Source organism: Amphibalanus amphitrite, unplaced genomic scaffold, assembly GCF_019059575.1.
Source record: "Amphibalanus amphitrite isolate SeventyFive unplaced genomic scaffold, NRLGWU_Aamphi_draft 000524F_arrow, whole genome shotgun sequence".
Classification (NCBI taxonomy): Eukaryota; Metazoa; Arthropoda; class Thecostraca; order Balanomorpha; family Balanidae; genus Amphibalanus; species Amphibalanus amphitrite.
In genome coordinates this window covers 212,501-474,451 of record NW_024882018.1, presented here as the reverse complement: position 1 = coordinate 474,451, position 261,951 = coordinate 212,501, and the positions used below count along the sequence as shown (strand labels likewise).

Below are 261,951 nucleotides of genomic sequence, written 5' to 3'. Positions count from 1 at the left end.
TAATCGTCCCTTACAGGACGGGGCGCGTCAAAGTGCCCCAAGGCTTCTTCTGATCGCCAAAATAATGGTCGCAATCGATTCCTCCGGTCAATATCTAACCTCAGTCGAAGGTTCCAGACCTGTGGCTCCTATCCCTCATCCCTTAATCGTCCCTTACAGGACGGGGCGCGTCAAAGTGCCCCAAGGTTTCGTCTGATCGCCAAAATAATGGTCGCAATCGTTCCTCGGGTCAATATCTAACCTCAGTCGAAGTTCCAGACCTGTGGTTCCTATCCCTCATCCCTTAATCGGTCCTTAAAGGACGGGGCGCGTCAATAGTGCCCCAAGGCTTCTTCTGATCGCCAAAATAATGGTCGCAATCGATTCTCGGGTCAATATCTAACCTCAGTCGAAGGTTCCAGACCTGTGGCTCCTATCCCTCTCCCTTAATCGTCCCTTAAAGGACGGGCGCGTCAAAAGTGCCCCAAGGCTTCTTCTGATCGCCAAAATAATGGTCGCAATCGATTCCTCGGGTCAATATCTAACCTCAGTCGAAGGTTCCAGACCTGTGGCTCCTATCCCTCATCCCTTAATCGTCCCTTAAAGGACGGGGCGCGTCAAAAGTGCCCCAAGGCTTCGTCTGATCGCCAAAATAATGGTCGCAATCGATTCCTCGGGTCAATATCTAACCTCAGTCGAAGGTTCCAGACCTGTGGCTCCTATCCCTCATCCCTTAATCGTCCCTTAAAGGACGGGGCGCGTCAAAAGTGCCCCAAGGCTTCGTCTGATCGCCAAAATAATGGTCGCAATCGATTCCTCGGGTCAATATCTAACCTCAGTCGAATGTTCCAGACCTGTGGCTCCTATCCCTCATCCCTTAATCGTCCCTTAAAGGACGGGGCGCGTCAAAAGTGCCCCAAGGCTTCTTCTGATCGCCAAAATAATGGTCGCAATCGGTTCCTCGGGTCAATATCTAACCTCAGTCGAAGGTTGCAGACCTGTGGCTCCTATCCCTCATCCCTTAATCGTCCCTTAAAGGACGGGGCGCGTCAAAAGTGCCCCAAGGCTTCTTCTGATCGCCAAAATAATGGTCGCAATCGATTCCTCGGGTCAATATCTAACCTCAGTCGAAGGTTCCAGACCTGTGGCTCCTATCCCTCATCCCTTAATCGTCCCTTACAGGACGGGGCGCGTCAAAAGTGCCCCAAGGTTTCGTCTGATCGCCAAAATAATGGTCGCAATCGATTCCTCGGGTCAATATCTAACCTCAGTCGAAGGTCCCATACCTGTGGCTCCTATCACTCATCCCTTAATCGTCCCTTAAAGGACGGGGCGCGTCAAAAGTGCCCCAAGGCTTCTTCTGATCGCCAAAATAATGGTCGCAATCGATTCCTCGGGTCAATATCTAACCTCAGTCGAAGGTTCCAGACCTGTGGCTCCTATCCCTCATCCCTTAATCGTCCCTTAAAGGACGGGGCGCGTCAAAAGTGCCCCAAGGCTTCGTCTGATCGCCAAAATAATGGTCGCAATCGATTCCTCGGGTCAATATCTAACCTCAGTCGAAGGTTCCAGACCTGTGGCTCCTATCCCTCATCCCTTAATCGTCCCTTAAAGGACGGGGCGCGTCAAAAGTGCCCCAAGGCTTCTTCTGATCGCCAAAATAATGGTCGCAATCGGTTCCTCGAGTCAATATCTAACCTCAGTCGAAGGTTCCAGACCTGTGGCTCCTATCCCTCATCCCTTAATCGTCCCTTGAAGGACGGGGCGCGTCAAAAGTGCCCCAAGGCTTCTTCTGATCGCCAAAATAATGGTCGCAATCGATTCCTCGGGTCAATATCTAACCTCAGTCGAAGGTTCCACACCTGTGGCTCCTATCCCTCATCCCTTAATCGTCCCTTACAGGACGGGGCGCGTCAAAAGTGCCCCAAGGTTTCGTCTGATCGCCAAAATAATGGTCGCAATCGATTCCTCTGGTCAATATCTAACCTCAGTCGAAGGTTCCAGACCTGTGGCTCCTATCCCTCATCCCTTAATCGTCCCTTACAGGACGGGGCGCGTCAAAAGTGCCCCAAGGTTTCGTCTGATCGCCAAAATAATGGTCGCAATCGATTCCTCTGGTCAATATCTAACCTCAGTCGAAGGTTCCAGACCTGTGGCTCCTATCCCTCATCCCTTAATCGTCCCTTACAGGACGGGGCGCGTCAAAAGTGCCCCAAGGCTTCGTCTGATCGCCAAAATAATGGTCGCAATCGATTCCTCGGGTCAATATCTAACCTCAGTCGAAGGTTCCAGACCTGTGGCTCCTATCGCTCATCCCTTAATCGTCCCTTAAAGGACGGGGCGCGTCAAAAGTGCCCCAAGGCTTCTTCTGATCGCCAAAATAATGGTCGCAATCGATTCCTCGGGTCAATATCTAACCTCAGTCGAAGGTTCCAGACCTGTGGCTCCTATCCCTCATCCCTTAATCGTCCCTTACAGGACGGGGCGCGTCAAAAGTGCCCCAAGGTTTCGTCTGATCGCCAAAATAATGGTCGCAATCGATTCCTCGGGTCAATATCTAACCTCAGTCGAAGGTTCCAGACCTGTGGCTCCTATCCCTCATCCCTTAATCGTCCCTTAAAGGACGGGGCGCGTCAAAAGTGCCCTAAGGCTTCTTCTGATCGCCAAAATAATGGTCGCAATCGATTCCTCGGGTCAATATTTAACCTCAGTCGAAGGTTCCAGACCTGTGGCTTCTATCCCTCATCCCTTAATCGTCCCTTAAAGGACGGGGCGCGTCAAAAGTGCCCCAACGCTTCTTCTGATCGCCAAAATAATGGTCGCAATCGATTCCTCCGGTCAATATCTAACCTCAGTCGAAGGTTCCAGACCTGTGGCTCCTATCCCTCATCCCTTAATCGTCCCTTAAAGGACGGGGCGCGTCAAAAGTGCCCCAAGGTTTCGTCTGATCGCAAAATAATGGTCGCAATCGATTCCTCGGGTCAATATCTAACCTCAGTCGAAGGTTCCAGACCTGTGGCTCCTATCCCTCATCCCTTAATCGTCCCTTAAAGGACGGGGCGCGTCAAAAGTGCCCCAAGGCTTCTTCTGATCGCCAAAATAATGGTCGCAATCGATTCCTCGGGTCAATATCTAACCTCAGTCGAAGGTTCCAGACCTGTGGCTCCTATCCCTCATCCCTTAATCGTCCCTTAAAGGACGGGGCGCGTCAAAAATGCCCCAAGGCTTCTTCTGATCGCCAAAATAATGGTCGCAATCGATTCCTCGGGTCAATATCTAACCTCAGTCGAAGGTTGCAGACCTGTGGCTCCTATCCCTCATCCCTTAATCGTCCCTTAAAGGACGGGGCGCGTCAAAAGTGCCCCAAGGCTTCGTCTGATCGCCAAAATAATAGTCGCAATCGATTCCTCGGGTCAATATCTAACCTCAGTCGAAGGTTCCAGACCTGTGGCTCCTATCCCTCATCCCTTAATCGTCCCTTACAGGACGGGGCGCGTCAAAAGTGCCCCAAGGCTTCGTCTGATCGCCAAAATAATGGTCGCAATCGATTCCTCGGGTCAATATCTAACCTCAGTCGAAGGTTCCAGACCTGTGGCTCCTATCCCTCATCCCTTAATCGTCCCTTAAAGGACGGGGCGCGTCAAAAGTGCCCCAAGGCTTCTTCTGATCGCCAAAATAATGGTCGCAATCGATTCCTCGGGTCAATATTTAACCTCAGTCGAAGGTTCCAGACCTGTGGCTCCTATCCCTCATCCCTTAATCGTCCCTTAAAGGACGGGGCGCGTCAAAAGTGCCCCAAGGCTTCTTCTGATCGCCAAAATAATGGTCGCAATCGATTCCTCGGGTCAATATCTAACCTCAGTCGAAGGTTCCAGACCTGTGGCTCCTATCCCTCATCCCTTAATCGTCCCTTAAAGGACGGGGCGCGTCAAAAGTGCCCCAAGATTTCGTCTGATCGCCAAAATAATGGTCGCAATCGATTCCTCGGGTCAATATCTAACCTCAGTCGAAGGTTCCAGACCTGTGGCTCCTATCCCTCATCCCTTAATCGTCCCTTAAAGGACGGGGCGCGTCAAAAGTGCCCCAAGGCTTCTTCTGATCGCCAAAATAATGGTCGCAATCGATTCCTCGGGTCAATATCTAACCTCAGTCGAAGGTTCCAGACCTGTGGCTCCTATCCCTCATCCCTTAATCGTCCCTTAAAGGACGGGGCGCGTCAAAAGTGCCCCAAGGCTTCTTCTGATCGCCAAAATAATGGTCGCAATCGATTCCTCGGTCAATATCTAACCTCAGTCGAAGGTTCCAGACCTGTGGCTTCTATCCCTCATCCCTTAATCGTCCCTTAAAGGACGGGGCGCGTCAAAAGTGCCCCAAGGCTTCGTCAGATCGCCAAAATAATGGTCGCAATCGATTCCTCGGGTCAATATCTAACCTCAGTCGAAGGTTCCAGACCTGTGGCTCCTATCCCTCATCCCTTAATCGTCCCTTAAAGGACGGGGCGCGTCAAAAGTGCCCCAAGGCTTCTTCTGATCGCCAAAATAATGGTTGCAATCGATTCCTCCGGTCAATATCTAACCTCAGTCGAAGGTTCCAGACCTGTGGCTCCTATCCCTCATCCCTTAATCGTCCCTTAAAGGACGGGGCGCGTCAAAAGTGCCCCAAGGCTTCTTCTGATCGCCAAAATAATGGTCGCAATCGATTCCTCGGGTCAATATCTAACCTCAGTCGAAGGTTCCAGACCTGTGGCTCCTATCCCTCATCCCTTAATCGTCCCTTAAAGGACGGGGCGCGTCAAAAGTGCCCCAAGGCTTCGTCTGATCGCCAAAATAATGGTCGCAATCGATTCCTCGGGTCAATATCTAACCTCAGTCGAAGGTTCCAGACCTGTGGCTCCTATCCCTCATCCCTTAATCGTCCCTTAAAGGACGGGGCGCGTCAAAAGTGCCCCAAGGCTTCGTCTGATCGCCAAAATAATGGTCGCAATCGATTCCTCGGGTCAATATCTAACCTCAGTCGAAGGTTCCAGACCTGTGGCTCCTATCCCTCATCCCTTAATCGTCCCTTAAAGGACGGGGCGCGTCAAAAGTGCCCCAAGGCTTCTTCTGATCGCCAAAATAATGGTCGCAATCGGTTCCTCGAGTCAATATCTAACCTCAGTCGAAGGTTCCAGACCTGTGGCTCCTATCCCTCATCCCTTAATCGTCCCTTAAAGGACGGGGCGCGTCAAAAGTGCCCCAAGGCTTCTTCTGATCGCCAAAATAATGGTCGCAATCGATTCCTCGGGTCAATATCTAACCTCAGTCGAAGGTTCCACACCTGTGGCTCCTATCCCTCATCCCTTAATCGTCCCTTACAGGACGGGGCGCGTCAAAAGTGCCCCAAGGTTTCGTCTGATCGCCAAAATAATGGTCGCAATCGATTCCTCTGGTCAATATCTAACCTCAGTCGAAGGTTCCAGACCTGTGGCTCCTATCCCTCATCCCTTAATCGTCCCTTACAGGACGGGGCGCGTCAAAAGTGCCCCAAGGTTTCGTCTGATCGCCAAAATAATGGTCGCAATCGATTCCTCTGGTCAATATCTAACCTCAGTCGAAGGTTCCAGACCTGTGGCTCCTATCCCTCATCCCTTAATCGTCCCTTACAGGACGGGGCGCGTCAAAAGTGCCCCAAGGCTTCGTCTGATCGCCAAAATAATGGTCGCAATCGATTCCTCGGGTCAATATCTAACCTCAGTCGAAGGTTCCAGACCTGTGGCTCCTATCGCTCATCCCTTAATCGTCCCTTAAAGGACGGGGCGCGTCAAAAGTGCCCCAAGGCTTCTTCTGATCGCCAAAATAATGGTCGCAATCGATTCCTCGGGTCAATATCTAACCTCAGTCGAAGGTTCCAGACCTGTGGCTCCTATCCCTCATCCCTTAATCGTCCCTTACAGGACGGGGCGCGTCAAAAGTGCCCCAAGGTTTCGTCTGATCGCCAAAATAATGGTCGCAATCGATTCCTCGGGTCAATATCTAACCTCAGTCGAAGGTTCCAGACCTGTGGCTCCTATCCCTCATCCCTTAATCGTCCCTTAAAGGACGGGGCGCGTCAAAAGTGCCCTAAGGCTTCTTCTGATCGCCAAAATAATGGTCGCAATCGATTCCTCGGGTCAATATTTAACCTCAGTCGAAGGTTCCAGACCTGTGGCTTCTATCCCTCATCCCTTAATCGTCCCTTAAAGGACGGGGCGCGTCAAAAGTGCCCCAACGCTTCTTCTGATCGCCAAAATAATGGTCGCAATCGATTCCTCCGGTCAATATCTAACCTCAGTCGAAGGTTCCAGACCTGTGGCTCCTATCCCTCATCCCTTAATCGTCCCTTAAAGGACGGGGCGCGTCAAAAGTGCCCCAAGGTTTCGTCTGATCGCAAAATAATGGTCGCAATCGATTCCTCGGGTCAATATCTAACCTCAGTCGAAGGTTCCAGACCTGTGGCTCCTATCCCTCATCCCTTAATCGTCCCTTAAAGGACGGGGCGCGTCAAAAGTGCCCCAAGGCTTCTTCTGATCGCCAAAATAATGGTCGCAATCGATTCCTCGGGTCAATATCTAACCTCAGTCGAAGGTTCCAGACCTGTGGCTCCTATCCCTCATCCCTTAATCGTCCCTTAAAGGACGGGGCGCGTCAAAAATGCCCCAAGGCTTCTTCTGATCGCCAAAATAATGGTCGCAATCGATTCCTCGGGTCAATATCTAACCTCAGTCGAAGGTTGCAGACCTGTGGCTCCTATCCCTCATCCCTTAATCGTCCCTTAAAGGACGGGGCGCGTCAAAAGTGCCCCAAGGCTTCGTCTGATCGCCAAAATAATAGTCGCAATCGATTCCTCGGGTCAATATCTAACCTCAGTCGAAGGTTCCAGACCTGTGGCTCCTATCCCTCATCCCTTAATCGTCCCTTACAGGACGGGGCGCGTCAAAAGTGCCCCAAGGCTTCGTCTGATCGCCAAAATAATGGTCGCAATCGATTCCTCGGGTCAATATCTAACCTCAGTCGAAGGTTCCAGACCTGTGGCTCCTATCCCTCATCCCTTAATCGTCCCTTAAAGGACGGGGCGCGTCAAAAGTGCCCCAAGGCTTCTTCTGATCGCCAAAATAATGGTCGCAATCGATTCCTCGGGTCAATATTTAACCTCAGTCGAAGGTTCCAGACCTGTGGCTCCTATCCCTCATCCCTTAATCGTCCCTTAACCCTATTAGTGGCAGGCTCCTGGCTACCCCATATTAGTGGCAGGGGGGGGCTGTTTACGACCCCCCCTTGATATCTCGAGATCTAACGGGCCGATTTTCAAAATTCAAACGGCATTCGATTTCGCTCAACGTGATCTACATTTCTAAAAAATAAAAATTAAAAAATGTCAATAGGGGGGGTAGAGGGGGGTAAAAACGGGCAAATTACAGATACATTTTTGACTGTTTATCACGGCCAGGTTTCTGAACCAATCTTAACGCAACTTTTGCCGATCGATAGAGAATGAACCAGGAATTCACATGGATCCTAAAAATATGCATTTTCAAAAATCATAGGCGGATACAGATCATTGAGATTGGGGGTACACAAAAAGTATAGTAAATAAGGTTTTTGTTGGTACTGTTTCTAAAAAGGGTGGTAATGGTCTTGTTATGTTACAATTTTCTTATGAGAGAACGACTACAATTGTATTGGTCATGCATAGGCGGTGTCAGGGCACCTATGTTGGGAGGTAAAACATAACCCCCCTTTTTGGACGCCTGGATCCGCCTATTATAGCAAAAACGTGTCAAAAGAGGATGCACAATAACTGTATATGTTATCACATGATACCTTTCATTCACTGTTCGTAAAACTAGTGCAGCATCGTAATCTTCGCCCAAATGACTCGCTTCACGAATAGCACCCCCCAATTCCCAGTGCTCTGGAGCCGCCTCTGGGAAAGTTATGAACTTGAAATTTTCAGGGAATGTGCCCAATTTAGTTTTAGGAAAAGTCAGAAAATTTCAGCATCGTAGCTTCAGCGGTTTCGGAGATATTCCCGAAAAACCTGAGGGGTGGATAAAAACAACCCCCCCCTGCCACTAATAGGGTTAAAGGACGGGGCGCGTCAAAAGTGCCCCAAGGCTTCTTCTGATCGCCAAAATAATGGTCGCAATCGATTCCTCGGGTCAATATCTAACCTCAATCGAAGGTTCCAGACCTGTGGCTCCTATCCCTCATCCCTTAATCGTCCCTTAAAGGACGGGGCGCGTCAAAAGTGCCCCAAGATTTCGTCTGATCGCCAAAATAATGGTCGCAATCGATTCCTCGGGTCAATATCTAACCTCAGTCGAAGGTTCCAGACCTGTGGCTCCTATCCCTCATCCCTTAATCGTCCCTTAAAGGACGGGGCGCGTCAAAAGTGCCCCAAGGCTTCTTCTGATCGCCAAAATAATGGTCGCAATCGATTCCTCGGGTCAATATCTAACCTCAGTCGAAGGTTCCAGACCTGTGGCTCCTATCCCTCATCCCTTAATCGTCCCTTAAAGGACGGGGCGCGTCAAAAGTGCCCCAAGGCTTCTTCTGATCGCCAAAATAATGGTCGCAATCGATTCCTCGGTCAATATCTAACCTCAGTCGAAGGTTCCAGACCTGTGGCTTCTATCCCTCATCCCTTAATCGTCCCTTAAAGGACGGGGCGCGTCAAAAGTGCCCCAAGGCTTCGTCAGATCGCCAAAATAATGGTCGCAATCGATTCCTCGGGTCAATATCTAACCTCAGTCGAAGGTTCCAGACCTGTGGCTCCTATCCCTCATCCCTTAATCGTCCCTTAAAGGACGGGGCGCGTCAAAAGTGCCCCAAGGCTTCTTCTGATCGCCAAAATAATGGTTGCAATCGATTCCTCCGGTCAATATCTAACCTCAGTCGAAGGTTCCAGACCTGTGGCTCCTATCCCTCATCCCTTAATCGTCCCTTAAAGGACGGGGCGCGTCAAAAGTGCCCCAAGGCTTCTTCTGATCGCCAAAATAATGGTCGCAATCGATTTCTCGGGTCAATATCTAACCTCAGTCGAAGGTTCCAGACCTGTGGCTCCTATCCCTCATCCCTTAATCGTCCCTTAAAAGACGGGGCGCGTGAAAAGTGCCCCAAGGCTTCGTCTGATCGCCAAAATAATGGTCGCAATCGATTCCTCGGGTCAATATCTAACCTCAGTCGAAGGTTTCAGACCTGTGGCTCCTATCCCTCATCCCTTAATCGTCCCTTAAAGGACGGGGCGCGTCAAAAGTGCCCCAAGGCTTCTTCTGATCGCCAAAATAATGGTCGCAATCGATTCCTCGGGTCAATATCTAACCTCAGTCGAAGGTTCCAGACCTGTGGCTCCTATCCCTCATCCCTTAATCGTCCCTTAAAGGACGGGGCGCGTCAAAAGTGCCCCAAGGCTTCGTCTGATCGCCGAAATAATGGTCGCAATCGATTCCTCGGGTCAATATCTAACCTCAGTCGAAGGTTCCAGACCTGTGGCTCCTATCCCTCATCCCTTAATCGTCCCTTAAAGGACGGGGCGCGTCAAAAGTGCCCCAAGGCTTCGTCTGATCGCCAAAATAATAGTCGCAATCGATTCCTCGGGTCAATATCTAACCTCAGTCGAAGGTTTCAAACCTGTGGCTCCTATCCCTCATCCCTTAATCGTCCCTTAAAGGACGGGGCGCGTCAAAAGTGCCCCAAGGCTTCTTCTGATCGCCAAAATAATGGTCGCAATCGATTGCGACCATTCGATTGCGATCAGAAGAAGCCTTGGGGCACTTTTGACGCGCCCCGTCCTTTAAGGGACGATTAAGGGATGAGGGATAGGAGCCAAAGGTCTGGAACCTTTGACTGAGGTTAGATATTGACCCGAGGAATCGATTGCGACCATTATTTTGGCGATCAGACGAAACCTTGGGGCACTTTTGACGCGCCCCGTCCTTTAAGGGACGATTAAGGGATGAGGGATAGGAGCCACAGGTTTGGAATCTTCGACTGAGGTTAGATATTGACCCGAGGAATCGATTGCGCTTATTATTTTGGCGATCAGACGAAGCCTTGGGGCAATTTTGACGCGCCCCGTCCTTTAAGGGACGATTAAGGGATGAGGGATAGGAGCCACAGGTCTGGAACCTTCGACTGAGGTTAGATATTGACCCGAGGAATCGATTGCGACCATTATTTTGGCGATCAGAAGAAGCCTTGGGGCACTTTTGACGCGCCCCGTCCTTTAAGGGACGATTAAGGGATGAGGGATAGGAGCCACAGGTCTGGCACCTTCGACTGAGGTTAGATATTGACCCGAGGAATCGATTGCGACCATTATTTTGGCGATCAGACGAAACCTTGGGGCACTTTTGACGCGCCCCGTCCTTTAAGGGACGATTAAGGGATGAGGGATAGGAGCCACAGGTCTGGAACCTTCGACTGCGGTTAGATATTGACCCGAGGAATCGATTGCGACCATTATTTTGGCGATCAGAAGAAGCCTTGGGGCACTTTTGACGCGCCCCTTCCTTTAAGGGACGATTAAGGGATGAGGGATAGGAGCCACATGTCTGGAACCTTCGACTGAGGTTAGATATTGACCCGAAGAATCGATTGCGACCATTATTTTGGCGATCAGACGAAACCTTGGGGCACTTTTGACGCGCCCCGTCCTTTAAGGGACGATTAAGGGATATGGGATAGGAGCCACAGGTCTGGAACCTTCGACTGAGGTTAGATATTGACCCGAGAAAATCGATTGCGGCCATTATTTTGGCGATCAGAAGATGCCTTGGGGCACTTTTGACGCGCCCCGTCCTTTAAGGGACCGATTAAGGGATGAGGGATAGGAGCCACAGGTCTGGAACCTTCGACTGAGGTTAGATATTGACCCGAAGAATCGATTGCGACCATTATTTTGGCGATCAGACGAAGCCTTGGGGCACTTTTGACGCGCCCCGTCCTTTAAGAGACGATTAAGGGATGAGGGATAGGAGCCACAGGTCTGGAACCTTCGACTGAGGTTAGATATTGACCCGAGGAATCGATTGCGACCATTATTTTGGCGATCAGACGAAGCCTTGGGGCACTTTTGACGCGCCCCGTCCTTTAAGGGACGATTAAGGGATGAGGGATAGGAGCCACAGGTCTGGAACCTTCGACTGAGGTTAGATATTGACCCGAGGAATCGATTGCGACCATTATTTTGGCGATCAGAAGAAGCCTTGGGGCACTTTTGACGCGCCCCGTCCTTTAAGGGACGATTAAGGGATGAGGGATAGGAGCCACAGGTCTGGAACCTTCGACTGAGGTTAGATATTGACCCGAGGAATCGATTGCGACCATTATTTTGGCGATCAGAAGAAGCCTTGGGGCACTTTTGACGCGCCCCGTCCTTTAAGGGACGATTAAGGAGTGAGGGATAGGAGCCACAGGTCTTGAACCTTCGACTGAGGTTAGATATTGACCCGAGGAATCGATTGCGACCATTATTTTGGCGATCAGACGAAGCCTTGGGGCACTTTTGACGCGCCCCGTCCTTTAAGGGACGATTAAGGGATGAGGAATAGGAGCCACAGGTCTGGAACTTTCGACTGAGGTTAGATATTGACCCGAGGAATCGATTGCGACCATTATTTTGGCGATCAGACGAAACCTTGGGGCACTTTTGACGCGCCCCGTCCTTTAAGGGACGATTAAGGGATGAGGGATAGGAGCCACAGGTCTGGAACCTTCGACTGAGGTTAGATATTGACCCGAGGAATCGATTGCGACCATTATTTTGGCGATCAGACGAAACCTTGGGGCACTTTTGTTGCGCCCCGTCCTTTAAGGGACGATTAAGGGATGAGGGATAGGAGCCACAGGTCTGGAACCTTCGACTGAGGTTAGATATTGACCCGAGGAATCGATTGCGACCATTATTTTGGCGATCAGAAGAAGCCTTGGGGCACTTTTGACGCGCCCCGTCCTTTAAGGGACGATTAAGGGATGAGGGATAGGAGCCACAGGTCTGGAACCTTCGACTGAGGTTAGATATTGACCCGAGGAATCGATTGCGACCATTATTTTGGCGATCAGACGAAACCTTGGGGCACTTTTGTTGCGCCCCGTCCTTTAAGGGACGATTAAGGGATGAGGGATAGGAGCCACAGGTCTGGAACCTTCGACTGAGGTTAGATATTGACCCGAGAAATCGATTGCGACCATTATTTTGGCGATCAGACGAAACCTTGGGGCACTTTTGACGCGCCCCGTCCTTTAAGGGACGATTAAGGGATGAGGGATAGGAGCCACAGGTCTGGAACCTTCGACTGAGGTTAGATATTGACCCGAGGAATCGATTGCGACCATTATTTTGGCGATCAGACGAAACCTTGGGGCACTTTTGACGCGCCCCGTCCTTTAAGGGACGATTAAGGGATGAAGGAAGGGAGCTAGGGCAAAATAAATGTCATATTCGTGTTCCCCGTCCCCCAATTGACCTGATGGCGATTTTTGAAGCGATTCTGAATCCGACGCTGTATTCGTTGCTGTTGCTGACGCTAACTTCACGGACATCAATGTGACACGGCCCACACAAATAACTGCAAGAAATAGCAGCCGATACTCACGCATGTTTCTCATCGCGAGGAGAGCGCGACCTTCGCCTCTCACGGTCCCTGTCCCGGGTCCGGTCCCGGTCCCGGTCTCGGTCTCTGTCTCGGTCCTTTTCACGGCGGTCTCTTCCGCCTGGGGAGCGACTTCTGCTTCTCGGGCGCTTCCGTGACTCACGCTCACGCTCACGATCACGCTCGCGGTCACGATCACGATCTCTTTCACGATCGCGATCTCGTTCACGATCTCGGTCGCGCTCGCGACCTCTCTCGCGCTCCCTGCCTTCCCGCACATCAGAAGGCATGATTCTTGGTGATTATTGCACAACAATCTGAAATATTGAGAAGAGTAGCTAGTTTGGGCAGTTTTGTTCAGCTGTATTTAGGTTTGCGATTTTTATAAACTCAACATCTGAGAAAAAAGCTGCTGGATTTTTCATCAAGCCTCGAAAAGGGCAGTTAGCGTTCTCAATCTCTATTCTAAGGCACACACGTATAGTTAGGTCAGGTTTGGTCTGGTTTTATTTGAAAGCATCTCTGGGAATGGCACCTCTTCTAGGTTTGCAACAATAAGTGCAACACCTGCTTTACGACTAACACTCCAACCTCAAGCTGTTGGCTCCTATTGATTCCAGAGGGGTGTTCACGGGCACCACAAACTGCTGAGTGCGGTCATTGCGGTGTGTGTGGTGTGTGCAGCAGGCGTAGGGTAGGGGTCAGGGGATGGGTAGGTGGTTCTAACATCACTGCTGAGTGTGGTAGACGGTCCCGTGGCCAGTCCTGACCCGCCACAGCGCTCGCTGTGTGCAGTAACAGAATACTGACGTATGGACACAGTGGGCAGATCTTATAGCCCGTGTACGGTCTGACTGCACACAGGGCCCGTGAACAACCCTCAGAACTCACAAACATCCTCATAAAACTAACCCCATTTTCAACAACCCAAAAATCTTGTCATGCATACATAGTAGCCCGTGCATGGGTGCAATTGGCAACGGCTGTGCATATTGGTGAGCCTATTCATATTGCACCCCTTGCACGAGCAAAACAACCATTACAAACGGGTGATAATTATGAAAAGGGTAAAAGCAGCCATACCATGCGAAATGCAAATTCTTCCACAAAGCCTTGCTCCGCTTGCTCCAAGCTAACTAAAAAAAATAGGATGTTCATTACTCTACATCGTTGCGAAAGTGATCCTGTTTTGCCTAGCAACCTTCGCTTTTACCACGGTCGTCAAGTTAGATGTAAGTTAATCCTAATCTATAATCTAAGATTCGGAATCAGGTGAGCCCCTACGATTTGGACCAAACTTGGTCAGTGGATAGAACGTAACGTCCTGATTACGATGCACCCAAAATCTAAGCTCGGCCCGCCATATTTACGAAGTTACGGATGTTTGAATTTCAAGGTCATTCGGGAGAGCCCCTGCGATTTCCGTCAAAATTTGTGTACGGACACTCTAGATGCTCCTCATTACGAATATCACAAAATTTAAGCTCGGCCCGCCATATTTACGAAGTTACGGAGGTTTGAATTTCAAGGTCATTTGGGTGAGCCCCTGCGATTTCCGTCAAAATTGGTATACGGACATATTACATCCTCCTCATTACATATATCATAAAAGTTAAGCTCGGCCCGCCATATTTTTCAAGTTACGGAGTCACAAAATTATGGAATTTCAAGGTCATTCGGAGAGCCCCTCCGATTTTCGTCAAAATTTGTATGCGGACACATTACATGCTCCTCATTACGAATATCGTAAAAGCTAAGCTCGGCCCGCACTATTTCAAAAGTTAGAGATGTTTGAAACTCACTGAAATTCAAACATCTCTAACTTTTGAAATAGTGCGGGCCGAGCTTAGCTTTTACGATATTCGTAATGAGGAGCATGTAATGTGTCCGCATACAAATTTTGACGAAAATCGGAGGGGCTCTCCGAATGACCTTGAAATTCCGTAACTTTGTGACTCCGTAACTTGAAAAATATGGCGGGCCGAGCTTAACTTTTATGATATTTGTAATGAGGAGGATGTAATATGTCCGTATACAAATTTTGACGGAAATCGCAGGGGCTCACCTAAATGACCTTGAAATTTAAACCTCCGTAACTTCGTAAATGTGGCGGGCCGAGCTTAAATTTTGGGTGCATCGTAATCAGGACGTTACGTACTATCCACTGACCAAGTTTGGTCCAAATCGTAGGGGCTCACCTGATTCCGAATCTTAGATTATAGATTAGGATTCACTTACATCTAACTTGACGACCGTGCTTTTACCAGCTGGTTGCCGCGCAAACTGCTTTTCTGTGCTTGCTGAAACTGTTTAAGAACACAATTGTTATCGCTAAATGTAGCAGCAGCGTAGAAATTGTAAACAAAGAAAACGTTTCAGCTTGTGTAATTTACATTTGGCAGCATCATCAGATTTATTTGGACGTCATACTCTGCTTCCATATCTGTTTATTTCTAATGGAGTTCTTTGAACATCAGGCAATAATGATGACGTAGCTATTCAAAATTGGTGCGCATAAATATACCCACAACATACCGGTTATTGCGTGTACAATGAGGTCTCGGTCGGGAGAGATGCGTGAAATATCGGTGGAATTGTGTATGAATTGCGGAGCCTAGTTATTGGCTGGGGGGATCCAGAGCGTCGTAAGCCTCGTCGTAGCTGCGACGTGTCGCAAGTTGTGTAGTAAGTCGTTTTTGAAGGGATCAATCGATGAGTAGCGTTACTTAAGTAGTAAAGTCTATCGCAAATAGCCTGATTTGCGACACAACTTACGAATTTGAAATAGCAGTCGTAAGTTGTGTCGCAAGTTGACCTTGCCTTGAGGAAGAGGTCACAGGTCACAGGTCATTCGGGTCATGGTCACGAAATTTACATGGTAGGTGTAAAATTGTTTAAAATTTAGATCCTGAAAATTTGGTTGCAATCCGTTGACACTAACGCGAGTTATAGAGCTTGAACTGACGGGTCGTCTATGAGGCCTCAATCCGTGCCAGCGAGAGTGTTGAAAATGGTGCATAATATGTTATATTCACACATAGACCTCTACATACCTCTACATACTGGTATGTAGAGGTATGTATGGACCTCTACATACTGGACCTCTACATACTGGTATGTAGAGGTCTATGATTCACATTTATTGGGGTATTCGGGGATATCAAGTAGCCTAACACCATTCCAGCAACTACTGGCGAATCCAGAAAGGCGGTCTTGGACATTGCAAGGGGCATCCCCCAAAATATTCTCCCAATTCCAAAAACGACGTGTCCCAGCTGACCCCGATGACCTCCAATGAGCTCTGTGATGACCCCAAGTTGACCTTTTTGACCTGACCTGTCCCAGATGACCTCCGTGACATCCTATTGAGCTCTCTGATGACTCCAAGCTGACTTCTGTGACCTGACGTGTCCCAGATGACCCCCATGACCTCCAATAGAGCTATGTGATGACCCCAACATGACCTTTGTGACCTGACGTGTCCCAGATGACCTCCATGACCTCCAATTGAGCTCTCTGATGACTCCAAGCTGACCTCTGTGACCTGACGTGTCCCAGATGACCTCCATTTGAGCTCTGTGATGACCCCAACTTGACCTCTGTGACCTGGCGTGTCCCATATGACCTCTGTAACCTCTAAGTGACCTCTATGATGACCCCAAGCTAACTTCTGTGACCTGACGTGTCCCAGATGACCCTCATGACCTCCAATAGAGCTCTGTGATGACCCCAAGTTGACCTCTGTTACCTGACGTGTCCCAGATGACCTCCGTGACCTCCAGTTGAGCTCTCTAATGACTCCAAGCTGACCTCTGTGACCTGAAGTGTCCCAGGTGACCTCCAATTGAGCTATCTGGTGACCTTTAGTTGACCTCTGTGACCTGACGTGTCCCATATGACCTGTGACCTCTAAGTGACCTCTCTGATGGCAACAGGCTGACCTCTGTGACCTGACGTGTCCCAGATGGCCCCAATGACCTTCAATTGAGCTCTGTGATGACCCCAAGTTGACCTCTGTGACTTGATGTGTCCCAGATGACCTCCGTGACCTCCAATTGAGCTCTGTGATGACCTTAGGTTGACCTCTGTGACCTGACGTGCCCCCAAGTTGCCCTCTGTGACCTGACGCGTCTCAGATTACCTCCGTGGTCTCCAATTGAGCTCTGTGATGACCCCAAGTTGACCTCTGTGACCTGACGTGTCCCAGATGACCTCCGTAACCTCCAATTGTGACCTATATCTACAAATTTCTTACCTCTCTGTGACCTCAAACTCTCAGAACTCATTTCTTCTAAAGCATCGATTCTAGATGCCCTATAGCCACGAATCTCCTGTGATCGATCCCAAATTTGATGGCAAATCACGTGAGCGTTAGCAACCACAAGTCACCCAATTAATACAAAGCTTCAGAATCAGAGAACATGCTTGACCTTGCTGTCTCATAAGCTCGCAAACCAGAAAAGGCGAATGTTCCTTTATGCGTGATAGAGTTTTCGACCTTACTGACGTTTACTACGGGATCAGCTGATCGTGTAGCCTTTTAAATTCTCGAGTAAAGCGGGTATTTAAGCCTCGTCGCAGCTACGTTCTGTCGTATCCTCCGACAAACCCCTCTTTCCTCAACATCCCTCCTTTTCCGCTACGACACAACTTGCGACGGCATATGTGTCGTAACTTGCGACGTGTCGTAGATGGACTTGCGACGCCCTGGATCCCCCCGGCCATTATCTTGTATTTTTGTCAACTATTTTCAGGATGTATTCAGTCAATATGTTTGTGTTTGTAAGAGCTTTTTATTTTAAATGGTGATATAGTATTGTTTTTACTGTGGTTTCAGTTCAGTCGGTGACACACCAGGGAAATAAGCTAAAATTAGAGCGCTCTATTTATTGCTTCCGCTACTTCACCGTCTCCCATAGGGTCCTGTGTTGAGCTGGTGTCGAGGCTCTAAAAATGACGCCGATTTTTGCACCCTTCTCACGAAAACCGCTCGGACCGCCTGGAAAGTAATTGTTCCGCTCTAAAAATTTCATGATCGACGGGAAAATGAACGAGGAAAAGATTGGTCCTGAAATAATTCTGAACTCCCTGTAGAACTTATCGAAATATGGCTGCAAACTAGGAGCATGTCAAAATCGACAAAACAATACAAATAAACTTACCGGGATTTTTTATTTTCCATGCATCTGTGTATAAAATCAGTCGCTTTTTCGGAAAGATCATCTTCTGTTTAATAAATAATTTCACAATTGCAATCGAGAAAAAAAACATTTCTGCTGTGACAGCAGTTTTGGCATTGTGCCAGTTGTGTGGCGTGCGCGGCGCTGCGTGGTCGTTGGGTCGGAGTTGTGAGTATTTTCGGTGTATTAAATGGTTGATGGCCATTTGAACCAGCTTTATATTATTTCCTACCAAATTTTGCATCAAATTATTGCTTTGAAAGACCATTGAAACCCCTTATCTCTTCATGAAACACGATCATATTCATCGTCGACGAAAATGGCGCGGGACTCGATGTGCGTTTCGTTCGAAATAAATCGTAAATTAAATAATATTCGATGATAAGTATCATATTCTAGTGACACATTTTCATAAAATAAGGCATAAACTTTGCAAGGAAGTCAACATTGGATAATTGGATGCTTGTTTTGCTCACATATCCTTGTATTAGTCAAATGGCTTAATTGTTAGATAAATGTAAATATATGTTTTGGCTTGATGTTTGCTGTGAAACCACCCAGCCACTTGCTGGTTGAGTGGTTTTCTGATAATTACCTGATAATCATTTCTCCTTTTCCTTAAAAGAAACTAAAATTCTTTTCAAAGTAACCCATTTTTAGGAAAGGCGGCCTGCTCATTGACATTTCATGTTCTTGTTTTGTTATTGCTGGCAGTATTTTGATACAATAATGCAATATGATTTTTTTGCAATAATAAAACCTAAGACAAACTTAGTTAATGCGTCAATCAAACACCCAACAGAAAGATTGTGAGTCCTTGTGACGTGAAGTAGAATATTCTATGAATGTGTTCTATAGAATATGCCAAATTTTAAATTAATTTATTATTTGATACTGATAGCTGAGCATGTGAATTATGCCACAATATAATTTCATTTTCTGGTTTGAAATAGCCGGCAGTGTTTTACTTCAACAAATGTAATATAGGTACATGGAATACATGTTATGTTATGTTAAAAGTTTAATAACAGCCAACAGAAGGGGCTGTTTTATCAGATAATGTTTGTACCTTATGCATTACCTTTCTTTTCTGCAGGACCATGCTTCCGCTGGGTGGTCGACATTTGCCTCCTGAAGAAGTTGAGCAACATGAAGACCACCAGATCCAGATGAGGTGTCTGCAGTTCATGTGGAACTCTGCAGACTACAAGTGGTATGCCAACCACAACCAAAGTGCTGTGATCATGGAGGCATGAACCTCATGACAACACTTCAGATTTGCAGTTTTACCAAAGTGTGATTCAAACCACCTGTGGCATCTCACTCAGTGCGTGAACAGTGTGATCATTGTGCAGTGTTCAGCTGCAACTAAGACATTTATTAGTGACTTGTTTTGCAATTAGCCACCAAAAGCATTTTTGGGCTGGCTGCTGTAATTTGTTGTGCACTGCGCAATAGTGGTAGTGTTTTGTCACTTGTCAAGTTGTCAGTTGTGCATATTGCATGTTTCTCTCCCCTCGGCCCTCATTATCAGTTAAGTGGTGAATTGGCATCACTCAGTCTCCCCAGATCTCCATTGACTGTCTGTCAACCACCTAACTTGAGATGGTATTTGCTAATAGTGTCAGAAAAGAAGTGTTTGTAGACATTTTTAGGAATATGAGCTCCGTTTCATGCGTGTTCCAGTGGTCATTTTGTCACATGTCCCATAGTGTAATAAATGGAAACTGTTGTTCCCTTTTGAAGGTACTCGCGGATGCAGAAAGCGTTGGGCCTAATTAATAAACGCACCCTCCTGTCAGCGACGCACGAAATCGACAAATATCATCCTTTTTAGAACAGGAGGAAACGAAAACTTGTGAACATAGCTGTACCTACAACAGTGCACAAGGAATTGAAAATCTGGGCGTTTTTGAAATTCGGAGGAACTCAAGTTGTCGACAGGTATGCCCCCTTGTACGTCAAAGACCGCCTAAAAAACAAACGTCTACAAAAGAAGGCAGTATTCGTATTTTCGTTGTAATTGCAGCAGCCTAGCAACATGCATTGCGGTCCGATGGCGAATTACACTCGTGCTCAAAAACTATGCCGGCAACTGCCAATGCGCTTAGGTCATAGGTGAGGAGAGGAAGGGTTATGTCAGATGTCAACATCATAGAAATGGCTTCATCTATTGAGCTGTGCCTATTGATTGTACATAATTCAACCAATCTATGCATTTCGTTTCTTGCAATCTACTCATGCTTTCACTCCAGCTTCAGAGTAATCATCCCATATTGTACGTCTTAAAGGGACCCTCCCACCTTAACATTAGATTTGAGTTGAGATAGCCAAAATGGGGTCCCTGGCTCACAATTACCGGTTTCGGCACTCACAACATCGAGAAATGCCTTAAATCGGAAATATTGAATTTCAAAATTGCAGCATTTTGATTCAGAGGGGCTAATGCTTAGGAATACCCCTCTGAATGTGTGACGTCAGCGCAGATATCTAACGATTTTTAAATGTTTGACTAAAACGTTTTGTAGCACGCGGTGGTATATGCTATTTGCGCGCAACATCTGCCGCAAACGCCGCACTTCTAAAATAAAGTCGCTAGAAACAGCGGAGATCCCAAAAAGTAAACAAAAGTAAAAGTCTAATATCTTGAAAACCGGTGAATATTTTTCGGTGAAATTTGGTAGATATTCGTTTTCGCTCTTTCTGAACCGAGCGACATCACTTTCATGCCAATTCATAAACTTTTTTGAAGGTGGGAGGGTCCCTTTAAGATATTGATTTCTATGACGGTTTGCAATTGCTAGCCACGACTTATCTCAGTTTGGTGGCCCCGCATCGGTCCACTCGGCCGCTCTAAAATTGACTTACGGAGGAGGATGGTGGCTTTTATTTTAGCTTCTCCGCTGACTGCGGGGAGCGCCGTCGCCGAGGTAGGAGCAATAATTAGCTTATGTTTGGGACTAATTTCCACGCTTAATTAACATTTTAATGTTATTTTAATTAATTCATGTTAATCTTTGACGCATTCTCTTTCTATTGATACCATCCACCGGTCTGAGAAGTACTGCCTTGCTGCGTAAGGGCCGATAAAAGATCACGCTTTTAGGGGTATCTCTTCAACATGGGGCAGGAGCAATAAATAGAGTGCTCTAATTTTAGCTTATTTCCCTGGTATGTCACCAACTGAGTTTAAAGTGTTCTTGAAGCTCACAACCTGTTATTTTCAGCTTTGTGCTAGAAAATGGCATCTAGCATTGAATCATACGTCGGCCATACAGTGTCAGTCATCACAGCCGATGGACGAAACATTGTTGGCACCCTGAAGGGCTACGACCAAACTATAAACATCATCCTGGATGAGAGTCATGAGAGGGTCTACAGCCAGAATGCTGGAGTTGAACAAGTCAGTAGCAGATCTGCAGTGTGATTTTATGTGTTTTTTTGCCAATTCACAAATGTAATGCCAGATGTGCATGATTCACTGAAGCATGTGTGTTGTGTAATGGTTCCATATACCTACTACTGCTCATTTCAGTCTCATTATTCATAGGTATACCCACCCATTTGTTTCAGGTGGTGCTTGGCTTGTACCTGATCCGTGGCGACAATGTGGTGGTCATTGGAGAAATTGATGAGGACCTTGACTCAAGGGTGGACTTCCAAAATGTCCATGCTGAACCTCTTATGTCCATTGTGAGAGGGTAGCTTGGATCAGTGAGACATTGAGACAGTGAGGATAAGTCATAAGCCTGCCATGATGAGTGATGGGGGGGACACAGCAGTGAGAGAGGACAAAAGTCACCAATCAACCACCAACAACCCTGAACCTAAAGTTGGTGAGAATGGTGACAACACTCCATGCACGTCAGCCCCGTCCGCTGTTGACTCGTTCAACTTCGACCCGGCGTCGCTGACCGCTCACGGCGACTCGCGTCCTACCAATGGCAACCATTTCATGGATATAGCGTTCGCCGCCGCGCGTGATGCCCTGACCCACCAAGAAGTACCCGTCGGATGCGTTTTCGTCCGCGGCGGATGCCTCCTCGCTACCGGTCGCAACACTGTGAACGAGACCAAGAACGCCACTCGTCACGCGGAGCTGAACTGCGCGGACCTCGTCTACGCCCGATGCGAGGAAGCCGGTCTCTCCCCGGACCCCCTCTGGGCGCAGATTGACGTGTTCGTAACAGTCGAACCATGCGTGATGTGCGCTGCTGCGCTAATCGAGCTTGGCGTGCGCTCGGTGACTTACGGAGCGGCCAACCAGCGTTTTGGTGGATGTGGTTCAGTGGTGAACGTGCCACAGATGATGCCGTCGTCTGTGACGTTCGTGCAGGACTCGGGGCGAGTGGACGAGGCGGTTGGTCTGTTGAAGGAGTTCTACAAGGGCGAGAACCCGAATGCGCCGCGACCGCAGGGCTGAACGGACTTTTCAGGAGGGAATAAGGGAAGGAAGAGTGGGTGGGAGGCGTGGGGATGGGATGAGGATGAAAGGGAGGGCAAGGATGGTGGGAAGTGTGAAGCGTGTTGGGTGAAATGTGGAAGAATTCACGTATCGAAGTTTGTGTCTGATGGGCACCGATACGCGTCATTCGTCGCTCGCGGCGTTTGGTTTTAGATGGTGTCAAACGGCGTGGTTCATGTCATCAGCGATTCGTCTCAATACATTCATCCAAGTCTTGTTTTGACGGCGTTTTGATCTCGCATATTACAACGCATACACCGGTGTGACAGTCGACAGATCACAAACTGGCTCTAGATCAATGCCGGTGTAAAGTGGTTGTATCTTATGTCCGTCATTCTAGCATCAGATTGGTATTCGACGAATGCCCCGTCAAAGCAGCAAATTTGGGGTCGGCGAATATCTGAATCTGCTGCCGATAGACAGTCCGCGAATCTGCTGCTAGAGCAGCATATTTGACCCGGGCGAATGTCTGACTGCCTGCAGTAGATTCGCGAATATCAATCTGCTGCTCGATTGACGACCTTTATATCTTTGCCGATCATCGTCTTCTGTGTAACGGCGCGGTCATTTTACGTGAGCAAGTAGTCGGTATTCGTTGTTTTTAAGAACAGGCCCATTCGTATTCCTATCACATGGAAGAATCGGACTGAACGCTCACCAAAGAGCCTCAAAGATGAAAGACAACTGACAAGTACTAAAATATATTACGATACACAGCAGCATGATGTTACACGACACAATACCGGGAAGGCCCTTTTTTATATGTCACGATAACCATGTCGATACAAGTACAAAAACATTCACAAAGTACACCATCGACACGCGATACCATTACACGCATACGATTACTATCGAAACTGAAGCACATTCCTTTTGCTCTATACCATTCAGAAGCGTGTAGACTTCGAGCTCATTTGCGTTCTTTAGCTCTCATTCACATACATGCCCAGGGAACACATCAATATTACCACCCGTTACAAACGATAAGAATACGTTATCTCAATGACGTCACAAGAGTATCATAATGACGTCATGAAAGGACTTTTCCTTTTGGCGCATGCAGCACACTTCAGCCGGACCATCCATTAGCCATCAGTTACAACGTGGGTGTGGGACGAGGGGAGATCAGGTGATATTAAACGCAACGCCAAAGTGAGCAGCCTTCGAAGAAGTTATTCGCTACCAAGTTTTCACAGGTTGTATAGCCAACTATTTAGTTTGAGACGAGGTGCATGCTTTAGCAGCACATATGTCATTCGCATCAATCCACTGGAGCCAACAGTACCGCTTTAACGCGACCAATCGTGAAATGCCACGTCCCGTCCAGCCACTGCCTACTCGACCAACTAAGTCACGTGACCTCACTAGCCGCTGTCCACCTGGTCACTCAGAAGTCACGTGACCGTTGGCGGGAGGTCACCACAGGAAGATGACCACGATGGCTATCATAAGAGCGATTATGACCACCCAGTACCCTGCGGGTGGAGAAAAAATATCAGAAAACTGAGCAGATTCAGACAGCAGCGATAAAAAAGCGTTATCTCATTGAGTAAAGAACGCTGGAACCTACGAAGATTGAGATGGCGGAATTTATTACCGTTGAGCTGTGAGCAACCGGTCTTAACTCACATTCCGGGGCCCCGTTTCACGGCATGCTGCTACAGCGAGCTACGCGTATCGGTGTATTGGGTTTCGATGGAAACATCAACAATCTCGGACGCTAACAATGCTCCAGCATCCGAGTTTATTGATATTTCCATGCAAAACCTAATACACCGATACGCGTAGCGCGCTGTAGCGTCTTGCCGTGAAACAGGGCCTGGTCATCTCATGAAAAATTGTACATGTCAGCTACCAGCATCATGATTGATAGAATGACTCATAACAGGTTTCCGAGATTCGTCCCAAAGTAATCTCCCTTGCCCCCCCCCCCCCCACTCTGCCGTGCAAAGGCAAAAACCATTATGTCGGGTCAGAGGCCATTTTCTCAGGTCAGAGGTCATCCAAACATAATGGGTTTTGCCTTTATATGGCAGCTGCAGCTGCACTCACAGCATGTGCCGGACTCTTTCCGGTCGACGCGGCGCACCTGGCGAGTCTGGTGTTCGATCCGTGCGGCTCCCCGCTCCGCCAGATCGGAGATGTCGTCAATCAGTGCTGAGGGGAGGGGTGGGCAGGCGAGTTAAAGACAGGGGGGTTACGCATGTGGGATAGGTGGGGAGTACGCGTGTGATTTTGAAACTCGACTGCTGGACGGCTGACACCTCATATTCTGAGACCTGACACGCTGGTACACGAAAGCTGACCTGACTTCCTGCCAATCGGCCACTAATCTCTGCTCAGTTCACTATCACCTGATTTTCGATCATTCACTGCTCCATCTTGCCACTACAAAATCGTAGACGCAATCGCAGACGCAATTGTTCGATTATAATATGGAGCTCGGTTGTAATGTCAATCGATCTACTATCGATCCATCATTACCTTACGGCAGAGGTCTGTGCTTACGGATTCCAGCTCACGATCCTGACGACCACCCATCTCTCCTCGATTACTCGACGATAGGCAGACATGTTCGGTCATTAAGCTAAAAACGCATTGATTGTACCACCCAACACTTAACCTCTGGCTGGATCCTTCACAGATCCACACTCGATCACTGATCAATGGACACACACTCATTCATGGTGTTACTAATAACCTCACCAAAAACAATCATTGATCACTCACCGCTCTGTTCCTCGATCTCCGCTCCGATGGCGCCGGCCATCTGCCTTTGTCGGGATATTACCGAGGCCAGCACGTCCAAACCCTCGTCCTGCTCTGTGGACAGACAGCGACACGTCACACAACCTTACACACTTACCTAATGGATAGGTACAGATAGGGGGTAATCAAGCCCTCCTGCACGGTCCAAAATGAATAGTTTGGTTATGCTATGCTGTGTAATTAGGTTGTTGGAATGTTTAGGCGATTTCCACCATTGCTTCCTTGCTCAGAAAGAATGTTAAACAACTTGAATAAATGACTTTGGTTACATGTAGATTGTAGCTATACAACAATGCATGACAAAGCCTAATTCATGCAAACATCAAAATGGTACTTTTATAGGATGCAAATCTGATAGCAGCATCCTTACCCTTACTGGATTTGCCAAGGATTTAGGATGCTTGCATACATGCTGGAGGCTCAAAGGGGAACATATGACAGAAAGAGTGACACAGAATATTGCATTCACTACACAGTAAGGCTGAAAACATACATATTTTTTCACACATCCTCACCTCTGATGAGTTGCCGTTGCTGCTGCCTCAGACCCTCTGTTGATGTAGGCTGCTCCGGGATGTCGTTTCCTCCCCAGTCAATGGTACCTAGGTCCTGGAGACCCCCAGGTACCCCAACACGGCCACCTGGCACCGCCATTCTGGGTTGTAGCTCCCAATATTATGTTGGTATGGACGTTAGGTCAGTGATTGCAGCAGGACAATGGCAGCTTCATCACATCCTGTAAAAAGAACAGATATATGAATTATTATTACCATCATGTTTGCATAAGTTATGCCAAATATAATTTTCTACCATTTATGTGGGAATTGTTATCTCATATTAGTGATGAACATTAATATGTTAATGTACTGAACAAAATCAATAGGTGGAAAGCAAAAGTCTTGATCAAATAATAGCAAATTGCTAAATGCTAAACAAATATACAATGCAGCTGTGGTTAAGGCAGGAACAGTTGGTGGGGCCATTTTTAGTTTTATGGTTCAAGAGCACCCGGATTAGATCCCTGGTGTCAGCTAGCCCCTGCGCTGAAGCCCTGGCCTGACATATGTACGGCATATGGATTTGACACCAAGAGCACTGGCCCACTGAGCGAAGCAGACTCAAGCAGGGACGTATGCCTTCACAACGCGGACAGCCGCAGCCTGTGAATTGGGAAGGAACCCACACAGTTACGCAGCAGTGGCTTATAGCCTTATTGGGGGAGGGTAAAAATGGATTTATTATATATACAATGCAATTAATTCTTGCATTGAAATTGAAAAAGAGCAAACCAAACTCCAAAATAAAATTCATGAAACAAAATCAAATAAAATGTGATCATGGATAATTTCCAGGACAAGTGACTTCAACTTCAAATAGAATATGTTAATAGCTGAGTCAGTGTAAAAAAGTTGACAATTGTAAAATGCAAAACAGTATAACCTAAAAATTAAATTGCAAAGAATTAAATGTTTTTAAAAGCAGCACTGAACTCTGTAATGAAAAGCAGTAAAAGACCCCAACTATGGCGCGTCCGTCACAAAACATATCTGGCTCGGTTAAAAAGCTGCTTAATCGAAAAGTCGCTCAAGTCGCCACTGCCATTTGACAAGCTGTATTCGACCCTATCAGCCTTTCGAAATATAACTAATGATCAATGATCATGCTGATGCGACCTCCAAAGACTTGACAGGTTAACGGAATTTTAGAATTCTGCTTAAATTACGCTAGTGTTTGTTGAAGTAGGGGCAGTAGGGGATAGCGAAGGGCTTGCAGTGGAATAGTCCTGTCCCCGAATCAACGGAACAATGCACTATGGTTGGAAACGGCCTCACGGATGGCCGTGGGCAATTTCGGAATATATGTATATTTGGGGTGTCATTCTGTTGGAAATTGATGAAATGTTTTGAATTGGGCAGCAAAGATTATTTAGTTGCGCATTTAGTCTCCATTATTGTACGTGGAATCGGGAGTTTCTGATAGTGACTTTTTTGGTGCGCCGTCAAAGGTTTAAACAACCGCGCTGTTGATAGCATGTGGAGTACCTCCTTGACGTTGTAAAACTGGATTATTATATATCAAAATAATCCTTGTTATGTTGGCTATTGAGTGGAGTGACTCTTTTTCCCATGCGTGTTCAAAATCAGGAACGGCATTGCATTCTGTTTGCAGTGTCACCACAGCAATATTTGCAAAGTTACGTTTATGTTTCATTGGACATACAAAAAGTTCTCCATCGACCTCCATTGAGCTTTTTGGCAGAATAAATCTCTGTTCAATTCTGCGTAAGGGGAACGTAAAAGCAGACTGCGCACTTGTGCGCAAAATCGTCCATGAAGCTTCATCTCCCGAGGCGTACCTACCCGTCGCTTCGTTAGCAGCAGGTCGGCTCGTCAGTCTTGCAATCGCTTATCCTTATAAATGATGGTAAGAAGCAGGGTTGCGGAGTCGTGGTGGCGCCAAATCCGACTCCGACTACGACTCCGACTCCTGACTCGTTGCCATGACTCCGGCCGACTCTGTCTCCGACTCCGGACCCCTGCCAGTGTTTCGGAGTCGTGATGGAGCTGTTCCGATTCGGACCGACTCCGACTTCCACTGCGGGCTCCTGACCGACCCCGACTCCGACTCCGACTCCTGGCTCGTTGCCACGACTCTGGGCGACTCTGACTCCGACTCCGACTCTGACTCCGACTCTGACTTCGACTCCGCACCCCTCGTAAGAAGTAACTGCTCACCCCTGCACCTGGAGTATGGATATCGTGCAAACGTGTATGGATATCCTGGAGTATGGATATGGATATCCACCGACAGAGCAGACATACAATGCTGTAAACGCCATTACACTGCCAATACCATGGCAAATCAAATGGCTATCTATGGTTTTTGATCATCGTTCTACATTTTCCAAAATCTTGAACTGAATGTTGGCAATTTCTCGTGACTACTTCACGACCATGATGCATGCATTTCTGAAATTGATCTTTTTTCAACCAGCCAGGTACTCGTATGATAAAATGAATGTCACCATCGTGTTCTACGCCCAAAAGTACCCATAAAACATGTGTCATGCATGGGCTGCGAATAGGTACCAGTTTTAATTCTCGGGGTTATGTGCTTACCTGATTGACCTGACTTTGACCCTGGCCAGTGGCCTATGTTTGACTGACCCCTACATTGATCTGACACTCTTTTAGCACTTATATGAAGGGTTGTGACAGTTGTGACAGTGTGACAGATTGTTTAGGACCAACTGATGACTTAATTTATTTAGGACCAACTGATGACGATATAATCGAAACGCGAAACGCGAGGCACCGATTGCGAGGTTCTAAAGTCCATGCTACTGAAAGCCCGATTTCAAGTGTTTGACCTGACTTTGACCCGACCTGTGACCTCGAAATTCAGCTTTAAAGTATTCATGTGAATCGTCTCGTCGCGTTCTTCTTTCGTTTGCCGCGCCTCGTGCGTTTCGCTGCGCCTATTTGTTCGCGAGTTATCGGCTGGGGGCGTTGAACGCCCCCCCCCCCCTGGCAAACGGCGGATGGGGAAATAACCCAGCAACTGCCGGGTTAATCTGACGCATGTTTTGTCATTTGATCGTCATTTTATTTCTTACTTTTTTGCCTAATCTAAAAAAATCATAACTACTCTTTCTCCAAATTTTTGACCCTTTATGACCAATAGTAAGACACTGTGCGTCACTACGTTGATATTTCTCGCCCTAAAGCATAACAACAATATCCATTCAGTAATAGCAGTATTCAAAACATGTTCAAAATGCCTCGCGATATCGATAACATAACGAAAGACATAGGCGACTTATAACATACTTGCAATGATGACGTCACACATGCGTGACGTGACGTGACCTCGTCATTTCTGAGTTACTGTATGATGCACGAAAGACACTGGTATACCTATGCAAAGTTTCATCGCAGTCGGTCTACGCATTAACAAGTTATGGGCAAAACATTTTTTCGCGTTGACCCCCGGCCATCCGTGAGGCCGTTTCCAACCATAGTGCAATGCTACGAAATTAGGATAACTGTTTTTAACATTTGTTTGAGCACATAAGGGGCCTCTTATACAAAAGGTATACGGTATATTTGCCACTTATTTCATGTTTCATAAATGATTCAACAGGCATCAACTACTTAACAGTTAAACTAACAGCAAACAATTAACATGTCACCATATTCTCAGGTCGGAAGGTGAGCATGGAGAACGATTTAGAGGCAGTGGTAGATTGGCACAAGCCGCAAGGCATGGACACATCAGGAATTGAGGAGGAGGCCCTACGGCTCCGGTTCGCCAAGCAAGTGAACGTCCTGACTCCACATACTCGCCAGCTGCCACCCCTGATCCCCGGCGCCACGGTGCGTCTCCAGAACCAGTCCGTCCGGCCCACACGGCAAACGATGGGGCCGCACCGGCGTGGTTGTGCAGACGATGCCGCATGACCAATATCTGGTCAAGGTGCACGTGTCCGGCCGCATCACCTTGCGCAACCGGCAGTAGCGGCACATACAAGCCCTGGCCCCTGCATCGCCCCCCACCTGCAGTGCCACGCCTCTCCCTGCTTCTAAGCTGAGCCCCCATCTCTGACCGCCGCACCTCATGAGGCACCGCCCACCGGCAACCCCTCCATGCACGCCCCAGGCACATCTCCGGAACTGCAGGCACTGCAAGAGGATCAAGGGGTGAGACGCTGTGCGATGCACTGGGCCGCGCCGACCGGTCCGCCAGGGCCCCTCGTCCCTGAGACCTGTGAGTCATCGACATCCACAGACGAGCATTCACCAAACGTCCCGCCCAGTCTTCCGTACGTGGGCGGGCCTGTAGAGTGTAGATTAGAACCCCCGAAGACCAACCGCCTCAGGCAGAGCGTGCGTCTCCTACCGTTCCTAAGCGTCCGAAGCGTGTGTGCGGGCCGCCGAGCAACCTCGTTAAATACGGGTGTTACCTGCCGCCTTGATACTTAGGTGAATTGCCGACCTGTTAGTGCACGACGGATCGACATTGTTCCAATTCCGCGCCCACCTTCGCACGCTGTGTGAGTGCTGGTTCACGTATGCCACGTGCATATATGTATTTGCACAATTGTTCCACTGCCGTCAGCGTTGAGTTTTAATGTTGAAAGCTGGGAGGGGGCATGGGGGGGGGTGTAGGGGGATACACATGTGTAACTCTTGTGTTCTGGCATCCTTGTGCTCTGATACTGTCCTGACACCCTTTCTCTTCTACACTGAGGCCCCATCATTCGTTACCAATAATAATACATAAGTGAAAAAACGAAGGTCTTTGGTCACACATTACAACAATCATCAGTCGCATCTCAAGTTGTGTAACGCTTTTGAAATGCTATCCAGTCTCCTGCACCAGAGAAGCTCTCGATAAATCACTGTATAGTGTATTGAAAGGCACAGCTCAACGATCATGGGACATCCTTTGGGGGCCTCACCCTTGAACTGCCCGTCCAATGAAGTTTAGTAGGTACAGCCCACCGCTAAAGTAATGTAGGGTTTTACCAATCTCAACGGTTGGCTTTGACTGGCGATTGTTTAATGCGGAGTGATCGAAAAGAAGATGTCAATAGCTAAAGTTGCAGCTGCAAGGGTGACGATACATATAAGCTACATTCAAAGTTTCATTGTAGTCTGGCTAATCGTTCCTAAGCTTCAGAAGCAGAACATACCCATGACTGAAACCCCACATTACTTCTGCTGTGGACTGTACCTAAGCGCCGAATAAAAGACGATATGAACGTCTCGGAAAGCATCCCTCTGTGGCGACCATTTCCAAGTGACATTCCGGTGCTTCTATGCGCGAGAGGGTTACCTTGCATAGACTAGGCCGTACCTCGGGTCCGCCCACCTGGCCCTGGCGACCTCTATCTTTGGGTTGCCTAGGGCTGTATGTCCTGAGCCCGTCACCTGGCGCCATCTATCCTAGGTTGCCTAGCAACGGCCGGCTGGCGGAAAGCCGGCCGAGGATATATAGGTAGCCCAATATACATAATACTGACATAGCGACTGACTTGGCGACTGACGAGCTAACGTCACGGTACCGGCTCTTCCCCCTCTTCCCACCCACCAACCACACCCGCTTCAGCGGCTTCAGCTTCAGCAATCTCTTGCCATGTACCTATAGGCCAGAGGCCTTCGTACGTGCTCAATCTTCCCGCTTCTGCCTGCCGAGTGCCGTGCTCCGGTTGGTATGCTGACGATAATGTCTAGCCATAGTTTATCCTTAGGAGAGGACATTTCCTCTTCAGCTTGTCCACGACACTTGGGGGCACTTTGAGCGTGCGTGTGAGGTCGAGAGCACGCAGCTCTTTCAGTCGCGGCAGGTAGCTCACCACAGCATCTTCGCTCACAGAGGTGCAGCCTGACATGTCGAGCGCGCTCAGGCGGGGGAACAGCTGCGGAAGGCGGCGCAGAGAGTTGTTTGTCAGCCCGGTGCCATGTGCGTTCAGGTAGGTGAGTTTCGGCAGACCGGTCGGAGCCACGAGCTGCTCTATGGGATGTGGTATGTTGACTAAGGCCAGACGATCCAGCAGAGGGCAGCCACTGAGCCCGGTGGCCAGATCGGCGGGATTCAATTGGTGAGCATTGAAGCCATTTGCAACGATCAATTCCGCCAGACCAAGTTCACGCAGATCAGCGCACTTTCCCAAGTACTGCAAGCAGGTCGAATCTCCTACAATTTTGCAGTTGTCCAGCGACAGCCGTTTCAGTTTTGGGCAGCCAGAAAGAAGAGTCACCAACGCAGAAGACTTGACTAGGATTTGAGTGCGCTTCCTCCCGAATGGTGTCAGGGGCGGTAGAAACTCTAGCTCGCGAAGCTCTGTGCAATGTCCTAGCTGCGTCAGCCACTCTGATACGTTCCCAGCGGCAGACACCAGCAGACGTTCCAGGCGAGGGCAACGCTTGAGGACAACGGCGAGGTTCCCGGTTCCTACAGCCAAGCAGCTTAGATCCAACTCCCGGAGATTATTCCACAGCACATTGGAAGCAGTAGGGTGGACAGCTGTCACAACATCTTGTATCGTCAAACGCAGGCAGGCGGCCATCGATAACTTCTCCAGTGGTTGCTCGAATGTTTCTAAGAATCTGCTGGTGACTTGGGTATGGGCCAAGTCGAGTGACCGCAAACGCGGAAGCTTACTCAGCACTTTCACATGCTCGTCACCGCATTTCCTCGGCAGTTTGACCACTTCCAGGTCAGGGCAGGCAGCACAAAGCTGCTCGAGAGACCAGACATCGAGACGGAACTTGCTCAAGTCAATCTCCTTCAAGTTTCGGCAGTGCTGACTGACTATGTCGATGTTCAGCTTCCTCTTGTCATGGCGCCAATCTATGCTCAGTCTGCTTAAAGACGGCATGGACTGCAGCATTTCCTCCAGCTTCTCATCGTCCAGATCATCCGGAGGATCGTGGCTGCGAATGCACAATTCTGTGCGCTGCGCCAAGGGAACACTTGCCTCTCCAGCACTCACAGTTTCATCTGGCTTGGCGCCGGCTTCGGTCGACGTTTCGGTGCCATCGCCACTTTTGGATGAATCGGAAGTTTTCTTGCCTTCCTGTCCTTCGCCTGCTGACTTTTGAGCTCCCGCTGGCTTCTTGGTGCGACCCCGTGCCTTCCCAGCGCTCATGGGTTTTTCGTTCTCCCGACCGTCTGAATCGGGTGTTTTCTTGCCTTCCTGTCTTTCACCTGTTGACTTTTTAGCTCCCGCACCCGCTGGCTTTTTTATGTTACGGCCCTTTGTCTTCCTATTGCTGGGGTTTCCGTTCTCCCGACCGTCTAGTGGGGAGCACTCTCCTGTTTTTTCGTCTCTGGTCTGGCCGGTGGCTGCACCAGCTCCTTTCTTGGATTTTCGTTTCCTCCTTATTTTCTGCTTCGTCTTCTGTTCAGGATTTTTAACAGTGACCTCTACCTGTCCCTTGTCGCACTGCACATGCACGACTACCGTGTCAGGAGTGGCGTCGGTCTTTGTGTCCACGTGGATCGCCAGCTCACGAACTTTGGCTGTCTTACTTGGTTTCGTGGGCGCACTTCCGCCGCCTGCCGCAATCTTGCTGAACCCTGCCCGGGCGCTCATCGTCCCCAAATGTCGGCTGGCGAGCGCAAATCTCTCGGAGACGTCCCGTGACGTCGAACAAAGAGCCCGAGAGAAGTGCTACGTCAACACGACGATCACAGGACCCATGGTCGGCAGCGCACCAACACCTACGGTGGACAAAGTATAACGGCTACACTGTCACTGCTGCTGTGGTGCTGACTGTGCGTCACCACCCTCACAAGTCACAACTGGCGGCATATCGGCTCGTGCCCATGGTCACCCGTGATATGAACAGCGTTCGTACTGATAAACGATCCGTCAGCGCCCCTAACAGATAAGGCTCGTCTGTTACAAACGCCATACCATGATTGTTCGAATATCATAATGTAGGAAACACCTGCCATAGTGGCACTCGGGTATACATGCACCCATTTATTCATTCGAAATGGTATAAAGGTCAATAGTCACAATCGCCTAACACCAGCTGCTGAAAATGAATGCTTAGGTATAACCATATATAGCATAAACTGCCTGTAGTTTATGTTATCTATTGTATAGCAATTAACTCATCTTTGATCGCTGAACCCACCCCACAAGATACTCGTGCAACCACCACATGACCACACATGACTTTGCAAATTGTGTTTGTAATGGATCTGCTCTATCCGTAAGAGGCGCTATCGCTTATCTGTATATTTGCAGTTTGCACTGCCCACAGCACCGATAGCCCGAGCCGATACGCCGACGGATAAGGACGACCGAGCTTGGGTGGGGCCATTCTGTGTCCAACGTGGGTGTTGGTGCCCTGTTCGCCAGGTGTCGTGCGTCTATCGGGAGGTGTTGAGGTCCCTGTTCACCAGTGGTCCTGTCTCTACAGAAGGTGTTGAACGTTGGTGCCCCTCTCGTCAGGGGACCTTTGTCTACAGAAGGTGTGGGACGTTGACGCTCCGCTCACCAGGAGTCCTATGTCCGCCTACCGTCAGCGCGTGGCGGCGATGGACAGCCGGGCAGCGACCAGCGAGGATGCAGAACGCGGGCCTTGCGTGCTCCTGGAAAAGTGTGTGACGCTCGGTGGCCGTAAACTGGCGATCCGTGTAACGGCGAAGAACGAGACAAGTCCTGACACCGTGGTGGTTCACGTGGAATACGGCACGGGACATGCGAAGGTCACAGTGAAAGACAATGGACAAAAGGCGACGCAAAACAAGAAAGGGGAAACGGACACTCAGAAAAGGATCAGGTTTGGCCTCTGATCGAACTGGAGTCGGAGAGCGAAGAGCAGAAGAAGACTCCTCTCTATCCGGGGAGGGGACCAGAGCACCTCGGCCGAGCCCTGGCATCGCTCAGGCCTGTGTCAGCAGTGGGAAAGCTGCGGGAGCTTGTCCTTTAAAGGGACTCTCCCACCTTAACATTAGTTTTGAGTTGAGATAGCCAAATTGGTGGCCATGGCCTGAAAATACCGGTTTGGGCATTCACAACATCGGAAAATGCTTTAATTCGGAGATATGGAATTTCAAACTTGCAGTCTTCGGATTCTAAGGGGCTAATGCATTGGTATGCCCCCTTAGAATTTGTGACGTCAGCGGAGATCTAACGATTTTTAAATCTTTTACTAAAACGTTTGGCAGCACGCGGTGGTATATGCTGCTTTGCGCGCAACAAATGCCGCACTTTCAAATAAAGTCGCTAGGAACAGCGGAGATCCCAAAAAGTAAACAAAAGTAAAAGTCTAATATCTTGAAAACCGGTGAATATTTTTCGATGAAATTTGGTAGATATTCATTTTTGCTCTTTCTGAACCGAGCGACATCACTTTCATGCCAATTCATTAACTTTTTTGAAGGTGGGAGGGTCCCTTTAACAGATGAAGAGCACCAAGACACAACTACCAGTTCATCTAAAAATGGCGATGGAACCGAAACGTCCACCAAAGCCGGCGCCAAGTCGGAAAAATCTGTGAGTGCTGGAGAGGCAAGTGTTCCCTTGGCGCAGCGCACAGAGTTGCACATCCGCAGCCACGATCCTCCAGGGGATCTGGATGATGAGAAGCTGGAAGAAATGCTGCAGTCCATGCCGGCTTTGAGGTCTCTGAAGGCAGACTGGCGGGATGATGGCAAGAAGCTGAACATCGACATAGTCAGTCAGCACTGTCGAAACTTGAGGGAAATCGACTTGAGCATGTTCTGCCTCGATGTTTGGTCACTCAAGCACCTTTGCGCTGCTTGTCCTGACCTGGAAGTGGTCAAACTGCCGACGGATTGTGGCGATGGGCATGTAGAAGTGCTAAGCAAGCTGCCACGCTTGACCTCACTTGATTTAGAACAGACCCAGATCACCGGCAGTTTCTTGGAAAGTTTTGAACGACCCATCAAGAAGCTATCAATGGCAAAATGCCAAAGCCTGGATTTTGAAGAAGTTGAAACAGCTCTGCACTGCAGTGTTTCAACTTTGCCTTGGAGTAGCCTACGAGAATTAGACCTCACCTCTGTACATGTAGGAGCCAAAAACATCATCGAGATTCTGAAGTGTTCCCTTCGACTGGAACGTCTGCTGATGCCTGCCGACTACGCTTATATGTCACAGATTCTGGCCCAACTAGGACAGTGCAAAGATCTTATTTAGTTAGACGCTTCAGCAACTAATAGCTTCAGCCCAAGTATTGATCCCTACGCGCTAAGGACTTTCCTTTCAGGCTGCCCAAAACTGCAACGACTGGCGCTGGATCGGTATTACTTCGAGGCGCCTTCATCGTTTTTCCTGCGCCAACTGGGAAAATGCTCTGAGCTGCGTGATCTGAGCCTTTCTGGAGCAATGCTGAAGCTCCCTGTCGATATAGATGAGAGATATTTCTGCCTCAAGGAAGGTGTGCCCTATCTCCAATTTAAGTGCGTGGACCCCGCAGACGTGGCCACCGGTCTCAGTGGCTGTCCGCTACTGGAGAGGTTGTCCGTGGCCGGAATACGCCATCCCATAGAGCAGCTCGTGCCACCGACCGGTCTGCCGAAACTCACTTACCTGAATGCAAGCGCTACCGGACTGACGGACAACACTCTGCGCCGCCTCCCGCAGCTGTTCCCCAGGCTGCGCACGCTCGACATGTCAGGCTACCAATCCGCTCTGAGCGGTGCTCTGGTGAGCTGCCTGCCGCGCCTGAAGGACCTGCGTGATCTCGATCTCAGATACACTTTCGGAGCAACCCGCGATGTCGTGGAAAAACTTAAGACGAAATGCCAGGGAACTACAGTGACAAGCATGTGGAAGTACTAATCAAGCTGACACGTTTGAGATCACTCGAGTCTCGACCTATATAGTGGCGATCCAGACCACTGACTGAAAGATTATTAGAGACCTTTGAACCAACCATTGAAAAGTTATCATTGGCATACTGCAGACGCTTGTATATTCAAACTTTGCCTTTGAATAGCCTCCGAGAGTTAGACTTCAGCCGTATAGATGGAGCAGTTAAGAACCTCATCGAGATTCATAAGTGTTCCACTCGACTGCACAACGTCTGCTGGTGCCTGCCGACGCGACGCCCAAAACATGTCAAGCTGTCTGGTCCAACTAGGACAACATACACAGTTCCTCGTGAGTTAGACATTGTCTAAAAAAAAGCTTGAATTCTGTTCCACAGCTCGTCCTTGCTATCGGCTTTCCTTTCGGACTGCCCAAAACTACAGCGACAAGCGCTGCGGGCCACTGAATGTTCGTTCGAGTCATCCACCTGCCTGCGCCAACTGGAAAAATGCCCTGAGTTGCGTGAACTGACCCTGGACATCATCGAGGTGGACCTCTCAGACGTGGCCGCAGGTCTCAGTGGCTGTCCGCTACTGGGCTCCTGGAGAGGTTGTCTGTAATCAGAATAGTCTCACCCATAGAGCAGTATGTGCCTTCGACCGGTTTGCCGAGGCTCACTTACCTGAACGCAAGCCACACCGGCCTGACAAGTGACAAACAGCTCTCTGCGACACCTCCCGCAGATGTTCCCCAGGCTGCGCACGCTCATCATATCGAACTGCCTATCAGTCAGCGGGGATGCTCTGGGGAGCTGCCTGCCGCGACTGAAAGAGCTGCGTGCTCTCAACCTCACAAACACTTCCGGAGCATCCCCCGATGTCGTGAACAAGCTGAAGAGGAAATGTCCTCTCCTAGAGATAACCTGTGGTTAGGATCAGTCGCCACCCTACCAACCGGAGTCTGACGGCCAAAGAGGAGAGACGTGATGACCGGCATCTGCAGGCTACGTGGAGCTGCTGGTGGAGCTCAAGGTGAAGGCGCCGGAATCAGGCTGCTGTTAGTGGATAGAATAGTGGATAGTGGATGGACAGTGGATAGTTACGACTATCACGCATAGGTACAACACGTGGATGTTACGGGGAAATGAAAATGGATTACAACGGACTGTTTTCTGGGTCGTTCCAACTATCGGATGTTATGCTTAGCATGTGAACACTTACATTGTTGGAGTCTACCCAACCAAGCTTGTCTGCTCCATGGGCTACGATGATTTGTGATTTTTATACGAGTTACTCTTCTTCATGGTCGTTTTTCATTCATGTGAAAGAGCATTGCAACCAAACATGCAAGTTGTACTGTTTGTGTTATACCCAGTAGGATACATGTACACTGTACAGCCCACCGCTAAAGTAATGTAGGGCTTTACCAATCTCAACGGTTGGCTTTGACTGGCGATTGTTTAATGCGGACTGCGGAGTGATCGAAAAGAAGATGTCAATAGCTAAAGTTGCAGCTGCAAGGGTGACGATACATCTATTCTACTATTATAAATCTTAAAAAGTCCGCCGCCGCCCACGCCGCCGTCGGGGTTACTCCCTAAAAGGCTTATTAAGGCGCCGTCGATTGACGCACGAGGGTGAAATTTTCACGACTCGTGGGTCACGTAAATGAACAGGTCGTATTAAATTTTGGGCACGATGCGGCCGGGGGTGCGCCCGTGGCGCGTGCTCATGTGCGCCATAGGGTTAGCATTATAATCGGCAAAAACAGGCTATTGCTCGGGAACGGTAAGGGCTACGGGGGTGAAATTTTCACGCCAAGTCGATCGCGTGCACTCATTTGTCGTATTAAATTTTCGACGGTGTGGGTTCAGCGGTGTGCACGTGATGGGGCCGCGACCGGCGCCGAGCAGAGGGCACGTGCTTTAGGCTCAGTTGTTCGCTTAAAGGAAAAGGGCCACCTTCGTGAAATATGAAGATATCGTTGTTTTTCATTTTGACATTATTATTTTTCATTTTCTTTTTAAAACTGGTGCCAGAAGTGCACAATTCGCTAAAAAGTATTTAAAACTATTTAACATATTGGTACTATGTTGATACTCTCTACGGCACCTACTGTATGATGGCATAGCGATGACGTCACACTCAAGCCAATCAGCGTTCAGAAGACAGACTCGTCGGATTGCGTCAGATAAGCTGATTGGTTAAAGCTGAGCTGGTTGGAGCTGATTGGTAAAAAACCAAAGCCTCGCCGCGGGTGGCTGTATTGTCGGATAAGAACGCATTCCAGGGATAAGAACGCATTCCTGGCGTATTTTCTTTTAAAATTGCCGATAACTACGTATGGAGGCCGAAATCGGCCGTAAGGAGGTAGACAGTTTGGTTTTCGAACACGGGCTACAAGATGGCTATCTCAGTTTCAATCCCCATGTTAAAGGTGGCCCTTTTCCTTTAAAAACTGACTGGAAATAATCAGAGCCGGAAGGTCATTGACCTTTGACAACGAATACCGGCGCCGGGCACCCCTCGCCAAGGGGATTCGCTACGATAAATTTGTGTTTGCAATATCTCAGCCGTTTCTGGGCCGATTTAGCTGAAACTTGGACTGTCGGTGGTAGTGTAGGGTAGTGTAGTGTAGGGTAGTGTAGGGGTAGGGGTAGGGTAGGGTAGGGTAGGGTAGGGGTAGGGTAGGGTATGGTAGGTTAGGGTAGGGTAGGGTAGGGTAGGGTAGGGTAGGGTAGGGTAGGGTAGGGTAGGGTAGGGTAGGGGTAGGGTAGGGTATGGTAGGTTAGGGTAGTGTAGGGTAGGGTAGGGTAGGGTAGGGCAGGGTAGGGTAGGGTAGGAGATTGTAAGGTTAGGGTAAGGTAGGTTAGGGCAGTGTAGGGTAGGGTAGGGTAGGGGATTGTAGGGTAGGGTAGGGTAGGATAAGGTAGGGTAGGGGATTGTAGGGTAGCTTAGGGTAGGGTAGAGTAGGGTATGGGTAGGGTAGGGTAGAGTAGGGGTAGGGTAGGGTAGGGTAGGGGTAGGGTAGGGTAGGGTAGGGTAGGGGATTGTAGGGTAGGATAGGGTAGGGGATTGTAGGTTAGGGTAGGGTAGGGTAGTGTAGGGTAGGTTAGGGTAGGGTAGGGTAGGGAAGTGTAGGGGTAGGGTAGGGTAGGGTAGGGTAGGGTAGTGTAGGGTAGTGTAGGGTAGGTTAGGGTAGGGTAGGGTAGGGTGGTGTAGGGGTAGGGTATGGTATGGTAGGGTAGTGTAGGGGTAGGGTAGGGTAGGGTAGTGTAGGGTAGGTTAGGGTAGGGTAGGATAGTGTAGGTGTAGGGTAGGGTAGGGTAGGGGTAGGGTAGGGGTAGGGTAGGGTAGGGTAGGGTAGGTAGGGTAGGGAAGGGTAGGGTAGGGTAGTGTAGGGGTAGGGGTAGGGGTAGGGTAGGGTAGTGTAGGGTAGGGTAGGGTAGGGTATGGTAGGGTAGTGTAGGGTAGGGTAGGGTAGGGTAGGGTAGGGTGGTGTAGGGTAGGGTAGGGTAGGGTAGTATAGGGGTAGGGTAGGGTAGGGTAGGGTAGGGTAGGGTACTACCATACAAAACACTTGAACACCCCGCAACCTATCACCAACCCTTACAGTTTAATTAAAAACAACTACCCAAATCTATCCAAATAATACATCTTAAAATACAAGTCAATCACCCAAACTAATGCACCCGTAACATAACATAAATCAAAACATACAGTTATCGCGTAAACCTGTACCTCTAGTCTACTATTTATAAATCTTAAAAAGTCCGCCGCCGGTTACTCCCAAAAAGGCTTATTGCGGCGCCGTCGATTGACGCACGAGGGTGAAATTTTCACGACTCGTGGGTCACGTCATTCAACAGGTCGTATTAAATTTTGGGCACGATGCGGCCGGGGGTGCGCCCGTGGCGCGTGCTCATGTGGTGTGCCATAGGGTTTACACTAGAATCGGCAACAGGCTATTGCTCGGGAACGGTAAGGGCTACGGGGGTGAAATTTTCGCTGTAAGTCGGACGCGTGCACTCAATTGTCGTATAAAATTTTCGAGGGTGTGGGTTCAGCGGTGTGCACGTGGTGCGGCCGCGACCGGCGCCGAGCAGAAGGCACGTGCTTTAGGCTCAGTTGTTCGCTTAGAAAACTGAGTGAAAAGCATCAGAGCCGGGAGGTCGTTGACCTTTGACAACGAAGGCCGACACAAGGCACCCCTCGCCAAGGGGATTCGCCAGTAAATACGATAAATTTGTTTTTGCAATATCTCAGCCGTTTCTGGGCCGATTGAGCTGAAACTTGGACTGTCGGTGGTAGTGTAGGGTAGTGTAGTGTAGGGTAGGGTAGGGTAGGGTAGGTAGGGTAGGGTAGGGTAGGGTAGGGTAGGGTAGGATAGGGGAAGGGGTAGGGTAGGGTAGGGTAGGGTAGGGTAGGGTAGTGTAGTGTAGGAGTAGGGTAGGGTAGGGTAGTGTAGGGGTAGGGTAGGGTAGTGCTAGGGGTAGGGTAGGGTAGGGTAGGGTAGTGTAAGGGTAGAGTAGGGTAGGGTAGGGTAGGGTAGGGTAGGGATTAGGGTAGGGTAGGGTAGTGGGGTAGGGTAGGGTAAGGTAGGGTAGTAGGGTAGGGTAGGATAGTAGGGTAGGGTAGGGTAGGGTAGGGGTAGGGTAGGGGTAGGGTTGTGTTCAAAAAGGGCCCAACATACAAAACACTTGAACACTCCGCAACTATCACCATCCCTTACAGTTCAATTAAAAACAGCTACCCAAATCTACCCAAATAATACAGCTAAAAATACAAGTCAATCACCCAAACGAATGCACCCGTAACATAACATAACTCAAAACATACAGTTATCGCGTAAACCTGTACCTCTAGTATAAGCTACATTCAAAGTTTCACTGTAGTCTGGCTAATCGTTCCTAAGCTTCAGAAGCAGAACATACCCATAACTGAAACCACACATTACTTCTGCTGTGGACTGTACCTAAGGGATAGGTACTCCTCATGGGATTTCCTCTTAGGTAGGTACCTAAATAGGTTAAGTTTCTGATGATCGTCGTTTGTAATTGAGCGTAGGCAGATACCAACTGCCTATTGCAATTAAATGCATTGAGCCCAGAGTCATCTTGTATAGCGTTGAAATGAGGAGAAAATATAGGCCCACGTGTAGCGTGACAAGTAGGAACTATCAATTAGCAAAGCTGTGTTGCCATTAAATAATGCAAGGTAGGTATCAGGGTCCAGGGACAAGTGGCTGCTGTGGAAACGGGCGAAAGGACAAAAAAACGTTAGGAACTAGGATTAAAACTACCATATGTAGTTACCCCATTGCGCGGTAGTAAAAAGTGGAGCTAATCTGCCGAAAAATGGACCGCAGACGTGGAGACGTGATGTGTATGTAGGTAGGCATGCATATACAAACTCGCAAATATAGACGATTCAAAACCATCATGCCTATAGATACTCGTAGTATTGTATGGTTCAACTATTCGTCACATTTTTTTGGTACCCTCGAGTTGTAGATGCAGGTCACGGGACACGGATCCTTAAAAGAGCGACCCGTTCCTACGTCTTCAAAGTAAATAACTTCCAAACTCTCATTGCTCGCCGTCCTTCGTTGGCCTGTGAATACGTACCATACATATGTGCAGTGGCGGATCCAGGGGAGGGCAAATAGCCTGGCAATTGCCCCTCCCTAACGGCATAATTCTAACATTGCGCCTTGCGCCTATGTACGGTGCATAGAAAGAACCACTAAATTGTTATGGTTTACCCCTCCCAAAACTCTGAGCTGGATCCGCCAGTGACAAGGGCGGATCCAAGGGGGGGCCAACGGGGCCATGCCCCCCCAAGACGGTCAAAGGGGGGGGGGGCATACTATCTTTTGGCCCCCCCAGACATAAGTCAAGAAAACTAAAAAATAAACATTCTCAAAGTTCCTATGCTGAAAAACTGAAATATTGCTTCACTGGCGGATCCAGGGGGGGGGGGCCACGGGGGCCATGGCCCCCCCCCCAAAGGCCTAAAGTGGCCTGTTTGGCCCCCCCCAAAAACGCCAGAAAAATTGCTAAGAAAATATACCTTGATGGAGGTTTTTAGCCACTTGGTGAAGTAAAGCTTTCCACAGCATAATATGGAAGCAATATAGTAGCAGTGAGGGTCAGTCAAAAGTTGCGCGAGCGGAGTCGACCTTAAAAAAAAAGACTGTTGTTGGCACGTGTTCATGGGTGTCGATTTGTATACCTTTGGGGGTGCTGCAGCACCCCCAATGCTCAAATGAGCACCCCCAATGGTTTTCCGGGCACCCCCAATGATTTTGTCCCTCAATAGCTCCCACTAACTCTGCTTGAGGAAAATAATTGTTCTGCAGTTTTTCACTAATAAAAATAAAACAATTACGCAATTTACAAGGCATGAAATAAAGATGTAAAGCCAGAAAAGTTAGTTTTAAGAAGAAGAGCGAAAAAGACGTTAAGTTGTAAAGACACTGGTGTGGGTCCGTCGTACACGGGTGTCGGACCCTTAGAGCTGCTGGCGCGTACCCTTTACAAGCCAGCAGGGGGCTCCAGAGACCGGCGACGGGCCCTCAGAGGCCGGCTAAGGGCCATCAGAGGCCGGTGGTACCTTCAGAAACCATGTGGGGTCGTCTTTAGAGACCGGAACGGACTTAGACGCCGATGGAGCCCTCAGTCGCCGGTGTGGGGCCTTCAAATGTCACCGGTGGCAGGGTGGCCGTCACATGCGCACTTGTGGGGCCTTCAGAAGCTACGATGTTGGGCCCTCAGAGCCACCGATATAGGGCCTTAAGAGGCACTAGTGTGCTGTGTGGGACCCTCAGATATGGCAATGTGGGGCCCTCGGACTGGAGGCGCCGGTGTGGGGGCTTCACAGTCGCCGGTGACGGCCCTCACAGGCGCCGTTGTGGGGGCTCTCAGAGACACTGGTTTAGGGCCATCACAGGCGCGCGTGGGGCCCTCAGAACTGCTGTTACGGAACGGACCCTTCATAGGCCGACAAGAATATATCAAGAGGTCACCGGTGCCTTCAGGAGCCTTGTGTGGTTCTCAGAGACTGGCATGGTGCGCTCAGACGCCGCTGGGATCCTCCGAGTCACCTGTGTGGGGCCGTCAGGGTCGCTGGTAACTGACAAGGGCCCTCAGAACCGCCCATGTAGGGTTTTTAAAGGAATTGGTGTAGGGCCTCAGAGTTAAGGGTGTGGGGCCCTCAGAGACGCCGGTGTGGCGCTCAGGGGTGCCGGTGAGGGCCCTCACAGTCGCCGTTATAGGGGCCCTCAGAGAAATGGGTGTGGGGCCATTACAGGCGGGTGTGCAGCTCCTAGAGCTGGCCCCCTATAGGCCGGTTAAGACCCACAGAGGCCGGCAAGTGGCCCTCAGAGGCTGGCTTGGGCCCTTATGAAGATCTTAATGTTGGTACTTGTGAGCCCATGAGGTGTTCTTACGAGCCTTGTGGGGCCCTTCTGAGTCCAAATATAGCCAACCTGGACCCTCAGCGGCCAATTGGCGCCGCAGTGCCCCTCAGGCCCGAATAACCCGATGGGCCCCTGAACCTAATGGGGGGGGGGGCATGTGCCTCACGGGCCCACCTGGCTACGCCACTGAGGAAAATCGTAAACCCATAAATATCGAAATGCGATCACCTGTCATTTTTTAGCGATTATTGTGATCGTCTGATTAACGCCAGAGCCTCGTAGCTATACCGTTGCCTCCCGCGCAATGTCCGCCCCTGTGGACCGCAGGGGCTGCTGCACCGGTGCTAACCGCGGTCATCGGTTTCTGTCACCTTATTACAGAGGTGCTGGGGCTTCTGCCGAGCTGCCGGCAAATGTACGACTTTTTCGGAAAGGTGTTTATGTAATGAGGTAGCCAAGTACTAGGACGAGCAGAATGATTTTGAAGAACGTTCAACCTTTGGGAAATATTAGTGGAAATCCCGGGATTATCAGTACCTTATGGGGATACCCAACCATGCCTTGTACGGTTGTGCCCATGGCAAAGCTGCAATCTTTCACCCGGTGCAGGGGTTGAGCACCCCCAACCATTTTGAGAAATCGACACCCCTGCACGTGTTTATGGCGCGGCAGCTGGTAGTTGGCGGTGTTTCGCGTGGTGTGGCATCACTGGCGGATCTGGGGGGGAGGGGGGGGGCACGGGAGCCTGAGGTGCCCCTGACAGGCCCGTGGTGCCCTTGCTAGGCCTGTGGTGCCCCTGGACCCTGGCAGGCCTGTGGTACAGTCCACAGCAGAAGTAATGTGGGGTTTCAGTCATGGGTATGTTCTGCTTCTGAAGCTTAGGAACGATTAGCCAGACTACAATGAAACTTTGAATGTAGCTTATATGTATCGTCACCCTTGCAGCTGCAACTTTAGCTATTGACATCTTCTTTTCAATCACTTCGCATTAAACAATCGCCAGTCAAAGCCAACCGTTGAGTTTGGTAAAACCCTACATTAGGGGAGAGTGGGGCAAAGCGGCCACACTAACGTTTCTAACGATGCCGACGCTTGATTTTTAAACTTGGAAAGATTCTTTCTATACCAATGTGATCCCTATTGAATTGTCTTTTATTCCAACTGCGTTTCATTTCCAAAGGCGTTCACATATGGGAGATATTGACAAAACTTTAAACCTATAGCATATTGGCCACTTTGCCCCATCCCTGAGGCAAAGCGGCCACTGGCGACTTCTCAAGTCCCGATATGAGAAACAGAATAGTTGCCTCATGCACGACTAGGGTATTTGATGGTGACAAGGTTTAAGGGAAGATGGATGTTTACTTTGTTATCTTCCCACCTATTGCTAAACAAAGAAAGAATTTTCTTGGAAAGACATTTAATTGCATAATTTGGTAACTCATGTAACCGAAAAGTGGCCAAGATGAATGCATGACGACACATTTGAATATAAATAATGTTTTTATCCAGATGGAAACAACTTATGGCCATTTGGGGGCTGGCCACTTTGCCCCGGCCGCTTTGCCCCGCGCATACCGTCCGAGACAAAAATATTCCAGCTCAGCTATTAGTGGGGTAAAAAGCATTAAAATTGGTAGAAGGCATGTACGATAACCACGCAATGCATGGACAAAAACGCTTATAAAAATTCCAAACGGTTATGGAATAAAATAACATTTAAAAATTGTAGACATAATTGGTAACCTGGCAAGAAATGCTTTTCCGTGTTTCACAGAACAATGGCGATGGGCCTGAAACCCCGGTCTGGCTCATTCGAACGACCGCAAAGAGAAGTATAATTGGAAATCATAAATTGGAACTGACGCCAGCTGTGGAGGGCTAAAACGATGGATGGCCGCTTTGCCCCGGGTGGCCGCTTTGCCCCACTCTCCCCTACTTTAGCGGTGGGCTGTACCTCTGGCGGGCCTAGGGTGCCCCTGCTAGGCTGCTGATACCCCTGGGACCTGACAGGACTGTGGTGCCCCTGACAAGCCTAAAGTGCCCCCAACAGGCCCGTGATGCCCCCGACAGGCCCAAGGTGCCCCTGCGTGATGCCGTGATGCCTGCGAGGCCGGTGGTGCCCCCTGCGAGGCCGGTGGGGCCCCTGACAGGCCCATGGTGCCCCTGCTAGACCGGTGGTGCCCCTGGCAGGCCTGTGGTGCCCCTGCTAGGCCGCTGGTGCCCCTGGGCCCTGACAGGACTGTGGTGCCCCTGACAGGCCCAAGGTGCCCCTGCAAGGCCGGTGGTGCCCCTGTAAGGCCTGTGGTACCCCTGCTAGGCCTCTGGTGTCCCTGACAGGCCCATGGTGCCCCTGCGAGGCCGGCGGCGCCCCTGGCAGGTCTCTGGTGTCCCTGACAGACCTGGGGTGCCCCTGACAAGCCTGTGGGGCCCCTCACAGGCCCGTGGTGCCCTTGCTAGGCCTGTGGTGCCCCTGGCGGGCTGGTGGTGCCCCTACTAGGCCGGTGGTGCCCCTGACAGGCCTGTGGTGCCCCCGGGCACCAAGGGGGTCATGACCCATGTGGCCCCCCTTGGATCTGCCACTGATGCATAATATATTGATTTGTAAAGGCGTTATGGCTTATGCAATATGCAATTGCAGGCACTTGGTATCCCTCACTTATCCCTCATTGGGGCTCTGGCGGGCTCCTGAGGGCCCACGTCTATCTCCGGGAGCCCATATAGACAGGCTCCTTTGGGTCCTTTCAATACACTATAGCATAAGAGGTCTCCATGCGAGTCCTATACATACATCTGAGGGCGTACCCTGATGTCTGAGGTACCCAACTGCAGCTCCAATGGTCTCTTCTTACACTGGCGGATCCAGGGAGGGGGCATTTAGGGCCATGCCCCCTTCCCAGAGGCCTAAAGTGGCCCGTTTTCCCCCTCCCCCAAACGATGAAACATAGTTCAATCAGGGCGTGGCCCAGGAGCCGAGTTAGACAGGGCTGTTTTACCACCTCCCGGCCCGCAAAGGGACCCAAGCACTGACTCGAAGCGGGTTAAAGAGACCCTCCCACCTTCAAAAAAGTTAATGAATTGGCATGAAAGTGATGTCGCTAGGTTCAGAAAGGGCGAAAACGAATATCTACCAAATTTTGATCGAAAAATATTCACCGGTTTTCAAGAGATTAGACTTTTATTTTTGTTTACTTTTTGGGATATCCGCTGCTGTTCCTAGCGACTTTATTTGAAAGTGCGGCATTTGTTGCGCGCAAAGCAGCCTATACCACCGCATGCTACCAAACGTTTTAGTAAAATATTAACCTTCGCCCTGGTGGGGGGGGGGGCATTTTGGCCCCCCCCTGTGGTTTTTCAGCGATAACTCAGAAACCACTTGAGTTAGCGCCCTGAAACTTTGTATAGCTGTTTATTCAACATTTTTACATCATGTCCTTTTTTGGGGGGTTCGGGTCAGGTCAGGTCAGGTCACAAGGTCACCAAAACTGACACCACCTCTAAAAAAGTTCAAAGCTCTCTCAAAGGCACAGCTTTTATCCGATCGATGTAAAATTTACAGTACTTGAAGATGTCACCCAGCTCTACAAAATGGCTATCTCGGATTTTTTATAAATGTGACCTAAGGTCAGGTCAGGTCATCGCTGCTCCCCATTATAAGTCAATGGGAGAATCGAAAAGTAGTTGTTTTTCAGCTAAATCGGGCGTGATTGTTCCTATATTTCGTTATTGAAGTGTCTTGGGTCAGCAAATCACAGCCCATGTGAAACCATTTGCTTGTGACCTCGCTGAGGTCACGCTAGGTCATCTCCCTGGTCACCAGAGGTCACCAGCGGTTTTTCTGCACTTACTTGTTATTGAATAGAGATAGAGACTCCGTTCGACGTTTATCGTGTTTGTCTCGTCAATGCGGATCGAATGATATGCAGCATGACCTATTTCGGTAAGGTCATGACCTTGACCTGAGGTCAAATTTTCAAAATGACCTTTCGAGGTCAAACTATATATCATTCGACGCGTCTCGACGAGCCAAGCACGATGGTGCATGAATCGTTTCTCTATTTTCTCGTGAATGCATGCTATAGTTAAAAACATTTTCAACGAAATTTGCCAAGTTGACCTTGCATGACCTCTGTAGGCCAAACCGTTGAGCTGAGGTCAAATCTGACGAACCTTGGCGAAAGAGCTTGAAAAGAGCTATCGATTGCTTTTTTCCGCGGCTCTCTAGCTCTTCTAGTTTCCGAGCTACAGCGGAATATGTCCGGCAACACCGAAAACACTGAAATTTGACCTATGATGACCTCTAGCGACCTCAATATTGACCTTAGCGAAAAAATGACCGAAATACTTTCGAACGTACTTGTTATGGGCTTTCGTTTGCTTTTTTCCGCGTCTTCCTAGCCCTCTTCGTTTTCGAGTTAGACGGGGGGGGTCATTTTGGCCCCCCCCCCCACCAGGGCGAAGGTGGCTCAGACCCACACCAGGGCGCGGGTTAAAAAATCATTGGATCTCCGCTGACGTCACACATTCAGAGGGGTATCCAAAAGCATTAGCCCCTCTGAATCAAAATGCTGCAATTTTGAAATTCAATATTTCCGATTTAAGGCATTTCTCGATGTTGTGAGTGCGTGCCGAAACCGGTAATTGTGAGCCAGGGACCCCATTTTGGCTATCTCAGCTCAAATCTAATGTTAAGGTGGGAGGGTCCCTTTAACTGGTCGATAAAAACAATGGTAAGTGTTTACAAAGTAATATAAAGGCATGGGTCGGATGGGCTACCATTTATATATTTTTCTTTTTAGTTAAAAAAATTCATAGTGTCAGGGCTGTGACGAAAAATAAGTGGCCTAAATCCGATGAGAAAACAGGATTTGGGGGTACCCTAGGTTTGGCTCCTGCATGAGTTGGCCCCCCCCAAAACGCAAGCCGCTGCCTGGATCCGCCAGTGTATTGCTTTGATGATTGAGTGACCTTGGGGCAAACGTGAAAAACTCTGCCAACCAGAGTCAAAATGGCCTGTGCCGGCGAAGGTTGACATGTAGGAGAAATTGACATGATATCACATTGTTTTTCGCATTCATAGGCACGTGTTCTGTATTGTGTACTGGTTGGTTTTAATTGCAAATTTGTTGGAAAATAAGATTGTCATTAGCCGTTTTCACGACGGAACTTTCGCAGAGGAACCTATTTGATACCTGAAAAGTACCTACTCTTTGAGGCCTTAACATCCCTCAAACTGAAATATTTTATGTTCAAAATAATTTTAGAAGTTTAAATCCGGGCATTCTTCGCCCTCAAATCACTTATTTATTTACAAACACAGCAATTTTCGGTTCTAGTAGCCCACCTTTCGACTATGAGGGATCAAATCAGCGTGGCAACTTGCTCCCTCTTTGCTCCCTCGGGTATCTAATTCCGGAATTCTTAAAAACAAGGAAAGTATATATCGAGTTCTCTTTTATATCTATTCAGTTATGTTTTAATGGTGATTAAAATATGGCAAATTTTTTAATTACATTTCATATAAGAAAAACACGCAAAACAATGAAACAAAAATAACTACGGCAGATAATTACCTTCAGGTATCTAATTCCGACCAATCAGCACCTCAGTAGGATATGACGTCATACAAGAATGGTGGTGAAGGCCGTTTGCAGTCCCGGCCGGTAGGTCACGTGACCGCCGGGCGCCTCGGGTCACGCGGCGGTCGGGAGTCGGACGTGGGACGTGGTCGCGGGCGGACGCGCGGGGCATCATGCTTTGCTTTGCTTGCTTTGTCAACTTAATATAACTTACTATCGCATTCGTGTGAAAGCCAAACACTGCTCAGTGCCCTTAGAAATTGAGTTTTGGAAAGCTCAAGTCCCTAAAGCTCCTCAGGTCGGCAACAGTTGAAGCCTCATCTGAACCCATGTGAAAAAACGAGGGTAAGGAACCTTGTGTTGCTTTTTCTTTTACCGTCATAATTATCTCAAACCATCACAATTTTGAGTTGCCACATTGTCTGCTTCACTACATTCGTGTAAAACTTGGGTGAAGGCTGGTGGCTCAAAGAAAGGTGAAGATATTTCTTTAAGTGCCTAATCCGTGAAATATCCCGGCTTTACAAATCTACACTTATCATTTTCTCCACGATACATTTTTTTAAAATTGTTTAAATTTAATCTACATTTGTTAAAATCGGGGCTTTGGTTTTGTGTAAACTAGATCATAAAGTTTACTATTATAGTTTTGTGTAACCTGATGGCTGAAGAAAATAGTAATTTTGCTAAAATGACAATGATGTGCGGAAATTTGTTACTTTCCAAATCAAATTACTTATACCTATATTTCATTCAAAATTAGGAGGCATTATTACTGTTTTTTTCTTGTAACATGAGCTGAGTTTGGGTACGGTGCTCCGGAAACGTTGTGGAACTTGAAGCTAGCTAGAGCAGTTTCCATAAAAATTGTTTAGATAGTTGACATGGCTTGTTGACAACTCTTTTGCTGTTTCTAAAAAAGTGAAAAAAATATTTTCCTGCATTAAGCACACAAGGCATGCTATTCTCATAAGCTATCGAATGTGTGTGTGTTTTTTAAGCTGTTTTTTTTTAAGCTTTTAAGCTGTAACTTCAGTTACTTCACTTTAGAACATATTGCCCAGAATGCGTCACTGATCATGAGCTGGTATATCATATCATATGTAGCAAATACATAAATGAGAATAGTGTGTCATGAATTTTTGTGCATGCTTCTGGATCATCTGTAATTACATCAAAGGCTCGGCTCAAGAGTGTCCTGCCGACCAGCTTATGCCCAACCCTTTCTGTCCGCAGAACGTCGCCTGCGACTCCCGCACGCCGTTTGCCCCGGCCGTCCGTACCGGTCTTCGCGCTGCGAGCCGCGCTGTAGTTCGCGGCGGCGTCGTGGAGCTCCCATCGGGACGGCGTGTGATGCCCGCGTCGAGCTTATAAGCCGTGAGCTTCGATTGGCGGCTCACGCGGTCACCAGCTGTATGTACAGCCTCGGCCCCGACGACCCCGCTAATGGCCGAGACCGGCATACCCCCGGCATGGGTCCGCTGTCCGGCGCAGCGCTGGCCGCCCGCATGCTACTTTTGGCTGTATCGCTGTCCAGCGGGAGCGCGCTCCACGCTGCGGAAGAGGTACAGTACACGTTGCGACCCGACTGAGGACCGCAACCGGATGGTGACACGTCGGCCTCTGCGCCCTGGCCGGGGCAGGCGTGACCGACGTCACAGTGGAGGAACGCCCAAACAAGACCAGCCCACCGTCGGAGCAGCATGGAAATATCATGTTCTGCCTGGACGTCGGACCCGGCGGCCGCAGTGCACCTGCACACGTGGGGAGAGGGGCGCTGGAGGCTACTCTGGAGCTTCTGCCATTCCCCGGCGCGACTGCTGGCAAAACGGCGGCGATTGAGGCGGTTGGGAACAGCTGCAGCAATGGTGATGGCGGTGATGGCGACATGGCGATTTGGGACTTCATCTCAGCGCGGCCGCCGCCCAGGCGCCGCTGCGCCCGGCTGCTCAGCCACCTACCGGATGGCGGGGTGGCCCTTACGGCCCTCACGCCCGTTCGGTCTGCGGCCACGTTGTGGGGTGGCGGTCGCGGGGTTAGCGGCGTTGGACTTCGTCCTTTATCCAGACTGCACCGTACCATCTGAACGGATGGATCTGCCAAGAAAGATGACATCCAAGGCGGCTATGAGGCGATCACAAAGCTTCACCAAGAGCTTCTCCTTCATGGGGCCGGCCGGCCGTTAACCCTCGCCCGCACATGGGGGGGGGGGTGGTTGCCACCCCCCCAGGTAGTCTTTCTGCTCTGCACTCAACATTTTTAGAGCTAGAAGGCTGATTTTTCGTATAGCTGCTCCTCTATCCTTTCTTGATGTCCACTGAAAATTTCAAGTTTCTGTGATTTTTTGTTTCGGAGATATGACCTCGTTTTTCAGGTCATGTCATGACCCAAATGGCCAATTCTCAACATCTTGCGTTTGCCATGGGCCTTATGAGCTTTTGACACCCTGATTTCGGCCTTTTTTGCCAGTCTTACCTCCTACCTATCATGGAACATGTTGTTCGACGATGTACAGGGGTCAAGGTCAGGGTCAAGGTCAACCTAGGTCACCTAAGATAATTGCGTTTTAGGCAAGCTGAATTTACTTTTTTTGAAGTTTTTTGACTGCATTTTTGGTAAAAGCTTCTCAGATCATGATTTCATGTAATATGGACCCAAAAACAATCGGTGCACACATCAGTATACACACAGACACACACAGACATACAAACACATATAATTGACCTTGACCTAACTTGACCTGAAATGACCTCAGCAGCAAAATTCTGGTCGGGTAGTGTGACAAAGAGGTTCTAGCTGGCTTGGCACCAGAAAATAGCATCGTCATCGGTATTTGATAAGCAGCACACTTGATATCCAACGGTGACCCAAAACAGCAACATTTTTTAGTTTGACCTGACCTGGAAGGTCAATGACTGACCTGAGAAGGTAAAACTGGGTATCATTGGATTCGTCTCTTCCCAAAGAATCTTTTTGGTCTTTACTGCTAAGCTCTATCTCCAACAGGAACGAAATGGCGCGGGGGGGGTGGCAACCACCCCCCCCCCCCCATGTGCGTTCTAGGATGGGAAAATGGCATGTGCGGGCGAGGGTTAAGTCGCAACACCGGCTGCCGAGTGCCAACAGCTGCGTGCGCTGGCGACGACGCGTTGTGGGCCGCGCTGCTGACGCCCAAGCTGCGATATCAACCATCTATGAATAAGTGGCAGCGGTGGCGGCTTGTCAGTTGTTAACGTGCCTTAACCCGCGCCCCGTAGGGCTATCGGCGGACCCTACCACCCGTAGGGGAGGGGCCGTTTCGGCCCCCCCCTAAGATCTCGGAAAGTTACCGGCCGATTTTCAAAATTCAAACGGCGTTCGATAGCCCCACCCGGGAACTACCTTGTGACCAAATTTCATTGACCTAGGTCAAACCGATGACATCACAGGTCAGGTCAAAGGTCAGATTTTCACCGTTCACAGGCAATTCAAGAAATGTGCTGTGAAAGCGAGTAAATTGGTAATTTATTGAAAACCATCGATGGTACATTGTTCGTCAAACACATAATTTGCTATCTGAGGTCACTGATACCAGGTCAGGTCACAGCGAGGTCAGGTCACCGGGGGTCACAATATGAATGTGTCGTGTGATACATGTTTTATGGTCCATTTTACATGACAAATGCGATTATGTGGGTTAGGCAGCCTTTGGGGCCAGCATAGGTCACGTTTTGGTGAAGGTCAGGTCAAGGTCAGGTCAAATTAGGTCAAATTTCAAAGTTGATATTTTTGCATAAAATGGGTATCGATTCGATGCAGCTCGTCACGGGGAGTCTAATGGTGGTCTTCGTTTTGCTCTACGAGTTCTAGAATTGCCAAAAATTGAGTTTGAAAATTTGACGTCATCATTTTTGAACAGTTTTTTCGCTATAACTTGGCTAAAAAACGAGGTATCGATCTGAAATTTGGTATGTAGATAGAAGACGGTAGGCACTATCACATATATTCCGGTTTTTTTCGAAACTCAAAAAACTTTTTGGATTTTTTGGCGAATATATCCAAAAAAATGTTTTTTTGATTTTTGGGGGTCTAAACTCAAAAATTTTAAAAATTCGAGATAGCAGTTTTGTAGCCCTGTCAATTCTACACCTTTTATGTCTTCATCATTTTTCTGTATCTTCAAAGCTGTAGTCCTGACAGGTCTTCTCGCGAAGGTCTTTTTTCGGTCGAAAATGACAGAACATGACGTCACTCTGACGTCATTTGTGGCCAACCTATCATAGCCTCTGGAAAAATTTTTGGTCACAATGTGTAAAATTGATGCCCGGAGGGGTCCTGAAAGTTTGGTGGCGATATCTCCAGCCGTTTAGGAGATATCGACCGAAAAGGACAGAGGGGGGCCGTTTCGGCCCCCCCCCTACGGGGCGCGGGTTAACAGACGTTGCGAATAGCCCGCGTTGGAATAGCCCGCATGGTTGGCAACACAACGCAAGTAAAAATGGGCTTCATTGATGAACCTACTTTTTAAGCATTGTAGCCTTTGTAATTTTGGATGTTTTGCTGTAGATATTATTTTCTACATATATACTATATAGGCACTCACGTGCTTTAAATCGCGCAATGCAATTGAACCATGGTAAAGACAATGATAAATGAACTGAGAGCTGACATGCTCCATGCTTTGTGTGTGTGTGTGTGTGTGTGTTTTTTTTTTGGCGAGTCGATAAAAGTGGTTTTGGACACTGGATCAGTTTTTAGAGGTGTGGTGAGGGGGGATGTAATTCCACAGACCTTCTGTCAGATTCACTAATGCAGTAGGTCTGTGCGGTGTTTAGTTATCGGAGCATTCTTTGAAAGTCGTGAATAGGGCCACCGAGTACCTAAAGCCGTGATATTCCCCCACAAAAACCTCTTTTAAATAACTGGGGATAGGTGCATGAGCAGAGTAAATGCTATTACGAACGCCTATCACAGTGCTGAGCGAATAGGAAAATCCATAGATGGAGAATTGTGCCGCGTTACGGGTGCTCGGGCGCAGCCAATCCACCGTTACCCCAGCGGTGACCTTGACCCGCATCGTCTGTCTCGGCTCCAAAGCCAAACCGGCGTGGAATTGGGAGCGTTCGAGCACTCATGGTCCAGCGCAATTCTCCACCTAAATCCATTCCTGATACACATTTGCTTGCTCATAGTCATGTAACCCCGGTAAATTCACCTAACTGCCATATTGGTCGCTCCATAGACAGATGGCCACAGAGATCAACTTAAAAGGCCATTGTTGCATTCATTTAGTGGAGATCATTAAAGAGCCGTGACAGGCCACAAGTCGCGTGACATCATACGTGTAACGACCAATGACGTCGGCCTGCAAAACCCAATGGAAGCGGCTAGCAGCGTGCAATGAAACAGGGCGCTGCTTTCTAAATGTCTGTCGTGCGCCATAAATGAATATATTCTTTGTAGCCTGGCAACTCAGTATCTTTTTTTAACTATTGTACTAGCATTTAATAATTTCATAATGTTATAATTGTGCTTACGCTTTATGTTGATATTAGTGATACATCCTTAGATAAAGTAAATCGATGTGATATTTAATAGAAAAATAGCAAACTAACGCACCATTCATTCGAAAGCTGGGGAACCTACTAAAAAGAACTACTAAAATTCCTGAGGAACCAAAGGATCAAATGGGTATCAAATAGATGCCTGTTATTCCGTCGTGAAAACGGCCATTAGGCACTTTTAAAGAAAAAGGTATTTTCAACGTTTGCCATTGCCAAATGTGTGATCCTGGTCAGAAAACTGAGGAATGATCATAACCAGGGCTGCGGAGTCGGAGTCGGAGTCGGAGTCGGAGTCGGTCGGAGTCGACAGTTGTGACCGGAGTTGGAGTCGGAGTCGGAGTCGATATTGGAAATCCCAGCCGGAGTCGGAGTCGGAGTCACCGAAAATCTGTCGACTCCACAGTCCTGCCAGGTGTGCGGAGTCGGAGTCGGGAGTTGGAGTCGATCGGAGTCGACATTTCTGCCCGGAGTCGGAGTCGGAGTCGGAGTTGGTTTTTGAAAGCCGGAGTCGGAGTCGGAGTCGGAGTCGCCGTAAATGCATCGACTCCGCAGCCCTGATCATAACAACACTGAGTATAATCAACTTCAGCTTGAGAGATTTCAGAAGCTTCTTAATAGCTGAAGCTTCTTCATAGTTCATTAACACTATTAAACAGGAGCTTTCTTGTCTCATGCCTGAATGTAGGTAGGGATTTAAACCTCGCCCGTATTGGCGTTTTGTCAGCCGCGAACGTATAGGGGGGGGGGGGGGGCGTTGCCCCTATTGCCGTTTGGCCGCTGATCGAGCTAGAGCTTCGCGAAAGAAAAACGAGCGTGCTGCCCGTGACGAGAGGAAGACGATGATACCCAATTTAAGGTCCTAGGTCATTGGTTCATGGTTGACCTTCCAGGTCAGGTCAATGACCCAAAAGTCGGGAAAATTGGGACCTGTTAGAGCGTCGTAAGTGTGGCTGAGCTTTTCCGGGGTGCTGATTAGAGGTGGCAAAATGTGGACCCGAGGACCCGGTCCAAAGAACCAGTCTGGACCCGTATGGGTCCAGACCGGTTCCTGGGTATTTTCTGACGGGTCCAATCGGGTCCTACCATAAACTATACATCTTGCACACCAGTGGCGGATCCAGGATTTTCACTGGGGAGGGGCTGCAGGTCATAATTGGGCGCCACGCCCCGGATGGGCGCCATAGTCGCATCGTATTGGCGCTGAAATATTGGCGCCCAGTGGCCCTGACAAGAGGCGCCCAGGATCAGTATGTACAGTGACACCACACGATTGGAAATATCGGTGCGGAGCGTACTGAAACGACGTTATTCGACTGATTTTTGCATCCTAGTCCTAGTATGCGGCACTCCGATGAGTTGCGAATTGAAAATTGGCGCCACTGCGCCTTCGGCGCAGTGGCGCCAGTTTTCCTTGGGTGGGGGCTGCCAGCCCCCGCAGCCCCCCCCCCTGGATCCGCCACTGTTGCACACTACACATTATTGCAAAATATGAAGTGAATGAAGTGAATGTTTCTTTGCACACAGTAGCTCATGAGTATTCCCAGTGGGAAATAGGCTGTTTTACATGATGCAACTAATGATTCCTTAAGTAGTTTGTATTAATTGACTTTTGGGGAACGGTTCCAACTGGTTCCGGTTCCAACTAAGACCGGGTCCGACTGGTTCCAGAAATGTCCAGCCGGGTCTGGTTCGAGTCTGGTTCCCAAAATTTTCATCTTTTGCCACCTCTAGTGCTGATCACGAATATCGTGTTAGTGTTGCTCCCAGAAGATGTCGTCATGCATTTAGGCCAGGTCGGGTCAGGTCAACCAGTAGTGGTCCTGCCGGGTATTCGTAGTACGTGTCAACCGCCTCTGACAACTTCGTAACATGTTACGAAGGCACCAAAAGTACTTCGTAAATGTTCAAATGGTTGCTGAATTCGAATTCAGCTCCAAAAACTAGCCTAGAAACATGTAAAACTCGAAAAAGTGAACCGAGGTCAACCGAGGTCAACAAAGGTCAATGACCTGACCTGACCTTCAGGTGACCTTGACACCCACCCTAATGTATGGGAGCAACATCAAATCACATGTTTGAACGTTTGAAACCACGAAAAGCTTGCAAACGCGCGGCTAATGCGAGCCGACATACGCCGAATCGCGATTTCGGCCAAACATGATCACGGAAAAGAGGTCACAGGTCAAAGGTCATTGGGGTCAGGGTCATGAAATTTTTAGGGAACGTGTAAAATTGATCAATGCGAGGGTACTGAAAGTTACGTCGTGATCGGCCGCTTTATACGCGAGTTATTCGCGAAAAACCTTAGGGGAGGGGAGTTGCATCAACCCCCCCCCCTCCTGTGCCGGCGAGGGTTAAGACGTGTTGAAGCCCCGGTAATAAGGGAGCGAAGAGAGGAAGGAGCATGCGACCACGCCCCTGCGCGTAAATCTCTGCCGGTAAGGACGCATCATTGGGGAAAAGGGGCCTGAAAAACATCCAAGCCTAGTTACATGGGAGTAGACGGAAACGGGACACTAAGACATCTAAGAGCACGCATTAAAGCGCGAACATACGCTTGTGACCGGAGGGTGGCACTGTAAGACGCGATATACGCTGGCGATCGGGGAGACGCCGTAAGACGCGATACGCTGGTGGTCGGGGAGACGCCGTAAGACGCGATACGCTGGTAGTCGGGGAGACACCGTAAGACGCGATATACGCTGGCGATCGGGGAGACGCCGTAAGACGCGATACGCTGGTGGTCGGGGAGACACCGTAAGACGCGATATACGCTGGCGATCGGGGAGAGGCCGTAAGACGCGAACATAGGTCCCTCACTGGTACTTACACCTCGATAGGTTCGGGAATAACTCCAGTAGAGTTCGGGTAAAATTTAATTATACATAGGAAGGGCCTGCGTCAAGCTCGGACGTATCCATCACTGGCAGGGTGGATGCCATCGGCAGGGCGGCAGAGAATGTTATATGCGATACAATGGTAACCCAGCGACCGCAGTTAGTCGATGAACGGATCCACATCGCGGTGAGTCGGGTAATTTGGGGGACGTTGTGCATTTGTTTATTTAGGTAGGCTGCGACGGCAGTTTAATACGAGGTGCCTCGGAAAGTTACGCCGTAAGACGCTAGTCCCGGTTCCAGGACGGTACGCGCCGTAAGTCACGAATACGCAATAAAGCGGTGCCAGCCGTAATAAGGCGCGAAATATACGCTGTAAGTCGTCACGTCGTCATCATAGGACAAGGACGCGGTAAGGCGCGAATTATACGCCGGTGATCGGATAGAGACACCGTAAGTCGCGATAATACGCCGGTTATCGGGGGACGATACCGTAAGACGCGAATTATACGCTGTAAGTCGTCACTTAGTCGTTATAGGGCAAGGACGCTGTAAGGCGCGAGTTATACGCCGTAAGTCGTCGGGAGATGCAGTAAGACGCGAGATAATACGTAGTACGTCGTCCACTCCAGAAGTTTTGAGACTGGCCTCATAAAATCCATATGAACAGTGCTAGATACTTGTTGTTCTCACAAGTCCTTACCACAGTTGTTATAAGGGTACTTGCGTAATTTTGTTTTTCTACGTTGCAAAAGACGGCAACGGTGTCACCCTGAACATGACAAGTCGCACGCGGCTTGTCACAGTGACCAAAGTAGAGCACAGTCAGGTCGTTCATGTGAAGACAACTTGGAGGGTCGTTGTGCAATAAAATTTTGGGATTAGCTTGGCAAAAATGCCCGAGAAACATAGCAAATTGACTCTCAAAAGACTTGAGACGAAAGCTGGATGCATTTTTACCATCATGAGACCAAGAGACAGAAGGTCCAATGAAAACACACTGACTCCTTTAGACCCAATAAAGACAGACAGCACAGGTCCACTGGGAAGCTCAAATTAATCCCTTACTTAGAACAAAAAGGCAAAAACTTCATAACCTGGGTCACCTACACGGCCAGATGGACGATGGTCAACAAGGAATGATACGTGAAGGTTCTGAGGGAGTTAAAAAAGAGATTTTGCCGCAAGAGGTCGGAAATCTTCAACTGTGGCCAGGGGCTCCTGCACCAGGACAGCGCACACACCCACAAGTCCAGCATGGAGACGAACTATCTGACACAGATGTGCGTCAAAACCTTCCGTAACCCTTCCCACAGTCCTGATCTGGCCCCCTGGCTTCTGGATGTTCCCCAGACTGACAGGGAAGCTCAGGGGCCGTCTTTCGGAGGATGTGGAGGAGATGAGTGAGGCTGTGACAGAGGCCCTGGGCACCTTCACGTTGAAGGCCTATCAGCAGGCCTTCAGGAAGTGACAGGAGCGCTAAAGCAGGTACATTGGACTCGGGAGGTTCCATTTCGAGAGTCACAGAAGTTTCATGCTTCTCTGAAACAGACAACTGTCTCTACTGGAAAAGTCCAAAACTTCTGGAGTGCACCACGTAAGACGTGCTTTGTAATCCAAGTGTAGACCATCGATGAGTAGAAAGGGCCCATTAGGTGGAACGGGTAGAATTAATTGATGTGTTTCGATTAACTCCGATAGGCAGAGTGGAAGTTCAAGGGTTCCAAGGGTACTCCAGAGCCGAGGTAATTTAGGACGTGGGATCGACTGCAGGGATAGGAAAAGGGGGAGGGAAGCGGGACGTCGCAGTTTGGTAATACGGACATGGACAAGTTTGAGTCAGATGAGTGAAAGTGTGTGACTGGATGAGTGTCTGCGGGAGCAGTTGCGCTTAGGTTAATCAGTTCGACCACCTAGCACCCTTCTATTATCCTCAGGGATGGACCATACCCGAGGGACCCAGAACAAACGCTTAACTGCCCCCTGTTTTTTTTTTTTTGTGGCGGTGAAACCCAATGATGCAGTGCCTGTGTGTTCGCCAAAGACTGACTTGCCTCTAAATGGCCTCGCTAAATGCACTCCTCGCCGAGGGCGACTGACCGAGATCGGAGTTCGCTCAGAGCCGACCCGCTCCAGGGCACACCACCCGACCCAGGGAGACTGAGGAGAGAGGCCCCCCTACAACTGCCGTTGAATGTTTGACGGGCCAGCTCAAAATACATCTCATTGGAGGTCAATCAGTGTAACAATTGTTTGAAGAGTCAAATCGCGTCATTACTGCCGCGTCTCGTAAGGGGGGCCGAAACCGCCCCGCTATCTCCCTATATGCAATGCAGATATCTTCACCAAACTTCAAGGACCCCTTTGTGAATCGGAAATCATTTTCACAGATTGTGGCCAATCTGTTCATGCATATTTCCAAAATGTTTACCGCAGTAGGTATACTGTAAGGTCTAAATGCATCCCAAAATCAATTTTGAAGTCCAGGCTCCGGTTGAAAATTGCTCGAATTCCTATAAATGTATCGTTATTAAATCCTGATTCAGTCGAACTTCTCAGTGCATGGTCAACACAACGGCATGCTAATTTATATCGAACTACATATATCTACCATAGTGCTAGGTACTCCTGATTTCGCTGCCCTGCAGCGCGCCAGTCGCTGCCACTGGACGACCACGGCCACAGAGCGTTCCGTCTTATCTGTGTTCCTGTCAGGGTCGGTATATATCTACAGCGGCGTCGGCCGACCTCAGTCAGTCCGGGAGAGCCGGAGCAGCCGGCAGCCATGTCACGACCACAGACATATTGTGTGCGAAGAGCCGAGCGGATTAAGAATTTGTACAGAGGCATAAACTGGCGAGTGAGAACGCTAGTGAGGAAGTACGAATCGTGCGCACATTTGATCCCCGACACTCTGCTGTTCACAGACGACATTTGCAACAGCAACTGTGCGTGGCATCAGGCCCACTGTGCCAAGTTTGAGGTAAGTCACTCTGTCGACAGACTGATAGGAGAACCGCTCATGGCAGCCCTGTTGGATGTCAATGACGCCGCCGCCGCCCGGTGTCGACACTGCCAGCCCGACCAGCCCCTCAGGTTAACCTCCATCAATGGATCGGGCAGCAATGTCGAGGGTCTGTCGGACGGGGTAGTCGGCCAAGGGGGGACGTCAGACTTCGATCTGATGTTCGAGTTCGACGGTCCCTTCCGCTGGGCGGCGCTCGGAAAGAGAGAGGAGCCGGGTGTTATTAGTCGACAGTCTGCACCACAGCTGTGGGCCCGACCGACCAAAAACCCAGGCTTTGTGACGCTGCACTGGGCCAAGACGACAAAGTGCAGCCACGAAAAGGCACTGGAGGCACTGCCGTCACATACCATGCGCAATATCATGCTGAATTTTTCTCGGGTTCTTTGCGAAGGAGAAATCAGCACCGCCGGACCGGCGGTCAATGTCAAGTCACCATATGATATTACAGACGGCGGTACTGACCACGTGCCCTGTATCCTGGTGCGCGGGTGGTGGCCGGCAGAAGGCCAGCTCGACGGCTGTCAGCTGGAGGCCGATTTTCCACCAGCGGCGGCATGGGATAACATCCGTAGGTTCGGTGTGCATCTTGTGCCGACCGGCCGGCCTGGGAGTGACACCGAGTTCATCGAGTTTCTGATTTCCTTCTCACGGGCAGAGTTGGTCGCCATCCGCCACCTCGCTCCAGTTATACGAGCGGCTATCAAGGCTGTAAAAGGCATGAAAGGAATTCTGAAAAAGAGCGAGGTGATGACCGATGAGGTAAAATTTAAGTCTTATTTTATAAAGACGGCGGGTCTCTGGGTGGCCCAAACTACGCCTGTTGGGATGTTGAAAGGCATCACTGACGGTGTCCACAAAATACTTGATTGGCTGGAGGAGAATTTTGCCATCGGAAGACTACCCTGCTTTTTCGATCACAACATCGATGTGACGGCTGAACTCAGCACAAAAGAGCGACGGGATATCATCGACACCATACGTCTGATGAGGGAGCATGCCACGCTCCTTCTGATGGCAGTTTGTGAGGATCAGTGGAGGAACGTGGATCTGCTGCTGGAGGGCGGGACGGAGCCGCTCTCAGAACGTGAGCTGCGGCTCCGTCTGTTACGGACGCTCGTCCAACAGGCTGTAGTGGACGGTGTCGGTTACCGCCCCACGGCTCCGTGGTGGGAGTACTGGTGGAAGGCGAGCATCCCTCCGCTGGTCCGCACGGCACCACTTCTACTACAGTGGTGGCACTACAGCAACTCAGGAACATACAACCAGCAGTGTTATCTGTTCATGGCGTGGGTCGTGGTCGACCCGGCGGACCTGGTAGGCGAGACGCTGATGACGTCATCAGTCAGCGACATCGTCACGCTGGACGTAACCCCCCTGATACAACTCCTCACCAGGTCCGACCTGGAGTTCCTGCTGGGTGACCCGGACAGGGTGGCCACCTGGTGTAGTCTGCAGCTGCGGCGGCCGCTGGAGGAGCGGCCGGCCGGACTGACCGCCGAGCTGGACACGCCGCGGGGCCGTGCCGAGCTGCTGCTACGGCCCGAGCTGCTACTGCAGGCTGTCCGCGTGAACGCGCCGGGTAAGATGGACATGTGGCGAGATGAGGACCGGAGAATGAAGAACTGGTGGATGGGGAATGCGCACCTACCAATGCGCACCTACCAGGAGACCCGGGAGCTGTTGGAGCAGTTCTTCAATACCAACCTTCATTGGCAGCTCCGTGACCTACTGCCAGAGATGGACGCCGTGTCGGTGGCCACCACGGCCGGCCTCAAGCGCCGCCGGCTGCAGCAGCTGCTGTCCGGTGACCGGCTTCGTACGGCTTATGACGCCGCCACCGGCTGGTGGCCGGACCGATGGGAGATGACGCCGTACTGCCTGGCAGTGGACGAGACCGACTCACAAGGTAAGACAAAGTAGCACCGACCACTGTTAGTTACTCAAAGAGCTCCATTTATATGTATTTCAAATTACCAGTAAATTTTGAGACGTGGCGGTAAAACACTAGAATGACCAAATAAAGCTCAATGATTTGCAGGAAATTGAGATATTAGTTATGAGGCGGAATATGACCACTAAAAACGTTTTCATATATGCTACATGTTAACTGATTCGCATTAGCATTGCATGACATTAGACGTTATGTTTTAACACTCATGCTTTCTATTAACTTAATTATAAAGCCTACGCAGACTATATATTGCCTTCTAGTTCAAGAAGGGCTTGACCCTGTGAGAGAGCATTATGACAAAACATCTTGTTTGTTTGTTGGGGGTTAGGGGCGCGCCGACGGCGAGGTCATTTTGCGCCCAGTGACAAAACATCTATTCACAAAATCAAATGTTTGCGTTCTGCTTCTGTTTCACCGCGATCCTCCTGATCGAATGGCCTTCCACCTGACCCCACTGGGCTGACCTCCCACCTGGCCCCACTGACTGACCTCCCACCTGGCCCCACTGACTGACCTCCCACCTGACCCCACTGACTGACCTCCCACTGACTGGCCTCCCACCTGACCCCACTGACTGACCTCCCACCTGACCCCAATGACTGACCTCCCACCTGACCCCACTGACTGACCTCCCACCTGACCCCATTGACTGACCTCCCACCTGACCCTACGTCCCACTGACTGATCTCCCACCTGACCTCCCATCTGACTCCACTGACTGACCTCCCATCTGACCCCACTGACCGACCTCCCACCTGACCTCACTGACTGACCTCCCACCTGACCCCACTGACTGACCTCCCACCTGACCCCACTGACTGACCTCCCACCTGACCCCATTGACTGACCTCCCACCTGACCTCCCACCTGACCCCACTGACTGACCTCCCACCTGGCCCCACTGACTGACCTCCCACCTGGCCCCACTGACTGACCTCCCACCTGACCCCAATGACTGACCTCCCACCTGACCCCACTGACTGACCTCCCACCTGACCCCATTGACTGACCTCCCACCTGACCCTACGTCCCACTGACTGATCTCCCACCTGACCTCCCATCTGACTCCACTGACTGACCTCCCATCTGACCCCACTGACCGACCTCCCACCTGACCTCACTGACTGACCTCCCACCTGACCCCACTGACTGATCTCCCACCTGACCCCATTGACTGACCTCCCACCTGACCTCCCACCTGACCCCACTGACTGACCTCTCACCTGACCCCACCGACTGACCTCCCACCTGATCCCACTGACTGACCTCCCACCTAACCCCACTGACTGACCTCCCACCTGACCCCACAGACTGACCCCGTCCCCACCCACACCTGACCCCGCTGACCGTGACCATTTACACGATAATTATCCTCCTGACCTTCCTATATGCTGCTGTTTACTGATAAATCACATTGGACCAACCAGCTCTTTAATTCCATCTGACTTACTGTGTTCCAGACTCGGAACGGGATGACGACAACGGAGAGGTCGGTGGTGAGGAGCGGCGCGGCGCAGACGAGAAGCAGACAATGGAGGGTCTGCCTCGCCCTCAGCGAGAGAAATGGCAGCAGCTGGAGCGACAGCACCAGCAGCTGTGGCAGGAGCTGGACCGGCGGGGCTACGAGAAGAAGAAGAGTCTGAACCAGCAGCATGATGAAGAGTGCCGGAGTATGGAGCGACGTCATGACAAAAAGTGGCGGAGCATGGAAATGCGGCACCATGACGAGCGGAAGAGCCTCCAACAGCGACACGAGAGTGTTACCATGTGCGTGGAGCTACAGAATCAGGAGCACTCGAATCAAGAGAGACGTAGGAGACATTTGGAGCTTCTGGATCGGAAAAACCGAAGGGATAGGGCAGTGCTTGAGCGACAGCACCAGATAGAGTGGGGAGACCTGGAGCAGAAGGTCCAAAGGCAGTGGAACAAGCTGAAGCAGAGACACCAAAGCGAGTCACAAGAGCTGAAGGAGAGGTACCCGAACATCCGGACAGGGGAGGAGTTGGCTCGGCTGATGGAGGAGTGCAGCAGGAGGCGTCAGCACCTGGGGGAGGAGTTGGGGAAGGAACTGGAGAAGGAACTGGAGTTGGAGCTGGAGAAGGAGCTCGGGAAGGTGCAGGAGGAGGAGCTGGAGAATGGACTGAAGCTGGAGGAGGATGAAGAGCCATTGGTGCGAGGTAAGATTCAATATCAAGGGGATATGTAAATTGTGTTGTATTTTGATTTTTGATCATGACACACACGAGCAGACCAACCACAAAACTATTGATAAAAAACTATCGCAACGATAGTCAGTCATTAAGAAAAGTTTGGGAAGTTCACTCGTCCAAGAACCGTTTCACCATAGCGTTTCACAGCATAAGTCTTGACATTTGAAATGTACAAAACCTTTTTCTCGATTGTTGCGATGTCAATCTTCCCATCGCGTTTGCATCATGTAATTATCATTTAATATAACGATAATCACATAGGTTCCAGGGATCACCTCTTTTCTAAATAACATGATGCTTTTTGCACAACTCATCAAACTCTTTTGATGATTTTGATATGTAGATGCATAGCCGAAGCGGTAAGGATCCTAACATAGATGAAAAATTAACAGCAGCTTTAAATATTAATGCTTCTAAAGTACAATACGCATTTACACACCAATCTTATACATTCAGGGTCGATGTAAACAGTAAATCATGCCCTTCTGTTTCCAGCCCCCAAGAACCATGAGCGGCAACAGAAACAGCAACAACATGGCCAACAACAAAGGCAGCAGCAACAACAACATCAAGAAGAAGAACAACGTCAGGGGCGGCAGCCGAGCCGGAACGTTGAACATCTCAGGAACCTAATAGAGGTCACCCGAAGACACCGCCAGCAGCGTATCCAGCTCCAGGAGCGGCACAACCAGGAGCTGGAGGAGCAGAGGAGACGTCACCGACATGAGAGGAAGGATCTGGAGCGGCGCCTCGGCTGTCGGCGGAACAGCCAGGAGCGGCGCCACGGAAAGTGACCGACGTGAGTTGATTTGGGTGAAAATTATTTCATATTTACCTCATAATAAGAATAAAATTCACGTTGAACGGGGTCTTGGAAGAGATGAAAAACACTAGGGATACATTAAGCATGTTCCTCAGGCCTCCTGAGGCAAATATTTGCCATATCCAAGCCTAATCTGTTTGTGTTTCAGGATATCAGCAGAGTCGCGGACCACCCCGAGGAGGCGCCACTGTGGAGAACAAGTCGAGGGTCAGTGATTTGTGGTGCCAGAGAAGTTCAAAATGTGTCGACTGTGTAGATATTGGAAATAGAAAATACATTGACCAATATTGTATATCATCACCGTTGCATTGAAGACAGGAAATTACAAATATATACATAGGTGAGTGTTGGTATCATTGTGTACAAAATGGCGATTTTTACGATGCTCATGACGTGTAAATAATTGCACAGTGGATGTGTTACAGGGTGACGTATGTTGTGATACACGTACAAATTGTTGTTCGATGATGTCATTTATTGGAATGGGCTCAGTTTGGGCTCAGTGAACACTCACTGTTGTTGATGATACTCACTGATGTCAGTGAACACTCACTTTTTATGATACATGTCTTGTGTAATGTGCATTCTTGTAAAAACTATGTAGACATTAGGAGTTGTACCGATCGGTAGGTACATACATACGAATCTGTACCGAATCATTACATAGCATCCGTTGGATGTGGTGGCCACTGGATGTAGTGTTAATATAATGTTAGCAAGCCACGACTCAGCTAACTGCGAAGGAAGACCGGGCCGGCCGGGCTCCACTGATAGCGCTGGTCTGCACCGCCACGTCCGGCACAGGAAGGGTGACGGCCACTGCAGCTGGCAGGCCAGAAAGGCCGTCAGATAAGTGGGCTGGCACCGCCGTCTCCACTAGCCGCAGGCAGGATGGTGCGGTTGGCGTGGCGTCGGTCAGGGAAGGGGGTCTGGGGAAGGGGCAGCAATCTGGAAAGTACTGTGCAAGATGGAGCTGACGCAACTTGCCCGGGTCGGGTCACATGAAAATAATCATCTATGGGTCCAGGTCAGGTCATGCGGATTCGGGAACTTAACCCTATTCCTGGCGGGGGGGGGCCTCAGGAGCCCCCCCCCTGAGGTTTTTTGGTTATTTCTCCCAAACGCGTTGAGCTAGGAAGCTCAAATTTTCTGACTTTTCCTAAAAGGCTTCTACGCAACATGTCTGAAAATTTTGAGTTGATCTGACCTCAGGTCAGGTCACCAGAGGCGGTTTGGTGACCCTACCTCAGAAACGTTTGCAATCACGCCAGAGCTAGAGTTTTCGACCGATCAATTTCTTCTCTTCAGGCTTTAGTTAGGGTACCAGTATGTGCAATTTGTATATCTCGGAATTTTGATATCGGTGACCTAAGGTCAGGTCAGTTTCGCGACCTCCCCATTATAAGTCAACGGGGGAAAAATCAACTCCCTGTTTTTACCACTAAAACGGGTCGGAATGGCCCCATATACCATACATGACTTCATATACGATCAACCTTCACTACCTTGAGGTCTGTTTTGCTGTTGGGCAGCTGTGAGGTCATGTGACGTCATCAAAGGTCACCAAAGGTTTTTGGCCAATAACTCCGTACAGGAACAAGATACAGACGCGTGCGTGGTCTCATTGTGTTCAGCTCGTCAAGACGAATCGAATGATATACATGATGACCTCGAGGTCACGTGACCTGAGGTCAACCTTTGACCTTGACCTTTCGAGGTCAACATATATATCATTCGATGCGGATTGACGAGAGGATCACGATGATGCCCTTAGTTTGTTCCTATCTTGACTAATTCGAAAGTTATTCGAGAAAAACTCTCTCCATATCTAGCGCCGCCATTTTGACTTTTTCGACCCCTGTGACGTCATCTTTGACCTGACCTGAAAATGACCTTAGTAAAAATTGTAGATCTTGGCCATGCGTATCCGATGCCGTTTACCGCTTGTCGCTATCTTGCTTCGTTCTCGAGATCTCAGGGGGGGGGGGCCGAATCGGCCCCCCCCCCGCCAGTTTCTTGTCCCGGCGGAGCCCGCCAGGAATAGGGTTAAAACAGGTCCGGTTCAAGCAAATACGTAACACTTTTCCTGCTGGTTACAGAGGATTTCTTGGCAACATTCTTTGCGTGTTTACATAATTGGGAAACGACGCGACCAGTGACGAAAAACTCTACAGAGCGTACGAAATAATGGACATAACATCTCAAAATTGGACCTCTGATGACCTTCAGTGACCTGAGGACCACCAGTGACGTCATCCCCCGTGGGCCAGCTGATCGTGGCTGCAGCGGTCCTCTCCTCTCTGACCATCACCTCAGACCACCAGAGGATTGATAGAGAACAGAACAGAGTGTACCAACAGATACTGACTCTAGTTCAGTTTAGTGAGATCGGTCAGCCCCGTCACCAAACAGCAAATGTCGATATACATATTACCGCCCATTGTAGATAATTGGGTCTCTATGCACATCACGAGACATTTGTAAATGACTCCCCATACCACTTACTGGTAGCACAGTAATGTCATGCATGTACGTACATTTCCGTTTGAGTCAGACGTTGTTTGCTGAGTCCCCGTCCCGTGCCATCAACCGCTCCCCACCTCTATCACAAGCAGTCAACAGGACTGCACGGTCTCACCGTCCTATACACTAGTCTGAAGAGCGGCGAGGAATGCGGCTCCATACTATATCAGATGTCCAGCTATTGTCCGCCGGGTCACAGCTCTATCGCTCAAAAATTGACACTCTATAGGGGAAGCGGGGGGAGCACCGCCACCTTAAGCATTTCTGCTCACCGAGCTGATATGCGTAGTAAAAACGAAGCTCTTTTGCATTCATGTGAAAGTAGGAATGCTTTCCTACATGTTGGCATAGTTTCCAGCGCTCCATTATAAAATTTCGCTACTTTACAGACGTCGAAAACAAGTCCTGCATTTTTCGTCCTCCAAAAAATGTGCGGGTAGCACCGCCACTGATGGCGATGTTATCCACAGATCGGCCTTACGGTGACAGCCACCCTTGGAAGCGTTACTGCTGTCTGAAATAGTAACTCAAACTCATATAAGACACACAAGAGTTGGTTGTTAGTTTGTCACAGATCAGACTGTTTGTTGCGGACAATAGGGGAAGTTGGGGCAATGCCGGAGTTGGGGCAAAGCCAAAATTCGAGATATTTCGAAAACCGTAAGACATGGATGCCACCTGTCAGTGATGCTCTGAAGCTTAACCCTATTCCTGGCGGGCTCCGCCGGGACAAGAAACTGGCGGGGGGGGCCGATTCGGCCCCCCCCTGAGATCTCGAGAACGAAGCAAGATAGCGACAAGCGGTAAACGGCATCGGATACGCACGGCCAAGATCTACAATTTTTACTAAGGTCATTTTCAGGTCAGGTCAAAGATGACGTCACAGGGGTCGAAAAAGTCAAAATGGCGGCACTAGATATGGAGAGAGTTTTTCTCGAATAACTTTCGAATTAGTCAAGATAGGAACCAACTAAGGGCATCATCGTGATCCTCTCGTCAATCCGCATCGAATGATATATATGTTGACCTCGAAAGGTCAAGGTCAAAGGTTGACCTCAGGTCACGTGACCTCGAGGTCATCATGTATATCATTCGATGCGTCTTGACGAGCTGAACACAATGAGACCATCCACGCGTCTGTATCTTGTTCCTGTACGGAGTTATTGGCCAAAAACCTTTGGTGACCTTTGATGACGTCACATGACCTCACAGGTGCCCAACAGCAAAACAGACCACAAGGTAGTGAAGGTTGATCGTATATGAAGTCATGTATGGTATATGGGGCCATTCCGACCCGTTTTAGTGGTAAAAACAGGGAGTTGATTTTTTCCCCATTGACTTATAATGGGGAGGTCGCGAAATTGACCTGACCTTAGGTCACCGATATCAAAATTCCGAGATATACAAATTGCACATACTGGTACCCTAACTAAACCCTGAAGAGAAGAAATTGGTCGGTCAAAAACTCTAGCTCTGGCGTGATTGCAAACTTTTCTGAGGTAGCGTCACCAAACCGCCTCTGGTGACCTGACCTGAGGTCAGATCAACTCAAAATTTTCAGACATGTTGCGTAGAAGCCTTTTAGGAAAAGTCAGAAAATTTGAGCTTCCTAGCTCAACGCGTTTGGGAGATATAACCAAAAAACCTCAGGGGGGGGGCTCCTGAGGCCCCCCCCCCCCGCCAGGAATAGGGTTAAGTGACTACAATTATCGCATGTTTGTTACGAGTCGTCATTCGGAATACTTCGACTGTGAGGGCGCCAAGAGCGTTTTCATGGTACGTTTCCCTTGTACTACATGCGCCTTTGAAGCTGCATTTCTTACTCATTATGCTACCGTTTGTCTGGCCAATTCGGTCAAGTAATCTTTAGCATGTCTTTGCATAAGTGTGCTGCCTATTTGAAATTTATACAGCACGTTGAAAAGTTATGGGCCTGCAAATGAAAGTATGGCAGGCTGGGGTAATGCCGAAAACGTGCGATTACGCACGTGTTAAAAGCACGCTACGTGGACTTTACTGCTGTAGAATAGCAACGCGTATTTTTAGTCACACAAATTACACTTTCAACCGACACAACGGCCTGTTACCTATAAGGAATGATTTACCTGGCATGTTCTTATTATATCACACAATTATAACTTCCAGTGTGCACCGCGTCCTCAAGCTCTTAAAACGCGTGTCAGCTTTGATCAATTCTGGATAAAGTTTGAGATAAAATGGCAAAACATCAATGTCGGCATTCCCCGTAGATCATTTCTCCCATTTTCGGCTTTCCCCGCAGTCCGGGGCAACGCCGAAAAAGTCACTTCTTTGATATTTTTAGTTTGTGCGCTTAACGGTATGCGAATTCATCAAATGCGCCTGGTATGTTTGAAAGGCAAAAGACTGGCCTCTCGAATGACGCCAACAAGAATAGCTTATGTTGTCTACCTTGCGTGCTACGGGCGTCAGAAAAAAAGTCTTCGGCGTTCCCCCAACTTCCCCTATGCATACAAAGCATGACAAATTCACGTTTATTTCGAAACATCCAGTGAAGTCAAACGTGAGGTTAAAAAACAGACGACGTTTGCGGCCTAACTAAAGCTCTTCTCCGAGCTGAGTGAATCATCATTGCGGCTTTATCCATTTTGCCACCCCTTGGGGTAGCACCGCCGAGCATGGCGGTGTTACCCCACTCACAGTCATGGACCGACAACGCCCCGACAGCAAAACAAGCCGGGACGCGATTCTTCTGTAATTCCTTTCTCAACGGCCGTTTTCACGACGGAACTTTCGCAGAGGAACTTATTTGATACCTAAAAAGTACCTACCCTTAGAGGCCTCAACATCCCTCAAACTGAAATATTTTATGTTCAAAATAATTTTAGAAGTTTAAATCTGGGCATTTTTTGCCCTCAAATCACTAATTTATTTACAAACACAGCAATTTTTGGTTCTAGTAGCCCACCTTTCGACTATGAGGTATTAAATCAGCGTGGCAACTTGCTCCCTCTTTGCTCCCTCGGGTATCTAATTCCGGAATTCTTAAAAACAAGGAAAGTATATATCGAGTTCTCTTTTATACCTATTCAGTTATGTTTTAATGGTGATTAAAATATGACAAATTTTTTAATTACATTTCATATAAGAAAACACGCAAAACATTGAAACAAAAATAACTACGGCAGATAATTACCTTCAGGTATCTAATTCCGACCAATCAGCAACTCAGTAGGATATGACGTCATACAAGAATGGTGGTGAAGGCCGTTTGCAGTCCCGGCCGGTAGGTCACGTGACCGCCGGGCGCCTCGGGTCACGCGGCGGTCGGGAGTCGGACGCGGGGCGTGGTCGCGGGCGGACGCGCGGGGCATCATGCTTTGCTTTGCTTGCTTTGTCAACTTCATATAACTTACTATCGCATTCGTGTGAAAGCCAAACACTGCTCAGTGCCCTTAGAAATTGATTTTTGGAAAGCTCAAGTCCCTATAGCTCCTCAGGTCGGCAACAGTTGAAGCCTCATCTGAACCCATGTGAAAAAACGAGGGTAAGGAACCTTGTGTTGCTTTTTCTTTTACCGTCATAATTATCTCAAACCATCACAATATTGAGTTGCCACATTGTCTGCTTCACTACATTCGTGTAAAACTTGGGTGAAGGCTGGTGGCTCAAAGAAAGGTGAAGATATTTCTTTAAGTGCCTAATCCGTGAAATTGAAATATCCCGGCTTTACAAATCTACACTTTTCATTTTCTCCACGATACATTTTTTAAAATTGTTTAAATTTTATCTACATTTGTTAAAATCGGGGCTTTGGTTTTTTGTAAACTATATCATAAAGTTTACTATAGTTTTGTGTAACCTGATGGCTGAAGAAAATAGTAATTTTGCTAAAATGATGTGCGGAAATTTGTTGCTTTCCAAATCAAATTACTCATACCTATATTTCATTCAAAATTAGGAGGCATTATTACTGTTTTTTTTTGTAACATGAACTGAGTTTGGGTACGGTGCTCCGGAAACGTTGTGAAACTTTAAGCTAGCTAGAGCAGTTTCCATAAAAATTGTTTAGATAGTTGACATGGCTTGTTGACAACTCTTTTGCTGTTTCTAAAAAAGTGAAAAAAATATTTTCCTGCATTAAGCACACAAGGCATGTTATTCTCATAAGCTATCGAATGTGTGTGTGTTTTTTTTAAGCTGTTTTTTTTTAGCTTTTAAGCTGTAACTTCAGTTACTTCACTTTAGAACATATTGCCCAGAATGCGTCACTGATCATGAGCTGGTATGTCATATCATATGTAGCAAATACATAAATGAGAATAGTGTGTCATGAATTTTTGTGCATGCTTCTGGATCATCTGTAATTACATCAAAGGCTCGGCTCAAGAGTGTCCTGCCGACCAGCTTATGCCCAACCCTTTCTGTCCGCAGAACGTCGCCTGCGACTCCCGCACGCCGTTTGCCCCGGCCGTCCGTACTGGTCTTCGCGCTGCGAGCCGCGCTGGAGTTCGCGGCGGCGTCGTGGAGCTCCCATCGGGACGGCGTGTGATGCCCGCGTCGAGCTTATAAGCCGTGAGCTTCGATTGGCGGCTCACGCGGTCACCAGCTGTATGTACAGCCTCGGCCCCGACGACCCCGCTAATGGCCGAGACCGGCATACCCCCGGCATGGGTCCGCTGTCCGGCGCAGCGCTGGCCGCCCGCATGCTATGCTACTTTTGGCTGTATCGCTGCCCAGCGGGAGCGCGCTCCACGCTGCGGAAGAGGTACACGTTGCGACCCGACTGAGGACTGCAACCGGATGGTGACACGTCGGCCTCTGCGCCCTGGCCGGGGCAGGCGTGACCGACGTCACAGTGGAGGAACGCCCAAACAAGACCGGCCCACCGTCGGAGCAGCATGGAAATATCATGTTCTGCCTGGATGTCGGACCCGGCGGCCGCAGTGCACCTGCACACGTGCGGAGAGGGGCGCTGGAGGCTACTCTGGAGCTTCTGCCATTCCGCGGCGCGACTGCTGGCAAAACGGCGGCGATTGAGGCGGTTGGGAACAGCTGCAGCAATGGTGATGGCGGTGATGGCGACATGGCGGTTTGGGACTTCATCTCAGCGCGGCCGCCGCCCAGGCGCCGCTGCGCCCGGCTGCTCAGCCACCTACCGGATGGCGGGGTGGCCCTTACGGCCCTCACGCCCGTTCGGTCTGCGGCCACGTTGTGGGGTGGCGGTCGCGGGGTTAGCGGCGTTGGACTTCGTCCTTTATCCAGACTGCACCGTACCATCTGAACGGATGGATCTGCCAAGAAAGATGACATCCAAGGCGGCTATGAGGCGATCACAAAGCTTCACCAAGAGCTTCTCCTTCATGGGGCCGGCCGGCCGTTAAGTCGCAACACCGGCTGCCGAGTGCCAACAGCTGCGTGCGCTGGCGCCGACGCGTTGTGGGCCGCGCTGCTGACGCTCAAGCTGCGATATCAACCATCTATGAATAAGTGGCAGCGGTGGCGGCTTGTCAGTTGTTAACGTGCCTTAACAGACGTTGCGAATAGCCCGCGTTGGAATCGCATGGTTGGGAACACAACGCAAGTAAAAATGGGCTTCCTTGATGAACCTACTTTTTAAGCATTGTAGCCTTTGTAATTTTGGATGTTTGCTGTAGATATTATTTTCTACATATATACTATATAGGCACTCACGTGCTTTAAATCGCGCAATGCAATTGAACCATGGTAAAGACAATAATAAATGAACTGAGAGCTGACATGCCCCATGCTTTGTGTGTGTATGTGTGTGTGTGTGTGTGTGTTTTTTTTATTTTTGGCGAGTCGATAAAAGTGGTTTTGGACACTGGATGAGTTTTTAGGGGTGTGGTGAGGGGGGATGTAATTCCACAGACATTCTGTCAGATTCACTAATGCAGTAGGTCTGTGCGGTGTTTAGTTATCGGAGCATTCTTTGAAAGTCGTGAATAGGGCCACCGAGTACCTAAAGCCGTGATATTCCCCCACAAAACTTCTTTTAAATAACCGGGGATAGGTACATGAGCAGAGTAAATGCTATTACGAACGCCTATCACAATGCTGAGCGAATAGGAAAATCCATAGATGGAGAATTGTGCCGCGTTACGGGTGCTCGGGCGCACCCAATCCACTGTTACCCCAGCGGTGACCTTGACCCGCATCGTCTGTCTCGGCTCCAAAGCCAAACCGGCGTGGAATTGGGAGCGTTCGAGCACTCATGGTCCAGCGCAATTCTCCACCTAAATCCATTCCTGATACACATTTGCTTGCTCATAGTCATGTAACCCCGGTAAATTCACCCAACTTTCATATTGGTCGCTCCATAGACAGATGGCGACAGAGATCAACTTAAAAGGCCATTGTTGCATTCATTTAGTGGAGATCATTAAAGAGTCGTGACAGGCCACAAGTCGCGTGACATCATACGTGTAACGACCAATGACGACGGCCTGCAAAACCCAATGGAAGCGGCTAGCAGCGTGCAATAAAACAGGGCGCTGCTTTCTAAATGTCTGTCGTGCGCCATAAATGAATATATTCTTTGTAGCCTGGCAACTCAGTATCTTTTTTTAACTATTGTACTAGTATTTAATAATTTCATAATTTTATAATTGTGCTTACGCTTTATGTTGATATTAGTGATAAATCCTTAGATAAAGTAAATCGATGTGATATTTAATAGAAAAATAGCAAACTAACGCACCATTCATTCGAAAGCTGGGGAACCTACTAAAAAGAACTACTAAAATTCCTGAGGAACCAAAGGATCAAATGGGGATTAAATAGATGCCTGCTATTCCGTCGTGAAAACGGCCAACAAAGAGCACTTCATGCCCTCAAATTTAACGTAAAAATCAAGGCATTTTGACTTGAAATGACCACTTACTTGCTGCTCAAACATGCCAAATGATTACAACGATGGTTTGAAACTCACAAAATGGGCAATTGCGATCTCAAAATCAAATAAATCTTAGCGAAACCTACCTCACGCGGCGTCCCGTTTCCGTTCGGACACCGAAATGGCGGGTGTTTACATTTACAATTCAGAGTTTTGCCGATAGAGAGGATGGCGGTGTTTCCCACATGGCGGTGCTACCCCCGCTTCCCCTACACGTAGACACAACCGGCCGCAAGTTTAGTCTTCAATGCAGAACAACGGCCACCTCTGTGACCTACGGAGGAGGGTGGGACATAACAAAAAGCAGACGTTCTTAGGAAGATAAAACCAGTAAAACGCCTTTTGGGCGAAGAACCAGCGAGCGCGATAGTGACCCCTGCACGTGCGGAAGGGCGAGAGGGTACTTCCAACGGGCTTGCGCAAAGCACCCCTCTAACCGGTCGCTAGCGGTGTACCAAATTTGAACGCAATCGGCCCAGCCGTTCCTGAGATCTGGAAGCGGCACTCTGCACGTGCGGTGCAAACGGGGTCCAAACTGACTTTTGCACGGCACCCTACTAACTGGTCCCCAACCGTGTACCAAATTTGAGCGTAATCGGCCAAGCCGTTCTCGAGATCTGGAAGCGCCGCCTGCACGTGCGCACGTGCAGTAGCACCTTAACCGCAACACATGGGAATGCATTGCCTGGTGGGTGCCTACCTGTTTGCCAAGTTTCAGCGAAATCGCCCCAGTAATTACCGAGTTATTAAAATGGGAACAAAGTTGACACCTCTTATTGTTGTTATCATTTAATATAACGATAATCACATAGGTTCCAGGGATCACCTCTTTTCCAAATAACATGATGCTTTTTGCACAACTCATCAAACTCTTTTGATGATTTTGATATGTAGAATTTGTAGATGTATAGCCGAAGCGGTAAGGATCCTAACATACATAACATAGAAGGGATGGGGCTACCCAGCAAAAAAGACCGCAGGCCAATCGGTCCAGCGGTTGCTGAGATACAAGCCTCTCAAAAGCGTTACAGGCCGGGCCGGGCCGGGCCGGGCCGGGCCGAACGTCTCCAGTCTGAAGGACCTATGTAACCAGTAAAACGCCTTTTGAGCGAAGAACGAGCGAGCGAGATAGTGAGCCCTGCACGTGCGGAAGGGCGAGAGGGTACTTCCAACGGGCTTGCGCAAAGCACCCTTCTAAACGGTCGCTAGCGGTGTACCAAATTTGAACGCAATCGGCCCAGCCGTTCCTGAGATCTGGAAGCGGCATTCTGCACGTGCGCACGTGCAAACGGGGTCAGACTGACTTTTGCACGGCACCCTATAACTAACTGGTCCCCAACCGTGTACCAACTTTGAGCGCAATCGGCCCAGCCGTTCTCGAGATCTGGAAGCGCCCCCTGCACGTGCGCACGTGCAGTAGCAGCAGTAACCGCAACACATGGGGGCATGCATTGTCTGGTGGGTGCCTACCTGTTTGCCAAGTTTCAGCGAAATCGCCCCAGTAATTACCGAGTTATTAAAATGGGAACAAATTTGACACCTCTTATTGTTGTATTTTGCACGTGCACTGGGGGTGACCCACATGCATCGGGAATATCCTATTTTTGGTAGAAGGGATGCTGCTACCCTACAAAAATTACCGCAAGCCAATCGCCCAAGCGGCTGCTGAGATATGAGCCTCTCAAAATCACTACTCTTGCAAAACAGCTTGAACACCCTTGACTTTTCACGTGGCACGTGCCACGACGGTCACTGAGATGTATCAAAAGTAGTCAATTACGGGGTAGAAGGGATGGGGCTACCCAACAAAAAAGACCGCAGGCCAATCGGTCCAGCGGTTGCTGAGATATAAGCCTCTCAAAAGCGTTACAGGCCGGGCCGGGCCGGGCCGGGCCGCTCATTCTGAGATTTTTCCGTTATATTGAAAAGACTCACTTCGCTCGCTGCGCTCGCTCGCTCGTAATTCGTTGACCTAGGTCAAACCGATGACGTCACAGGTCAGGTCAAATGTCGATTTTTCACCGTTTACAGGCATTTCAAGAAATGCGTTGTAAAATCGAGTAAAATGCATTTCATTGAAAATCATCGATGGGAAAATGTTCGTCAAACACATATTTTGCTAGTTGAGGTCACCAGGTCAGGTCACAGAGGTCAGGTCACTGAGGGTCACATTATGAAAATACATGTGATGCATGTTTTATGGTCCATTTTATATGCCAAATACGATTATGTGGGTCAGACAGTCTTTAGGGTCAGTTTAGATTATGTTTCGGTGAATGTCAATTGTCAGGTCAAGGTCAGGTCAAGGTCAGGTCAAATTAGGTCAAATTTCAAAGTTGATATTTGTGCATAAAATGGGTATTGATTCGATGCAGCTTGTCACGGGGAGTTCAATGGTGGTTTTTGTTTTGCGCTACGTGGTCTAGAATTGCTATAAATTGAGTTTAAAAATATGACGTCATCAATTTTGAAGTTTTTTCGCTATAACTTGGCCAAAAAAGAAGATATCGATCTTAACTTTGGTATGTTTACAGAAGAGCGCAGAGACTATCACATATATTCCGTTTTTTTCGAAAATCGGAATTTTTTGGATTTTTTTAGTTATGAAAAAAAATCAAATTTTTGGATTTTTGGGGTCATAATCCAAAAATTTTGAAAATCCGAGATATCAGTTTTGTAGCGCTATCTTTTGTCTACATGACCATATAAAGAACTTTGAAATTGCGTGGTAACTGTAGCTTTTGTGAGCGCTTCACGATTTCATGTTTTTTGCTCATTTTTGCTCGAACATGACCTCAGTTTGACCTCAATAACTCCTGACCTAAAATGACCTAAAACTTGAAATTTGGTGTGAAGGTGCCAAATTGATTCCCGGAAAAGAACTTAGAATTTGGCGGCGCTGCGCGCCGCCGTTTTCTTGCTATTTAGGAAAAACCACAGGGGGCCAAATTGGCCCCCCAGCGGGCCGAGGGTTTTAAAAAGAAGTCGGTCGCAGACACGCATTTTTGGCCCCCACGTTCGCACGCCAATATCGTACGCCCAATTAATATGTATATGACAAGTATTCATCTGATTAAGGAATAAGTTGCAAAAGCACTGGCTGCAGTTTGATTGCAGTCTGTACCCGAACTACCAATTTGGTTACGGCACTGTCGATATTCGTCAAAGTCGGAAGAGCTATTATGAAACACACTCGAACGACAACGGATTCCTGTATTATTTCATCGATCAGATAAGACATTATAGAGATAAATCGATGACAGACAGCCCGCCGTGAGCATGCAACTTAACAATCAGTCCCGAGTTATCTTCATATACGTCTAATACCAGTATAGCGCCTTTTGGGGCGACTAACGGAGCGAGCGAGAGGGTGAGCCTTGCACGTGCGAAATTTCGAGGGGGTACCTCCAACTGACTTGTGCACGGCACCCTACTAACCGGTCTCTAGCGATGTGCCAAATTTGAGCACAATCGGCCCAGCCGTTCTCGAGATCTGGAAGCGGCACCCTGCACGTGCGCACGTGCAGAATGGGTCCCAACTGACTTGTGCACGGCACCCTACTAACTGGTCCCTAACCGTGTACCAAATTTGAGCGCCATCGGTCCAGCCGTTCTCGAGATCTGGAAACGCCCCCTGCACGTGCGCACGTGCAGCAGCACCCCAACTCTGGCACATGGATATGCAGTGCCTAGTGGGTGCCTACCTTACCTACATGCCAACTTTCAGCGCAATCGGCCAAGTAGTTACCGAGATATTGCAACAATTACAAAACTGACACCTCTTCGTTTTGCGCGTGGCACGTGCATAAGGGGTCACCCACATGCATCGGGAATAGTCCAATACTTGGTAGAAGGAATGAAGCTACCCTACAAAAATTATCCCGTGTAAATCGGTCAAGTGGTTGCTGAGATATAAGCCTCGCAAAAGCGTCCGCACGGCCGGCCGGCCGGCCGGCCGCTCATACTCAGAAATTTCCGTTAATCTAAGGAAAGACTACGCTCGCTTCGCTCCAGTGGCGTATCCAGGATCTTGGAAAGGGGGAGGCCAAACCTGCTCGAGGGGCCCCATCCTTACCTTAGGGGCCCCAGTAGTATAGCGTACTTAACTCACGCCCAGGTGCGGTTCTTTGCCACTTTTGCCATGTTAGGGAGCCTTTTTAGGCACACTCGGCAATCTAAAAAAAATGTTGAAACGTGAAAAAGGCATCGATATCGATAGCTCTGTAGCGTACAATTTATTTCAGCAGTAGGCATATAGTTTTTTTTTTTTGCTTTGGTCGTCGCTAGGGTCACTAATGATCATCAAAAGCAAAATGTCTTTGCCATTTTTTTAAAAAGATTGTAACATTTTTTAAAGGGCAGATGTCAGTCTCTTAGTGTCTTGCGCTGGTTGAGGGCTGGTACCCTTAACTTTAGAAGGGCCCGACTCAGTTTGAGCTCTGGTCTAGACTCTGATGGCTCTATGTCGCCCACATTGGCCTCACTCCGACCTCTGAAGGCTCATTCTGGCCTCTGAAAGCCCCACACCGGCAACAGAGTGAACCACGCTGGCCTCCGGGCCCCATAATGGTCTCAGGAGACCCATGCTATGGCTGACCTCACAGGGCCCCGCTGGCTCTGTCTGGAGTCAGATGACAGATGGCCCCACGCTGGCTTCAGAGGGTTCACGCTGGTCACAGAGGGCCCCACACTTGCCTAAAAGGGCTCCACATTGTCTTCAGAGGGCCCCAAGCTGGTCTCCGTGGCCAATGGACCTCAATCTGACCTAAGAAGGTCCCATGTCTCTGGGCTTAAAAGACCCAATGCTGGACATCGACGGCTCCACGCTGGACATAGAGGGTCCAACACTGGCCTTAGAAGGCCCCACAATGGCCTTACAGGGTCCCACGCTGGCCTTAGAGGGCTGAGCGCTGGCTCCTTAGGGCTCTACGCCAGCGTCAAAGGGTCCCACGCTCAAGTCTAAGCTTTTTATGGCCGCCAAAGCGACCTCTGAGGGCTCCACGCTAGCCTCTGGGGGCTCAGCCTTGGCCTCTAAGGGCCCTGCGCTGGCCTATGAGGGCCATCAAATGGCATTTTAAGATAGTTTGACGCAGTTTGACCCTGAAAGTTACTGGTGGCCCTTCATAGGCCGGCAAGGGACCCTCAGAGGCCGGGAGGCCCTCAGAGTCGCTGGTAAGTGGTCGTCAGATGCGCTGGCCTAGGGCCCTCGGAGGCGCCAGAGGCGCCTCAGAGCCACCGAAGTAGGCCCTTAAGAGGCACTGGTGTGGGACCCTTAGAGGTGGCAGTGAAGGCCATCAGAAACTGGTGTGGACCGTGGGGCCATAACAAACGGGTATGGGGCCCTTACAGCTGATCCCTGATTGGCCGGCAACGGCCCTCAGAGGCCGGCAAGATCCCTCAGAACCCGGCGTGGGGCCCTTCTGGAGATAAGTGTGACTACACAAGAGACCATGGGGTGTTCTCACAAGCCCTGTGGTGTCCTTTCCAGTTGAAGCGTGGCCAGCGCGAACCCTCTGCTGCCAATTGGCACCGCAGGGTCCCTCGGGCCCGAGGGGACCCTAAACCTTATAACGGACATGTGCCCCATGCCCCTGGCTATGCCGTTGAATCCAAGTGATCAGGGGCTGTTCAGGTGATCAGGGGCCTCTTAGGTGACCAGGGGCCTTTCAATTGACCAGGGGCCCACCAGGTGACCAGGGGACCTTCTGATAACCGGGGGCCGGTTCTACCAGGAGCTCCACGGGTACCTAAATGCCTTCATGTGACTGCAGGGGCCCTTCACATCTTGCTTCACATAACCAGGTAATCCCCGGGTAAACATGGCCCCTTGAGCGACCAGGGTTTCTTCAGGACACTGGCCAGGGGCCACCCAAGGGATCAGAGACCCCTCAGGTAGCTGGGGGTCCCTTAGATAACCAGGGGCCCCTCAGGTAACCAGGGGCCCTCAGATAACCAGGGGGTCTCAGGTAATTACGGCCCCTTAGGTAATCAGGGGGCCCTCAGATAACCAGGGGCCCCTTAGGTAATGCAGGGGCCCCTCAGATAGCCAGGGCCCCTCAGGTAATCAGGACTCCTTCAGATAACCACGGGCCCCTCAGGTAACCAGGGCCCCCTCAGATAACCAGAGGCCCCTCAGACAACCAGGGGCCTGTCAGATAACCAGGGACCCCTTAGGTAGCCAAGGGCCCCTCAGATAACCAGGGGCCCCTCAAGTGACCAGGGGCCCCTCGGCGCCCCCGTGGCCCCCCTTGGGTACGTCACTGCACTCAAGTGACCCAAAGGGCCCACTTGCATGTTTGATGCCAAAGGGGGAGGCCATGGCCTCTTGGCCTCCCCCCTGGATACGCCACTGCTTCGCTCGCTCCGTAATAAATACTTTTGACTTTAACTAGATTCCAACTACTGGGATTTATCCCCCTGGCGGCTATAACAGCTATAGTTAGGGCATTGCCCCTATTGATGACGCCCCGTGACGGCTGGAAATTGAGAATTTCGTCCCGTGATACGCTAACAGCTATGCCGAAATGTTTGTTTTTTGTGCATGCTGATTTTTACACGAAAAAAATATCTACTAGCCTGCTAACCAGCGTGCGATTTTTTACTTTTCATCTTAGTTTTCGCTACTTTTAGGTACCTTACTTACCTTGTCAAGTGCCCACCTACTTTCAAAAGGTCAGCGCCGCCCCTGTCATATCCAGCAGGAGCTGCGTGCTATCACCCATTGGCAGTGAGAAATATTGATCAATGGCCATCGCCCAGCACTATTTGTCTTTCCGTGGTATGACAGTTTGACGTTTGTGAAAAGTGATAATATGACATGCATATATATATATATATATGTGTTCACATTATCACTTTTCACACATATTTGTCTTTCCATTGGCTACGTTCGCATAGTATGCACTATGCATTAGTGATGTCAATCACAGAAAGTCAGAGCACCGATACCAAACCAAATACAAATCAAAACCATTGGAAAATACCGAAACCGAACCGATCGGTTGGACTGCGAATATTTATCTTATGCAACATGTTCATTAGAAGAATGCTTTTATACTTACCTCTGATTTCTCAGGTGCACGTCGTTGCAAATGTATCCAAAAAATGCATAATGACACGAAAGTTGAAGTCGCCGAGTGGATTCGAACCACCATCTTCCTTGTCACTAGTTGGATACTCTAATCACTTCGCCACGGCAACAACAGATGTACAGCAGCTTAAATATCCTTAAGTAAAACCTAGCTTGACGCCATCAAGGGCGAGGACCGAACTTATGACGCCACATTGACGTCACTCAAGAGGCACGCTATTGGTCGGCCGATTCGTGTAAAACACTTGGCGAATACGCTGCCGGGCCGCCGCCGGTGCTCCGCGACTTCCGCGCCGGGCCGGGGGGAGGGGTGTCTGAACACCCCCGCCCGTCTAACTCGGCTCCTGGGCCACGTAGCGACACGCAGTAAGCGGCATTCGAAAGAGCATAAAAAATAATGATGGAAACACTTCAGTTATTTTTTGGGTCAGGCCAAAGGTCAGGTCGTCACTCCAGAGGCCATCAAAGGTGTCAAAAACTCAAAAGTAGTCCATTTCAACAATTTTGGAAACTGCCAACGGCTATAGTTCGTTTTTTTTCAAAAGGACGCTGGCTCCAAGTATGTTTTTCGAACAAGCACGTGTTTTAGCGAGCAAAACGGGCAAAAACTGAACCTGAGAAACTCGAACGTCGCCTTATTTTAACATGTAAATTATTAAAAAAAAAAACACGGAACAAATAGTGCATATATAGACGGCTGAGTTTCGCCGCCCGCATCCGTCCGCGGGAGGAGGCCGTCGGCCGTCTCCTAGCAACTGTTGCTAGGGCAACGCCGCCCCGCTTCCCGCTTGGGCCGCGACAGCTGACCAGACGCTCAGAGGAGAGAGACGGCAGAGCAGGGGCCGGCCGGACTTGTGCCTGTTTTGGTTTGTTTTGCCTAATATAGCAAACATGTGATTTGGATATCGGCTTTCGGACCTAAGGCTCAACCACAGTTTACATTGGTGGCAGCGGTGGCAGCGGTGCGTGTCTATCGCAAGACCATGCCTTTTGAGCGCCGCTACAAAGTGAGAAAAAGTAAAGCCGCTTATTTTCTGTGCCTTTTGCACTGATATTTATCGCCCGCTTGATGCGTGGCGAGACAGTGAAGATCGAGCTAGCTTGCTTGCTGGCTATGATGAAACCAGATGGGACTACCACAGCTGCGGTGGCCAGCTACCACACCGTCTGCACTCTGCACTGCAACATCTGCGGGACTGCGCCATGAGACAGGTCAACTTCGAGCTTTCGTCCATTGAGGTTGGTGACATGCTGCTCCATGACCTGTGTGCGCATATTGAACATGTCGCTCGTAAAAACTGTCTCGGCTCCGGACAATGACTGCACAGTGGCAGTGAGTCGCGCAGTTTCTGTGAAATTCGTCGAGTGACTGAGGCCTCGTTCACTGCCTCACTGAACTGAACTTTCACTGATTTCTTCACCGCTGTGGCTCAACGTTGATCGTCGTTTTTTTTATGGAAGAAAAGTTATAACGCCATTTTTTCTCTCAAGAAAAATCAAAAAGTTACATCCTTTCCGTCGTAAAATCCTTTCATGTGTAGGTGCCTTCATTTTTCCTGGTCCTTTCATATGTGACAAACGATCATTTGCCTGTATCCTATCCTTTCCCAGTCGTACCCATTTTCCGGATTTTTTTTTGTGTGTTTGTTGCATTTCATTACGATGCCGGATGATGTAAAGCCACCTGATCTGGATTCTGGTTCTGAGATGGCTGTTAAACCCACAGTGCGTGACCCCACTGACATTGTGATGTCGTCTTTTGTTTCTTTGCCGCGTTTTAATGGGGATGGATCTCTGCGCCGGTATTTGGAGGATTATGACCGCTATGCTCGTATTCAGGGGTGGGATGAGCGACGCAAACTTGACGTTTTGCCACTGACTTTGACTGGCATTGCTCGCGATGCGTATGATGGGCTGCCTGCGTCCCAGCTTGGCTCATTTTCTGGTGTGGTTGAGGGGCTACAGTCGGGCTTTACCAAGGCGTCGGTGACTGACCACCATTTGGCGCTTCGGAACTTGCGCTACAGTGCAGAGAAGTCCCTGGATGCATTTGTCATTCGTTTCAAAAAACTGATGAAGCTGGCCTTCCCAACTGTAGATGACCTCACTCCTCTCCTATTCAGTCACTTCCTCGCTACGCTTCCGCAGGAGTATTACACTGCCGTAATTGCCGATGGCATTTCTTCCTTTGACTCTGCCGTCACAAAGGTGCGCAACATTCAATGTTCACGAGTAACAATCGGTGCTGCAGCATCCCCGCTTGCTTCCGCTGTGTCTCCCGACCAGCGTGCTCCTGGCTCTCAGTCATCTGTGAAACCAGTCCGTGTTCTTGAGTCTGAACAGTCTGTTGTCGATGCTCTGAACAAACGTATCTCTGAGCTTGAGGCCCGCCTGGCTGCAGTGACGCACCAGGCCCAGATGAACCCAAACGTGTCCAACCGTCCCAACCGTGTCCAGTGTCCGAGAGGTGACGCCGCTGCTTCAGTGACGTGTCACTGTTGTGGCCGTGCCGGTCATGTCCGTAACCGGTGCCGTCTGAATCGCTGTCGATGTTTTGTGTGTGGCGGTGAAGGTCACATCGCCAAAGTGTGCCCAGAACGACAGCAGGGAAACGACCAAGGGTCCGGTCGTTCACACGGGGTCGCCGGTCGGACCCAATAAGTAATGATGAAAAGTCAATCCCAATCACTGATACGATGCACATTACGGGAAGCGTCTCTGGTGTCAAATGTGAGTGTTTGTTGGACACCGGCAGTTCAATCAGTATTTTGCATAGCTCGGTGTTTGACGCCCTTCCAAATGTGACCCTGAAACGTACCAGTGTAACTGCCAAGACTGCGTCTAAAGAAGACTTGCCTTTGTTGGGTCGGGTCGTAGTGCCATTCCAGATCGGTGATGCCACTTACCCCCTTCCCCTGTTTGTGTCTGACGCAATTGACGTGCCATGTTTGTTGGGAGTGGATTTCCTGCAACACTGTCCGTGTGTGATAGATTTGAGTCGGAGACGTCTTGTCATGGTTCCCAACGTGTCCGTTCGCTCAGTTTCTGCACAGGCTGTGAGTTTGGGCAATGTGTCTCTGAGCTGTGACCGTGTGATTGCTCCTGGTAGTGAAATGGTCCTACAAGGTCTTGTGCCAAATTGCGATTACGTCGGCCCAGCTCTGATTGAGCCAGATGATGTCCCCTCTGGTGTTGAGGTGGTGCGTGCCATTGTCAATGTTGATCGTGCTTGTGTTCCCGTGGTCGTTCGGAATGTGACAGCAGAGCCGATCACGCTCTTCAAAAAGCGAAGTTTGGCTTCGGTCGAGGTTGGATTTGTAGAGCAGGCACCGGAGCTCTCGGCGTCGACAGATGTTGATGTGAAGAAACTGGCCAAACTCGATCAGTCTCTCCTTACTGACGAACAGCGTCAGAGAGTCCACGAGCTGTTGTCCCGCTATGCAGATATGTTTGACGGCCATATCGGCTTCACTGATGTGATCACCCACGACATAGACACCGGCGACCACCCGCCCATTCGACAGGCACCCAGACGTGTTCCCCCTCACCTTGCAGCCGAGGTCAAGGCACAGATCAGTGAGCTGGTGGACCAAGGGATTCTCGAGGAGTCGAATGGCACATGGTCGTCCCCAATCGTTATGGTTCGAAAGAAGAATGGAAAGTTTCGTTTGGTTGCTGATCTGAGACGTTTGAATGCTTGCAGTAAGATTCCTGTGTATCAGATCCCGCGTATTGATGATACGCTGGATGCGCTGTCTGGTTCTGATACGTTTTGCCAACTTGACATGAACAGCGCGTATTTTCAGATCGGTGTGTCCGAGAAAGATAGAGATAAGACCACCATCACTACACCCTTCGGTTCGTACCGCTTTCGAAGGATGATTTTTGGTTTGGCAGGAGGACCTGCTACCTGTGCTCGTCTGCTTGATCGTGTGTTGGGAGATATCACGCCGAAAGACTGTGTTCATTATTTTGATGACATTGTTGTTCATGGAAATGGAGTGGAGGATGTGTTGGCTAAACTTGATAAGGTGCTGCAGAGGTTGCAGGCCGCAGGGCTTACACTGAATCTGGAGAAATGTTCTTTGTTTTGTAAAGAGGTCAACTTTTTGGGTCATGTAGTGTCAGGTGGTGGCGTGAGAGCTGATCCCGAAAAAGTAGCCAAGGTAGTAGACTGGCCTGTTCCTCGTTTAGTCAAGGAACTGTCGAGCTTTTTGGGACTCGCGTCATATTTCAGAAAGTTTGTGCGCAATTTCGCCGAAATAGCTGCTCCTCTGTTTCAGCTGACGCACAAAGATGCAAAGTTTCAATGGGGTGACATGCAGCAGAGCGCGTTTGAGCAGCTGAAGTGTGCGCTTACGAGCGCGCCAGTGGTCTCATTTCCCAGCTTTTCAGCTGGTGCTGGCCGATTCCGGCTGGATACCGATGCTTCTGACACAGGCATTGGTGCTACTCTCTTCCAGGAGCAGGATGGAGAGGACAAGGTGATCGCGTTCGCGTCTCACAGGCTGTCGAAGGCGCAACGCAACTACAGCACCACACGAAAGGAGTTGCTGGCTTGTGTTATTTTCGTCCAGCATTTCAGGCACTACCTGCTTGGTAGGCGTTTTGAACTGAGGACTGACCATGCGAGCCTTCGCTGGCTTCTCAATTTCAAAAATCCCTCAGGAGTGCTGGCGAGATGGCTGGAGATACTGTCCGAATATGACTTCGAGATTATCTTTCGTCCAGGGTCTGAGAACGTACCAGCTGATGTCATGAGCCGACGTCCGCCGGTGACCCAGGATGCCGCGACTCAAACTGCACCAGAGAGTGTCCCGGTCATGAGAGTGTCTCCTGGCTCGTGGTCAAATGGCTTTCTTCGCCACGAGCAGGACCAGGACCCTGCAATAGCTGACATTGCGAGACACATGTCCACAGGAAAGAGGCCGAGATCGACGAACGTGACCCCCAGCGCTGTGACGCTGCTGAGACAGTGGCACCGCCTGAAGCTGCTGGACGGTGTGCTGTTCCGTGTGTATCGTGCCCGTGCAGGTGGAGAGGAGCAGTTGCAGCTGGTCGTACCGCAACAACTTGTTCCCGGTGTGCTGACCTCTCTGCACGCAGGTCCAGCTGGAGGCCATTACAGTGCTGAGGCCCTTGTCGCGACTGCCAGACGCGAGTTCTGGTGGCCCAATATGGACGAATCCGTGAAGGATTTCTGCAGCCGATGCGAGCGCTGCAACACGAGAGCTGCCCCAGTGCCCCGACCGAGAGCGTCGATGGGCGAGCTATACGCTGAGGAGCCTCTGGAGACCATTTCAATCGATTTCCTTTCAGGTTTGCCGACTACTTCACAGGGCAATCGACATTTGCTTGTGGTTGTTGACCATTTCACCAGGTGGTGTGAGGCTTACCCAGTGCCAGACATGAAGGCAGTAACAGTAGCAGACGTCCTGGTGAATCAGTTTATTTCTCGTTTTGGCTGCCCGAGACGAATTCATTCTGATAACGCTGCCAATTTCACAGGAGCTCTCATTGAAGAGGTTTGTCGCCTGCTAGGCGTTGAGAAAACTAAGATTTCCCCTTATCATCCGGAGGGTAACGCCAAGTGTGAGCGCATGATGAGAACCATTCTGGGAATGCTTTCGAAGCATCTGGACGGTAACCATGATGACTGGGATGTCCATCTGCCGCTATTGATGTTGGGCTACCGTGCAAAGGTGCATTCGTCAATTGGTTACTCACCGTATTTCATGCTGTTCGGCAGGAACCCAACGATGCCTGCCACTCTTCAGTTTCAGGTGCCGTCAACGAAGGCCAAAACAGCCACTGTGTCAGAGTACCTGGAGAAGCTCACGCAACGGTTGAAACTGACCCAAGACATCGCTATCCAGTCTTCCAACAGCAGACATCAGCGCAACAAGAGGCTTTACGAGAAGAAGCTGACACAGCATCAGTTCGAGGTTGGTGACCCTGTTTATTTGTTCAAAGCTGTAGTACCACGTGGTGAATACTACAAGTTCGTCAGGCCGTGGAAGGCAGCTATTGTGACCGCGAAGCTGTCGGATTTGAATTACAGAGCTCGTTTGCTGGGTGGCAGAAAATCGGTTATTGTGCATCATAACAGGTTGAAGCCCAGACCCGACGGCTCAGTGATTCCGGTCCCAGATAGTGACCTTACCTTTTCAGAGACTGCTAGCCCGAACGTGGCGGCCGGAGAGGCGATTGATTCCACAGACGCCCTCCAGCCAGATGGGAGGACTGCAGGTTCTCCGCTGGCCGCCGGGCCAGCTGGTCTGTCTCACCCACAGACTGTGTGGCCCACAGGAGATGATTATGTCCCACCGGCTCCTCTCGGCATTTCAGACGCTGATGAGCCTGCTGGCGTGACGGACGTCACTGATGACTTGTCGACAGGCATTGCAGTTGCAGGTGATGACTCCACTGTGGCGGCTCCTTCCGATGTCGCTGCTGGGTTGGCGATTGATGTCGCAGACGTCACCGAGGCCGTAGAGCCGGTGGCCGCCAGCAACGCTGGTTCAGCGCCGGTGCCGGCGCCACGCCACAGTTCCCGGATTCCCAAGCCTGTCGATCGTTTTGTTCCCGGGTGATGTGCTAGATTAAGAGATTGTTTATTGTGAGATATGTCATTGTGCTGTGTTGTGACTGAGTTGTAAGTTGGTCTGTGAAATCGTAGTTGGTGTGCTGTAAGGCTTATTGGGACTGTGCAGAAACAGAAGGAAGTTGTCGAGTTTGGTATTGGTGTAGCACCCATGTGTTGTCCGAGTGGCCACGACGACATCGCTTGGTTCCCTGTGAACGGGGATAATGCAAAGCACCATTGACTTGCCGATTTGCGACTTCTGAGAACGCACTTATCCTTCTTCCGTTAGCCACCACTGCCCTGTCCTCTCAGGCCGGTTAGAGGAAATAATTTGATAAAGAGCACCTGCACCAGGCAAACCTCTGTTTCTGTTGTAGTAGGGTATCGACACGCCTTGTGGTGGGTGTTGTGTTCACCGTTGTGTTCTATTGTACCCGAATAAGTGTGCGCCGTTGAGAGTTACTACTGTAGTGATGTTCCGGATATCACGTCGCTCCGGCTACTGTTCAGTTGTGGCTCCGCGAGCCATGGCCTGGCCTGCGGATTGTGTGGCCGCCAGCAAGGACCGACGCGGCTCGCCATGCCGTCACCGCTCTTCGCCGGGGACTGGCGTTCCGGGCGCGCCTGCCGCCGTCTGATCTGCACGCCCAGGACAGGCGCCGCAGTGAGACTGACATATCGGATGGTTGCCCCGGTGCACTGGACAGTGAAGTGCGGGAGTACCAGTGAACGTGGTGTCTTATGCGTGGGACCAGGGACGTGCGCTTCCGTGATGTGCTGTGTTTAATTAGGTGAGCGCTCGCTTTCGTGTCTTGTTTTGCGTACCAGTGTGTCATTTTTTTATGGTGCGTCGGATATAGACGGCTGAGTTTCGCCGCCCGCATCCGTCCGCGGGAGGAGGCCGTCGGCCGTCTCCTAGCAACTGTTGCTAGGGCAACGCCGCCCCGCTTCCCGCTTGGGCCGCGACAGCTGACCAGACGCTCAGAGGAGAGAGACGGCAGAGCAGGGGCCGGCCGGACTTGTGCCTGTTTTGGTTTGTTTTGCCTAATATAGCAAACATGTGATTTGGATATCGGCTTTCGGACCTAAGGCTCAACCACAGTCTACACATAGACGCGTTTCGATTATTAAACCTTCATCAGCATGACATAATCACGGAGAAAACAAGATATAGCACACAAACGACTGTGTTTTCTCTGTGATTATGTCATGCTGATGAAGGTTTAATAATCGAAACGCGTCTATGCACTATTTGTTCCGTGTTTTTCTACTTGTCTCTATCAATATACATGTAAATTATTCCCGATAAATTCCATGCCTGCGTTTTGGAACTAGGCATGAGAACAGTGGTGACGTCATTTCCTCTAGTTTTGCATTGCTTTGCAATGCAATGCAAAACTATCATGGAAAGAATCGCTTACTCGATTCGGGACTCGGTAAGAGCAACAAACGAAGTTTTCCCAAAATTCGTTGGCAATGAATGTTTTCGTACGGACATTGGGTGCCAGCTGCCACCAGTGACGTAATCATAGTATGCTCATTTTTGAAGTCACAATTTCCATGTATTTACTGAACACAATTTGAAATTGATCATTTTTTTTCGGCAAGAAATTCTTAGCCAGACGCTGAAGTTGCCAAAACTCACGTGAGAGCTTCGATAATGAACTTTGAGCCAGCGTCCTTTTGAAAAAAAAAAACGAACTATAACTCGGAAACCAATAGAGTTGCAGCGCCGCAGAAAAGCGCATTCGATAGCCCTTTTACAGACCTTTCCGGGTACTGTTCTTAGATTTGACCTCAGGTCAACGGTTTAGCCTCCAGAGGGCAAAAACCGTAAAAATAGCAGTTTTCACGAAAACTGTTTTCGGCAATAACTTTTGACACAAGAGTACCACGACATTACATTTGGCAGCATCGTGTTCCTCTCGTCGAGACGCGTCGAAAGAGCTATTTGTTGACCTTGAGAGGTCATTTTGAAAATTTGACCTCAGGTCAAGGTCATGACCTGACCGAAAAGGGTCATGTTGCATATCAGTGGATCTGTATCGTCGAGCTGAATACATCTGACGTGTTTTCGTCGCTCTAGCACGTCCTTATCAAAAGTTATAGCCCAAAAACTGCTGGTAACCGTTCGTGACCTGAGATGACCTCAGGGGCACACTGAGGAATCACAGGTGCATTTTTCCGATTCAGTGTGTCATTTACCTATGAACCGATGTTTGAGAGGGTTTTGAACAGAATTCGTCCAAAATAAGCTAAACTGAGAGAAAAAGTCACTAGGGGTTTACCAGCCTCCCCTAGTAAATGCATGTGACTAGCCTATTTACCAGCCTTTGGGGCTGGTTTTTGGGGTAGTTATCACCACTTCGTCCGTGTTGTAGTTTCCCCCCTAGTTTTCGACGTAGTAAGGGTAGGTAGTAATGGTTACCAGACTGGCCACCAGGGGTGACCATGGGGCTCGCATTTTTACCAAGCCTTGAACTAGTATCCGAATCTGACGCAGCGTTATTTTTTTTTTAACATAACTTTATTCATCAGCATATTATAACATGGCATAATCATGGTGACACTTGACGCTACATTTTATCTCACCGGACACGAAACGATCGTGGACGGTAGGTGACACATTGGTAGCGAAAATTGCACATCGCGTACTTCCATCAATGCCTATACCATCCTCCCACAATCCCAAGGTATCGGCTAGTTAGCAATCCGGTAGTTCCACCGACACATCCCGGCCCGGGCCTAAGCAGCCGCGGGCGGGACAGAGCGGCGGAGACGTGAGGGCAGCGGCGCGCAGGGCGCACCGCAGCGGGAGAGGTCGAGCCGACGGAAACACCAGCGGCGGCGCGGCGGCGCGGCGCCGGGCCGCCGCCGGGGCCCAACCAGAAATCCCCACCGACAGCGAACACCCGGCAAGCGTGGGATAATAGGACAGGTAGCAGATGGTGAAGGAATGAGATGTGATGACCCGGGCATCGTTACTCTGTGTCACGAAAAGGCCAAATTAGTGCTGCTCATTAATATTTTTGAAATGTTTTTCCATTTTTGTGAAAAGATGTTACTAACATTTTTTCTCGCTGCGCTTCTCTCTTCTTTTTCGGCTTCTATTTTCAGTAGGGAGTGAAAATATCGTAAGCAAGGTCTTCTACCCTTATATTTGGACTTGAAAATTACTAGTTTCATTAAGGTTATCACTAATATGTTGATATCACTTAAATCTGCTGTACGGGGGAAAACCCAACTCCTAATGTTATAATGAATTGTTGTATTATATGAATCCTTGAAATATGTCATTACTTGCCTTATAAAGGTTTGTACTATATTGCATTCCCACAAAATATGAAGTAAGGTTTCATTGGGTAACTTGCAGAAAGTACATAAAGGAGTTTCTGATCTTCCTATTCGAAACAAAAATGTATTGGTTGCTATTGTACGAGTAACTATGCGATAATGGAAGGCTTGTATGTATGTGTTTGAGGTCGAACTACGAATATCCCATAAGGTACCCTTATCCATGCAACCTACATCCCTTCGCCATTTACGTTCTATTGGAGTCTCACCTGAATTATCGGATGATCTTTTGTTCAAAGCATTGATAAATTCGGTGTAAGCAAGACGTGAAATGATAGTTTCTGTACCTAAAATAGCGATTTGGTAAGGCATGATCGGATAAGATACTTCTTTAATTGTGTTTTCCTCAGTTTCCAGCGCAATGCTTCTTATTAATGACTGGTAACAAAGGAAGGTCATTTTAATGTTAAACATATGATTTACTTCGTCACAGTTCAGCAATAAGCCTGTGCATTTGGAATATAAGTCCGCAATGAACCGCAAACCCTTTGCGTCCCATTCCCGAACTATACTCTTTTTAAATTTTGTGTGACTCGAAAACAAAATCTTATCGGTCAATATCTGCGCGGGTGTTAAACGAAGGATTGCATTGAAGTCTGCCCATGCATTCAGTACGTCTTTCCAAAATGTATTCTTAACTTTATTTTTTGATAAATCTTGTACTTTTTCGCTACCGTAGCAGACCAATTCGCATATTGGGGGCAAACATTCTTTTACTTGGTTAGCCCATATTACATTAGGTTTTGCCCAATACAGCCTTTTAATCCAGCTTATTTTTAGGCTTTTAATAAATGCTTGTAGGTCTACTATTTTTAGTCCATCCCTATCATAATTTTGAACTAATTGTAATCTTTTAATTTTGTCGGGTCCGTCTTTCCATATATACTTGAACATTCTTTTGTTTAAGCGTTTGATAGTATCAGCATCAGGATTTGGTAGAGTAGTCAGTATGTGCACAACTTTCGAGAGAACCAATGATTTTATTATAGTTATTCTACCAATAAGTGTCAGGTGTCTGCGTTTCCACTGTGCTATTTCTTTGTCCATCTTAGGTAATATTTGTGAGACGTTTCTCTGTACAATATCCGTTTTTAAACTGTTGTAAATTTTTCCTAATATTTTCAGTTCATTTACTACATTCAAGCCTAAGTCATTAATGAATGCTGTACTAAATGATTTTCCTATCGCCAGACAGTTCGTTTTTTCAACATTAACACGTAAACCGGATACCGTGCTGAAATTGTCAAGTGTTTCTAGTACGGCTCTAACAGAATTTAACTTCGCTTGTGAAAAAATTATTAGGTCGTCAGCATACTGCGATAGGCGTACTTCAATTTCATTAGAAAGTGAAATACCTTCAATGCCATTTGATTGCAGTATTTGATTTGTCAATGGTTCCATTACTAAGTTAAATAAATATCCGGAAGCTGGGTCTCCCTGTCTGATACCTCTTTCCATGCGGATTTTATCACCGAGGCATCCATCCAAGAGGATACGTGAAAAATTGTTTGAGTTAAGATACAATGATTTGATCATGTGTAAACAATATGGCCCAAAGTTGTAACATTTGAGGGCGTTCTCTAAAAATTCCCATGAGACAGTGTCGAAAGCGGCTTCGAAATCCACTGCCATGATTATCCCCGTCGAGGATGTACTCCTTACGTGTTCTATTACGTCATATGTAAGTCGACTATTTTCTCCAATAAATCTTCCTGGGATGTACGCAGTTTGCGTGGGAGAGATTAGCTCGTCCATAACTGTTTTTAATCTGTTTGAAATGGCTGATGATATTATCTTAAAATCGACATTGAGCAACGATATCGGCCTCCATCCCTTCAACGAATCCCTAGGCTTACCCTGCTTTGGGATTATAGTCTGTTCCATTCCAAGTTTGCAGCCGAAGCGCTGCCCGCCATTCGCACGTGGGGAGCAATGAAAAATCAAGGAGGACTTTTGCGGAGTTCCTGCGGCGAAAATACCCGGCGATATTTACAGGGCCTTACCCCAGAATATTTTGAAGACACGTGTGCCCAACGTTTTCCGTATTTTGTGTTAACCCTGAAACGCAAAACAAAATTGAAACTGTATATTTGAACAAAAAAGTGATCTCGCAAGGCATCATCCTGTCGAGCAGCATTAAAATCTGCCAATCCAGTCGTATTACGTGCTAGCCTCTGCTTGTCGTAAACATTTTTATTTCGTTTACGGCTATGATAGATCAGGTCGTTTGAACACTTTGCCATAAACAGCACACCACTGACAATATTTAGTGCTTATATTTTTATTTCATCCGCTTTTGTTTTCTTGCAATCCGTCCGCAGACCGACCTCGGGTTATCAGCTCTCTTGGAGATGTCATCACCATCTCAATATTTTTTTTTCTGATTGCTCCGCTGCTCCGGTCCGGTGGCGCATAGGCGACGGCAATACCTAGGCGGACTTTGCACCTAGGCCAATTTTCAGACGCCCGTCGCCTCCACTCAAGGCCATACTCCACTTCTTGCGGAAAAATACGAGCACATCGTGTGCCTGTGTGCCTGTCCGACTTGTTTGCTATCTGGTGACCGCACCGCCCTGAAGTGCGTACTGATTTTAGAACATTTTGAAAAGAATAAATATTAAATACAAAATTTACATATTAACAATTAAGTACATATTAATTGATAATATAATAGCCGACAAAATTGACGACATTGTGACTGTTGAAGAGCGTCAAATCAAGTCTCAAATGCGCAGCTTTCCAATCCGTTGGCGCATTTGCATAAAAAGTTGCACTAGCGTTGTTCACGTGCTGTTATGAGTGCGGCGCTTCGGCTGCAAACTTGGAATGGAACAGACTATAGTGTGACGATACCCTCACGGTGTGTCATTAATGTTGTGCCATTTTGAAGTCCCTCGTTGACTGCACGAAATAAAAAAATACCCACTACATCCCAGAAGTGTCTAAAGAAGCTGGAGGTAAAACCGTTTGATCCAGGGGATTTGCCTTTTTTCATGCTAAGTAAAGCCGAGTGAAGTTCTTGAATTGATAAGGGCTTATCCAACACATTCTTTTGTCGGTCAGTTAGCTTTTTTGTAATGCTGTTCAAAAGGTACTCTCTTGGTTTTGAAATATCAGCATTTTCAGATATTTCGATTGTAAATTATCTGAAAAATGCTGCATTATTTTTTTGTTTGTTATTAACCGATCTTGATATTTTAAACAACGTATTGAATTTCGCTCAGCGTTCCGTTTCTCAAGGGACAAAAAATATTTCGAGCACTTTTCTCCGTCTTCGTACCAGTTAACTCTTGATCTTGTTATTAATCCTTGAATTATTGGCTTTCTGATTTCCTCTAATTGTCGCTGGGCATCTTCCAGGCGTTCTAAATCCTCCTCTCTTTTCCTGGTATTGAATATATCATTAAGCTTGTTTATTTCCACTACTATCCTGCTTTCATCATCTCTTCTCTGTCTTGCTTTGCATTTAGAAAAACGTACCGTCTCTCCTCGTATCATCAACAGAAGCGTTTCGTAAAATAGGCAATCGCTGATTGTTAGTTGAATGGAGTCAAAATTTTTAGGATCTGACATAAACTCATTAGTATATAACGGTATTGCATATTGCAGGACAACGTCATTTATCAATCTCCTAACAAGCTCGTCGTAATTTTTATCCTCAAGTAGCGAGTCGTTGAACTTCCAGAGCCCTGGCCCTCTTTTCTTTTGTGGTTCCGCTATATTTACTGATACTATATTGTGGTCCGATCTGTACCCTGGTAGGACGTTAGAGGAAGTGATGTTACATATAAGGTGCTCTTGAATATATAATCTGTCTAGCCTACCGTGCTTCAGGGGCGGATCCAGGAAAACTCCAAGGGGAGGGTCATGAATCGAAGTGGTGCCCCTACCTATACCCAAAATTAAAAACTCAACGGATTTCGTCCACTTCATTTTGGTGGTGCCCCCATTTTCAGTTTTTTTCTTTTTATTTTTTATTTTTAGTCAGTATCTTAACTCTTAGCCAGTAGCCACAACCACATTTACCAATTGTAAGCAAGTATATATGAATGTGCTATGTGTAGGTATATATGTTGTGGACGCTGAGTAGTGAGTACTTACCAGGAACGTTATCAGGTAAGCAAATCGTTGTCAGTCCGACGAACTTGACCCTGGCGTCTAAAGGGTCTGTCCTTGACACTTCAGGCTTATCAGGGGCACCAAAGTCCTTCCAGGGACACCACAAACCTGTCAGGGGCACCTACGGCCTTGTAGGGGCGCCACAGGCCCGCCAGGGGCACCACAGGCCTGCCAGGAAGCAGGGGCACCACAGGTCTAGCAAGTATACACGACAGGCCTGTCAGGGGCACAACGGGCCTGTTGGGCCCATGAGCACCCCTAGGGGCAGGGGCACCACAGTCCTTCCAGGGGCACCGCAGGCCTGTGAGGGGCACCAGCGGCCTAGCAGGGGCACCAGTCAACACAGGCCTGCCAGGGGCACCAGAGGCCTGCCAGGAGCACCACCGACCTCGCAGGGGTAACTTGGGCCTGTCAGGGCCCAGGGGCACCACGGGCCTGTCGAGAGGCACTTCAGGCTTTTCAGGGGCACCATAGTCCTCTCCGGGCGCAGGGGTAGCAGGGGCACCAGAGGCCTGCCAGGGGCACTACAGGCCTAGCAAGGGCACCACTGGTCTATCAGGGGCACCACGAGCCTGTCATAGCCAGGCATCTCAGGCTTGTCAAGGCCCAGGGGCACCACAGGTCTGTGAGGGGCACCAGCGACCTAGCAGGGGAACCAGTCAACACAGGTCTGCCAGGGGCGCCACAGACCTGCCAGGGGCACCACAGACCTGCCAGGGGCACCAGAGGTCTGCCAGGGGCACCACCGGCCTCGCAGGGGCACCTTGGGCCTGTCAGGGGCACCACGAGCCTGCCGAGGGGCACTTCAGACTTTTCAGGGGCACCAGTCCTCTCCGGGCGCAGGGGTACCAGCGGCCTAGTAAGGGCACCAGGGGCCTGCCAGGGGCACCAGCGGCCTAGCAAGGGCACCAGAGGCCTGCGAGGGGCACCACAGGCCTAACAAGGGCACCACGGGCCTGTCAGGGGCACCTCAGGCTTGTCAGGGCCCAGAGACACCACAGTCCTTCCAAGGGCACCGCAAGCCTGTCAGGGGCACCAGAGGCCTGCCAGGGGCACCACAGGCCTAGCAAGGGCACCACTGGCCTGTCAGGGGCACCTCAGGCTTGTCAGGGCCCAGGGGCACCACAGTCCTTCCAGGGGCATTACAAGCCTGTCAGGGGCACCAGAGGCCTAGCAAGGGCACCACAGGCCTGCCAGGGGCACCACCGGCCTTGCAGGGGCGCCTCAGGCCTGTCAAGAGCACCACGTGCCTGCCGGGGACACTTCAGGCTTGTCAGGGGTGTTACAGTCCTGTCAGGGCCCAGGGGCACCAGGCCCGTGGTGTCCCTGCTAGGCCTGTGGTGCCCCTGGCGGTCCTGTGGTGCCCCTGTCAGGACTGTGATACCCCTGATAGGCCGGTGGTGCCCCTGGCAAGTCTTTGGGCCCCCGGGCCGCAAGGGGGGGGGCCATGACCCATGTGACCCCCCCCTTGGATCAGTGTCCCAAAATCATATTTTTGCTTGGGTGTCAGAGGGGAAAATTGCTGACCAAAAAAGGATGAGAGTGAAAAATTGTCGGTCAGGTAAGGCCCAAAAAGAGTGGGAAAATGATCAAAAATATTAATCTTTCTACAATTGTGACAGATGCAAAACAACCATTCACGCAATTGCTCCTTCTCGGTGGAATTGGGAGTGGAAAATTGGGCTTGAAAACTGGAGGTGAGAGTGGAAAATGATTTTCATTTGGATGTCGTTTCCCACCCACATCTACAAATTTTGGGACACTGCCTTGGATCCGCCCCTGCCGTGCTTAAAAGGATTTCTCCTCATCCAGGTGAAACCACCTACATGATTAGGATTCATTTGCCTCCATGTGTCTACCAGCTCATGTTGCTCAATTAGCTTTGAGAACGCTCTGTTTGCCCTTGGGTTGTTTTGTCTACTATAGTTGGAGTCAATGGTGTAATCTGAAACGAAATTAAAATCGCCGCCAACTATAAGATTCTCCGTAGGCAAATCCTCCAACCTCTTGGATAGCTGATCGAAAAAGGACGGGCGGTCATCATTCGGACCATATATGTTAACTATAGTATAAGTGTTTAGGAATATTTTACATATAAGAATTACATAATTGCCCTCATCACAGTATTCTTCATGAATGATGCTGTGCTGTATTCTATGCTTAAATATAATTGATGTCCCACGACTGTGACGGGTGCCGCACGAGTGATAACATTTACCGGGCCAAATGGTGTCAAAGTAAGGTATATTTGTTTGAATAGGATGCGTGTCTGTATTTACTGAACACAATTTGAAATTGATCATTTTTTTTCGGCAAGAAATTCTTAGCCAGACGCTGAAGTTGCCAAAACTCACGTGAGAGCTTCGATAATGAACTTTGAGCCAGCGTCCTTTTGAAAAAAAACGAACTATAACTCGGAAACCAATAGAGTTGCAGCGCCGCAGAAAAGCGCATTCGATAGCCCTTTTACAGACCTTTCCGGGTACTGTTCTTAGATTTGACCTCAGGTCAACGGTTTAGCCTCCAGAGGGCAAAAACCGTAAAAATAGCAGTTTTCACGAAAACTGTTTTCGGCAATAACTTTTGACACAAGAGTACCACGACATTACATTTGGCAGCATCGTGTTCCTCTCGTCGAGACGCGTCGAAAGAGCTATTTGTTGACCTTGAGAGGTCATTTTGAAAATTTGACCTCAGGTCAAGGTCATGACCTGACCGAAAAGGGTCATGTTGCATATCAGTGGATCTGTATCGTCGAGCTGAATACATCTGACGTGTTTTCGTCGCTCTAGCACGTCCTTATCAAAAGTTATAGCCCAAAAACTGCTGGTAACCGTTCGTGACCTGAGATGACCTCAGGGGCACACTGAGGAATCACAGGTGCATTTTTCCGATTCAGTGTGTCATTTACCTATGAACCGATGTTTGAGAGGGTTTTGAACAGAATTCGTCCAAAATAAGCTTATGCGCATTTCAATTTTCTTCCATTGACTTACCTATTTAAAGGTCGCAAAATTGACCTGACCCTAGGTCACCGATATCAAAATTCCGAGATATACTTTTGCACATACTGCTACTCCTATCAATGGCTGAAAGTTTCAAGGCGATCGTTCTGTCGGTGTAGCTATGACGAGGATTGCAACTTTTTCTGAGGTGAGGTCACTTGACGTGACCTGGTGACCTGACCTTTAGAGCCCTGTGTCTGAAATTTTCACATGTGTAGAAAAGATGCATGAACAGGTGGGCCAAAAACATCGGCGCGGAGCGCCACCGTTTTTGAGAAATCTGCGAAAAACCGCCGGGGGGGGGGGGGGGTCAGGGGTGTTCAAACACCCCCGTCCCGGCGCGGGTTAAGCGGATTTCCTTGGATTAAAGAACACCCCTTTAATTTAAAATGATATTAGTTTTGTTTTCCTGTGTATAATTATAAATCAAATATCAAAATACCGGAAATATACAGAAATTGAGCCCACATAAGTGCAGAGAGAAAATACATTATATGACTAGTTAAGTAATTAGTTTGTGTGTTCTTTGTCAATTTGTTTGTCTCTCTGACGCTTTTGATTCGTTTATGGCGCAGAGTTTCAGGCGCGCTCTCTCTGGCCCTCTGCTGTGTGGCCTTGCACGGTTTACATTGATATTGATGTTTATTATTTGCGTTCTGAATTGATTGGGCAGTGCTTTATTTTGATTGCTTTTTTCGTGTGATATCGTTGCATTTTGGGAAGTCGATTTGGAACTTTGGGAGCAATGGCGACTGCATCGCGTTCTACCGTGTCGGCCTGGAAACGTGACGTCGATGACAATACTGTGGAATATTTCATTTTTCCTGAACTTTCCTCCTGTTCGACCAGGGCTGAGGCTCATGAGCGACTGAAAGACTTCAAAGATAAATGCATGAGTACTGTGCAGAGTGATCTTGAGGCATACATCTGGCAGAATGAGCCATTTGCCCTTCATGTTCCTCCTGAATCTGGCTTCCAGCTGGTGCCTAGTGGCAAAGCTTGCTCAAGTGCAGAAAGTGGAAAAGGTATGAATGATGGCGAACAACCTTCTTTAGCTTAATCCAACTGTTTTTTATGCTATGAATTATAAACCATGCTTGAAACTACGCACTGTCCAACCTAAAATAGCCCATAATGCGTCAATACTATTAGAGTTGCTGCTGTCACTTACGGATTCAAAAGAGTTGTCATTAATTTTTGTATGCCATTAATAATCTGTACTTAAGCACCACCACTATCATCATCATCCCTCTCAGAAAAATTGTTCTATCCAGCTTTGAAGGGTAGGTACCTACTATGGATGTCAAACCCCTTGAGACCCCACTTTTTTGCGATAATTTTTAAATGCGTCAACTCTCGTTGACAGTATTCTGGCAATGTGTATTTCAGAACCTGCCGAAACTTTTATTACTAAGGTATTTTGACGCCAAACGATTATTAAAGGTACTTCTCATTCACTCGTAATGTTAAATTTCACGGAACGAATCTGCTGTTTGGGTAGAGGCTACGCGCTCAAGGGGCGGAGCCACGTAATGACGTCAGCGCTAAGCTCCGCCCTACCCCTCCGGCGCTCCTTGCCCGGCGACCGGTCACTCACGTCTCTCGCTCCATTCAGGCTTGATGGTGGGCGGTAGCTGGTAGCGGTAGCGGGCGCTGGTAGATGGCATTTAGAGCAGATGGCGCTGGTGGCGGGGCTCGAGTGTGGCCGAGCGCAAGCCTCTGCCCGGGCCTGAATTGACCTTAACATTACGAGTGAATGAGAAGTACCTTCCATAATCGTTTGGCGTCAAAGTACCTTAGTAATAAAAGTTTCGGCAGGTTCTGAAACATACATTGCCAGAATATTGTCAACGAAAGTTGACGCATTTAAAAATTATCGCAAAAAAGTGGGGTCTCAAGGGGTTTGACGTTCATAGTAGGTAGGTACCTTCAATGGAAAGAATTCATTCATTGTCTGATGCAGGTACTGTTTTCTTATCCCAGCAGCAAATAATTGATCACATCCATCTTTTCCACTCCACAGATGTGCTTCCTCCATTCCTGTGGGGTCGGACCTGCTACGCAGACTGTGTGGACGACGAGTGGTTCATAGTGTACCTGGTGACCCGGCTGACGAGGGAGTTTCCCGGCGCTGTGGGCAGGTGAGTCCCAATGCCAGATCATTGGGTTTTAGATAAGAGACTGTGTTTGATTCATATGCATGCTCAGCAATGATGTATGGTGATGGTGTAGGCCCAGGGCTGCGGAGTCGGAGTCGGAGTCGGAGTTGGTCGGAGTCGACAGTTGTGACCGGAGTCGGAGTCGGAGTCGGAGTCGAGTTTAGAAACCCGAGCCGGAGTCGGAGTCGGAGTCACCGAAAATCTGTCAACTCCGCAGCCCTGCTAGGTCTGCGGAGTCGGAGTCGGGAGTTGGAGTCGGTCGGAGTCGACAATTCTGCCCGGAGTCGGAGTCGGAGCTGGTTTTTGAAAGCCGGAGTCAGAGTCGGAGTCGGAGTCGCCGAAAATCCATCGACTCCGCAGCCCTGGGTGTAGCAGAAGTTGCAGTACTTACAGCTACAATTACAACAATTTATATTTATCCAATGCCCATGGCCATCTGCTATCCACTGACCCAACAATTCTGCCAATGAATAACTTCAGCAAATAAATGGGATGAGAAAATGTTGGTATGACTTGTAGCAGTGCTTGTCTCCAATGTTTGCCCCTTTCAATAGATGATTAATTGGTACCTATCTACCCAACGCAAAGCATTTGCAGGTATTTTGTGACGTTCAACCCTCTAAACTTCTTCTCTCAGCACTTGTTTTTCTGTTCAATTTTCTGGTCTTGCAGTTTGCTTTGTTATCTGACTGATCATACCATATAGGTAGTGGATATAGGCAATTATGGAGCAGGGAGAATCATTCCCTTTAAACAGGCCAGATTTAATTTTATTTTCTTGTCAGTAAGAACAGTTGCAGCTGTTTAAAGCATTCACCTATTTAGTTATACATAGTTCAAATCTTGAGGAGTCAATAGAAACAGTGTCTCCCGACTAGACACAGCATATTTCCACTGGTACAATATCAAAACATCAAGGATCCTACAGTTCAACAGTTTTGGGGCTAAAACATTAGTCTGAGTGACAAGCCATGCTATTTTTTTTGGAATAGAATTAGCTTTAGCACACATATGCAGTGCACATCTCCAATTATGCAATGTTGTAAAATGTTTAGAGTGATATGTTTTTGCCAAGCATTGCTGCAACAGTTTGCGTGCTTCAGAGTCTAGGTGTACTGGCGCTCGTACCTACTGTCTGTAGCCCACTGTTAAGTGCACTGTTACTCGTGCTGTCTGTAAGTGTACTTTCGTCTGTACCGTATGTGGGCTTACTGTTCGTAGGTTCACTATCAGTTGTACTGTCAGTAGGCATAGGCGGCGGAACGATTTGAGACAAGGGGGGGGGGGGCACCAGCTCAAGGAGCCAAACCTAGGGTACCCCCAAATCCTGTTTTTTTTCATCGGATTTAGGCCACTTATTTTTCGTCACAGCCCTGACACGATGATTTTTTTTCTATTTTTTTTTTTTACTAAACGAAAATGGCAGAACACTCCCGTATGTGTGGTTAACTTGAAGCTGATCCTCAAGTACCTATGTGTTTGTCTCTTTCTTATTCTCGTTTGATAAATTCCATTAACCCTCGCCCGACGAGGGGGGTTGATGCAACCCCCCCAAAGTTTTTCGCAAATAACGTAAAAACGGCGGCGCTACGCCAAATTTGGCATACCTTCTGGGGCAACATTTTCGCACCTTTCCTTAAAATTTGAAGTCCCAGTCATTTCAGGTCAGGTCACCAGGTCACAAAAACCGGTACAAGGTCAGGGTAAAATTGGACTAGCTTAGCGGCAACTGAATTCCAAAGTTCACTAAAATTGGTAACAAAGTATACCATTCGATGCGCACTGACGTCCTGAGTTCACTGGTGCTTTTATTTTTGCTCTATCTTTGCTAGGTAAAAAGTTATAAGCGAAAAATTTTTAACATGTTTAAGCAAAATTTTTGCATTCATACCCCCAAAACCCCCTAAATATTGACTTAGAGTCACCAAACTTTCCTAGGGGCGAGATCTCCCATGGACCCACCTACCCTGTAAATTTGTCGTTTCTAAGTGCCATAGGAGCCAATCGCAAGGGGGGTCGTACCAACCCTCCCCCCTCGCCGTCCGTGTTATGGAAAAGGCCCTCGCCTGGCGAGGGTTAATCCTACATGTATCAAATTACCAAGAAGCCATTGCAGTACTAATCAGTGGCGAATCCCAGGGGGGAGGTCACATGGGTCATGACTTTGGGCCTGGGGTCACCACATGCCTGCCAGGACCACCACAGGCCTGACAGCCGACAGGGGCACCACAGGCCCGCCAGGGGTACCACAGGCCTAGCAGGGGCACCACGGGCCTGTCAGTGGCACCACAGGCCTGTCAGGAGCACCATCGGCCTAGCAAAAGCACTACAGGTCTTCCAGGGGCACCACAGACCTGCCAGGGGCACCAGAGGCCTGCCAGGGGTACTATCGGTTTCGCAGGGGAACCACCAGTCTCGCAAGGGCACCATGGGCCTGTCAAGGGCACCACAAGCCTGTCGTTGGCACTTTAGGATTGTCAGGGGCACCACAAACCTGTTAAGGGCACCTGCGTTCTAACAGGGGCACCACAGGCTCGCCAGGGGCACCACAGACCTGCCAAGGCCCAGGGACACCACAGGCCTAGCAAGGACACCACAGGCCTGTCAGGGGCACCACGGGCCTGTTAGGACCCATGGCACCCAGGGCCCACCGTGGGCTTGTCAGGGGGCAGGGTAGGTAGGTACCACAATCTTTCCAGGGGCACCAGCGGCCTAGCAGAGGCACCAGTCATCACACGACTAACCAAAAATAAAGAAAATAGAAAACTGAAAATAGGGCACCACCAAAATTAAGTGGCCGAAATCCGTTGAGGTTTTCATTTTGGGTATAGGTAGGGGCACCACTTCGATTCATGACCCTTCCCTTGGAGTTTTCCCGAATCTGCTCCTGGTACTAATACATCAAATTTAAGGGGGGGGGCACCTTGCTATTGGTGCCCCCCTTGCAGAATTCAAGGGGGGGCACGGTGCCCCGGTGCCCCCCCCCCCGTTCCGCCGCCTATGTCAGTAGGTGCACCACTGTTGCTTGTACTGTTGGTAGATGCAATGTCGGCTTGTGCTGTTGGTAGGTGCAATGTCGTTTTTAGCGTGTCGGTAGAGGTGTACTGTTGTTGGTACTGTTGGTAGGTGCAATGTCGCTTGTATCGTTTCGAGTAGAGGTGTACTGCTGCTTGTACCATTTCGGGTAGAGGTGTACTGCTGTTTGCACCGTTTCGGCTAAAGGTGTGCTGTCGATCGTACCCGCGATAGGTGGCGACATCTGGAAAAACGATCCTACCGCCATCTGTCAAGAGAAGTTGATTCCTTCTTTATTATAGTCGACACTCGGCCGTCGCCATTTGACACCTTTGGCCTTTTATATATTTTTTCGCTCTTTGGAGGATGAAATTTGGATGAAGACCTTTTCAAATCACGGTAAACAGCGATGCCATTCCTTGGGATTTGTCCCAAGATCTTGGGATTTGAACATTAACATTGGGATCTTGTGATTTGCACTGCATATCTTGGGATCTGGCAGAAGCTGATTTCACTTTGTCTTCTCATGCTGTCAAATGCTTTTTCCTTGGTCGATAATAAATTTAGGATGGATTTGCCTCACGGACGGTTAATAGCATTCAAACATATTGAAGTAACGGACGAAGCTTGCGATGTTTCTTGCAGGCATTCTTTTCCCGAGATCACAGGATTATTTTTGTACCATTACTTGTGGGTATAGTAGCAGCTTTCAGTCGCTGTTCGCAACTGGCGCTCATTTGTTTAATTTCCAACTCTACCGATCAACAGGGATGGGTGGTTTGGCGGCATGATGTTGGGTGGCTATGAAAAGCTTTTACAAACATTATGCCTAAACAATATTTCAGAAAGCTGCCCCCGCACAAAGCGCTTCATTTTACGGTTTTGCTCTATGGAGGCTTATCCGTTGACCGCGAACCACAATAAGGGCAATTTGTCTTTGACCTCGGAAGAGTGTCTGGTCACCTGACCCCTGGGCTCTGCTGGACCAAAAATAATCAAAGCGTAGCCTTGCGACCTTCACAACACTGCTGACGTCTTGTAGCTATATAGTCCAGGGGACGAGTTAGGTCCTCGTTTAGACCCCCTCGCCATCGTCAGCTTGAAAATCTATGGGCCCCAGCGGGCACTGGCTTACACGCAGATTCACAGCATAGGCTTTTCGATTTCGGGATTCACGTAAGCTTTTAAGAGCTTACTTTGGAGCCCATATTTCAAAACTGTCAGTGGTGAAAAACACTTTAAAACAGCCTGACCTCACCTGACCCTAGCTTCTCCAAATGTGTCACGAGACAAATTTCGAAATAAATCCAAAATGCCACAGACTTCGTTTCCAAGAAGTTCTAACAGATTCGGACCTTGTGTTTTGGGTCCCTGACCCACCATTGACGGTCGACGAATGACCTAACCATAGAATCAGATACCACCGGCTTCATGTTGTCTAGGCCAGCATCTTCATTTTTCGTGAAGCTCTTATACTCGGTCAGGAACATCAGCTGTAGGAGTCCGATCGACCCCCTCCCCCTCCCCCGGCCTCTAGGTACATTAGCTGCTGTAAAGACGCCAATAAGGACAAGGGTGGACCCGAGGAAGAGAAAGCTGTATACTAAACACACTAATATGTCCAAAATAAGCTATGGATTTACTTATGGTACTCCTAAGGATATGCGATGGGTAGTCTTGGGATTCGAGACGAGAATCTTGGGAAATTCTGGTCTAGATCTTGGGATGGAGCAAAAATGTGGATGGCATCACTGACGGTAAATCTTTATTTTTGCAAAGGCAGCCGCCAAATACCCACGAGAAAGCTTTCTCCGAGATGGTGCGATGTGCTGCGCTCGAAGGCTAGTTGACAATTCTCACCGCTAGGTGGCAGGAGATGTAAACGCCTGAAGCTATACTGACCCGCCGTGCCCGTGACCATGTAAAACAGATCAGCACCCGTGCAGTCGATATGTTTATGATCTTCACTCGTGGAGTTCCTCGAGATACTGGAAAATGAAATTGGATAATGGTACATCTGAACTGAGAAATACGACGGGTCGATTGTCGCTTTTCTGCGACAGTGGTCCAATTGAGCACGTTTTTAGCGGCTGATTGCTAAATTCCCAAACACCTGAAATGTCCGACATCCTGTGTTAATTTGTCATGCGATCTTTTTGTGACTGTCTAACCATGGCCTGATCTTGATCACTCTATCTCATGATCATCCAAAACATGGGAACATCGGCTGCTCTTAGGCGGTAAAATGAACGATTTGTTTGTGAAGATCGTGTAGATCTTTTTTATTTTTCTCGTCTGATCACGTCGTAACGCTATAATAGCCACGGTACCTAGATAATGATAAAAAGTGATTGATCCATGTTACGACGGGAAAGATAATAGTGATAAAAAGATAATCGCAAGGTGAAGTAGAGTTTGATGAAAACAGACTAATACATATTCTTATGTCTCGTGTCATTATATTTATCAGGCATTCGTTTGTGCGCCTTGTCTTCAGATTTGCTGTATGTAATGGATGCTGCAAACCGTATTAACATATACCTACTCCCTAAATAAGACACCGAACGTGCCAGCGAGCGTTATGTTGTAACCATTATGTTAATGTGTACCCTCACTCAGTGTCTGCCTACCTATTCCAATATTGATATCCTTTCCCTTCCTCTCATGTCTCGACAAATGATCTATTTTAAAGTTGTAAGTGTCTAGAAGCAACACCATGCAGTACCAATGCGATGCATAGCATCACAATGTTGTTGAATAATCTGGGCCATGACTCGGCATAAAATTACGTGCAGTGCTGTGGCATCCGCAGGACCTCACAGTACACGAATGTTTAGTACGGCTGACACGATAATGATATTTCATCGTCAAGCAGTCTAAGCAAGGCAATAGGTCTAAGATGACCCCAGGCGAGTGGTTTAACTTTGCTGGCACTTATCTTGTTGGCTACCGAATGACTGGAAGTCGCTCCATAGCCAATGTCAGAAGTGGCCTGGCTGTCTAAACTCTGAGTCTGAGATTTTCGACTTATCAACATATAAATCCGAATAAATCTGAAACACAACACCGAATTGTTGATGATCCGATATTCCTACAAACAATCACCGAACAATTTTCCAAGAGCGATAGTTATCCATTATCCATAATTTACAGCCGCAAACTTACCCGCTTACGCGCATTTCCAGACTACATACTTACATTTCCACCTTAGAGTGCAGTGTTACAGTACATTGTTAGGTACAGTGCTTATAGTGCAGTGTGGGGTAGTCACGTGTTATTTGTGTCGCGTGGCGTTTGTTTCACGTGCTCGTGCCGTACCATCTGTGCGTGTCACATAATGAGTGGAGCGGTGCTCACACGCATTTAGCGGCGTTCTGGAACCTCAAAGTGCCGCCGAAAGGTTTGTCACCACCCCAAAACGACATCGACCGCTGCTGTCGATTTTTTCCTCTTTTGTCGGTACCGTATTTGTCTCCGAGATCCTCAAAATAATGGTGTTTTTATCGTTTTACTAATTATCACTGTTGGATCTCTCGTTACCTGAAAATAACTTTGGTACTTATTGGCTGTTTGGTTTAAGGGACAAGCTGCGTGCAATTTTTTTGTGGTGCAGGATAGCTAATTCTGTCGGAATGTTGCAACTCGGCGCAGAAGATAGGACGATAACGCTGCATTTGCGACTTTTTGCAGACGAATACGGCTTTTGGCGCTGGAGCTAGTCTTCTTAGGCGACCTTTCTGCGACGATCCTGATAACTCCATATTTTCCAAGGCAACTGCGTTCGGCGTGCCTGATACCTTTAACCCATATGCGATCACTGAATAGTTTGAGGAATAGCTTTAGGGGCGAGGAAGAGACAAATGGTGTATTTTACCTTTCTGGACTCTCAAAAGTTTGCTATTATTTTCGTCGTTTTCTCGAAAAAAGGTGTCATATAACATATTCCTCGTTGAATCGCTTTACACAATTTCTTCACTTCTAAATATGTCCGTTCATCAATAAGTATGAGTTTTTTTTAAGGTTGCAAATTCTGTAAATGCCCTCAAGTCTCAACCAAAGTCAGTTTCTTTCAGTTTGAAGTAATACCTATCCCGAAATGGAAACACCCTCAGTTTGTTTTTCAATAGAAAAACACAATTCTAAAGAATAGTGTTTGTCTAATGAAGAAACAACCTTCGGGTACAATCCTAAGGAGATGAGTTTGTCTGCAGCGATAACTAGGCTGATTTTTTTTTGTCAATAACGGCGATGCCAGTGTTAAATACGTCTCTGTTGTTTCTCTGATGTTTAAGTTAACCTCCGGCATTGATTAATGTTGTACCGGGACTCAAATTGTTTGCAATGTCAGATGCGTTCTCGTTTGCCGGAAGAAATACGTGCTAAAGCAATATGAGCTAAATAATTGCTAAGAGGTGGCATAATTCTTCTTCAAAGTCAATGAGATCCCTCGACCATTTTCAAGGGCCGTGACGAGATCGGATTCCAAAGCATCACCGCTTGCGAGCGCCAAGTCATTGTCGCGTGCGCCTCAAATTCAGAGCCTTCATTGGTGCATAGAACGCTTCGTGATCTGCGTGTTTCCAAAAATCGCTCGGTTACGGCACGTGAAGACGATCTTAGCAAATGCTCGGCATGGCTGGTTTTGAACAAGTATTAGCATTACTGAGCGGTCAAAACCGGTGTAGCTTTGTGCGCATCTAGTGCGTGCTATACTGAATTAGATCCAATTATGATGGCATTTATGCTAGTGTGCAAGCAAGTCTGCATTGCCAGCCTCCGTTGCATGCATCGTTTTGCATTGATGACATGCCTTTGGTGTGGTTTCAGACGGTCTGAGATGTAACTCAGTTGTTCGCATTGATTGATTGAAACTGTGGTTTTGATTCTCACGCCGATCGGTTCCTTCCGATTTTTGTTGTTGTTGTTGTTGTTTAGTGTTCATAAGTGCTGATTTATCCAGTTAGTTAGAGGTCTGCACTCTGAATATAGCTCTTACCTTCGGAAGTCAAGACTGTAGTAAGTAGAGTAAGTAAAAGGTCCCAAGTTAAGCTAGTCAGCTGATCTTTTGTTTTCGTGCGAGTTGGCCCTTCCCGCTGTCTCAAGGAGCCAAATCTATCGTGATCTACATGCAATCTTTCGGCCTCGTCTTCATATAATCCATGTCTCTCCCGGCTAAATGACATAGGATCGCCAAATACCACAATAATCCGCCCTTGAAGCTTAAGCAGGAGTCGCGGATCCCTGAGGACGGGTGTAAGATTTTAAAGATTTTTTTTTTTTTGCTACCGAATGCCGATTTTAAGAAGAGCGCAGCAAAGTTCTTTCAGGGCTGGTCGCAGATCTGCTTGGGTCATGATTTACGCAGGGAAGGGGAAATATTTTACTTGATTTTGCATGTCTTGTCTAGGGGGTCCTGCTGCAATTTATGTTGCAGCCGTTGCGGAAATGCAGTACCTTCCAGCTGGGCTTACTACAAAGAAGCGACACCGTCCGATGTCTTACTGACTCGCTTTCCAACTAAGCGGGATGCCAACGTTCGGTGGTTGGTCCTGCCAGTGCGCGACCAAAAGTTTTTCAGCGACCTGCACGCGCGCGCGCACGTGAACTGTACGTGCGAGTCGCAAGATGGGTGCGCTCCCATAAGAAATAGCGGCTTGTTTGCATAGTTTCCAGCGGACTGGTACCGATTTCGAGGGATTTCGTCGGTGCTCGGAGCACCTGGTTCGTGTGTAGTGCTCCCTATCGTGATCCATGGCAGGTATGCTGGTGTTTTTTTCTTTCACTTTTTTTGGTCTCGTTTGAGGCTTGAGTGCTATGTTTATGGACATTCGCGTTCCCTCAAAACGCTTTCGTGAATGCTTCTATCTTTTTGTATATAATTTGTAAACATATTTATTACTGTTGCCTTCCTCCTTTTCTCTCCTATCCTTTTCTCTCGCCACCCGCTGTGGTGCCATGACGCTTTCAATCGCCCTTTCCTTTCGCCGGACGGGCGCCTGGCGACAGTTTTGGACGACGCGAGACGATTGTGGCGCCAAGGTGTCGCCGAAATGCGTGTTCCTCTCGATTTAGTGCCCTCTGAACATGATTCGGTGTCTGTTGTCACGGCGAAAGTGCAGTCACGGTCCTGTCTCTGGGGGGATGTTTGGCCATAGATTGGTTGGGTAGAGCGATGGTAGCGAGTGAGAGTGATTGAAGGTAATTGCTGGTTTTGTGTGAGATGTGTGAAATTGTATGAATGACTGACACGGATGAATTTTAGTGGACTAATAGGTATGTACACTTAGTGACTTTAGGAAAAGTTAGTATTGATATGTTTAGTTTTCAATCACAATGCTTTATTTTAGTTTACAATATATCTCATCTACGATATGGATTTGCGTTTTTTGTTCTTGGTCTCACTGTTTTATCAAAATATTTAACTTTTGATTGTAAACGTGTATTATCCATACAGTAATTCATAAACATGCGCTATCTTCGATGCCTGCGAAATGATAGGTAATGCTTTGTGATATGGAAATCCGGTCCTGTTTGGCTGACAAAATCTGCCAGCTTCTGATTGACAAAAACCGCACCGCACCTGCTAATTAACCCGGCTCACTGAATAACCATTAACCAATAAATGCAAATACCATCCAGCACTGCAGGCACGCCGCTAAGCCGCTTACTGTTTCAATGTCATGATCGAATGCCGCCCTAATCACTTCCCTGCTTGCACCCCAGCCATTGACTCCGCAGCCCAACTTTCTCTCCAATAATCCAGCGTTGACCGCCGGTGACTGCCGTTCCGCCTTCTCAATCTTGCCCGGTCAGGCTGGGGATTTGCCCCGGTCGACCACAGCTTCCGTCCCTGTAGCGACCGTTGGCCGGTGTTGGCGTCTTGTTCCGCGTTCAGAGACATTGTAGCTGTGCTACCGGGGTGACGGACCGGGTGTTAGACCGCATTCGATAATCGGCGGTCCGCCACAGAACCCAACGGCTCCTCTCCAACGGGCCAAGTAACCACAGAGGCTGACACGGGGCCTCGGGAGCTCGGAGAGTCGCGGTCGGCACCGCTGCCACAGACAATCACGCGAGCCGAGAGAGCCATGTGGTCCCCTGTCATCCGACGGTATCCCCGTGATCCCTCGTGATCTGTCGTGATTCTTCGTGATCCCTCGTGATTTGCTGTGATCTCCATCGAACCCACTATAGGTGGCTTGGCGATCGTCGATATTGTTCGCGTTGGAAATGAAAATGGAACGTATTAGGCGAGCCACTGCTGTGGAAGCTGGCTAGTAAATATTGGTTTGGTAGGCTGATCATTGATTGCTGGATGATTTGGACAGCTTTTGGTCATTGTATTTATAAACAGCGTTGAATGAATTTGCTTCGAGATATTTTTTTGTCTTTCAGAAATACGGCGCAAAAATAACTGCACTTGCTTTCGTCTTCTTGTTTAGTAGGCCTTTCCCACGCTTTGAGGCTGCCATTTTGTTTTTTACATTTTGTTTTGCCATTTTGTTTTCTACTTGGCTTATATTGCATGACACGTATGTTATGTTCAGTGTTATTTCGTGTTTGTTACCTGTCAGAGTAGGTCTTAATCCGGTTAGCCACTGATGGGGATGTTTTGGGTATCTACCCTCACACTTCTATAAACAATTCGGTAGGTATCAAGATGAAGCGTGCTGAAAATAGTGTCCGTGTAATTTTTTTTTTCAAACCTTTTCCATTAGTTAGAAAGCACGCTCTAGTGACTTAGTTTACCATCCGATCGGTCAGCAAACCACGCAGTGGTTTTTGGCGTGGCTTAAAGGTAGTGTGCCAGCTTTCCTGGACCGTATGGAGTTAATGGCCCAGATAAGGAGAACCGGATTTTTAGAACTTATCCATACCTTCAAAACTCATGGAAACGTCTTAAATTCTTCAAATTTTGAGTACCCCAGTGCGAAATTCGCCCCGACGGGTTGTCGGTCGTACCCCAACCACATTTCACACCACTATGAACAATAAATGCACACACTGAAATCGCTATTACCGATATGCTCATCCAATCAAGTTTCGATAAACCCGTTCATCATCAGCTCCTGCGGTTTCGAACACGCCTGTTAGGTGGTGCGGTAGACCGCGCCCAAAGCCAGGGCCCCGGTAACGTGAGGTAGCCGAGTCAGGGCAGCGTGCGCTGACCCAAGCCGGAGCCGCGCGTCCTCCCGGTGTCATGTGATAGCCCGGGGCTGCCCGCGGGGATGCGGTAGACCGCGCCCAAAGCTGCGGCCCCGGCTTGGGTCAGCGCACGCTGCCCCGACTCGGCTACCTCACGTTACCGGGGCCCTGGCTTTGGGCGCGGCTTCTGCTCATACTTTGTGGTGCGGTGGTGGTGCGTCGGGCTGCGCGCTCTGACTTCGGCCAAGAAAAATGCGTCAGCTGATCATTGTCATTTCTGCCACTTGCGTGTGGTGAAATGGGGTCATAACTTATGAGACGGCTTTTTCATATCAATTATTTTACATAAAATCATATTTCTAACCATAAATAATGTTCGAGAGCCAAATAAAAGAAACAATACCAATACAGGCTTACAGTTTAAAGGTAGTGTGCCAGCTTTCTTGGACCATATGGAGTTAATGACCCGGATAAGGAGAACCGGATTTTTAGAACTTATCCATACCTTCAAAACTCATGGAAACGTCTTAAATTCTTCAAATTTTGAGTACCCCAGTGCGAAATTCGCCCCGACGGGTTGTCGGTCGTACCCCAACCACATTTCACACCACTATGAACAATAAATGCACACACTGAAATCGCTATTACCGATATGCTCATCCATTCAAGTTTCGATAAACCCGTTCATCATCATCTCCTGCGGTTTCGAACACGCCTGTTAGGTGGCTTCTGATGCTCGTCGAGGTCGGAATTTCCAAATACGCGTGGTGCGTCGGGCCGCGCGCTCTGACTTCGGCCAAGAAAAATGCGTCAGCTGATCATTGTCATTTCTGCCACTTGCGTGTGGTGAAATGGGGTCATAACTTATAAGAAGGCTTTTTCATATCAATTATTTTACATAAAATCATATTTCAAACCATAAATAATGTTCGACAGCCAAATAAAAGAAACAATACCAATACGGGCATTGGTATTGGTAAACAATACCAATACTCGACATTGTGTTGTCTACGATTAGACAGCTGATAACTCATTCCCGTACGTCGTATGGTCGTAACACTATAATGACCTTTGCTTATTGTCACAAGTGCGCCGCATTCGCGATTGTTGCCCGACGCCTGTTTGCAGGTGAGCCCACTACAGTTGTTATACATATCTAAAAACCGAAAACCTTTTAGGCGAAAAAGGCACTATTCCAGGCCCATTTTTGATTTTTTTTTGCGATATTAGGTAAAAACAGAAGCTTCTTATCCTAGGAAAAATAAAATGGGAAATCTTTCAAAGGTGGCACACTACCTTTAAGGCTCGACATTGTGTAGTCTACGATTAGACAGCTGATAACTCATTCCCGTACGTCGTAACACTATAATGACCTTTGCTTATTGTCACATGTGCGCCGCATTCGCGATTGTTGCCGACGCCTGTTTGCAGGTGAGCCCACTACAGTTATACATATCGAAAAACCGATAAACTTTTAGGCGAAAAAGGCACTATTCCAGGCCCATTTTTGATTTTTTTGCGATATTAGGTAAAAACAGAAGCTTCTTATCCTAGGAAAAATAAAATGGGAAATCTTTCAAAGGTGGCACACTACCTTTTTAAAATCGAACAACATTTAAAATCGAACAAGGAGCATTGTCAAACAGGACTGACGTAACTCAGGAGGAGGAGATATCTAAGATATGATGAGCTATGATGGCTTCACTGCCGTGATTGATAGATAACTGTAGTGCGATTTCAATACTCAAATATCCAAAAGGCTATGTCATTCGCATGTACATAGTGCGATCCTGTTTTTACCAACATTTTTTTACCTCCACATCACATTCGGTAGTGGCCCAGAAATTACTCGTAGAGTTTGTGATTCACCGCGTGCTCTCCTTCCTTTCTGAATGGATGGATCCCCCACCTCCATCCCCTTCACCCTCCCTCCGTCCGTCTGTGGTGGCGGGGGACCTTGACTGTGGCCTCAGGGCAGGGGAGCGGACATCACTTACCGGGGGGGGGGGACGGAGGGGGGGGGGCGGGATGGGACCCATTGTGCGAACCTCGTGTCTGCGCTCTGTTGCTGTGCGCGGGCTCGACCAAGGGCTATTGCATCAGCGGCCAGCACCCCCCCCCCCCGGGCTATCGCGTACCCCATCCCCTCGCACACTCCCCTCCTGTCCTTTGCGTTGATAGTCTTTGATGGAGGTCAGCACCGAGCAGCCTGAACCAAACCGCCTGGAGGGTACCCTCCCCCTCCCTCAGCTCACGCAGGTCCCCTCCCCTCCCCCTCCGCCGGCGCGGCGCTCGCACGCACGTTTGGTCCAGGATGAGGACAGTATGTAGGTCAATGTCAGTCCAGCGCTATGTCGCTGGACGGCGACCCTGGCTCAATGACTAGGCGGACGCGCCAGTGGACGGCACCCCTCCGGTCCATAGATGGAGATGGCAGCTCTCGTTCAGGGTCGCCGAGGGGAGGAAGTGCGCGGGGGGAGGGGTGCTGTTGTTAGGGGTCGGTGGAGGGGGGGGGGGGGAGAGTGGCGACTGGCGAGTCAGCTGGTTCCTTTTGGAGGCGATTGGAGGACATAGCGAACAGGAAGGATGTGATTAATGATGGGCCTCATGATCCCAGACAGTCCTTGTGTGGTGGGGCTGTTTGTTCACGTGTGACCTTAACCAAACATATATTTGATCGTGACGATTTAGACATTATCTCCATATGATGCGCGATTGAATACTACCACGCAGGTGTCGGTGGTTATTGGATCATTCTCGATAACGTTATTGACTCCTTCACGTCGTCTCATTGATACTTTCTTCAGAAATTAAATCTAATTTGCCTTGAAAGCTATATCGTCATATGCCATAAGTATGGTCACACGAAATGCGGAGAAATGCTTTTAAACCCCACATTGAAACCGTTTAATATGGTTTAACTCATTACTTATATCGAAGTCCCTTCGCACATCACCCCTGGCCCCCACATCCTTTTCACGATCCACCCAGTAACATCCCAGCCTGTCACCAACGCCCTCTGGCCGCACCTTATCACCCAAGGTCACCGCGCATGCGTACTGTCTGCCTAACGTGACCTCTCGCTGACCTCGTGGTGTGGTTCCGGGGGGGGGGGGGGTTCTTCCGGCCGGCCGTCAGGGGGGGGTGAGTTCCGGTCTGAGGTGAGCTGGGTGCCTGTGTGACCCCGAGTGTCCGGCACTTCAGCTTTGGAGATGATGTATGATGTGATTCTCAGGGTCATAGTTGTGGTCGTTTATTATTATGCGAGCTGTCTTTATAGCGTTTGTTCCGGTTTTGGCTTTTATGGTAGGGTTAAAGGCAATGAGGTTTTAACTATCAAAACAAGTTGATATTGACATTAAGAACACTAAAGCACATGATATACCGTTTACTAAAGTAGTTTAAAGGCTGTTTTGTCTGTCAAGGCAGTCTAGCGTCATTTATACGCCCTTTACTCAGCTGTGTGTAGCATTATTTCGGTCAAAACGCTACATTTCACCCGCGAGATTTCGAACATATGTGTCAAGTGATTGTGTAATCACTACCAAAGACGATTTGTTGTATCCGCCAGTGAATACATTACACATCATACCAACACTTCAACTCGTAAAGCGCGCTTCACCTCTACCTCAAATACCGCTGCCCTGGAGTAACCTGCCCCCTCACAGATTTGACCACACGGCCGCTCAATCGCCTGTTTTTTCGTCGTCCTGCGGTTAGCGTCAACTTTCCACTCGACCGGAAAATATCTCACAGGTGAGCGTCCAATGGTACAGCGCCCTCTTAATCCTCTCTGAGATGTAATGACGCCAACGACTGGTGACGGATGACGCCAGTGACGGATGACGGATGACGCCCGGGTCGCTGCGGTCGCCGTCATCAGTTCCCTGTTCCTGATTTATTTGACCGCGGCCGGGGGAAGGGATTAAGAGGGGTGCGGATGTCGGAAGCTGGAGGGGAGATAATCCCTACGGATGGGACAGTTATGTTTGTTTACCGGTATTTGTTTTACGTAGGACACTGAAGGGCGAACGGTTCTGCTTCCGTGCCGTTAGATATTTGGTTTGAGTCGAAGTTAAGCTGCTTGTAGTTAGCACGATCGCAATTACTGGATAAAAACAAGAGGTTCAACTCTTGATAGATTCTTTACTTGAATTTTGTAATTACCCTTATTAGTTAGTGCGCCAGGACTCGCTAAATTCCCGCCATGAATCGATGACTGCAATGGCATGCCTGTTCGTGATGAAGAAGCATACTGTTCTACGTTTTACCGCAAATGCCTTACAGTTTTCGGCTGAAAAAAGTGCATCAATTTAATACAGATTACATTTACTTTATTTCTTGTTAGTGCGATAGCTGAACAACATATTGAATAACTAGCCAGTCACAATACCCACCGCACGCTTAACTCAAAGACCTTCAAATGACTAACGGAAACCTATAAATAATTCAGCGTTCTTGTGAACTTTGGTCATTTCTTCTGAATAGCTGGACCGCTGCATCCCTTCTGAAACCGCGCGGCGCTTTGTCTTTGATGATATTAGCTCGGTTGTTATTTGCCATGTAACCGCCACCGTTGATATCTCATGCCCATCTTGATTAACTGTTTACAGCCTAATCTGATGTTTTGTGCAGTTGTGCAGTTTACATAAGCTCAGGGTGCGTGCTTGGGGAAAAGATCGTGCTGGTAAAATAGCTGGTATTTATTTATTCGTGTGAGCGGGTATGCTTAAGTTACATCACGTGCTAAGCTCGCTTTATGGTCATGAATTGCGTGCCTGCTCTTGCCTTGACATGCGCCTCCATAGTCCTCTCATCCGATTCCCCCTCTGGTAAGATTTTGTTGTCGGAAATCAAAACTAACTATATAAGCCCAGCCTCATAGGAATGGTTTTCTCTGCCGTACCAAGGTTCGAAACTTTTCACAAATTATTTGAATCGGGATCTAAAATTAACAAAAGTTGGTTCTGAATTAACTTTCTCAATGCTAGCTGATTGCTCCTTGCGAAACATTATTGGCCTCAACTTGAACTGAGGTCTCAAATTACAAGTGATTTTTCACATCCAACGGTTCGTTTGTTTTAAAATATATTGAAGGCTGGCTCTCATTCAGTATCGCATCATGCACGTGCATTTTGTATTTCTCAATAAAAAGAAGACGATTCCCAGACCGCTAAGAATGTACGATAATAACTGCAAAACATCGCACGCAAGCGCGCGGTCCAACGGTAGTTCTGGCGGCATTCAGCATTGACTGGAAACCTTGTGTCTATTTTTATTGGTCACGTCCACTTTTCCTCTCTACCTCTTGCACCTGGTTTTACATACATAGGTTCAACTCCCCTATATAAGCCATTTCTCCACCGCAATTACAAAATTTCCCCAAATTCGTGCGGAGCTGCGGTCGGCTCGGTATTTCTTTTGCGGGTCTGCAATTGCACGTGCTCAATGAATGCACACTAGCGTGGCGGGCGCTCGGCGGCGCCCACTGGCCCTCCTGTCGCCAGTGATCCCTCTCATCCGCTCTAATACGGTCTGACTGCCACAAGGGCCACTCCCAGCACCGCTGCTACGACCTCGGCACGCGCGGCTCCCGGGGCGCGGGGGTCTGATGGCCAGCGGCGCACCTTTTTCGGTGGAGATTATCTCGCCCACGTGTGTGGATGAGCTGACCACTGGAGCTGGATTATGCGTTACATGACTGGTGTCGACAGCTTTAGACGGCGGAGTACTTTGAGGCACGCCCGTGGTTTGGCTGAGTGCGTGCTGTTTTTTTTTGTGCTCGCGCGCACGTGCATTTTTGGGATTTGGGAGAGTACGCAGCTCATCCTTCCTGGATTGAGTTGCGCTGGAACCTGTGGAGTCTGGAATTCTTCTAAATCTGTGCTGGTTTTAGTGTATTTTTAATTTGGCGAAACATTGAAGGCAGCCTCTCTGGAAATTCATGCTTATTTAACCCTATTCCTGGCGGGGGGGGGGGGGGGCCTCAGGAGCCCCCCCTGAGGTTTTTTGGTTATTTCTCCCAAACGCGTTGAGCTAGGAAGCTCAAATTTTCTGACTTTTCCTATAAGGCTTTTACGCAACATGTCTGAAAATTTTGAGTTGATCTGACCTCAGGTCAGGTCACCAGAGGCGGTTTGGTGACCCTACTTCAGAAAAGTTTGCAATCACGCCAGAGCTAGAGTTTTTGACCGATCAATTTCTTCTCTTCAGGCTTTAGTTAGGGTACCAGTATGTGCAATTTGTATATCTCGGAATTTTGATATCGGTGACCTAAGGTCAGGTCAGTTTCGCGACCTCCCCATTATAAGTCAATGGGGGAAAAATCAACTCCCTGTTTTTACCACTAAAACGAGTCGGAATGGCCCCATATACCATACATGACTTCATATACGATCAACCTTCACTACCTTGAGGTCTGTTTTGCTGTTGGGCAGCTGTGAGGTCATGTGACGTCATCAAAGGTCACCAAAGGTTTTTGGCCAATAACTCCGTACAGGAACAAGATACAGACGCTTGGATGGTCTCATTGTGTTCAGCTCGTCAAGACGCATCGAATGATATACATGATGACCTCGAGGTCACGTGACCTGAGGTCAACCTTTGACCTTGACCTTTCGAGGTCAACATATATATCATTCGATGCGGATTGACGAGAGGATCACGATGATGCCCTTAGTTTGTTCCTATCTTGACTAATTCGAAAGTTATTTGAGAAAAACTCTCTCCATATCTAGCGCCGCCATTTTGACTTTTTCGACCCCTGTGACGTCATCTTTGACCTGACCTGAAAATGACCTTTGTAAAAATTGTAGACCTTGTCCATGCGTATCCGATGCCGTTTACCGCTTGTCGCTATCTTGCTTCGTTCTCGAGATCTCAGGGGGGGGGGGGCCGAATCGGCCCCCCCCCCGCCAGTTTCTTGTCCCGGCGGAGCCCGCCAGGAATAGGGTTAAGATGAACAGCGTGGGGTAAACCAAATAAAATTGTCCTTCTCTTGCGCTTAGGGACTTTGCCCCCGTCGAAAGATAAGCTGATGTTATCAGAAATCATTCGACCGGTTCAGTTCGCGTGCCTACTGCCTAGATCCCAAGCATAATAATTGCATTGGGGAAGGTCAATACTGAGTACGTGCCGTTTTAATGTAAGGATTCACTTTAATGTCATGCTCCTAGATGGAGGGAGATAGCTGCGTTATAGTACCTATATCAAACATGATTGCGAAAAAAAGTCCCAGCAGAAGACCCTACTTTTCCGTCCCCAGGCCACGTCAAGTGTTCACTGAACAAATGTCAAATATTTTATCTTCGTGTCCTCTGATCCTGAATTTCACGACCGCAACCAAGGCCGTATAAGTTAGGTAAGATCGTCCGGGCTCGCTAATGTTACAAATCTGCAACACTACGGTGACGTCACCGGCGCATACGCTCCCCGGCTCGATCCGGACCCTGATGCGGCGGCTGCAATCGCTGCCAATCGAAAAATTACTTCTGCAATAGCGCTTTTAAATGACTTTAAAAAGGGGAAAATATGATAACAAAATAATTATGAGAATTCCTTGTCCTAACTTGGATCGTATGAACCCGCCACCTAGTGGACAACGCCGCAATTAGGGTTGAGTTGGCGATCGCCAGGTGGCTCGTCAGAAAGCTGTCAGCCGCAGGCAGGAGGGGGCCTGCAGGCGCTTAATATTATGTTAACGCCAGGTTATGCTCAGGAAAATGCGACACGCTTCGGAACGGTCATCTATCTCGAAAAAGATGCGGTGCCCTGTGGTGTTATTCCCACATGAATCGGGACCCGTAGGCCGTGTAGTCACCGGCAGCTCCCAAGGCCGCTAGGCGCTACGGAGCGATACGTAGGTAGGTAGGTACTTCGAAAATCGCTAGACAAAGGACTCAGGGGCGCAGCCAGGGAGGGGGCACACTGGGCTTTAGCCCCTCCCAAATCTAGCAGGCGCTTTCCACGATCATTCTGTGCGCCGATGTTTACAATTTTCATAGACTACTACGATATGTAGTAGTCTATGCAATTTTATATCTCTTTGTGGGTGAAGATGCACCCACAATCCTCCTCCTGGCCTGTATCCTCCTGGCCTGTCAGCGCCCTCTTCACTCGTATAATGCCCTTCTCATCGTATGGCATCCTCCTCACCACACGGCGCCCTCCTGACCTGTCGGCGCTGGCTCCCCACCATACAGCGCCCTGCTGACTTGTCGGCACCCGCTTCACGGACAGCGTCCTCCAGATCTGTCGCAGCCCTCATCACCGTGCACTGTGCAGTGCTCTCCTGACCTGTTAGCGCCCTCCTCGCCTGTCGGCGACATCTTCGCGTTCAGCGCCCTCCTGACCAGCCGGCGCCCTTTGCAACGCATAGCGCCCTCATCACCATGCATCGCCCTCCTGACCAGTCGTTCATCGTACAGCGCCCTCCTGACCTGTCGGCGCCCTCCTCACAACACATCGCGCCCTTCTGACCGGTTAGCGTTCTCCTCACCATGCAGACAATGCAACAGTGTACAATTAGGAAATCGTTAAGGAACCTATGTTTAACCATCGCCGGCACAGGCCATTTTGTCATTCGACGGCACAAGGGGGGGGGGGGTTGGTACGACCCCTCCCCCTCGCATTTGGCCCCTGATGGAGCTAGAGCTTCGCGGAAAAAACGAGCGTGTTGCCCGTCACGAGAGGAAGCCAATGATATTTAAGTTTAAGGTCCTAGGTCATCGGTTGACCTTCCAGGTCAGGTCAATGACCCAAAAATCGGGAATACCGGGACCTGTTAGAAAGTCGTAAAGTGTGGCTGCTAAGGGTTTTCCGGGGTGCTGATCACGAATATCGTGTTAGTTTTGATCACAGATGATGTCGTTAAGCGTTCAGACCAGGTCGGGTCAGATCAGAGGTCAACCGGTAGGGGTCGTGACGGGTATTCGTAGTACCTGTCATCCGTCTCTGACAGCTTCGTAGCATGTTACGAAGGCACCGAAACTACTTCGTTAATGTTCAAATGATTGCTAAATTCGAATTCAGCTCCAAAAACTAGCCTAGAAACATGTAAAACTCGAAAAAGTGAACCGAGGTCACCAAAGGTCAATGACCTGACCTGACCTTCAGGTGACCTTGACACCCACCCTAATGCATGGGAGCAACATCAAATCACATGTTTGGACGATTGAAACCACGAAAAGCTTGCAAACGCGCGGCTAATGCGAGCCAACATACGCCGAATCGTGATTCCGGCCAAACATGGTCTCGGAAAAGAGGTCACAGGTCAAAGGTCATTTGGGTCAGGGTCATGAAATTTTCAGGGTAGGTGTCAAATTGATCAATGCGAGGATACTGAAAGTTTCGTCGTGTTCGGCCGCATTTTACGCGAGTCATTCGCGAAAAACCTTAGGGGGGTTCCCCCTGTGCCGGCGAGGGTTAAAGTGATTTTAGGCGCGAATTAGTAATGAAGCATTTTCCGGAAAATAAAAGCATGACAACGTTTCTAGCGTTTCCGGAACGTTTCCGGAAAGGAACTTGTTTACAACCGTGACCCTCAAAATCATATGCAAGGCCAAACTTGCGGCGAAGGCCAGCTGAGAAGTGTACGCTCCCGTGACGTCACGGCTAATGTTAAAGAGTCGGGCGCCCGGCACATAGGAAAGCTCGGGATGACAGCCCCCTGACCGCAACCTGCAGAGCGTAGCAGTGTTCGTCGCCTGGCCAACTGTGCGTGGTTACCATGGCAACAATAGCCGGGCGCCGCTGGCCTGGGGGTGGTCGCGTGAATGAAAGTACGTAACACTGAACAGCCCGGGGCAGGCGACTGGCCGCGTGGGGGACCAGGGAGAGAATTTAGCCCGAGGCGAGTTGGTAGCGCTCGACTTTCGCTGGGGTGTCCTTTCTGCCCGCAGGTGGTTAGGTAACGCAGATATATTGCCCGCCCGAAGAGCAGAATAGAGAATGACTGTGTGTGACAGGGTAGGTCAAGTGAACAGTCGAGGTGTCCTGGTCAAGTGGGCTATCTTGGACAATTTGGCTGTTCTGAAGTTGATGGGTTTTTATTGTCGGCTGGTAGTTGTTTGGTATTTTTTGTTTGCATCATCGTAGAATGCCACGCGTTTTGTTGCTTGCTATTGGAAATCGGGTTTTGTGGGTATCATTGGAAGCCGCTCTTATGTTTTCCTTTCTTTGTATTGAGGCGGGGAAGTATTGAATAAGATTCAATTGATAAGGAATCCGAATACCTTCCAAAATCGGTGTCGTTGGAACAATTAATCACCAGCAAAGCAAACCAAAATTATCAGGAATGTCGGTTATGTTCTCGATTCGTAGCACTGACTGACTGGAAATCAGCTTTGCATGGTAGAATGTACCAAAAAGAAATAAGAACATCGTTACATTTTTGCGTGGAATGTTTGCGGGAATGGAGTCTGCGAACTCCACAATTGGTGAAATGCCGTGTGCTCAATAACCCCAAAAATAGCAGAATATGTAGCTTCACGTACCTACTTGTGCGGGCTTTGTGAGGCATGCAAAGAGAAAAAACTTATGAGCCCTAGGTGCATGCTATCTCACTACACGCCGTATGGAATTCATTCAGCGATGAACTCTTCTGACAGTAATGCTGTATCTTGGAAGGATTTGTAAGATTCTGAGGAACTTTGGCTAGTATCCATCCCCAAAAGCTGAGTTCGTAGAAGAAACCAGCTCGGATGTTTTGAGCAACCCAATTGAAATATTACTGCTGCTGAGTATCTCTGAATGTATTCAACCTTCAGTTATTAGACAATGCCGCTCACGAAACATCTGCCATTATTTCGGTCTGAGGACGGCAAATGTCTGAATGACTTCTGGTATTCTGGGCCATGATCTAAAGTAATCTCAATGAAATGTCTGTGAATGGTGAAATATTTCTTTTAAACACAAAACTCATCCATTTCCCAGCGCTAATCCCAGTTCGAGTCTGCGTTGCCTAGCAACCAGCCAATGCCGTGCGGTACTCCTCACGAAAACCCGATACGTCTTTCGATCCCTAGCCCCGCCTGCCGCTGGTCGAGGCACCGAGCGTGCCGACCTCAGGGTCGCGTCGGGAGATCCTCTCGTGCCCAAACGCTTCGCGCGGCCACGGCACGCTCATCAAATACGGATCGAGACGAGCGGTCTCTCAAAGGCTGACTGGTGCGGTTGGGATCTTTTGTGGCTTCCGCCACCATCTAAGGAAAATAGCGTGTTCGATTGGGAGGCATGTCTGTCGTTTTCAAAAGTAGAGGAATTGATTTTTTTTCAGCTGTGGTTTGGCTCACTAAGGTTTGTATGGGATAGGTGGGAGTAGTGTATATAGTTTCCTGTGAAAATATAGTTTGTTTTATTGACGTCACAAATTTGTTATCGTGCTCATCAAGGATGACATTTATTGGTGGACGTAATTATCTATTCCGAATGATGATCATTAGCTATTTTATAAGCCCGAATTAATCCCCCTAATGACCCGCAAGCTTTCAAGTTTACTAGATATTTATATAGGTATTTCATATCTGTTTGATAACGATTATGACAGTTGTCCCATCACCGTTTTTCCTTTTTAAACAAGAGCAGGAAAAGTTTTACATGTCCTTCGCGTCTTTGCCTTATCATTGGATGCAACAAATACTTGATTAACTTGTCTGCTTTTTATGTTGCACTTGTATTTCCGTTTTCCTCTTGGTTCTGGCTAAGATTTCGTGATCATTCCTCATTGCCATAACGCACTTTCAGGGACTCACACCAACGCACGGTTCTCTAAGTGACAGTGTTGATCCTTGACCTACGTTCCTCCACCTGTTTATGTATCTCTCATCGCCCTTCCACGACCTTTTGGACAGGTGTCTCTCTCACAAGCTTATTGAGAAATTGGGCATTGCCTGCTACATAACGCGAAAATGATCCGCCCTGCCTTATAAGCCTCACTTTACGATGACATACGTCTCGTATCTCTTGTCTCTCATATCAATCTTACGTATTCATCCATTTAATACACTTTAACATAATGTCTTGAACTGTTAGGTATTACTTTCGTGATTGGGCATATGATACCGACGGTCTAATTTAGATGTATTCTCACCTAACTCCGATGCCATCCCACTCCAATTTACACCAACTAGCAACCCTAATTGCAAATGTTCCTTACCAAATTCAGAAGCTACCTCGCCTGCGCATGTAGAGGCGAACAAGCTTTGAATTCCGGCCTTCGGAGCCAATTAAAGTGCCCACGGGGAGGAACCTTGAGGAAATGACATTAATCGTGCAGGTAACATCTCTGTCATTTGCATGTAATTTGCCGAATGGGCTGGGCCCAGTCTTCCTCTTCCTATGCTGGTTGTCAACAAAACAATTGAGATGTCGCCTCATGATCAGTGATTCGCCTTGATTCTGAGAATGATCGTTTGTTTGGTGTTCTTTCCTAATAATGCTAGTCAAATGATTGCAGCCTTGAGTGATGCAATATTCGAATGTAATAAGTAATTGCGCATGACTTTTAGTGTCATTCAAGCTAGAAATTCGGAGTCCTCGTGAAAATGCTTTTCAGTCATTTGTTTGGGAACATTGATTCAAGGCGATCACTTATGTTGCGGGCTATACTGTCCTCGTTAACGATTTACAACATTTTTATGACCACGTCGACTTGTACTCAACCACGTTATACTCATCTGTGTAGTATTGTTACACTGACACAATGACGATAATACACAACTTGAACACTCAAATTGTATCCGATGGCTTCGAGAACATTCATAAGACTCAAGTTATTGCATCTGAGACAATGTGTGCGGGAGGATGGGCATATCGCTAGACAACGATGTTGTTTGGTCTAATTTGGTCCCAGAGGTACCAGTGGTCTGATTGATAGAGTCCTTTGGGGAAAATTCTTATCAGGCCTGCTCCAATTGTTTGCTTTACCTCGTCTGCGTTATACGTGGTGGCGTTTTCGCGTGTGCTGCCTTCTGCAGGTTTTAGATGCTCAGTCGCTGCACTGTGCCTGACTGCCATTCTTTCAGCGGTCTTTTGGGAAAAATCGCGACACTCTTGCACGGCTCACTTTTAACGGCGACCGAATTGCCATATATGTTGTTTGGCGGCTGACTGTTGTTGACCGTTTCGTGAGACGCTTGGCATGCTTATGTGCACCTGCCTCCACAAACCTAACAGCTTCCCACGGTTACACGGTAACCGGTAACCACCATGGTTACTGGACGGTTAGGAGAATATGTCTGGCAGCGGCACTCTGTCGCAGATTGAGTGCCTTGGGAGTGAGTGGATCCTGATTGAGTTCCTCCTGAGTGCCCTGGGATGGAGAAGAGTGGGGCGATGAATGCAAATTGAATGTAGACGCTCAGTTGGCTGTTATGGCAGGCGATTAAGATGGATGAGAGTTTTGACCTCTGTCCAGTACCTTTAACGGATATGTTGAAAATGAGATGATTTTTTCGACGGAGTTGAAATATTTTAAATGAAGTCCTGTTCGTGCCTCAAATTTCCACGATGATTGTGGAAAACCTGCATCGATGAGAAAGAAGTAGAACTTTTTGTAACAGGGTGGTTGGGTTTTCACCCGAGCCATGCAAACATTACAACATTTGCTTTCTTCCATTCTTTATAGATTGTAACGTTTAATCAACTTAAAATGACCGCTAATTGTTTTCCGTTGGCTTCCCAAACCAACACCTGATTTACATTTCCAGCATCGAGCGTTGCTGTCTTCGTAGACAACCATTAACTAAACTTCACAACGCTCACTAGGATTAAATGAACTTGTCTTCAAGCCATTGACCAAAAACGAAGGAAACTATCAATCATTCCTGCCAAGTTTAGGGAGTGGAAATGGGAGTGGTCTGTTCAATCTGTCTTCCACTATCTGTGGACTAACCCTGGTTCCGGGGATTATTCTCAGGCACTGGAGCTTGGTAGATCACGACCTATCATTACATATTGCACGAGGAAGGGATAGATACACGCTTGTTGCAAAACTTGGTGTGATTATGAAACAGTGTCATAAGGTTTATCATTTCGAGTGAAGGCAACACTCAAATCGTCAATTTAATATCTCTTGCATTTATGCTGCTCTAGTGCTGTAGTTACTGTTATTGGCTCATCACTATATTCTTAGGAAAAGCGACGCATGCCTTCACACAAAAACACATTTGAAGCACTGTCGCTGAGCGCTTCTGGCTTCAATCCATTCGTAAGGTTTGTCTCCGATTGATTGTGATATACCACCCTCGTGCCGCGTGTGTGACTGCACCCAGCGACTGTCCTCTGTCGGGTCATCAGTCGATGGGAGCGGTTCCTGTCATGGCTCACCCTACCCTCCTCAGCCAATCCTAGACTGATGCACCTGACAAGACACTCCCCGACCGCACAGAAGCATAGTATCACTGACGCTAGCTCCGGCGATCTCCCCCAGTTTGTTGTTTTGACATGGCTGATTTCAATCGAACATCAAAAGTGCTGTAATGGCTGAGAATCATTGCCGTTTGTAGACAAATGATGCCGCATTTGTTGAGAGCGATCTGATCGGATGTCGCGGTCTGATACTTAGGTACCGTGTTAATGGTAATCGGCATAGCAAGGTGCGGCCGACGCGACGGCGGGCTTGGCTTCGGAGCTATCGGTCTGTCTGGCGTAAGTCTGGCTGTCTGGCTGTCTATCTGTCTATCTGTCTGGTGTAAGTCTTGCTGTCTATCTGTCTGTCTGGTCTAGCTGTCTCTCTGTGCGGGTGTGTCTGGGTCGAGCGGATCCTAACGGATCGTCTCGAGGCCCGGAGTAGACTAGCGTAGTCGGGGATTTTTTTTACACGAGATTGATATCAATATCGATTATCATAACGGCCTACACACCCAGGCTATTCGTGTTAACCCGCGCCCGGCTGGGGGTCCTGGATTTCCACGCCCTGCTGGGGGGGGGGTGTTTGAACACCCCCCCTTCTAACTCGGCTCCTGGGCCACGTAGCGATACGCGGAAGGCGGCGTTCGAAAGAGCGTCAAAAATAATGAGGAAATCACTTCGGTCAATTTTTTGGTCAGGTCAAAGGTCAGGTCACCAGAGGTCATTGAAGGCAAATTTTCGCCGATTTCCAGGTCGAATGTCGAAAATTTCCAAGAAGCCAACGCATAACTCGGGAACCAATAGAGCTACAGCGCCGCGGAAAAGCGCATTCGATAGCCCTATTAACGCCCTTTCTGAGTAATTCTCTCAGATTTGACCTAACGTCAACGGTTTTGCCTGCAGGGGGCAAAAACTGCAAAAATAACCGATTTTTTCGAAAACAGTTTTTCTGCAATAACTTTTGACCCAAGCATTGTACGAGCTTACTTTTACCGGCATCGTGTTCCTCTCGTCAAGACGCATCGAACGAACTATAATTTGACCTTGAAAGGTCAACTTGAAAATTTGACCTCAGGTCAAGGTCATGACCTGACCGGAAAGGGTCATGTTGCATATCAGTCGATCCGTATCGTTGAGCTGAACACATCTAAGGCGTTTTCATCGCTCTAGCATGCCTCTATCAAAAGTTATTTGCGAAAAACTGTTAGATACCATTCGTGACCTAAGATGACCTCAGGGCATAAACAGGGGTCACAGACACCATTTTCATGTTCAGTGTGTCTAAACCACTTGTAATTCAGTGTTTGGGAGTGTTTATAATGTCTTTCGTCCAAAATAGGCGCATTTCAATTTTCTCCCATTGACTTACAATGGTGAGGTCGCAAAATTGACCTGACCTTAGGTCATCGATATCAAAATTCTGAGATATACATTTTGTACATGCTAATGCTCTTAGCAATCGCTAAAAGTTTCAAAGCGATCGGTCACTTGGTGTAGCTATGACAGACATTGAAACTTTTTATGAGGTGAGGTCACTTCGAGTGACCTGGTGACCTGACCTTGAATGACCTTGGTCTGAAATTTTCACAACATGTGTAGAATTGATGTATGATAAGGTGTACCAAAAACGGCGGCGCTCCGCGCCGCCGTTTTTGAGATATTCGCGAAAAACCACAGGGGGGGGTGTTCAAACACCCCCCCCCCAGCAGGGCGCGGGTTAAATAGCAACTCGTCGAAATTTTTCAACTAACAAATGGGTGCAAATCGGTATATCAAAAAGTGTATTTAACAAGCTCATGGTTGGCTCCGATGGAAGGGAAGTTCTGTTGGCCAAGCCTCACACATGTTCAGGAAGGAAGGAGGGATGCAGAGGTGGTCTCCTAAGGTGCGGCTCGTGCTGATGACGTATGCAGTCGTGTTCAAAGCGCTCCGCTTTGATGTTATCGGTAGCAGGATTCCAGGAGGCGATCAAGTGGTTGGGAGTAGAAAAATTGTAAGGTGTTAACTGCTGGCGCAAATGGCTTATTTCCACGATATGCATCCACAAAGTTCGCGTGACTGTTTTCCCTTTTGTTAACCAATGCCTAGTCATCGGCCCCTTGGCATTAATTGATTATGTTTAGGAAGCGTATAATCTAATTGTTTGGTAGTGATTATATGACAACAAATTATATGGTATAAAATTTAGTGATCTGAGAGGCTTGGTTTGGATCAGACAGCTAACTAACCTTGGCGGGTCCGTCCGCTGTGGCTCTGATGGCCCTCTTGTTTCTGAGTGATAAGTCGCGTGATGGCGATATTTGCTCGTCTGAGACGATCTAATCTACTCTTAACGTGATCTTTGGACTGTTGTTGACTGCAGTCACTAAACCAGCTCTGATTTGAACTAATCCCACGCTTATGTTACGTCATGCCAGACGTATTCGCTCGCTCGTGCAGGTCCTAATTCTCTTCTTAGCTCCAGATGACCGTGCTTTTTTGAGTCATCGTGCGCCGACATTGTACGACGTTTTGCAATTATTTCTGAGAAATTGACATGGCTTCTGGAGGTCGCCTGTGTGTTGCTATCCGCAGTTTACCTCGCATGGTGTAAAATGTTTCGGACGTTCTAAATTTTAGGGAGACCTTTTTCGGTGGGTAAATCCCGTCTTTATAAAATGACGCATATGGTCTACTTTCACATATCGATAGCCGTGTTCGGTGTGTTTTCTTTTAGAATAAATATTCAGGCCCTTTTCTATTAACGTGACAGTGTGAACGGATTTAGAGTATTTTTGTGGGAACGCCCCACTTAGGCTATCATTTCTAAAATGTCTGAATTGATAACTAGCCTTTCATGAGCGATTGTTTATGTCGTGCCTATTCTTCGCACACCTTTTCACTTGCCACTCATGCACATCGGGCCAGGAGGCGCATCGCTGGTGATTTGTATCTTTAGAATGTTTGTGTCGGCATGCTTTTGTGTATGATTGTGATGTTTTCAATAGAATCCTAGTTAGGAGTTCTATTCCCAAATTTCCCAACGGCGTGTGTCCTCGCTTTGAAGTTTGTGTGTGAAATGCAACCTCCCGCATGCTTGTTCCATGAAATTTCTTTTTCTGACTTGTCACATGGATATCCCCTCTTGCCTATTGTGGCAATTTTTGTGATATGTTGTCGCGATGCTGAGGCACGCATCAGACGCATGGCGTTTTCTCACAGAGCTTACACTAGACGCTCGATTCTCACAAACATCAAAGCGGGAATAGTTGGTCCGTGAACTCTGATAATGGTATTACTGGGTACTATTTGCCGACGCGGAGAATTGACTTATCGCGCTGCCATCAAGCGGGCATTTAGACTAATGGACTTTATAGTTACTTACCTCTGAAATGCCTTTGCGCGATGCTATTTGTGCGAGCAAGGACAGTACATTCGTGCTGCTATGTTGGACTTTTGGAGTATTCTGAAGGCCTGGAAATACTGACTGTGGGTATTTACTCCTAGGCAGGTGCTAAAACAACGTCTCAATGGACAGCGATACCAAAAATTAACACAACGCGCGCATTTTTAAACCGACTGAATTCCCTTTGATGCGTCGCTATGCCGCTTCTATACATTTCCCGTCAATGACTGGTATTCCCCTTTAATTAATCCGGCGATGGTATCGCTTCATTCTGAAACGACCGTGCCCACTTCCCCATTACTATGTAACCATTTTTGTCGCCGCTCTCCGAGACCAGCCTGTCTTCCGTCCGTCCTTTCCTTCCCGTTCTTCCTGTTTGTGTTCGTGAACATTCTTCTTGTACCAGTGGGTGTGCATGGTGCTTTGACGTGCGCTGACCTTGGCCCCTCCTCAGTTCCTCGACCCCTTCCTCTCATTTCTGTCACTATCGCAGTCCAGACACTCCTTACTTGTCCTCACTGGTTTTCCTTTATGCATACTGTCTTTCATTCAACCTGGGAGGAGATTCTGTGCTTATAGATTTGTTGTCGGGTCCAGGCAGGCGAGGGTAGCCGTCTTGCAGTAAATCGGGTGAAAATTGAGCACCGATACCCACTACACTTAAGCACCCGTAAGTGTTACATCGGCAAGCGTGGTGCGACTTCATTGCTGGCCACTTTGTGGGGTATTTGACGCTCTATTCACGCATTTTTGTTAAAACCCTGAAATTAAAACATCTTAAGAAATAAGAATATGGTGTTTTAGGCATAATCCATAAGAGCTATAAATATAAATATGTTTGTAGCTGAATGAGACTGCGATAGCTGTTATCCCCCGGGTGGTTCGAATTACCATTAAAGCCCACTGAAACTGTGAGAACTATGAACGGCTAGTGACCTCATGGCGGACACACCCGTTTTAAGCGGATTGCTTTCAGCGTACCCAGGTGGTTAAGCTATTTAATATACTTCGGTTTAATTTGGAATCACTTGGTTTTAGTGCGGACCTCCATCCGACTAAGCTCTACATTATCATTGCAAATTTCATTGAATAATTCTTAAATCGTTTCCGAGCGGTAGCGTTCCCATCCGCCGAAGCCCATTCTGTGACCGCACCGGGCCTGAATTGCATGCCAAGTGGGATATCATTGCGCGGCGTTTATTGCGCCTCTTTATCGCTCTTGGTGAGCAGTGTCGACCATTTTCCGGCCCGTGAGAACACTGCCGCGTCTGCGCCGGAAGAGACGATAGACGCGAAATGACACCGTTGGCGCCTACGGGCCTACCGAGCACACCCTGGCGCCCCGGCAGGGGAGAATAAAAATCAAACCCCGGTGAGCTATCGTCCCGCCAACGAGCGGCGGCCAGGTACGCCGGAAGCTGGCGTGGCGTTTGCTGATTACGGTGGGAGCTGAGGAGACGAAGGGTCCGTCGAGGCGCGGGATGGTCGTGAGAGTCTGGCTGGGCCGTGAACGGTCCCACAGGAGTTAGAGGTTATCGTGGGGTGTCTAGAAGCGTCACGTGCGTCAAACAAGGATCGAAAGGGCGTTAACAGCGTCACACAAGGGTCAGGAGGGCGTTAAAGGCATCACAGAGACGTCACGAAGACGTCACGAGTGTCACAATAACGTCACAAGACATGGTAATGTCTCGAAGGGTCATGTGATCACATGGGTCACGGTCACCCAGGTCACGGTCACATGCGCTGCATCACGGGCGCAACTTCAAGGTGGCGTCATTGGCATGTCACGGAGGGCGTCACAGACGTCACGGGCGTCACGAATCTCCTCGTCACGGTGTGATCCTCCTCGCTCGAACGAACCCTCTCTCGTGGCAAGGTGCCATTCGTGGTGTCTCTTTCAGCCCGACTGACGGCCATTTTCGGTTCGAAAATTAAATGCCCGGACGGTGACACCCGCAGCTCTGGGTGGTCTCTGTGTCTGTCCTTGCTCTTCAACCGCCTTGCCCTTCGTTTGACGCCACCGCCGTCGTCACAGTCGCCATCACCGGACCACAGTCTCCCCCAACCCCGCCACCTTCTTCGTGATGGCGGCAGCCAATAGTCATCACTCGGCGCACTGAGGCGCTTCACCGGCGGTCGTAATGTCAATTGCGCTGACGGTTACTCGTCGTGGTGGCGGCGTGGTGGCGGTAACTCTCGGTGATGGCGACTCGTGGCGACGGTGACGGCGGTTGTTAACGTCGCGGCATTCCGGTGTCTGGGACCGCATGCCGGCGGTTTCCGGTTATCGTCCGCGATGATTGCGAGACCACTTTGTGTCTGGCCGCCGTGCAGTCCTGCGGTGATGGGCGGACGGACCTGTGGAGGGAGGGTGGGGCAGGGAAAAGAAGGGGTGCGCTGAGGGTGCTGGAAGGGGGAGCCTGGGGGACTGAGGAGGGGCAAGCCCGGGGTGGAGCGGCGATGGGACGTTGTCCGTACAGTGAGCGCGGATGGTGCTGGATGTGACGAAACCGGGGAATGATGTTCAGAACTTCAGAAGCCGAAGGCGATGGGACGGCTGATCCAGCGGAGGCTGAAATAGGGGAAGGATGGACGAGTGGGGAAGGGAAGGGCGATGAGACTTCAACCTACAACAACAGCAACAACAACCAGGGGAAGGTGTAGAAGGGATGACGGAGGGGCGAACCAGGACCACCAAGAGGCCCTTAATCTGACAAATCGCGCTTCGTGCGTTGTGCAAAGGCTGCGTTTTCTGATCTTTACCTTGATGGACAATCTTGTGCAAGGTTGCTATCTTTAAATAACATCAGCGATGTTTACATTGTAGTCACTTCCTGTTTTTCATGCTACAGTGTTACTTTGAATGCTGTTTTTCCGCTGTTAACATGCTTTGATACTAGTGGTCAACACACATCGGGACCAAACCATTTCTGCGGACTGGGGGATCGACCGCTTCCTTTTCTGGAAGGAGTGTTGGTATCAGGAGTACATGATCGGAATCCTCATGGTTCCATTCATGCCGCGATTTTTCAACCTACTCCTCAGACTATTGGATTTCTCTTTCAAAGCGCATTAGCTTCTTGCTGAAATTATGAAATTCCTGGGAATCAATGACACGTTTCTCATGCTTTTCGAACGTGTGTAAGCTCCTGCTCAGACTCACCACTCCTATGAAAAGCCTGTAGTTGTGCGGGACCTCAGACCATGCATTCGTTTTTGTTGGTCAAATAGTAACAGTGTTCTGGTGAGATTTGTCAGTTTCAGTTGCAGAATACTGGACTGTTACGATCGTCGCAACATGCCATTTTGCCGTCTCAACAAAGTCCAAAGGCACATATCACGTACTCATGCGCAACATTTGTGGCGACACCTGCGATAGACGCTACTGGATTTGAGTTTATTTGTTGCTTTGTTACCGAAATATGCACGAATAAGGATGAGAATTGGGTCATCGTGGTGGAGAGAACAGCACCATTTCGTCGAATATTAGTGGATGTTCACCGCGAACCGTCAAAGGATCATAATTTTCCAGACAATTTGCTGTTTCTTGATTTATAACAAACTGTCCTTGGAAGTGAACTTTAAATATGCGTCCCATACAGCCATGAACTGGGATAAAAAAAACCGCTGAATCACATTTTCTTTTATGTTTATTTCCAATGCCTTTGGAATCTCGAACATCCATTTAATCCTCGATATCCGTGCATACTGTGAATCCCACACATTCCACGTTGGGAGTGCCCTGACCGCCCGCGTTGTCAGACCACAGTTCTGCGCGGCTGCGGCAAATGACTGGCGCACCGGACACGCTCCTGGCGCACCCACCTGAGGAGGGGGGGGGCTGCTGGGGGGGGGGGGAGGATCACGTTTGATCCAGAGATGCGACCGATCCCGCCGCCGACAGTCGCTCGTAGACTGAAGATGGCGACCGGATGATCTGTGATTACATGGCGGCGTCTGTAGATAAACAACTGACCTGGAACGCGGCACGTCTGCCTGCTTGTCTGCCTGTCTGTCTGTCTGTCTGTCACTATTATCTGTTGGGGTGCACGTCAGAATAGCTAGTGACATTTGAGCTAGTGACTTTTGAACTAGTACAAAACAGCTAGTGCCTCAAAACAGCTAGTGACAAAACAGCTAGCGTCAAAATAGCTAGTGAAGCAAAATAGCTAGTGCTTAGAAACAGCTAATGACAAAACAGCTAGCGTCAAAGTAGCTAGTGAAGCATAAAGAGCTAGTGCCTCAAGACAGCTAGTGACGAAATAGCTATCGTCAAAATAGCAATTTCGTTGGACCTCTGTTCCCTTCCCATTCACTTCGCTTCAAAAATGCAAGATATCTATGACTGTAACTATGTATTTCCCGCGATATGCCATCTCTTTAATTTCCCGGTGCCCCGCTTCTAATTTGTTGTTTGTCCTAGGGATCCCGTCCTCTGCCCTCCTAGCATTCCAAATAATTTTGTCAAACTACGGTGCTCTTCTGCTCCTTCTACCCGTGGGGACTCTTCGTCGGGAAAGAATCTATAATAGCTGCTCTACGAATAAGCTATTTTGCTTATTAGCTATTAGTCGACGCTAGCGATTTCTATAGCTACATGGGCGTAGGAACGGCTGGAACATTGTGGGTGCATGGGTGCAGAAATCCAGCCATGGCCGGTGAAGCCGGGGGGGGGGGGGGGAGGGGGTAGGGAGCGGCACCCGAGCGGAGGCTCCTTGTGAGCTTTGAGGGGTGTACCATGTCGAAAAGGTACCTACCGATGATAAGTGTATTTAGAAGCGTTGATAATGTCAATATTGACTACCGCAAAAAGTACCTAAATGCGGCTAACTTAGCCATTTTCGAAGATAGGTATCGGGCTAAAACTTTTGACAGTGGGTCATCGGTATGTGTTCAATCACATGTGTTCCGTTGCTTCCTTTTTTACTTAAGCGCAAATGTAAGTTTTGAAGACCATCACTGATCACAGTAGCAAACGCTTCTATGGGTGGAAAGTGGGCAAAATATCCTGAATTTGTTGTGCTGCATGGGAAGTAGTGTTGATGAGAAAAGGGGTTTTTGTTCCAGATTATTGTGGGTGCAGAATACATTGTCTGCACCCACTGGAGAATTATTGTGGGTGCAACTGCACCCACTGCACCCATGGTTCCTACGCTTATGACTAGCTATAATGAAGCACTAGCTATTTTGCTCTACTAGCTATATTGACGCTAGCTGTTTAGTCACTAGCTGATTTAATGCACTAGCTATTTTGCATTACTAGCTATTTTGGCGCTAGCTGTGTTGTCACTAGCTGTTTTGAAGCACTAGCTCTTTTGTACTAGCTCAAAAGTCACTAGCTCAATAGTCACTAGCTGTTTTGACGTGGACCCTATCTGTTGTCGGTTTGTGAGACAGTCTGCCTGTCTGTTGTACTTGTGTCTCTGCCTGTGTGTCTGTACCTATCTGTTGTTCTGTCTGTAGGCCTGTCTGTGCTGCTTTTATAGGCATGCCCCCGATTTATTTATGGTAACAACAAGATTAGTTACATTCCTCGTTTGATTTATTTATTAGACTATTTCGTTTCCTTCCCTTTTCTTCGCTGATTATTTGCATTTCAAGTAACTCTAGCGGTGTCCAACGCCACTCACTGTAACTCCCGCCCTTCCGCTTACCTTGCTACTTCCTAACCACTCCCCTTATCACTCCCCTAGCCACCCCCTGGCCACTCCCTCACCACTCCTTCCATCCCCTCCCCGAACCCTCGCAGCCGGATCGGGCGTGGTCTGAAGCATTAGCGTTGCCGACGTCGGTGGTCTGGTGTTTCTGGTGGAAGTGCTGCGTTTTCTGGTCGATTTGCCACCCGGCATCTGTGCTGGAGCGACGAAGCGCGCCGGCCTCGGCGCGGCGGCCACTGACCGCGCCGGCATTGCCGCATCGCTGCGCAGTGACCGCCACGCTGCGCCAGGTGCGCCGCAGAAGCCGTGGATCGCCCTGTGCGCCATGGATGTCTCAAGGGTGGGCTTTGAGTCCTAGGGTCGCGAGTGGTTTCGTTTTTAGGCGTTCCGTGTGCGAGTGTGAAACTGGGAGAACGGGAGTTTCGTGCTGGGTGAATCGTCCGCTTGTTCCGAGAAAGGTGGTGTAAAAATGGTGCGGTTTAGATCCTCTTAGCCTGGAAGACTAGCCTTGTTTGTGGATGTTTTCATTTGGCGTGGATGCTTGCACTGTGCGGTATTTATTCTAGAGCATTGCACTTAGCGCATGCTTAATCTTTTTTAAGTTGCAGAACTTCACAGGAACGGCAATCTGCTTTCTTCTGTCAAGATTATACATCTGAAAGGAGTTTCGGCACATCTTAAGTTCGCTCTAGATGTAAACGGGACTGTAAAAGTGCCTTTTTGAGCTGTATTATTCGCAGCGAAATCTTCTTCCAGGAGCGCGTTGTGCCTTGACCGTCGTTCATCGTTACCTCACTTTGCGTTTCCATGAATGACAACCAGCTTGGATTTCACCAACGTCGGCGGTATTCGAGGACCTCTATATACCATGCCGGTGCCTGGTTCGGCCTGTCGTGAATGAAAACCTGTTTGAATGGACTGACCGAGGGGTTTTAATAGATCGCTTGTCCTGTCTATTGTGACTGCAAACATTTCGCTGGCAGTTGACGCCAACTGCCAAATTCCGCATTAATTAGCTCCGGTAATAAACCATTATCAACAATCAAAGCGGAAACGTTTTTATGGTGCCGACAAAGTGCTTCCGCCTTCTTCCTCGGTCGTTCCGCATACTCGCAGCTTTTGATGGTAGAAGTGCCGCGCAGTTTTGTTGGGGTATTCTCAAAACGTTGGTTTCTTCAACTTTCTGTAGTTCCCTAGTTAGAGAGCCGGATGGGCTTTTGGGTTCATGGGTATCCTGTTGAGCGCGTCAGCGATATCTTTGAGTGATTATCAATGATTTAATTTAGCGTTTTTCTGTTCCATTTCCCCTTAGTTCTTTTGACTGCGAAAAGGATTCATTAGAAGCTCTTCAGGATTTGGTTTTTTAAGTTTGTCATAAGTGTCATGGGAGCTGGTTTTCATTCCTGATTTGCTTACATCCTCGTGTGACCTCGTGACAGTCAATTACGGAACTGTTTGCGTGTCATATCGCCCAGAACCGACCGAATTGTATGATGCAAAATCAATTGTTCGCAGCTCTCCTAATTTGCTTTGACAACCGGCTGGTTACCCTAAAAATGAATGTTTTTTATCACTTAAAGCGGACATTCATTCTGCTGTGTCCGCCTCCCAGCTTCCATTCGCTTGTAGACTTCCTGCCTTCCTCCACCCTTCAGCTTACACTTCAGCTGTCTGCCTCTTCTCCGCCATCTGCCGATCTTCCAACCCCGGGTTGATCGCCCTGTTCTGTCGGCGCCTCTTTCACCTTTTCTGACCCGAGCAGCCAGCTGCTGGGGTGAGCTGCCGAGCCTTTGACCGCTCTAAGCTTCCAGACGGTGCCCCTGACCTCTAGCAGGCGCATGTAGCCCATGTGGCGCAGTAGCGACATTGGTGGCGGGGCAGTGACAATCAGGTACTCATCTTGGTAGAATGTGGCTTGACCGGGGATGAATCGGCCTCTCGGGAAGGGGAGGGGGAGAGGTCGCGGCTGTACACCGACCCTGGGACACGGACTGCCCCAACGTCCAAAACTGCGGGAACTGCGGAAAGTCGCTGACGTCATCTGTGACTGAGCTAAGAAATGATGATGCTGCTGAGACGAAGCTCAAACTGGTAAATGGTGTGACGATATCACGATTTTTTTTTATTGGCGTCGCTTCGATTCCTGTTCCGTGATTTTTCGTCCGAGTCTTGTGCACCGCGAAAGTGGTTCCTTTGACTGCAACGAAACTGGTTTGATCGTGTGGCCAGTGAGGCGCCGAAAACGAAATTGTTTTCACCCTACTCTACCGAAAAGTTGGTTTTGGCACCGGTTTGCCGATTCCGTTTCAGGCCCCGGGATTTCGGTATCCACCATCCCTGTCAACATGGCGCGAAAGACTTGTTGAGCATGTCAAGACTCATCGGATTGTTAGATGTTCGATTAACTTCTGTTGTCCTCTCTTGTTTTGCAGCAGCAGTACCGTAACATACGTTGCTTTTGAAAGCATTAGCATGAATTGAAAGTGCGAGCACCCAAGCTGCGACGTTGTCACGTGCTGGAAACCATCAACGGGTTGCTCTAAACCTACTCCCTGAAGGCAGCTACAGTAGCTTGAAGGGTTGACGCATCAACTCTCCAAGCTGATAAAGCTCTTTCGTGTCTAGCCAATCATTTTCTTGGAACTCTTGAGTTGGACACTTTGTATCTTTTCCTGAAGTTGCATGAGTAGAAGTCGATTTCCGTGACATTTGTGAGTCAGCGACTTGTCGATCGCACTTATTGGCTCGATTTCATCTCCAGGGAGTTACCGACGTCTTTCTGGGATTGTTACTCCTATGTTCCGCAATCAGTTTCTTACATGTTCCGCAATCAGTTTCTTAGGTACATGTTCCGCAATCAGTTAAGGCGTCATGACCGCCTTCCCATTGCTGTCCATCAGACTTGCGCGATTTCATGAGCGCTAACGACCTTGCAGTGGTGAGCTACGCGTCCTGAAACCTCAACAACCAACCCCCTTTTTTGAGTTATTCCACCTCCGCCAACCTGTACCGTACCAACCACCCATCCTTGCCAGACACCTACTAATTACTATCCTAAAACTACGCCCTCAACTAGCGCTTATCCGGGTTATTCCGCAGACACTCTTCCCAGTCCCTATTAAAGAGATGCTTCCCAGGCACTTCCCCTCAGCACCGTACGCTCATAAACGTCCCTTTCTCTGGCGGGAAGCTTTGTCAGCTATCAGCTCAATCATACATCCACTCCGGCTGCGGTTCGGATACTGGTGAGCTTCGAACGGATCACAGCTCACGGAAGTGGCTTCCAGCGCTGTGGGGAGCTGCCGCAGCTCACTGATGGCTGGAAGCTGCGGGAAGAGGTAAAAGGGATGGAGGGAGGATGTGTGGTAGAATGGGGTGGAGGGTTTAGTGGGGATGTTCTGAAATATGGTGTGGCAAGGCTGGAAAAATCTTTGGTGAGATATTCGGGGTCGGCGATCTAAGATTGCTGGTTCTAATTTTAGTGACACAGCAATTGTTGCCGTGATAAAATGTTGACTGATCCTCTCAGTCATCAGAGTGCGTATGCAAAGATCTGGCACTTAGGTTTAGTAGTGGACTCGAAAGTCAGAGCTTGCTTTGCGGGTACCATGTATGAGTTCATGTGAAACGGTCTTTTGGGGGCGAAGCAAACACTTAGGAATATTTTATAGGGACAGCATTAATACAGACTGAATGCATCAACCCTGATCTCAATAAAAAGCTAAATACGTTTCGTCGTTTCGGATATGTCCGCTGTGTACCACGAAAGTGGCAGTACAACTTACAAAGTCTGCTCTTCAGAAGTTGCATCTCTACTTCACCGGCTGGTGATTTGGGGAGGTGGGCGCTGTAGCACTGAGGGTCGGAGGGGAGGGGGGAGGGTGCACACCGTCTGCACGCATCACGCGCAGCCGCACGCAGCAGCCATGAACTGCGCGATGTCAACGAACGACACGGTTGGTTACTTGACCGCGAGGAGACGGTTTGGCCGGCGCCCGGCAGTCTTGAGTTAGTTCGGCAGTCGGCCGCTAGGTGCGCGCAGGTCGCCACTCGGTCCGTCCTACTAGGCTGAGACGGGATCGGGAGGGAGCTGGGCTCGGAAACTTGGGGATCCGGAGCCAGGGAGTTTTACGATCTGCAGCTATGAATTGCATGATCGGGAGCTCATCAGCGTGGTCTGTGAGCTCGGTAGCTCTTGGATCGAGAGCTTGGGTGCTCAGTTTGGGAGTTGAGCAGCCTGGCAGCTGAATTCAGGAGCTCGAAGCTCTAATCGGCAGCTGGGGAGCCTCAGCGGCAGAGAGTAAAATCGCTTATTTGTATTGATAGCTTTAGCATGTAAAGTACGCATTAAGTGGCCCTTGGGTGTGGTAAACTGACACGAATAGGACGGTCTATTGAGTCGCGTGTGGATCTAAATCCAGTTTGATTCACATCGAATAAACCGTCTCATGTGTTCTGTATTTTATTTAACCTAATCGATTGCAAAGCAGATTCAGATCTAGCTCGACTGTCTCTAAAACTTTCAAATTGGGCCGATTTGGGTTTGATTTAAAACCTTCTCTACTTAACCGTTTTTCGTTGCGAGTCATGCACATGAAGCGTGCCTTCAAACGACCTCGTACCCGTGGTGGCGTGAGTACTAAGACGAACCCGGGGTCGACGCGACCCAGGGGGTTGGCCCGGCTTCTGAGGCCGACGTGGGAACTAAAAAACCTCCGAATATCTCCCAAAAATGGCCGTTTGTGCAACTGAACTTCGTGCCATCACCGACGCGAAAGTTCGGACAGTCTGAAGGCCTCTTGTCTGTTCAGTGCGATCAGCGAGGGGTGATAATTATTTTTAGATATTTGAAATGCATGCTAAGCGCGGTGGATTAACATACGTTATCCTTGATTAATGGCCAGGAACGCTGGCAGCGGGCGTTTCGTTCCGTGCGCACTGTAACACTGACTGCATGCCCACAAACAACTGAGGGAGGCGTCTTCGCCTGGCTGACTTCGTGTCTTCGTAGCATGAAAGCCGGACCGATAAATGATGATAGCCAGTACGCTCGGTGATTTTAACAGAAAATATATCACAATTTTATGCCTGTTTGTGGGTTGAAAACATCATTTTGGTGAGATACAGTCGATGGGCCTCCCGACGTCTTCGTCTTTTTTCACACATCCGCTATCTGCTGTCACTCGCCACATTAAATCGACCATTTGTTGGCACGATATTTATGGTCCCCTCGTTATTAACACAGCCTAACAAGTGGTATATTTCGTGGCTTTTCTCTTTATGTTTCTTCATAGGCATATTGAGCAAACTGGGAGCTTGGATTGTCTTCAACTATGTAGTGCCATATGCCTCACAATATGAAGTCTCTGCCAGGTCTCAGGTTATTTCTTTCCAGTGGTTTCTGGCGCAAGCTCCTCGCATTTAGTGTAAATTTGCGATAGCTTATCGCTAATCGTCTTCTCTTAAGCGTTCATCGCTTTTTTGCACATCGCTCACCCAGCTCCAGATCCTGCATAAATAATCCAATTCCCATTGAAACTCCCGACTTACGCCAATTTCAACGTCTGACCATTACACACCATGCAGTCTTGAGCTTACTGTCCCGTGACGATCCGGACTTTTCTGGCCGGTCGCGCTTGACTGTGTTGCTGGGTAAGGGAGGGGGGGGGGGGGGGGGGGAGGCAGGGGGATTGAAGGTTGGCGAGAGGGGATGGTCAAGACCGCATGAGTATCTTTCCTGAGAAGGTATGAAAATTAGCACACTCTACGTTGGCAATGGGCACAGTCGTGCAGAACATTTCATAATGGAATGTTTTACCGTGAAGTGGCGTTATTCGTTGTTTTTATTATACGCGGCAGTCATGCATGCTCTCGTGTTCATTTTGGCTGGTGTTCGTTCTTATTGCTATTTTGAGGCATGCGAGAAAAACCGAGAAAACAGAAAATTGTGTTTTTGACTGCTACTGATTATCATGGGAGACTGCACGTGCACGTACTGGCTCAGGTATGGACAGAGTGCAAGTTAGCAACGTATTCTCAAGACGCGATGTGCGACAAGAATACTAATAATCTTTTGCAGTCATGTGTGGTAAACGGTAAACCTCTGCGTACTAAATAACTTCCTTGTAAAGTTTGGAAAGCACCTTCCTGACTACTGTTGTTTTGGTTGGAATAGTTATGCACCTTAGACGGGCCGCGCGGCCAATTTTAATCGAGACAATACTATCCAGATAATCTCAAATTAGCACTTGTCCGTGTTGCGGACGCAGTCTAAATTTCATGATTTTCAGCTTGCCGACTCCTTCTGAGCCCCGTAACCCACGTTTCACCCGTCAACCGAAGGGAGTTGCGTGAGCCGACATTTCGCCACCAGGCGTTCATTTTGCTCGTTCATGTGGTTTGGAGGACAGACGGGACTGCTTTCACGGCAGCTTTCATCTGCCACTGCCGCTGCTTTTGTTGTAGGTCTTCCTGGTAGATCCGGAGTCCTAGTGCAGGTTTCTGGTCCGTTTCAGTATCCACTTCTACTGTAGATCCCGGGTCCTGCTGCATGCTCCTTGCCCTGCTACTGGTCCCAGATCCCAGGGTGGATGGTGTATTTCTCATAGTGAGATAAACAACATGTGTCGCGCTACCAATTGATGTGTAGATCGTGACCGCCATGGTATGGAATCACGTCGAGCGATGAGCCTGGCTAAGTGGCTAGTCATTCCTGAAGCGAGGGTAGGCACTAGAGGGATAAGGGTAGGCGTCACTAGGCACTAGCAAGGGTGTGAGAGGATTAGGCGGTAAATGACTTGTGCAGGTGCCAGGGAAGGGTGGTGAAGGGGTGGTCCTGTCACTTCAGACCTCCTCTTTTGGTGTTGACGAGTAGTTGCTTGTGAATGTGTATCTCATTGTATTACAAGCGTCTTAGAAGGGGCGGGAAGGGATAGAGCTGTCGCCGGATGAGTTATGCTATACGAGAGCACTTAACAGTAGTCTATGACTCTATACGCCAGTAGTCTGATAGCTACATGTGTTATGTTTGTTTTGCGAGCTACCGTATCAGCATTTGGATCAGAACATTATTGATTGCTGATGGCTGTTTAGGGAACATAGCCAAGCGAACAACTAAATGCACTAGGTAGGTACTGGAAAGATAAGTTTTCTGGTAAGACAACGTTAAAGCATTCTTATCATAGCGATGGTACTTGAGCTAATGTCTGTTGCTGATCTTCTTTTTTATAGAAAAAAACATTCATAATATAGATTGTCGAATTGAAGGTCCGAGGATTATTGGAAGGGCACTTGGTAACACCGCCTTGAAAAGAAAAAAATATGCCACTTTGTGAAACTGCTATCGTTGCTGTGTTGGGTTATGCTCCCAACCCGTGTCCACTTTCCCGTCAAGGTATCCGGACGTCAAACAGGTAATGTGAAACGGGCTCCTGGCTGATCTTATGACATTCCCCATAGTACCGCGCCAGCGCCTTCAAGTTCATATTGCTCAACGAAACCAGACCGGCCAGACCATCCAGCCCCCTGATCTCGTGAACTTCTCTCCCGAAGAACATGCTGGGGCGACAACATGCCTTCACGATCGCCGTAAGGAGGAGGCTGACCGATCTAAAGTGACGGTAGCCTAAATGATCACTGATCTTTGGTTAGTCTTGCGAAGCTTTTTTCGCAAATCAATTTACAGGACTGAAGGAAACGTGCCAGCCTGCCGTAAGGTGCACGCTCTTCATTCTTCAACTCTTCTCAAACAAGGGGACAGATCATTAATTACGGGGCTTACCCACCTTCCTCCCCCCCCACACACACACAATATGTTAGACGAGTGTTTCAGTGTTTCTAGACAGATTTTCAGACCCAGAGACATCAACATTTAGCCGTTCCCGCAGCCGAACCGGCCTCACCGGCGCCGACGCTCCCGCACCGCTGTACGTTTCTTCGTTGCTCAACTGTGTTGGCGTGCAGAATTTTGCTGATTTTGCTCGGCCGAGGCCGGCTTTCTCTATCGGCAGGGTAGGGGTGAAATCTCGGCAGGACTAGGCCCGGCGTCTCGCCCGTGGAGGAGAGCACGGGTTGTGAAATACTGCGGTCGTCCCAGCTGCGGATGCGGACGTGTGTTGTGCATCTCTGGGGTGCACTTGGAGACGTGAACTCGTATTTGAGATGCAGGTTTAGGTGTAAACTGCGTCGCAAGTACAGGGAGACACAGTACAGGCAGCTACTTTGAAGATTGAGTAACGATAGCCGCTTTGCACAGTCACGTTGTTAAGTTGTCGGACATAAATACCTACTTCGAATTTCGATTTGTATAATTTGGTGGCCGAAGTTTTGCCATAAATAACAAAGATGGTAAAGCTCCAGTCTTCCTTTATGTCGTGATGGGGCAAATGACAACAATTAATGATGGTATTTTGAAGATGGTATTTGACCGCAAAGACGATAAAATTCGAATCGGCGTCTGCCCCGCCCGTCTGTACCCGGTTGATTAGCCAGCTGATCGTGATGCGTGCATTACAGACGACGCCATGTTGGTCGTGCCGGCCGCCATGTTGCGTAACCCAATCACCGTGTCCTCACGGTGTCCCAGCGGCAGACATGGCCCCGAAATGCGACGAGCATGGCCCGAGGATCACAATTTGCGAAATGGTGTTTATCTGCGGCATGGGCGCGGCGTTTTTGGTCGAACGACCGCCTGAGAAAGCTGACCAAATCCTCTGACATCATCGCGGCACGGTGTAAAAGCCGCTAAATCGTCGTAAAGAACTAGCTTTTGGTGTAAAAATGCGGCGAGTTACAATGAATTTGCGCGGATTGTGTGGTGAATAATTCATATGACTAACAGTTTGTTGGATATGTTGAGATAACCAGTTATTTTCAGTTGTGCTGGCGATCTCTTCCTTAAATTTACGATTTCCAAATAATATGAGTTTCAACTTTAAGCAGATGTATGACAATATTATCTGTGTTATCTTTTAGGTAAGGTATCATGACTTCATGCATTTCGGCTGATCTTTACTAACAGACATTGAGAAATGCCATCAGCGTCACACTAACGTGCCTTAAAGCACGCGAACTTCACTCTCGCTGCTATCTCACTCTCTCTTCACTCCTCTCTCTCTCCGTCCGTCTCTCTCTCTCTCTCTCTCTCTCTCTCTCTCTCTCTCTCTCTCTCTCTCTCTCTCTCTCTCTCTCTCTCTCTCTCTCTCTCTCTCTCTCTCTCTCTCTCTCTCTCTCTCTCACATCTTCCTTTCTATTTTCCCTCAGCAACTTAACCTCTCGTCGCCTCCTTCCTATTTAATCATTGACATCGAATACGTTAATTAAGATACTCTTGTGTTGTTACACCCATTCCAATCCTAGCACATCTTCCCGAACACGCCTGAACTCTGACTTTTTTACTCATAGGTGAATTCTAGTACGGTCGTTTTAGTTCGTTCTAGATCGGCCTTTTGCAGTATCACGCCAGTCGCTATGTCTCTCAGTCCCCACGCAACCATTACCCACTCTTTGTAGACACCCGGGCACTACCACCTGGACTGCACGCGGTTGGCCACAACAGGTGTTCCCTGTCGAACATCCCATGCCGTCTGGTGGTCTGCATATTTACCCGACGTCTGTATCACGTGGGTCGCCAGATGTCCAATGGACAGGCCCAGAGGCAGCTGTGCTCGAACAGGTGTGTCCAAGAAAACAGCTCTTTGAAACAGAAGGACGAGTTCAAGAAGACAGGCGTGTCCCTTGGTGTCGTTTCATGGCAGGGCTTAAACCCTACTAATAGCTTCGATATTTTAGCATAGTCCCATGGCGATGCATGGGAAAGAATTAGAATGACAGAGCATTCTAAAACTAATCAGTAGAACCCTGCCAAAAAATTTAATAAAGTGACATAAGTGGGTTTATCAAAGCAGAGAGCTTTGTCCAAGTTGGTGAACGTCTACATAAGCAGACAGCGCCTCCAAACAGCACGTTTAAACAGTCACGTGTATTTGCACGGGATGCCGCGCAGGCGATGTGCGACGCTTTGCTTCTAGTTCTAGGTGCGTGCTGCGCGTTGGATGGATGCGCTGCGCCAAATTCGGGCCGGTATTGTAACCGGGACTTACGCAACCTAGTCGTAGTCTGGTGCGCGGGACAGCCTCATAAATCGCGACTACGAACTACGCCGACTGGTGGAGGAATTTGGAGGAGTAAATGAATGGGTTAATGTGTTATTGTGCTTTGCTGTGGTGGTTAGCGTGATTCTGCGAACTGCAATAAGTTGGGTGAAGTCCCAAATCACTATGTCGTGAAGGGGCTACGATGGCTTGTTTGCAGAAAGGACATGCTGTAGTTAATATTTATGAAATAGGATGATGTGGAATTTCAGTTACGAAATAGGATGTTTGTCGTTTGTGTCCAAGAATAGAGGTCACTTAAGGAGGGCGAGGGGAGAACTACTTTGCAGATGATGAATGACTTTCGACTCATTCGTTTTCTGCAGTCATTTGTCGTTTTGTTGTCGTTTAGCTCGGTGCTTTACGAATTATTGTTCCTGAAGGTCACGAGCGCATTTTTTTCGTCTTGATCGCTCGAGTTTCGTGATCGAAACAACATGTATTACCATTACTTCTTTAGCACGTGCGGTTTGCTGAAAAAAAAAGTTGCAGCACGGCAAGGACATATTCATTGTCGAATCTCTGCACCGTCATTGCAAAGTAGTTTTGACATTTCTTAAAACACCTTGGCAAACCCACTACACTCAAGACCTTGTAACTGGTTCTAATTCAGTGATTGCTTTGAAAGTTCATGCCCTTTTCGCTCACTTGTGATAACTCACATGCGCCATCATATGACAGGAAGCAAGCTTACGTAGTTTATTACTATTACCTCAGCACAATTCCGGGAAAAACGGTCACCAATCCAGAATAAGATTAAAAACAGACATCTTTTATGCCATTTTTAGATCGACAGAACTTGCCGGTGCTGGTCAAATCTGGCCCGTGTTGTCTGTCATCAGCCAGCGCTCCCCTCTATCCCTTTTAACCACTCAGCTAACTTTACCTGCAGTAGCGCCGTTCTTCTTTTACGTGACCTCCGTCTCTCCTGGCTCTTCTCTCCTGTCTTTAGCTTTCGTTGATTTCTTCACTCTTCTATCTGCACCAGACTTCGCTCTTCTTTCTAGGTATTCTCTAGGCACCTGGTACACGGTCACCTCTCTTCGACTTATTCTTGTGCCTGTAACTCTTTCCTCACTTTTCTTCTGTCCTGTCCTTACCTTTCTGTCTCCGCCTTCGTCTCCAGCCTTTCTTCACCCTCCCCTCCTCCTGATTGCCATCTCTCTGCCGCTCTGATCTGATGACATCGCCCTCGCACAGTCCGAGCGACCGTGCCACGCTGCCCAAAGACATCGTCCTTATTCGGTCTCAGAGCAGACTCCTGAGCCGCAGTTCTCTGAACTTAGCTCGGCAGGGACGAGGCGGTGGCCTTAGCCTAGTGACCGGTGACCTTAGCCCAGTGGCTTTCAGAATCGGGATGGCAACTGCAATAGTGCAGCGATGAGCTAAGGACGGGTAGATGGACAGATGGGGAGGGGAGGGGTGGGGACCGGGCTGGCGGGTGCAGTGGGAGGGTGGGGAGGAGGGAGGGAGTTGTAAGGAAACGAGGACCGGAGCGATGGACAGACGAGGCTGGTGCAAAAGCTGAGACGGTTGTATAAACTGTTTGAACTTTTTTGCATAAACGACTTGGATTGGAATAGTTTGGTTTGGTAAGCTCTCAGAAATCGGCGCAATGTTTTACCGTGTCGGGTTATAGAATCGCAGGAACAAATTTTTGTAACAGATGAGGTCATTAGGTACATTCTTTGACCGTTTGATATGAGTGGGACGAGAAGGGCTCATAACAGAGCGAACTTTTCCCAGTGGAATAGTTTTGACTCCTTTTGACATAAGTTAACTATGACTGATCTTCCCACGGGCTAAATAGGAGGTTATTCTAGGTACCCCACTAGAGTCTAGGGAGTCTAGTCTAGGGAGCTGTCTAGTCTAGGGGAGAGTCTAGAAACCCCACTGGATGGAAGGTTGGTGCTGACTGCTGAGTCGCTGACACTCCCCTCTCCGTCTCTCGGCGACGCTCTGCGGGGTTAGGCTGTACCGCCACACACTGAACCGCCCGGGGCGATGGCGGCAATAGCGACGGAGCGGCGGTGGAGGTGGCGGTGGTGGTTCTCTCACCGGAGGCATGGAGAAGCGAATGGCTCGCTTGCTACAAACTCGGATCACATAATACTGTGATGCGAATGCATCCGGGAGCTGGACACCCCACGATTGAAAGCAGGCTTTGTGGGGCCCTGTTTTTTTTCTCTCTCAAAAGGAGCACTGAGCATATGTTTCTTTTGATCCCAAAATGGTTGAGAATGCTTTGTTGTTGTAAAAAACAGCTAAATAAATGTCATCAAGTAGACGTCGTACAAGTACCCGACCAGTATAACGCCTTTTGTGGCGACTAACGGAGCGAGCGAGAGGGTGGGCCTTGCACGTGCGAAATTGCGAGGGGGTACCTTCAACTGACTTGTGCACGGCACCTTACTAACCGGTCTCTAGCGATGTGCCAAATTTGAGCACAATCGGCCCAGCCGTTCTCGAGATCTGGAAGCGGCACCCTGCACGTGCGCACGTGCAAAATGGGTCCCAACTGACTTGTGCACGGCACCCTACTAACTGCTCCGTAGCCGTGTACCAAATTTGAGCGCAATCGGTCCAGCCGTTCTCGAGATCTGGAATCGACCCCTGCACGTGCGCACGTGCAGCAGCACCCCAACTCTGGCACATGTATATGCATTGCCTAGTAGGTGCCTACCTACATGCCAACTCTCAGCGCAATCGGCCCAGTAGTTACCGAGATATTGCAACAATTACAAAAGTGACACCTCTTCGTTTTGCACGTGGCACGTGCATAAGGGGTCACCCACATGCATCGGGAATAGTGTAATACTTGGTAGAAGGAATGAGGCTACCCTACAAAATTTACCGCATGTAAATCGGTCAAGTGGTCGCTGAGATATAAGCCTCGCAAAAGCGTGACCACGGCCGGCCGGCCGGCCGGCCGGCCGCTCATACTCAGAAATTTCCGTTAATCTAAGGAAAGACTACGCTCGCTTCGCTCGCTCCGTAATAAGCGTTTCCGTTAGTGTAATGACAGACCCCTTGAGGTATATATCCCTTGTTTGACGTTAAAGCATCTCTCCAGCCTGTCCTGTGTGCATCCTGGATGCTAATTTGTCTGCCATTAGGTTCGTCTGTAAGTATATGGGAAGAGGAAGGGCAGCCTTTGCAAGGACATCAGATTTTTACAGGGTTTAGGGTATGTCGAGTGCTTTCGCGATACATGCGATTGGGAGAATTTACACAGGTTTCTGAGGAATAAAGAAGAATGCAAATCCTGTGTATCTCTCCCGCATTTTCTTCAGCTTTCGTCACTTGATGACAGTATGTGAAAATATTTTTAGGAGAGCTGATTGCTGAACATTGTCTCCCGTTTGTTTTGACAAATTTAACAGCGTTTATTTTGATATGTTTTATCTCCCCGTTTGATCTTATTTGAACAATGAAAGCAACCTTTTGACGATAAAACAACCTACAGCTGTTTCACTGTAATTAAAGATACTTTCGCAAAAAAAAACATATTTCCCTTTTGAAAATGTGTTTACGCTTAGATCCTCAACTGTTTCAAAACATATTTTTTTCGCTACCTTTCTCCCATCTCGCTTACTTCGTACACTGCACTCTGTGTGAAACCCATTTCCGAGCCGACCAATCACATCCTTTTTCATAACGCATCACAATCTTGACAAATTGCGCCGGCCCTATGGCGCTTCCTTGCGGTACACTGTATTAAACCTGCTGTCTCTGATGCCACGTATAGCTAAGAACTCGGTGAGCTTTTACCTCCGCGCCAAGGCGATCGTGACGCTGAATATTTCGGGCCCATCGCTATCACCCTGATCGGCCCCGCTCCAAAACCGTTCGAAAAATAGTGACGTTTGACCATTTTAGATTCAACCTTGGCCACATATCGAAGCGCAATCGCGGCGGCCCATTTGTTCTCACACGCACCAGCTATCGTATCAAAGGTAAACCCCCAGTATTGCGCACCCTGCTTATACTTTCAGCCGACAATATTTTGAATATTTTGTTTTCTCCTTTCCTGCTCGCCGGCTCGCTCGTGCCGCTGCGTCACCCTGTCGCGGTCAAAGGCGTGGGCGATCCGGTCTTCGGGGACGCTCTAGCCTCCACCTCTGTGACTGGTCGACGAATGGTATCTGCGACTACCGGTTCCTGCCGGTCGGGTCCGGATGCCCGGCCGCGTACGAGGCTCACCGAACACCGTGTGACCGCTGGATCCCCCACTGGCTGACCGCTAAAGCAGCCCGCTGAGTCAGCACCAGTGCCACGCTAATCGGTCAACAGCCGCGGAGCTTCGAGAACTTTCTGCGCCGCCGAGTGGAGGTGGTCAGAAAAACTGCGCGAGGCTGGACTTGTGTCAGTGACCGAGCGCATGATTGGACTCTGGAATGCTGGAAGAGGTCATTTTGCACACGGTATTCGTGTTTTTTTTCGTGCGTTACCAAAACATTATTTATTGAGAGAGATCATGACTCTTTTCCCGTTTTGACCTGACGGGCTTTGACCTGTGCGTAACATTAATTCTCGGAACGTTTGCGACCCCGCGACTCCTTGCTTGTGACGTGAGAACCTGTGCCATTTTCGGTCTGTATGTTCTCAGATCGCCCCTCCAGCTACGTCGTAAGGTGCGCTGCGTACCTCCAAAATAGTCTAAAACCGATGACCTTCCCCCAACTGCCTTTCGTGGTTAGCATTTCAGATCATCTGCTAAATATGCATGGCATGCCTGACATGCAGTCTGGCTATGCGATCTTTGGCACGTGCAATATATCGCAGTGCACCGCGTCAACTACTTACTGATCGCCTCGGCAACGGGCATGCTGTCTGCCCAGCACGCCATTGGGTATGTGAGGAAGCATGCAATTACTGCGGGGGCACACTCAGAGCGCGAGTTGTAGAGTCATGCCGTCTGGCAGAGAGCGAAGGTCGCTGGCACCCAGCTGGGATCGGAGATAGCTCATTTTTATTCTTGTTAGCGATTTCTGCAGGTGCACACTATTTGTTTTGTAATGTCAGCGACCGGTGTTCGCTACAGGTGCGGTTAGTGCCCGGCGTTGATCATTTTCGACTTTTGTAAGAAACGTTAGCTTCCGATTTGTCTTTGGGAATAGCGTCAATAGTATCGTGTAAATCAAATAAATGATTGCCATTTTTTTACCACTGCCATTGATGAATTGGATTTATACATTTCTCTCTTCTGTTATCTTTCTTGCCCTTGCTCTCCTTCCTTCTGTCTCTCCTTTCTCTCGTAGTTTTCCGTTCTGGTTGGTAACAGCATAAAACAATAAATAGGCAATTAGGGTTTGGCGCTGTGTTAAACATGCGTAGGTTGTATAACACTCAGTGATTGAGATGTTATAATGCTTCTGCCATTTGTATCCTGCGCTTCCCCGAAAACTCAGTGTTTACATTGGTATCGAACATCGTTTACCTTCGGAAGTCAGTGGATGATACCAATAAGTGGGTATTATTTTGGCTCGTTATCCTCTACGTTTGAATGGACCACCTCACTTGTCAGCGATGCAAGCCTGCTCCCCCGATTGTGTTGTTTATTTTTTGTATGTTTTACTTGTTCCAATATGATCGGTTGAGGTTAAGAGGCAAGTATTGACTCACCGAATGAAGGCTGGGTCATCTTCAGCTGACCCTACCCTGTATTTTATGTTTGCATATATGTTTACATAAAATGTTTTCCTTGCTAATGTTCGCTGCTCGATTGTCCCGGAAACTTTTCCCAGGATCGAGCTAAATTTCTGAGCATTGTGCTCTTACCAGTGTAATCTCTGTTCGATGCCAAGTGTCGGTTGTCGTACAACGTTGCTTGTCGGGTAAAATTGGAGGCAGTGCCTCCGCTAGAACCTGGAGAAAAGAAGTCTGAATTATCCGCTCACCCTGAGACACTACAGCATGAGACAGAGATGATTCTTCTGGTTTCTGATTTATCTGGTTTAAATGGTCCAGTTTGCTCTTCGTTGTTTGAAAGATGGTCACTTCGAAAATATTTCATTTTTGTTCTCTAAAAATGTTAACGATGGTGCGACTGTAGTACAAAACCAGATAGGTAAATACGGTAGCAGCCATGCCCTTCTGAAGACACTCTTCTCAGTAACCGATCCATGCGGTCACTGACTTCACGATTAAACCATGCTAAACATGTGGAACGCCTAGACATGACCAAGACTTTGCATACATCTTTCTCATAAGTCGGCTTCCTTTCTTTGAGCGTTGACGACTTAACACCGGCATTAATAGTTATTAACACTGCCTAATAATACGGTTAAGAATTAATGTTTACAAAAAAGTGAGTGTGACCTTAAGCACAACGAACTTGGTAACGCTTGAACAGATCGGACGATGCAAGCTTACGCTGATGCTAATTTGAATTTTGAGGGAAGGGGAAACGATTCAGACCAGGTGCTTGATATTGATTTACATACATTTTGCAAATAAATACAATTCCGTATTCCAGATACATGCTAGTGCTGTCACCTTGGAGTCCCATGGGAGCACGTGCTATGATGTTGGGCAGAATTTTTCACTGTTCTTCAGGCTAAACTGTACATGAATTTTACAGAAATCGCATTGCCAACAGCCTGGAGCAACCGCTGGATCTTGACATGAATTTATTCACATCACCCTATGCAAAACTGTTTTTGTGCCTATCTCCTGTCATCTGTCTCCTTTATGCATTTTATTAGGGTGATGACTCGCTGAATTGAGGCCATATTTGCTGTGTCATGGCGTGGTTGGCATTTTTTTGCTACGAATTGTACCACTGTGTGTACATGCTCAGTGGTCGAATTTCAGAAATTCTCTATATTGCTATTTAGCGAAATTCGTGAAGTCACGGGAAATAATGTTACGTAATTAAGGCAGAACGTCTTTACAGCACCGTTTTGGTGTTTGAATCTGTGTAGAAAAGCGTCATCCCTTCCCAAAAATGATGACCTCTGGTCTGCTGGTCCAGCTTCTGACTCTCCATGGTCTTTTTAATCATTGGTCCTCGTTGTCCTCTTGCTGATGCTGCTAGCTGGGGCGCTGGGTCTGGGTCATCTAGCTGGAAGCTCGTTGTCAGTTGTTATAGGTCGTCGTACTCTCTGAGACATGATAGTTTACGTATATCCCTATGTTCCATTTTGTTCGAAAGCATTTTGCCGTTGCATGTTTCTGCCTCATGATGCTGAATTCTTGGGTGATGTCTAATAACTAACACCACGATGAGTTCTCATGTGGCACACACAAATTATCGCTCGATTCCAAGCTGGTGACCGTCTTCCGCTTCTAGCTACTCACATCGTAACCAACGCTTTCTGGGCACTGGCAGTTTATTCTGGACTTTCTGAGCTGCTGCGTTATAGACCACCTCCTGGTATGCAAAGTTGGCCTATTCCTAGACGTGAACACGTCATTACACCGCCGAAACTGGCCGGGCCACCCTGGGGCAATGCCGAATTCGTCAGCCTACCGGTCGCCGACCCACATCCCAGCTTGTGACGTCATTGAGCGGTACGGTCAGTGCTGGGTGCGGCTGCAGCTGGCCGGGGTGACGTCACTATGATGTCATCACCGGTGTGCCGCGTAAGTGGAGCTCACCGGTAGTGTGTTTTGTGTGACAAGCTGATTGGTCCAGAGGATATACGTGGATGATGCTACTCCTGATCAATCCGTGACGTCGTTTGAGTCATTTTGCGTCATCGGCATTATTTTGGGCGTGTTCTTTGGGGAACCACCATCTGAGTGTTTCTAGTGATTCTTTGGTTCCGGTTTCGATTTATGAAAATTCGCTGTCTACCGATCACACCAGCTACATGTTGCAAAGCTCACAGACTCCGAATGTTCAACCTCAAAAATGCCTTTTTTTAATCTGACCTAACGTCATCTCGAGTGACGTAAAGATGACGTCAGTCGTCCAAACCTTGGGACCCTTGATAACCTGTTACTCCATGGTACCAAATAATATAATCCCTAACACGATAATTCTGCTGGATTGGAATTAGCCTAGCCTGTGCTCCCTGGACAGCTAACATACCGCAATCTCGTTTAATAGATATGGCGTGGACCTACCCATTCGTGATTCGTGATCACAAAACCGTCTTGGAAGCCGAAACAGGGGCTAGACTAAATGTTAAGCCTGTTCAAATGGCTGATGATCTAATTCTGCGGGAATTGATATCAACAATCTGGCGATATCAAGGATCAACTTCAGGTAGTCTTAATCTGTTCTCGTGCCGCGTTCGGGGGTTTTACAAGCTATAATAGCGTATATAAGGCGCCTTAAATGTGTTCTCACTCAAGGTGTGGCACAATTTTTGTTTGCGTTTTTCTTTAAGCGGCCTGCCGGCGAAGCTTGTGCCAGAGGGCTCAGCTTGACAGAGCTCCTGTTGGCCGTGGATCAGTGCCAGGAGTAGGGCAAGCTGAACAAGTGGTTGAAACTACGTCAAACGAGGCGTTTCACCGGCCCTGGGGAGGGTGAAGCGATATAGGACGTTATGCACGAGCTGAGGGGCAAGACTGGCCAGGTGGGACTTTGTGCGGCGATTTTGGAGATTAAAAATGTCTGTTCAACACGCGTTCTAGGCGGCTTTTCTGTTTAGTGGCTCGCGTGGTACTCATATTATGTCGGCATCTCTTTATGGTGACACAGCACAGAAAAATGGGCGTGTGAACTGAAAAACGATAACGATCTCCCAGCGTTGCGGTAACGTGTTTGGTTGTTTTACAGGATTCCTTTTATAGAAGGTCATAATTCCTCTGGTTGGACTGAACAGTTAGATCATTCGTAGCGTTATGTGGCGATAACGAAGCAGCGAGACTGGCTTGCCCCAGAGGACCTCTCTTGTACTGAGAAAACCTCGAACTGGCCACACCTAAAGCTTGCCGAACAGAGATGGAGCGTGGCAAGATTCCTTTTTGTTGTTACGATTATGGCGAGATATGGGGCCTTAACGTTGCCAAAGTAACTCAAAACCAAGTCACCGTCGTTCTTGGCATTCCGATACGAACGGGATGTCGCCCTGTCGTCGAAGCGTAATCTCTGACGGCCATTGTTGAACGCATCCGAAAGAAGCGTTGCATTTTATTGGGTCCTTTTCTCCTTTCTACCCTTCCTGAATAGATTGATCTCATGAGATGACGTCCGTGCTATCCGTGTTCTCGAAGATCCCAATTTTTGCTTGTTGCTCGATGCGGAACCAAGCTTTTTCCAGGGATGTGCGGTTTACTTTTTATTAGCTATCAGGGACAACTTTGACGTCAATACGACTAGTTATCTGCTCTACATTGTATAGTTTATCTTCGCTCGTTTTGTTTTCCCAGAGGCCCATTGGGTGGGACATCACTGTGGGCGATCATTTTGGGACATCACTTTGCAACGTGTCTACTGATCGGTGAGCATGATCGCCAAACTAATGACTTAAGCGGTTTCTTTTCAAAACGGTTAAGTTTTCCCGAGGCTTCTTTCCTAGCTACTTCAAATGCTTACTATGTAAGCTTTCTTAATACCAAGCATCCAGCGGTCTTGTTTCACATTGCGCTGAGAATCCTCCACAAAATAGGAACAGTGAGTTATCACGTTAGTAACACAGGTAAGCATGGATATGTTATGATATACTTCTCCCCTAGTACAGCTACTGTCTTATGGCCGAAGGTTGCACAGCTGGCGTCGGTAAGCACTAGCAACCGTTTTCGTCGAGCTGACCGTACTGTTACGCGCCCATGGCTCCTTAGCAACGAGTCGTGCCTGAGTGCTTAGGATGTTTATCTCTCCCAGATAAGAACTCCGTACGGTTTCCAGCTTGGTCGCTCTCCCGAAGACCCCCAGTGGCTACTTTGTGGCTGGCGCTCGTGACTGAAGTTCTTTCGGAGCTTGACGTTTTTACGCGGAAAAGGGTTTCTTTGACCGCCTTCGTTGTTGTCGTGAACAGTAGATGAGCGTGGTGGGGTGTGTCGCCATCAGGCGGGGGTGGTCCGTTACTCTAGATGCTACTGCGAGCTGTCTCAAACGGGACGCTGGGAGACTTGGGAGACTTTGTCGCTGGTCCCGTAGGTTTCTGGAGAAGACGAAGCTGGCCTCTGGGCGCACCCACGCCTGGAACATAGACGGGGGAGACAGAGACGTAATGACGCAGATCGGGAGATGGGCGGCCGAGTCACGATTCTTTTCTGGGGACCTGCTGCAGGTGGAAAGGCCTACCGTTGGCTCTCAAATCGTCGCTTTGTTCACGCGCAGTCATCCGATACACTCTGGGAGCATGCTCGATTTAGAGATGTCTATGGCTAGAGTCATCCTTTTAGGAATTAATATGCGTGATTCATCTTAGATTACTTGCTGTGATTCGAATGTGTTCTGTCCAACGCTAGGCGTGGTCTGAAGCGGTGGTATGCTTAGAACGAACGACGCGTCTCTTTTAACAGCTATTTTTACGGGATTATGGCGTTTCAGAAAAGGCAAGCGATCGTGTCCTACGTTTTTTCTCTATGTATCTTATCTTTGTTTCAAGGGTACAATATCTGCTAACGGCACTATATGGGGCTTGTAAGATGTTGCGACTTGCGATGCCCTCAGTTGTTGTGCTGTCGTGATTAACAAAGAAATGAACGATTGCTAAAAAGTCTACCAGTCATTGATTGATAGCAAAGCGCCATACTTTCGTCTTTTTGTCGTGTATCAAACCTCCGCATGACCCATGAAGTACATGTACCCTTGCAGAGGCGAGTTTATCGACAGCCTGCTCTTTTGATGTGACATCATCTGATGTGCGTCAGCAGGACATGCCTAAAATTGCTGAAATTCCTAGACAGCCTTTGAACGCTGCTCCGGGTCAGCATTCAGGTGTGCACTGTTCGACAGTGGCTCATGAACTATCACACATGCGAGTATACCGTGGAATTTAACGGGCCAACTTGCGTCCGGCGCTGTTGTTGAAGCATACTGTGATCAAAAGAACACGGCTATTCTATTTCAAGCTGCCGTTTTTCACGTGGCGATCAAGCAGCGGCAAAATACCTTGACTAAAAATAAAAAATGCGCGTGGCGTGCTCGTGCGTTTCGGTGTCATTGTTTGGCTGAATATGGATAGTGAAAACGTCCTTGGCGCGGGAATAGGTCCGGCCAAATGACTGCATTTTTGCATGCATGCTGGCTTGCCGCCAAAGAAGGGGAAAATGTCGGTGGAGCATGGCATTGGCTACCACACAATTGATGTTTTTCCATCACCACACCTCATGGACGGCGGCCGTGACACATACTGCATTCGTGAGTCGGAGGATATTATTCAGCTTTTAGTAACAAGAGCAAAAAGGACGATGTTATTCAGCGTTCAGTAAGAAGAGCAAAATCGCTGACTGTAAGAAGGTCGGCTTTGGGGATCTTACCAGTCGCCCTATGTGATTTCCAGCATCAGGGTAGTGTAGCTCATATCTTGTAGCCTGTTTTTTTTTTTTTTTGGGGGGGGGGGGGGTGCTTAACTTAGACTGCTGAACAGCATTATGAATTATATGTTATTTAGTAGATATTGTGACGTTTGGTGACGTGACTTCGATGTCTTGACACCATGACTTGACAGTCAACATTTACTGATTGGAGCCTATATCCAATGATCTTTTTCAGTGTGATGGCGATTAAAATGAAGGAAACGATAAAACGATGCTTTTCTTGGAGTACCTTTGCAAGTGCGTAATCCCCAAACAGAAACCGATTGAAGGTTTATTTCTCAATCACCTACATTCCGATGGTGTGGAGATTCCGAATTTCTTTTTCGCAGCCAGCTCCTGTGTGGAAAGCACGTGGGAAAAATGCTTCGAAATAGTCTATTGGTGGTTCGAATCGGTAACGACGTTGATCACGAACATCGCCCACCTGTTGGAGAGCGGTTTTCCTGCGACCAGCTGGAAATGTTTGACACGTGGAGCCTGAACTTGGACACCTCCGTTTGGTGATTATCGATCACGAAGGCCTATAGGCCTTTCTGCGGTGACGATGACTCATTGGTACCAGGCCGTGACAACTCTGACCAAACTCCGGGTTCGACATGTTTCATATTTTACATCATCTTACATCTGTTCTGACTGTATCATCGCGGTTATCCATGAGCGATGCTTCACTTTTTTTTGTGATTTCCCGCGAGGTGAAAAACTCGCGGTCTAATCGCGTTCGGCAAGACTTCCAGGGAATGGTTTGACTCGGTAAAAATCATACGCCAAGATGGTTGAGCTTGACCGTGATCTTCCAGAGCTGATCCCCTCGATTCCTTCAGAAGAATGTGAGCTTTGATGTTAGAGCGACAGCTGCATATGGACATGTTTTATCAAGATGTTAAACCTTCTTAGGGATTACATGTAACAGTTTAAGAGCCTATCTCGTGTTTTTTCCACGAAGGTCATGTATAGGTGTCCTTTTGACACGCTGCAATGGTTTTGATATAGCCGTGGCAGCGGCTGTTTAAATTCATCGCATTCCTGTGAGCAGCCTTTATTTCCAAAGGTGCTTATAAAATGCTGTATGCTTCGATGTCTTATCATTGCAAACCATCTTGTCGTATTATTAGGTTCACCGATTGTTTGAAGACCGGTCTTGATCTTGATCTTGAAATGATCTTGATTATGACATCTGGATATTTGAGTCTTTTATTTGTGACTTTTATTCAGATTGTTAACTATTTTAATGCTTGAAATAACAACAATAAAATGGTTGATGGCATATATCAGGCTCAGCGTCAGTGAGGCTCTTATGTGTATCTTAGCTTATTGTGTAGCTTTTTTTTTGCTGAATTGTTAGCTGTTTTACCGTGATTTCATTCTTTTTAGGCAGTGCATTTTTTGTGCCCTTTATAACTATTTGGTTTCGTTTGTCTGGTTTACAAATCTGTCGAAGTTCTTCTATTATTATTTTATCTGCATTTTCAGTTCGTCCTTCAGAGTTCGTTCTTGTGTATGATTTTCTTCGTTTTTTTTTTATAGTTTTTTGTTCTTTCTCTCCATGGGTTTGTGTAGTACCGCGGTTCACGTCACCCCTGTCATGGGCTGAGCTCTATGGGTGGCCTCATATCCACGCTAATACCGCGATATTTCAACATAAGCTCCTCAAGATCGAGATTATGACTTCACACGGTATTCTTGACAGTCAACCTGGGTTTATTCTTGTAGTTGGCAAGATTGTTTTCGGTGATGTGGTCTTGTGTGCACCAAGTGTGTAAACGGTACAGACAGAACGACATTTGACTCACAATTAAACCGCAGTGGTACAGACAGGTTGACGTTTTACTCCAAATAAAACCGCTTAAGTGGTTACTGGTCATGTTTACTAAACATTTAGCGCTTGTTTATCTAAATATTTACTTGGGTGGAGCGACATTTATGTGTGTCGTACACATCAGATTGCCGTACTATGCTGGCGCCGCTTCTGTTGGTATACATTTACGCTGATTCAGCCATTTCTGTTTTATGCGTAAATGTTTAGTTACTTGACATGTCAACCCATTTTTGTGTGGACTCGAATTTAAATTTATTCGAAAGGTTCATCCCGCTTCCTAGGGGTTTGTTACGTCCAAAACCTCGCCGTTCATTTTGGTAGTCCAATCGGCAATCGGAATGAAATGATGGAAACCTCTTCTCAGCAGGTGCGTTTGGTCAAATAACGCAGCGGTATTGTGACTAATATACGAACAATTTCGGTAAAAAGTCTTTCGAATTAAAGATATTTTCTTCTTTGTGCGCAACATTTCCATATTTTCAAACATGAGAGCTTGATTGACCACTGCGTGTAAGGACATCCCCACCGTTTGTGTCCCGTGTTTGGCGCCGGCTTGTATTGAACGCCAGAGAATAGGCAGGAAAAGTGTCAGTTATCAACGCACCTGGGGTACTGTCGGAGCTAAGGAAGGTTATGTCGTTAGTAAAATATGCTGCCGACATGTGTACACTACCAGTAACCGCCGGAAACCGACCTGTCATTGTTTTTCTAAAACAGTGTGTTGTCTACTCATTGAAAGCAGAAGCCGTGTGATTTGTGTATCTGGGCTCTTTTTGCTGCTGGCGTATGCTTGATTGCGTTGATGCAACTTCGGGGTAGTAACTCTTAGACCTAGACCATACCGGACACGCACACACATCACACATGTTGAGAAAATGGTATCCCTCGGTATCCCTCATTACCTCCTGCGCTTTTGTCTTTTTCCCATTCCCCTTCTTTTTGACCTTGCTACCGTACACTTAACTGGTTCAATTTGCTGTCTACCGGCTATTATTTGGGATACGTTCTGTTCTTAGGTAAGTGAGTACGATTTAGGTACTTCGTAGGGGCTATTGAGACATGCCGTATCATGAGATATGCCGAACTATCATACAAGAGGCAAAGTAGGGCACTGAATTGGCTGCTAACCTAGAACTAAAAATGTTTGAAGCCTGTTAGTGTTGGTGCGTCATTGGATGTAACCGCGTGTGTCATGTGCTTGCGGTGCTTAGTATTTTTGTTTCACTTGACCTGGGTTATTGTTCTATTTCTTGACCGAGGATGCTGACCAGTATATGTGGGTAATAGTCAGGGCTGCGGAGTCGATGGATTTTCGGCGACTCCGACTCCGACTCCGGCTTTCAAAAACCAGCTCCGACTCCGACTCCGACTCCGGGCAGAATTGTCGACTCCGACTGACTCCAACTCCTGACTCCGACTCCGCAGACCTAGCAGGGCTGCGGAGTCGACAGATTTTCGGTGACTCCGACTCCGACTCCGGCTCGGGTTTCTAAAATCGACTCCGACTCCGACTCCGACTCCGGTCACAACTGTCGACTCCGACCGACTCCGACTCCGACTCCGACTCCGACTCCGCAGCCCTGGTAATAGTTATGCGTCAGCAGACATTTTAAAGGAAAACCTGACTCTTTTTTTAAATAGAAGCTTATGAAAATTCCCACCAAAGCCTCCAACATTTATTACTTTGTTAATAGTCGCGTATTTTCGCCTTTCACTTCTGTATGTAAACTTTTCGATAAATTGAGACTTTCCAACATCCTGGTGGTAGGGTGACGCATTGTAATAGTCCAGCTTCGAAATGCCCAGTCTAAAATTACGTTTAGGTCATTCATTTTTCCACTACGAGTATATGGCTGGCTGAGTTTTGAGTTTTGAGTTTGGCGTGATGAGTTTTCTTTAATCAATTTTTATTTAATCAATTTAATCAATCTTTTAACCCGTTAATGAGTTACAAGGATTGCGTTGGTCTGATGCCTCTCAGCTTGCTGTCAGGCTTCCCCAAGTTAAAAGCGAACGAGTCGCATGTGACAATAATGGAATGTTTTTGAGAGAATGACACTTTTTATGATACACTGTAGTGTTATCAGTTGCCGCTAATTGCTCTAGCAGTCTAGCGCCGATCACTCATTGCGAATCACTTACTTAAAGTACATCGTAAGCGTTATAAGATCCTACACTAGACCCAATGACTCATACCCCGCTCCGTAAGCGCGCGACCCACCCATTACCCAATACCCATCCCTCCCGCACGGGGAACACCAGCCCATCCTATCAACTGCACTGCACTCCCCCCGCCCCCCCTCTCATCCTTACATCAGAGCGCACCATCCATTCAATCGTACCCGCTGCACGCACTATTCAATGTGTCATTATTCTGCAGTTACATCAGACTCTGAATGGGTCCGTACCTTGGCTGTTCCTGTAACCTGTTACGGGTTTGACACTGACGTACCGAAGTCACCGAGTCTAGAGCGGGGGATTGTGAGGATATGCGTGAGCTTGACCGCGCCTGCCGACATTGATAACTTCTTATCTTCGAGATGAGCACCACTACGTACCGCCACAGCAATCCATGCCTCTGTTACTGAGTGCTTTAGTGTTGGTGACTGTGTTGCTGTGTTGGTAGCGATCTTTGGTGTTACCGTGCTAATTGCTATTGCTATGACGATAGCTATGATGCTATGTTGATGGTGGTGGCTGTAGTCTCGAGATCCAACACCTCATTCCAGTATCAGAGCTACTGAATCGAGCCAAGCTCCTGATCTCCCTCGAGATCCAAACCTCTCCCCCGGGTCACCGGGCGGCGCTGGAGGGTGTGACTCCCATAGCTCCCCTCCCGGCGGCGCCGCCACTGACCCTGACTCGTCCTCCGCGGCAAGGTCATCGAGGCATCGGCGAGGTCACCTCGGTCCACCGCCGCCGGCCAGTCGGGGGCACTGCGCGCAAAAAGCTGCCGGTGGCGTCCTGCAGTCGTGGGTGCGCTGTTTGGATTGTTGGCAGAGACGGCGTGGATAGGGAGGGCCGCGAAGGCTTGCGGGGCATGTTTGGGTGATTGGGAGTTGTAGAAAGTCAGTAATGACGGCAGGATTTGGAGCCGCATGCGTGGTATCCTTGGATCTTCTGGCCTTTGCCAGTCTCATTCCAGCCCTTCTAGACCCCTACCAGCTCTGATTAGCTCTTTATTAGTGCTTGCCAGCCCTTCTAGTCCCCACTAATCCCTTCCAGCCCCCTGCTAGCCCCTACCGTCCCTGTCAGCCTCTAGCAGCCCTCACACTCTCCAGCCATCCCTACTATCCCGCTCCTCTGGGCCATCCTTCCTTACCAGCCCGCACCCGTCGCCCCCCCCCCCCACCCCCGTCCCCCTGGCCGCCAGCTATGCTAGCGCTCCCTCCCTGGTTCTTGGAATGTGCGTACAGATTGTGTAAATGCCCGCGGCGGCTGGTAGCGACGGCGATATGCGTTAGAGAGATCCCTGCGCTAGCTGTCATCGGGGGGAGATGGAACGAAGTTGTGCAAGAGACGAGTCGGAGGAGGACACGGTCTTTAGGTGAAGGTCGTGTGCGTGTAAAGTGGGTGTGAAGCAGGGGTGTGTGCTAAAGATGGTAAATGGTTGGTTATGCTGCAGGGCCTGTAGGGTATTGTAAGTGGCTAATAGTTCCTTCTTGCATTCGCGTTGACATAATATCGGGTGGGTAATAATCAAATGGCGGTGCGCTACTGGCTCGTATGGAAACTGGTATTCCCTCGTGGTAGGTATTACATAGTTATTGCATTATATTCGTGGCAAGATGTGACAGACTGCAGGTTTACTATTATCCTTTGAATTGGAGAAGGGATGGAATTTTGAATGAATCACGTGGCTATGACTTGAACGTAAAGTTTCTGCCTCTCCGTTGTAGACGGAATTTTACGGGAACTACCCGATAGCCTTTCATGCGGTTGAAACAAGCTCAGCACACAACTGCAATGGCTACCAATGCCGACACCACCGGCACAGACAAGCTGCCATGACACTTACACCTGAAAAGTTAATCACTGCAACTAACAACTCAACCGTCAGTGATCCCCTAATAATGAAAATCCCTTTCATTCCCGTCGAATGGCGTTAATGTACATTCCGTGTCGCTATGCAGGAGGCGCCGTTTTGCCCGACGCTGTGGTTTCTGCAATAATTCTGCAATCTCCGACAACAAGGCAATCGTGCGCTGCGCTCGCGTTTTGGTCGGCATCTCCGAGGGCCAGTGCATTTTTCAGTCGGTATCGATTCTGCCGTGGTAGTCTGTGTGCACTATGGTGTGAGATGTTGCCGTGGCAGCGCAATAAAATCAGGCTGAGAATTCGCGCAAAATGTAGAGTGAGGGACACTCAAAGGCGGCAGAAAACCAGGTGCTCCCAGGGTGAAGTATTCTTGTGTTTGCATGTGCTATCGATCGGGCGATGTCTCGGCGAAAAAGTGCTCTGTTCAGGGACATCTTGAAACAGTAAGAATGAATAAGCAATACAGTTTTGTAGAGACACGGGTCAGGTAGAACTTTCTGAGAACTTGGACTTTTGACCCGATGCACAGTGGGGATTTTTCCGATCTAGCACGTATTTATTCGTAGAGGGCAAACCATAGGTAGAATTGTAGCCAGATTGTGCACAGATGTTGGCTGGTGTGTCCTGGTGAGAGTTTTACCTGTAAATGTGCATAATCAACATAGTATAGGGGGTTCAATTGGACCCCCCGCTCAGCCGTTTGGCCCCTGATCAAGCTAGAACTTCGCGGAAAAGTCAAGCGTGCTGCCTATGACGAAATTAGGCCGAACATATCCAATTTCAAAGTCCAAGGTCATAAGCTGACTTTCCAAGTCAGTTTAATGACCCAACTAAAGTTGGGAAATCGAGACCTCTTGAAACTTCGCAAAGTTAGGGTGTTACGGGGTATTTTGGGGTGCTGATCACGAATTTCATGTGAGTTTTGATCACAGACGATGTCTTTATGCATTTAGTCCAGGTCGGGTCAGGTCAGGTTAGATCAATTAGTAGGCGTCCTGCCGGCCATCCATAAAAGTGTCACCTACTACTGATAGCTTCGTAACATGGAACGAAGGCACTAGAACTACAGGGTGTCTCAAAAGTTCGTTCACAGGTACCAGCCATGCTTTTTTGTCAATAATTCTGAATCAACAAGAAATTAACAGTCGAAATTTTGCATGGGCATTGGTGACAACCTTCCTCAAGCAGTCTCATTGTTTTCAAGTGCATTCGACCCTTCATGAGCTCACAAAAAGGGTTCACCTCTGACCATGGGTCAGGCACGAAAATGTAGGTTGCAAAGTCGGGTATGTTGTGAAACTCTCTGTTTCAGGAGTAATGGGAATGGTTAAGTCGGAAATGACACATGGCTAAGTGTCGGCGAGGATGAGCGCAACATGATGATCATCTCATAAAAACGGTGGCTAAAATTTTTGAAGGACGAAACCATGCGAGACTAACGGCGTTTTGAACGACCCTCGCACGACAGCAGACTCGTGTTCCGGAAAGCAGCTGAAAATGCGGTCATAACTATTGAAAACTGGCAAGAAGGTCACAGACAGAGGTTACCCATTTTCAAAAAGTGCAGGTCATCGTAAAATAAAGACAAATTATAATTTAAAATTGTTTATAATATCTATAACGCTAATTTTTGGGGACAATAACACAAAAATCGTCAATGCCAAGAACACCTGACCCTCTAAAAGTGTCAGTTATTGTAAAATTTTATCTAACGAAGTTTCAAGAGGCAGATCTGCAGCGAATAATTTTCTTTTAAACACAAAATCCCGATAAAACCACACGATGGACAGGTTTGGGCCGTTTACAAAGCAGAACATCTCCCGAGGAAAACACTCCGCAACCGAGCGAAGGTCTTGGCATGGGGAATGACGAGCGCTTGGAATTTGCAAAATTTGCACAATGTGTCTGAGAAACAGACGTCCGACACATTCTACTACCATATGATGCGAAAAATTTACTCCTGGCACTTCCCGTTTGTTCAGGACTGGGGTCGTTTTGAAAAGGAAAATGGCGCTTGGGATGTCGGCGCCAGTCATTCATGAAGGAGTTAGCGCCGGAGAATGCCTACAAAATACTCAAGAATGGTGTCGATGCAAGCTGTCGGCTTTCAGGGAAAATCAGATGTTGCCGGAGAGCTAGTCAAAACTAAATCCGACGCAGAAACTGCAGGGGATTCCTCTGCAAGAGCTTGAAAGCTGGTAACCTTTTGTCAGCCTCTGGCAGCTGACGGAGCAACAAAAATCGGTATGGGCAAATATTTTTGGAGATACAGCAAAGGGGTTGGTTTCCAACCTTCTTAATCAGTTGTCAAAGCATGCATATTTGTCTAGTGTACACACAGACACCAAAACCTTATACTTTTGGCCGGTTCTTATATGCTTTATTGGCATGGGAAATGTGTGAACGAACTTTTGAGACACCCTGTACTTCGTAAATATTCAAATGGCTGCTAAAATCGAAATCAGCACCAAAAACTACCCTAGAAACAAGTAAAACTCGAAAAAGTGAACCAAGGTCATCAAAAGGTCAATGACCTTGACATGACCTTCACGTGACCTTGACTCCCACCATTATGCATGGCACCAACATCATTTCACATATTTGAACGTTTAAAACCACAAAAAGACTGGAAACCGCGGATAATGTGAGCTGGCATACGCCGAATCGCGATTCCGGCCAAACATGGTCTCGAGAAATATGCCACAGGTCAAAGGTCAGTTGGGTCAGAGTCATGAAATTTTTAGGTTAGATGTAAAATTGATGATCTCGAGGGTACCGAAAGTTTCGGCGCGATCGGCCGCTTTTTGCGCGAGTAATTTGCGGAAAACCATGGGGTTTTATCCGACCCCTTCCCCCTCCCCCTCCCCACAAGTGCGATGGTTAATAAGGTTACGGTATGTATAATTTACGCTTGTCATCCTATTCCTAATGAATGTGTCTCAGAAAATATGCATCATATAAATCACGAAGTAAAATTATTCGCCTATGTCCGGAACATACCTATATCGTGCTGTTTGCCCTAGCGCTCCTCGAGTGGGGTGTTAAGATACTCTAATGTGAATATTCCGTGTTCAGGCAAGTTTCGGCAGCCAAACTAGGCGTTGTCTTGTGCAGAAGAAAGTGGCGAATTCGATAGGATATATTTCGGAGTGGAAAAGTGTGGAGAACATTGTTGATTTTCCTACATTTATTTAGAATACCATTCCTTCAATATGGTGTCTGTAAGGGTTTTTTTTTTGTAAAGGGCATTTTTGTGACCTTAGTAAGGTTGTGGCATACTTTCTGTTTGCCATTCCATCCCTAATAAAGGTGCCTTTCAGACGATATGCAACTTTAAGACCTCGCAAGATTAAAACCAACAGGACAGGACAATGAAATTGAGCTATACTTTCGGGCCTTGCTGAGCCCATTGAGTAATCACGCATGAGTGTGAACTTTGGGCGCATTTTTCCTAGTTTTGCTGTGGACATACAGATAACACAATGCCATATATGAAAAATTCAGACATTTCTTAGCCCTACTGACACAAAAAATTAACAAAAATCCAAAAAATATTTTTTGAATTAATAGGCGCTAGATCGGAAAAATCCCCACTGTGCGATGTAGGCATTGCAGCACAGTACCTACGCGAATTCTGCGACTTTTTCTTTTCGGCTCAATTGCGCTATGATTTTATCACTGGTGCTGGCGCTTCAATATTCACCAGTATTGTCATTAGCTATTAAACTCGTTCTTCCTTGTTTTCGGCAGTCATCTCACGACGGCGTGTCTGTGGTTTGTATCCGGACCAAGCTGACCGTACTCTTCCGATCCATGCATTATACTCCATGCAATGCCTTTATTAAGACACATTGGAAGCATTGAGCTGCACAGTGTATACAATATGCGTGATGTGGGTATTTATCCTTTACTTGCCTCTTTCTTATCTCCAACTAATCACGATTTGAGGTGATGCCATGGAAAACGATCGCATCAATTTGTCGGCAGGGAAATCACCCGATCAAAGTCTCCGACTCCGGAGTATGAGCGAACATCCTTGGCAAAGGTTGTTTCCTCTGCTCAGTACTCTTGCTAATCTTCTGATGACCTTCCTGTTGAGCCTTTTTTTCCCGTCTGGGCCCCACGAGGTCTGGGTATGGCGGCCGCCGGCGCTCGGAGCGTGGTTGTCCTCAAGGGTCGGTACTAGGCCCCCTGCAATTAGTCGTCTGTGGCTTTGATGGAACGTGGATTGTTTGGTACCGACTGGTACAGACTGTCTCTGGAATACTACTGACAGTCGAACAGGCGGTTTCCCACCCACAAACGTGAGACACTGCCGCTTCTGAGTGGAGTTTCCAGCTAGCAACCGGTCTCCGAGGGATATTACTTAATTGGATGATATGGATTATGGAATATTTTAAGAGGCATTGATAAATTGCGACTACGATCAACACTTACCTCATAATGAGAACTAAAAAATTACGAGCGTTAGTCTCAAAAAGGTGAAAAGGTGAACATATAGAGGCTCTAGCCAACTTACAGTTGGTATTTTATGAAAATCTTAGATAGATGAACTAAGTTGTGGTTGGAGTGAAATGCGACGTGGCACAACGATCAGCAACTTGCAGGCAGGCAGATTGTTTGCATGCTGATGATTCAGGACTTTGGCCATTTACTTTCAAATAACGCCACAAAACATCGCTGCGCAGCCTTGAATCGTCACAGAATCACCCTGTTGTCCTCTGTGTTCCTGCTTACACGAGCTACCATTTTCATTTTATCTCACCCCGAGATGTTAAACCGCCCTACCACTTAAACTGTCACTTGTAAGTGTCAATGTTCTCTTTCAAGTGCCACATCGCTAACTGAACAGCGTCGGTCGTTCCACCCAGGGGCTTGTCTGTGCTGTCTGTCTGTGCTGAGAGTGACTGCCACTGACCGATTCCTGATCGAACGTTGGACCTATGACGTCACAAGGAGCTGCGCTGGCATCACCTAAAGGGATGAATCTCTGCCGATATTGTTGAGCGTGTTTTGCCTCTGGTGGGAGAAGGCATTGTTGAAGGTAGCAATAAAGAGCTATATCGGTTTCCCAAACCTTCGGCAAATGGAATAATACTCGTAGGCAACGAAATGTAGGTATGCCGGTAGGTACCAGTGTTTGGGCATTGTCGGTAAGGTAGAGCCAATCATTTTTCCAGGTAAGATATCTGCAAAAGGTGCTATTTATTGCTCCGGAAAAGGGGTCGGTTTTTGGCAAGGGATTTGGCCCATGTAAGTTATGACTCATCTAGTCTATGCTATATTTTTATTGAATGCGTTTCTATGAATCGCGGGCTTAACCAAAGGCCCGGAAGGGTTTGTTGTAAAAGGTGTGCTTAATCTTATTTTGTGCTTTAATTTCCTTATTGGTGACGACAATTGGGCGTGGTAGTTCCCCATGGTTAGTCTACTTGTGGTTGATTAGTCAATGGCGATTCATTAATCATTGACTTCAAAGGTAAGGATCACTTCCGCACAGAGTTCGTATTAATTGATAAGAAGAAAAAAAAAACTTAGGGCAGTGATTACTCTGAATCAATAAGTTTTTAGTCTCATTAAAACGGTGTGAATTTGGCTGACATTGTTCATGAGACTGGTGATGATTTATTTATTTGTCTGTCTTCTCACCGCAGTTCCTACTTATCAGTTGATGCTGTCGTCAGGCGACCACCCCTTGTTATGTGTCACCCTTTTGCTGCTTATTGCTTATAACATGCGTTTCTATTTCATCCTGCTAGCTGTCAAGTCCCTCGACTGTCCATCTCGTCAACTGCTGGTCTTGATTCGCCTCTCCCCATGGACCACTCGGAAAATGGGTCACTTGTATGGGACACAGGTGGTCCAAGCACGCTCCGACCAGATCCGTTTCGGTAAAATGGAATGTGCGCCATGCATGTCGAGAAATGCCTCGCAATGTCCCATACCAAGCAGTGAATGGCGTGCCCGAATCGTGTAGGGATGTCACCAGCTCGGAGTTGTTTTGGCCGCAGACGATTGTACTGGAGGAAACACCGTAGTGTTTTTATGAAACGTAATCGACCTTGCCTTAGTGGAAAAATGTCGGCGAGTTTTACTGGTAAATGTCAAGTCATCGGCGAATTAATTGTTCTGCCGGACGAGGAGGAGAGGAAAGGATTGCTGAAGGGAAATGAGAGCCGAGTGTTGAGAGGATGGCATGGGAAGTCTGCCTCAGGAAGGCACGGATAAAACGACCGGTTATTTAGTGTCATTCCCCTGAGCGTTAAAATTGTGGTGGCTGCGGATTTATTTCTCCGAATGCATTTCCTTCATAAGGCGTCGTAGCGGCGGGACTTTGAGGCTGATTGGCAAAGTTGGAAAAGTTGTGTAGGGTAGATTTTCCCAAGCTTCAGATGCACTTAGCTACATTCTCAATTAAGAACTTATTCCTAGAATGGTATAGTGTGTTTTGTACACATTGTCTCACTTCAATCAAATTGGTGTCGAGACATATTCGATGTTTAAAGTTGATGTACTTGCAAGCCTACACTCGGACACTCCGTAATTTTCCTTACATTAGCGTAGAGGGCATTACTCCATCTAGCTAGGACACAGAGTCCTTCATATGATCTGTATGCTACAATTTCTCAGCCTTTTTCCCTGCATTTGACAGGTCCGTCATGAGAGACACGAAAATTTACCCGACTAGAAAAAAATCGCTGCTATCTACCATTGCGAGCATGGCTCTGCGGAGGCTCCGTTTCAGGCGCGTCAGTTTGCCTTGCTGGGCCAACGTGGCCGATTTTATCATAGCATGTCGACTTTGGCAGTCATGCGCGGTGTCTTAACACGAGCGTATTGAATAAATAGGCAGAGGCACCACTGCGCTGGTGCCTTTAATTTGTTCGGAGATTTACTGAATGGGTAAAGAGAATCTCCGGAAAGCTAACGGCGGAAGACTTCCGCCGGAAGTTCTTCTTTGCGTAAAACAAGTTTTGATGTCGGAAGAATTGTCACTTACGGCATTCTTTCATGTTTTCATTGGACAACTTAGCCACTAGATTTCCATCGACTTGTTCCAATAAGGAGGCGCACTGGCTGGGTGCCTTGATTCGTATCGGAAGTGTATGGTGTACAGTAGCAAGTTACTGGTAATATTCCAGGTAATCGGACCACAGAACAAATGCGAACAGCGCTGATCGTGGTGGGATTTTCCTGATAAGATCTCAAGGTGCCGACTTAATTCGCCGATTCGGGTACCAAACCCGGCCGGCAGACCAAGCCTACTTAAATGCAATGGGAAACATGGGTGCCGCGCGTATTAATGCATTCACATGTTTTACTTTTGCCTACACTTAATGCCGGAAACTTGTCATTGATCTGTGCGTATTCGATCAAGGCGTGCGCGAACAACGAAATGTTTTCCTGTGTCCAAGCTTTTACTTGTTTGTTGCTGCAGTGATACAGTATTGCTTGTGCTCTAACTTTGCAGCGAAATCATACCAATAATTACTCAATATTCACCCAGCTGACATCACAGCACCGCTATTTGTGCATTGCAATACGCGACGAGATGAATGTTGTCTAACTCCACAGGCGACTCGGATCGACTGTACATTTAGTACAACCACGGAGCTTACATCAACCACCTGTTACTCTGATGGGCTCCCGGATACTCTTAGACGACTCCCTAGACTTGGAGTAAAAACTCATAGACTCAGTCTGCTCAGTCGGGGACTCGATGATGACTCGGTCATTGCGCGGATCAGTCACGCGCGTGCCGATGTGCCTTTTTGTAACGGTTTGATTCCCTTGGCAGTGTCGTGTGTGATAGCGTGCATTTTTGCTCGCCTTGTCCTTCGACGGCTGACTATTGGCTGCGAGCGTGCATGACTAGAGCGTCGGCAGCCGCCGCGTGCCTGCGGTGCCATTGCCATTTTCTCGCGGGCCGCCGAGCGTCGGTCCCCGGACTAGTCCAGGATCACCTGCACGCGATTCGCCCCACGCCGCGTCGAGGCTGGCCACCGGCGCGCCGCATCTGGAGCGCTAAATGTTTGCCCGAATAATTAGGCAGTGGTCATGGAAAAACGCCGTGCAGGTTTGCGGTTATTTAATTTGTCGTAATTGTGTTCTTTTCGGCATGAATTCTGGATATCGCGCCCGCCGGGTAACTTCGAAAGTGAAAATGGCCCACTGTTAACTGTTTCGGGACTTTCCCGAGTATGTGGTTCAATTGTATCCTGCTGAGCGCAATGTGTAAAAGTCTGCGCGGTCGCCTTGAGCGGCGGTGCTAATTAAGGAATCATGATGTGTTTGATCGGTCCGCGGATTGCCGTGTGACCTGCGCTTTAGTGCCTGGCGGTGACCGGCGAATATTGCGACTTCTGAGACTGATTGTCGCTGCACCGCTCCATGGTAACAGCGACGGCGACGGAACGCACTCCGCAAAAATCCCCATTTTCCTGACCGGGCCGCACGGCGCCGTCACTGATGCCGGGTCTCTCAGATCGACCGGAAGTTGCCAGATTGGCTGCCAGATTACCGTGGGAACCGGTGCTTCCGGAGGAGGTTGGATTGCGATGTGATCCGCGCGCTGCGGTCATGTTCACTACCGAGGCATCCATAAGACGTGACCGGCGCGGAGACGGCGTGCCTTTGCCGTCTTGTTGGACGCAGTTCGGAGGCTTCATCTCTTTGTCGGCTGCTGCGCCGCGGCTTGATCCACTTGTCGGATACAGAGGCCACAGGCGACGCCGCCGCAGAGAAATTCGGTATGACGCCGAAACACTGCTTGTCGGATTAAAACGAATGTTGCTTTTGTTGTAGGAGATTAATTTTAGGGATTATTGCTACTCATCGCTACCTGTTAACCCCTGAGGAATCTGAATTATGTCACGAATCATTGACTGATTTCTGAAGAATCACTTCTATTTTTCTCGTTTAAGCATACTTCTAACGAAGATGACTGTGATGATAGATGTTACTGTCAGTAAAGTTCTATTTTGTTACCCGACAAACATTCTTTCCAAATACCAGTAATGCCTGTTTTTAGCCTGCGTAGTGGGGACAGGAATGCTTTACTTCTATAAGCCGGTCTCCAGAGTGCGCGCTTGCGGGTACTTAATTCTTCCATTTCGCAGAACTAGCAGAATTTGAACTTAAAAATGCGTTTCGGCTGCCTTAGATGCGCAGATAACGTTTGTCTTTCATGGAGTCTCTAACAGCGATTGTTTACTTTGAAATCGCGCAGTGCAGAAGTTTTATACAAAATGTCCTGTCAATATGCTACACAGCACACACACATAAGAATCGTCAGCCGTCAGCTTTTGCAAGTGTTGCTTAGCTGGTTACATTGAGGGGACATTTCAAAGCACCCGTTTCCCCCAATCTTTCAGCCGTCTATTAATGGCAGTAACGGCAATGAGGTCGTAACACCAGCAAATATGGCAATCTGAAACAGTTCGTGACTGGATCGGGCAAATTCGGGCCGCTCGTGACTTTACCCAGACTGGCGGCCTGGTAGGTGGGGGCGATATCATCGTGTTCCACTAATTAATGTGATGGTTCCATGCCACCTGATTCAGCGCTATGGCTGCTATTGTTTGTTGTTTGTCCAACTGTATGGGACGGCCTCTCATGCTGTTGGTATGCTCTTTCTGATTTGAACATTTCTCGAATAACTAAGAGTCCACCTCAAAGCCCCTTCACATTCAGGTGGGGAGCTCGTTTTGAGACTCCGGACTTATATCAAATCAAAAGGCAAGTATGACTCCAGCAAATCTTTTCATTATAACAGCAGAAACCATTATAAGATTCTTATCCAAAGACCATATTTAACTGTTCTTCTTACAAAACCATCCCCCAGTACAACTATACAAATACAGACGTATGATGCTCCTAGAACCCTTCTAAGGTGTGCAATATCACCTTGTCACTTGGATCCCCCCCCCCCCGTTCTATGTCGCAACTCGCAAGTGATAATGATTCAATTCGACAGCGGGACGCGGTTGAGTTTTTACCTTCGGTGCCCATCCATTGGTAGCCCGTGCACAGAAATAACGCTCGCGTGCGGACTCTGGTATTGCTCTTGGAAAGTCGTTCCATGTCTTTTTGACCCTGTGTGGATGCGTGACTTAGGCTGTCATTCTTCTATGATGTCTCATCGTTCTGCCTCGCAAATGTATGCTGTGAACTGAAATCAAAATGTCCTGTCGTCATTGCTGTGTCATTGAAAGTTTCGTGCACGTTTCGTGCCTCGTGTGCTGTCTGTGAGTCGTGTGTGTGCTGTATTGTCCGTTGACGCGATGTTGTAGCATCTTTGCGGTTGCTTGAGGCTGCTGACCGACGTACCGTTTTCCATTCCCTATCGTTCGCCAACCCCGGGGTACTTCACCCCTGACCCCGACCGCTCCTTGAAGTCGGGAAGTGTGACTCGCCCCACGCCAGGAGCACAGCGCAACTGTTGACCCAGTGAACGACCTCTACTGTCGCCTTTTCCGGCCAATACTGACCTCAGTATGACTACCCGCAATGTTGGACTGATTCTTACCGCCGCTTTCCACCCCAATAAAGACCCCAACATGTCCACGCGCCCGCTGCCAGGCTGCCAACAACTGATTCAGGTCGGGAACAAGGTGGAATAGACTGCATGATCGCCATGACTGAAGAATGAAGATGAACCCAACGACGCATCTAGCTGCTTCACTGCGCAAGCAACGGCTGGAAAGTAAAAAAAAAAAAAAACAGCGGCCTGGGGATGTGGACAGTTGTATGAACCTTGATTGTCACTGCATTGTGTACCTACTTAACTCACGATGTCACGTAGGAATACGAGACTGCAAGCGGGGAACTGCGGTGGTTCTGTGACTCGTGACAAGTGTGTTTTCGACTGGTAGATTCGGAGCTTTGATGTCAGCAGATCTGCGGTGTGAGGTCAGGAATATATGGAGAAGAAAACATGGGAGCTCGGAAATTGTCAGGCTAAGATTCGTAAGTAAGAAGAGAAATGAAATGTCACGATGAGGAAAGTCCCAGACTTCGGTGGATGTGATGTTTGATCTCACGGGAGAAGAACATGGGAGAGACAGCAACTATGTGACTCGCGGGAGGATTTTATGAACGGCGACACATTAAAACGTTTATCAGATGCTGCTTCTCATTAAGAAAGAAGTGTAAGAAAAAGAAGTGAAAGAAAGGAGTGCAATGGAACTACGCATCCTAAGGAGTGGATTGCTGTTAGATTTTTGTTGTTGGAACAGTTGTGGTTGAGTGGGTGCTGTTTTAGACAACGGAATCTGTTTCAACTTTTGGTGCTTGGTGTTGATGTTTTTCTTTAAGAACTTGGTTGAAAAGTGGCTAAGTTGTGAGTTCGATGTCGTCGTCTCCTCTTATTACCGTTATGACTCAGTTTCAAAACACTACTCGACAAACTCTTTCTCATTCCATCGCAAACTATCAGATCCAGCAGTGCATCGTTCTTATCGGCTCGGCATGTCGAGTTCCGTTCCGCTGCGGTCTCACCCATCTCTGAACCACGCGGAGTTGATCCCACTATCGAACTTCCCCGGTTGACGTCGTCGACGGCTTAGACTTTCGATCCCCACTCCCGTTCGCGTGTCCCATCCGCTGTCTTCCGGGGGGCCCCGGAGATTCAATCCGCTATGTCCTTCCGCGGCCCTCTTCTGCGGTCTCCCGGTGAGACCGCGAAGATCCTCACGGGGCTCCTGTCTCCGCGAGGCTCCTCACCGCTCGACCACCGGAGGAGCAGTGACCGCCCGCGCCGCCGCCGAGCCGCCGAGCCGCGGTGGCGGTGGCGGCGGTCAGGGCCGGGCGGCGTCCGGCGGTGCCGCCCCGGGCGGTCGGGACCACTACTCCTCCTCGGCTCGCCGGCCGCTGGAGTCAGTTTCGGCTCGGTCTCCGAACACAGCGCACGGTTCGCTCCGCTCCGCTCACAGTCGCTCGTGGCCACACGCCCCAAGGTCTCTTGTTGACGAACGTTGACTCTCGTAGTTGTACTCCGACGCCATGGGTCACCACAGGCTCTGCACTTGCTGGATCTGCCGCAGCAAAGGTGAGCGACCAACCCGCGTCGACGTCGACGAACCCGCGTCGGCGTCGTTGGCTGCCGACGTTCGTCGGTGTGGTCGAGATCGTCGGTATCGTTAGGTATTCGGAGTCGGTTGGGACTTAGTGGCTAGTAGGCCGAGAGATGTCAGGTTGTTATGAGAGTGCCAAGCATACAATGAACATTTATCGGCGTTTTTTTTTTTGCCGTAATGAGATGTTAGATGTGAATGGTTTTTGGGAAGGGGATTAATTAAGTTAGTTTCAACTATTGTGATTTCATGTTCGTACCAATTCATTTCATCATATTGTATCAGTTCACTGAAAGCATTGTCGTATGCAAAATTGATTGTCGTTAGGAGTTAAGCATAGTAATTAGTGGGCATTAGGATCATTCCATCAATACATCTCATCAGTTTTGCATTTAAATGACACGGAAGCTCTGAGTACATTTCGAGCCGCTAATTGGGTAGGGGTGTCACTAGCTCCCTCGATTATCTGCGGTAAATGAGGGAGACGATCACAGTTACGCTGGCGATGGGGAGACTTCCGCTGTTTTTGTGCCGACTTCGGCCGAGGGACCCTGCCTTGGGGGCGTCATCCAGCCCGTCATCGGGCGGCGCTTAGCATAGCTGGGCGGAAGGGTTTGTGGCATGATCACGTAGTGTGTTTTGCAATAGGCAGAATAGTTTCGTCAGCCTACGGCAATAAAAGCACGGCCTTGCAAGGATTTCTCTCCTGCATTGCCGCTAGGGTTGGTGGGACGCCCTTTGCCAGGGAGAGGGGTTTCTAGTGGGAGAACGTGCTTAGGCCATTTAGATAGCGAAGCGGGGATGTTCGCGGTGATTTCTGCTAGTCACGTGGCCCGGAGGGATGGAGGGGCGGGAGTGAGGGCGCACGAGGGAGGGGAAAGGGGGCGGGGCAGTGGAGCACCAATCCGGCGCGCAACAGAAATAAACTAAGCGCGAGAGCAGCTGCCCTGCGCGCGCCGTCTGAATGAGGTTAAGGTCGCTCGCGCGCACTGTGGTCAGCTCTCCGAACAGCTGATCTGACCCCGGACAGCCGCCGGCACACTGCACTGGCGTCATCCCTGCGCCGCGGGCGTCATCGGTCGTCATCGTGGCCGGGCGTCATCGCGGGACACTCGGCGGCGCGGCGGGAGCAGAGAGGCGTCCGTTAGGAATGTCTGGCTTTCGATCGTGTTTTGGCGGCGCATCTCGGCCGCCTGACCTCCCGCCACGCGGAAGTTCGAGGCTCTTCTATGCCCCGGCCGATGACCCTCCATGACCTGTGCGTTCCGCTGCGTGCGTCGGCGACACGCTGAGACTCTAGCGGGCGCCGCGCCGGCCTCGCGCCGACGGCATCGGCGGTGCCGCCTCGGGGGCAGCTAGATGACCCTGAGTCTCCGGATGGCCTTGTTGCACAGCCAGCGCCGAACGAATCGCGCGCGGGGACCTTCGCACACATCCATTCTGAGAAGGCACTGCTGCAGGGGCCGCCGTCCCTGCTGGCGCTGCCGTCATCTGATGGCTCTCCGTGCCGGCGCCCTTGGTGACCACCAAGCTGGCGCGAGCTGCTTAGTTCGTCCACAGCGAGCAAAGGCCAGTCCTCGAGGCCCTCTTTGTATGCTGCGCGCCGCCGCTGTCCGGCTGCCCAGTGTAGGTGAAGGCTGGTCCCTGTGCAAAAACCGGCGTCCGCGAGCGTGATCGCTGTCACAGCGCCACGTCACTGGCAAGCTCAGTGACCTCGTGGGCTGCGCGGAAGCCTCGTCTCGCTCCACGGAGAGCTTCCGCTCCATCGGGTCAAGTTCAGCCGTCCCGTGGCCGGTTCGGCGTCCGGCGCTCCTCCCTCGTTGGCGAGCTGGCCGGCCGGCCGCGGCGCGGGGCGGCGGCGGCGGCACGGCGGACAGGCGCCGGGGTCTACGTTTGACATTGACACAGTTTGCCGCAGTCCTGGCCAGGCGCTGGGCTGAAGATGGCCACTGACGAGGTCATATGACTTCCGTGTTTGTGTCGGCTCACGGCGGACAGAGGGGTGGCAGAGATAGGGGATTAGATATGAGTAACGGGGAGGGGAGAGGAGTGGAGGAGAGGGTGTGGGCAAGGGAGGGAACATAGATGGGCGGGATGTGATAGTGTAGAGTAGAATAGTGACTGTAGGCTGCAGGGTTGGGACTATCACGGTTCAGGGTTAATTGTGGGCCTGGTGTGTACTATTTATGGATAGTGGGCAGATAGCTTCGCGAGTGATCGTGACCAGATGAGTGGTTAAAGCCGGGAAGAAAGAGCAGCGCAAGGTTGTTGCTGTGCAGTTTATAAGCGCAACCATTCAGGAAGATTACGACAGTTTTGACGACGCCATATGATGTAGGCGATCGTGTCATGAACCATAAACTCTCCTTCAGCTAGATCGAACGTTCAGCAACACACACGATAATCCAACATAATGCCAGCATGTAGTGCCAGTGAGAGCAGCCATCACTTGCTGCAATGTCAACTTTCCTAACGAGGACCACTGTGTCGCACGGGGCACTCAGAGTCGGGACAGGCCTCCGCCTCTTGCAAAACCCGTGTGTGGCGGTGGGCCAGACAGCGTCTAGCTGCTCTCACCAACAGGGTGATCTGCCGATACCGAGGACGCGCTGCAGTTTCGCAATCGCGTGCATGTTTTCTCGGTGGCCTGCCGTCTGGTGGACGCTCCGAGTTGCTCAGAGTTGTTCAGAAAGTTGGGTGGGCCAGGTCAGTTAGCTTGGTGAGGGTCAGTTTTGGGGAAAGGCCGAATCTTGTTTTGTTCATCATCTTCATCATATTCGAGTTAATATGATATCTTTCAAGTTTCATAGAAAGTATTTGATGTATTCACCATTCACTTGCGATAGTCTCTGTCCTAAAAGACAGCTGTGATACATTGGAATCTACAGATACATGCTGGAGTTTGAATCACAACCGAGGTTGGAGTTCGGAGTCTGAGAGTCTGAGTTCGGAGTCTGAGAGTCTGAGTTCAGAGTCTGAGAGCGCCCTCCCTTGCAGGTCTCTCCTCGCGGCCCTGCCTGGGCTCAAGTCCGCGGGTATGAGGGCTCGACATCCCCCCATCCTTCGACGCCCCGCTCGGGACGTCGAGGAAACTCCTCAGCAGGTGACGGTAAGCACGTGAGAAAGAACGGGGTGAGAATGTGTGAGAGGGTGTGCGTTTGTGGGTGAGAGAAGTGTGGGGTGTTGACGTTTAGCTGATGTGAGTGGGTGTGACGGTACATATCTTTCCAAAGTTGACGTCGAGATGCTGTGAGTAGCTGTTACTGTAGAAGTATGTCCAAATGTACAACTTCTGTATATTTTTCTTCGCTATTGTCCTCGCACGGTCTTGGTGACAGTTGTTTCCAATGACGGTTTTTCCACCTCTGCGGCCTTATCGGTAAACGCCAGTCATCTTTCTGTATGGCTAAAAGTCGACTTTTCACAAGCATACAGACCGCACCGATCCTCCTAAACCACCCACCCTGAAGAGAGGACAAGTAGTCCTCCGTCCTGTCCGGCTCACAAGGATGGTGTGTGCTGCACGGAGGCTCCCCTGAGCGCCTGGTCACGAACTTTGCCACCTGCATGGCTCCCGGTGCACGATGCCAAGCTAAATCAGAGATCCAGACTCCTACAGACATGGCTCGGTGAAAAAGTATTGCGATTTGCGATCCCGCGATGTTCTCATCGATTGGCTAAAGCCTGTAGCGACCGTAGCGTCCATTAATACAATGCCATTTGGTTTAGCATTTTTGTTAGAATATGCATACCAACGCTTTTCTTGCATTAGGAAAACGTGTTTTGAACATGCAGTTTCCAACGCGAAAAATTACGCGAGGCTTAACGGTTGCGCTTACTGATGTTCATTTGGTTTGTTTGCGCTGTCAGGTGATTCGATGTGCTGTTAACATTAAACATTAAATCATTCCCATAGTGCACGACGGCTCGGTAACCGTCAGCCATTGTTCTTGCAACCTCCAATGGGTCACCAATGGTCGGCGGTAGGGAACGAGTCACCTCGTAACCATATCGTGCTAGTACGACTCCCGAGTCTGTCCACTAGATCCTCCATCCTGTACACAACGTTATCAGCCGCGTTCTTTCATTGACGAAGCCTTCATAATGACCGTTTGATCGTTCCCGGCCGGCTGCCCATACCTGGCACCGCAAAGGCGCCCGCTCAAGGCACGCAGCGGGGAAAATTGCCTCCATGAGACATACAGGATGTCACCGAATGGCTGTCACTCTATTCACATGATTTTGCGGCATAATGTGACAGAATCGGGCCATTGCCGGGCTTTGTCCTGGCTTCTGCCAGTTTTTCACAAGGATTTGCATGGTCCGCATGGAATTTTTGTTGAAGTTTGAGCGGTAGGGTAGATTTTTGTTTGTGTTTGATCCATGGTTCACATACGATCAGTGCCTCCAGAACTGTCGTTTCACGTCGACGGGGTAACGTTCAGAGCTAGTTAGCATCGTCTTAAAGACGATATCTCACCTGCGAATCTACCTTACATCTGCCACATCCTGCGAAGCCTCTCGATATGAAATCATGTTTAACCTTTGACCCCCTGCCATTCCATTCATTCGTGCATAGGAGGTCGGTGCAGCTACGTGCTAGTGTACCTGCAACTTGATAGGCGCTACGAAGCTTTTGCAGTTTTCCATTCATCTGGTGGTTGTGTAACAGGTTAACACGTTCACGTGACCATGGTTTCTTGTTTTTTTTTTTTCGTTGGCGTTTGTTGTGCGTGATGTTCGGCTTTTCTGTCATTGTGTTACGTTTTTGTGTGTTATAATTTTGCTTGTGCTCTAATTGCGGTGTATGTAGTTATTATGTTGTGCTGATTATTGTGTTTAAACAATTTTTGTTGCAAAATTTGAGTAACTACCTACCAGAAAGGCATTTGGGTGTTACGTAACACGATTACTTGTCCAACCAACGTCCGTCTCCTGCCTCTTATTTAGCAATCCGATCATTCATTCTTAATCATGCCATCCAAAATGAATACGCAATTCCCAAATCTAGAGGCCTCTAACTCCCTGTCATTATTCCGCCTTCCACTTGCCATTGCTGCCCGGCCGCCCGCTCCAAGCCCTCCATGGTTCCACGCTGCCGCCGCCGCCGCCGCTGCCGCTGCCGCCGCCGCCGCCGCCGCCATCATTGGCTGCGGCAGCTCGGCTTTCTGGGGCGGCGGGCGGCTCCGTAAGCTCGTCATTATAACTGTGGCATCCGGTCGGGCGGTCGGCATTTTTTACCGGTCGTCTCGCGTCTAACCTATTTACTCGGCTGGGCTACCGGCGCCACCGGCGGAGGCCGTCTGCATATGGTATGCGAGCTCCACGGTCGCCTTTGCATACGCTTGCATGGTAGTGAGTTGCTCATGGATGAGATGCCTCTTTCTGCATTTGTTGAGAAGGTCAATGTGACTGATCATGTGTGTTGGTGTATGTTTCTGTGTGCGTTTATGTGTGCGAGTTTTCGTCTATGCGCGCATGACACGGCGCGGCCGGCGCGATGGCCAAAGGTCGATGACCCCACCTGGGTCGACCCAGGTGCTGGAAATGGGTCAGGCCATGGCGGGTCGTTCAGTGCGAGCCGGATCGAGCTAGCTAGCCCAAAGCTGTGAGCTCTCGACGCCGCCAGCTCGACAGCCTTACGTCCCGAAACGGTGTCTACAGTTGGCCGGGCAAGGCTTGGCATGGGCTGGGCTTCCATACAGCCACGTCGACCGGGCGAGCTTGGGCCGGCATCTCGGCGGCTGGCACAGCTCGACCGCGCCGCTTGGCTGACTGCGGTGTCGACGGGTGCACTTGCACCGGGGTTGACGGTCTGGTGCGCCGACGCGGTCACGGAGCTCGCGGATAGCTCGCGGATAGCTCATGGATAGCTCACAGCTCATAGCTCACCTGTGAGGCACTCAAGTACTCAGCCAGGTGTATTGGCATGACCGCGAACTTCACTAGCGCCCGTTTTGGAAAGTCGATGAATCAACAGACTTAACTGTCGTCGCCAGAATTTAGCAGTCTGCGAATCTAGATCGCGGCGATCTTCGAAACCCTTTCGGTGAGCTGAACGGATGCTCTGATTTCTCGTACGGCATCTGACCCAGCCATTGATGAGAATGAGGTGAACGTCGCAAAAAAAAACGCCAATGGATCACTCAGCCTGACCTTAGGCACTCAGCGTTGACCACGTGACCTCTGTCGGCCAATCAGCGATCGAGTTACGTCCGGTCGGTGACCTCTGTGACTCGAGTGTGACTTTTGTGACCGTGACAGCCTACAGTGACCGCTACTGGGCTTGGACTCGACCAAGTGGTCGCGGCCAGCTCCAAAAGTGTGTCGCACAGTGGCTAGGTTAGTAGTCTAATGCTTTGCCCAGATTTCTTTTCAACAAGTTTAATTGAGTACAATTGCTTGTTGTCGCGCTCACGGAAGTGGAGAATTAGTCGGAGTAGTCAGAGGAGCTCATTCACTGCAAGAGCTAGCGGGATAGAATGACGGTCATGAGTTATATATTTAACCAAATTTAATATGCTGCCCCATACAGCGAAGCGGCCTTCTTATTCACTCTCGTTTTCTTTTTATATCGCTTTTCCCTTTCGTCACACTGGATTCCTCTCTCTGTCTCTCTGTCTCTGTCTCTGTCTCTCTCTCTCTCTCTCTCTCTCTCTCTCTCTCTCTCTCTCTCTCTCTCTCTCTCTCTCTCTCTCTTTCTCTCTTTCTTTTCCCCTCCCTTCTGCTCTATCATCATGATTTCTGACCGCTAACTTTACCATCTTGGAACCTCGTAGCCCATAGTGAGTTATTTCCGAGGTCCAAATTCATTCGTGAGAACCGCTAGAATGTGGTTTATGTACCGTAGAATGTTGCACATTCGTTGAAATTGACGCCGTTAGTTGGGCTAATTAACCGACATTAAGTTGTCGCTGCCGTTCCCATTCCTGTGCCTTGGTGCCGGTTAAGCTGCGATGCATGAAATACCTATCTCATGCGGCAAAATTTTTGTGAAAACGAATCTCCGTAGAATGTGGTTGGACCCTACCGCACATCGATAATCGCTTTTCTATTGAATCCACCCGTTGATTTGGAAATTTTTCTCTTTTCGCTTCCTTGGGACTTGATTCAGTGGTGCCCTGTCTAACGAACACTATGTTAAACGATTAACGCATTTACAAGTCATATGCTATCGGTTTTGATTTCGACACAGTCATATCATTATTTGGTAGCATTCCCTTTTCAGATACGTTCCCTTTCCAGGAGTCCTATTTTCAAACTCAAACGGCCGGCTTCTCCTATAATTTATTTTCCCGCTGATATCAAACGTAGCGTTCGGTATTCAACTGACTAACGAACGTCAGTCAAATCTCGAGACATCTTCCCACAGCCGTGTCCTTGATTTATTTCAAGATACGATGGGACGTTTCTCAGTGGGGCTGACAGGCAAAAATGTCCTTCCCGCTAAGAGGGACGGGTAGGACGGGATGCCATTAGCCATTTTGCCTGACGATGGGGATCCTCTATTCATTAGCTTCATGTGGGTCCTGTGAATGTCCCCTCCCCTCCCCCTCCTCCCCCTTTCTCCATCGGCCAACCACCATTCATTGGAGCCGGATGGTCAGCTTTTGTGATGTCCAGAAGACTTGAAATAGCCTTCAGAGGCGGTCACCCAGCCCAGAATTTCATTTCCTTTTTGCTTTTTAGGTCACACTGTCCTCTTCTGTGCGTATTTTTAGATCGATTGGTATTTGCTGGATGAATTTGTGACCTCGTTTGAAATGGGGTAGGGTTGTTGCTTTGGTCTGGATGGGAGTCTTTAGGGGGGAGCCCCCTTTCATGACCTCCATTGTGACCAGCTTAGTGGTCACACCGCCCAAATGTCCGGGTTGGGGCTAAAATCAGCCCATGCGTCGTGACGGGCGTCTTGTTTTTCTTCCTTTTCATCGTCTCACACTATGACCAAGACGTGCGAGATTTCGTCCCAAGATCTCATTGTCCTGCACACACCGCATTTCTTCCCTGCCATTATCGTCCTCGATACATTGTCGCGTTTCCTGTTCGTTATCGCCTGCGCTGTTGTGTTGTCGCCGTGGTCGGCTACCGAGCTCTGTTTGGGTGAGTCAGAGGCCCAAGATGACGGCCTCCGCGCCCGCTAGTGGCCGTGAGAGCCCGGACACGACGCCCGACTCGGAGTTTTCGGGTCAAGATCAGGAGGAAGGACAGTGTAGGAGACGGACGCCCAGGACCTTATAGGATCTTGGCAGATATCGGTGGACCTTGGCGGACCCGGTGGAGCTCATTGGATCTCATCGGGTCTCCATGGATCTCATTTGGATCTGTTGATGGATCTCATGGATCTAATGTAGATCTCATGGATCTAATGTGGATCTCATGGATCTGAAAATAGACCTTGGGGTAAATATTGGCTTGAATGGTCTTCAGCGATGCCTTGTCTGTCTTCCGCTTGATCATCCTTGACCATCTGCTTGTCTGTGGCTAACACAGCCATAGTACTGCTTAGCGACCTGACGGTTGGACGCGTTTCTCTTGTGCCACCCAGGGTGCGCGCGTGATGGCGCGGACTTCTCATCACACCAGCTCAGAAACCCGGCGTGAAGCAATGTCGACCGGTTTTTAGCACATGCTACCACCCTTCTCTGTCTATAACTTCCGGGAACTGCGCTGGCCCGACGCTCTTTTGGCCAGGTCAGGTCATGTCAGGTCAGGAGCCACAACTATCATCAGCGTCTTCCGGGGCATGGGGACGGCCTTGACGGTCCTATTCACTTTCGCTGTCGATTTCTCCCTGTGTCCGTCTCTGGTAGCCAGGGCGCACCACCTTTCCTTCTGCCCGGGCGCCCGGTTGAGTAACATGGCGCCCCCGGGGGGCTATGAGAGTGGTGCCCCGGCGCCCCCGGCAGGGAGCCCCCGGCGAGTGGTTGGAGGAATAGGACTTCCTCCTGAGGCGCTAGGACGCCGGGGCCTGGACCTGATGAAGGTGATGTTGTGAGAGGGACTTTGTAAACAAAGATAAGTGAGAAGAATATGTAGTGTTTTTCCTCAGATCAGGGAAGTTTTTGGAAATGGCGAGCCACCGGATGATAAGCTGCCATCATCCATCCTTAATCTCAAATGCCTTTTTACAGCAAAAAGTTATTCATTTTTGTCTTTAACCTTTCCCTGTTTTATCTTCTTCGTCTTTCTTTCTTTAGTTTTATCTGTTATTCATGCATATTTCCGCTACTCTTCCGTCTCTCCTCCCTCCCTGCCCTCCCCTCCCTTCCCCTCCCCTCCCTTCCCTCCCCCTCCCTCCATCCATCCATGTCTTCTATCATTTTCTATCTTTTCCCTGTCCTCTCCATCGCTTCCGCACTCGGCCGACCTTGGTGTTTCTGGGCGAGCGGCGCCCGGGGCGGCGGCTGCCTCCTGGCGCTCAGCTGAGAGCCGCTCTCGTAGCTAACCAGGATTGCAAAGTGTGTCGGGTTACATCACCGGTCGGTTTCTCTTGGAGCGGCGCCGTCCAGCCGCGGTTCGACGGGGAACCGGCACGCGCACGCCGGTATCTGCCGGAGAGAAACGTCGTGTGGTTGTCGCCGGGCGCCGGTGAGGAAGGGAAGGTCACTGTTACGGCGGCTGGCTGGTCAGCCGACTCTCACTCTTGTTGGGGGCTGTTTGTCGGTGGCCAGGGTCAGAGCGAAACGTGCCTGTTTACGGAAGTGAGTTGGGTGGTCACGGCTGGTGCGGTGTAATAGGCAACACATTTTGCCCTAGCTCCCAATCCTCACTTCTTGTACCTTTGTTGGTAGAAAGTGGATCAATAAAAAACCTTCATCAACACAAATCGGTTAGAAGCTCAATAACCTCTAAAGGCTCTCGCTTTATCTGAATTAGCCTACATAACAAATATCCTCAAAAAGGTAAAGTACGGCGTAAAGAATCACAAAATTACTTAATCAAAATATGCAAGGGAAGGCGGAATGGCCCTCCTTCCCTTCCCACGTTCCCCTGTAGCACTAAAACCGTGCCCCCTATTGACTCGACCTGCCAAGACCACAGCCAACTTTCCCTGATGTTGCGAAAATACCATCTCTTCTCTGCCATGTACATGATCTTGCAGTTTAACATTTCTGCATCTGTGAGGTGCTGACGTGCCTTACGATCCCCTCCTAGCTACATCACCCAGCCCTGGCGCCAGTTGCTCGTACTCGAACACGCATTGAAAACGTCGCTGGTCTTGCATCAAAACAGCGCTGACGTAAGCTGGTGTCGAAATGGCTGGAGCGGTAGTGAGAGTGGCATTCACCTCATGTGAACGCTCCGAGCGCGCGCGTGTGTTTCCTCTTCCGACTTCATGGCCCGCTCGTCGTCAAGCGGGACGCAGCGACGGTCTGGTATCTCACGGACCACCCGACGTCCTATACCAGCCCATCAGGACGGCGTAAACCCTGAGCTGTCGGCGAGCGGAGAGACTTGATGGCATTTCACCGGCCCAGGGACCGAGCCAGTGTCGCCCGGGCTCTGTGTGTGCAAGCAGCGTCCACTTTCGCTTTCGGCCAGCAGGGCATGGTCAGATTGGAAAGCGAACTTGAGGCGAACTTGAAGAGCGGAGGGTCGCGTCCCGCTTGTGCCCTCAGGCAGTGAGTGCCACTCTCTGAAGGGTGAGAACCACTCTCTGTCGAGTGAGCGTCGCCCGGTTGGACGCCGCTTTGTGAGAAAGTGGATCGGAGTGAGATGGACTCACGTGGAGAGCGCTACTGAGAGAGGGTGACACGTGAGGTTTGGAGTGGAGGGGACTCATTGGTCAGGAGGATGTCGACCGACTGGCTCATGCTGGGATGAGAAATTATCTCCTGTCATGAAATTACCTCTCAGGATATCGTGACACCGCAATAGATAATCTCTTTCTAAGAATAGCGGCTCCCACGCACACGCACGTCACTTGCACGCTCATTACCTGGCTCTTCACCGTGCAGAACCTCATGCCAATCTCTTCAACACGGCACACTGTCAGCATGACTTCTGCGGCTCCTGCGGCGCTGGCGGTCGGCCCGGCGCTGGGAACAGACCGCCGCGCGGTGACTGTCGCCGCTGGGCCGTGACGCGTCGGATTCGTCTCGGTGCGTGCCAGCTATGCGCCATGTTCGTGCAAAAAGTCCATTGGCGCTGACCGGAGGGGAACGGGCGGGCGCCGTCGCCCGTCTTGGTGCGATAATTTCGGCCACGTGACGCTGCAAAATGGCCACTTCCGTGGCGAGCATGCCGGGCTTCCTAAAACTTGGAATATTTTGTGCATATTTGGCTCACTTAATCAAAAGTTTTGTTGCACTCAATGCCGTTAACGTGTTCAAACTGAATTTCAGAACCGTTTCTTTCTCTAGATCTTTCTTGAGTACTTATCGATTTTTCTCCATGACGATTATGCTCGACTGTCCGCTGTAACCTTGCAACTGCTGTAGCAATGATTTTGCGTGATGTGCTATTGCGCATGCGCAACCCACCAAATTTGCTGCGCGTGAGTGAGTCGGTGGCCGTGAAATTGATAGGGGTGGCTTAGGGGAGGGAGGGGTAAGTCTGTCAGGAGACCTTGTCCCTGAGAAACTGGCTTTAACCGGAAACAAGGTACCGCGATTCCAGTCCTGATGTGAAATTTCTGCTTGACGTTTATTATTGCCTTGAAAAGCAAGTATTTTACCGATCGCATGCTTCAGCTCGTGTCGGAGGCATTATATTAGCTAATCCCACCGAAAGAGCAGCATTTCTGGTGGGAGACAAGTGGCACCGTCTAAAAATAGATGCCCTCTACTGGTCCTTAGGAAACTGGTAGCCCCTCCGTCTGTCGTATTTTTTTATCCTCATCAGCTATCGCGATAGCGGAGTGGGTGGTTTGGTAGGACATTGAAAACTTGAACGGCAAGGCGTAAAACACTGAAATGTCCAAAAGTGCATAAAACGGATGCATCTAAATCAATCCAGTGAAGTTGTCTATTCTGCCTCCTATCCTGAGAACGGTACTACGTTGAATTTCTCAGCCACCACTGTCATCATATGTCTTCTGTCTGTCATCCTTTATGCCAGCTGACGTTTGCCCGCACTGATTATAATACCGATCGACTACCTACCTCGCATGGGTATTTCATTTACGTCATGAGTTCCAGAAATTCTCGTAGCATCACCTGGCGGTGAATCCTACTCCACGTGGACTTGTCACGCGGTCACTTACCGCCTTTTGAGTCGGCTGATACACATGCATGTGTGGTTAGCGGCGGACTCTGCCTTTGTGATCTTCGGACACAGGTGTTGGCTTCTGGTCGCCTTTGTTGTCGCCGAGAACGTCTTTGTGACGCATTGTGTGCCTCGTTTGATTAGCTGTGTGACAAGCTGTGCGAAGAATGTGATGAATTATAGCATACGGCCAATGTGACTCATCTCATTTCCCTTGACCCTGTGTGACCTCAGTTGACCTCTATGACCTCTTCTGACCTCGTATGACCCCTGTCTGTTCCAGGCTACTGGACACGGACGGCGAATTTCTTTTGATTGAGGCGGCAGATCATGTTCCTGACAGCTACGACCCAGAGACGGCAGAACGAAGGGTGAGTACCGATTACAAAGTACTTGGTAAAAGCACCAAGCACCTACGAGTACCTACCTTTCTTTGCTAGTAAACTCACCTACACACAAGGGAAGCGCGATGTAGTTAGCAATTAGCATCGTAAAGACCCCGATAGAGACGCCGGTCAATATTGAGTCGTCACAGTCTCGTGCGTTATCGCGGGCGCGTGCCAGTGACTGCATTGCAGCATAGAACGATAACACCGACGCTGTCGCCTCCACCGACGCTACCGCCGCTGATATAGCTTGGGAGTGGCGAGACCTTGTGGGGCTGGGTTTTGGGAGGGAGGGGAACTGCGATAGGGGAGAGAACTGATGCATATCACCGGCTACCGCAGCCGCCGCCGCAGTAAGGGCAGTAGTCCGTGTCTTATCGACTCCGAGCTAAGTGCCTATCACGGTGCATTTCGTGCCGACGGTGGCGGGCGGGCGGTCGCTAGGGTTTGTTGGACCGAACTGAACCGAATCGGCCCTACAGGGCGTGGCAGGACCCCGGCCGGATGTCTCACCCCTTCGTGGAGGGGGGGGGGGTAGTCACGTGGTCTGAGGCCGCCGGAGGGAGGCAGAAAGACCAGACGTGGTTCACTGGTCTGTTTCGTCGTATGCGTCGCTGCTTTCGTTGCGCTTAGCTGCGGAGGTTAGGGCGGTGGGGAGGGGCGGGGGGTCACGGTCGAACAAACCAGAGGTGACTGGTCTCTGTTCACGTGGTTGGTGCCACGTGGGCACTCAAACCAAGGTCTCGGCCACGTAGCAAGGTCTGCGCTCCGATGATGCAACTCGAGCCGTCCAAATGCAACTGTTGCAACGGCATCAACGCACATCTGTCAAATTGCAACTCGGGCTGGCTCGTGACTTCAGTCCGTGTGTGCCCGGCTGCTGGATGAAGCATTTGAACACCGACTGGTGTCGCTTGCCTGATGGATGCTCCGCTCCCGACGACCTCAGATGATCGAACTCGATACCCGGCGCCGACCGCTCCGAGCGCCTCGGGACATCTCGTGACATCTCTCAAACGTCTCACTTCGTCTCAGTTTGTCCCGAGACACCTCTGGCGTCTCAGTCTGGGGCGTCGGGAGCAAACGTCTCGGCTGTCGTTCGAGGACACCCGACTGGACTCAGTAACCGGTGATCGACGCTCAGACCCGCCACGTGCCGGTGGCGGCACCGCGTGCGGGTGGCGCCGACGGTCGGATTTCGACGCCCGGAGGGAGGGGTGGTTGCTACCCGACCAGTAGCGGAGAAAGCTTCACCCGGCGACGGCGTTGCCGCCGCCGGCGCCGGCGCTGCCTTGGTGAAGGCCGAAGGGTGGTTGGGCCCGTGGACAACAGATGTCACTAGCGACAGGCGCTCCCCCGTCTATTACTGTCGTTTAAAGGGACAGTATCACCATTTTGATGAAATTTGACATTGCATAGGCCCCACCTTTCTGGTCCGGGAACTGAAGACCGATCCTCGAAGTTCCACACCGTTATCCCGCTATCGCCGCTCAAAGTACGAAAGGTGTACCACACTTTGAATCGTGCAGAATCGTGCTTCACTATCTTCACTGTTTAAATGTTTGCGCCGTTTTGAATTGACCGCCAGTAATAAAACTTTTACCCTGGTCATTTCATCAAATTTTATAAAGCCAAAACGTTTTTCGCACTTATTCATCACCGTTAAATTCATTAAATAGTAGTAGGCAATTTCCGCTGTTTCCTTCGGATTCTAGCGGCTCAACAAAGGAATTCCTCCAGCTTGAATCACAATCTCCCTCCAATGTATGACGTTTATCACGTGATTGTCACGTGATATTTTCTCCCATTGTCAATTGTCACGTCCAATTGTCACTCCCTCCAATTGTCACGTGATATTTTTATAGGCAATACCTAAGGCTACCTCTCCCTAAGGACAACTCAATCAGAAGAACGACCGCGTAAGCGTAGCGTCAATAATGTATTATCTGCGCCAGTTCTGTAGTAATTTTGCATGCTTCCAAACTGGCGGCCATGCTTGTATAGTGGTGGTTCGCTCATGAAAATGAATCATGAAAATGAAATGTGGTTGCAATATTTTTCACCGAGTTCGGTCCTCAAACTATGTTTTTCTGATTCAGAAAAATAAGAAATGCTAGTAAAAAAAAAATCAGCTCCATACATTGATTTTTTTTTCGATGATACTGTCCCTTTAATGGTCGAGGTGGCTGAAGTTCTGTCCCGGACGTTGTGGTGGTGTAGGTGCCTGTCTCCCCTTTCCCTGGTCGCCACCCCACGCCTGTTCGTCGAAGACCTTCACTGCAGAGGGTAGAAGGGGTGCGTTGTGCCCCTGGAGGCCATCTGGTCAGCTCCACTCAACCGGAGGTCATTTCCGCGCTCTGTGAGTCACGTACTCTGCCGTCATTGCTGCTGCTGCTGCCACGACTCCTGTACTGCTGGTGCGGTGATGGCGGCGATGGCGGCGGCGGCGGCGGAGGCGCGATGGTGCGCGACGGACATACCTGGTGTGCGACGAGGTACGACGGTGCTGCCCTTGGAAATCGACTGAGTCACGGTGGTGGTAGACACGTCTGCCCGTCCGTCTGCCCGCCTGGACTGCCCGTCTTCCCGCCTAGACCGCCTACTCGCCTGCCTGGCCCGCTCGCCCGCCTGACTTGTCCGCCCACCCACCTACATAGGCTGCCCGCCTTGCCAGTCCGCTTGCCTGTCCAGCTTTGACATATCCTCTCATACTTTATGATGCTGTCAAATATTACCTAATCTACAGGGTGTCCGGATAGTTCTGGCGCTTTTCAACATTTTCTAAAACAAATGCCATTGGTTCATAGATACTAATCAATGGATCAAAACAATGACTAGGGACACCAAGCCACATGCTTCCGCTACGTGCTCATTCAATGTAACCACCGTCGGCGCCGACGACGGCCTCGACGTAGGGGAGGAAGCGTCTGCGGGTTTTGACGATGCGGGGCATTTCCAGGTCCTCCCATGCTGTCATGATGCGAGTCTTCAGCGACTCCAGGTTGGGGTGAGAAATGGCCTAGATCCTGTTCTACAAAACGCGTAGCACGCCGTAGTCGAGCGGGTCAGGTTAGGAGAATAAGGCGGCCTAATCTCATTTCGCCACGGTGATCTGGCCCGGCAAGCTCCTCTGTCAGTTTAGCTTGAATGGCGGCGGCGTTGTTGGAGGGTGCTCTGTGCTGTTGAAATGCGAAGTGACCCTTAGGGCATGTCGTCTTGACCCTCGGGTTGATGTGGCTGTCCAGGAACCCCTCGTGGGCCAGCCTGTTATTCATTTATTCGACATTGACGAAGATGATGGGACATTTTTGTCCATCAGACCCCCGCACTTTCTTCGATTGCCGCGTTGAAATGCTGCTCCGTTCCCATATCGCGTTCGAAACGGTCTGAGGATATTTTTTAAGGAATTCCCGAGTCGAAATAAACCTTTACCTGCTAAACCATTCATCGAAAAACGCCGCATCGCGCTGCAACTCGCGCCTCGTTCAAGTCGCACCCGGCCGCCGCGCGCAGGCATTCAGCGACAAGGCGCATCTTCGCCCATCTACCCATCACTGAAAACGATTTCAAGGTCATATTTACACGACCCCTGGCTGAGCAATCAACGAGGGGTCATGTCTGTGATGATTGGCTGAATGTCCAATAATCACAGCGCGCGTTACACGGCGTCCAAAAGAAGCGCCAGGACTTTCCGGACACCCTGTATATATTTTGTACATAACCTCACCACCGTCGTAATTTATACAACCGTCGAAAGCGATACGAATGACACCGGCGACGCAGCAACCCTCCATTAGTAAGCATCCTCAACGCTTGACTCTCTATCTCCCCAAGTCTAGCCCAGGAGTTAGATCTGCGTGCTGTCGGCAGTCCCCGCCGTCACGTGGCCACTTTGGCCGGACATCGTTAGACCTTGAGAGGAGGCGAGCCATCCACCGAGGCGGCTCTGAGCCGAGTCCAGACGAGGAGTTCAATGTCAGACATCGACCGGGGAAGGAGCCGGTTTGGAAAAAAATGGCATCGGCGTCGTGTTAGTGGCTGATGGGGGAGGGAAGGATGGGGAGGCGGCGGTGCCGGGTGCGAAGGGTTTGCGGTGTTTTGTGGTGTGCCGCTGCTCAGGCGGAGTCAGGGCATTGCTCTTCGGGTGCCGGAAGTTTCAGAAGAGAGCGGTTGTGGTTGTGGTCGGTTAAAGAATGTATCCTACCAAAGTTGAATGATTCTTGGCGATCAAAAAGTGGATTTAAGACTGAGAAACGATCGAAGCGAGCACATGCGAGACTTGATCACTTTCAGTGAGTCTCGTTTAGGCGTTTTTATGCTTCTCAAACGGAACTTACGTACAGATTCGTCGGGTCGGTCGACTTTTTCTTGACACGAGCGAGAGTGGGTATCCCGATCTGTCGACTTTCGGTCTCTGGTCGTCCAGCACTGAACGAAAGGGAGAGAGAGCGAGAGCGAACTGGACTGGTACTTAACTCCGAGAACTGGGGGTGTGGCAGCCCGCTCGTGCACCGTCAACGCTCTGCACAGGGAGAGAGTGAGAGATGGTACAGGAGAGAGTAGAGTGACGAGCGAGAGCGAGGTGGTGGTATTTGAGGAACTGCGGCAAATAAAGAATGAAGAGTTGCCGGACTCGCCAGGCAAGACGTTGAGGAAGGCGTGTATACCAGCGAGGCAGAGGTAGAGCGAGAGAGCGAACGACAGAGTGAGAGCGAGAGAGAGAGAGAGAGAGAGAGAGAGAGCGCCGGGCGCGGCCGAGTAGCGGTCCGCCCGCCGCTCTGTCCCATGACGTCATGAGAGAGAAGCTTCCGCTGTCCGGCCGGCCGGCTTCGACTCCGGGTCAAGTGCGTTCAAGGGCACAGCTCGGCCACCGTTACTCGACGGACTCGTTCTCACAGAGCTGCCCCAGCTCGGTCAGAGAGAGCTGCGACGTGATGGTGGCGCCGGCTGGCGACGGTGGGTGGAACTACTCGCTGGCACCGGTTTGAAGCGTCTGCTTGTTTCTGTCTTTTCCGGGGTATATGTTTGGAAACAAAATTAAAAAGAAGAAACGTTGAAGCATAGAAGCATGTAAATGATTGTCAGCGGCTGTGAATGGCCCTTCCTTGGCTCAGTTTCATTCCTTAACTCCTAGAATGAGCATATAGGCTCCTTTCAGTTCTTGTCCCTTGGCGCTATCATCCACGTTAATCTATTTCTCCTGTTCAGCTCCTGCGTAGTGTGGACAATCCAGTTCGACCGACGTGAAAAAAAAACATCCTGGTGCGCATACTAACTACCACAGTGCGTCACCTTCTCCGAACTCGTCCCAAGCGGTGCAGTGCGCACCTCGCGCGCCAAGCTCGTCGCTCTTCGTCGCCGGCGGCACTCGAGGCCGCGTGCCGACGCGTTCTGGCGCGTTCCGAGACGAGCTTCTGATGTACCGTCTCCTGGAAGTCGGGCCGCCGGCCGGGGAGCACCGTTAGATTCTCAGGCGCGGTGTTTGACCCATGGTAGGAGCGTCTGCCCGCCGCTGCCGCCCGCCGCCGCCGCCGCCGCCGCCGCCGCTGCGTAGAGTGGTAATGAGAGAGACCCACGAGCGCAGTGCGTGGTAGGTTTTACTACGCGCTCCGGGAGACGGCCGCGCACGCGGAAGGGACTAACGGTGCTTGGGCAGACGGTCTGGAAAACAACGTCTAGCCAGCGAGGGGAGGGGAACACGATCGATTTGCGTGAACTGCGTCTTGGGGTGGTTTTCTGGAGAGGAATGGTAGGTAGAACGCTACGGTCTGCGATCTTTTTTTGTCGTGGTTTGAACTGACGTGGTTGGGTCGTAGCGGTTTCCGTTGGCATAATTCTCACATAACTTTCCATGGACGGTTTCCGTGTTCTCTGCCCGCGGCATGAACACGGCTCGACCAATCAGCGAACTCCTTCCCGTTCTTCGTCATCTTCGGCCCTTCAACCCACTCGAGTGCCGCGGGGATGTAGCGGTACATCAACGGGCGCCTTCAAGGTCACTGTCTGACCTGTCGGCGACTTTGGTCGACCCTGACGAGCCACGTCCGCTTCCGGTCACGCCCAGGTGAGACGTGATGTTAGGCGTGATGGTCACATTGGGGAGTCGTGACCGAGGCACCAAAGGGTGATTGAGTGGGGAACAAGATGGGATACGGTGGTATACCGGTTATTGATTGAACCCGTTGTCCAACGGAAGAGCACCTAGCATAACGGGGAAGCTAAAATGATGTGCGCTCTTTGTTAGCGAGGTGGTGTCTAATCCTGCACGATACGAGCTTTGCGGCGGGATGAGGCTATGTTGTCTGATGATGCACGCTTTGTTTTCTGATGACGTAGCTGCGAGCCGATCCGCAAGCGTCCTGTGTTGTTTAGCGGTTTCCTGGGCTATGACACCAAACACAGAGCTTCTGCGTGGTCTGACCTACGTTCCATCCGCTGTCAATATCCGTCAATACGAGGCGTGTCTGTGACCTTGTCCAGTGACCCAGAAAGACGTCGCCCGAGGCACTGCTGGGTCGTTAAAGGGTAATCGGCGACTGGTCCGTGCCCGTCACGGGCTAGATCGATGGCCTAGTTATTCGTTCGGAATGTGATGTTATTAACACCCCCTGTCGACCCCCCCCTCCCCAACCCCGCCCGCCCAGACTTCCAGAAGCTTCCATCGCCACTTCCGGGTCCCACGGGTGATACAGTTTTACTTCATGGCCGGCGATACAGAAGTTGTATCGTAAATAACCGTCCCCCAGGACGAGGGCCCTTAGTTTCCCCGAACTGCTTCACATTGGTTGAGGGTGGTTTGGTTAGCATAGCCGTCAATATCTCATCAGCGCTATTTGTAGGGTTATGAGTCATGCAAGTACAGTGCGAGTGCAAGATGTCTGTTTCAATTCGTCAGCAATCAGCATGATGCGTCGTATATTGTAACGCACGCGGCGTCTCGTGACGCTGCGTCACATTGTGCGAGTTCACTGTCCGTGACGGTCAGTGCCACTGTGTGTCGCTTGTTGGTGACGTCACTCTTCAGGTGTTACGTAATAGGTATCTTTGGCTTGAGACGGTCAACCGTCTGATCTAGTCCGTGACGGTTCGTACCTCCCGTGACGGTCATTCATGATATCCGTGACGGTCATCCGTGATGCCCACACCTCCTCGTGACGCCCCGTGACGCCCGTGACGGTGACCGGGCCGCGTCAGTGTGTGCCACTTCTGACCGACGTTGGCTGCCACGGCCACGGCCGGCGGCAAAAGAAGCAGGTCAGCTCGCTCGTCAGACAGTAGCTGTTCCTCGGTGGGCACTGCCGTAGACGACCGACAATCCAGGTCTATCGCTGCGTCGGTGACGACGCGTCGGCGTCGTTTACCGTCGTCGGCGGCGGCGCGGCGGTGGTTGGTGAAGTTCACTTGACGGTGAACCTTCAGCGAGGTAGGGCGTGGCTTTTGCTGTGTCGGGTTTTCTCGAGGGGTTGCATTGTCTTGATGTGACGCAGTGTTGCATTGTCACATGAAGAGGTCTAAGTTTGGATAGCTCAGAGCGGTTTGATAAGCTGTTTTGACTGTTCGTTTTGTTCTGAATGTTACCCCGGAGTCACTCGAGCGGATATGACCGGTTGTTTTCGTTAGAGCGCCCGTTGCGGTTGTGGCTTTTGGTCTGTGGGTTTATCGGCCTGCTCTTTGAGTTCATTCATCCCTGGGTCTGTCGCCAGTCTCGTCTGGGTCGGCCCGGGTGGCGGGGAGGCTGGATCGATACTTTGGCGCTCGCCCGGCTCCGAACCGGCGCCAGGCAGTCTGGGCGGTCCTCTCGCTCGCTCCCTCCCTCTGTCCCTCTCCTCCGGTCCTCTGCCCTGCTGCTCTCGTCCTCTGACCCGTGACCACGCCCCCGTCACGGCGGTGGTTGCGCCTTGGATTTGTTGCTCACGCACTCAGTTTTTGTAGCGCTTGCATGCGGCTTTTTCGGTGATCATGGCGCTTTGTTTGGCTTGACCTTAGCGTGGGGTACGTGTCAAGGTCACCTTGAAGGCACCCTCCCCCTCGCCTCCCCCGACAACCGGCCCTGTCTGGGCTGAAACGGCTGCAGGAGCTTGCCGGCAAAAACTAACACCGGTTTAGGCCCTTGTTTTACCTTGCTGACCAACGCCAGACGCTGTCCTGAGCGGTGCAGATGCGGCGTCGAAACGAACAGAGTTTTTCCACCGCAGTTTCAGCTCAGGCACTGACGCACCGGCAAGCCTTATCTGATATCACTGGGGCATTCCACGTCAAATCGAACAAAAATCGGCTGTTTTGCACCTTACCATCAGCGATTTCATTATAAATTTGTGAGCGAGTTCCTGTGTGGCCCTGGACATTACATTGATGTTTTTTTGCACATTCTGACCACAGGTCTTCTAAATATAGGGCATCAAATTTTTACAAAATGTTGCATCTTTATATTTTTGAACGACCATAACTTTGGTTGTACTTGTTTGATTTGAATGAAATAAACCTTACTGTTTAGGTAATTTCTTAAGCATTTGTTTAGAATTGCACCTACTTAAATATATGACCTTGAAATTTGCTTAACTCTGTTCTTAAGCACAAATATTGAAATAGCAAAAAACACGTCACCTTCGATTTGGCTCATTTTCATATATTTTATTGCCTACCATATTCTTAACAACCTGTGAAAAAATTAGAGTGGGCCATTCATAAGTTTTGAAGAAAATTGCACATATGCAAACGTATGTTAGCACGCGCAGTGGAGGGGGAAGAGCGAATTTCGCCCACCCCTCCTGTTTTTCGCCAATATCTCATAAGATTAATGCGAAATTAATTATGGCTACCTGTCAAGAATTGAATTGGACATTTCATCGTGCAAGCAATAAGAAAATCGGTTCACAACTGTTCTAGTAATAGCGGTGTAAAGTGAACATCCTGTCGCCGCAGCGACGCGGCGACTCGGCAGCCGGCGCCGACCGCTACGTGCCGCCTGAATTGTAGACTGTGCCGGGACGGAACGGAACGGTTCCGTCTTTACATCGCGCTCCCTACCGCTGATTACGTTCGATTCGCGTCAAATTTTGTGAGAAGACTAAGAAATGTACAGGCAATCTTATGGTGAAAAAGTTTTGAAAATCGGTTGGTAAACAATTGAAATATGAACGTGTAAACACAAAATTGTGATTGCTGCGTTTCCCGCATCGGCCGAGCCCGCCTCAGCCGGCGACATGTTACTCTTAGCAGGCCTCAAACTGCCATATTTATTATTGGATTAGCTAGAAATTCCCCATACATACTAAAAAATGTATGTTCTTTCGTATAGTGAAGATCAAAAGACGTGAAGATATCGTTGCGTGATAATGTTTTCGTTGAATTTACTTCATGATGCATTTCCACACGGCTCAAAATTCACCGCAAAATACCGTTTGCCTGAGCCACTTTTACTATGGAACGTGAATGCTTGACTACGATGACTATGCATTTCCATTCTCGCAGAGTTTGGGATATCACTAATCAGCAATCATTCATTTCAGAAAGTGTACACAAGCAAGCATGTCTTGACTCTGTCTTTCAAGGTCACGCGCGGTTGCGTGATGTTGATGCATGAAAACGGCGTTTGCCGCGAAAGTTATGAATGGCCCACTCCAATTTTTTCACAGATGGTTAGGAACATTGTGACGGACATAATATGTAAAAATTACCCAAATCGAAGGTGACGTGTTTTTTGCTATTTAAATTTTTCTGTTTTAATTTAAGGTCAAATGCATTTCAAGGTCACTTCAATTTAATTTTATAATTAAAAATCAAAGCCTTATCAATTGCCTATAAGACCCTGTTAATATCATTTTGATACCAGAAAAGGAACCAGAGTTATAGCCATTTAAAAAATTGATATGTGGCATTTTTCGCTATATTCGATGACCTATATCTCAGCGATACGTTATCAAATTTCGAAAATATTATACGTAACTCAGTTTTGAACCATGCCCAGTCTGCCTACAAATTTTCAGAAAAATCGAAGGGGATGACGGATTTCGGTGTTTGATTTGACGTGGAATGCCCCCACTATATCCTTGGCCAATGCGCGAATTATGCCCCTCTATGGAAGTAGTTTCTGCCTGCTATTAGTCGACGGCAAGGTTGCAAATGTCCGCGCGAAGGCCAGCGTTGTGTAAAACAACGCGGAAGCAACGCGTCCCGCTGCGTGTCCAGCACAGTCAGAGGTCACTCTCGCTGTTGTTCATCCTGTTGTTTTCTCATTGTCGTGATGACTGCATGTTCACGCTCTCGCGTTGCCCACTTCCAATGATTACCTCCATGCACGCGAGGACACTCATGTGTAGCTCGGGCGTGCATGGCATGTGCCTAGTGACCCTGCCCCCCTCGGACGCCCGAGGCTACACCCCCCCCCCTCGCCCGCCAGCTCGGTAGCCAATCAGAAGCAGTCTCACGCCACTGAGCCCGGCGAATATTGGGTAATTGTCGGTGGAAAGTAGGCCAATGCTGTCGGGTGGGCCGGCGCGGCGGGCGGCAGTCGACGAGAAGTCAGTTCGTCGGTGGCGACGCTGGGGGAAGGAGGTTCGGAGACGACGGAGGAGGCTTGAAGACGACGGAGAAGGCGACAGAAGACGAAGACGTTAGTGACAAGGTGGAGCATCTGTGAGGAGTTTGTGAAGAGAATTGATCCAAGGAAACTTTGGCACGCTTAGGTGAGAGGAAAGCACTGCTGGAGAGATTTGACGTTTAGTTTAAATAATTTTCACGATATCAACTTCATCTCTACTTCCTGATAGTGTCAATGCTTACCTAGCAGCTCAACTGATCAAGCTGAGGCAGCTCTGGCAGCCCCATCTCGAGCTTCTGGAGCTGTGAAACTACCTCGAACCCTTCCGAGCCCCACCGACACATTGTCGCCGGGCCTGGAGTCCTGCCGAGACGTTGTTTTGTCCCGGGCACGGCTCGAGTTCAGTGGCGATCGTCTGGCTCCCTGTGACGTCATTTCGTACCCGTTGCCTGATCAGCGGCGTCGTTACTGAATACTTCCTGATGGTCCCAGATACTGGATCTCCTGACAGCCCAATGTCGTGCCTCCTGAGGCACAGCGTCATAGCTTGAGATACAGGCGCGGCCTACTGCGCACCTTCCGAGAACTTTGGATGAGTCTCGGCTCGGTTTTGGCTGCTGACGTGGCAGCTGGTTCTGCGTATTGGTCGAACTTCTCCAAGTAGTCCAGGTAGGATCTGCTGGGTTATCCAGATGAAGTGAGTTTGCCGGCGGCTGACGAGCGAACGTGTAATGCGTCACGCATTTTGTGCACGACGGTTTGCACAGTGCACTGGCGTTGTTTGCACACGCTGCACGCGCTCAGTGCATGCATGCACGGTGTATGTTCACTGCGGTGCAGAGAGACCTGACAAGGTAGATTGAGGTGACCGGATGGATTTGGGACGGCCAGACTTCCCTGACGCAGTTTCTATCGTTTCACCGTTTAGGTCTACCGCAGTGGTGGCCACTGTGAGAATACAAGACACCGCTCAGTCTACTTGTGCAGCCAGCCGAAACGCCGCAGAAGAAAAAAAAAAACGTCACATTTACTCTAGGTCTAGACATCATTGAAGCCACGTTGGCCGAATCATTATCTATCGAAGGTGGAATATTGCGCATTAGGTAACCGTCTTATCACCAGCATGCCTCGACGGGGATGCAGTTTCAGTATAAGCCATATGTTATGTGGGATTAGATGGGTGATTTATTCTCCGTTGCAGGTGGCTGAGTCCGTTATTGATGATTTTGCAGCCAATCGGACAGGCGGGACGAAGTGCGGTTGGCTGCCGGTTGACTGGCGGGAAGGACAGTGACATTTAGCGGTGGTGGTTGACGGCATCCGCCTGGGAACAGCCCTCCTAAGGTGCGACTTCCGATCGGATACTGGGTTGTGTTGCTTCGTCATTAGTTCCTGCGTATTGTTCGTAAATTCTTCGTAAGCAAAGCTCCGGAGAAGTACAGTCACTAATGCAAACTGTTGGGTTGGTTAAACTGTCTTGGAATTTCCCAATCGAAGAGGGAAAGGTAGGGGAAGTTTGTAACAGGCGGCATTGAGAACCCGTGCTTGATTCTCTGAACCTCCCCGCTGAAAGTGGCCGCACTGGCCGGGCCAGACGGACAAAATCGAACTCGCTCCCCGCCGAAAATAACCGGTCCTGTTTCGCCGGCGTCTTACCGACGCTCGCGCGTCCGATTTTTTCCCTCCACCGGCCTCCGACCCTGGAGAGATAACATCTCTGACCGCCGCACTGAAGAGGCGTCTTCAAGGCTATCGGCGAGCAGTGACCGCCCCCGGGTGCTGACCTCTGGTGACCCACCACCGGCATCCCGTACCACCGGTAGCACCGGTTTACCCCCTCTCCCGCCCCTCTCCCTCCCTCCTGCACCCCTCCCAGCTCCTCCCCAACACCTTACTTCAGCCGGTAGTGGAGTGGAAGAGATTTCCAATGACGCGGGGGATTTTTTTTTCTTCTGATTATCATTAGTTTAAGAACAGCACCGTAGGGTGAGATGACGTGTCCACACCGAGCGCCACAGAACGTCCCAAGTGCGCTGGCACTGTCTCATCGGTTCATCCCTCGCGACCATGGCCTCCAGCGGTGACGGCGACGGTGAAGGGACCCTCCTTCATCCATAGGTGGTTGACCCGGCCCTGAACTGAGCGCTACGCGCCCCTGTCCGGGAGAGATGACCTCAGGAGATGACATTTACCTACCGACCACAACCACGGAAATTCCGTCAGCAGTGGGCACAGACACTGAGGTCGGGAGGTAGCTGATGACCTCTCAACCTCGCTGGCACCCCAGCGCTGCCTTCCTCTGCTTCAGAGAGGGGAATGAGTTGGGTATGCGTGTCCCCAAGGACTTGATTGCATGGCTGAAGCGAGTCTTCTAGCGAGGATTTGTTTTGACAATTGTGCTGAGACACTCTCATTGACGTTTTGAGACATGCTGTCGCTGAGACATGCCCTGCGAGTATGACTCCCTGAGACCTTCTGAGACATCTGAGACACACCCTCGCTGAGACAGTGAGACAAGCCCGCCCCTCGCGAGTTCACACGGTGATAGTGCCGGCCGGCGGCCCAACGACCCATTGTAATCGGATGCCCATCGGCACTTTATGGGTGAGCCCGTCTAGACCGACCGGTCCTGGCGGCAGTTGAACTGCGACGCCAGCCAACAGCAGCGAAGGGTGTCTGTAGTCTACACCGTCACCGTCTGACACTTAGTTGGTAAACTTTGAATAGCATTGGATGTTAGGAAGTGTCTAGATGGACACGGTGGTTTCCGTCTATCTGTAGATTGATTGGAATAACGCGAGATTTCTTGAAGCTCATGGAGACTTGAAATAACTTACGATAATACCTACTTGGCCGGGATGGTGGGATAACACAACGCACACACTCACCACGTACACAAATGCCAGACAGCTTGCATAACCCATTATACAGCACACACAGACATACATACAGCCAGCCACGGCTGAGTGGTCCCCACGGCTGCCGTTCAGGGTCAGCTGTGCCGTCCGTCCGGGCCTCCGGTGACCTCCAGTGGAGCCGCGCCCCTCGATCAGCGCAGCCACCTGGTGTGGTGCCTTACCATCAGCTGCGCCAGGTGGTGCAGGAATGGGTGGTGACTACTGGTGATTGGTGACAGTTGGAGAGGTGGATGGGGAGGTTTGAACAGCAGCGAAGCGTGTAGACATCCACCTTCTGTTGTCCGCTGTCTGGTGTTCCGTGGTTTGCCGGTGCCAGTAGCACCCCACCGAGTTTTTTGCCGGTCACGTGGTGCCGCCGCAGCGCTCCGGACGTGCCGTGTGACCGGTCACGTGACGGGCGGGAGCATTGACCCCCTCCTCTAGCCGCGCTGTAACGGGGACGCTGCGCTTGCGGCAGTGGTGGCCGTCTCATGACCCTCACACCCTCGCCGCCCCACCGCCGCGCCGTTGTAGACCACTATCATACCTAACGCATCGTACCGCACGCCCCTCGTTATCGTAACGCAGCGTTGCGTGCCGCCACCAAAGGTCATGGCCCCGGGGTGGCTGGGAACAGACCGGAAAGCCGGCGAACTATGCGTCTGGGGCAGTGGAGAGGTCAGCGCCCTGCCGTCGGACCGGTGACTCGTCGGTACTGGGAAAGTTCACGGTCTAAACTGGCACGTTGCGGTAGTGGGTAGGTTGGAATGGCTGGATGAGTGAACTATGGTTAGTGCAGGCTTCTAGGATGCGTCAGATAATGCACGTAGGTAACTGTGGTGAATTGGATTATATACTCGTCATTCTTTGATGCGTCATTGGGTACTCCGATACGTCTATGAGTTGGCTCGTTTTATCGTCGATCAGGCAATGACTGAATGCGTTCTTCCCCAGGTGTTTCTTCACGAAGGTGCCGTGCACCTCCTGCCTCTCAACTTTCCCGACGAGACTTCTGACGGCTTACCAGTTACCATGGCAGCAGTGGACGCCGTACGCGACGCTAGCGCCGCCACACGGGCGGACGACAAACTACAGAGTTGCATCCAACAAAAGATCGACGGGTGAGTGAGATTGTCAGGGATTTTCACGCAAGGAGATCACGCAAACAAGATAGCGAGAAACTAGCGTTGGATTTCTGAACCTTAGCCAAGCAGTTATAACAGAGATGGCTTCACACACGAATTATGGCACGAACACATCGTCGCCTCGTTTCCAATCCCTTTCCCAAGACGGCGCCCGCCGCTTGCTTAGCTCATCTGTTGCCATCTCAAACACTCTAAAGCCCTCGCCTTGACTGGGTGGGGCTTCACTCGAGCGTTTATCATAATCTCCTCAAGCTCACTGGGGCTGAAACCGAAACCAGGTGGGCTAGAGTGGCGACTAGCCTGTAAGAAGGCGACCAGCACCGATTTAACGTGGATTTTCAGTCTGATCCTCGCTAAGAGTAGTGTTTGTGCCGACTTTGCCCAGGGCCAGTTGCTGCGACTCGACACACCCAGTTTCGAGTGAAGTGAGGATTGTTTTCTGGCGTAGTGGAGGTTGCTGAGAAATGGGTCTCGTTTTGGTACGATAAGCGGGTTACTTAGCGCTGAGAACTTGGCAAAGTCGGTCTGGAATGAATCATGTATTAGAGGGTGGTTTAATCAATCGCATTTAGCGCGATGTGGTGTGGGAACCGAAGCTGAACTGAATCATCCTTGTGGTCGACGTGCACTCAGTCATTCTCAGGCTATGATTCAGCTTCTTTTATCACCAAATTCAACTGCCATAGACTAATGATTCAACTTTCTTATCAAATTTACCGCAAAATGAATCATTTATAGTATAAGAACCAATCGACCAACATATATATCAAAGCTGTCGAATACATGAAACGTCAAGTACCACTTAGGGCGATATTTACTGAGTATTACCTATTTAGGTTGTATCAACTCTCGCCTGTTGCACTTGACAATCTTCACGTCTCTATATCTAACCGTCTAACATCTATCTGTCTCTCCGCAGATACCCAGGCAAGATCACGGAGTCCCATCACCGTGCCACGGTTCGTACTCCAGCAGCCGCCGCGGCTCTCCTGGCAGCCTGTCCCCAGCTGCTCCCGGCCGCCGTGCAGGCGTTCTACCTTCGCGACCCCATCGACCTCCGCGCCTGCCGCGCCATGCGCTTCTTCCCTCCGGAGACGTGTGTCAACGCGAGTGTCGTCTTCACGAAGACGCTGTACGCGCAGTTGGTGCACCAGCAGTTCCGGCCCGATGTGAGGACGGGGTGGCAGCTGCCGGCGCCAGCTGCGGCCGAGTTTCGCGCGGCCGATGTCGGCATGAAGCTGGTGAGTGACCTGCCTGACATCTGGTGGGAGGGAGGGGAAGCTTTGGTTCAAGTTTCTCCACTAGAGCTTCTGCTAGGAATAGTGATATTGTGCATACGTCTATTATTGCTGTTTTCTTTTGGTATTCCTGAAAAAGCATTCAATGAAAGTCTCGTACTTTTCCAATTTCAGTCACTAGTTCAGTGACCAGAAGCTTAAACTAAAGAAACGTACTTCTATTTAAACCAAACCAAAACCAGGCGTTCCACGGTAATATCTCGACGCTCGCATTTACTCCCCTTTCAACGATCATAACCAAACCGTTCTCTGTTCCCTCAGGCGTGTGGACTAGAGATCCTGGCGTCTCGCGCCGGCTCTCAGTCTCATGCCGCCGAGGCCGATCCCACACTGGATGAGCTGCGGGACGACGTACGCTGGCAGAGATACCTCAGCTCTCTGCACCAGAAACGCTACTTTGGGGTGAGTTTTCAGATGGTGTTATTTCGCCGTTTTCTAGTCCGATTTAGTATGGGGATAGGGGATGCGGAGTCATAAAGCATCTCCTTAGGCGAATAAGATAATTGAGTCCGTTGAATACCTGTCAAAATTATCAAAACATTTGATTATTCGTACGGTAATATTTTTTGCGATAAGCTGGCATTAAGCCTTTACCCACGTCTCGTTGGATGAGGCCTCTCCGTATAAGGGCACAGGGGCCCCTTGACTTTCTGAAAAACAAACATTTCCTCGTATTAGCCGGTGGGAAAGTCCGAGTCTTTCTGCAACGAGTGATTAATTGTCTGATGTTGATGGGGCCGCGAGGTTGAAACCGTCTGAAACTCCACTGTGTAAATGTTTGCGGTTAATTTCGCTGCTGAAATGACGCGGCTCTGGGTAGATTTTTTGACGGCCCGACCGCGGACCGGTTTGGATGCCCGTGAACTCCGTCAAAGTCACCGATACCTGGGGGCGAGTGTTACGTAAATACGCCTTCTGCACCGGCCACCACTCAGGCTTAGTGGCTGAGATGGTTTGTTAGCTGTCAACTCTGCTATGGCGGCAGCTGCTCAAACCTGTCTCGGAATACCAATTGAAAACTCAGCCACCTGTGTCATATGCAGCCTCTGTCTCTTGATTATATCACAATGAACTAACAACCCTCTCTTCCTTCCTCAGGATCTTCTGGAGGGTTCGAAGGATCACTCAGCCCTCATGGAGAAAGCACGTCAGTATTATATTGGGCATATGCTAAAGGAAGACAGACATTCGGCGCCTGGAGATGTGGTCAAAAAACTACTCGGGACAGTCAAGGTGGATCACGCCCAGTGGAAGAAACGCGAAGCTCAGCTTCCTCCGCCCGACGGTAGGTAGCAGCACAAAAGACCTCATAGCGCCGAAGGACAATCACTTAGTTCATTGTAATTATTGCAGATGCGTTTCTGTCAATGTAACACGTAAAACTCGTTCGTTAGTTGCATCTTGTCGACTATTTCACATTTCATATGGTCATTCTGTCTTAATCTTCGTAAAATTATTCATCCTTTTAGTTCATCTTCGGTAAATATGTTCCACTTTAACGACATTCGTACAGAAATCTCCCTCTTTCCGAAGAATCTTGGACTAATTCGCCGTCTCTTCTCCCTCAGATGACTCCTGGCTGGAGGTGTCAGCCGACCAGCTGGAGCAGCTGCTGCAGCAGCAGTTTGATCTCCAGCATCAGCCGCCGCAGCAGGTGGCCGCCGAACTCCAGGAGTTTCTCAGCCAGCTCTCCGGGCTGGAGGGAGTCGAGAGCGACTCCGCTCCGGCCAGCAGGAAGAGCTCGCGCGCCCGCAAGGTGAGGAGAAAGACAGAGTAGAAGGGGCTGACGATTGAGGTTGTGTTGTAAAATCTCCTAATGGTAGTTGTGCTCTTATGGGGAAGCGATAATTTCCCATTTTTCTCACCATTGTTCATCGTATGATGAACACCTATTGATGCAAGCATCTATGCGAAGTGAGCAATGCCATTTGCCCCACACCCTCAGTGCTTACGAATTCTCTCCCTTTCACAGCCGAGTCGCAAGCTCTCCGCCGCCGTGATGCGCAAGATCTCCACTCTGAGTCAGGCCTCCACGGCCTCCGGCATGTCCACACTCAGCCAGAAGATCGACTTTAACGCCGACAGCTTCACCGACGTCGTGCGCGGAATGCTGGACCTTGGCCTGGACGACGACGACTGGAGTGACGACGACTCCTCCGGCATGTCCTCGTATGGCGACGAGGATGAGTCAGCCGAGCTGCAGGACATGCTGAAGGGCTCGGCAGCCGGAGGAGATATGAAGGAGATCATGGCGCAGATGGATGACGAGCTGCGTGATTCGACGCTGGCTGAGAGCTTCGTGCGGGCGACCAAGGCTGTGCGGAAAGAGGTACGTTGGAGACGGGGTTGTTGGAGAAAAGCGGGACGTGTCAGTCGTATGGGGGAGAGGGATGAGTGGCCAGGGGCTTGTATGTTGGGGTTGAAACGTTGTTTAGGTGGCAATGGGGAGTGGTGAATCAGATAGAGAAAACACGATGTAAGGGACGTAAACTCAGGGATGCTTTGCGGTACGGATGCAATATTCGTTCTAGTTCACGATGACTCAGCGTAAGAGTACGACCCATTTGAATGTTTTCACCGATTCATTTCCAACCCCATGTCTGTTCATTCTCTTAGCCATTCTCGAAACAAGTGTTTGACGTTATCGTCTCTTTCCATTGCAGTCGGGAGCTTCGGATGCCAGCCTGGACGACGTCGAGTCCTTCCAACCGGTGGACATTGACGTCAACACCGTACAGAACCTGCTGCAGTCCCTGCAGGGCCAGACCGCTTCGGCCGGCCCCGCCCAGACACTGCTGGACAACATCACCAAGGACAAGCAGAAGCAGTAGTCGCCTGGCGGAGCAGGAGCCTCCTCGACTTCACCCAGTAGCTGAAGATGAGGGCGAGGAGTGTATGGTTAGACCACCGCGGCTTTAGCTAGCTTGGCTTTGTCCTGTGGTGGTTAGACCACCCAACCAACCTACGACAACAGAGTATGTCCATATCATTGGAGTGATACGCACAAACTAAGCGCACTCCAAGTCGTCCTGTGACTGATCTTCGTTAGGGCATCGCCCTGACCTGAGACGTCCTTACACGACCTGACCTGACCTGCTACGATCTGCCATTGACCTGACATCCTCTGACTTGCCCCTGACCTTCCTATGTCCTTACCTTACCCCGACCTTACCTTGACCTGACCTGACTCGCTGTCAGGAACGGTCTGCTGCCCCAATCCGAAGAATCGCCGTCCTTGTCCGGGAGTCGTTGTTTCTCTGCTGCCTCGTGTCGATTTGGCCGCGCGTGTGAGAGGTTTTCACGGTTGTTCGTTCACCCAGTCATCATTCACCCGGCCCGCGGAACGCTCGTCGCCTCCGCAGCGCCATCTTTGTCTTGCCTTGCTGATGGGAGTATGCGAGTGAGAGAGGGTGAGAGCGAGCGAGAGCGCGAGGGAGAGTGAGAGATTTGGCGTCACTCAGTCGCCCGCACGCTGTACATAGATTTCGTCGCGAGCCAGTATTGTGAGGTATGCGGAGGGTTCGGAGGAGATTGTATACATGTATACATATATTTGTGATAATTGATACGATGACAGGCACCGCACACACTCGCAGGCTCGCACTCGCACCTAGCTGAGGCGGACGCTGCTTGTGTCCGGCCTGTTCCGTTTGTACATATACGCTTAGGTGGCTCACTGTAAGCTGGGACAATTGCGGACTGGTGCCGCGGTTGAACCAGAGAGGTTTCGGAATCGTGCTGATGTTATTTTTTCTTCCTGGATTGGAATTCTCACTTCTCAGCAGCACTGAAAGGTATCCGCTGGACCGGTCTTGAGTTTTTACTTTTTTACGCGATGTTTGTGCGCGCTGATGTTGCGTATCGTTGTAAATGCGTTGGCGATGGGGCGACCACAGCAAGAGGACGGTGGTCGCCCTCGGGGTTTGGCGCATGCGCAGATTGTTGATGCGGGATCTTGCGTGGTGGGAACGGGCATTTGCTTGTTGATTTATGACTTTGTGTGTGCCGCCGGCGAGTTGTCGCAAATGGCATGTGGTGAGAAGGGACGCTACCGGATGGACGAGTCCTTTCCTTGCCGAGGGTCCTCCCTCGGCGAGGTTCTGGACGAGTCCATTCCCTGACAAAGGGGAGGCAGTTGGGAGTGTTTCCCTGATCGAGAAGGCTCCGCTCACTCTGCCTGTGTAGTTTGTATTATTTATTTGTGATAATGAAATATATGTAACTGCACATAAGTAAATGTTTCTGTTGTACCGAAGTTAGAGCACGGATGGGACTGGAACAGATGTGTGACGAGTGACGACACAAATGGCGTGTGGTGAGAAGGAACGAATGGGCGAGTCCATTTCGTGCCGGGGAGGAACGGTGGTTTGGACGAGTCCAATCCGTGACCGGGGAAGGTAGTTGGAATAGACTCGTCCAAAAACCGAGATCTGACGCAATTTTGGGTTTGGACGAGTCCATTTCGTGACAAAGGGAAGGTAGTTGGAATGGACTCGTCCAAAAACGGGATCTGACGCGAATTTGGGCTTGGGCGAGTCCATTCTGTGAAAAAGGGAAGGTAGTTGGAATGGACTCGTCCGAAAACCGAGATCTGACGCAATTTTGGGTTTGGACGAGTCCACTTCGTCACAAAGGGAAGGTAGTTTGAATGGACTCGTCCAAAACCGACATCTGACGTGAAATTGGGTTTGGACGAGTCCATTCTGTGAAAAAGGGAAGGTAGTTGGAATGGACTCGTCCAAAAACCGGAAACTGACGCGAATTAGGGTTTGGACGAGTCCATTCCATGACAAAGGGAAGGTAGTTGGAATGGACTCGTCCAAAACCGATATCTGACGTGAAATTGGGTTTGGACGAGTCCATTCTGTGAAAAAGGGAGGGTAGTTGAAATGGACTCGTCCGAAAACCGTGATCTGACGCAATTTTGGGTTTGGACGAGTCCACTTCGTCACAAAGGGAATGTAGTTTGAATGGACTCGTCCAAAACCGACATCTGACGTGAAATTGGGTTTGGACGAGTTCATTCTGTGAAAAAGGGAAGGTAGTTGGAATGGACTCGTCCAAAAACCGAAAACTGACGCGAATTGGGGTTTGGACGAGTCCATTCCGTGACAAAGGGAAGGAAGGTAGTTGGAATGGACTCGTCCAAAAACCGAGATATGACGCAATTTTGGCCTTGGACGACATCATTTGGTGAAAAAGGGATGGTAGTTGGAATGGACTCATCCAAAAACGACATCTGACGTAAATCTGGCTTTGAACGAGTCCGTTTTTCTGATCCAGAAGACTCCAGTCTGTTCCGTTGTAGATTGCTTTATTTGTGAAAACTAAATATGTATTATTTCTGCACACATATTGAATAACAAGTGTGTAATTGTAGTTGCGCTTATCCATTTACAAAATACCTCAGGAAGTCTTCCCTGGACGGTCTTTCGAGCATTGTACAGCGCGGCGTGGCACGGTGATATTTGACAAACTACGAGACAACTTCGACTCGGCAAAAGCGAGGAAGAACCGATAACTTAAGCCATAAGAAATCGAAGAAAACGAAAAAGATTCTTCATGCAACACAAATCCACATCAGTAGCCGATAACAAAAGACGTGTGTACAAAACGGGTACCACTGCGCAGCAGGTCTATGCGCAATGTACGAACACGATACCTACGTCCTACAACCTGCTCCGTAAGCACAAAGAGGGATTCTTTAAGAGCTGATCCACATGAATGCATTACTAGACACAAACGTATGCTGGGTGTGAAGAAGACATTGCGGAGAAGCTGTATGCTATCACTTATCAGCCGTGCTTTCTAACGGGCCGAATTAACCACTTTCCATCCCATGGCTAAATCGAGCCTCATGTTAAACGATGCCATTCGCTTTTATACAGGACTGGCCAAAACCATTCACAGATGCCAACGTTCGACAAATTACACGTTCGATTACAGCTGTTCAAGTTGGTTTAAGCCTCATGTGGACATAGAAATCATCCCATCCCGTGAGTTCGTAGCGTCGAATAATTCCACTGCAAACGGTTACGGCGCTCACCTGACACAGTGCATTAATCAATAGCACAGTTTTAAACACACGAAATCCCGAACGAACATCCTGAAGAGAGAACACTGAGCAAACGCGAAAGCACCACAACTTCGTCGCATACCTATTCCGTCGCTCTATCTTCAGAGCTGTTCCCATATCACCTTTACATCATCATTTCATTAGCACCTTGTTTGTAGAATTTCAACCACCACTTTCCAATGTCGTCAGTAGGTACACATAGGTATAGACACCGAACCGAACATCCAACCTTGACCGCATCTCGAACCGTAGTTTACGAGTTACGAGTGAGTTTACGAGTTCTTCTGCGGGATGGCGGTGACGACCGTCTTGGTCTCGGTGTAGTTCTGAATGCCGTACGATCCCTTCTCTCTGCCGTGGCCAGACATCTTGTAGCCGCCGAAAGGCAGCTGAGACGAGAACACGTTGTACGAGTTGATCCTGTTGGAAGAAGAGAAAGACGTCAGGGTCACGCTGAGGTCATGGCGAAGTCAGAGATGGGGTTGAGGGGTAAGATACAGCACTAGTTTCTTCGTCAGTGACGAGATCATTTCTAAGATGACGTCAAACTAGGTGATTGTGGGGTCTTATAGTGGTCTGGTCGGGATCTAATCAGGAATGCAGGGGTAAGATCAAGAGCATGCTGATCCATCAGTCGCAAGGAGATACAGAATACGACGTCAATGTCACGGATACGCTTAACGTTAGCGCATCCCTAGACAGACTGCCGATTGATCCCTCTTCTCTCTAGAGTTAGAGCACTGGCTGCTACTGCAGCCTGGTGGCCCTACAGAATGAACTAGAAGTTATGAAGGGGACCCGCTAGGTGGCTCGGCTTCACAATGCGACGGTTGTGCGTCATTTGAACTCAAACTAAGATCCATAACACGACGGTACAGTTTTGGCAGGGCCTGGGCACCAGGTAACACCGTAAAGTTCGCCACGGCCAGGTCAAAAAGCCAGGTCAAAGCTAGGTCAGACCATGGTCCCCTCTTGGCTCAGACCAGGACAGGGCATCAAGTTACGATATCACTATCAGGTCGAACCGGGTCATGTCTGAAAATGGCTGGTCTCAGCTCCTACTCAGTACTAGTCATTCGTCACTCACCAGCTCCAGTCCCTATCCGGTCCCAGTCCATATCCCAGTACCTGTACCTGTATCAGTCCCAGTCCCTACTGCTGTCCCTTACTCATCACACGGTTGGGGCATTCCACGATAGATCGACCAAAAAAACTTAAAATTTACACCCGCATATTTTATTTTTGCTTAAAATTGGTCTAAAGGGTTGTGATGGGCGGGGAACCCAGCTGTGGCAAGGATTTTTTTCTTCGAACAACGGTTTCCAAGATATAGCCTCGGGCAGTTCCTGGAGGTCACGCTGCAACCCTATGTTTGGCGGCTTATAACTCAGAAACTATTGGTTTTCTATGGTAAAAACTTGATATGGTTCAACTCCTAATCAACCAACAAATGTTTTGGCTATCTCGGATTTTCGAATTTTGAAATTTTTGATCACGTGACATCTTGACCTTTTTTTCGAAGAATGACCTTGATATTTTCCCAACTGAAAGTCGCAATTTTGTCTGATGACGATTACAGCCTTATCAATTGTCATTCATATGAGATAATAAAAAAGTGGCTTTCGGCCTGCGTTGACCTCAGGTCAGGTCATTTTTATGACCTTCCCATTATTACGAGCGGGAGTGACAGCGAGATCTCGAGAACAAAGCAAGATAGCGACAAGCTGTAAACAGCACAGGGTACACATGGATAAGGTCTACAATTTTTACTCAGGTCATTTTCAGGTCAGGTCAAAGATGACGTCACAGGGGTAAAAAGAAAGTCTAAATGGCGGCACTACATATATATGAAGTTTTCTCGAATAACTTTCGAAGTATCCCAGCTAGGAACAAACTAATAGCACCATCGTGATCCTCTCGTCGATCCGCATCGAAACATGTGTATGTTGACCTCGAAAGGTCAAGGTCAAAAGTTGACCTTAGGTCACGTGACCTTAAGGTCATCATATATATATATATATATATATATATATATATATATATATATATATATATATATATATATATATATATATATATATATATATATATATATCATTCGATGGGCCTTGACGAGCTGAACACAATGAGCCTATCCGCGCGGCTGTATCTCAAACCTGTAAGGAGTTATTAGCAAAAAAAACATTTGGTGACCTTTAATGACGTCACATGACCCAAGAGCAACGTCACAGTTGACCAAGAGCAAAAAAGGTCTCAAGGTAGTCAAAGTTAGTCGCATATGGAGTCACTCATGGTATATTAGGCAATTCCGACGCGTTTTAGTGTAAAAATAAGGGAGCTGATTTTTCCCCAATTGACTTATAATGGGGTGGTCAAGAAATTGACCTAACCTCAGGTCATCGGTATCGAAATTCAAAACGAACTGGCGCTAGGCGAAAGCAAACGGATTGGTGCCTATTCTACGTCTCTTTCTTTATTAGATCAAAAGGTACAGCCAAAACTATTTTGATTTCCTTTTTACCCCTGTGACGTCATCTTTGACGTGACCTGAAAATGACCTCAGTGAAAATTGTAGACCTTATCCGTGTGAATCCTGTATCGTTTACCACTTGTCGCTATCTTGCTTTAGTCTTGAGATCTCGCTGTCGCTCCCGCTCGTAATAATGGACAGGTCATAAAAATGACCTGATCTCAGGTCAATGCAGGCCGAAAGCCACTTTTTTTATTGTCGCATATGAATGACAATTGATAAGGCTTTAATCGTCATCAGACAAAATTGCGACTTTCAGTTGGGAAAATATCAAGGTCACTCTTCGAAAAAAAGATCAAGATGTCACGTGATCAAAATTTTCAAAAATCGAAAATCCGAGATAGCCAAAACGTTCGCAGATTGATTGCAAGTTGAACCATATAAAGTTTTTACCATTGAAAACCAATAGTTTCTGAGTTATAAGCCGCCAAACATAGGGTTGCAGCGTGACCTCCAGGAATTGCCTGAGGCTATATCTCGGAAACCGGTGTTCGAAGAAAAAAATCCTTGGCACAGCTGGCTTCCCCGCCCATAACAACCCATTAGACCAATTTTAAGCAAAAAATAAAATATGAGGGTGTACGGCTTTGGTCGATCTATCGTGGAATGCCCCGGTTACTGCCTGCCGTCCCTGGGGCATACGGTCCCTGCCCCACCCCTGTTTAGCTCCTGTCTCACCCCACTCACTGACGGACGACCCCCTACCCACCAGACAGTGCCCGCTCGTAGTCCATGAGCAGCACGATATCTGTCCAGTCCCTGTCCTTGGTCCCTGCCCGGTACCCCTGATCCCTGCCTTTCTGCCCAGTATTAGCCTGCAGCCCCACTCAGACTCATGCCCGCAACAAGTCACTCACCACACGGTTCCCGCGCGCAGTCCCTGGGCATTGACCTCAGTCCCTGACCCTAGTCACTGTCTGATCACTGTCCAAGTGTCCCAGTCTCTCAACAGTCCCTCGCGCTGCCCTTCACTCACCACACGGTCCCCGCTCGGAGTCCCTGGGCAGTGCGGTTGGCCAGGTCCAGGTCTCGCGTGTACACGCCGGCCGCCAGCCCATACATGGAGTTGTTGGCTCGCTCGATCACCTCCTCAACAGAGGAGAACTTCATAATCTGCTGCACCGGACCGAATATCTGTGGAGGAAACACGAGTGGCAGGGGTTAGATATGGGGGTATAACAAGATCAAGAAACTCCTAGGGTGTCTTTACCTTGCTAAATTATCTTTTATCTACCTAAACTATCTTGCTGCATGGTGATAATACTGCACGGGTTGATACGACGGACTTATGTATGTTTGCTTAGAAAGGTTCGCAGAGTTCCCAGAAACTCTCATGTGTGTCTGATCATGTAATTATTCCGCTCTTCTTCGCTATGCGTAAACAAGACTACATAAAATGGCAGGTTGGTGGGCTTAAGTCGCTCTCTGGGCGAACTGAATGCTTTCGAAGTGTGTCTTTTTTGGTGTTTTTGATGAATATAAAATGCTCCTTACACTGTTTCTATACACTAACTGAAGATGAAGCACGCTATAACGATAAAATATAAAAAGCTGATTCCTTGGCCTACCGCCGTCTTGCCCTTGACAGCAAGTAGGTATGCAGCTGGCATCTGTTTATGCTAAACTGGTTATGGTGAAGCTACGATAAACAGATCTCAGTCATTGCTCGCGGCAAACAGTCAGCGTGCTTCAAACAGCAGCAAGATGAGACACAAATGTGGCTGGGTAGTGACGAGTGCCATACTGCCCCGAGAGCCACGTTTTTAGAAGCCCTTCCGATACATCCCACCCGCTAAAGATAATATCGTGCGCTTAGTCACATGATAGGAAAACACGATAGGAGAATCATTTAGACATTATTTACGCTAAATAATGAATTAACATATATCGTAAACACATTTACATGACTGCCCTCTTATGTGGGCTTAAGTGAGAAGCATCGTAAAATTCCTATTTCCCTTACACTTTGCTCAAGAACTTCAAACCTACGTAAATGCTCGTTACGTGTCATACACCTACCCTGCGCCCCTCTCCCACCCACCCCCCATAGCTAGTGGGAGCTGTAAGGAACTGTGGGTAATACGCACGCGAATCCGCCGCCTCAGCGCGTCGGCTTAGCTTTGGGTTCGCAACAGACGGCGGGGGTCAAGGTTACCTGCGCCGAGGTGGCGAATTTGCGATGCCCGAACACCCACAGTTCCTTATAATTATCCACTCCCTTCCCTGCCTAACCCTCTTACCTCTTCCGTGGCAATCCTCATGTTGTCCTGCACGTCAGTGAAGACAGTCGGCTCGATGAAGTAGCCCTTGTCGCCGATCCTGGCTCCACCGTGCGCCAGTTTCGCTCCCTCCTTCTTACCCGACTCGACCAGGCCGAGAATCTTGTTCATCTGGATCTCGCTGATCTGGGGGGGGGGGGAAGAGGGAGAAGAGTCAGAGGGCTCGAAAAAGTATCTGGTGACCTAGTGTAACAGCTTGACTAATTAGAACTTGCGTTACATAGTTACATGCCAAATCATGAAAAGCGCGATGACTTTAGTGAGCTGACAAGTGTTGAAAGCCTCAATCACGAAAAGCTCCCGATAAGCCCAAATCATTAAAATATTCTGTAGTTTTGTCGGTAATTCTTTACGCCCTCTTACAACAACAGAATCAATATGGCAACACAACTAGGTACTATTCAAATATCCATACGAAGTCCATCTACTTTGGAAACTCCCGATTCACACCTCCTCCCATTCGGTGAAGCATTGAGAGTAATACCCCGCAAATAGACACGCAAAGAATATCCCCCAAGCACTCTCACTCCCGCTCCAAGACCACCTGCCCCCCCGTTGGCACGCACCTGCGGTCCCTGTAGCGTGTTGGGGTCGAACGGGTCGCCCACGGTCCTCTGCCTGGCCTTCTCAATGCTCCTCTGCACGTACTCATCGTAGATGTCCTCGTGGACGAAAATACGAGAGCCGGCGCAGCAGCACTGGCCCTGTGGAGTGGAAGGGCTCAAAGGTTAGACACAGAGGTCAAGACAGAGGTCAGGGTCAAAGGTCCGAGGTCACGGGGCAGAGACCAGACTCATCAGTCGGATATGTATCCTCATTAATTCATGCATACTCTCATTTTAGAATTCTTATTAGTTACTTCGCAGTGTTATTATATCGGCAAAAATGCCGGTTAAATCGCAGAAAAGGTTTTTCTCCCTTTTTTATGAATATTTCTGAGAGAAAAAAAGTCGAATCAGAATGAAGTCAGTCGAATCAGAATCTGAATCAAGAAAACATGAAGCTATTAAATAATTTTCTTCTCTCACAACACAACCTCCTTCCCCAACCCATAAAGCATGAGCTTCCGCTCTTAGTGGTCCCTCATCCAGACCTTACCATGTTGAAGAAGAGGCCGAAGTGTCCTCCCTCCACCGCCTGCTCGAGGTCAGCGTCCTTGAAGATGATGTTGGGCGACTTTCCGCCCAGCTCCATCGTCACCCGCTTCAGGTTGGACTTGGCGGCCAGCTCGCTGACAATCTGACCGACCTGGGGTCAGAAGAACAGGACAGGTGAGAAGGGGTAAGGTAACACTGTAAGGCATTCTTGGGTAAGGTGTCTCAAGGCAGCGGTTAGAGCGAGGTATGGGGTGTTGGAGTGATGCGACCTCGTAACTACCACCAAATGGGCGTACTTCTATTCGGGCACATGTAAAATGTATTCTTCCAGCGAGGGAAGCAAGACGGAGAGCAGAAGATACGATTGGCAGATCGTTGTTGGTGATTATAACTTCATCTACGAATCTTAGAAGTTGGGTGTAAACGGCAGACTAACCCTCGCGGGCCCGGAGGGGGGGCGTTTTTCGCCCCCCCCCCTGGCGAATATTTGCGATAACTCCCGAACGCTTAGGGATAGGAAGGCGAAACTTTCAGTACCTTTTCTCCCATCAATTTGACATCTTCTGAAGTAAAAAATTTGGACCTAGCCCCCTTGATGACGTCACAAGGTCCATTTTTCTAGACCCCTGCACGGCAGACTTCGGCGTCACAGATGCAAACTTCAAATAGCTGCTAAAAATAGAGTTTTAGAGATAAAGACAAATTACGAGCACGGCTGTGTAGCGTTTGACCTAGAGAAAAATAGAAAAATAGTTTTGGTGACCTGAGGTCAGAGGTCAGGTCAACGACCCCGAAATGTGGTTTTAGTTTTTCGCAAATAACTTCGACTAAAATGGTCCTAGAGTTACGGCAGTGGTACCATCGCATTCGCCTTGTCAAGCCGCGTCGAATGATATATATTTTGTTCGGAAAAGGTCAAGTTTCATGTTGACCTCATGTGACCTCGAATGACCTCTGGTTGACCTTGACACATGAAAGGTCGATTATGATGGATTTTTACCCGCTGATCACGAATCTGGCATCTATTTTCCTCTAAGCCCTCATTTAGAGCTTCCGGATGGCAAAATTGTCTTATTTATTATTACTAACTTGAATCAGTGAAATAGCCTCTAGCAGGGATACTCTTCTGTGACCTTGACCTTTGAGCAGCCTTGTATCGTAAGATGAACCACAAATAGGGAACTGATAAGCCTCAAAACATTTCAAAACATCTTGGAAGTTAGCACGCAAGATGTGCGAAAAAGTGCCAAGTTTGAGGTCAATTTTGAGCGTGACCTTGACCTTGACCTTTGATTTGGAGCACATTTTCAGAATCCTCAGATTCTCTTCTTTCGTTTGATACCCAATTTTGCCGGTTTGATGCAGCCTGCCGTCCTCTAGAAGGCTTACTTTGAGATCACTACACATGTCCCGTTTTTGGCCTTTGACCTTGACCTCTGACCTTGAAAATTGACCTGAGGTCAAAAATTTTAGGTGCATTAGAATCGTCTCGTAAGGACCTTTCGTTTGGTATCGCTTTTGTTTCCGTAGCTCCCTTATTTACGGAGTTAGACAGGGGGGCGAAAAACGCCCCCCCCCCGGGCTGCGGTGGTTGGGATTACCCCCCGGGCCCGGCCGGGCTAAAGTATTTACTATGAAGCTATTTCCACACTTTCCCTTCCTCAGCCAACTAACCTCTGTCGAGCCGGTGAACGCCACCTTATCGACCCCCATATGGGAGGCCAGGGCCGCTCCAGCGGTGGGGCCGAACCCGGGCACGATGTTGACTACACCCGGTGGGAAGCCGGCCTCCTTTATCAGCTCGGCTACGTACAGACCCGTGAGGGGAGTCTCCTCGGCGAGCTTCATCACAACAGTGTTACCTGAGGGAGAACAGGTAGGGTACAAAAAGGACTTATCATTCAATTACGTGTAAAACAAGTCTTCTCAACTAATTCAGTTTTTTTCGGAAAGAAAAAGAAGAGAAAATAGTAAAAACGATGTGTATCGACTATCAACGCACGATGGCGGTCACTGCTTACCAGGGGAATGTTGTTAGCGGAGCGCCGCCAGAGTCAACATAAAGTTCTTGAAATAGGCACACTGTATTTTCACCGCTTGTGAGCACTCGGACACGAAAAACCGCACGACCGTCACGCTCCGGCTCCGTCCCCGAATGCCCGCCCTCCCGCCGGCCGCCGCAGTCAGCGGTCAGCCGGTGCCCCGCGGCGGTAACCTCCGCAGGGGCGAGGTCAGGCTCCGGCGGAGGGCAGGGCGCCCGCAGGGGCGAGGTCAGGTCAGCCCCGACTCGACTCGGACACCGCAGCGACGCGGTGTAACATAAACGCACATACGGGTACACTGCCCCCCTCTACACCAAGTCGTGCGGACAAACAAAACAACCAACAAAACTGGCGCGAGTGTCATATCATCTTGCGGAACTCGCCCAACCACACAAATCGCCACGAGAAGCGCAACAAAAGAAACACTTTTCATCCGCCATCGCAGTCAATGTACGGCATCATTAACAGAGCAACTTCACCCGTAGTAAAGAGAAACATTCAGACAAAGCTTCCATGTATGTATAACAACAGCAGCCGGGGCGGTCATCGGAACTAAGGGTTTTACGAACTTTACGAAGTTGGAGATGCCGAAGGACATGTTTCATCGGAACCCCCATCGCCAAGTGCCGCCGCCCGCCGTCCACGGTCACGCACGCGCCTCGACCGTCGGAAGAATGGGCTACTGTGCAATGGCCCCCTGCTCGCTCCATCTTCGTTCATCTCAAAACGCACCCGCTGACTTCTTCGCGATGAGGCGGGATCTCGAAGGCAGCTGCGTCGCAGAGTGGCAGGCTGCGTCCGATCGTGATGCTGAAGCATCGGCCGAGTAGCTGCACGAACAAGACGTTGTCCAGTCGGAGCCTCACCAACTCCAGTTGGAGTCAGAACTCCAGCACGAATTATCTGTGACGGATCCGGCTGGGAGCCCGACGCCACCGCTGGTCCTGCGGCAGTGATGACATCCTTCGAGGTACGGCGATGTAGCAGTTGCTTGAGGTAAGCCGGTGCATCATAGTAAGTACGGAGCTGTGAGTGATGAGCCCTCCGTTCAACACCATCATCCGTCTTCACGAGGTAAGTGACACCACTTTCAGCCACTTCAGATACAGTCAGTGGACCAATATAACGTGCTTCGAACTTGTTTTCGAGGCGATGTCCAGGTAGCTGGACCGTCTTTTTCACACGGTCTCCGATTCGGAATGGCTTAAACTTCGGATGGCCTGCCTTCCACACATCCTGCTCTTCATCAGAGGCGACACGCGACTCTGTGTCCGCATTTCTCGCATCAAGTAGGAGGGCCGCAGGTGACGTACCGATTTCTGCATGCTTGGTGTTGTTGTACGTTGTCATAGCCTTGGCGAGGTGCAGGTCCCAGTCACCAGCGGAATCCGTCAGTAAGCGAAGTGACTGACCAATCGTCCGGTTGCAACGCTCCACTGCACCGTTACCCTCGGGATGGTAAGGCGTGCTGTACACGTGCTGAATCTTCCAGTCACTCAGGACGGATTCAAATTCCATGCCACGAAACTCCGGACCATTATCAGACAGCACCCGCTGAGGAACCTTCAGAAGAGCTGGCAGAACACGATGATGAAACGCACGTGCCACCGCTGCTGCTGATTTGGATCGCAAAGGCACTGCCACTGCCCACTTGGAACAGTGGTCCACCGCCACCAGACATCCCAGGTGACCTCTTCCTGAGCGAGGGAACATGACGACATCGACTGCCACCAACTCAAATGGCGACTGACACTCTATCTTCTTCACGGGAGGAGGGTGTAATTGAGGCGATGGTTTGTAAAGCTGACAGCGCTGGCAGGTCCGTACAATGTCTGAGATCACCAACTGAAGTCCAGGCGCGAAGAGCCGTTGACCGAAAAGATCGAGCAGCTTGTCTCTTCCGATGTGTGCCATATCTTCATGCGCGTGAAACACCAACTCGACCAGCCATGATCGCGTGATAACCGGCAATGGACCATTGTCCGGGTGGTCGAAGACAAGTAAATCATCCCTCAGCTGCAAATGATCCATGTGCTTCTTGAAACATTTCAGGCTCTCAGGCAGACGACCAGGCGGGGTTGTCTGTTCGACATGCGTCTTCAACTCCTTCAGCTGGTCACTGGAGGCCTGATGCTCCCGAATCGACGATGTAGTAGGGACTCCCATGTCAACAGTGTAGCTGACAGCGGCAGCCCTCTGAGCGTCAGGATCGGCGAACATGCTTACTTCACTCCCACCCAGTCGAATTTGAAGACTCGCGAAATCTAGGCAGATGCCGACAGTCCGAATGAAGTCAGCACCGAGGAGTAGACAATGGCCGAAGGAATCGGCCTCGTCAACGAGGAGAACCATGGCCACTGGAGCATGTGACGACATACCGACTTGTGCGTGGATGAGCCTCTCGCACCGTGCTTGCCCACACAGGCCTATGATGGGTATGCTAACTCTCTGGATGGCGATGCCAGGATCATGAGATGAAATGAGCCGCAATGCACTGGCACTTATCATGCCGATGGCCGCACCGGTATCCAGTAATCCACACAGCGGCACCCCATTGCAGAACGCTGTGATGGTACACTGAGTGTGCTGGTCATGGTCGCAGCTTGGCTTCAACTTCTTGCAGGACGAGTTGGAGGACGTCGTGTCATCAACCTGAGATGCCGTGACTGGTGTCTCCTCCACACTCCTTGCAGAGACTCGACAACTCGCAACGCTCGCAGCGGTCAGTTGCGTTTTGTCGGTCTCCAGGTACGACTGAAGGAGATTGAAGTGAATGCCCCCAAGGCATTGTAGGTGCAGGATGTCATTCGCTGAACGACAGTCATCAGTGAAGGTCATCGGGTTAGTTGGGCCAAAATGAACGACAATTTTTTACTTTGTACATGGCTGCTGCCACGGTGAGCATATCCATCGCCAGAGGTTGTCCTGAAAACCGCATCAGCCTCAGAGACTGTCGAGATAACCGATCGAGCCGGAAGCCATACTTAGCGGGGCTCCGAAGGGCCTCATCTACCAGCCTCCGGCGAATGTCCCCACCGTCTGCAGGGAACCCATCTCTCTCAGTCATCCAGTGTCGAAGACAATCCACCAGAGAGTTTCCACCGCCTTCAGGACGGTACCGAAGACGAAGACCGTCTGGCAGTTCTTCGTTCTGGTAGGTCCCAGCGGCTGTTGCTGAGGGCACTTGCATCCGTGACAGGAGATCTGCGGCGAAGTTTGATTGTCCAGGGACGTAGATAATTTCGTAGTTGTAATCAGCAAGTTCTTCCACGGTGCGGGCAAGACGATGGTTGACGAGCCGCATGTTGTGGAGGTACATCAGTGCCTGGTGGTCAGTGTAGATTTTAAAATGAACAGCACACAAGAATGAGTGGAATGTCTTGACTCCCCAGCGAAGAGCAGCAAGCTCACGACCAGTTACTGAGTAGTTCTTTTGCGCGCTGGTGAAGGTCATCGAGGCAAAAGCAATGAATCTGGGCTGTCCGTCCTGCTCTTGAGTTAAGCACGCTCCAGCACCGATAGCAGAGGCATCCACCCACAGACAGAGAGGACTTGCATCAGGTCTGTAATCGGGGAACGCGAGTGTTATATCAGCTTGCATGTCGGACTTCAGCTGTTCGAATGACTCAATCATCTCATCAGTCCAGGTCAGAACAGTCTTTGCAGGTAAGCCTGTCAGTGCAGACAGAGGTTTGGCGATTGTAGAGCAGTCCTTTACGAACTTCCGCTGGTAATTCACTATTCCCAAGAACTGTCGCAGCTGGTGAACCGTTCGCGGTTTATCCAGTCGCTGGATCTGGTCCACGTACTCCGGTGACTTCCGAAGACCCGATGAACTAATGATGTGTCCCAAGAACTTCACTTCTGGTTGAAACCAAGTACACTTGCGTCCGTTCAGCTTGATTCCCTGGGATTCGAGCGCCGTAAGAACATCGTCGACCAGCTGCACATGCTTTTCAAACGTAGTCTCCTTCAGAAGAATATCATCTAGATATACGACAAGCTTCTCACGTGCAAATCCGTGAAGAATCGTCTGCATTTCCTTTTGAAATTGTGCTGGGGCATTCTTTAATCCGAAAGGAAGGCGTCGAAACCTCCAATGGGCCCTGGGTGTGCTGAATGCAGTGTAGTCACGTGACTCTTCCTCCAGAGGGAGGTGATAATATGCCTTGGAGATGTCCAGTGCACTGAACCACTGCACTCCGTGATGAGTCCCAAAAACAGTATCGTTGACCTCTGGCATGGGAAATCTGGTTGTTACAGTCTTCTGGTTTAGCCGGCGATAGTCAATGCACAGTCGCAATGTGCCATCCTTTTTTCGGATTGGGACGATGGGAGCATTCCAAGAAGATTCACATCGCTCAATGATGCCGAGACGCTCCAAGTCTAGACACTGACGCTCGACTTCGTCCGCAACTGGGGCAGACATCTTCCGTGGTCTGATGTAAATGGGCGTATCATCAGTCAACTCAATACGATGTGGTGTCATCAACGACTGGAGCGCATCCGCATCCGAGCGCATGAACACTGTTGAGTGACGTTCGAAGATCTCCTGTACCGCCGCTCGCTGATCTTCAGAGAGACCCGGTATGTCGGAGGCCGAGGGACAGGAACCATCGGGCTCGATCCCGTCTGTGGATGCTGTAGAAGAGTACACTTGCACGCTTCCCTCCACGTCCAGGGCGCTGTCCGCGGCGGAGGCCAGGTAACCGAGAATAGAACCCTTACGCACTGATTCTGAAGCCATTCCCCGGTTGGATACGAGGACACGCGGGTTGGTTGGATCAAAGATACCAGAGACGAACTCAAGGTCACTTGACGCGTCCACACGACCAGCAAAGACAAGAGGACGGGAATTGACCTCGCATGAGTTACACGCAGCAGGGAGGACGGCTGAACAGCCTAGTACGGCCGTGTCTCGCTTCGTCACTCGGGTTTCTCGTACCGCCACACACGGTACATCAGTCATGAACAATACACAAGACTCCTTCTTTCCGAGTGGTAAGTATAGTGTCCATCGAGATCGATCCACACTTTTCGAACACACTCACACAAACATAGGGCTGATCACGCCTAATTCCGTCGTAATTTGGTTCATACCACTGTCACAGACCGCAAAATATGGTGAAATATTTCAACCATACAAATGAATCAGTTTGCACGCGGTCTAGATGCAGTAATGCACAAAAGTTCGCGCCCTGCAATCGGTACCAGGTACTCACCGGTGCGGCAGATTTGAGCACTCACGCCAAGTAGAGTCGCCAGATTCGGTCGGCACAAGTACGGCTGGTGCAGGTACGGTCAGCGGGCGAGTCAGGTGCAGTCCGTGTAGACACGGATACCGGCGGCAGGCACGGTCCGCGTCGAGACGGGCACCGGCGGCAGGCACGGTCCGTGTCGACACAGGCACCGGCGGTAGGCACGGTCGTGTAGAGACGGACTCCGGCGGCAGGCACGGTCCGTGTCGACACAGGCACCGGCGACAGGCACGGCTCACGTCGAGACAGGAACGCTCGAGAAAAGACGGGCACCGGCGGCAGGCACGGTCCGCGTCGAGACCGGCACCGGCGGCAGGCACGGTCCGCGTCGAGACAGGCACGGTCGTGTAGAGACGGGCACTGGCGGTAGGCACGGTCCGCGTCGAGACCGGCACCGGCGGCAGGCACGGTCCGCGTTGAGACAGGCACGGTCGTGTAGAGACGGGCACTGGCGGCAGGCACGGTCCGCGTCGAGACAGGCACCGGCACGGTCGTGTAGAGACGGACTCCGGCGGCAGGTACGGTCCGTGTCGACACAGGCACCGGCGACAGGCACGGCTCACGTCGAGACAGGAACGCTCGAGAAAAGACGGGCACCGGCGGCAGGCACGGTCCGTGTCGAGACTCCGGCGGCAGGCACGGTCCGTTTCGAGACAGGCACCAGCGGCACGGCAGGCACCGACTACAGGCACGGCTGGTGCAGCGCAGAGACAGCCATCACCGGCACCGTGCGGTGCTGATAGTCACTTTGAATTAGTCACTGATAATTGTTACTGAATCACTGGCGCTATCAAAATCGCATAGGACGAGCCCCCAATGTTAGCGGAGCGCCGCCAGAGTCAACATAAAGTTCTTGAAATAGGCACACTGTATTTTCACCGCTTGTGAGCACTCGGACACGAAAAACCGCACGACCGTCACGCTCCGGCTCCGTCCCCGAATGCCCGCCCTCCCGCCGGCCGCCGCAGTCAGCGGTCAGCCGGTGCCTCCGCAGGGGCGAGGTCAGGCTCCGGCGGAGGGCAGGGCGCCCGCAGGGGCGAGGTCAGGTCAGCCCCGACTCGACTCGGACACCGCAGCGACGCGGTGTAACATAAACGCACATACGGGTACAAAGAAAAATCGATTACAATTACAAAGAAAATCGGTTACAAAATAAGAGGGAGAATGAAGCACAGCTCACGGAACGAAGAGTCGCAAATCTACGGTGAGCGAGAACGAGATATTTAGACAGCGAGAGTGAAAGGCATATAAAGAAAGAGGGCTTGTGAGAGAGAGCGAGAGAGCGAGAGAGCGAAAGAGTGAAAGAGAGAGAGAGAGAGAGAGAGAGAGAGACAGAGACAGAGACAGAGACAGAGACAGAGACAGAGACAGAGACAGAGACAGAGACAGAGACAGAGACAGAGACAGAGACAGAGACAGAGACAGAGCGAGACAGCGGGAGAAAGAGGGGGTACGTACCGGCGGCGAGAGCGGGCCCCAGTTTCCAGGCCTGCATCAGCAGGGGGAAGTTCCAGGGGATGATCTGAGCGCAGACACCCACCGGCTCGTGACGCGTGTAGCTAGGGGGTAGAAAGAACGGGTCATGAGTCAATTCAGGTCAGGTCAGGTAAGGTAAGGTCAGAGCCTCAGAGGCCAAGGTCAGGTAAGGTCAAAGGCAATGGGACAAACTGGTCACTCACTCACTCTGCTTCTTGAAATGTATGCATGTATGATGTTCTTGTTCACGTTTCGACAGCTCTTGCAAATTTACTTCAACAACTTCCCTCTTCAGCCCCCCGCCTTTACCGTCCCCGAATCTCCTCCCCTCTAACCGCCCCTGCCCTCCAACTTTCCTCCCCTGAATCCGCACCTGCCTTCTATATCTCCACCCCTGACACCGCCTTTGCCTCCCCAATCCCCTTCACTGACACCTCCCCTGTCTCCCCAATTCCCTTCCCTGAAACCGCCTCTGCCTCCCCAATCCCCGCCCCTGACGCCGCCCCTGCGGTGACCCCGCCGCTGACCTGAAGTTATTGCCGTCGGCGGGGATGACCTCTCCGGTGATTTTGTCCGCCCAGCCGGCGTAGTAGCGGTAGTGTCCGGCGCTCAGTGCTGTGTCGGCCAGGTAGGACATGTTGTACGGCTTGCCGTTGTCCAGCGTCTCCAGACTCTGAGGAGGGGTCAGAGAGGTCAAAACTCAGGAGGTCATGTGGGGTCGGGGCAGTCAGGTCAAACAAGTTTAAATATACCATCGGCGATTATGAACGTTGTGTCGGTCATACGAAACTTGTATATCGATTTTACTCGTAGTAGCGAGTAAGCGAAATCAAGATCGGGATACATTTACTCGGATAATAAAACGTTTGAAGCGATCGTAACCAAGCTGACTTTTTTGCGAAGATATGGCGACCTTGTTTAACTATTTGTTTTTGTTTACCTATTTGCCTTGATCACAAATAAATTATCCACAAAAGAAGCTGCTATTTTTTTTTTAATATTGTCTCTGGCCGTCTTCTACGGACCAGTGGCATTGCGCTCCATAATATGCCAGCCAGGTCTTCCTCCCTTCTTCCCCCTCTACCCACCGCCAGGTAGGTCTGATCGCGTTCAATCAGATCCGCCAGCTTGAGGAGCAGTCGGCCACGTTCTGAGGCGTCCATGGTCCGCCATGGGGAGCCCAGACGGAACGCCTCCTGGGCAGCTTTCACCGCCTTCTCGACATCAGCCTGTGGAGAAGGTAAGACAAGAGGGGTCAGAACGTCTCCTGGGTGCCCTTCACCGCCTTCTCGACACACCCTGTGGAGAAGAGTAGGACAAGAGGGGTTAGAACGCCTCCTAAGCAGCCTGTCTCGACATCAGCCTGTCAAAAGATGGAGCGGGTATTTAAATAGTTCCTGGGCAGCCTCGATATCAGCCTGCGAGAAGGGGTGCATCATATCGCATTCGTTTTAGCAATACAACTAGACTCACTCGTCTTACTGTCTCGCCTTTGTCTCATATGTCTCCTTTTGTCTTTCATTTCTCAACGTCTCTTTCTTATCCCCTTTGTGTCTCATGTCTCAACGTCTCCCTTTGTCTCGAGTTTTCATGTCTCCCTTTATGTATATCTCGTATCTCCATGTTATGTTACTCTCCTTCATCTCTCGTGTCTCCATGTCTCTCCCCTTAATCACTCGTGTCTCAACTTGTCTCCTCGTTTGTCTCTCGCGTGTCTCACCTTGTCTCCCTCCTGGACGTCGGCGATTGGCTCGCCAGTCCGCGGGTCCAGGGTCTGGAACGTCTTTCCCGAAACAGACTTGTGCCACTCATTGTTGATGAAGATCTGAAACGAATAGAATGCTTGGTTTAGACCTCGGAATAGAATGCTGGTTGGTTTCTTTCGGATTTCTTTTCAGAAGTTGGTAATTTTTCTCTGGACACTATGCATAAAGCCGGCCGTAAAGAAAAATGATCGGTTTGAAACGATGATTGACGATAAAATTTCGTATGACTTTCGGGACGAGTAAGGAATGAACAGGACGTCACAACCCGTGATAGCTTTAGCAATGTACCTTCTGACTTCTTACCGCCACGAATCTTACCGTCTGAGCGCCTATCCTACCGTCGATAGGAATGGATGGCAATGAGCAAATACCGAATAATCTGCATGCCAGCTTTGCACACTTGGCTTTCGCAACAGTCATCCTGACTCATGGTGTAGCTCATAAGCCGCTAAAGAATGTCGAGTCAGGGTGTCTGCCAGACTTGTGTAGTATGTGTCATTGTGTACGCAATTCAAGGGAGCCGGAAGACGCGATAGCGGGGGCAAGGCAAGGTGACATTGCTTATCAGGTCGGGGAGCAGTAGGTACTTATACAAGTGAGCCTCGGTGAGAGGTAAAAGAAGATGAAGTGCAGAGAGTAACTATATACCTGTAAAAGAAACGGAGGCTAGACAGGGAAGATGGATGATGATAGAAGCTGTGGCAAGAGGAGAGAGAACAGATGAGAGAGGGAGGGAGAGGGAGAGGGAGAGAGGGAGTGAGAGGGAGAGAGAGAGGGAGAGAGAGAAAGAGAGAGAGAGAGAGAGAGAGAGAGGAAGAGGAAGAAGAAGAGGAAGAGAAAGAGACAGAGACAGAGAGAAATGTGAAATGGAAAACGGGAGAGGCACGATTCTCTTTCACTAGGGAGTAGGTATTTTCACAAGCAGTAGTGTCATGTGGCCATGGAAAGTTGGAGCCAGCCGCCCGTATAATAATATTTGTGCAGGAAATTCCAGCACGTCCGCTAGAGTGGCAGATATACAATGAATTGAATCGCCGGACTCCTCAGAGATGGTGTTGCAAGCTTGCTGCTAAGGCATGAATCAGCAGTAGGTAGGCTGGCACTGCCGGATATTGTTCTAAGCTCAGAGATGACATTAAAAATAATGCAGTACCTAATACAAATCTGATTTCTTGTCAATTTTATTTATTCTTTATTATTTACTATAAAGCCATATTTTCTAAATACCTTGATGTTTTATATTTCTAAGCCCCCTGATTGCAAATCCCTCGATTTGCCCTTGCGCTGGTACACGTGACACTTGCTCTTCAAATGACACGTGCCGGACATTCAGCAGGTCCGTCAAACACATCGTCTGTCCACATACGTGACGCCAAGCTCCCGCGAGGGATCTAACAGAGCAATATCACGTGATGCATTGGAAACCCCGAGCCGTCGCCCTACCACAGCCCCCGGGAAAATCCGTATCAGTTTTACATCAACACATGAGTCAGTCCATTTATCCATCCGGCTTACCATTGGATCTGCAGCTGATGAAATGGGGCGGGGAAGGGGGAGGGGGGGGGGGCACAGCGAGGTGATTGCTGCTGAGTGTCAGTGTTTGCTTCATTGCTGTTTATCATTCAGAGATGCACCATTAGCAGCTGGGGCATTCCACGATAGATCGTAGGTACCACTTTTTTCCAATTTGACACCCTCATCTCTCGGATTTTAACGATAATTGGTCTAAGGGGTAATCAGGGGCTCTGAATCCTCCTGTAACAATTTCAGGCTTATCAGATGAGTGGTTTTTGAGTTATAGTATATAACATGTTTTGGATCTTGCGTTGCAGCCCCAAGTTTGGCGGGCTGTAACTCTAAGATGGATAATCCAAATGCCAAATGCTATACGGCATTGAGCTCGCATTGAAACAAAGAATAATATGCATTTTTAAAATTTTGAAATATATACTATTTTTGATATAAAACACCTCGAGTTTCCTTTCATTTGCATTTTTATGCCTTTGGGACCAAATTTTTTTGAATTTTTATTTACTTAAAAACATTTTTGGATCATTTTTAAGTAGTATGCAAAAATTAGGAAGGTGTTCTTTCTATAAATGTACATATTTTGCGTCACCGTAATGGTCTCGAATTGTGATTTCGGAAGAGAGCCTACAAATGGTGTGGTAAAGCAACCTAGTGACATTACTGGTTACTGAAAGTTCAATTGAAGTCATTTTTGCCTCACTTTTGCATTGTTGACCTTGCGTGACGTCATTCGTACGTCACTAGGGTCATAAGAGTTTTTCGTCAATAACTCTCGATCAAATTGAGCTAGAGAGACGGGAAGGCTACCACTGGACTCGGGAAGACCTTGCGAATCGAATGATGTGCAAAATGATCTCATTCACCCAGCTTCGTGGCCTGACCTGACTGTTAACCATCTCTGTAGCGGCGCTGTTTGTCCAGCGCACACTGGTCGGAAACGCCCTCACGAGAGGCCACGGGCGATTCCGGAGTTTCGGATTATTTTTTATATAGATCGATTTGAAATTGATCAAATTATTATACTTAGGCCAAAAAAACTAATCCGGTAGACCAAAAATAGCTGTAATCAGCCCCCGAAGATGGGGTATCCCAGAACTCGGAAACTGACGCGGAGCAAGAGGTTTCTTGAGCCGGATATTCAGAGTCTTATTGCTGATAGACACCTAATTGAAATCCCACATATTATGCATCAAAATGTTCGTTATGAAGTTGCCGACTGGTCAGTGCAAAATTTTTGGCATACTTTTTCCCTAACTAAGATGTACTATAGCTTTTTTATGAAGGCTCTCCTACAGTGATTCTGGAATATAGCTGCAAAGTTTAGGTAAGGAAACAACAGGTAGTCCCATCTAGTTCCACTCTGATTTTTTGTGAGATGAAGTAGGATTTAAATTTACACCAGGGCAACATAAAAGCTAACTGCGCATATTTGCGCAAAATTTGCAGGAGCCGCTCTTCCTAATCCTACCCAACTACCGCCCGCCCCGCCCCAGTTTCGGCTCGGCCGCCGCGCCCGGCTTACGCTGACCTGTGCGGCCTGCACGCATCCATGCGTAGTTGACTGGTCATTAAAAACAGATGCGCTTGAGTTTATGAATTTTGTGAAAAGCTCGTTTTATGTATGCATTTATGTATGTACTGACATCAAAAGCCTTCCACATATTGCGTGGCGATTACGGCTTGCATTTAGAGAGCCTTGCTATTGACAACCATCACTCGGCTGAAGAAAGTGGGAATTGAAACCTTCGTGAATATAAGACGCTGCAAATATAGGACACCTGTCACTGACGTCGGGTTACCTTGGGCCGTCTTTTTACATTAGATCACAATTCCGGTATTTAACCCTGGCCGGACCGATTGGTTTTCTACATTGACCGGGGAGGGTTGGTACAACTCCCTCGCCGTTTCGCCTCTAATTGAGCTAGAGCCTCGCGGAAAAAAACAAGCTTGTGTGCCGTTATAAGACACAAAAATTAGGTACTACCCGATTTTAAGGTCTTAGGTCGGCCAGTGACCTCTTAGGTCAGGTAAGTGCCACAAGGCACGGGCTCGGTTTTAGGTTAATTTCTTTGCCAAAAATGGTCGCACTGCCGCGATTTTGGCATAATCGTGTTTGTCTAGCTCAGGCGCGTTGAATGCTGTACTTGGTGTTCGGGAGAAGTCAACTTAACCCTCGCCGGCACAGGCCATTTTGCGTCCTTCGACGGCACAAGGGGGGGGGGGGAGATTATTTTTGGTACGACCCCCCCTCGCGTTTGGCCCCTGATCGAGCTAGAGCCTCGAGGAAAAAACGAGCGTGTTGCCCGTCACGAGAGGAAGCCGATAATACCCAATTTTAAGGTCCTAGGTCATCGGGTGACCTTCCAGGTCAGGTCAATGACCCGAAGTCGGGAAAATCGGGACCTGTTAGAAAGTCGTAAATTGTGGCTGCTATGTGGTTTTCCGGGGTGCTGATCACGAATATCGTATTAGTTTTGATCAGAGATGATGTCTTTAAGCATTTAGACCAGGTCGGGTCAGGTCAGGTCAGGTCAGGTCAACCGGTAGGGGTTGTGACGGGTATTCGTAATACGTGTCAACCGCCTCTGACAGCTTCGTAACATGTTACGAAGGCGCCAAAACTACTTCGTAAATGTTCAAATGGTTGCTAAATTAGAATTCAGCTCCAAAAACTAGACTAGAAACATGTAAAACTCGAAAAAGTGAACCGAGGTCACCCGAGGTCACCAAAGGTCAATGACCTGACCTGACCTTCAGGTGACCTTGACACCCATCCTAATGTATGGGAGCAACATCAAATCACATGTTTGAACGTTTGAAACCACGAAAAGCTTGCAAACGCGCGGCTAATGCGAGCCGACATACGCCGAATCGCGATTTCGGCCAAACATGGTCACGGAAAAGAGGTCACAGGTCAAAGGTCATTGGGGTCAGGGTCATGAAATTTTCAGGGTAGGTGTAAAATTGATCAATGCGAGGGTACTGAAAGTTTCGTCGCGATCAGTCGCTTTTTACGCGAGTTATTCGCAAAATTCAAGGTAGGTACGTTTTTCGGCTACTAGTCGTTTATTGTTTTCGTTTCCGAAAACAATAAACGGCTGCCTAGTAGCCGAAAAACGTACCTACCTTGAATTAAGATGTCTAGTCGTAAAAGCTTGAAATCATATATTATTCGCGAAAAACCTTAGGGGGGGGGGGGGTTGCATCAACCTGTGCCGGCGAGGGTTAAGGTGTTAACCTCGGGTCAAGGTCAGGTCGGAGCCCTCAGGTCACGAAAATGGTTGAAGGAGGTCATATCGCATATCATTCGATTCGGCAGGTCTTCCTGAGTCCAATGGTGGCTTTCCCGAATCTCTAGCTCCATCTGATCAGGAGTTATTGACAAAAATCTTACATGGCCTTAGTGACGTCATAAATGACGTCACGCAAAGTCAACAATGCTAAAGTCAAGGACTGAACCTTGCAAGGAGTGCATGAAACCATTCCCGGTGCCCGAATAGCAGCTCCCAATTTCCCTTGTTGACTTAAAGTGGTGCTAGATCCTGTATTATACTCAATTATGACGTCATAACTTAACAGATTCACGTCATATATTTAGTGCTTGACATCCAAATGATAGCTTACATATGACAGAGAAGGTATGCGACGTTTTATGAAGTTTGCTTCACTAGTTGTGGAATAACAAGCAAAACACTTTTGCGGAAAGGCCGCTGGCCTCTCGCTGGAGCGTTTCCGACCAGTGTGCAGCGCCGCGCTGGTTGGCTTTGCCGCGGACTCGGGCGGTCACGTGATGCCCGGGGGCTGGCTGCCGGCTGGGCCGCCCGGTCGGGGCGCGGAGCCAAATGCACGGCAGTGTGCTTACCCGAGGTCAGCGACTTTAGCTGACTTCACCAGAACAAACAGTCTACCATTCGACGCGCCGGAGCTAGACAAACACAAAGATGCTAAAATCGCGGCTCTGCGACCATTTGTTGCGAAGTTGTCTATCAAAAACCGGACCCGTAATTTTCGGTCACTTCAAATGACCTCAAGGGTCACCAATGAACCCGAGATCTTAAAATGTTGTATCATCCGATGCATCTTGTAACTGCTCACATGCTCGTTTTTTCCGCAAGGTTATAGCTCCATTAGAGGCGAAACGGCGAGCTGGGGTCGTACCGACCCCCCGGAAACCCATTTTGTATACATTTAAATGAGGAACTTATAGAAAGAACACCTTTTTTATTTTTTGCATGTCGATTTTAAAGGACCTGAGGTTTATTTTGAAGAAATAAAAATGGCAAAAATTTTGGTCCCAAGGGCCATTATAGACAATTTAAAAAAATACTACGACTTTTTTCAATATGTTAAGCTTTTCTTTCCAATTTTAAAAATACTGTATTTATCTTTGATTCATCGTTAGTTCAAAGCTGTTTACCGTTTGTTGCTTGCTTAGCTCGTTTTTGAGTTATAGCTCATCAAACTCACCCTTACAATCTGAAGTTTAGAAAATATTATGCAATGTAACTCAAAAAGTTTTCATCTGAGAAGTCTGATATTTTGGCAGGTGTTTTTGGAGCCTATGATTACCCCTTGTACCAATTTTCATTCAAATCTGAGAGATGAGGGTGACGGGCCTGGTACGATCTATCGTAGAATGCCCCAGCTTACAAACGGTGCGCTCAACAAAAGCCGTCAATGGACTGGTCATGGTAATTCGTTGATCATCACCCTGTGAACTCGTCAACAACGGTGACTTAGCCCTATCCATGCTGTCAAAAGGGAGCGGGTGTTTTGGCGATGTGACAAAGCCACGCCCCAAGGCTGGATAAAATTGACATTAACCTTCGCCCCAGTGGGGGGGGGGGGGCATATGTTACCACCCTGTCGCGTTTTTTTCGTATAAATAAAAAACCGCGGCGCGTAACGCCGCGCCGCTTGGGGTAGCTTTTGGTACATCAATTTTGGACAATGTGTGAAATTTTTGACCCCAGGTCATGTCAGGTCAGGTCACTAGGTCAAGTTAACTGACCAAGCCTAAAAAAAGTTTGCAATCATGTCCAGCCTGCAGTGTTTGTCAGAGAGGTTTCAAACTTGGTGGATTACATGACGTTATGGGTGCCTACAATTTGTATATCTCGGATTTTTTATATGCGTGATCTAAGGTCAGGTCAGTGGCGTGACCTTTCCATTATAAGTCAATGGAGAAAAACGAAAATGCCTCTAGATCCGTGTGTACGCATAGGAACAGTCCAAATATTTCAGGATAACAATGATTTGGACCACCCGTGATGACCAAGGTGTCTTTTTTGCTGATAGCCTCTTGAAAGGTCATCCGAGGTCATTGGAGGCTACAAACAGTTTTTTGCCAATAACCCTCGATTGGAAAGAGATAGAACGCTGGGGTTGGCCTCATTGTGTTTGTCTTGCCGAGACGCATCGACTGATATGCAACATGACCTTTTCCGGTCAGGTCATGACCTTGACCTGAGGTCAAATTTTGAAGTTGACCTTTCGAGGTCAAATTATAGTTCATTCGACGCGTCTCGGCGAGAGGAACACGACTCTGGCATTAGAAATGACCTAGCTTTTTGTAGTCAAAAGTTATTGTCGAAAAACACTTTTCTTAAAAACAGCTATTTTTGGAGTTTTTGCCCTCTGGAGGCTAAACCGTTGACCTGAGGTCTTTTCTGATGATGACCTTATCAAAAGAAGAGTTCAAAAGCTATCGATTGCTTTTCCCAGCGTTTTTCTAGCTATCATAGTTCCTGAGATAATGGCATGTTTTCTGAAACATATAATGACAATTCGCAAATTTTGACCTTTGATGACCTCTGGTGACCCCAATATTGCTCTAAGATGAAAAATGACCGAAATACTTTCAAACGTACGCATCAAGAGCTATCGACTGCTTTTTACCGCGTCTTTCTAGCCCTCTTAGTTTTTGAGTTAGAGGTGGGTGGTAACATATGCCCCCCCTCACTAGGGCGAAGTTGGCGGAGACCGCCACTGGGGCGCGGGTTAATATAATGACATTAATCGTGCCAATGAGAGCTTAAGTACAAAGGTCTATGAATGAACAGTATAAATCAATCATGCAACCCAATCTACATCAACAGAACTGATTTCAGCAGCGTAGTTTCTGACGATAAAAGAAAATGCGCAAAAGCTACCACACTAGCTGAAGCGGTAACATCAACTACCACTAGCGTGTCTGGTGTACCGTATGCCAGAAGCTGTTCCACGTGCTGGAACCGTGCTCGTGCCAAGAAGTAGCTGGTGGGACATTTAGGGAGGCGGGGGGGGGGGGGGGGTATGGGATCAGTGCCAAGAGCCGCCGTCTAAAGCTCGCCGCTGTCATATCAGATGCACGTGCCTGCTCAAAAAAGCGGCGGGGTGGGGAAGGGCAGGGAACACAAGACAAATTGGCTCTACATGTCAACTTGATGTCAATAAAAATGAGTTACACAATTTTTCGTTCTATTAGACATCAACTTATAAGCGCGCGCTAGTAACTGGTGCAATACGAGCATCATTCGAAACAAGCTAAATATTCAGCTTCCATTTTGGAAATAAGCAAAATAAATTAAACGTGTACGGTATTTTGTACCAAAATGTTTTGAACGACCATGTAAATTTTACTGGACTTGGACACCAAGATTAAGCGCCTCTCTTCAAACTTAATATAACGAAAAAAGCGCGTTTCGTGACGATAAGGAAAATAACTTTTACCCTAGAAACTTTTTCAATATTTCTCAGCATTCTAGACAGAACAGCTTACGGCTATCATCCGTAATGCCTGCCTCTGCAAGATGACACTACAAAACCAGACCAAGTTTTATCACCGGAACAATCATATAGCCTGTTCTGGAGCACGAACTGGAATCGTTTCGCTCAGGCCGAAATGGCGGGGACTCCGGACCAAAGCCGTTTGGACCAAGGCTGGCCCAGCCCAGAATGTTGTCTGACCAAGGCCCAATCACAGCATTCCGTGGGCAAAGAAGTAGACAGGTTTGTTTTATGAAATCGTAACAGCGAAATTTTATGGGTTTGAAAAGATGAAGGACTATCAATGTGTGGTGAAACAGCATGTTTCCCTCTGTTTGTTTATTGGGGCTTTAGGGGGCGTCAACTGTATAGGTCATACCTACTTGGAACACCAAAAATGATCAGTGTATGTATATTGTAATCGATTATCAATTTGTTTGCACCATAGACGCACTGAAGGCAACGGACGCATCTTGTTCAACTCTATACACACTACACAGCCTGGAAGACATAATAAGATGTGGCACTAAGTGGACCTATTCAAGCAGTTTCCACCGGGCCAAAACGTCGACAATACCCTTTGACGAGGTTCAATAGCCATCCATGCCGTCACGGTCACATTAACCAGCTGCCTTCCTCCCACCACCGCCCATGGCGCACCTCACGAAAAAAGATCGGCGTTTGACCTCTGGGGACCATGGGGTCAGTGCACTTATCGCCCGTTATCAACGGTCTCATCGTGGACGGCGATTCCCAGCGAGGACACGCTGTGAACGCGAGATGTTCAGATCTGATCGGTACGGGTAACTAGAGATGTGACTGACTCAAAGTCGACAATCGGGAGTCGGGACAATAGTTATTTATTAGACGTAACTATATATAATTTTTAGTCCCGCGGCCAATTTAGTCTATGAATTTCAGTGTTAATTCACTTTATAAGTGATTGACTTGTAACCACGTGTAAGAAACGCTTTTGAGTTATGTCGCTGACCAGCGCAGCTAAGCCTAAATTTAGCTCCTGATTATTTCTAAAATTTGCATCTCGAATAGGAGTCATTAAACTCCACTCCCATGTCGAAAACCGCATATAATCGCAGGGGTAAAACGTTACGCTTGCGCCAAACAGCTGCTACCCAGCTGCTCCCAGGGCTTGCATGGCATGCATAATGTTGCACTTGACCTTCAATGCCCGCACTCTCATGCCACTTTGCATCTCAGACTCTGGCATCATCGCCATGACTTGCTAGCGTGCGGACTCCGGAGCCCACTCTAGTCACTATCAGCTGACCACAGTGGTCCCATCCTGTGTTGTAAGGTTTCCTCTCCTCCGGGAAGGGAGGAAGAAGAGAGAAGAGAGAGCATGAGGAAATGAATCACGTATGTGCCTCGTGACATGATATTCGTGACACTTCGCGTGGGACCTTCTCTGGGGCTAGACAAACATTTTGGAGGGCGGGAGGAAATCGCATGGAAATGAAAAATCTTGCAACTATAAACTTACCGCATATTTCTACCAATACAAGGTTTAACAACGCGGATTAATTCTTTATTCGGAATAATTGGAGGGATGCGTATAATACCACTATAATGTAAACAATACAACCGGCAAAATGAAATGGTGTTGCTGTAGGTACACCGCGAACAGCAGGTTAAATGAAATATAAACTGTGGCGCTCCATGATGATGTGTTCACCGCCCACACACATTAACCACGTCATTGCTGCCATCACCCACGGTTTATTTTCCTTCCGGTGTGAGGGCTATAGCAAGGAATCTGGCGATCAAAAACTGCGAAGCAGTGGACACTGAGCACACAGCACAGAGAATAAATACAATATGTAGTGCAATTCGGCGTGAATCGCCTGATGGCTGATACCCACATGAACGAGGCGAGCTTTAATGGTATCAGTGTTAAAATGCTGCAGTAAGGCACGATAGTCTAGAGAGGGACAGCGTCTCTGGGTCTTCGCCGCTAGCCACATAAGGAAGCGGTGCTGTAGCCGCTCCAATCGTGCAAGATGGGTTACGGCGGCCCCACTCCAAACCACGCTACCGTACTGGAGGACGGACCTGACATGCGCGTTAAAAACGCTCAACATCGCTTTGTACTCGAAGCGTGCCGCACGAGGACAGTCCGGCATCTGCATGCTCCTCATGAGAAGCCCAAGCATCCGATTAGCCTTTGACATGGTGTAATCGACATGATGACAAAACGTGAGCTTGGAGTCTAATATTACGCCTAGATCACGGATCTGACTACACCTTTCAAGCGAATGGCCATCCAAGTTGTACACAGCGTCAACAGGTGACGTACGAAGGGTAAAAGAAATGAATTTACACTTAGATGGGTTAAGACGAAGTCTCCACGTGTTCGACCAGAGGTGGAGGCGGTCAAGGTCAGCCTGCAGGGAAAGGACATCGGCGGGACTGCTGATGCGGTGGTAAAGCTTGAGATCATCAGCATAAGCAATCCAGTTGGTCTCAATGTGGTGAGGTATATCGGCCAGTAAGGTGCACCAGTAAGGCCGCATTATTTGACATCACCATCGACACGGGTCGTTTTGTTTACGTCCCGCAGAATACACGCCATTCTTCAAGTGTAACTCACAAAGCATGTCAATCTAATAAACCAAATTAGGCAGCCAGCACTATAACTTTGCTAGGAGCTTTGTTTTCTTTGAGCTTTGAACTTAGTTTATAGATAGGGACTTTGCTTTCCAAAAAAAAAAAAATCATGAAAACATGACCCGGCACATTTGAGAGGCATCTTCAAGACAAGTCTCAACATCTGAAAGCAGTCTAGGAAGTAGGAAACATGTGAAATGCCAAATGCAAACGTTATTCATGGACAACAAGACAAAGTGATTGCTCCATGGTAATTGTCCAAAAAGGGCCAGGTGGCATGGCGTTATTTTTTGCTATTATTGTCTGTTGCAGCTGTTGCAGTACAGTCCGTTGCTCAATGCAGCTGTTGTGCCGTGCCGGTGCAAGTCATTACAACAAACTACTCCTTAATGCATCCCCATTGGCAACATCATAAACAACATTCATGTCCATGGAAACATAGAGTCCACGTGGGCACTATATCGTTACGTTACAGTCCTCGTTTTAATCACCCCAGCCCTTATATGCACGATTGCAAACAAGCCCTCGTCCCTAGATGACGTGACAACTATACCCCTCTTCCTGTATAGGACCGTTGGAGATAAAATTACTTCCCCTATAAAGCGCTAAATGACTCACCACTTACCTATAATGTTTTCATTATGCTTTACGAACACTGAGCAGCTGCTAGCAATGCCAACGTCATGCGCCACCTGCGCTACATGAAGTAGGCTAGACATGCAATATTGCAAAACGCAACGCTGGTCCCAAAACAAAGCCAAACCAAACAAGCGTTGGCGAGTAATGTACACAAGAAGTGGATTTCTGTCAAAATGTAAGTGGAAACGCGTGAAATGAGAGGGCATAGCTTTGCGCATCTCTGACGTTTACATTTATGGGATTATGACAGCTTTGAAAATATTAGGCGAAGACGTCACCAACGGTTTCAAAGTGGTTGACAAGCGACAGTCAGTGAGGCTAAGAAAAATTATTTTTCTTGGCTAAGATGTTTCTTGGCTAGTATGGCCTAACCATCGGCCGGCTCACTAACTCCAGTTCAGAGCGCCGCCGGATTCAGCTCCAGTATCGAGTTTGTCACACTCAAAGTATTTTCCTAACCGAACGATGATTGTCATTGGACCGGCGAATCCATGGAACTCGGCAGATATTTCATATTACTATTCATAGATGGCGGTAGCGTCAGCGCCTGAAGGTATACTGCGCCGCATGGCCCGAGCCTTAACACGCGCCGGGCCGGGTGTGTGTGTTTGAACACCCCCCCCCCTGCGGTTTTTCGCAGATATCGCCGCCGTTTTTGGCACACCTGTTCGTGCATCTTTTCCGCACATGTCGTGAAAATTTCAGACCCAGGTCGTCTTAGGTCAGGTCACCAGGTCACGCCAAGTGACCTCACCTCAGAAAAAAATAAGAATGATCGCCATAGCTACACCGATTGATCGATTGCCTTGAAACTTTCAGCGATTGATTAGAGCAACATTATCTATAAAATGCATATCTCGGAGTTATGATATCGGTGACCTAAGGTCAGGTCAATTTTGCGGCCTCTCCATTATAAGTCAATGGGAGAAAATTGAAAAGCGTCTGTTTTGCACGAACGCTATTCTAGACACTCTCAAACATCGAGATGTAGGTAAGATTGACACACTGAACCGGAAAATGGCAACTGTGACCCCTCGTTTTGTCCCCGAGGTCATCTCATGTCACGAACAGAATCAAACAGTTTTTCGCTAATAACTTCTGATAGAGGTGTGCTAGAGCGCTGAAAACGCCTTAGATGTGTTCGGCTCGACGTTGCGGATCGACTGATATGCAACATGACCTTTTTCCGGTCAGGTCATGACCTTGACCTGAGGTCAAATTTTCAAGTTAACCTTTCAATGTCAAATTATAGTTCATTCGACGCGTCTCGACGAGAGGAACACGATGCTGGCAAAAGTAATGTCATGGCTCTTTTGAGTCAAAAGTTATTGCCGAAAAAAACGCTTTTCATAAAAACGGCTATTTTTGGAGTTTTTACCCTCTGGAGGCTAAACCGTTGACCTGAGGTCAAATCTGAGAAAATTATTCAGAAAGGTCTGTAAAAGGGCTATCGAATGCGCTTTTCCGCGGCGCTGTAGCTCTATCGGTTCCCGAGATAGCCGTCGGCAGTTTCCAAAATGTTGAAATAGTCAACATTTTACCTTTGGTGACCTCTGGTGACCTGACCTTTGACCTGACCCAAAAATGACCGAAATGTTTTCGTGCTTATTTTTTACGTTCTTTCCATTGCCGCTTACCGCGTGTCGCTACGTGGCCCAGGAGCCGAGTTAGAAGGGGGTGTTCAGACACCCCCGGGCCCGGCGCGGAATCTCAGAGCACCGGCCCGGCGCGGGTTTATACCAGCACCGGAGAAGGCCGCCTGCTAAGATCTAATAGACAGTACCTTCGAAGGTTGAGCTGATCAATTAATTATCAGCTCGTCTCCGACCACGACATATTGAAAACAGTCAGGATAAGCACACATTTATTATATAGTTGTACAGTCAATGAGTCTTGCGTACCAGTTTCCTATCGATTCGATGATATGAAAGGGCAAGCTTCACATTCACCATGCAGTACGCATGAGATAAGACAAGAGATAACATGTACCTTTACATTTTCAGCGCAATTTCCTTTTGTTAAAAAAAAAACGAATCACGTCGAAATGTCATATTGTCCAAGTGTCGTCAAGAACCAGGGCACCGGCTGTTGATGTATAACGGAAACACGGGTCAAAAAAAAAAACACTGCACGAACGTTTATCCAATCGTCAGCAATAGATCACCCAATTATCAATTATCATAGTGCACAGCGGGCAGGAACAGGAAGCACCAAGTGAAATCATCGTACATCCAACAAGGCTAAAAACAAGCCCATCGGGATACTCAACGCGCAGCTAATGACCTTTGGGGTCAACGTTCGTAACAATCTGGGGTTAAAGGTATTGTGCCAGCTTTCCTGGACCGTATGGAGTTAATGGCCCAGATAAGGAGAACCGGATTTTTAGAACTTATCCATACCTTCAAAGCTCATGGAAACGTCTTAAATTCTTCAAATTTTGAGTACCCCAGTGCGAACTTCGCCCCGACGGGTTGTCGGTCGTACCCCAACCACATTTCACACCACTATGAACAAGAAATGCACACACTGAAATCGCTATTACCGATATGCTCATCCAATCAAGTTTCGATAAACCCGTTCATCATCATCTCCTGCGGTTTCGAACACGCCTGTTAGGTGGTGCGGTAGACCGCGCCCAAAGCCAGGGCCCCGGTAACGGGAGGTAGCCGAGTCGGGGCAGCGTGCGCTGACCCAAGCCGGGGCCGCGCGTCCTCCCGGTGTCATGTGATAGTCCGGGGCTGCCCGCGGGGATGCGGTAGACCGCGCCCAAAGCTGCGGCCCCGGCTTGGGTCAGCGCACGCTGCCCCGACTCGGCTACCTCACGTTACCGGGGCCCTGGCTTTGGGCGCGGCTTCTGCTCATACTTTGTGGTGCGGTGGTGGTGCGTCGGGCCGCGCGCTCTGACTTCGGCAAAGAAAAATGCGTCAGCTGATCATTGTCATTTCTGCCACTTGCGTGTGGTGAAATGGGGTCATAACTTAAGAGACGGCTTTTCATATCAATTATTTTACATAAAATCATATTTCAAACCATAAATAATGTTCGACAGCCAAATAAAAGAAACAATACCAATACAGGCTTACAGTTTAAGGCCGACATTGTGTTGTCTACGATTAGACAGCTGATAACTCATTCCCGTACGTCGTAACTCTATAATGACCTTTGCTTATTGTCACATGTGCGCCGCATTCGCGATTGTTGCCGACGCCTGTTTGCAGGTCAGTCCACTACAGTTGTTATACATATCGAAAAACCGATAAACTTTTAGGCGAAAAAAGCACTATTCCAGGCCCATTTTTGATTTTTTTTTTGCGATATTAGGTAAAAACAGAAGCTTCTTATCCTAGGAAAAATAAAATGGGAAATCTTTTAAAGGTGGCACACTACCTTTAAACGTTCGTGAACTTTTGGGGTTATCTTTCGTGACCTTTGGGGTCAATATTTGTGACCGTTTGCGGTTATTCCCGACCCACCGGAGTGCTATTTGGGAGTGAATTGCTATTTGGGAGTGAGAACGGAGTGTATTTGGGCGTACAACACCGTTCAAAGCTCGTAAGTAATAATCTTGTTGATAAGCTATCTCGTACTGTCACCGTTATAAAAAAAAAAATGTAAAGGCAGGCACGGTAAACGGTTAGGCAGAAAACTAAACACAACCACCTAGCAACATGTATAAAAACAAGTCACGAAGACGAAATACAGAAGCCAGGGTCGGCTGGTTTCAGGAGCAGGCTCCGTTTGGTTTATCAGGAGGTCGGGTGCGCGCCGTCTTGAATCAACAAACGACCAGGATAGTTGACGAGTGTTTGGCGGTCTGCCCGGCGGAACGGGCCGAGTACTGTTCAGAACGTGGCGGAGTTACAGGTCATCGGAGTTGATGGAAAGTCCGGCACAGCTACCGTGATGATGTGATGATAAGAAGAACATGACATGACGAACATGACGGCTGTATGCAGTGCGCGATGGTATCAGCTAGTGTTCCAAGCGTGTGAGCAATGAGCAGTCGGTAGCTTGGAGTATGTCCACATTTCAAGAAACATACGATCACCAAATGGTCGGTTTGGGTCACTGAGTGGTAAATGTTGTTGAAACTTTCATTACAACCTGCGGAGTAATTGATCACCGGCCTTGTGCTGGAATCGAACATCATGAATGTTCGATTCGAGCCATGCGTCGAACATCATGGATCTTCGACCCATTGCCACGATCACTAGCCAACCGCAGTCCCCATAACAAACCCCACGTGACCCCGCATCGACCGTCCGACTCAAAGTTCACATTCTACTCACCCCAGTATGCTGAATCTCGGGTTTCAACACCGGCTGAGGCAAGGCAGACGTTGCATATCCCGAACTGGCTGCCACCGGTCTCACAGCCCCGACCAGGGCGCGGCCGCTCAGAAGACGCAGCATTTCTTCGACCACAAAGAGACGCTTCACAGACGTGGACCCCCCGTCCGAACGTCAGACGGACGACTGCGACTCAGCGCTCAGCCAAGCCGGTAGAATGCTACCCGGTGCTCCTAGCCCCCGGCTCCTAGTCTCAAGGTCATGGCCAGAGGCGGTGCCAGTGACGAGCGGCGGGGAGGCAGAGATAGTGGTAGCCGAGTTATTTATTTTGGGACGGGATTGGGGAACCGGTTGGAAGGTGGAGAACTGAGGCTATTTAGAAAGGAGGAAGCAGTGGCTTATTTAGAAATCGGTTGAAGTGGTGCGCATTGGGTGAGTTCGGCAGCAGCGAAATTTAGCACCACTATCTCGCCGTTGTGTTATAATACACAACGTCTTTCGAACGAAGTCGTCTTCATGTGCCCATGCAGCACGATAGGACAGGATCGCACGAACATGTCATGGTAGGAAAAATGAACAAAACGCTCCTCACGTATGCAATGGTTTACAGTGCAACGGTTGGACAAGCGTGAAAGCTCCGTGCTCAGCGCTCTCAGTCAGCAAAGTCTGATAACCTATGTTATGATCTACTACCATTGCAATGCGATGTTGCACCTCTAATCTAATCCAGACCGCTGCCACAGTCCAAACCACGGACGTGTCTCTCTCCCAGGCCTTTGAACTGCGCCACGGCCGCCGTCCGGCGGGGTTTCCCCGATTTCATCAGCAGCCAACCCACGTCACGAACCACTCGCGTGATACCCGGAGGGGGGTCGAAAGTCAACACAGATAAAGTGCGGCGGGTGGCAGTTGGGGGCCCTAAAACGGGTAACTGATATCCAATCAACATGATATAGTAGGTGTGACACTATGAAGACGACAGACAGGCGCCACAGAACCCTCCAGGATAGTCCCAGTAGGATTAACTACACGGCTCTGGTTACTATACGACTTAACACAAGGCTCTGGTAACTAAACACAAGGCTCTGGTAAGTAAACACAAGGCTCCCATGCCACAACCGCTCAAGACCCGTAACTCAATCAGACTAGAGTCTGAGACCGCTAGCGTCAGAAGCTCTAACAAAGTTAGAGTTCGTCGAACTCAAGTGAGCCAGCCCTGTCTCCTTCCACTGATAACACGGAAGCCATTCTTCTCTAGCGCAATGGCGGTGTAATGGCTGTGACGATATTTCCCAGAGCGGATGTGGTGATTGGCTTATTAGCTGTGGGAGCTAGGCCATGATGAAATACGAGGCTGTAGTGCAACGTTATTCCACTGTTATTTTTGTACGAGAGTCGTTTATTAAAAGGGTAGGACCATGCCACTGCCATGCTTATTTTATCTTCCAACCAATGCTTGCTGGCGCTTTAGGCTTATCTTACTATCAAAGCAATCAACAGTCACAGGATAAACGTTACTTTTATTATACCACAAATCACAGTATAATGACACATTATCCAGAAAACTGACTGAAAATGGATCATATGGAAGCGTTTTGCACAGATTTGCAGCTAAAGATACATGTAAATATTGATCATACACCACAAAAACTATGTAAGAATGGTAAGTACAATAACACAAAAGAGAACAAGACAATGGATGACAATATGGGCTCTATGAGGAAGTAAGTAGATACCTTAAGAGGCATGATCAACAATCCTTACATTGATCAAGCACGGCATCCTTTGATGCTACAGTCCCTTGAAGCTGGCATTCACATTGCGCATTACATGGGCCGCCAGGGGGCCAAGACTATCCTAGAACTTTCCAAACCTTCAGTCTCATTGTTATCTTTCGCCTAGAGACGACTGACTAAACAATACTAAATTAGATGTGTGAACGTGAGAGTTAAATATTCAACCTCCAACCAAGCAAAAAAGCAATATTAAGAAAAGAACGAACTCTCTTCACATACACTCCCTTCAAGTACATTGACTGTGAAAATGATATACCGCGGAAATAACTTTCGAAAAATATGCCAAAATAACTACAGGCTATGAGCTAGACCACTTCAACAACTTCATACCAACACCACACCATCACATGGCAATATCTCAGCATGAGGGACCTGTATGATCTCAAACCCCAGGTCGGGTGCGGGTGGCACTGAGCACCGGCCCGCGGCGGGTTAAACTGACCCAAGCATTACCTCCTTCGCTGCCAATTTCACTCTCACTGTCTCCCGTAGAATATCGGAGCACTTAGTTCATCCACAACACACAATAGTGTCTTTGTCCCCTTCATGCAGGTAGGGGTCACTGAGAAGTAACTGGCTGTCTCATCTGAACTCGTAAATCTCGGTGGTGTGGCAGGGCTCGTATTGTAGCGCCAGGGACTGGTACCTGAAGTACGGAAAACTGGCGTGAGATGGCGCAATCGGCGGCCGCTGGGCAGATTGAACGGGGCACTGACAATGATAATGTCGCTAGTTGTAGTAGGGCAGCAATATCTTTTTATATCATTGAATACCAAGTTATGGTTGCTTGAATAGCTAGATCATGAGCTTTTCCAAACCATAGGAGTTAATAAAGTAAAATATATCCCGCATCCCGTATAGCTCTGCCCTGCGAAGGCAAAAACGATGACGTTAGGTCAGAGGTTATTACGAAATATTACGTCAGGCCAGAGGTCACCCGAACGTAATCTTTTTCGCCTTTGCACAATAGAACTTCGAACCCCGGTGCATAATTTCCCGTTTCGATTCTTGTCTGTTTCTCGAAGCCGACAGTTCTTGGCATAATTGGCTCTTTTTTTACTATGCAGATTGACAAAGTTCCGGAGCTAGCTTTTGGCAGTTTGTTGCGCATGCCCACGCCCAGACCCCCACCGTGCGATCGCGCCATTCCGTGTAGGTACTCACATTTCCGACTTTTCGTGATAGTAGTAGCCCTCGATCTGAGAGGACGCCTTCATGAAGCAGATGTAGTAGAAACCGGCAAACGATGCGCCATTGATGTCCTTCACCTGGAATATAACAAATGAAACTCGCTTAGTAAGCGACAAGTGTGACAAAACAAGCACGAATTACGCGACATAGTTTTCATGAAGATATGACCTTTATTTCATGAAAAAAAAAATAAGATATACTCAGCTTACTCAGCTCTCTCAGATACTCAGATAATTAGTATTCTAGGTTAAAAAATGCAGCATTTATATAGATTCGTACAGACATCATAAGTATTAAAGGGACTATCCCACCTTCTAAAATGTTGTTAAAACCAGTTAAATTGTGCCCGACTTTATAGATTGGATGACCAGGAACACGGTTCTGGCATTTATTTTTCATTAAACATCTTAGGCTTCCCATATTCCAAACACAAACTTTCAAATATGAAATATGTGACGTCACAGCCCAAAATTACCTCCTTCCCCAGGCCACATTACTGTCATAAAGCTGATTCTTTTTACTCTGTAGGCACCACAACAAAGTTCAGACCAAGTTTTAAGCGATTTTTCAACGAACAAACCCATTTAAATCAGAATGACTAAACGAGGTGACGTCACACTAACGGTCGCTCCATGTTGAAGACAGGGCCTTGTACAAGGCCCATTTTCAAATGAAGGGAACGAATTTCTTCAACACCAAGAGGCCGCGGGGGTTGCAACCTAGATAGATAGTGGTTTCTGAACCTCGCCGCAAACTTGGCTATCTCAACTCAAACCCCATGTTAAAGGTGGGATAGTCCCTTTAACAGAGTTAAGTGTAACATTACATTTTTATATATAGTTAACGCTATTCATTTCTTGTAGACAGCAAACAACGTCTGTCGTTTACTCTCGCCCCTAAAAGCGAATCGACAGAATATAACGAAAAGATAGCGAAAAACAAACAAGTATCCCACATACCCCGACCCCCCCCCCCCCCCCAACGCCCAGTTCACTCACCTGATGGTCGGGAATGAGGAAACTCTCCTTCCACCGCATAAAGACCGCATCGTGAGAGTCTAACACACCAAAGTCAAAGTCGTCAGTGTTGAACGTCTTGCTGAACGGAGCGAACGCCTCGAATTTGCCCTGTGGGTGCAATATGGGGGGGGGGGGGTGAGTGATGGGTAGGGTGGCAGGGTAGTGTGGTGCGACGCTGGTGTGTTAGAGGGGTCTGGAGCAGGGCTGCGGAGTCGGAGTCGGAGTCGGAGTCGGTCGGAGTCGACAGTTGTGACCGGAGTCGGAGTCGGAGTCGGAGTCGATTTTAGAAACCCGAGCCGGAGTCGGAGTCGGAGTCACCGAAAATCTGTCGACTCCGCAGCCCTGCTAGGTCTGTGGAGTCGGAGTCGGGAGTTGGAGTCGGTCGGAGTCGACAATTCTGCCCGGAGTCGGAGTCGGAGTCGGAGCTGGTTTTTGAAAGCCGGAGTCGGAGTCGGAGTCGGAGTCGCTGAAAATCCATCGACTCCGCAGCCCTGGAGAGTGCGGACTGCGGAGCCAGGGGCGTTTAACGACGGTGTGGAAACAAAAATGAGAAAACAGCGTGAACTTGCAATAACCGTTGCATGATTGATATGACAAATAACGTTGTCAGAATCCCTGTAAAGTGCATACAACACAACGTTTTGTGTCTATAAGCAATAATGAAAAGGCTACAAAAGAAAAAAAATCGTCAGGTATCGATTCAAAAACTACAGAATATCGAAAAATCGAAATTCATTTTACTATACCCAGCATAGTAAGAAAAAAAATAACAAATATTGTCTGCTGCACTTAAACAATCTTCTGCTAAACCCAATAAAGACGAATTTCGCAAGTCTGGACTCTGGAACCAATGATCTGTAGCCGGGCACTTCCACTCGATCTTCCGATCCGTCTTTTTCTAGTCTCTATTTGTCCATCCATCTACCCGGTAGCTCACCCAGTGTTTGGTGTCCACCTCTTCATTGGCGTCCCACTTTCTCGTCAAGAATGGGTGGCGCCTGCCGATGATCTCGCCGTCAAAGTAGGTGACCATTGTGGGAAAGTCATCAGTGAGGTTGTTGATCTTGAGGTAGCCGCAGAGGTAGGCGTTCTCAAGGTCCACCTTCTGCCGGGGGTGAAGAAAAGAAAACGAGGGTGATGTGGAGTCAGACACTACATAGTGCTAAGTGCTACACGAGTGTTTGTTGATATGGAGGAAACCATGATGAAGTATCTAGAAAAAGAAGAAAATTTCTGACAGCTTGAATCAATTAAGCACCTGAAAGGCGGATACTTCGAAGAACTTAATGGAAAAACAACAATAATTCAGTAATATCAATACTTGTATGTACCAGCTGACCTTTGAAATCATATTCCACTTCAAAATCAAACAAGTGAACAGTCATGAGTCAACAGTCTATAAGATTGAGGATCAACAAATTACAAAAGTGAAAAATAATGGCTATTGGCTATACCCTAGTAAAATTAAGAAAGGAAGGCAACAAATACAACAAGTAACAACTACTTAGAAAAAGCTTTGACAACTTATGATATTGTCACTTTAACATCCATCCCATCCTATTAATGCTCACCTTCAGTTCCACCTCCACATCATAGCAGTTGCCTTTGGACTTCTGGAATCCCTTGAACACGGCTCCGTCGTGCAGGGGAGAGGTCACAACTCCCGGCTGATGGGAATTGAGCGGCGGCGGTGGCGCCTCCATAGGCTCCAGGCGCACCGGCATTGTACTGGTGCTGAGCAGTGGCCCACTGGCGGGGAGTTGTCGCGCTCCGGTGGCCGGCAGCGGCACAGCAGAATTTAGTAGTAATGCAGCAGTGATGTGCAGTGGCGCAGAGTTGTCAGTTGTGGAGTCTCACCGGGACAGCCTGTAATAAAACACAGAAAAATAAAAATATCAAATGAGGTGGCTGCTATAAAAGCAAATGCTAAAAAACAACAGAATTACTCAGAGTATCACTGCTCGGGGTTACATGAGCAGAGTTAATACAAATTACAAACGGACTACAATGGTGAGCGAATAGGAAAATCCGTTCCTGATACACATTTACTTGCTCATGTAACCCCGATAACTATGCAAACTGACTAGGTACTGAGTGAAGCCTACAGCCTGAAACAGACTATTTCCACCGTCAGGAAATCCCATGCGAGAGCCTAGTAAATACATGAAAGCACTAGCACATCAATCGCACGCACCTCCCATGACCCACATGTGATTGATGCAGGGAGAATTATGGGGTGGAGACTTCCACTGGCGTCCAACTAGCGTACACTGAGCAGACACCCAAGGTGGCGTCTAACTGTTGGACAGAGACTTCCAAGCTAGACGCGTCTACAGTTACCTGGGCCCTGTTTCACCACCCGACGCTGCGCGCGCTGCAGCGCGCTGGGAGCTGAGGCATACCACTGACGTCACCCGAATGACGTTGCGTGTGATCCATTAGCTTATGGAAAATCTCGTTTGGAACAGAGACCTTGAAGAACCTAGTAGGTACCAATTGAGCAGAAGTTTGAGTGCGAATACTGCTAGTGTGCGGATGGTGCTGGCGCCGGGGTGCTAGCGTTTTGCGGTGACGTCATAGCGACGTGCGCAGTGCACTGCAGCACTCCGCCGTGAAACAGGGCCCGGTTGCCAGATAGATGCAGCCGCCATCCAGCTAGTTGCATCTAATGCTTAGATGCATATAGCTAGACACCAAATAAAAGTCTCCACCCATGGTGTATTTGAACAAGCTCTGACGACACATATTTCCTGAACGCGGAAAGTCTGTTTCAGCTTTAACCCATAACTCAAAATCAAATAAGAAACTTCAGGCTGGCAAGCACAAAAAAAGAACTTGGTAGTTAGCAGTGTCAGCTAAGATGAAAATGCCAAAAAATGACATTTTTGTTTAAGATTCATTTACGAACTCTAACTAGAAGGGAAATGGGACAAATATTTCAAACACTGGTAAATAAATACATTTCAAATTCAGTGTATCATGTCCAGCAAAATAAACAATAAACGCGGATAAAAACAACACCTAAGAAAGGCCCTAAATAGATTTCTTTAGTGGGAATTGCAGGGGAAATTGCATGCGCTGTAAGTGCCGCAACATGCACAACAAACGTATCAAAACCACTTACCAAGGATGACCAAATACGGAACGTCTGTCAATTCAGCAGCAACGAATATCAGCCTCACAGCAGCATATTTCGGGGTCTTTCGATTTGGCTGAAAATCGGTATACGGGGCCTCCTCGATGCGCTGATTACGAAAATGTACCTCTTCTGGGTGGTATTTTGCACCGTTAACGAGTTAACGTCAACGACCAATTAATATTTTAACGGGAAACGGCGGGGTCTTTCCATTTGGCTAAAAATCGGTATACAGGGCCTCCTCGATGCGCTGATTCCGAAAATGTACCTCTTTAGGGTGGTATTTTGCACCGTTAACGAGTTAACGACCAATTAACATTTAAACGGGAAACGGTGGGGTCTTTCGATTTGGCCGAAAATCGTGATACAGGGCCTCCTCGATGCGCTGATTCCGAAAATGTACCTCTTTGGGGTGGTATTTTGCACCGTTAACGAGTTAACGGCCAGTTAACATTTTAACGGGAATCAGCGCAGAGGCGGATCCAGCTCAGAGGTTTGGGGGGGGGGGGGCAAACCATTACAATTTATCGATTCTTTCCATGCATCGTCCATAGGCGTAATGTTAAAATTATGCCGTTTGGGGAGGGGGGCAAATGCCCATTTTGCCCCCCCCCTGGATCCGCCACTGAATCAGCGGGGTCTTTCGATTTGGCTGAAAATCGGTGTACAGGGCCTTCTCGATGCGCTGATTCCGAAAATGTACCTCTTTGAGACCTGATATCGATATATCGATACTAAAAAAAACTGCTGTCTAGTCGCGTCAGGTAATGCAGCGATTCAGCAGCTACGAGCCAGATGGTAATTCATACCATGATGGTATGAAAATGGTGTAAACTCTGCATTGGCCATCAGGCACGTACCCAGGATTTCGCCCAAGAGGGGGCCACCTGCTTCCGAAGGGGCCCTTAGGTCACCCGGGGGCCGCCCAGGCGACCAGGGGCCCCCAGGCAGCCAGGGGCCCTCGGGTCCCAGGCAACCAGGGGGCCCATGCGACCAGGCCCCCGCTACCAGGGGCCCCCTTGGCGACTAGGGGCCCCAGGCAATCAGGGGCCCCATGCGACCAGAGGCCCCATGCGACCAGGCCCCCCGGCTACCAGGGCCCCCTAGGCGACTAGGGACCCCAGGCAATCAGGGGCCCCCATGCAACCAGGCCCCGGCTACCAGGGGCCCCTAGGCGACCAGGGGCCCAGGAAACCGGGGGTCCTCGGATGACTGCAGGGGCCCATCGGGTCATCAGGGGCCCCTCGGGTAACCAGGGGCACATAAATGAAACTTTGATATCATTTTTTTCCTAGTAAAATACGTTTTATCCAGTGTTTGAAAAAATATACCGGGGCCTGAGGCCCCCCCCCTTGGGTACGTCACTGTTGGCCATTGTTCATACCCAGCTTTGCCCAAAATTGCAAAGATTGTAAAAATGCGTGATCTCGGAAACTTAGCAAAATCAAATATTTAATTTCGCAGTCAAACCGTAGCTTAGGGGCAATTTACACGCAAATTGAACTCGACAGATTTCTAGATGAGCAGCTGATGGCCCTGCTTAAAGAAAATAGTTCACTTTTAAAATGGGGCTTTAACATAGCAGTGTTGTAGCTTGCGCTGAGAGTAGCACAAATCAGAAGCTTTTACGGCCCAACGATCACCCTAGACGAAGATATACCAACTATTCCATTTCTCCTTCCGAAAATAGTGCCTTGCAGGCAGAGGAATGCGTGCCTTGCTGAGGAATGCAGCCACGTCATCGTCAGCCAATCAGTATAGGTAGGGGAGAGTGGGGTTGTGATGGGCAGGGAAGCCAGCTGTGGCAAGGGTTTTTTCTTCAAACAAGGGTTTCGAGATATAGCCTCGGGCAATTCCTGGAGGTCACGCTGCAACCCTATGTTTGGCGGCTTATAACTCAGAAACTATTGGTTTTCTATGATAAAAAATTTTTTATGCTTTAACTCACAATCAACCAACAAACATTTTGGCTATCTCGGATTTTCAATTTTTGAAAATATTGATCACGTGACCTTTTGACCTATTTTTCAAAGAGTGACCTTGATATTTTCCCCACTGAAAGTTAAAATGTTGTCTGATGACGATTAAAGCCTTATCAATTGTCATTCATATGCGATAATAAAAAGTGGTTATCGCCCTGCGTTGGCCTCAGGTCATGTCATTTTTATGACCTGTCCATTATTACGAGCTTGAGCGACAGCGAGATCTCGAGAACAAAGCAAGATAGCGACAAGCGGTAAACGGTACAGGGTACACAAGTACACACGGATAAGGTCTAGTATCATTTTCAGGTCAGGTCAAAGATGACGTTACAGGGGCAAAAAGGAAGTCAAAATAGCGGCACTACATATATATGAAGTTTTTCTCGAATAACTTTCAAGGTATCCCAGCTAGGAACAAACAAATAGCACCATCGTGATCCTCTCGTCGATCCGCATCAAAACATGTGTATGTTGACCTCGAAAGGTCAAGGTCAAAAGTTGACCTTAGGGCACGTGACCTAAGGTCATTATATACATCATTCGATGCGCCGTGACGAGCTGAGCACAATGAGTCCATTTGCGCATCTGTATCTCAAACCTGTAAGGAGTTATTAGCAAAAAACCTTTGGTGACCTTTAATGATGTCACATTACCTTACAGTTGCCCAAGAGCAAAAAAGGGTCTCCAGGTCAGTGGCGGATCCAGGATATTCACTGGGGAGGGGCTGCAGGTCATAATTGGGCGCCACGCCCCGGATGGGCGCCATAGTCGCATCGTATTGGCGATGAAATATTGGCGCCCAGTGGCCCTGACAAGAGGCGCCCAGGATCAGTATGTACAGTGACACCACAAGATTGGAAATATCGGTGCGGAGCGTACTGAAACGACGTTATTCGACTGATTTTTGCATCCTAGTCCTAGTATGCGGCACTCCGATGAGTTGCGAATTGAAAATTGGCGCCACTGCGCCTTCGGCGCAGTGGCGCCAGTTTTCCTTGGGTGGGGGCTGCCAGCCCCCGCAGCCCCCCCCTGGATCCGCCACTGCTCCAGGTAGGCAAAGTTGATCCTATATGAAGGTCACTCATGGTATATTAGGCGATTCCGACGTGTTTTAGTTTAAAAGTAAACGAGCTGATTTTTCCCCAATTGACTTTTAATGGGACGGTCAAGAAACTGACCTGACCTTAAGCCATCGATATCGAAATTCAAAGCGAACTGGTGCTAGGCCAAAGCAAACACAATGGTGCCTGTTTCACGTCTCTTTCTTTATTAGATCAAAAGGTACAGCCAAAACTATTTTGACTTCCTTTTTACCCCTGTGACGTCATCTTTGACCTGATCTGAAAATGACCTCAGGAAAAATTGTAGAACTTATCCGTGTGTACCCTGTACCGTTTACCACTTGTCGCTATCTTGCTTTGTTCTCGAGATCTCGCTGTCGCTCCCGCTCGTAATAATGGGAAGGTCATAAAAATGACGTGACCTGAAGTCAACGGAGGGCGATAACCAATTTTTTATTATCGCATTTGAATGACAATTGATAAGACTTTAATCGTCATCAGACAAAATTATAACTTTCAGTGAGAAAAATATCAAGGTCACTCTTTGAAAAATAGGTAAAAAGGTCACGTGATCAAGATTTTCAAAAATTGAAAATCCTAGATAGCCAAAATGTTTGTTGGTTTATTGTGAGTTGAACCACATTAAGTTTTTATCGTAGAAAATCAATAGTTTCTGAGTTATAGGCCGCCAAACATATGACTGCAGCGCGACCTCCAGGAATTGCCCGAGACTATATATCTCAGAAACCATTGTTCGAAGAAAAAAATCCTTGCCACAGCTGGCTTCCCCGCCCATCACAACCCATTACACCAATTTTAAGCAAAAAATAAAATATGAGGGTGCAGGGCACTTGTCGATTTGTCGTGGAACGCCCCTGGTGTTTAGTAAACAATTTTAATAACAATCATCAAAACAATATTTTTCGACCCGGCCACTACGTATCTATAACTATGATTGCCGATTGGTCAGCGCGTACCCGGAAGCTTCTGCTTCCGCGTCAAACAATATTGTATATAGAATAAAGTTCTTCCTATGTTAAAATACCTATAATTTATAAAACTAATATTTTATAAAAAGATTTTATTTCTTGCTGATAATTTTGAGCATGAAAGTCAAAATCCATTGCAAAAACAACTTTTTTTCGGGAAAGTGAACTATTCCCTTTAACGACACGTTATCGTTAGTAGAGCTTTTAGCGCTTTCGATTTCAATAGAAATGCCAAAATCCTGGGACAGTCACGACTCACGATGTATTATGTTGATGTTTCTATCTGTAAGAACTAAGAATCTTGGATGTTTCCATTTTCCACGGAAACCGTTTCTAGCCGCTAGTAGCGAGAGGCGTGCCATTCTTAATTGTTAGACCCGGGCACGGTCCCGTTTCATGGCCCTCGCCCCGTTTCAGGATCAGGAGACATAGCGGGTGCTTTTAGAGTTTAGACAAACGCTTATCCGCTCCCCGTCGGTGCGTGGGTTGAATGTTTACAGACACTCCACTCACCAGTCACTGCAAGACACCGCGTCCCGTGCTGCACTTCCGGCGTTTACATCCAAGATGGCGTCATTTCGCTAATATTAACGTGTGAGACTTGTTCATAGCAGTTCATGGTAATTCATGGCTGATCGTATTTACCGGCGCATACATAATTAGTTTCCTCAAGCTGCATTTGAAAAAAAAACCTGATCGATTCAATCGCTGAGCTGCTGCCGCCGCCGCAGTCGCCGTGTGCTTGTCCGCTGCTTTGTTGCTTGGCGAGTGGCGACAAAGCGTGTAAACTTTGTATACGTGTGTACCTATGTATTCAATGTCATGGCCGCGAGCAGGACTCTAACTGGCCTGTAAAACTGTCATTTCTTTTTTATCATCAGCGTAAGGCCAATGTAAGGCAATCAATGCACAAATCCAAGTTGGATTTGTGCATTGATTGCCTTACGTTGGCCTTACGCTGATGATAAAAAAGAAATGACAGTTTTGGGGGAGTCCACAGGCTTTACCCAAAACCCTTTTATCGCTCGGCTTGCTGACCTGCGCGCAGTGACGTCACTCATGCACGCAACCTCGCGGGGTGGGGCGCGGCGGCGCGTCCTTTCGATGACCGGTCACGAGAGCAACCGCGGGTGTGTGCGCATCCCAACGCCTCCCCTTCAGCCGCCCTATCTCTGCATATTGATAGTGTGGTCTTGATTAGATACGGCTTACTGTTATTCATTATATACTTCGCTTTCGGAAGGTATTTGTCTGTGTTTTTTTCTTTTATGTTCTGTAAGGGCTGGTCACCTCACAAAGTCTGGTGACTGGTCGCGTGGGCACATGTTACAGGTAAATATAATCCCGTTATCACACGACATTCTTTCGAAGGAGCAGCGAGTCGGCGATAAAAAAGAATGCAGCCGCCTGTCGCAGAGGCCAGTGTCAGCCATTTAGCATGCAGCTGGTTTTGAACTACGCAATATGATAGATCAACGCATAATAAGCTTCCGCGGCAAACACTACTTTGGATGGAATTTAGTCCTTCCTTTATAAAAAACGTTATTGAGGAAAGTGGTATATTTCCTTTAATAGCATACGAAGTTCAGATATCACATCAGATATGCTTCCCTCTACATACAGCGTTACCTAAACAAATTCGAAATTTACAGCGCAGTGTTCAATTTCACCGTTTTTAAGTTTTAACGGTTAGGTAGGCATTTGAAATACACAGTGTACAACATGGAAACAACGTCATGGCCTGAGACAAGGAGACATGACTTGATCTGACCAGTTTGCTCGGGGAAGGGCGCTAGTAATGCCAGTTAAGAAACATCAATTCACACAGGAAGCTAAAGGCAGCCTCTTTCGCAAGGCAGCTTAGTGAAACGAATCAGTTCCCAGAACAAGCCTCAATGAAAAAACATCCTAAGCCTCATTCTATGAAGCGCTGCATCACAAGTATCCTTGCGCTTTCGCCTGCTCTGGCAGGGCTTTGATAGCTGCAACTGCGCGGTGCGCCTCGACCGTCGGAACAGTTCTGTACATCCAAGTCTGGCGAGTACTACTCAACTATCGGGTGCACTGCACAGATAGTAGTCAGTTACTGAATGGTGCACCACCCCGAGCTTGACTCCTCGGCAGCCTCCGCCTCTTTTGTCATTGTCCGTAGTTTCTCTTGAACCTTTTTCATTTCCTGCTTGTGTCGATGGGCGCTCAAGTACGAATGCAGTTCACGCTGCATATCAACTTTCATGTACTCCAGGTAACCATCTGCGATACGCTCGTCACCCTCTTTGAGCGACTTGAATGTATCCACGGCAGCCGTCATTGACTTTTCGTGTAGCTTCTGAAGTTCCTTGACGGTCAGCGCCTCGCTCTCTGTCATAACGCTCATCATGGAATGGTAGACCTTTCTGGCATTGGCCACCGCCTTCATATTCGCGTGTGCCGCTTTGTAGTTCTTTTTTCTCACATCATTGTTGAAGAGCATTTGGCGAAACTCGCTGTCGATTTCATGGTTTAGGGTATGCTGGCTGTCCTTTTCGATGCCTTCAAAGATTGCCTGTTCTTCTTTAAACTGATCCAATGCCTTCCCCCTGGCTTCCTCGTGCGCGCTGTTAAGTTCCTTCAGAGACGCAAAGCTCGCGTCTTCGCCGACGAGATGTTCCATTGTTTTGATGTAGGTCATTTTGCAGGTCCGCACGAGTCCCATGTTGTACTTTTCTGCATTGAGCCGCTCTTTTTGACGCCTTGTGTTGTTTGCCAGCTCAACAAACTTGTACCAGTCTTCAATGTCCTCTATCAGTCTCAAGCGATACTTCTCTGATAGTTTCCAGTCGCTCATTTTCTTGCGATCGGTAAATGCCTTCATGGCCTTTTCTGAAGCTTTCAGGTGTTTCGCCAAAAGCTCGGCCTGGCTCAGTGAAGGATGCTCATCACTCTTCAGGCGTTCCATTTCTTTGATGTACTGCATCTTAGCGTCTTGTGCTGCCGCCACATTGTTGGCCTCGGCGGTGGCTTGCATGATGTTCGTCGGTTTTGGCAGTTTGTCACTCTGGAACAGGCCTGCGTAACTCTCAAAGAAAGTGTAAAGCAGGCGGGCTGTGACTGAGTTGCCAGCAATACTCTTTACTGTCATGTTTTCCGGTGCCAAAATCTGAGGCATCAGCTCGTTGAGCTTATCGACAATTTCGGGGTCCATCTCTGCGCTACTGCCGGTGAAGTTTGGACTCATGGTTACAACCTGTCCCGGGTATGGCAACAGGAATCCTTCGATCTGGCCAAAGCACCCTCGGATGTGCTTTCGTACATCATCCAACTCCTTTTTCCCAGATGGAGTATCCAGCCACTCCTTGACCAGCTTGTTGCCACCTTCAGCACCCAGAGGAAGATAATGAACGTGTTGCCAGTCCCTGACCAGAATCAGCAACTTTTGGAACGGCTTGCTGCTGGTGTCTTCCAACGCTAGTCGGCCGTACTCAGTGAAGAGCTGCAGGTGCTCCAAGTCATCGTTCTGCAAATTTCCAGTGATGTTGTAGATTTGAAGAGAACTGAGCAGCGTGCTAAGTGCAAAGACAGTTGACGACTCGTGCACGGTAGACGTGTTGTCGAAGGTCCCCTGTGTGTCCATGAGCAGGATGACCGCCTCTGTGCCGTCTGATAGGGTTACTGGGATCGGCTTTGGCCACATCAGGATGCCAGTGGTGTGTCTGCGAAACCCACTCCGCCACGGAAAGCCCCGCTGGATCTGCTTGTCGTGTATCCAGTTGGGCTTATCGGACGCTGTAAGGTATCGCAGCATCATGTCCAAGAGGAAAGATTTTCCTTTGCGGAATGCCCCAGCGACTGAGATGACTACGACAGGCTTGTCCCTGATGTCGTCAGCGAAGAGGATGCTCTTCAGATTTTTGGAATCCAGCACGAAGCCTTCTTTGCCGCTGGCAGCAAGAATTTGCATCGCCTCTGGCGTCGCGTAGTTCTGAAAAGGATAAACCAGTTGTGTCACAATAAACCGATGTAATGTTACAAAGCAAACCGTATCTACATATATTGCACAGTATCTGCCGTAACACGAACGAGCGAAGCGAGCGAAGTCTTACATAGAATAGCAGAAATTCATGGGTATGAGCAGCCGGCCGTGAGGACGTTTTTGCGAAGCTATTTCTCCGCAAGCACTGGACCGATTTACTCATGCGGTAATTTTTGTAGGGTAGCTTCACTCCTTATATACGAGTACAAGCATCGGACTATTTCCGATGCATGTGGGTGACTCTTGTGCACGTGCCACGTGCAAAACGAAGAGGTGTCAGATTTGTAACAGTTGCAATATCTCGGTAACTATTGGGCCGTTTGCGCTGAAGCTTGGCATGTAGGTCACCAGACATAAAACGCTGTACGTATCAACACGAAACTTACAGTACCTACCTTCGACTGCATCAGTGCATCAATGTCAAACCTTGTTTGTTTCCAAAGGAAAATTTTGTAGCTACCACAGCTCAGTTGGAAATGACGTCAGAGAGACGTAGATTTCGAGTCGCAGGAGATTGCCGTGTCTCTCGCCATCACATACAGCCCGAAAGACGCTGCAGCCGCTCCATGACCTTTTCGGTCGCGGCGCAATCTCCAGGGGAAGCGAGAAGCAATCCTGACCTCAACCCGCTTGACTACTGGTTTTGGGGAGCCTGCAAGGACAGCGTCTACCGCAACAAGCCCAGAAGCCTGGAGCGGCTGCGTCTCAGCGTCGAGCAGTACGTGCGTGTTGTGCCAGCAGGCACCGCAGAGAGGGTGGGCACCAGTTTCCTGGAACGTGTTCAGACGTGCCTTGAGGTGCCCACTTCGAGCACATACGCAAATAAAAGACACACAGATCCTTTTTTCAATGATGGTGGCAAATCAGTTCAATTGAAATATGTCCATAAAATGGGTACGATATAATTAGTCAACCATTTTCTTTAAGTTGTGAAAGTTTCTTGTTCGTATCTTTTACCACTTTCAAGAAATTACTGCTGAAAAGTGACACACTTTTTGGCCAAATTCCAACGAAATTTGCCGGACATCAATTTTTCGCCATATCTGTTCTCATAGTTTTATTTCTGATGTAAGAAGCGGGAAAATTGAATGAATGCGTCAGACAACGGTACCGGTTCACAACTCAGAAGTGACCTGATCTTGTGAGGTGACCTTTAGGGTAATCTTGACCTTTAGGTACTCTGAGTAACGGCCGAGTCACCGCCGGGTTCACTTGGCAGTTTCGTCCAAGGCAATGACGAGGAAGGAGTACAGTCTCTCTTGTAGCAAAATTGCATGAATTGATGGTGGCATGGCGGCATCCATGGCAGTATGAGCCATAAAATGGCTGAGACATTCGCGAAAAATACAGGAAGGGGGGGGGGTCATCCCCCCAGCGGGACGGGGTTAACCCGCGCCCCGTAGGGGGGGGGGGCGAAACGGCCCCTCCCTGACCTTTTCGGTCGATATCTCCTAAACGGCTGGAGATATCGCCACCAAACTTTCAGGACCCCTCCGGGCATCAATTTTACACATTGTGACCAAAAATTTTTCCAGAGGCTATGATAGGTTGGCCACAAATGACGTCAGAGTGACGTCATGTTCTGTCATTTTCGACCGAAAAAAGACCTTCGCGAGAAGACCTGTCAGGACTACAGCTTTGAAGATACAGAAAAATGATCAAGACATAAAAGGTGTAGAATTGACAGGGCTAAAAAACTGCTATCTCGAATTTTTGAAATTTTTGAGTTTTGACCCCCAAAAATCAAAAAAGCATTTTTTGGATATATTCGCCAAAAAATCCAAAAAGTTTTTTGAGTTTCGAAAAACCCGGAATATATGTGATAGTGCCTACCGTCTTCTATCTACATACCAAATTTCAGATCGATACCTCGTTTTTTGGCCAAGTTATAGCGAAAAAACTGTTCAAAAATGATGACGTTAAATTTTCAAACTCAATTTTTGGCAATTCTAGAACTCGTAGAGCAAAACGAAGACCACCATTAGACTCCCCGTGACGAGCTGCATCGAATCGATACCCATTTTATGCAAAAATATCAACTTTGAAATTTGACCTAATTTGACCTGACCTTGACCTGACCTTCACAAAAACGTGACCTAGGCTGGTCCCAAAGGCTGCCTAACCCACATAATCGCATTTGTCATGTAAAATGGACCATAAAACATGTATCACACGACACATTCATATTGTGACCCCCGGTGACCTGACCTCGCTGTGACCTGACCTGGTATCAGTGATCTCAGATAGCAAAGTATGTGTTTGACGAACAATGTACCATCGATGGTTTTCAATAAATTACCAATTTACTCGCTTTCACAGCACATTTCTTGAATTGCCTGTGAACGGTGAAAATCTGACCTTTGACCTGACCTGTGACGTCATCGGTTTGACCTAGGTCAATGAAATTTGGTCACAAGGTAGTTCCCGGGTGGGGCTATCGAACGCCGTTTGAATTTTGAAAATCGGCCGGTAACTTTCCGAGATCTTAGGGGGGGCCGAAACGGCCCCCCCCCCCCTACGGGTGGTAGGGTCCGCCGGTAGCCCTACGGGGCGCGGGTTAACCCTCACCCGTTCTGACCTTTTCACAGCGTCTAACACAAAACAGCATGATGTTACTGGTTACTGAGACAGAAGCAGCCGACCAAGGTAATTGTCTGGGTCATAATAAACTTCAATGGCCTTTCAAACCTCTACAGCATGCCCGTTGCAAAAAAAAAGAATTCTGCCGAAAGGGAGTGTTAAGGACACGTCGGCATCAGCCCATTCGGATAAACGATAAATGGACCCTGTATCACAGCGCACTGTTAGCGGCTTCTAGAGCTACTAGCGCATTCGATTTCTATGTAAAAATCTAAATTTCATCGTGAGCGTCCATTTTGTTCACGTTTCCATAGAAACCGAAAGCGTAATATTTGTTGTGACCTTTTCCTCGAATTGAGAAGTGTAAAAAAGTCGAAAGTGATGTATTCTAATGGGTGAATTTTCGCATCGTCAGCGAAGCAAATAGCATTGAGCAAACATGTACAATCAAGCATCTTGCAGTTGACGAGCCATAAATGTCACATTCAGTTGATATTTTTAAAGCTTTACGCAGGCTTTACGTGAGAGCCCACTGTAAGTCCCTCTCATAAAAAGTTCAAAAGTTGTTCAAAAAGCTGTTTACAGTGAGGGTCGAATTTAAAAACATAGTAGTGTTTTCAGGTTCCATGGAAACATAAGCAAACTTCCCTGATACGTATAATGTGTATATCTCGTTTCATTCTGACATCTGCCCGTCTTTTAGTACAACGTCTTTTATACACATTATACGTATCAGGGAAGTTTGCTTATGTTTCCATGGAACCTGAAAACACTACTATGTTTTTAAATTCGACCCTCACTGTAAACAGCTTTTTGAACACAGCACGAGAATCACTGCCTAAACTACAGAGAAACCTGGTTAGCGCACACTGTATTGGAGATGTGAATAATATTTTCAAAAGAAAAGTTTTGAACACTCAGGTGTACCGTTATGTTAAACGCCGTGCGATTTGTTAATTAGTCCAGTTATCATTCTTGACAAATCGTCTATGGTCAAATACGAGCTGAGAGTCGGGGAAAATAGGAGCCATGAGAAAATATTTTGATAAATTCGATCGTCAGTGAAATTAAATGTGCGCCAACCAGTTTTCTCAGTAATTCAGCAAGCATTTCTCGTGCCATGTTCAAAAAGACGTTAACAGTGAGGGTCGAACTTGAATAAAACGAACTATAGCACTATAGTTCGTTTTTTCGAAGTTCGACCCTCACTGTAAACGTCACTTTGAACACAGCACGAGAATTGGTATGCTGAATTACTGAGAAAACTCGTTGGCGCACAATGATTTCGCAGACGATCAATTGTATCAAAATTATTTCTACCTGGCTCCTTTTCCCACACTCTAAGCTCGGTATTTGCAGCCCCACAAGGATCGAGGACTTGTCAGAAACTAGGAAGTATAAGTGAACTAATAAATCGCACGGCGTTTAACGTAACAGTATATCATCGGTGTTAGAAACTTATTTTGAAAATAATAATTCATATCTCCAATACAAAGTGCGCTAACCAGTTTTCTCAGTAATTCAGCTAGCAATTCTCGTGCTGTTTCCAAAAAGATGTTTATAGTGAGGGTCGAACTAAAAAAAAAACTAACTATATAGGCAGTAGCCCCTATATGTAGGTAGTAAGCGTGCCATGAAAAAGGGCCAAGGTTTTGTTTTCAACCCTGGCGCACTTCTCAGACATATTCTGTGCACCGCAGTGCTCTCTTGCTTACCTGCGCCATGGCGGGGTCGCCGGCGGTGTACCGCCGTGCTGCGCCACACTGCAGGGTCACTGCGGTGCGTCAGAACTGGTGCCGCTCCTCTCGGTCGGATGTCCCGGCGTGAAGTGTTGGGCGGCCAGCGGCCGACGTCAGTCGCGAT

General features: G+C 48.8%; 7 protein-coding genes across 15 annotated transcripts in view; 3 read left to right on the top strand and 4 right to left on the bottom strand.

The window, feature by feature from the left end:
* The first annotated feature begins 21,342 nt into the window (after nucleotides 1-21,342).
* LOC122393223 (tRNA-specific adenosine deaminase 2-like) lies at nucleotides 21,343-22,454 on the top strand. Its single transcript, XM_043389062.1, has one exon. The coding sequence runs from the start codon at nucleotides 21,524-21,526 to the stop codon at nucleotides 22,190-22,192; it is 669 nt and encodes a 222-aa protein (XP_043244997.1). The 5' UTR covers nucleotides 21,343-21,523; the 3' UTR covers nucleotides 22,193-22,454.
* Nucleotides 22,455-22,919: 465 nt separating this feature from the next.
* On the bottom strand, nucleotides 22,920-26,536 carry LOC122393222 (syntaxin-8-like). Of its 4 annotated transcripts, none has more exons than XM_043389057.1 (5): nucleotides 26,519-26,536; nucleotides 25,519-25,739; nucleotides 24,965-25,057; nucleotides 24,287-24,391; nucleotides 22,920-23,709 (listed from the first exon to the last, which is right to left on the bottom strand). In XM_043389057.1, exons 2-5 carry the CDS (start codon nucleotides 25,655-25,657, stop codon nucleotides 23,651-23,653), a joined length of 396 nt encoding a protein of 131 aa, XP_043244992.1. In that variant the 5' UTR covers nucleotides 25,658-25,739; nucleotides 26,519-26,536; the 3' UTR covers nucleotides 22,920-23,650. The 4 variants fall into 4 exon arrangements, with proteins under 4 accessions (XP_043244992.1, XP_043244994.1, XP_043244993.1 ...); XM_043389059.1 differs by having other exon boundaries at nucleotides 26,494-26,525; XM_043389058.1 differs by lacking the exon at nucleotides 26,519-26,536 and adding an exon at nucleotides 26,444-26,501.
* A 33,898-nt stretch (nucleotides 26,537-60,434) lies between these two features.
* On the top strand, nucleotides 60,435-66,418 carry LOC122393211. The gene is made up of 4 exons (XM_043389038.1): nucleotides 60,435-62,614; nucleotides 64,120-64,836; nucleotides 65,365-65,668; nucleotides 65,841-66,418. Exons 1-3 carry the CDS (start codon nucleotides 60,466-60,468, stop codon nucleotides 65,661-65,663), a joined length of 3,165 nt encoding a protein of 1,054 aa, XP_043244973.1. The 5' UTR covers nucleotides 60,435-60,465; the 3' UTR covers nucleotides 65,664-65,668; nucleotides 65,841-66,418.
* A 33,452-nt stretch (nucleotides 66,419-99,870) lies between these two features.
* LOC122393219 (protein ecdysoneless homolog) lies at nucleotides 99,871-208,200 on the top strand. Of its 4 annotated transcripts, XM_043389048.1 has the most exons (11): nucleotides 99,871-100,289; nucleotides 101,288-101,405; nucleotides 178,493-178,604; nucleotides 187,986-188,073; nucleotides 202,480-202,646; nucleotides 203,590-203,911; nucleotides 204,230-204,370; nucleotides 205,067-205,253; nucleotides 205,537-205,724; nucleotides 205,941-206,297; nucleotides 206,632-208,200. In XM_043389048.1, exons 5-11 carry the CDS (start codon nucleotides 202,558-202,560, stop codon nucleotides 206,797-206,799), a joined length of 1,452 nt encoding a protein of 483 aa, XP_043244983.1. In that variant the 5' UTR covers nucleotides 99,871-100,289; nucleotides 101,288-101,405; nucleotides 178,493-178,604; nucleotides 187,986-188,073; nucleotides 202,480-202,557; the 3' UTR covers nucleotides 206,800-208,200. The 4 variants fall into 4 exon arrangements, with proteins under 4 accessions (XP_043244983.1, XP_043244982.1, XP_043244985.1 ...); XM_043389047.1 differs by lacking the exon at nucleotides 178,493-178,604; XM_043389050.1 differs by lacking the exons at nucleotides 99,871-100,289; nucleotides 101,288-101,405 and adding an exon at nucleotides 175,222-175,470.
* Nucleotides 208,201-209,265: 1,065 nt separating this feature from the next.
* Nucleotides 209,266-242,920, bottom strand: LOC122393212 (aldehyde dehydrogenase, mitochondrial-like). The gene is made up of 11 exons (XM_043389039.1): nucleotides 242,323-242,920; nucleotides 226,447-226,551; nucleotides 225,815-225,955; nucleotides 225,254-225,399; nucleotides 224,709-224,809; nucleotides 217,625-217,812; nucleotides 215,952-216,101; nucleotides 215,420-215,557; nucleotides 214,815-214,979; nucleotides 213,551-213,708; nucleotides 209,266-210,464 (listed from the first exon to the last, which is right to left on the bottom strand). Exons 1-11 carry the CDS (start codon nucleotides 242,443-242,445, stop codon nucleotides 210,317-210,319), a joined length of 1,563 nt encoding a protein of 520 aa, XP_043244974.1. The 5' UTR covers nucleotides 242,446-242,920; the 3' UTR covers nucleotides 209,266-210,316.
* Nucleotides 242,921-243,822: 902 nt separating this feature from the next.
* On the bottom strand, nucleotides 243,823-249,422 carry LOC122393221 (glucose-induced degradation protein 4 homolog). Of its 3 annotated transcripts, none has more exons than XM_043389056.1 (6): nucleotides 249,350-249,422; nucleotides 247,900-248,194; nucleotides 247,266-247,433; nucleotides 246,308-246,436; nucleotides 245,283-245,386; nucleotides 243,823-244,764 (listed from the first exon to the last, which is right to left on the bottom strand). In XM_043389056.1, exons 2-6 carry the CDS (start codon nucleotides 248,050-248,052, stop codon nucleotides 244,701-244,703), a joined length of 618 nt encoding a protein of 205 aa, XP_043244991.1. In that variant the 5' UTR covers nucleotides 248,053-248,194; nucleotides 249,350-249,422; the 3' UTR covers nucleotides 243,823-244,700. The 3 variants fall into 3 exon arrangements, with proteins under 3 accessions (XP_043244991.1, XP_043244990.1, XP_043244988.1); XM_043389055.1 differs by having other exon boundaries at nucleotides 247,266-247,442; nucleotides 249,350-249,392; XM_043389053.1 differs by lacking the exon at nucleotides 249,350-249,422 and having other exon boundaries at nucleotides 247,266-247,442; nucleotides 247,900-248,334.
* A 5,616-nt stretch (nucleotides 249,423-255,038) lies between these two features.
* LOC122393220 (atlastin-1-like) overlaps nucleotides 255,039-261,951 on the bottom strand; it is a 6,933-nt gene continuing 20 nt past the window's right edge. The window contains exons 1-2 of the mRNA XM_043389052.1: nucleotides 261,804-261,951; nucleotides 255,039-257,457 (exon numbers count right to left, since the gene is read on the bottom strand). The exon at nucleotides 261,804-261,951 is cut by the window's right edge and continues 20 nt beyond it. Of these exons, the coding sequence (XP_043244987.1) occupies nucleotides 255,580-257,457; nucleotides 261,804-261,812 (1,887 nt within the window). The 5' untranslated portion in view covers nucleotides 261,813-261,951 and the 3' untranslated portion in view covers nucleotides 255,039-255,579. The remainder of the gene's footprint in view (nucleotides 257,458-261,803) is intronic.

Excerpts from the sequence above, each read along its gene's own strand:
- LOC122393223 (XM_043389062.1), top strand. The coding sequence starts at position 21,524 with ATGATGAGTGATGGGGGGGACACAGCAGTGAGAGAGGACAAAAGTCAC.
- LOC122393222 (XM_043389057.1), bottom strand. The coding sequence starts at position 25,657 with ATGGCGGTGCCAGGTGGCCGTGTTGGGGTACCTGGGGGTCTCCAGGAC. Across the intron at positions 25,058-25,518 it reads GCAACGGCAACTCATCAGAG|AGCAGGACGAGGGTTTGGAC; the intron begins GTGAGGATGTGT and ends GTCTGTCCACAG. Across the intron at positions 24,392-24,964 it reads GGAGATCGAGGAACAGAGCG|CACTGATTGACGACATCTCC; the intron begins GTGAGTGATCAA and ends CCCTCCCCTCAG.
- LOC122393211 (XM_043389038.1), top strand. The coding sequence starts at position 60,466 with ATGTCACGACCACAGACATATTGTGTGCGAAGAGCCGAGCGGATTAAG. Across the intron at positions 62,615-64,119 it reads GGACGAGACCGACTCACAAG|ACTCGGAACGGGATGACGAC; the intron begins GTAAGACAAAGT and ends ACTGTGTTCCAG. Across the intron at positions 64,837-65,364 it reads TGAAGAGCCATTGGTGCGAG|CCCCCAAGAACCATGAGCGG; the intron begins GTAAGATTCAAT and ends TTCTGTTTCCAG.
- LOC122393219 (XM_043389047.1), top strand. The coding sequence starts at position 100,010 with ATGGCGACTGCATCGCGTTCTACCGTGTCGGCCTGGAAACGTGACGTC. Across the intron at positions 203,912-204,229 it reads CCGATGTCGGCATGAAGCTG|GCGTGTGGACTAGAGATCCT; the intron begins GTGAGTGACCTG and ends CTGTTCCCTCAG. Across the intron at positions 204,371-205,066 it reads ACCAGAAACGCTACTTTGGG|GATCTTCTGGAGGGTTCGAA; the intron begins GTGAGTTTTCAG and ends TTCCTTCCTCAG.
- LOC122393212 (XM_043389039.1), bottom strand. The coding sequence starts at position 242,445 with ATGCTGCGTCTTCTGAGCGGCCGCGCCCTGGTCGGGGCTGTGAGACCG. Across the intron at positions 225,956-226,446 it reads ACGTCCAGGAGGGAGACAAG|GCTGATGTCGAGAAGGCGGT; the intron begins GTGAGACACGCG and ends CCTTCTCCACAG. Across the intron at positions 216,102-217,624 it reads CGTTCACCGGCTCGACAGAG|GTCGGTCAGATTGTCAGCGA; the intron begins GTTAGTTGGCTG and ends TTCTGACCCCAG.
- LOC122393221 (XM_043389055.1), bottom strand. The coding sequence starts at position 248,052 with ATGCCGGTGCGCCTGGAGCCTATGGAGGCGCCACCGCCGCCGCTCAAT. Across the intron at positions 247,443-247,899 it reads ATGTGGAGGTGGAACTGAAG|CCCCGGCAGAAGGTGGACCT; the intron begins GTGAGCATTAAT and ends TCTTTTCTTCAC. Across the intron at positions 245,387-246,307 it reads TCCTCATTCCCGACCATCAG|GTGAAGGACATCAATGGCGC; the intron begins GTGAGTGAACTG and ends GTTATATTCCAG.